Consider the following 239,102-nt stretch of genomic DNA (forward strand, 5'->3'; position numbering starts at 1 on the left):
CCGTATTCTGTTCCGCAGACTGAGACCGTTAGCGGAGTCCTTCGTCGGCGAGTACCAAGCTGGCTTTCGTGAGAATCGCTCTACGACGGATCAGATGTTTACCCTGCGTCAGTTACTAGACAAGTTCCGGGAGTGTAACTTGCAGACACATTAAATGTTTGTGAACTTTGAGGCAGCATACGATTCATTCAAACGAAATGAGTTGTTGCAGATAATGCTAGAACATGGTTTTCCATGGACATGGACGAAACTAGTTACGCTGTTTGTCTGTGTTATAACTGAACACTACAGCTGTAGCGCAAAATTTAATCGTCTCACTGTTAAAGGATTTGCGATCTGTTGGGACAATTAACTTTTGTCATTTTTTCTGTCACACTTCCCTAACACAGACATCAAATTGGTCTAGGTTTAATCGCGATCGTAAGAAATTTTATTGGGACGAGGAGACTTTGTCATTTGTTCTGGCTTACTTCCCAGCGAAGACATTTCACTTTTTTGTAACAAAAATGTCTTCAAAATGAAGACACGTCTTCACTTCTGGCATCTCTGATCAAAGGTAAACCGCAAAAACCTTGGCAAAACGTTAGATGCATTGCAAAATATTATGAAAGAAGCACTTTCGCAAAGAAAAAGACACTACAACGAAATGGAAAAAATACAACTACAAAAGTTGAAGGCGAAAAAAGAGATTCGTTTATTGAAACTGGAATTAAAAGGTCAACGGGCAGAAGAAGATTCGGTTTCCATTACCAAAAATTTTAGTTTAATTATTATGTAAGAAAAATAACAAAATAGATTACACAATTGTATTCATTGTAATAATATGTTTTTGCTTTATTAGTTGATCTCAACTCATTTGATGTCTGTGTTAGGAAAGTACGCTAGAAAAAGAAATAAATTCAAATTGGTAAAATATCTTCAACGTCGCAGAAGGGTTGGCAATAAAAACCAGCTTAGATTTCTGGAAGGTAACAGAACAACGGTAGATTTGTTCTTAATTTTGTTAAATTGTTTCCAATTTGTTGTTTTGTTAAATTTTCACCGATGCCACTGAAGAAAACATACGTATTTCCGATCTTATTGCTGTCCCAGAGAAGGTTCGAAAGTATTAACCCATTATGTCCGAGCGTTTGATATATCATACCCCGTCTTCAAAACCTGTTTACTGCTGAATTTCAATAGTTAGCATTGTTAATATATCACTACAAGAGAGATAAGACATCAATCTGATGAATGTGTGAGATAATCTGTCAGTTTTTGTCATTTTATCTGTATTTTAAACAGTGCCAAGTTGTGATAAATGGCGGAAAAAAAACTGAAAAAATGGCGAAACTTTGTCTCCAAAACACATGAAAAAGTCTACATTTTGTGACGAATTGCCTGAAATGTAAAATGGTAATTATATATCAAGTCTATCACCAAGTTTGATAAGAAATATGTAAACATCTTTATAATTTGTTTGTTTGAAACTGAGCGTATGAAATATAAAACCTGCGATATTTCGGCCTTGAAACCAGTCCAAATGACGATTTTGCGTTTCCCGACACATTCGAGGCATAATATAATGGATTACACAGTTTCACTTCATTTGGTCCAAATTTAGGTATTCTCGGGTCATAATGGGTTAAGTTTAGAAATTTGTACAGCGAAAAAAGCAATCTTTTATACAATCTGTTACTCTTATTGTTTAAGATTTCAAGTTGAAAGTTTCTACTTTTTTCAGAAGTTCAACGTACTTTTAAAGTTATTATTAACAGCAGCACGAAATGGCAACTTAGGTGACAGTGTAACGAGATCATGGTTTCAATGAAACGCGAGAAAATGTTAAAACCGTACAACTTCGGAAATTGAGGCGAATTGTTTGATGAGAAGGTTTAATTGTATCTTCAATTATTGTGTTGGCTCTGAAAAGGTACGATTTGTTTAAAGTTATAAGCAATTACAGGCTGGTCGTGACAACAAGAAGAACAAGGCTGTCCAAGGTGGTATATTGCCGATCATCCAAGCCTGTTCTGTTACCAAAGACTAGGTTTTCTAAAGCCTAAAGCCTAAAAACAATACCCAAAACAACCAAAAACCGTCCTTTTCAGAACAGACACATTCGTACGTGAAGATATAAAGGATTTTCTTAGCTCTGTTGATCGTAGTTACACTTTCAGATTTCAAACTAGCAGTTTTTGACTGAAGTCACCAGGCTAGCAGTTTTTGTTAACACATAATTATCCGTAAACAGAAGTTCGTCCAAAAGCTTGGAAGAACAAATTTGGTTACACATTTTAAAGGACAGATTTACACATTGTTTCCGGCATAGAAACTGAAGAGGATCGTGTACGTTTGTTGTTGATGTTGTAATTGAATAACAAACAAAAAAATCACACCAAAAAACAAACACACAATCACTGGAATTCTTTTCAAAAAGATAAACTAACATTTCGAGCAATTTTGCATAAACTAAAAAAACTTCTCTGCTTTATTGTCGTTTATAGTTATAGTTACTTGTTTTGCAGCTTGAGCGTATATTGCACAGCATATAATGCTAATCTTCTTAATCGGTTTTCTTTTGTTTTTTCGTTCTTGGCCCGTTCACACGGGAAAACTTTCCACTGTTAATAATGTCACTCTTTCAATCAATATCAATCAAAAATAACTAAATCGAATAGTACACAACACATCATGATCATCATCATCATCATCATCGTGATCATCATCAGTTAACATAATTAAAGTACAACAATTGCTTAAACCTTAGCGCTGCTATTATTGTTATTTTTTACTAGTTCTACTACTTTTTTTTGTTATTTACCTATCATTAGAGTTAATATTATCGTAAAGTTCTTAATTTTTGCCACATTCGTTACAGTAATGGATCTTTTCTTTTAATTGTTTCTTTTTATTTTCATTCAGGCACACAATTGGTTAAACTATTTGTTTTACATTTTCCTTTCACGTCTCCTCCCACGTGGTCTATCTGATCTAATTCGGTGTTTATAAACTAGATGGTATGTTGTTTGCTTTGAAATCGTTAGGTAATCAATGACAGTTTTTTGTTTTCGTTTCAGAAAGCATTTCTGTTGAGCAAATGATTTGTTTTAATGTTTTTGTTTTTTTTTTTCTTCCTTTATTTCGCACCTACCTAGCTAGCTAGTCTAAATAAATCTTTCAGTTATGCCTTCATTAAATACAAGCTTTGGGGTCTCTCTGCTGGGATTTTTTCTATTCTCATAGTACAATTTTAGTAGCTTAATTTATTAGGCAACATAACATATTAACAAATACAGTACATTTGATTGCTATTCTGTTCATAGGTTGGTTGCTTTGCTAGATTTTTCTTTTTTTGTTTGGCAACCATTTTTGAAAACAAGTTTGAACAAAAATAAGCACCTTTGATTCGAGATTTTTTTTTCTTTCTAGATTTGCACGTCCCTTACTAGGCATCTAGAGCATGTTTCTAAAACAAGGTAATTAGGGGTTTTGTCATCATTGGGCACTTTGTTTTAGGTCTAAATGATAATTGGTATAATTTATTACTCTATCATCATGCACTGTCTGTGTTTTTTTTTTTCTAATAATATTTCACACTAAATTATAAGTTAGATCAATAAATGGGGGAAAAAATCAACAACGTGAAGTTATGTTTTACACGATCTTTTAAATTATATTTGGAAGACCTATCGTGAAACTGTTGCTGTCGTATAAATTGAAAACATAATTAGTGCAAACAATAGAAAATAAAATTAAAATAGCAGACGCAAAACTTAACAATGCCGATAGAATGTAGAAAATTTAACCTGCTGTAGTAACACTGTTTCTATTAGTACGCAATTTGACTTGGTCAACAGAAAGAGTAGTTGAAATTTGAGCAAATATTGGCGTTTCAGTGTTTTTTTTCTCACTTGCTTGAAGCAGTTTTACACTAGAGTGGAACTCATTTACGTTTTTTTATTAAATCGTACGCACTTACCTAAATAAAATATATTCTAGTAAAGTACACTAAACTTACGCTTTCTATTGTACTTAATTGGGATCAAACTATAGGCTACTAGTATAAGCTTTGATATGTATGTCTTGGATTAGGTTGGAATGCTTTCGTTCGTTGGTGGATTGCTTTCACAAGATTTAGCTATCATCTAAGAATATGCATGTGATAAAAAAATCCTATTGCTAAACGAATAGAATATGAAGAAAATGGAAATTAAGCAGCACTTATATCATAATCGTACTATGTTAAGAGCTTGTCGATTATTTGGATAGTCTGCTGTAACGACTCACAGTAACAAACGTAACAAACGCTAACCTGTAGCGGACACATACTTTCTCTCATAAGCACACGCAAACAACGGACAGGCAGGCATTGATTGGCAACTAAAACGAGCGCAGTGCTGCAAATTGTTGGTTCTTGGAGTACAACAATTGCCAACACTGACCATCAAAATACGAACTACGACGAACATAAACACACAACTAAACAATGAACAACTCAACGTATTGATTTGGAATGAGCGAAGGAGCAGCCGTAGTCAGAATACTTCCCGGAGGAGAGACCAGTTTGTCGTGAATGTGGTGCTCGTAGGTAGGCGGCGCTAGAAGTTGACCCGGTAACTGGTGGTGGTGGTGATGGTGGTGGTGTTGTTGCTGCTGCTGCTGTTGATGGTGGTGGTGAGCGCAGTGAAAATGCTGCTGCTGTTGCGGTGGTATTGGGGACAGTGGTGTTGGATAGGTTGCCGCATGCGCACCGGGAATGGGAATGGCCAACGTCGAGGGGATTCCGTTGAGCAGAGGAGGCGACGCAGTGTTACCACCGCCGATGTGTGGGGCCGGAAAGGCGGGCGAATTTGGTGACAGTGGAGACTGCGGTTGCGGAGTCGACGATTGTTGCGATTCGCGACCGGATAGCGACGTACCGGACGTGCCGGAACCTACGACGGGTGCCACCGGCGACAGATGGTGATCCGTCACGGGAAGCTGTTTGGATGAGTTAAAAATAGCTGTCAATTGGAACCTGTCGGGAGCGTTACGGAGGAGTGTGTGTGAGAGAGAGCACGCGAATGCGGATGGGAAGAGAGGGAAGAAAGAAGAGAAAAGAGGAAATAATTTAGCATGTCAACTGCCTCAACCAATCTGTGGACGGTTTAGTGTGGGTTGTTATTAATATAAAACTTTGGAAAGTTATTGCTGTCGAGCAAGCGCAGTGAAAATCCACGGACTGCTTAGTTTATTAAATTAGCTAATATACTAGGTTATGTATACTGAATTCTAAAACTTACCAGTGTCGGCTGGTGGTGATGATGCGGTTGAATGTTTGGCGGCAGATGGTGTGTTCCCGGTGGGGCTGGGGCACCGTAGTAAGTGGTTGGCGACACCGGCGGACTGGGATATCCCCAGTATAGGATCGGCTGCGGATAGTAGGCCGCAGCAGGATGAGCCCGCGGTGGTAGAACGGCCGTTGGGGGAGGTCCAAAGTGGCTAAAGCCAGCGAACGGACTGCCGACGATGGTTCCGCCTGTTGGTTTTTCATTTGCAAAAAAGAAGTAATGCAAAGACAATGTTAATTAGCATTTGGAATATTTTCCACCAGTTAAAGAACATTTTTAGCATACGAAGAGAAATAATAATAAAATGAAAGACTAGGATTTTCGGAAAGGAAAAGTTTTTGGGATAAAATTGTAATTTGAGCGGAGATAAATGAAACTTTCTAAGCTTATGAAACCGTGCAAAAGAGATGTCCATTTTGTAAAGTGTACCAAATCCTAACATACAAATCGTTGCATTATCATGGAGCATGAGATTTAGCTTAGCATGCCACGGCTTGCATGGCTGCTGATCTAACTGAGAGTATAAACTATGAACAGATTGAGAAACTACGCTCCAATCATTTGAGTAACCATTAGTTTATGAGCATTTTCAGCCAAAACTTATCAATCTTTCTTCGGGAACTTAGAACAAACTTTCACTAATGTTATGAGTAGCAAAAATAATAACAGGAACGGTAACCTAAAACATAAAAATCATTATCTCTTGCCGAACGGTTTCGAGTAAACTGTTACCAATCTACTGGACGATGTCCAACTACATCGCACCATAGAAGGGTAATTGCTTACCCGAATACGCTCGACAAGGGGTTCGACGGGACTGGAAAAGAGAAAAAAGGAACAGAAAAGAGGTGCAACGTGTGAGAGAATAAGACAAAAAAATCCAATCGTAATTTTAAGTAATATTTCGTATCTAATTTCAAATCCATGTCCCATTTCCCATTTCATTTAATTCCATTTAATTAAATGAATGAAATAAAATAATTAGTCCCATTTAATTCCAATTTTAAATTCAATTTTATCCCTCCAGTCTAACCATTCCATATACGCACACATATGATTAGACTGGAGGGACAAAAAATTAGATATGAGACTATCTAATATAGGGTTGTGTTAATAGTTTAATTGCCTAAAACACTCGGGTACCAACCATGAAAGTGTGGGTTGGAGTCCCACTTACCATTGAACTACCCAATATATTTTTTGCCTCATATCGAAATTTTCCAGTTTCATCCAGTCTACCATTCTTCTCACCAAACGCTTCTCCACTTTACTAATTTCAACGTTAATTTTCAGTGGTGAGCAAAGCTAGCCGAAAATTTAGCATCGCTAACCGCTAATCCGCTAGCCGAAAAAGTTAGTTCGCTAACCGATAAACTCAGATTAGCGAAAAATCTAAATTACCCAAAAATTACTTCATTTTTGATTGAATCGTACACCATGTACCGCAAATATCTGTCGACAATTGCTAATTTTTGGACAAAACATATGCATAAACAAGAAACTGATTTTAGCGATTATTTATGCGGTTACCTAACCAATTGGTGATGAATCCACCCCATGTACCGCCAATCGCAGAAACCTTATTGTGCACAGAAATAATTTGCAGGAGCTGCGACGAAAACAGTGAAGCAACTACACTCGATGCTTTGTTCGTACTGTCAGCTGCAGCCTGAAGTGAAGAAGTTGGACATCGTGAGGCACTTCGTGTCCGCCGGATATAACCGATAACGCACATACAACATCCTCTTCCTTCTGGGGAAAGGTTAAATGCAGTAAAAGTTAAAAAGGAACAGAGCAAGGTGTCTTCCGCCTTACGCAAGGCCTAGCCTCCGAGTTCCGCTAATGGTGACATTATTTCTGACCCATGGATCATAAAAACGGTGAGGTAAAGTTTGAATAATTTTTTAATTTTTATGCAACTTTAGCGATTTAACAATTAGCGATTTCAAGCGTTTAGTACTCCAAATTTAGCGAAAACGCCAACGTCGCTAATTAGCGAATTAGCGAAATCGTGCCCAACACTGTTAATTTTAAATTCAAATGCACCCAAGAGTACGGAGTTTTTAGCGTAATTGACCGGTTTTTGTGATACGTAATTATAATCCTACGATTATTCGCCTACGATTATTTGCCAGGCCAAAACATTCTTCTAATTTATTCAGGTCGGATGCCCCACCTTTTATTTACGTCTGGGAACGCTAGTGATGCAAGGTGTGTTGACCCTGGGTCAGTTACGAGGCAAATCCCGGGAGTATAATATGCAGACTCATCATCTGTTTGTTGACTTTAAGGCGGCGTACGATTCAATCAAACGAAATCAGCTGTGACAGATAATACTACCACTCCGTTTTCTGGCAAAACTAGTGAAGCTAATTCGTACGATGCTAGATAGGTCAAAATGATGCGGTTGATCTCACCCGCGTTCATGATGTTGAACCGACAGGGACGCACTTTTTAACCTGCTATTCAACATTGCCTTCAACATTGACGCAATGTGAAATGCCCGGAAGCGTGGGAAACAACAGGACTTTCATCACGAGATGTCACATACTTCTTGGTTTTGCAGGAGACGGAATCGAAATCATCGGATCAAGCAATGAGCAATGGAAGAGGCCTTTTAAGTTATAAGCAGCGAGCTTGAACCTCACCATTAACGCTGCCAAAACTGAGTACATGGTTGCTAACAGGAAACGTATGAGACCAAATGGTTTTGATGCCGAGGAGGATCTGGATAGGAAACAATATGAGCTAGAAGAGGAGCTCAAATACTTTGGGGCGCTCGTAATATGTGACAACGATGTTGTCACATTTGAAGTCTAAATTTTGCAAATTCGCGCAAAACTGGAGCTCTATAGAGCACTCATTCTCCCGGTGGTCCTTCACGAACAATCGGCGTGAGGTAAGGTTTTTGGGGCCAGGGAAGGTTCTTATGATGGTTAGAGACCCCTCCCCCCACTAAGAGGGGGGGCTACCATACAAATGAAACAACAATTTCTGCATAATTCGCGAAATAATCAAGCAAATGGAATAAAATTTGGCATGTGGGTGATTTTGGTGACAAGAATTTTTTCTATGGTAAATTGAGACCCATCCCCTCTTTAGAAGGGGAATTATGAATCCTCTTTAGAAGGGGAAATAATGCATTGGCTTTCATACAAATGATATACAAATTTCTTCATAACTCGAGAACTAATCAAGCAAATGGAACCAAATTTGGCATGTGAAGGTTTTTGGAGGCAAGAATTTTTTCTATGGTGAATTATGACCCCTCCCCACTTTAGGCGAGAGGGGGGCTCTTGTGCAAATGAAATACAAATTGCCTCATAACTCCAGAACCAATCAAGCAAATGAATTTAGCATGTGGGTGTTCTTGCAGGCAAATTTTTTTTCTATGGTGAATTGAGACCCCTTCCCTCTTTAGGAGGAGAACTATGAATCCTCTCCTCTTTAAGAGGGGGGCTTCCATACAAATGAAATACAAATTTCTTCTTAACTCGAGAATTAATCAAACAAATTGAACCATATTTGGCATGTGACGGTTTTTGGAGGCAATAATTCTTTCTATGATGAATTAGGACCACTTTCCACTTTAGGAGGGGGGACTCCCATACAAGTGAAATACAAATTTCCTCATAACTCGAGAACTAATCAATCAAATGGAACCAAATTCGGCATGTGAAGGTTTTAGGAGGCAAGAATTTTTTCTATGGTGAATTAGGATCCCTCCCCACTTTAGAAGGGGGGGCTAATCGAACTCGAGAAATTTTACTCTCCCATAAAACATTAGTCAAAGACAAGATCACCAAAAAACTATCAATTAGGTTTATTTATTTTCCTAGGTCTACTGACCTCTATTACTTTCGAGTTGGGTCCGCGAGCAAGAAGAAAATAACCCCTGCAAAATGGTACTTTCCACGAAAACATTTTCCGTGAAATGGTACATCCCGCGTAAGGTTTTTCGTGAAATGGTATTCCGCGAAACTCTATATTCCGCGTTACGGTCAACCGAGAAGTGATGTTCCGCAAAACGGTATGCGGTGAAATGTTATATAATCATGACGAATATTTTAATGCTATCCGCTTTATTTTATCAGGCTAAGCAATGGGGGGAGTTGTTTTCTACTTTACTGTGAGGAAAATTTGTATATTAAATCACCCATGAACTCCTTAGAAACTTGCAAAACTCGAGATTGTGACAAAGGTCTTCTGAGATTCACGATTTATGAACAACACAGTTTGATTTGTGGCAATACGAAGATTGTCGGGTCAGCTAGTATGATATATTCTTGATCGCGTTATTCTTAATCCGTCTTCATGGTCTTCGCTGTTGTGTATTTGCTGTTGTTAAAAGAAGTTACCATTACCCATGCGTTGTGCAACTACGGGTGCGAAACTGGTATTCGGTTTGCTGTGGCTGAGACATTCATTCTGATGTCACATCGCGATGTTTTACGCGAGTAAAAGGAATAACAAAGCACTTCCCAGCGAATGCTTCAACTAGGTAGTTTTTTTTCGCAACAGCAAAGCAATAAAATTTGCGCAGCAACCAAAGAGGGTTCAATAACTATGACTCAATTTTGATTCGTTGGATGGCACCGTCACAGCCAAGAAAAATTTGACAAACATATATATGGGACATTTGTAGAACTAGTTATTACCTTCAATTTTGCTGAATAAAGTTTTGCTTTTTCTTTGGTATTTACGGTGCTACAAAGCTGCTAGCTCATTAGCAGCTTAGTGAACGTTTGCTAACTGAACGAACTAATGAGCTTAAAAAGCATTACATCAGAGCTGTATGCTGCAAAATTAATTGTAAATAATAACTGGTTCTAGAAGTGTTTCATATATAAGTTTGTCAAATTTTGCTCGGCTGAGACGGTATTGTCAAATGAATCAAAGTGATCATACCATCCATGACTGCAAGGTTAACTTGAATAACCGAAAACTGTTCCCTATCTATGCTCGGACATGATAATTTGATCTATTAAAACATGCATTAATGCAATAAAAAGATTTGAAAGCACAAATCTTGTGAGTCGTGTTTGCTGGTTTACTGTATAACAGTTGAATAAAATTCTGTTCACATAAAATGTTTGTGGAGAGCGCTGGTAATGCAGAATGCATACGAAAATGTACGCGGCAACTCCATTTATAAGGCATCACTTGCTTGATCACTTTGCTCGACTATTCTACTTTTAGAGTTATGTAAGTCACATGCGAGATGCGACACGATTCTGTCGAGTAATTCGAATGAAACGACCTCTGAAAACCTACAAACTTACTCGTCAGCTGAGCAGGTTTTCAGAGGTCGTTTCATTGTTATGGTCATGCATCGAGCTGATAAGCTGCCCGTTTTATCCGTACTTGACACTCGACAGTGACTGAGTCGAGTCGAGTTGCTCGAAGTGAGGTACATAATGTGGCGCATATAGCGCTCACGTCAGCTCGTTTCAGGTTTAGCTCTGTCGTGCGGTTGCTGCAGTTAGAAGTTACAGTAACTCTAAGCACAAAACTGCTAGGAGTACAAAACTAGACTTCGATTTGCTGTGGCTAGAACATTCAATCTGGTGTCGCTTGCGTAATAGGGACAACAAAGTACTTCCCAGCGAATGCTTTAGTTAAGTACCTTTTCAAAGGATTTAATGAATATTTCTGATCCGCCACATGACTCTTCCAGCTTAACGTTAACAAACCAGAAGGTTTGATTGTTCCATTATTCTTAATTATTGTGTAAAAAAATATGGCAAATCAATGCAAACAATATATTGATGCCACTAATTAAGTTATAAAGATCCGCTTCTTTCGCTAGCCAACAGTAGATTATTAAACTATTTCTTACCTACACAAATTTCATTGCGCGCTCTCAAAATTTGTGAACAAATAAAAACGAAAATATTTCCTTTTCTGGCATCGCTAGCTGGAACATGGGTCATATTTATCTAGCCCGAAAAGCAACCCCACTTCAACGTTTTGCCAATTTTTCGGAGCCTTACTAAGCATTATTAGAAATTCTGAAAGCCCGGAAAGAAGGCAAACGAGCTGGTTACTTGTGAGCTTCTTACGCCGCATGTATATTTCTACCCGCGGAGTTAAAATTGACGGTGTGGTCAGCACGATCCGATCCTAGTCTGATCGTCGAGGACCTTCTGAACTTTGAAATTGATTGTTTTAACAATTCCAACGGATTTCAATTGATTGTTTTAACGATTCCGGGAGGAATCATGCAGATGACACCCAAGAGAAAGACGGGCTATTGAAATGCCTTGCTTGACCCTCACCGATGTAACAAAAGTGTCAGGAAACCTAGATCTGGGGAGAATCGTATACCGAAAGCCGCCGTGAAACCCCGACTTCGCCATCCGAGATCCCGCATACAAGCTGGGAGTATCATCTACAACATACCATTGTGCTAAAAAACGAGCCGGACTGTCGACTTGTAAGAAAGCCAAAGCAAGACGGACAAAACACGATGCCGGATGCTGTACACGATGATGTGGACGAAGTTCGATTGCGTGACGGTGATGGACAAGAAATTCTACGCCACGGTAGACTTCAATCGGCTTCCTGGCCAGGAGTTTTATACGACCACGAGAAGGGGAAATCTGGCAGACATACTAAAGTACTAGTTGTAAACCGCGCGCGTTGCTTCGCGTCTAATTGAGAGCAAATTGGAGGTACGCTATGTAACTCTATGAGGTGCCACTACGTTACTTTTGCTGAATGCAATTGGTTTGAGTCTTTGCTTAATGTGGGCGATTATTACCACGAAAATACATATCGCGCCCCTCGTTTTGGCTACAGACAAGCCTCTTATATATATAGAAGATATGAAACTGTCGAAGGTCGCTAAAAATATCTGGTGTGACTTAACAATTTCAGTTGTAGAACTCTCAACCAAGAAAGGAATGTGAACAATTAGCTAGGGAACCCTTTGCCATCTTTTCTAAAGTAACACGACTATTCCGTGCTGTTTTGGCCAGACTTGACATCCTATCAATACGGAACAAAAGCCGTAATATGCGGTGGTGCCCAAGGACCAGAGCACTCTCACCTAACACGTCAGAACTCCGCCTAATGTAGAAATATTGGGTCATCATCAAGCGAACACTCAAGTGGAAGACCAAAAAAAAATAAGGGGCAAACGTTTTGCTGTTGCAAACTGTTGAAGAGTTTAAAGTAAACTGGTAAACTAACTTTTTATAATAGAAAACCTAATTATTTTCACGCAACCTTGTTTGCTTTTCTATGATTTTGATATAAAAGGGGTTAATTTTATAAAAAATGACAGTGGTGGACCCCGGCGATTCGGACTAACCGACAAAATTAGCTCGATGAAAGCATAAATTTCGCCAATCTCCAACTGCAAATTAATAGTCGTTGTTTGTTTCCCGAAATTTCCAGCAGTGCCCATCACTGAAAAATTGCTAAGTATGGCAATATTTTTCATATCTTCTATCCCAAGTAACACTAAGGGTTTTATTGCACTTTTATGATGGTTTTCATGACCAAAATTGGTCACAAATACCATCATAAGAGTGCAATAAAACTCAAATTGTTGCTTGGGATATTCATTAGTTTTTTAATTGAATAGAGTGACTTCAGTTACAAAGTCCAAAATTTTTGATAGGCTTCTGACAATTGCTTCCTTCCATATTAAATTTTGTTATAAAAATGTAAATCGAATTGAAAGCTGAGAGAGTGAACTATCAAAAATATTGGTTATTATTTTATCATACACAAATTTAAGATAAAAATACATAAATTTATATAAATAAGATTCTTTTTAACAGTGACAGTAACAGTAGGACAAATCGGAGGTTTTTCATCACTAACGCAAAGCATTGCAATATCGTTCATATTTCATAATAAAAATTCCTTATTGTAAAGTTTCAAAGCTTATAGAATAGACGATAAAAACCAAACAAGTTCTGCTGATCAATCCCTGTTGAGCACGTGCAGGACATGATGAAGATTACTTACTACGCCGTATTGGTACTAGATAAAATGCATGCCCCGATAAAAGTCCAACTTTTCATCACAAGTAACAATGTAAGTTTTATTGCACTCTTACTGCGGTTTTAATGAACAATTTTGGTCATTAAAGGCCAATCATAAATGTGTAAAAAGACTCAAATTGTAACTTGAGATGTACATATTATTATCCAGCAACCTACAGTCATCCCAGCCCAATTGGTTTTAAACCGCTTACAGTTTTGTTATAACACTGAAAATCCACATTTTGAACAAAACTACCATACACGCTTAGCTAAATCTCATGCTGCCATATGTGTTAAACCTAATTGAATTGCACAGATAACCGCTAGGAGCAAAAAGAGAGAACCCTTATCGATTCAGGTCAAGTACCGAATTGCGCTTGTGTCGATTTTGTTTTTTGCAGATACAGAAATGTAAGAAAGCATATGCAAGACAAATTACATGAACTGCTAATTGTAACTTCGTTGCCCGGATTGTTTATCATTACGACCATTACCCACATGTATATGAAAATTATTACAATCGCCCGTCAGACTACAACTACCGATAGTAAAAAAAAATTACCCGGAAAGTGGGAACTTGCCTGCTGATGAACACAGCAAGCCGTTTGGACAGTAGCGTGGAACAAAAAGAAGGAAAACAAGGCAAAAAGCATTGTGACATAAGGTTAGAATGTGGACAAACAACAACATTAGTATCGACATTAAGAACAGATAAAGAAAACAAAACAAAATAGATAGAACAAAATAAGGAAACAAAAAAAAATCAGAGATGGAAAACTTAGTGTATAGTTTACAGTTACAAAAATCGAATAAAAATAAGTAAAAAAACACTCACCGTAGATGCAAATTATATATAATATTATGTTACCATTGCATGATAAGATAGAGGAATTTGCCCATAAACCACCAAATATACTCTGCCAAGAAAACACGCTGCGATGTGGTAGTGGTAGTGGTAGTAATCCTTCCGCTTGAGTTTTGTTTTTTTAGACATAATATGCTTTGCAGTTTGGTTTTGGCATTGGCAATAACACGCACACAGATATCCAACCAACTTTCTATATGTATATTATAATAGGTATACTTTAACACCACGATGTATAAGGGATGATACATAAGGTTTTATTATATAAAAAGGAGCGATTGATTGGATTGCTTTGGACCCACTAATTATTGTTTATGTTCAGCGCGCGATCACCACACACCATTATCTCGGTACACCGTTAATTTGAAATGCTGCGATTCGTTGGTAAAATAAACTCCCACCACACACTGTTCACCATTTTGATTGTTGTAGTTTTGAGCTAGCGACACATAAACAGACAGGCGATGGTTGCTGCTAATTGGTTTAGATGAGGTTTGGTTTTAAACTGCTTTAGTGTTGTTGTTTTTTCGGCACTAGAATTAGGATTTTAAATTTTCGATATTTGGCGATAGTTTAAAGGTTACTTGGGACAGAAGAAAATGGCGGCAGCAGTGAACAATAGGAAGTCGGTTAATAGTACAAAGAACAACAGCGGCAGTGTGTATTTTTTAATCGCCGACCAGGTCTACTTTTATTGTGCTAGGAAAGAACGAGGCTAGTCTATATGTAGTAATTGAGAAAAAAAAACTACGAACGCGGACGACAGTAGCGAGCGACCACAATGACAGCACGCGACAGCACGTTGCAACGGACCCGCGACCGGAAGTAAAACCATTACATAGTAGATGATGGGCAGTGTAGTAGATGGCTGACAACAAGCACTAAACCCCTTTTTGATTGGTGTACTTTGCGAAAGCAGCAGGAGGAGTATAAGTAACAGGAAAAAAAGGAGGAATCCGAGCTGTTTTCTATTCGAGTGTAGTGTTTGAGCTTAGCTGTGTGGAATTGTTCAATGTTTGAAGTGATTTTCAGATAGAAAGACTTATTTACTTGTACATATAGGACTATACGCGGTCAAAACGGTCATAACTATTTTGGAAAAGAAGTAATTGTCTGATGCGAAGAATGATTAATTGGACAAATCGCTGATGGGTTTCACACCCACGCTCTATCGGTTGGTACCCGAATGTTTTACTAACTAAACTACTGCCGCCCCGTTATATTAGAATGAGCATGATCGCGTTATATATAAGTAAATAAAAAAGAAAAAACACACCCGCTAGTGGGTTTAAGGTGAAATTAGGCGTCATCGATTCTGCCAATTTCAAAAGCAGTTTTTTTGTTTAAAACAGAAATTCTGTTTATGAAAATATATAAGAAGAATGCAGTATTTACATTTTTATAAACAGAATCCCGCTTTTGGGCCCAAAAACTGCTTCCGACATTGAGCTTTTCGACGAAAAGTTAATGACTGCTAGTTTCCCGTTAATACGAGACTTGCCGTGCGACCGTCGGCAACGTACTGCTTTGTTTCTATCGCACTGATCGAGTAGATAACAGTCCATTTTCTCGGCGGTAGAAACAAAAGAGCAGTTATACATAAATAATATCGTCGCACGGGGAAGTGTGTGACGCGAATAGGAGGAATGATAGAATTGGGAGAAATTGGTATTAATAACAAAATTATGTATGAGACTACCGTGTATAACTGGGCGGCAGTAGTTTAGTTAGTAAAACATTCGGGTCCCAACCGATCGAGCGCGGACCACACCTGCCATATGATTCCCAACCCGAAACGTTTTGGTCTATTTTGCAAGTCATTTAATTATAAAAAGCAAAGCCTAGGTGCTACATTCCGTTATCGAAACTTGACCTTCTGTTTTTATACGATAGACTTCACAGACAGCTTAGAGTGCAGCACAATTGCAAGGCCAGTTGCTACGATCCTTTTGACTATAATAGCCTCTCCCAGTCGGAATTCGAACATAAGACGACTAGCTTATTAGGTCAGCATATTTCGAGACCAACTGCGAGGTAACCAATTAATCAAATTATTGATTTTCAATTTTATGTTAAGTGAAGACTCCAAAGAAAAATCGAAAAGTTATGTTCTGTAACATGGAAAATTTTTGAAATATTTTTTTCTTGTTTGTCAATTTCTAGTCTTTTAATGATAAAATTTTCATGATAACAAAACCTGGACAAACGGGACAAAAAAGGATAAAAACACGAGAGAAAGAATTTCTGGCATGAAAAAAAAATCGTGACAGAATGGACAGTTATTCCGAGAAATGGGACGTAAAAGAAATACAAATAGAAAAAGAGACCGGGAGGAAAAAGGATAAATGAAGTAACTGATCCCTTTGTTATCTGTTCCATTTTCTCTTACTTGTCTCGTTTTCCTTCTTTTCTACCCGATTTTCTACCTTTTCTATCCAATCTTCTCTCAACTTGTTTCGTTTTTCATACTATTCTTTTCCACTCGCATTTTTCCTATTTTCTGCCAGCTATTTCCTCTTTCTCTTCTTCTTTTGTTCAGTTTTTCGCCATTTTCAGTCCTGATTTACCTCTTGATTTTCTCTTTTCACCCATTTTTTATCTTTTCCCTTCCGTTCTCCTTCTTTTCTTTTTCGTTTTCCTCGTTTTCTTCATCACGGAAAGAAAAATGGGATGAAAGAAGGAAAACCGATAAACCGTTTTCTTCATCACGGAAAGAAAAATGGGAGGAAAGAAGGAAAACCGATAAAGGAAACGAAGAAAATGAGAAATAAATGCCGTTGGATAGAATTGGATAGAAAAAGATTAATAATGGGACAAAAGAGAAGAAAAACGGGTTATAAAAGGGAGAAAAACAGAAAATATGGAATGAGGTAAATTGAGAAACGAGAACAGAAAAAGAGCAAAATCGAGAGATAAATACAAAAATGAAAGACAAACGAGATAAAACGAAACGAAAAAAACATAACGTGACAGAAAAGGCAAAATAGGAGGACGTAAAAAGAGGAAGAACGGAACTAACAAAACTGAAAAAGAAGTCAAGCGATAGGAAAAGAGTAAAACATAAGAAAAAACGAAAGAAAAGAGACGGCAAACGTAAGAGAAAAGAGAAAAACAACAGAAAAATTCAAATTGAAAAAGAAAGGGCAGAATAAAAGTAACCCAAGTAACAATTTGGGTTTTATTACACTCTTATTATAGCATTTAAGACCAAAATTGGTCATGAAAACCACCATAAGAGTATAATAAAACTCATATTGTTGCTTGGGAAGAACAAGAGAGAAAAGGAGGGAATACGAAACAAACAAAGAGAAGATGAGACAAAAAAGGTGGAAGTACAAGAAAGAAAAAGGAAAAAAACGAGATAAGAAAGGACAAATGCAACAGAAAACAAAAGAAAAGAAAAATAACGTGAAGAGAGTAAACCGACAGAGAAAAAGAGCAGTGAAAAAAGAAAAACTGGCACAAAAAAAACGAAAGAAAAATCGCGATAGAATGGAAGAGAAAATGATACGTTAAAAGATAAATGGAAAAGGAGGCGAAAAAAGGGAAAATGATGCAAAAAAGTAGAGACTGGACAGAAAAGTGGGAGAACAAAAGAGAAAAGAAGAAAAATGGAAGAAAAGAAGGGATGGCAAAAAAGAAAGTAAGGACAAATTGGATCGAAAAGGGAAAAAACAGAACAAGAGAGGAGAAATATTGAGAAACGGGAACAGAAAAAAAGGAAAATGAGGGGAAAATTTGAAAATAAAGACAGACGGAATAAAACGAAGAAGAAACAAAGGACCTGACTGAAAATAAAAAAAAGAAGACATAATAAGAGGAAGAACGAAGAACACCAGAAGAAAATGAATAAATCATAAAGGAGTTAGCAAGATCGAAAACAAAATATGAGGCAGGAAAAGAGTTAAAAACGAGCCTGAAAATTCCGAAAAACGAACAGAAAACAGAAACACAAGAAGAAAATGAGGCCTTAAAAGGGGGAAAAAATAGAACACGAAATTAAGAGAAAAAGGAACTAGCGAGCAGAAAAAACTAAAAACAAAGGCAAAAAAACGAAAAAGAAAAAAAGGTAGAGTGAATAAATTTGAGAAAAAATTGAAAAGGCAAAAGGAAAATGAAGGAGAAAAGACGGAAAACGGGAAGGAAAGGATATGAAAGGAGTAGAAAAAGACGAAATCGAAAAGGGGAAAAAGACCTGAAAACGGGGAAAAATCACAAAAAATGAATGAAAACCAATAGAAAACGCAGAACTTAAAATGGGAAAAAATGTGACAGTAAAGGAATAAAAACGGAACAATGAAACAGAAAACACAAAACAGCAAAACCAAAATGAGGAAAAACGAAAGGAAAAAAAGAAAAATAAGAGCAAATTTCAAGAAAACGGTACAGAAAAGAAGATAACACGAAACGAAAAATGGAAAACGGGACTGGAAAATAAGAGAACAAAGGTTCAGAAAAGAACTAAAATATGTGCAAGATTAAGACAAAACAAACTATCAATCCTAATTCAAGTAAAACTCTGTCTTTAATTACGTATTCATATCCGAATACAATATCAAGTCTAATTTCAAGACGAATGGCATGCAATTTTAATTTTTTCAGTCTAATTTAATTCCAACTTTAAGTTCAATTTAATGTCAAATTTAAGCTGATTTCAATTCCAATTTCTAGTACAATTTGAATTCCAATTCCAAGTCTAATTCCAAATGTAATTACCCGCCCAGTTAGCTTTGAGGGACGATGCTGGTCTAAAAAGCCAGTCATCGTTGTTCGAATCTCGGATGGACTGTGCTGCTAGATAGAGTGAAATATAGGATCATTACACTAACCCCGTCATTGTACTGTATTCTTTTTTGGGAGTGAGGAAGTGTCTGGTGCGAAAAAGGGTAAACTGGATGAACCAGAAAATTTCAATATATAAGCCACTAACATACTGGGTCGTTCAATGGCAGGTGGGACTCGCACCCACGCTCTTTTGGTTGATACCCGAATGTTTCACTAACTAAACTACTGCCGCACCCTTATGTTAGGTAGTCTAATATCCAATTAAGTTTTATTCTCCCAGTTCTATCACTCCATGCACCACACACTTGCCTCGACGACGACTTCCGCCGGCTGCAAAGTCTGTCGATAAAGAAGTGTTAAGTTTTAGAAAGACGTTAAGCCCAAGGCCTTGCTTTGCTTTTCAAATGTAATTCTAATCTCAAGTCCAATTTAAGTTCAACTTACATAAATTTTCAAATGATAAATGAAAAAAAACATGATGAAATTGTTTTAGCTTTAACATTGTTGAAAAAAAAATATTAAAACAACACGCACAAAGCTTAGCTCAAACACTACACCAACGGTTTTCGATTGCTCACGCAAAAAAACAGTAGAAATCTACCCTGCCCGCGACCACTAGAAACAAATGGTGATGCAAAAGATGACAGCAGAGTAAGTGTGAATGGTAAATAAAACTGTAACCACATTGTTATTTGTTTGTTGTTATTTTAATATTAATTATATTAAATTGGAAATTGTCTTCTGTTTTTTTTGTCTTTTGCTTATCAACTAAAAAAAGGAAATATGAAAATAAGGAAAATATTATTTCTACTTGATACATCGTACGCTTACACAGACACATTTAAAATACAAAAAAAAAAAAATATTCTATTGAGCTGAGCAGAGAACGTAAAAATAAAAACAACCAACATTCACAAACAACCTATTAAACGTTAATTTTTGTTTTCGCAAACCTTTCTTTCTCTCTCTTTCATTGTGTGAAACGTTTTAAAACACACCTTGCCTAGCCGGGGAAGACAGAAAGGTTAAACTCCAAACGGAAGAATTCCGATTTGTACAAAGCAGAGCAGATCACCAAATAGTATTCTTTAATTAATATAAAAAATTGCATTTCCATCAGCTGCTGTGTTCTACCATAGAGAGACATCAAAACAAAAAGCATATATCGGTAAAAAAAACAATGGAGAGTAACCCCTTACCGAGCTTTAACAGTACAATGAAAATATTTAAGAACATAAACACTTAAGTACAACCAATTGTGAGGAAAAGCCAATGAACCATGAGTTTCCCGTTCTGTCTTGCACGTGGGGGCACGTTTCCTAAAAGGTCGATCGAACATCAAACCATTTTAGTACGGAATAAAAAGTTTTTTTATGTTTGATGTTCGAAAAGTGCCTCTCCCGGTTGAAGCCCTACCCTTGCCTAATACCATCCATCGTTACGCAGCGTTGTCCTTTTTCCTAATACCGAACCAAAAAACGAAACAAGGATTTCGTTTTCGTTCGTATCGATCACGATTATTTAACGGTGCGCGCTGCTGCACGGAATGTGTTAGTGAAATGTGATTGCGCGCATTAATTAATGTGTTTGTCGTGTAAGGACACCTTAACTAGGTGACCTTTTGGAATGTGTTAATTGTACTAAAAATGAATATCGTCATACCACAGTCTAATGATCAAATTCAGGAGATGTTAACCTAAAAAATAATGCGCAATTGTAGAGTGTGTTTGCGTGTGTGTAGCTCCGTTACTGGCAATGCACAACCTATTAGAGGCCTAACCGGTATTAGAGAGTGAATGTTGGTAGTAGGGAAACAATTGGCCGTTAAAATATTACTCCACAAGTATCCTTAATGCAGTTAAATATCTATCGTTTTACGCACTAACTAATTCCCGGGTAGGAATGGACTAAGACTAACATTGCAGAAAAAAATATCAGTGAATATAGCTGTCAGTTGTCACATATGTGTGTGTGTTTTTTTGTAAATCACTCGTCTCGCACAATTCATTCACAATGAACTTTAGTATAGCTCCGTTCGCCTTAACAATAATAACAACATTCCCGACACCCCCTGTTTGTGTATGTGTGTGTTTTGATAATAAACAATAGAGCTGGACCAGTAGACAGATCAATCAGAGCAAATTCCTTTACATAGCAGCAGTTATAACGTATGTATTTGTTTGGTTTGTATGTGTGTATGTGTGAGTTTATGAGTGGGTGAGTGAGAGTAGGGGCGAGGATACTATTTTCTTTCGGCCTTGATCAGTCAGTCTTCACATGGATTGTAGGGAAGCGGGGGGAAGGGAGGGGGGAGGATTGCACGTCTTCTTCCCGCACAATATGAGGTTAATTTTTAGCGGGGGACGTTCGAAAAAAATGGTGGTGGGGAAAAACAACTGGGGGGGCTTCGAGTTTGGGAAGCATTGGTTAGCACAACTTTTATCGCCTATAAGTACCGTATCATAATGGAATAATAAAGATGACAATAATAATAATAATATTAAAAAAATATATGCATCAACTTTATATATGAATCATCTCTTCTTATAAGTACGTTTAGTAGCGTCTATCGATTCAAGAGAGTCTTGCGCGATCATATTTTTGGGGTCCACTTGGTGTTTTACGGATTTATAGCTGCATTGGTTTAGCAGTGGATGGAATGTAATTTCGCTATTTGCTAGAAAAACTATAACTACGAGTAAACTTTATAGAATTCATAATTTAAGGCAAAAAGTTCTATCAAAAAAATGGTAATGTGTGTTAGTACTTGCGTACTAAAACTATTCACGATAACTATTCATATAGTTAACATGATAATTTAATAAAATATGCTAAATGTATAGTGTTACTTCTCACATGTGTGGATGGTAATAGGGGGCGTAGAGAGCAGCAGCCGCTGTGGCCGCCGCAGCGGCGGCTGCTTGATTGCCGCCGTGGAATGGACGCTTTGAACCGCCGGTCGCTGCTAGTGGAGACTGTTCGCCACGAAAGGCATTATCGTAAGAGCGTTTAATGCTCGACGGAAGCAAAGCATTGGTAGCAGCTGCAGCAGCATTGGCCGTTAGAGCGGCTGCATGATGCTGGGACTGTGCCGGTTGCTGCTGCGAAGGGGCTGAAGGGTGTCCCAGTGCACCGGGATGGTGAATCCCGGCCGTACTGGCAAAAGGGGACTGCTGAAGACCGGTTGTTGCCCCAGCGGCGTTTGCAGTTGCTGCCCCTGGAAAGTGCAGGGAACCTAAACCGGGCGGGACAAAACCCATAGGAAAGCCGCCCGGATTGATCATTTGACGAGGCATGAAAACAAACTGCGGATATTGACCACCGGCTGTGGGATAAGCGGCCGCCGTTGCGTAATGGGCAGCAGCTGCTTGGCCCATGCCTTGAACAGCCGCCGGAGGCGCATGGCCATGGGTCATGTGAAGACTGCTCTGCGCCTGCGGACTGGTGGCATTAGCAGTCGCATAAGCAGGCGGCGTTTGCGACACGGCTGAAGCGTTAGAAGCGACCGTACTATGCGTTGGATAGACAGCTAAATTATGCAGGAAGAATTGCTCTTGCTGTTGAGCTGCTGCGGCAGCCGCTGCCGCCTGTCGAGCCATCAGGCTTTGCTGTGCTATAAAGTGGGCTTGCTGTTGTGCGATCAACTGAGGACTGGGCGGAGGAATGGATAGGGTTAACGGAGGGGGAACAGTCAACGGAAGCTGAGACAGCGCTAGTGTTTGTGGGTTTTGTGTTGGTGGTTGTTGCGCAGGTGGTAACATACCGGGTGACAGTAGCGGTGGTTTCGAAATACTCGACGGCTGCTGGAATCCACCATTCAGGACCATATTCATATCGTCGCCGGAACACTGAAACACTTCGATGTAACGTTGCTTTTTGCCGAACATCATGTTCTTGTGGTGTTTCTGCAGGGCCGACTGAAAAGCGGCCGCTTCCGAGTCCATCTGGATGAAGGCTTCCCCATTGAAGGAACCCTGTGATGTGACAAACATTCGCCCAATGTTACATTGCTAACTCATAGTGGCTACGCTTTACGAACATGCACCCATAAAAAAAAATAGTTAAAACTTCTCTTACCTGTGCGTTGTACACCAAATGCACCCCCTGGTAGACTATGTGCTTCGCAAAGTCTTCCAGAAAATGCAGAATGTGTTCCACTTTGGCTTCAAACGGCAACCCACGTAGCCGAATGCAATCCTTCGCGGTGCCGCTGGTGATGACGTGCTGTGGTAAAAGAGGCATCTGCACCGGTGGTAGGGCGGCTATTAAAGGCGGCTGTGGTGGCTCGTAGGTCTTCGGGTCCATCGACCGGTTCAGCACCTACAAAAACATACAAACAAATCAGTTCACCAATAAAGATCACCAAACAAACTAGTTAGTTAATCACTGTGTTCTTACCCATCCAATCCTTACGTGAAAGTTTTAGTACAAATTTTGCAGATATTACTGATTAGTGAATAGCGGATTTAAAACCGATTTTTTTTAGATTGAGTCTTACCTGCTGAACTTCCGCCGTGGTCGACCGGAACAGCTCGATGTAACGCTGCCCGATCGACTCACGGTGCTTCGAGAGAGCTTTCGAAGCGTCCGATTCCTGTGCGAACAGCACGAACGCATCTCCGGTTGCCCGACCGTCGGGTTTCTTCACAAACAGTATTCCATCGGAACCGTCCAGTACGGAGCAGTTGTTATCACCGCTCGCGAAAAATTCCAACTGAAATCCGTGAATCATTTCAGTTAGCACCTATCGAAATCGAATATCTCAAAAGCATCGAACTTACCACCTGCTTCGCAGTGCAATCGTACGGTAGACCGCGCATGCGAATGATGACTTGAGCTCCCTTCGAGAGGAAAGCCTGAGCTTCGTTCGAGGCACCTCCAGCCACAGCCAAAAAGTCCTCGCCGGATGCTCGGTACACCTAAAACAATCAATCAAAAATCAAAATCCAATTAAATTTCACATTGTCATCACACACTTTCTGCTATAAGCTAGCAGCTATCACTTACCTCGATGTACCGATTGCCGATGTGATGCTTGTGTCGTTTTAGCGCCATGTCACGGTGCTCTTGCGAAACGAACCGTACCAAAGCTTCGCCGTTACGACGTCCCTGCGGTGATAAGCACAGTGCTACGCCACCTCTGAGCGCGTGCGAGAAAAGTGAGATTAATGAAAAGAAAGAAAAAAACAATAGTTATGTTAATCGAGTCGCCAAAATACGATGACAGGAATAGTTGAAAAGCAGGAGCTTTTGGAGGTGTCAAAAAATGGGTGAAATTATGCTCTGTGCAATATTTTAATTTAAATTTGTTAAGCACAACCTCTTTGTTTCTTTAAATAGAAAGCGAGCATGTATTTTAAAACTGATTGTAAAAAGACACAGCCTTTGACTGCACGAGAAATGCAAACAGTATGGATGCGTTTGAAGCTTGTAATTATATGGTCCATAACTAATTATCAAAATACTGCATTAAAATTTATCAAGCGATCAAAACCTGATTGACCAGTGGCCTGATACAAAAATGGATTGTTGAAAATGCCTGGTTTTCAAAGCACTAGCTGCTTACTCAATAGTGATGTAATAGGAAAGTTTTTAAACGAAGGGCAAAATACAGAAAACCAATTGAATAAAATGCCAGTAGATAAAAATGATTTTAAATAATTTCGTTGATATTTAAGAAAACACTATCACTGTCCAAAATTAGACACACACTTAAATATGGTGTTGACACGATATATGATAATATTGCAGTTGTAAGCGTGGGTACCACAAGGACCTGCCGTCGGTCCGCTGCTTTTTTCTATTTACATAAATGCTCTACCGAATGTATACGTTTGCAGATGATGTTCAATGTGCATTAATCCCGAAATGCCTGTACAGAAATTAATTTATCTTGTCAATCAAGAGCTACATCACGAAGCGAGAGAAACCTTTTGTCGTCACTATTGAAGGTCACCGTATCGAGCCAAAAAGTGAAGCCAACAACCTTAAGCTTTCCGTCACAGAACAGAAGTGGAAGTTCGAACGATTCGGCGTTCAAAACTGGTAACAGAGTCATTTTTGTTTTTATTTTTCTTTGGTAAGGTTTTCGTATAGAAGCGAATAACAGCAATATAAGCAGAACGCTCGCTGCCGACCACATAGCAGCTTTCATATGCTTTCATGTGCATTCGTAAGCGTTCGGGTGTTTTCGTGGAAAAAAGTGACTCGTCACCGTCAGGTTCGTTAGTATGTGCAGAAAGTGGCATGTACGTGTTTGGATTTTACCTTCCACTTCTGTTCTGTGGTTCCGTTCAAGACAATCTCAAGTGGTATAAAGCAATTTGTGTAAACATATTTCTTCGTATTCTAAGGACATCACATGCGTGTTTGCCTAAACGAATTAGCGAAGACTCTGATTCTACCGTTTTTTTTTTTTTGGTTTCTAAATTGAAAATGGCCTTAAATGACTGTACCAGATACTTCAATATTGTCTTCAGTATTGGCCGCCGTACTTCGATAGGTACGTCGTTGCAGAAACAGCTTATGGCATACCAATTTACGCGTTGAGATGGTGCTGAAGCCGGAACCGGAAAATCAATAGCTCAATGATGACAGCCCATTCTACGTCGAAGTACAAAGGTTCTTGGTTCATTTGAGAGAGAGAGAGAGAGAGAGAGAGAAAGAGAGAAGAGACAACGATTGGAAAAGAGAGAAAAGAAAAAAGGGTACATAAAACATGATAAAATGTGAAGAGAAAATAAGAAAAAATCAAGACAAAAATGAAAAACTGCGAAGGATATTTAACACGACGACATGAGAAGAAAAAATGAGAAAACGAGAAGAAAAGCGTCATTTTTGGAAAACACGTTTAAAAATGGAAGAAGAAAACAAATTAGACGAATAATATGTAAAACAAAGCAACAACGTAAAGCGAAAAAATATGAGAGAAAAATGTAATGAAAAAATAAGAAAAAAAAGAAAAAACAGAAGCGAAAAGTAAGAATGAAAAAAGACAAAAAAGAAAAATGGAAAGGAAGCAGAAAGTATGAGGAGAAAACGACAAGCAAAAACGTAAAGAAAAAATGGGTATAAGGAAATTTGAAAAAAGGCGAAAGAAAAATGAAAAAAATGAGAAGGGGAAATAAAAAGAAAGAGAAGACAAAGATGAAAGAGATAAAATTGATTAAAAAAACAATGAACATGATCTAATCTAGTCTAATCTCACACTAACGAAGTCAATAAAAAAAATGAACATGAGAAAAAACTGAAAAGCAAAAAATAAGAAAAATGTTTTTATAACAATAGTACCTACACTCAAGTCGCTTTTTACGCGAAGGATACGTCCCGCGTAAATCAAAACCGCGTAAAAAAAACCGCATAAATTCCGAAAATCGCGTTAAAAACCGCGTAAGTTCCGAAAACCGCGTAAATTCCGAAAACTGCGTAAAAAAACCATGTAAATTCCAAAATTCGCGTAAAAAACCAAAATTACGCGTAAAAACAAACTTTGTGGATTTCAACACTACGCGAAAAAATAAACATTTTGAGCACATCCGCGTAAATGAAATGGGAAGATGAAAATAAGAGAAAAATGTAAAGAAAAACATACAAAGGGAATTAATAGATAAAAAAAACGAGATGGAAAAAATAAAAATATCTAAAAAATTTTAAAAACTGTTTAGAAAAAATGCGAAAAAACCAGTGTGAAGAGAAATAAACAAGAAAAATTGTGAAGAAAAAATAAAAGAAAAGCAGGAAAGGAGAGAAAAAAGAGGTAGCGAAAGTAGAAAAAAGCGACGAAAAGGTGGACGGAAAGAAAAAAATGAGAGCGAAAATGAGAAGAAAAAAATAGATAAATAAAATGAGACCACTGGCACAGAGCCGTAACGCGACATTATGGCGCCCTTGGAGAAGAAACGATTTAGTACACCCTCGTTTCTTCCAAGTTTATTATTTTTGATAAGATTTTAAACCACCAACCAAATTCTGTACCTGGACTGAATTCTAGACCACATTTTGTAAAGATTTTGAAACAAACTTTTGAACAACTTTTATAACAGATTTTGACTAAATTCCGGAGCAGGTACTAAAACTAAATGTTGGACCTGGACAAAATTTTGGACTTGGACCGCATTTTGGTCCACTTTTCTATCAGATTTCAGATACAGATTTGAATCAAATTTTGGACCACATTCTCGAACGAGACCAGGTTATAAATCAAATTTTGGACCGCATTTTTGATAAGATTTCTTGGATCAAATTATAGACCTGAAGCAGATTTTGGGCCACAGTTTATTGATCAGTTTTAGTTTTTAGTGATTAGTGACTATCAGATTTTGAACCAGATTCCGGAACAGATTTGGACTAGATTGTGAACCATGTTTTGGACCACATTTTTATCAGATTTTGGAACCAGATTCTGGGCCGGATTCCAAAGCCGTAGCGTGACATCATGGTGACCCTAGAGTAAGTTGCATTTGGCGCCCCCTCGTTTCTTAAATCAGTATTCTTTCGAAGTCTATTTATTCTCTAGAATTAGACTACATGTCACACATGATTCATACAACTCCCTATGTCCAGTACTTCACTACACTTAAGCAGGGATGGAAAAAAATCGCTTCTCGCGATCAAGTTCATAGAAGCGATCAAATTCAGATTCATTGACATCACTACTTGTAAGCGACAAACACTTTGTCGCGATCCGTACAGATTATGACAAACCTCATGTCAGATCCAGGGCTTCGACCGATCCTTTCTTTCTACCGCAGTCACACCAACGCGCATTCAAGTTAACACCGTCCGTTTAGTGGTGGAATATGAACGCTGTGCATAACACAACTGGCAGTTTGCTCAGTCAAACGCCGATTGCACGCAGTAGAACGAACGCGTTCTAAAGCTTTTTAACATTTTCGTTTCGATCAAGTTGCCTTTACCGTTTGGAGCAGCGAATGACTGCAAAACAGTCAAATGAATGGCAGTCACCACGCTAATGAAAAGCAACCGCACAATCTTATGATTCAATACTACAAAAAAAAAACAACCACTACATGTGCATGGAAGAAGTCGGTCGGACTCCGTCCAATACAAACGAATATCTTGCTTGCGTCGGACCGACGTCCGGGTGACAAACTATTACTGTGAGCAGCCCGATTTGGAGACAAAAAGAGAAACGAAAAAATACGTCACCGTATGCTTCCAGTCAGTTTGCAGTTTATATTCTCAAAGCGCAAAGCAAAACGGGAGATCGACTGTTTGCTTTTGCTGAGATGCCGCATGAATTGTAAGACGGCAGCAGCGCAAGCGGCAGATTGACTGGATTCAAAAAACAGTCAAATGATCGTTCAAAAAGCGGAGTTTGAATGGGGAAAAGTTTCCGAGGAAAAGGGGTACAACGTTTGAAAGGAATGATTTTACAGGAATGGTATTTTGTAGCCTCGAGTTTGCTCTACCAGAAGATTTTGTTTGAAGCTTCAAAAAATTCACTTTTCATCGTATTTTACAATTGCATAATCATGCATGACACATAAATTGACAGACCGATTACCATCCTTCTAACTTTTTATTAATTTTAGACACTTCATATCGTTGATGCATACATGTCTCATTCTTCTAATGGCTACGGTCCAGTTATCTATTAATTGTATCAATGGAGGCTGTTCCGGTGAAATTTAGTGGAAGCGTGAAACGTTCTGATAGTAGTCCAATTAGGCTTTGTCTTTTTTCATGTTTCACATACCTTAGGATTCTTATAGTTTATTTAATAAAAATATTTCTAAACAGTTGTAAGAAACAAACAGTAGAAATAGCATCCCAGTTCTCATGCTTCTTCATTATGCTGCTTGTTTGAACAATAAGTTTAAAATTACGTAATCCTTGCATGCTGTTTGAAGCAAAATTCACATAAACAATCAGTTGTCCCGGCTTAGCACAACTCTCCCCTAATCGGAATGTTAAATAATTGCAGCACAACTCAACTACTCAGCAAACTGTTCCGTTACTTTGAAGTGTTGCCTTATCAAACCCATCAATCAAAATTTCTCCGATAGCTTCAGAAGGCGCCGCATTAACTGAACTATATATTTGCTGCAAATAATTAGCACATCGTACCCTTGATTGGCGCTGCCCGCTTCGACAGCAGGTTTCAGTCCTGTCCACGAATCCCCGGCAGCACTAGCAGCGGTGCCGCTACCTATCTGTTCGCTAGCATCAGAATCTTTCGAAGGTGTCGAGTTCGTTGCATAACCATCGCTGGTAACATCATCGGTCGCACTCGCAGCCGGAACCTCACTAACGTTCTCACTTTCACTCATGTTTTCCTCTAGGTTAACTTCAGTTTAAATTGTTTCACAACGACTCATCCGCGGGATCCAATGACCCTCTTCACATTATTTCCACCAACCGGACCGACACACAAGGCGTTTGCGATCTAGCACGAAACCTATTCGTGCACTGAACCGCGGGTTTCGGTTTGGAACAATTTTATTGTACTGCAAATTTTGCAATTTTCGTTTCACCGACCGGACCGGACACAACAGGTTGCTGCCGTGGAAAATTGTCGATCGTGCACCGCGACGTCCGACCTCCGAGTTACATACAGTACAGTACGTTCTGCGCGCTACGATGTTGTCGCTTTCGATGGGATTCTCGCGCCCAACTGGCGGTGGTGTTTTGTGTAGCAAAGGCAAGCAAGCGCCAACCGATTCTGGTGTAGTGGTATTATTACATTACTAGGTTTTCAAAACAATCCGGGAAAAATATCGATCGCACGAGTCGTTTGGTTGCGGTCTTTGCTGATGTGAGTGAAAAATGTCCGGCCCTACCGTTACTTGGAATGGTTTTTTCTAATGTCAACTACAGTTTTATGTAAAATCAAAACCCTTTCACAGGACTTTCACAAAGTTTTAACCATAATGCTTTCAGTTCACACGTAACATTTGTACTTCGAAAATAAATGTAGCGCCATTGAACAAAAACACTTCGGTTAACGGTATTGCTTTGAAATGATTTTTTACGATTACAAAAAAGGCAAAGTTTGTATACTGTTTTAATTTTTAATACATACTAGCATGAACGACAAGAAAGATTTTTAATGAATTTTTTTCTCTCCCACTTTGTAAGTGGCCAACCGGTTGAGGTCACTTTACTTTATGGGCAAAATCATTACTTGTTCGATGGCGAACAGTGCAGAGCACGTTCCGACCAGCACCGGTACGTGACTCCCAATGTGAAAAGGTCGTTCTATTATCAACTGTTTGACTGTATTTATATATTTTTGCTGTAACTTGAACTGTTTCTAGAGCATACGGTGAGTGCTACGTGTAGTGATTGTAGCGGATTTTATTAGGATGAGGATGAGTTAGTTGGCAAAGGCTTAACCTAATTTGAGAACAGAAGGATGATACTTACTTCGCCACATTCAACCCCCGGAAGAACCGAGCGATGTCCTGATCGCTGCTCTGCCAGGGTAGTCCACGCGCACGCACTATACACGTGCCATCGATTTCGTCATCAATTGAGCTGAAAAACAGAAATGAGAAAAAACGGCAGTTAATTTCTGTAAACTTACAGAAGTATGTACGATACACTAAGCTACGACAAACACGAATGCGCTATGCAATTTACGTTTAGTATTAAACCGAAGCTGTCACGCACATCAGACAGCGGATTAGGTTGAAAAAAATGGGACTTATTAAAAGTACACGCATTCATGGTGCAAATATACTGATCATAAAAAGATCCAGGACCACGTAACTGACGTAAAAGTAACATCACAACGCAATCACCAAAATTAGCTGCTGTTTCGAGTAAACATAGACAAAAAAACAACACGCCATAATAACTGAATAGAGTGACGTACTTTACTCAATACGTCACCAAATGAGATGATCCAACAATTTTGCTTGGTGTAAAGTTTTCCTTCTACTTTTTTTTGTTTTCTTCTCTACGAGTTTTATTAACTGCACCACATGTGTTGTATGTACATCTGCTAAAACCGATCGTCTGCAGTAGCGTCATATCGTTTTAATTAAGCCGTCAGTTTCTTTCTACGTCATCGAATTTTCGAGCGGAACCCAAAAAAAAAAACCCGAATTAATCCACCTAGCGGCGTGACCTAGCCTTTCTACTGCCATAATAATCATTATTTAATTTCTCAGGAACGTCTATGTATAATTAACTTGACTATATTTTTAAATATCCGTTCCGTATTCCTCAAAATCCTTATTTGCCAGTAAAATTACCAACGTATTGCGTAGAATAATTAAATTTTCTTTCCTTGGGTGCGTAAATACTTGTAAAACCTTATTTAGTTTTATAATCGGTCGGCCTTAATTTTTGGGCTTCAGAGCCATATACGAAACTTGTTTTGAATTGACAATATGAAATATGTGTTCATAACAGATTTTTTGATAATTAATACCATGCGTTCAAAAGTTAGCATCTTTGAAAAACAAGAGTTCAGAAAAATTATTATTATACTTCACTTTTGAAGACAAAGGATATCGACAACAAAATGATTAATCTCAAAATTTTACTATTAGTTTGCTTGGCTTCAATTTTGCGATATATCTGAATTAGAAAAAATAACTGAATAGAGCATTAGATATGAAAAAGAGAAATTGAACTTTTTCTTAGCTGGCGCTCCTTCAGATAATTATTTTTGCATGAAAATCAAAACTTAAGCTTCTTTTGAATGTACTTTCATGAAAAGATAGTCATTAGCTTGATCGCATCGTTTTTACAATGTTAGAGGGTTAGGAAAACAAGATGAGGTCGAAAAATAGTGCAAGCTGCGCCTTAAGCATGCTTGAGAATAGGAAATATGATCGATATGATTTCCAGTGCTTATCATTTTTGATTTATTTGTTGAAACATGATACATGCCATAAGACATCTGTCCTTTAAAATGTCATTAACGAAAACAAATCTTACAAAATTACTACCGTGCAACGTTTACTTCCTATTTTTCATATAACATTTCTAAGCTCTAGTATCTATTGATTAAAAAGACCTACATGCTTAAATTAACTGCTTTTCTTCGCTGTTTGCTTTTCTTGTACAATTGTGAGTAACAGCAAGTGAACAAAATGACAATTGAAATCTGAAATCAAAGAAAAGAAAAAGCTTTTCGATTAAATCCCACTGTTTAATATTTATTTGCAACAGATACGTAGTTCGCCTACGACGTGCAGGCTTCATCAGTGTCTTATTTCAAAGCGTATACGTATCTGTCGCGAATAAATATTAAATAGTGGAATTTAGTCGGTAAAAGTTTTTTCTTTTCTTTAATTTCAAATTTCGTATTCCACTAAGAGGCTTCAAAAACTTTAGACAATTGATTCAGAAAAGTGAGAAACATCTTTTCTTGAATTTCAATGCAAATTTAAAAATTGCAAATTGTCATCCCAAGTAACAATTTGAGTTTTATTACACTCTTATGATAGCATTCAAGACCACAATTGGTCATGAAAACCACCATAAGAGTACAATCAAACTCACATTGTTGCTTGGGATCACATACACACACATACATACATACATACATACATACATACATACATACATACATACATACATGCATATATACATACATACATACATACATGCATAAATACATACATAATACATACATACATACATGCATAAATACATACATAATACATACATACATACATACATACATACATACATACATACACACATACATCACACACATTATATACAATCAACATTTGTTTTGATTTCACACGTTTTAACGGTTTAATATACGGTGCTTAAGTGTTAAAGTTCAAATAACTTTTGAATGAACCGTCCGATTTTAAATAACTCGGTTTCGTTTGATAGATCTCAGCAGTTATTTTCAAATAATAATAAAATGTGTGATGTTTTTCATTGAATTAATGCTTATATGTTACAAAAATATGTTTTAAATACTATTTTTCACATTTCTTTATGTAACTTTCAAACTACAAGCCCAATCGTCATGAAATTTGGAAGTTAAGGGTTTGCAAGGCTCCTCTTTCATATGCAATCAATTTTGTTCAAATCGGTTAAGGGACCTATGAGATAATGAAGTCCCATATTTTTCATATTTTTATACATAACTTTTGAACTAAAAGTCCGATCAGTATGAAATTCAATAGCGACCAATGGGACACCCAGACCTTTTATTTGACACTAAGAACATTAAAATCGGTCCAGCCATCTCCGAGAAAAGTGAGTGAGATTAAAAGCGTCACATACACACACACACACACACATACACACACACACACACACACACACACACACACACACACACACACACACACACACATACATACACACACACAGAAAATGCTCAGTTTTCGAAACTGAATCGAATGGTATATGACATTCGGCCCGCAGGACCTTCTTTCCATTTTCGGTTTTCCAAGTGATTTCTATACCTTTATACTATATATTTATATAGTAGAAAGGCAAAACGATGCAGGAGTGAACGACTCTGTGATGCATTTTACGTTGTATCTACATTGTAGATCGAAATTATCCAGTAAAGTATACTTTGGTTTTTTTGATAATCAAAGAGATACGATCAAATAATAATCACCTCATCTTTAGAATGTTAAAAAATAGTAAACTTTCTTGACGTGTTTAGAAATATATTTATAACACTGTGTGGGAATGCCGCTTCAACGCGGATGACTATATGTAAGGTATAATAAGAATAAATAAGCAATACTAATAAAACCTTTATTTTCCTAAAGTTTCAGACGAGCAACGTTTTTCACGGTGAACTCAAGTCACTAATACCTCAAATTGATACCTTCAATTACTTGCTGGTGCTATAGTAAAGATTAATTTTTTTAAAGATTCGTTCGAAATTGTAAAAAAATATTTGGACCAATGGTTGGTTTCATGCAAATGAAAGCCGCGACTACGCGATAAGGCTCCAATTTCGCACCGCTTTTCAGAGCACTTCAACTAGTACCTGACCAATGACCCATGGAATATTATCTTCTAAGGTCGCAGTCGATGCTGTTTTATCCGTATAGACGGGAAACTTCGCATTTCCAGAAAAAGTACACATAATCTAGAGGTGTGAAATCACATGATCTGCGTAACAAATTTACCGATCAAAAAATGAGATTATTTACTCATCACGCTCATCTCTTGCCGTGTGACATGCAGCGCCGTCTTGTAGAAACCACATATCGGCCAGACTCAATGCATACATTAGAGGCATAAGAGGTGCGTACGTAATATCGTAATCCTCGCTATGGTCGAGCAACACAACTCCAATTGACGGCCATATTATATGGTATGACAACTCAGCAAAAACGTACCCATATTCGGTTTGTTTACATGTTTGATTTCGGCTTGAAATGTTGGTCGTCAATTGTTGAGAACAAGTAAGCGTAGACGCCGTGCCACGTTCTGCTTTCGGAACTGGACCTCCCGAGTTTGTTTGACAGAGGACTTTGTAACCAACTTCATCAGCACTCAGTTTTACTTCCAGTCGAGAATCGAACATACGACGTCTAACTTGTTGGGCCAGTGTTTCTACCAATCAACTGTTTGCAGTTCGTGGCTCTCCAGTTATTTTTGTACACCAAGCAACTCAAAATCCCGAAGAAATCTTCGACTGGGCGCACTGAGACTGATATTTCGGGTCGTGGTTTTTGGGTAAAAATGGGATCGAATGGGTATTCAGGAACGATTGTGTTTGTAATGCGATGATGCTCTATTCGCCCAAAACACGTATTGTCCATCTGCATGATGTTTTTGTAGAAACGGGATCAAAATTTTCTTCAAATATTCGCTTGGTGCATCTTAATTGTTAGCCAAACCAGATGGCTTGGTGTTGAAGAAACGAGAAAGAGAACGATGTCCTTCTGCGTTCATAATTTTGCCCGGTCTTCCACTACCTTGCTTGCGAATAGTTGTTGGGCATCTTAGGATATGGTAAACAGTCGAAGCCGCAACATATTTGCTTTTTAAATGTGGTACCGTATGCTTTTTGCCGAGATTTCTGTTGAAGTTCGTAGAAGTGTACAACACGCTCCCGAAATGCTTCTTGTTTCGACGCCATTTTAGCAAAACTGGGCAAGCATAAACAAAACAAAAAATATTAACAAAAAGAGGAAAGAGAGAGCTAACACATACATACTCTCATTCCACTCTGAGCTCGTTTGTTGTTGAGCATAAGGGCCGCAAAAAAATTCCAACATTTTAGTTGCCACCCGTTAAATCTAAGAATTTATTCGTAGTTTTACGGGTTTAGCGATTTTCCAAGGTTGAAAATTTCTTCCTTTTTACCTTTGTTATACTATAACAAAGGTTTAAAAATTGGTCGAAAAACACGAAATTGATCCGAGGCCCGGAGGGCCAAGTCACATATACCAATCGATAGGGTTCGTCTATCCTGCATGCTGTTCAACATCGCTCTTGAGGGGGTGATCCGACGAGCGGGCATTGAAACGAGAGGCACGATTTTTACCAAGAGTAGCCAACTTCTAGGCTTTGCAGATGACTTCGATATCATTGCCAGGAACTTTGCGACGGCGGAGGCAATCTACGCCAGACTGAAAGCGGAGTCTAGGAGAATTGGGCTAAAAATAAATGCGTCGAAGACCAAATACATGAAAGGAAGAGGCTCAAAGGAAACAAATGCGCGCCTCCCACGGACGGTAACCGTTGACGGCGACGAACTAGAAGTGGTAGAAGAGTTCGTGTATTTGGGATCGCTGGTGACCGCGGACAACAACACTAGTAAGGAGATCCAGCGGCGCATCCAAGCGGGAAATCGGGCCTACTTTGCCCTTCGCAAAACGCTGCGATCAGGAAGCATACGCCGCCGCACGAAGCTAACAATGTACAAAACCATTATTAGACCGGTAGTTCTTTATGGACTTGAAGCCGTGACGCTGCTTACGGAGGACATACGCGCCCTTGCCGTGTTTGAGCGGAAAGTGCTGCGGACGATATTTGGCGGAGTACAAACTGAAAGCGGAGAGTGGCGGAGGCGTATGAATCACGAGCTACAGGCACTGCTTGGGGAGACTCCCATCGTACATCTAGCGAAAGTTAGCAGGCTACGGTGGGCCGGACACGTCGTAAGGATGCCGGACGACAGTGCGACGAAAACGGTCCTCTTCAACAACCCCACCGGCACCAGGAACAGGGGGGCCCAACGTGCACGATGGCTCGACCAGGTCGAAAGCGATTTGCGACTTCTGAGACGACTAGGAAATTGGCGACGAGTGGCCCAAGACCGAGTTGAATGGAGACGAGTGCTTGAAACAGCACGAGCCACCCCGGCTCTATGCTGCTGAAGAAGAAGAAGAAGGGTTCGTCGATTTGAGCAATGTCTGTGTGTGTGTGTGTGTGTGTGTGTGTGTGTGTGTGTGTGTGTGTGTGTGTGTGTGTGTGTGTGTGTGTGTGTGTGTGTGTGTGTGTGTGTGTGTGTGTGTGTGTGTATGTATGTAATGATTTTTTCTATCGCCTGTTTCTCAGAGATGGCTGAACCGAATCGTTCGCTATTACTTTTGTTTGAAAGGTATTATTGTCTAGTAGATCACTATTGAATTGCTTCGTGACACGACGTTTCGTTTAAAAGTTATAAGCAAAAATGTGAAAAATACGTGACACGGGTTTCTCTAGAACTACATGACCGATTTCAGCAATCTTAGTATCAAATGAAAGCTCTTATTAAAGCTAAATTATTCAGAAATTTTTAATTGAAAACAAACAAGTAGTTTAAAAGTTATGCTTAAAAAACCTGTTTTGACAGGGTAATAATTATCGCCTGTTTCTTAGAGATGGCCAAACCGATTTATGCGCTATTAGTCTCATTTGAAAGATAATATATCCTAATAGATTACTATTGAATGATTTTTTGATTGGACGTTCAATTTGAAAATTATGAGCAACCGTATACACGACACCAAAATTAACAAAAATTTATAATGATTTTAACCAAGATAATTTACCTAATTTCAATTATTTTAATATCAAACGAGAGGTTTTGACACTACGAATATATATGCAAAATTTCATAAGAATTGGTTTTACCGGTCAAAAGATATTAACCCTCGAACACTCGCGCCAATTTTTGTAACGCAGTTACTCGCGCGCACAATAGCCGCAAACCAAAGAAAACGTGTGCACTAGAGTTTTGACTGGGTAAGCTTGGTTTTAGGTTTATCGAACCTTTGGAAGAGTTTCTTGAAATTAAAAGCTCTATCGTTTGGTGGAATTAAAATTTTGATTAATCCCCCTAAAAGTGAAATAAATAAAATATTTTTCTTCAGTGTTAATATAACACATTGATGTGTTCTGCAAAGTTATAGTGCATATTATTACAAGATATTTTGCTAAAGACAGTAACCTTCTATCTCTGCAGCGAAGATAGAAAAATCTTATTTATTGTATATGAATTTGTAAAATCAGTTTTTCTATTTTTGCTCTTTTTGTAATTGTTGAATGACTTTTTCATGTACTACAAAATTGTACAAATAGTAAAAATACACAACTTTGCTGAAAACAGTATACAGTATGATTGCTTGTTTAGGAACTGTAGAACTTTGATTATAAAAAATACCCTAATTTTGACTACGAATTACTCGACTACCAGCAGACGGATACATTTTAAACATTTTACATTGGGTAGTTTTGCTGCATACAGACACCATTTTTCCATATGGAGAAACGAGAGAAAATTCCACTTGGGGTCGATTGCGGTACACATCGCTTGCTGATTGCTTCGTTTCTGTGATGGCGGTTTATGCTGATCTATTTTCCCAACAATTTAAATTATTAATGCATTGAATAATTATGACATTTTGCTCAGAATAAGTTCATTGAAGAATATACGTTAGTTAAACAACGATTTGTAACTTTATAACAATATGGCGTTGAAAAACCTACACGTGTTGTACAAAATACAACAGCGTGAGTAACCGAAGGTTAATAAAAATTGATGAAAATTATTCTAGAGAACTCTATTGATGTGAATCAAATAGAATGGCATTACAGGAAATTATGCATAGTTCAAAAACCTATAAACTAGACCTTTAGTAGGCAATGTATATGTTAAAGAATAAGATTTCCTATTACAACTTACTTTTATTTGCACTTACTCAAATTAATAACAACTTACTTATCCTTACTCAGCAATTTCATGAAAAAAGGATCTATCAAAATTTAAAAGTGTTCCTATTTTGTTCAAAATTTGTAAACTTATTCAATTTTCAAAAATTTTATGTAAACCAACGCATTACGCAACGTTGACCAATAGATGAATTATGTTCCGAAAACGTGTGGATTTCTATCTCAAATAGCAAGTAAGACCGTATAACAAAGGTTCCTTTCACCACTAGGTGGATTAAATCGGATTTTTTTCTTTTTTTCGGGTTATCCAACCAGTCACTTAGGCAAATAGCCAATAGTATGCTAGTCGACGGGGACGAGTTCGAGGTGGTGGACGAATTTGTATACCTCGGGTCGATGATGACGTCGGATAACACTTGCAGCAGAGGAATACGCAGACGTATTCTTACAGGAAGTCGTGCTTACTACGGACTCCACAAGACCCTAAGGTCTGGTAAGCTTCATCCCCGTACCAAATATACCATATACAAAACGCTAATAAGACCGGTAGTGTTCTATGGGCACGAAACGTCGACAATGCTCGACGGGGACCTGAAAGCACTGGTCGTTTTTGAACGTCGTGTGCTTAGGACCATCTTTGGCGGTGTATGTGAGAACGGTGTATGGAGGAGAAGGATCAACCACGAGCTGGCGCAGTTCTTCGACGAACCCAGTATCCAGAAAGTTGCTAACGCTAGAAGGATACAATGGGCGGGACATATTGTGAGAATGCTGGACAACAATCCCCCAAAAATGATTTTCGCCTCGAATCCGATTGGTATCAGACGCAGAGGTGTGCAGCGTGCTGGATGGTTAGACCAAGTAGAGCAGGACCTGTTAAGTGTGGGACTGACGATAAATTGGAGACGCACAGCCATGGACCGAGTTAGTTGGCAGAACATTATATTGCAGGTCAAATCCTGAGAGACAGCGAGCCAGGATAAGCAAGTAAAGTAAGTAAGTACGCTGGTCGCTTAATAGCGGGGCCCTTTTCTATTGTCATCATGAGAGTTTCAGGAAGACCTCAAACGCCAGTTCTACCTGACGAGACGAGCAATGTCGCCCACTAAAACACAGTACCCCTCTAAAACACAGCCCTACGCCCGCAGGCGGAGTCACTCCGGCCCTGTGCGGACTCCACGAACTGACTATGAGATCGCTCTGCCAAAGGCCGGAATGTCAACGACCACAAATGAACCAATAGGAAGACAAATCTCGGACCATTAGTAGTTATCAATTTATCAGGGCTCGACTCATGGAACAATTTTCATCTGCCATCCCCTGGCATTTATGCACTGTCCCAATATAAGTCTACATAGCAACTTGAGCACAGCACGGCGTAGGCGTTCGCGGTAGTAGACAAAAGCTTTAAACCATAGAGTCACACCCGCCGTCCAATCCTCGAGACCAAACAGCTAGTGCGTTTATTGCGGTAACGCCAGTATTTATAACGGAAATCCGTCACCAAACTCCAAAAATCGATCGCGACGCCAAGTGTCTCGCTATTCTCGCAATCTGCAATCATCCAATCACGTCAATGTTAACATGTCAAAACGTTTTTTTTTTTCGTTTGAATTTATAAAATCACTTAAAAATTTTAAAATTTTGCTCCTACCGTTCCACAGTGGGCAGAATCGATCGAAAAAACGGAACTTTTTGTTGCCACTGGTTTTAAGGGATGAAAAGTGACTTTTCTTATGTACAAAATCACGATCGCTGGCCAAATCATGTATTTCTTGGCAAACATTGAAAGTTTCTGCATCCTTACTTCCTCCTGGGAGTGCTGGGGGGTGAAAGCCGAACCTACCGGAAGTCCGCCTTGACGTAAGTCTCATCATCCACGATAAGAGATTTGAGAATATTCCAGGTACTTGCGCAAAATAAATTCGCGATGTTGCTTTTCACGTGACGCCATATTGTCCACTTTGCGTAAAACTGACCGCGATAATGCAGTGTAAAGAATACAATCCAAACTACTTCTACCCAAATTTTCAAGAGAAAATACCCAATAGGTAATTTTCTACAGCGTTTCTTCCATGATGCAATTTGATGTGGGACACCGTTCAAATGCATATTGCCTTGCATTCGGATTGTATTGGTACTGCTTATTGGTTACCTGAGTACAGTCAAGTGAATAATGTTGTTCCTTTATAAGCAAACTGTTGAACATTTAAGCCTACAGAAAAACAGCAAAAAAAAACAATGAAAAAATGATGAAAATACGGAGAAAAAACAATTAAGAGACGGCAAAAAAACAGCATACCAGCCACGAAAAGACAACGAAAAACGACAAAAAAACGACGGTTATAAGAAGATAATACGATGAAAAGACGACAAAAATACGTCACTACAGTGACAAAAAGGACGATGAACCAAAAAAAAGGACTAAAAACACGAAAAAAGAAGGGTGAAAGAGCACCAAAAAAAATTTAAACAATCGAAACAAGAAAACAAAAAGACAGTAAAGAGACGACATTTTGGTTGTCTTGGCAACAAAAAGAACGATGTAAAATAGCAAAGAAAAAGTGACAAGAAGTCAACAAAAACGGCAAAACAATAACTAAACACAAAAAAAAACAATTGAAAGACGACAAACTAAGGACGAAAAAACGCCGAGAAAAGCGACAAAAAATGCCAAAAACATACTTCGAAAACGACGAAAATACAGTAATGTTCCGATTTTGTCAGCTCCCAAATTTTGTCTACCCCCGATTTTATCAGCTTTTTATCCCGCTTTTGTCAGCCTATAAATTTTGTTTAACTTTTGCGCTTTTAAACATGATGTATAAAACTTTTCAGCCTGCTTGAAACTATTCTGATTCTCTGGGGAGAGTTTTTGAATAAAATGATGCCTTCCTGCGAGTAATTCGGGATCAAAATTGGGGTATTTTTATAGTAAAAGTTCTATAGTTCCTAAACAAGCAAAGATAGAGGTATACTATATTCAACAATGTTATGTATTTTTACTATTTGTACAACTTTGTAAAACAGGAAAAAGTCATACAACAACTACAAAAACAGCCAAAATAGAAAAACTGATTTTAACGACTTTTCATTTATGAGAAATAGGATTTTTCTATCTTTGCTGAAGAGATAGAAGGTTACTGTCTTCAGCAAAATTTCTTGTAATAATATGCTGTAAAACTTTGCAGAACACATCACTGTGTTATATTGAAACTGAAGAAAAATAAATTTTTTATTGCACTTTTAGGGGGACTTATCAAAATTTGAATTCCGCTGGACGATAGAACTTTTAATTTTAAGAAACTCTTCCAAAGGTTCCATAAACCTAAAACCAAATTTTCCCGCTCAAAGCTAATGTGCACCAAAAAAAGGTTCTGGACCAGTGTGCTGTGCCCGGTTCATTGAGCTTTCGGTTGACCAATTGAGGGTTAAAATTTAATTTTTAATAGAAGTCTTCGATATTGCAAGGTCTGAAGTCTTGAATTTGGAATTTTTTTTTCGAAATTTCCCGATTTTGTCAGCCCAAAATTCAACATGGGGCTGACAAAATCGGAATATTACTGTACTATGAAAAGATAGCAAAAATATGAGACAGAGAGGTGCCGAAAAAACGACGAATACGAAGAAAGGACAAGGAGATGACAAATGACGTCGAAATATGTAATAGTAATAAGATGACCAAATTCCAACAATAGAACGGCCAAAAGACGGCAAATAAAAGACAAAAAACGACGAAGAGGCGGCGAAAAGACGACGAAAAGATAACAAAAAAGTAATGACAAGTAGGTAAAAAGGGAATAAAAAGTGGCTAACCTAGGGGAATAAAAGTGGCTAACCTAGGGAATAAAAAGGGGCATAGTCATTTGAAATGACGCTCTTAGGCCTAACACCATTCGACATAAATCCGTTTGGCATAATGGTCTTTTGATATAATGGTCATTTGGCATAATGACTTTTTGGTATAATTGATTATTTAGCCAGATTTGGTTGTTTAGTGTTGTTTAGTGTTGTTTAGTTTTTAGGTTTCGTATTCTACTAAGACGCTCCAAAAACTTCAGTGTTTAGTGCTTGCTGAAAAGAGGCAGTAACTGACTTTGGCGAATGACTGATTAACGGAACTGACGAATCCAAGTAAGGGCCAAGGAAAACTAGCTCATCGTCGGTAAACCTAGTAAAACGTACAAACCTAAAGGTGATTTCTACGAGGAAAGCGACCACTTGGTCAAAAATAAACATCACGAAAAGAAAGCATCAAGAACAACAATTCACTGAAAATAAACAAAAAGACGATGCAAAGATGCCAGAAAGTAAGATGACAGAAAGAACGAAAAACGACTAGCAGACATTAAACAGACAACAAAAACAACGACAAAATGCGGACTATCAAAACGACGAAAAACGAAAAAAAAAGTATTGATTTCCTTCAAATACAGGGTAAGTAGTAATAACTGCCAATGTTTTTGAACGTATTTCATTAAAAATGGGTTAATCACGAATGCGTTTTTGAAAAATTTTCGACTGTGTGACCGTTTAACCCTTTATAAGGCCGTGGCAATTATATTGCCACCAACAAAAATATTTGTTTTGCGTCTATAATGACATCAATATAATTATAGAAACAAAATAAAAAATTCTTGTTGGTGGCAATATAGTTGCCACTGCCTTATAAAGGGTTAAACGCACTGTTAGGACTCCAGAAGCCATCAAACGAGAAAGAAAGCGAATTCGACGAAAACCAGATCAGTCTGGACGTGAGATGGCCAGGACACTGTGAATTTCGCAATCAACCATGAAGAATATTTTAAAAGATAATCTTCGACTTCAAAAACAACGGGCGCTCGGTTTGACTGAAAAGCAGAAAGCAGACAGATGTCGGCAGCTGCTTAAGTGGCACGGTGATTGTGAAATTCTGTTTTCGAACGAAAAAATGTTCCTGCTATAGGATTACCACAACAAACAAAATAATCGGATATATGCAGCACATCTTTCTGATATTTTTCGAGACAAACTGACTGTTCCAGAATCCTTCCAGGGTGATGGTATGGGAATGTTACTCCAAAAATTCCATTTCTGTTCATTGAATCTGGTGTTAAAATCAACAAAAAATATTACATCGATAATGTTTCGAAGAACCATTTACTTCCTTCCTATCGTCAAAAAACAAGAATGCACCATACTGCTTTTAACAAGATTCTGCACCGTCTCACCAGGCGAAAGCTACATTACAGCTGATTTGAGTCCTCTCGACTTCTATGCCTGGGCCAACATGCTAGGCAAATTAGGGAGCACCGAAGGATTGACAGCGGATATTTTTAGGCAACGTTTGATATGAAGATTTAATATGAAATGCCTCTTACTTTACTGACAGTTATTACTACTAACCCAATATGCTTTGAACTCATTTCACAGGAAGAAGGAAACAAACCGTTTGCTCATCTTTTTTTAAATAACCTACTCCATGGCCCGTGGCTCCTAAAGTCCTAACATTTGAAAATTTTCAGCATAAAATATCATACCTGGATTTTCCAGCATTCTAAATTCTGGGATTTTCAAACCTAGTCGTATGATTTCCAAAATAATCAAGTCTTTATTTTGGAATGTTACGATGAAAAATGATTGATAGAATCGGATGTAAAAACCAGATACAATTGCATCAGAAAAATTCTCGGGCGGCATATCAATCGATCTGCTGATTGTATGTAAGATGCACTCAGTAAACTGAAAAAAAACTCGTTCTTTTCGAACCTTTGCGACGTATAAGACTCGTTTTGGAAGCCTTAGGCAATGCTACGATATAAACGGCTGAGAGCAAGCTAAGCTTTTTATTATCAAAACTAAAAATCTCTAACGATCTCAACGATACTGGACGAAGCGGTTTAGGTTCAGGTTAATCAAAAAGTCAACATAAAATTTTTGTTTGAGAACAATAAGTTTTGTGTAACTAGAAATAGTATAACAGATGTAAAGATAAACAATACCAAATTGGTATTACCAACAACAATAGCTCCAGCTCATGATGCAGAGGCATTTTCGCTATAAAAAATTTGTGTGTGTAATACATAATTTTATTTTATCGTGCAACGTATAAACCTATGTAATTTTTTCTACGACCAATAGTAGTTCAGAATCTATGGTCGATCACTTCGTTTGTGTACGTCTGAATTACCTCAATTGCGTAAACACAAAACTTAACGTAACGTAAAATTATTATACACACAACTCTGTTGCGTTTATCATAAAATCATTGTCTAGAAATTAGCTATTGTTTGGAAAATATTCTCTAACCCATTTTATGAGAAAAACAGGTAAAACGGTTGTCCTTTCACGATGGAGCTTATTCGCGCAACGTCGTTTACATTTTTTGTAACTCAAAAAAAAGTTTCAACAGAAAGAATTCAATTTACAGTCATTTTGATGAAGTGTGCTTCTTATTTCTATTAATGTGTTTTGAATAACGTTAAAGAGGTCCTTGGTTCAACCCTGAAGATTGCACACGGAAGCGTTGTGATGGGAAAAATTGATCACTGAACCACTAATAAGCGTAGACATTTGCATATAACGATGCGGCCTTTGAAATACCCAACCCTTATGACCATCGAACTCGTAATGACAGATTACTTTTTAAAGTATAATTGCACGGGATTTTCGCTTCACAGTCTGGTGCACTAAGTGGCACTAATATCCGGTGGTTTCGGGCGAATGATTATTATTAGCTTCAAGTGTCATTCAACAGGAACCAATCCGAATGTTAATAACTTGCTTCATTTAAATCCAATTGATTTACAGATTTCAAGGAAATGTTTTATAGCAAATTTTTTTCCAAAAATACAAACTTTGAGATCTCTAGACAATCCTTAAAATTTTAGGCCAATTTTAGCAGAATTGATTATAAATAGGTAGAAACGAAGTATCAATGCTCCACTAGATTAAAAAATGTTGCCAGGATGACTAGAACCTGCATTCGTACTGACTCCCAAAGGTTATTTAAAGTAGAACAATGAAGTTACGATGTTAATTTATAAATTTATAAAGTTCACAATATGTTTATAACAAATTTAGTCCATATATTCAGCAAACGAATATATTCACGTAGGTCGTGATCAAAACCATATGACTTACAGCTGTATGTTAATCTCTCGTCAGCAGCACAATGACAGATCTCGTCAATTACAATCGTCTTAACGAACCAAAACACACGGTTCGAAAATATCAAATAAATCACTCTAGCCTTATCTTCCAAGCGGGTAAAAACAATCTTCAAACTATCTCCAAAATGCAGTTAATTTCTTATCACTTGTTTAACATACACTCTAATCCAGTGAATACACGCTGATCATTCTCTCTTTCTTCAGTCGTTTACTTCCCGAACCGATGCCATGCAATTCAACAGGGCCGAATTCGTGAGCACGTTCTGTCATTCACTCGTCAGAGACGTGTGCGCTGCCTTGAGCCACGGTACGACGTGGCACCACGCGTCCACTGCTGCTGTAAAGCATTAGCCAAAGCCACACGATAAGCACTTTTGGAATCCGCTCTCGATTTCTCGCGCGCACTCGCGGCACACAGTTCGATTCGTCTACCGTATTTTGCCGTTTTTTAAAGCGACGGACGTCGATTCTTTCGATTCATCAAATTCCACCTCAGGTCAACACCTTAATCGCAGCAGTGTGGTAGTAGCAGAGTATGATAGTAACTGGCTGTAGTCGGAAAATTCGGCAATACCGAGCGAGAACCGGAGTACCATCAAAAACCTGAATGACCACCGACGACCGACCGCCCTGTGCCGCGCCAGAACACAACTGGTAATGAGCAACTACACTATTGTATAGGATTACTTGCTTACTCCCATATCAGCAACTGAAACTGAAAAATACTGTCGCGCCTGCCCTGCCAGCCGCTGGCCCACCCCCGCTCTCAATGTTGCCGCGTTGCCAGCAGCCAGCCAATGCGTTGCACTGGAAATGTGTGTACTTTGGATGCAGCAAGTGGCCGACAAGTGGAACGACCGACCGTACGGTGGCGTTCGGTTGAGTCATTAAAGCCACTTAAGCTGCAGCGAAATTTCGAAAAAAAAATCACCATCATTATTCACTTTTAGTTCCAAAATATTGAGAGAGTTTGAAAAGTTTGTTCCGAAAAAGTGTAGGAAACTATCTGTTTCACCGTATAAGAAGCTATCCCACAAACACAACTTAAACCCAATTTGTTCAATGTAACGATCGAGTGACAAAATAATGTTAAGGTTGAAATATGCCTCAATTATTTTCCGACCTGTGAAAAATTTAACCATTAAGACAGTTTGTAAAATTTTATCAGAAAAGACTACTGCATCTCATGTTCAATTGGACCGCAAAATACGGTGAGTCTTCTGAATGCATCTGAATTCATTTAGAAACTTCTAAAGGATGCTAATCAAAACAATGGAAACTAATAGTTTTTTTTTGACTAAAATTCTGTATGTATTGGTATAAACTGTGGATAATAAAAAGATAGAAAAGTTCAATCTCACCATTTTAAAAGTTATAATGCAAATAATAATACTTAGCACGAACGAACGGTTCACGAAAGTTTTACACAAAGTCGCTAGCACATAAGCTACAACAAGTTTTGGCTATTAATGAAATTATTGTATTGGAAATTAGTTACTATCGATAATATAATTCAGTGAATTTGCTATCTTCAAGACACCGGCCGCCATCAACAGGAAAACTTGAATTTTATATTTGTTGCACGAAACCTATGCGAATGATATTTTAGCTATTTTCATTCCAAAGTCATGTCGACAGCAAAAACTGTTGGTGATTTTTGCGAAATAATTCGATGCTATAGATCTATGCAAAAGATGCGTAGTTTCCCGGAATTAGCCCAAACAATTGAAAGTGAAAACTAGCTAATTGAAAATCAAAATCAAAACAAAATATCAACAAGAAAATAAAGGAAAGAAAAACAAGTTATAGCAAATACCAATCCAACAAAACCATATAGAAAACTATACAATACAAATAGGTAAATACAACATGAAAAATAAATAATAAACGGCGAAAAAAGCAAGAAAAGTTAAAGATAAACAATAAAAAGTTAGTAAATAAAGAAAATAACTGGTAATCATCAAAAGGAAAACAAAGTGCAAAAAAATAAAAGCTAGGCTGAAACCGCAAAAAATGCCGTGAAAAGTAAAAGAAATATAATACATGAGAAAAAGTGAAAACGAAAACGAAAAATCAAAACATGAAAAGTAAAATAAAGAAAACAAAAAGTAACGCGAAAAATAACAAGAAAAAAAATTTAAAGTAAAGCAAATAGTGAAATACAAAAAGAGGAAAAAATAAAAAGAATAACCAAGAGAAAAGTAAATATGTAGTTGTCAGCAAAATGTATAACATAAGCTGAAAGCTAAAGTGAGGAAAAAGTGATGCGCAAAAAGTAAAACATAAAACTATAAAAGTTCGAAGCATGAAAACGTAATAAATCTAAAACTAAAAAATTAGAAAAGATAAGGGCTAAAAATTCAAAAGCATGTTTCTACTTCGAATAATTAGTCAAAATCAAGGCAAAAATCAATTGGGATTAAAGAGGATTATGAGGATTAGAATTAAACGAGAATTGATCCGAAAATCCGCGTTTTACTGGGCATTTTTCGATCATGGCGAGCGTCCAATGATAGGCAATATATCCTATTTTTTATTTATTATTTTGAAAGACGCGAATTTAGTCTACAAGTTTCATTTCGAAACCTTATATAGCCTGAGAGTCGGACGAAATGCGAAACAGTTAGAACTATAAATGAATTACAGAAATAAACAAAAAACATTTAACTTTCAGAGCTTCAGATTACATGAAGAGATATGACTAATGAATTTTAAATTACTTTAATATTTTAGTTAAACATCAAGTTAAAAACCAAAACGCAAATGTCCTAAGTCAAATCAAAAGTCGAAAGCCGAAATACAACAGCAGAAGTCAAAACACAAAAAAATTCTACAGAGTAGGGCGGGGCATAAGTGCGATGTTTGAAGTTGTCATCAATTTTCGTGAGATATAATGAAGCATAACAATATAATATATTTTATAGTGATGCAGTAACTCAAAGTCTTCACATTCAACTATAAATCATCTGCGGTAATAATGTTTTGCAAAATAAATTCTTCTTTCTTCTGATCAGGTGCAGATTCGCACTTTTACCCCACTAGCGGGGCAAAAGTACGAATACCGCGGGGCAAAAGTTCGAAGCTAGAATCCATGAAATTAGCCCAGCAGTAGCTAACAAAACCATATTATCTTTAATCTGCGTTGTGTTTCAGTAAGAAATATTCTCAATTTGCACCTTTTCTATTTTGCGCTGTTGTATTGCAGCCTCCGTTAGATCGAAACTTTTTCAAACGTTTGTTTTTTGTTTCATCAGCGGAAACACATTGTTTTTCTTAGGCAAACATCTGTAGATTACACAGTTTTCTGCAGATCTTTCATTTCTAGTATCTGTTATATAGTGCCTAAAGCTGTATATAATTAGCTATACATTTTTGTCTCGCCCATGAATCGCACTTTTGCCCCGTCCGTGAATCGAACTTTTACCCCGCTCGGCGCTTGACGGGGTTAGATTAAATTACGGAAAAGCGAAATATATTTTGTAAATTATTTTCACCGTATTTTCAAAACAGATATGTGAGTGATGTAAAACACTGCTACAAATTTTCAACAAGTAATATCCTCCTGTTGACATCGTATTTGCCGTATAACGTAAAATTACATCGAAACCGCCCTAAAATAACATTTGCACATAACTCAGTAACTATGCTTCGTAAGCAATTAAAGTTTACGTTAGATTCAAGCTGTCAAAGTAGTCATCCATCCATGCCAACGTAGAAAATTTACTCGGAATCTACACCGATAAATCATTGAATCGCACTTTTACCTGCTTCGCACTTTTGCCCCTCCTTACTCTATTGAAAAAACATTACATTGCAAAAATTTTAAGGTCAAAAATGTCACAACAAAACAACCGATAAAATGTAAAAGGAACAAGAAAAATAAATAGGAAAAGGTGGTATGCTAAAAGCAAAATTTAAAAAGCAGAAATCAACATGTAAAAAGGAACGCGTAAGGAACAAAAATTGTTCGTAGAATACAAAAAATGCAACATAACCAGTAAAAAGAGAAAAACAAAAACTAAAAACAGGTAATAGAAAAGAAAAAATATCTACTAAAATTAGAAAAGTAAAAGGCTGAAACATGATGTCTGAAAGAAAAATTTAATTTTGAAAAGTTGAAATAGAATGTCAAAAATGTCAAAAAACAATGTGCGAAAAAATGCAAAAAAACTATTCCAAGAAGTAAAAAATAAACAACATTAAACAAAAACTACAAAGCAAAAAATATAAACTAAAAAGTAAGATGCAAAACCGAAAATTAAAATGTAAATGTAAAACCAAAGTAAAAGTAAAAATTAAAAACGGAACACACAAAACTAAAACAAAAATAATACAGAGCAGCTGACAAAACTGACTTTTAAAAGTGTAAAGCATAAAAAAGGTAAAAATAAAATGAAAGAATTAAGAAAAACTAGAAAGAGAAGCGTATAAAAGGTTTGCAGTCAAAAACGAAAAATCAAAATTCAACATCCAAAAGTCAAAAATCAAACGACCATCGTCAAAAAACAAGCCAAAAGTCAAAACACACGAACTAAAAAATAAGCGACATGCGACAAAACACATAAGAAAAAAGACGGAGTTGGAAGACAAAAAACGGAGACGGAATACAGAAGATAAAAGACAAAAGTCAAAAATCAAAAGATAAGCAACAAACGAGAAAAGACATAAGACGGAAGACAAAATACGGAAACGGAAGATAATAGACTAAAACCTAAAAATAAAAGACAAGAGACAAAAGACCAAAAACAAGACAAAAGGCAAAAGATGGAAGATAAAAGACGGAAACGGAAGACGAAAACAAGACATAAGACAAAAATCAAAAGATACAAGGCAAAAGGCGATAATCGACAAAAGACATAAGATATAAAACGGAAGACAAAAGACGGAAAACAAAATATAAATGATAAATGAAAAATAAAAATGAACGACGAATAATAAATCTATATCTAAATACTATATATCTATTTACGCGGTTTTTTTACGCGAATTTCGGAATTTACGTGTTTTTTTTACGCGAATTTCAGAATTTACGCGGTTTTCTTTTACGCGAATTTCGGAATTTACGCGGTTTTTCACACGATTTTCGGAAGTTACGCGGATGTGCTTAAAACGTCTATTTTTTACGCGAAATTTTGGTTTTTTACGCGAATTTTGGAATCTACGCGGTTTTTTTTACGCGAATTTCGGAATTCACGCGGTTTTTTACGCGAATTTCGAAATTTACGCGGTTTTGATTTACGCGGAACGTATCCTTCGCGTAAAAAGTGACTTGAGTGTATATAAAAATGAATTTCTGTCTCTCTGTCTGCCTGTCTGTCAGTCTGTTTATCTATATGTTTCTTATAGACTCGGAAACTACTGAACCGATCGGCGTGAAAATTTGCAAGCATGGGTTGATGGGACCGGGGAAGGTTCTTACGATAGATAGAGTCCCCTGCCCCTCCTAACAGGGGGGACTCCCATACAAATGAAACACAAATTTCTGCATAACTCCAGAACTAATGAAGCAAATGGAACCAAATTTAGCATGTGGGTGTTTTGGTACGCATTTTTTTTTCTATGGTGAATTGAGACCCCTCCCCCTTTTAAGAGGGGGAGCTTCCATACAAATGAAATACAAATTTCCTCATAACTCGAGAACTAATCAAGCAAATGCAACCAAATTTGACATGTGGGTGTTTTCGGAGACAAGAATTTTTTCTATGGTGAATTGAAACCTCTCCCTACTTTAGGAGGGGGCTCCTATACAAATGAAATACAAATTTTCTCATAACTCGAGAATTAATTAATCAAATGGAACCATATTTGGTATGTGGGTGTTTTTGGAGGCATGAATTTTTTCTGTGATGAATTAGGACCCCTCACCTTTTTAGGAGTGGAGGCTCCCATGCAAATGAAATACAAATTTCCTCATAACTCGAGAAGTACTCAAGCAAATGGAACCAAATTTGGCATGTGGGGGGTTTTGGAGGCAGGAATTTTTTTAATGATGGTTTGTGACCCCTCACCCCTGTGGTAGGGGGATAAGGACTCTCATACAAATAAAACAGAAATTTTTGACTAACTCAAAAACTAATCGGTTTATTTCTAATTCCCGTCGTAGTAAGTAAAGCCATTCTAATTAAATTCTAATCTTAAAAGTTAAGAATTAAAAATTGAAAATACAAAAATCAAAATTCAAAATTAAAAACTGAAAGTGGAAAATTGAATGTAGGTAGCACTAAATGGAAGATTCAAAATTGAAGTGTAGATTTTAAATTAAAAGTTTACGTTCAGTCAAAGCTACCCCACGTGACAGTCCAACTACATATCTATCGTGCACTATCAGCAATCGCAACGACAGGTAAATTTTGCCGCAGCAAATCGTAATATTGACCAGTCCCTTCAGAGCAGCAATGGCACATTTGGAATAATTTTTGGTTTCCGCTTCCGACTGTTAGTGTGATGCCGCCGCCGCCGCGCGCCGTGTGCGCGTCGTCGACGGGAATGATTCGATTACTGACCAGAAGTAAACCGCTGCGCTGTAATCCAATACCGTCGTGCCCAGGGGCTTGTTGAAAACAATAGTGGTCATTGTGTGCTGGCTCAGTTCATCGTAGTCGCGTTGTAACGACATTTATTGGAAGCCGGAGTCCGAGTCTGATAACCACTAGACCGTACCAAATGAGTTCGTAAGGTTGATTATCAAGCAGTGGCATAGATATTTGTAATCTGAGCAGTTCTTTGGTCGGCAGATCGATATACTGCTAACCGCTAAAATATGTGTACGTGCTGGGAGACAATCGAAGGTAACGTGTGCAAATAGTGGAACAATATTGATTGATTTTTTTTTGCATTCCAGGAATGGAATTGAAATAAATCGTTTACTAAGCGACTGAGAAATCAGTTCCCGCGTACACACCAGTAGATCTTAGAAGATCAAACATCAAATAAAGATTGTTCGGACTTTCCACTCGATGCATCAGAGCGATGCATCCAGGAATGACCAACGCCGCGCCGCGGTGTGTAAATGTGCAAGAGTAAATATTTGCCACTTCAACAATTATTGATGAGAATCTGAATTTGACAAAAATCTCAACCGCGTGTTTGCTTTTCGAACAAACCTGCTTTGGACGACGTGCAAACGTGCATTTATCAACGGTGTGTGGCTCATGAGGTTTCAATAAATTGATTGAATTTTATTTCAAGACCTCCAGGGCTGAGGCGAAGTGCAGGTCTAAGAATTCACCGCACACAAAGTGTACCTAATGTCTGACGTTAACAGTTTAGGAATAATAGCCAAGCAATTGAGCTACCGTAATCGACCGAGACACGGAAAACAGCAATCGAACCTATCATCGCTGCCCAACACACACGGTTGACTCTTATCATTTTGCTTCGTCCGGTACAAACATAATACAAAGCGGCGAGCGCCGCCCGGCGGCCAAAACAACAATTTACGAACTGTTTACAACTGATAACTGACGGGACGACGCGGTACGACGGACGGAGTGTCGTTCAACAGAAAGTGACGGCAACCGTACAAAGTCGAAACCATTGCACTGCATCGGCACCAGCAGCAGCAGCTTGTTTGCTTTTGCTTGAAAACTGCCGCCATCTACCGGCACGCGGAATCTCAAGGTATTCCGGTACAATGTTTACACTTTTAGCCGTCCATTTGTTGTAATGTTTACAAGCAGTGACGTATTGCGCACATGTTTTAAGAGAAAAAAAAACATATGATGATACACACAAGCCTTATGATTTTAAACAGTTTAAAAATAAACTACTACCCAATTCTGAAATCACGCTGTTGAAAATCATTAAAATGCTGGTTACTCTTCACACGTTCATAATTGAGCAACATAGTTGCATGCAACCCCAATGATGCTGATGATTAGTGCGCTCTCCATACCTCGAGCATGTTTCTTTGTTTTTGAGGGTCGACTTCACATTAAAGCCTGCACTTGAAAAAAACGCATTGCTACAAACTTTAACCTACTCGAAGCTCTTCCCGCTGACGGTCAGCACTGCAGCTGTGTTGTCTAGTTAACATGTTGCTGCTGCTGCCTCTCGTGCTAATAACGATAATGCACTTTAAAAAAAAGTAGCATGCAAACAGACAGCCAGTGATTCTTGGTTTCGCATTAACCTCAAACTTAACTGGCGTCATCAATGAGCAACCAACCGACCGCCAAGTACCTGCCTAGTATTGTCATTATGAAGAGGATCATCATCTTATGAGAGTGGATGAGGACAGCTATGCTGATTGCACATTCCGAATTATTTTCCGGAAAATTGTCATAAACCTCATTCGAAGCCACTTTTTTTATTTTCATTTTACATACAGCACAAAAAATTTAGATTTAGCATTAGGTAAAATGTCTTGAACTGATAAAAAATTAAAATTTCTTAAATATTTTTGACCACAATTCAGATAATCTTACATGAGACACGCTCAGTTGAACAAATCTCATCAATACCGGAGAAGATAATCACATTGTGCATAACTTGTAAAAATCCCATCAGCTCCAGCATAAACGCTAAACGTTAAATAATGATAGTCATTATTTCAGTGCGGAGAAACTTCGCTGCCTTGCCGGCAATCTTCTCGAATATCTCCTCTGCTGCTTACTTACTTACAACTACCGACGAAAAGTGCGGCGAACGATCGAACTGAATGAGCCTTCCTCCCAAACGCAGTTATAGAAGAGTGTGAGGAAAACTAGTAAGCAGCAGGAGCGAAACTTTCAATTCGAAACTCGAAAAACGACACTGACTGTACTTAGCGCGTAATCTACGACCGACTGCCGACTGCTGGTGGGCTGCTGACCAGCAGCAGCAGCATCCCGGGGACAGCGCAGTGGGCGGCGGGGGAGGAAAATGTGTTTTCACTTATATCGTCAAGTGTCACACAAGCCGAGTCCCATATGAGATTACCCGCTTCTCCGGCTCACTCACCAACTCACAGCCGCATAAGAAAATCGAACACTCTCGAGTTTATAATACACCCCAACTGCATAAGAAGAAAGATGGTTGTTTAATGTGAAAACAATATGCGTTTTTCACTGGCAGTTTCGGATGTAAGGGGATGCACGCGACGCGGAAAGTTATGTTATGCAAACAAACGTGGGTGACTGCCTGCAGCAGTCCAGTACGTAGGGCTGAAAATCTCGAAACAGAAACTGATTGTCACAAACAGCAGTACTCACCATATTCCAGGTTCTAAACTTAAATTTATTACTTCATTTGCTTCGAATTTATGGCCTGAAAAGAGAAGAGTAGACAAAAAAAAGAAAATAGAATTAGTTATGGTGGTGGTAAATGTGGTATTAAAATTGTTCAACTGGGATCTGAATTAATTTCAGAAACACTACATTACGAGAAATGATAAAATACTTAACGAAGAGGAGGATAAAAAGTAAAAAAAGGAAATCCCAAAGATGAAGGTGAATGCTCGTTCATCATGAATAATTTTGAAGCTGATATATTACAATGGATGATAACAAAACAAAAAAACATACTATCGCTTTTGACTAAGTGTTTTGAAAATGAAAAACTGGTTTCCGAAACATGTTTCGAGTCTGGACGACGCCAATTATTATGTCGTCTAGTTGTTGATTTAGAAGTGGATTGCGAGATGGAAATTGGTCATCAAGAATGACGTCAAACAAGAACCAGCTCAGACCATGCTTCAGAATAAAATCCTTCGTTTTCGGGAATTTAAGGCTATATGAAAGATCGTGTCAACAAATTTTATTGACGTAGTAGGACATGTTTCAAACATATCGCACAGGGTTGGACCGAAGAGGCCCAGAATTATATGAAATTTTGTACACAGGCGTAACTCATGGACAATGGAGAAACGAAAACAGAAATTTTCTGAGCCCTCTGGGATTACTGTTGACGTTGACCAAATGAGCGCTCATTTGGCTACCAAAGGGGTAGCAGTCCCATAGCGCAGTACCTACAAAAGATAAAACTGTACTTTCTTCAACAATATTGTAGGCAATAATCAACTCTACAATTGCTCTTTACACCACTTTTTCGAATTCTGTTTCAATGAGGTGCTGTAGCCGAATGAACATCTACTGAACAAAAAACCTCACTTAAGTCTTTCTTTCTACGCATTCATTAACAAATCAGGCGTACCACAGAGCAGCAATATTGGTTCATTGCTTTTTTCATTGTACTTCAAGCACATAACTTTACTTTTGGATGATGAATTTGCAAAAGCTTCTGGATATTTTCGTTAACTGATATTGCACGAACTGGCTTGTCGTAAGCACGGCAAAGTGTCAGTTTATGACACTCCATCAAACCATCAACCAGATGTCAGACGATCAGGTACTCAAAAGAGCTGAACGTGTCTACGACCTGGGTGTTGTTCTCGATGCCAAGCTCAGTTTTAAGGTGAATCGCTCTATTGTCATTCAAAGTACAAAGCAAAGCAAAGCCTGGGTGCTAATTCGTTATCGAAATTTGACCTTCTGTTTTTATACGACAGACTTCGCAACCAGCTGTTAGAATACAGGACAGTGCGTGGTCAGTGCTACGATCCTATTGACTCTAACAGCCTCTCCCAGCCGAGATTCGAACATACGACGTCTGGCTTGTTAGACCAGCGTCTTATTCAAGGTACAATGCTGGGCCAATAGCCGGCTGTGAAGTCTGTCGATAAGAAGGGTCAAGTCTTAGAAAGAAGTTTAAGCCCAAGGTTTTACTTTGGTGTGGCTATCCCCAGAGCCGTAGTGTGACTTTGTGGCGCCCTTCACATTTCGATTTTTTTTTGTAATTTTACGTCTTCTGACATGCACATAAATGGAACATCGCAAATCATATAAAATTACGTGTTATTTCACTTAAAGGCTTATTTATTACGTTCGATTTGATGTAAAAATACATCTTTATAAACGATTTAGGCTATTTACGTATTATTTAATGGAAAAATATACCAGAATTCGGTTTACGTCGAATGTTATTGTTATTGTTTATTTATTACTGCAACATAAGATTAACATCTTTTAACGTCACATTCGAATTTAAAGTTGTATAAATGAATTGCGACTGCATTTAATATGCCAAAAATAAGTAGAATTCAAAGTTTCAATCCAAACCTTATAATTATATACTAACTCAAAATAGTTCTGAACATTTTCTCCGAAACATAACCGTACTATTCTCACGAATGACCTCTTGTGGAAGTTCGTTCCAGTAGACAACTCCCCTAGTGAAAAAAAACGTTTTACCATAGTACCTCGTCCTGTGCCTTGGAATGACTAATTTTCTCAGTCTCAACCCTCTGAAGTGTTGCAGCTTGCTGTATAAGTAATTCGGACTTTTAGACTTAAGGAGCTTATGAATGGTGATACATGCCCTAGCTTTAGCAAAGTTATAGAAAGAAAGACCGAGAAGGTTTTTTTTGAAGATGAGTTACTCGTGAAAACCTGTTTAAATTATAAATAAACCGCATCATATAATAATTAAGGGCAATTCTGATTTTATCAATTACAGCAGCTGATGCAGTGGGTAACAAATAATCAATTGCAATAAAGTGAGGAAGAATGTAAGGTTTGAATGCTTTTAATTTAGTTTCACTTTTAAGCCAACTGGCCCAGGCAGCAAGTGATCGAAAAGCAGTATAAATTTTGCCGCATTGTTTCAATAAATGTTTACTCCAATCAAATTTAGAATCAACTACAACTCCTAGACTAGAAGCATGTTCAACAAAATTGATTGTTTCGTTTCCTAGAAACAATTGCGGATAATTCTGTTCCGAAATGTGGCCAGATTGAGAAATGTATACAGCATTCGTTTTAGAAGCATTTAGTTGAAGGGAATTAGTGTTCGACCAATTTAAAATATTACTTAGATCGTTATTTATCATTGAACTTATCCGGCTTTCAGTATGATTTTGGCAATAAAAATATAGTTGGACATCGTCGGCAAACATGTAAAACTGACAAAGACTAACAACGTAAGGAAGGTCATTAACATTGAGGGAAAACAATATTGGAACCAAAACCGATCCTTGTGGAACCCCAGACATAATCGGTAAGAAACTAGGTAATATTCCGTTATGAGAAACAGCCTGATGTCGGTCGCTCAGATAAGAGCGAATCAAACCAACTGCAACTTCCGAAATGCCAAATTTCGAGGCCAACTTATGGCACAAGTTAGAGTGTGAAATAGTGTCGAAGGCTTCAATCTAATAGAATCAGAATAACTGTATTACTCTCATCAAGAATAGCTCCTATATCATCAATAACTTTAAGCATAACTCCCTCGTTTCTTACAACAGTGCTCCTTCCAAGTTTATTATTTTTGATAACATTATAAACTCCCAAACCAGATTCTAAACCTGGACAAAATTTTGAACCACATGTTTTTCAGATGTTGCTCCAAATTTTGTAACATATTTGGTAACAGATTTGAACTAGATTCTGGACCAGATTTTGGATCACATTTTTAATCAGATTTTGAACCAGATATCGAACCACATTCTGGGCTTAAACCAGATTTTGGACCCGGGCCAAATTCTGGACCCTGGGCCACATTTTGTTCCACATTAGATTTCATCAGATTTCGGACTAGTTTTTGTATTAAAACTTCTGGATTCTGGGAGTGGGCCAGGTTATAAACCAGATTTGGGACCACATTTTTGATCAGGTTTTTGGGCCAGAATATGAACCTGAAGCAGATTTTGGGCCACACATAGTTTTTGGACCAGTTTTTAAACCACCAACCGGATTTTAGATAAGGTTTTGAACCAGATTTCAGACCTGAACCACATCGTGGACCATATTTTTTTTATCAATTTTCGTTTCGGTTTTCGGAACAGATGTGGACTAGATTCTGGATCAAATTTTTACTACATTTTTATCAGCTTTGGATCAACTTTTGGATAAAACTTTAAGCCACATTTTTGATCACATTTTGGGCCTCATTTTTGATTAGATTTTGGATCAGATTCTGGAGCCGGACCACATTCTGGATCTGAACCAGGTCTTGGTATTGCATCAGATTTTAGACCAAATTTTGGACCACATTTTTAACAGATTTAAACGAGATTTTGGATACTTTTAACCACATTTTTTATCAAATTTGGGATCAGATTCTGTACCTATACCTGTAGATTGTGGACCTTGCCCTGATTGTGGACCACATTTTTTTATCAGATCTTATATCAAATTTTGAAACAAGCATGGTTCAGATTCGGGATCTGGATCAGATTTTGGGCCACTGTTTTGACCACATTTTAAACCATCAGATGGATTTTGAATCAGGTTTTGAGATTCTAAGCCTGGACCGGGACTAGATCGCGGACCACATTTTTCTAAAAAAATTAGAAATTAGAAATCTAGATTCTGTAATTTTGGAACAGATTTGAACTAGGGTAAAGAACTAGTTTTAAGCAGTCTAAGCGGGTCACTGATTGTTTTACCTTATTACAAGCGATGGGTTGACTAAGTGGGGGATATCAGCATACCAATCTTCTTGCTATCTTTAGTTCTTCAAGCTGTTACCATTGGAAGACACTATTGTTGAGCTAAACTTTTGATTTTTCGCTTTAAAAGTTGGAGCGGCGGAACTAATTTTGAACAGACCGAACCCATTTTCATCCGCAAGGTGCTTGATGAATATTATCAATTATTAAATCTAAAATGTACATAATTCTACCTACACTAAATAATCCTAATTGATCTTAAATCTAACTAAACTACAATTGATCTTAATTCTACTTAAACTATAATTATACTAAATTTGAGTTAAATAATGATAAACTTAAACCTATTTATAATGATTATCAAAATGAATTATCTACATTAAAATTGATATGTTACTGTAACATCCCTAACGAGGTGATAAGAATGAAGAGAGGAGAGATTTGATAGAGCGCACTCGCAAACCAATTCGATATCCACTGATAGTGATGATTGTAGATAATAGTCGATAGAATTGTACATAATAGTCAGTACGAAATATACCATCCAAGCGTGTACATATAGTAATCGCATCCCGTGTTATCCAATTTATTGAATCTGAAATTAATCCAGTACCGTGACTGGAAAAAGGGTTAATCGTGTGCTAATCCTGATCTTAAGTTAAGTTACTTAATTCCTAGTGGCGAAATACGGTCGATACGTGTGCATTAAGTGCAAATTAATCTCCGCAAAGTGCATTTTACACCCGCACAGAGCCGTGCAAGTGGCAGTGAATAGAACCATTGACGGAGGCATTGTGCTCCGTATTCCCCGGTGGACTCATCGTGCTGATCAGACTTTCTGGGCCGTCGATTTCGCGACGGTGGAAAATCCTTCGAGGACGGAGCGGGTAAGCCCCGCAACATATGGTCCTTCGAACCGGATCGAAGGTTGCCCCGACCAGAAGGGAACGTACAGCAGGTACGGTGAGTACGCCATTTCGTTGTTCGGCCACGTGCAATAGCTTTGTGCTGACCAAGCCAAGCTATTTTACGCCATTGTGATTGCGCGTAAAGTGAATAAAGGCCACAATAGGCAGCTTTTCGATACGTTGCTTTGATGCAGCAACGGTGTGCTGGACCAGAGAGATTTTGGCGAATAAAATAAATCGAAAAGCTGCTACTGAAAATTGATTTGCGTTTTATTTCATTATATTTGGTGGTGATGGGTGGTAAGTTGACTCGCGTGAGTGGTACGCCGCGTCGGGAAGGAGCTTTACGTACGATTTACGTGCCATTCTCGGGTTTTCGTTCGCGTTAAATTGGCACACCGCGACGGGAAGGATTTTTGACGATCGATTTGTGTCAATTTCGTTATCCGCGTCGTGTAGAAGACGGTACGACGCGCCGGGAAGGAGTCCGTTATCCGATTTACGTACCGTTTTCCGTATTTTCCGATTTGTGGTGGTAGTGAAAAGTGGTTGAAGTGTAGTGAGCCAAGATGTCTACGAAACCGGAGAAGAGGTTGGCTGATTGCCTTACAAAGCGAAAGGCGTTGCTGGTTATCCAAGAGTCCGTAGAGAAGTTCATAAAGCAGTATGACAACGAGAATGACGTGTACCAAATTCCGATTCGACTTGAGGCGTTGGACAGAATTTATACCGAATTCCAAGATCTGCAGGCGGACATTGAGAAGTACGATGACGCTGAAAAATTGGAGGAGCGTATGGAAGAGCGAGCAGTTTTCGAATCGAGATTTTGCTCTGCAAAGGGGTTTCTACTGATGAAGCGTTCCACAGATCCGAACCAGTCAACAGTGTTGAATACATCACTAACAGCCAACAATCAACCAGCATCGACTAGTTTCCATCTACGGTTGCCAAAAATTGATCTTCCAAGATTTGACGGTGATTTCTCTCGATGGCTTTCCTTCCGTGACACGTTCACTTCCATGGTCCATTCCAATGCGGACATTCCGACAGTAGCAAAGCTACAGTACCTTCTACAATCCTTGGAAGGAGAAGCTCATAAGCCGTTTGAGTCAATCAATATAGAAGCGGACAACTATGCACTCACCTGGGATACTTTACTGAAGCGCTACGACAATAAACGGTATTTGAAGCGACAATTATTCCGAGCCCTTTATGATATCCCACCACTGAAGAGAGAATCCCCAAAGGAGTTACACGATTTAGTAGACGATTATCAGCGACATGTCAAGGCATTGGCGAAGCTTAAGGAACCTGTCGGCTATTGGGACACTCCGTTGATCAATCTGTTGATTTATAAGCTGGATCCTACAACCCTCCGAGCCTGGGAGGAAAAGACTAGCAGTAGTGACGACGTCACGTACGAGCAGCTAGTAGACTTCCTGTATCAACGGGTCCGAATGTTGAAGTCCGTCGTCACTGATTTGAATCATCGTTCTACTCAACCCGGCCAAGTGAAGGTGGCCGGTCCCACACAAACCCAGAAGAAACCATTCAAGATGGTATCCAATTCCGCCACGGCTGAAAGCAAATCCTATACTCCGAATTGTATTGCGTGTCCGGAGAGCCATTTCCTTTTCCAATGTCCAGCATTTTCCAAGATGTCCGTTCACCAGCGCCGAGAGCTGGTATCCCAGAAGCGCCTATGCTGGAACTGTTTCCGCTCTGGACACCAAAGTCGGAATTGTACATCCAAGTATAACTGCCGTAATTGCCACCAGAAACATCATACCTTACTGCACGAAACTGTAGAACCGAAGGTTCAATCCACATCAGTTGTCGTTTCTGGTCATCCAACCCAACAACCGATTCCATCCACGTCTAGTGCCGCTAAGACCCCCAGATCAGAGAATTCCAACACCCAAATAAGCTTGTCGGTGCAGTCGTGTCAATCCACTGTCCTGTTGGAAACTGTCAACCTCCTAGTTATGGACCAGAACGGAAGGGAGCATTCCGCTCGCGCCCTTTTAGATTCGGGCTCCATGTGCAGTTTCATTACGAAGAAATTGGCCAATACACTCAACCTCCGTCGTACGAAAGTAGACATCGCCGTGTCAGGAATCGGAGAAACGTCTAAGCAGATCAAACGCAAATTGACAGCTACTATCAAATCCAAGCTGCTTTCGTACAGTACCACACTCGATTTCCTAATCCTGAAAAAACCTACAGTTTGCCTACCAACTACAGCAATTGATGTGTCATCGTGGAAGTTTCCTGAAGTTACGTTAGCCGATCCATACTTCCACATTCCAGCCGACATTGACATGATTGTCGGTGGGGAAATCTACCACGACTTGCACACTGGCAACAAGGTATTGTTCGGCGAAGGACAACCTGTATTCGTCGAGACCGCTTTCGGATGGACTGTCACAGGAAAGGTATCAATCCAATCATCCGAAATCCCCCGAGTATGTCACCTCACCACTGTGGACCGAAACTTGGAACAAGCTCTCCAGAAATTCTGGGAGTTAGAAGCTGTCGAACCGTGTTCTAAGTTCACAACCGAAGAAAATCTCTGTGAAGAACTGTATGCCACTACCACCACTCGCGATTCGTCGGGTCGTTACGTTGTATCCTTGCCACTCACCCGCGATCCGCTCGTCACTCTCGGTAATTCACGTACCATTGCCGAACGTTGCTTGTTAAACCTCGAAAGACGTTTTAAGCGAGATCCAACCACCAAAGAGGCCTACTGTCGCTTCATGGAAGAATACGAACGCCTAAACCACATGGTGAAACTCGTGGATCCAGTAGACGAAACCCAGCCACACTGCTACCTGCCGCACCATCCGGTGTTCAAAGAGTCCAGCACTACCACGAAGATTCGAGTCGTCTACAACGCGTCTTGCAAGACCTCGTCTGGATTCTCTGTGAACGACTTACAGTTAGTTGGACCCGTCGTTCAAGAAGATCTACTGTCGATCCACATCCGATTCCGCATCCACCAGATTGCATTCGTTGCCGACGTGGAGAAAATGTACCGGCAAATCCTGCTGAACCCCTCGTGTCGCCGGTATCAACTTATCCTCTGGCGTCCCAGCCCAGATCAACCGATCGCAACGTACGAATTACAAACCGTAACGTACGGTTTCGCGTCAGCTCCATTCTTGGCAACCCGTACACTCCAACAAATTGCGCTGGACGCAGCGGTAACATATCCAGCCGCAGCCGCGGCAGCTCAGAGAGACTTCTATGTGGATGACTTCCTGTCTGGTGCCGACACTGTTGAATCCGCAATCCGCATCCGCCGTGAGATGTCCGCCATGCTATCAGCCGCAGGCTTTCCACTGAAGAAATGGGCTTCAAATTCTCCTGAAGTCCTAGCCGATATCCCCACAGAAGACCGTGCCTTTGCGGATTACCATGATCTTCAGGATGATCAATCCGTATCCACTCTCGGACTCATCTGGGACCCGAGATCCGATGTGATGAGCTTCAAGGTTCAACTTCCATTGCCAGCACCAACTCTAACAAAACGGAAGATTATGTCGTACGTAGCGCAGATATTTGACCCACTTGGCCTGGTGGGACCAGTAATAGTAATCGCGAAGCTCTTTATGCAGCGCTTATGGTCGCTGAAGACCGATGAAGGAGATTCCTACGAGTGGGATCGTCCTCTACCTCCATCTCTCCAAACCGAGTGGAAAGAATTCCACGGAACACTTGATACCATCGCCACTCTCCGAATTCCACGTTGTGTATCCTTGGCTAACGCAACCTCTTTCCAACTCCACTTCTTTTCCGATGCCTCACAGAGAGCATACGGAGTATGCTGCTACGTTCGCTCAGAATGCGCCGAGAGCGTTCATGTCCAGTTACTGACGTCCAAGTCCAAGGTTGCTCCGTTAGCTAAGCCACAAACAATCGCACGTCTGGAGTTGTGTGGGGCCGTATTAGCAGCCAATGTTTATAAGAAAGTAATCCAAGCTCTTCCACGACCCGCTGAAGTTTTCTGCTGGACAGACTCGTCCACTGTACTACACTGGTTAGACTCCCCGCCATCCCGATGGAAACCATTCGTAGCTAACCGGGTAGCTATGATCCAGGAAACTACCCAATCCTGTCATTGGAACCATGTTCTAGGAACCTCCAATCCAGCTGATCCTCTTTCCCGTGGTGTCAATCCGGTCGACATCGAACAACATTCGCTTTGGTGGAATGGTCCGGACTGGCTATCCCTGCCACCATCTCAGTGGCCCGTGAGCGAGTTGCCATCGCTCGACCCTTGCTGGATGTCAGAAGCCAAAACCAAAGTAGCTATGATCGCTACTGTCGACTCAACGTTCTCCGATCCATTATTCAGCCGATTTTCCAGCTTTAACAAGCTTCGTCGATGTATTGCATATTGGATGCGATATTTTCGTGCTTTGAAAGCAGCCTCCAAGAAGACCACCATCGTACCTTTTGAATATTTGACCACTGCTGACTTCCGTGAAGCAGATATCGCCCTTTGCCGACTAGCCCAGCGTGAATCGTTTCCAAAGGAAATTTCCAATCTTCTCTCCGGCGATAGAGTTGCAACGTCATCGCCATTGAAATGGTTGAAACCGAAGATCAGCGTAGAAGGCATCATCCGAGTCGGTGGGAGACTCGGCAACGCCGCTGTTTCCGAAGATGCCAAATTTCCAATTCTCCTTTCGTCAAAACATCCGCTAGCGATTCTGCTGGTCAAGTACTACCATCATACCCTGCTGCATGCTGGTCCCCAACTAATGCTTGCCACAATTGGCCAGAAGTTCTGGATCATTGGTGGCCGAAACTTAGTTCGTCGCATATACCACCAGTGCCATACGTGCTTCCGTAGTAAACCCGTCTTGGTGCAGCAGAGTATCGCCGATCTACCAACGTCAAGAGTCACACCAACAAGACCGTTCGCCGTATGCGGGATAGACTATTGTGGTCCCGTGTATATCAAGTCTCCGATACGCAACCGAGCCCCAACAAAGGCATACATCGCTATTTTTGTATGTTTTGCAGTCCGTGCCGTGCACATCGAGCTGGTTTCCGACCTATCTACGGCGGCTTTCTTAGCCGCACTCCGCCGTTTCGTCGCCCGACGTGGATGGATGAGTGAAATCCACAGCGACAACGGTACTGCCTTTAAAGGTGCAGCAAACGAGCTGCACAGAATCTACGAGATGCTGAAATCCAACGAAACGGATCGGAAACAAATCCTCGACTGGTGCGCGGAACATGAAATTGTTTGGCGTTTCATCCCTCCACGAGCACCGCACTTTGGCGGGCTGTGGGAGGCCGCCGTTAAATCAGCCAAGAACCACTTATTACGCGAAATTGGCACAGTCAACGTAACCTATGAGGACATGGTCACTCTATTAGCCCAAGTGGAAATGTGCCTGAATTCCAGGCCCCTGGTTCCAATTCCCACCGATCCGTCAGACCTGAAGGTATTAACGCCAGGACACTTCCTGATCGGAACCAGTTTCCAAGCCGTCCCAGATATCAACTTAAGCGACATCCAGGACAACCGTCTAACTCATTTCGAGCTCACACAGAAGCGATTCCAGCGAATCTGGTCCAGGTGGGCACCAGAATATCTCCAGCAACTACAGTCGCGAGCGACCAAGTCCAGCTCTCCCGTCACAATCACACCAGGCGCTGTTGTGGTGATAAAGGACGATAATCTGCCACCAATCCAGTGGCCGCTCGGAAGGATCACCAAGGTGCATCCGGGCAAGGACGGCGTGGTACGCGTCGTCACCCTGAGAACTGCAACCACCGAAGCTGTCGTCCGACCGGTTGCAAAGATTGCGCTGCTGCCGATGCAGGAGCATCTAGAATCCGTAAATGACCAGGTAGAGCACGCCAAAATTGCTCGAGGCCTTCGTGGGAATCAAGCAGGTAATTGCGGTTCCAATACCTTACAGTAACCTTGTCAAGGCTACCTGGTCTTTCTTTTCCCAGACGATCGACGATAAACAAAGGCATTGTTTATCAATATCCGCTTCAGTCGCTGACCCAAGCGTAGACGACAACCCAAACGTGGCCGACCGGCACGTGCTTCTCACATCGTTAGAAGAGATCTACAACTTGAACAACAAATAGATTTGAATTCGTAGTACCAGTGTTGAACTAGCTAGGCCAGTTCAAGGTGGCCGGAATGATGAATATTATCAATTATTAAATCTAAAATGTACATAATTCTACCTACACTAAATAATCCTAATTGATCTTAAATCTAACTAAACTACAATTGATCTTAATTCTACTTAAACTATAATTATACTAAATTTGAGTTAAATAATGATAAACTTAAACCTATTTATAATGATTATCAAAATGAATTATCTACATTAAAATTGATATGTTACTGTAACATCCCTAACGAGGTGATAAGAATGAAGAGAGGAGAGATTTGATAGAGCGCACTCGCAAACCAATTCGATATCCACTGATAGTGATGATTGTAGATAATAGTCGATAGAATTGTACATAATAGTCAGTACGAAATATACCATCCAAGCGTGTACATATAGTAATCGCATCCCGTGTTATCCAATTTATTGAATCTGAAATTAATCCAGTACCGTGACTGGAAAAAGGGTTAATCGTGTGCTAATCCTGATCTTAAGTTAAGTTACTTAATTCCTAGTGGCGAAATACGGTCGATACGTGTGCATTAAGTGCAAATTAATCTCCGCAAAGTGCATTTTACACCCGCACAGAGCCGTGCAAGTGGCAGTGAATAGAACCATTGACGGAGGCATTGTGCTCCGTATTCCCCGGTGGACTCATCGTGCTGATCAGACTTTCTGGGCCGTCGATTTCGCGACGGTGGAAAATCCTTCGAGGACGGAGCGGGTAAGCCCCCCAACAGTGCTTTTTTAAGCAATGCTAAAATCTGAATTTTTTACGTCCCCTTAAAAAATCCCTCGAACTTTTCCCCCTATTCAGTAAGTTCGCGTTCCTATCCGCGACCTACTAATCGGCATCTGATGCGTAATCGGCAAAGCGTATCGGCATAGATGCGTAAAATGCCATCTGTCTAAATTGTTTATCGGGGCATACACTCACCGCACCGTTCGGCAAACGGTATTCGTCGTCTCTTTTATTCTCTGGTGTTCTTATGGGAAACTGCGAGTTTGACGTCTCACTCGCTGTTCATAAGGATGGTGGGAGAACAAAAGAGGTAAACATATAGCAGTACAAACGATCCGACTCAGAACAGTGTTGTCAAAGCAAATAACATTGAAACACATCGTTGCTTTATTAAATCACTGAGAAAATCTTCGAAAATTATTGAAACAACTGTCTTTTGTGTTGTTTTTAATAAAGAAAAATTAATTATGAACATACATTTCTCTTGAAAGTATTGAACCACGTTTTCACCATAGGAGGTTTCAGTTAATTTTAAACTTAAAATTCTTATTTCCAGAACCGAAACAGTGTCTTGGCAACACGATAGTTCATCAGTTGTGCTGCAGCAGCTGCTACTGGTGAACAGGTTCCGTCAATTCAGAATTTGTTTTCAGTTTTGTTAGAAAATAATAAAACTTTTGGCTAGTGACAAAGCCTTAGATAATAGAAAAAAAGAGACTGAATAATATGGTATGTGACAATTGAGTGCTTGACTTTCAGAGTGGTTGTAATCAGTGCTGAAAATTTGATGAATTCGTTAGTAGCGAGGTGGCGATTGCTGAAGAGCAGCTGAAAAATGTACGTTTTTGGACAACAATTTTTAATTCATCATATTTCTTGTCGGAAACCCAGTAAATTGTGTTTGCGTGAATCAAATGTATGGTTAAGTGATTTGTGAAGATGATCCTATCAAAAGATTTTGAAAATATGAATAAAAAAGTGCATTTTCGGATCGTTTATGTTCAACTGATTAAAATAGGTAACACTGCTTAACTCGTTCCTTACCCTAAATTCTTGACTAGATTTTGGACTACGTGTTTGATTAGATATTGGCCATTTGTTGGAGCAGATTATAGACCTGAACTAGACGTTGAACCTGCATCAGATTCTAGATCAGATTTTGAACCACATTTTTATTAAATTTGGACTAGGTTTTGGATAATACTTTGGACCACATTTTTTTCACATTTTGGATCAGATGTGGGACGGGATTTTGAACCACATTCTGGGCCAAAATCAGATTTTGTTTTGAACCATATTTTTTATCAAATTTTGAACCCAGATTCTAACCCCCCGTTCTAGGCCCGGTCCGTGACGTGCCGGAGGACCCTGACGAAGGTCCGATTTGGCGCACCCTCGTTTCTTAAATCAGTGTTCCTTCGAAGTTTATTATTTTTTACAATTCGATAGTCGTACGTGATTCGTCCAACTCCCTATATCCAGTACTTCGGTACACTCGAGAGTACATTACAGAGGTTCTGGCAGTCTTTGGCGCCCCCTAGAGCTAGCGCCCTTGGTGGGGGCCAGCCTGACCAACTGCACGCTACGGTGCTGCCAATCCCTACTTCCTCGCAGGAATACGAAAAACTTTAGTAGAGATCGGATAGCCAACCTCGGTGGAAACTAAGTTCGTATACCAACAGGGAAGGAGGCGCAGCGTTGTCTCGGCGAACTGTTTTATGTGCAGCTGGATGCAACGTACGATAGCTGCTCGCCACGGGACATCAAGAGCATCATCGAGAATATGAACCCCCAGGTCGGCAGGTGATCCGGCCCAATAACCTGCACGCCGAGACGAACACTTAATAGCTTCCCGAGGCCTGGTAATCAGAAGCACTTTCATTCCCCACAAAGCTATCCACAAAGCCACCTGAGATCACTTGACCAGGGAACCTTGAACCAAATTGACCATATTTTTATCGATGGCCGGTTTTTCTCAAACATCACCATCGCACGCTCTTTACGGGGTGCGGATATCGACTCGGACCACTCGGACACCTAGTAGCAGTATATGTATGCTCAAAACTATCGACGATTTATACCTCGCGACAAAGCTGCCCTCCTCGGTTAAACATTCGGCAATTAGACAATTCACGAGTTATCGAGAACTACGCACACCCATTGGATGCAACTCTATCTTCCTCTGTGGAACTAGGTGCTTCGAGCCTCGAAGACGGATGGAGTAGGATACGCTCGGCCGTCAATGAGTTCGCAAATGCGGTGCTAGATGAGCAAACCTCAAGCGCACTAAATGATTGGTTTGACGGGAAATACCAAGATGCGATGTAGAGCTGATGGAAGAGCTTGGAAAAACTATCTAAGCATTGCCACGAGGAAGAATTTGGCCAAATATCGACGAGCGCGGAATGAGTTGACCACGATCCTGAGGAGAAAAAAGCGCCAGGAGGACAGAGATCGTGAAGAGCTAGAACAACTATTCCGGGTTAATGACGTGCGCAAGTTTTACGAGAAGGTGGACCAAACTCGTAAGGGTTACACTCCTAAACCTGACAGCTGACATATGTAGGGACGAGGAAGGGGATCTAATCACTTCACAGTACTTCGATGCGCACCTCAACGGCGATATAGCAGAAGGAGACGCAACGGAAGTTAACCTCGCAGTGCCTACAAACGACAACAGCTTTCGATCTTGAAGAGATCCGTCGAGAAATTCGTCAGCTGAAGAATAATAGAGCCGCCGGAAAGGGCGGACTCCCGGCTTAACTCTACAAAAATGGCCAAGAACCGCTAGCAACGGCACTTCATTGAATAATTTCTAGGATTTAGGACGAGGAGAAACTACCGGAGAAGTGGATGGAAGATGTAGTCCGTCCCATCTACAAAAAGGGGGACCGGTTAGATTGCTGTAATTACCGCAGCATCACATTGGTCAACGCTGCCTACAAGGTGCTCTCCCAGATTTTGTTGCGTTGTCTATCCCCAATAGCAACAGAATTTGTAAGGCAGTATCAGGCGGGCTTTATGGGAGTCCGTGCTACTACGGATCAAATTTTTACTCTCCGGCAAAATGTCGACAGGACTACGTGCCACGCATCATATTTTCGTGGATTTCAGGGCAGCATACGATACAGTCTAACAAACTAACGCGGATGATCAAAGCAATCCAGGAACGAGGGATGCGTTACGTGCGTGTTTTAAGGGCACTCTCGAGAATCCTTTCGAATCGCACAGAGGGTTGCGGGAAGGGAATGGATTGTACTGTATGTTATTCAACATCGCTATTGAAGGTGTGATCCGGCGAGCGGGCTTCGAAACGAGAGGAACGATCTTCAGCAAGAGTAACCAACTCCTAGCCTTCGCAGATGACCTCGACATTATTACTAGAAACCTTCGGACGGCGGAGGTAATCTACGCCAGACTAAAAACGGAGGCTAGGACGATAGGGTTACAAATCAATGCGTCGAAAACCAAATATATGGTAGGAAGAGACTCCAGAGAAAGCAACGTTGGCCTCCCACGGAAAGTGACTATTGACGGTGATGAACTTGAAGTGGTTGATGAATTTATATATTTGGGATCTCTGAGCGCTGAATTAACATTAATGTGAATGTTAACAGAATGTCAATTAACAGAATTTAATGCAAACTCTATAGAGGATATGTAGGATGAAAATAATCTTAATTTTAACTAAATTTAATTTAAGAGAAAAAATAAGATATACATTAGCAGTACACTTGAAAAAAAAGTTGTGGTTCAAACATTTGGTAACCGTCATGAATTAGGCAAATAAAATCCAAATTGTCAACTTACCTAATGATATCATGTGCTGGATTATGGTGACCATATCACTGGCTTCTTTAGTGTACAATCCGCTTTCAGGATTCGTTGTAAGGTCATTTTCTAAAAAAGGGAAAAGAAAAAAATCCAAATTAAAATGGGTTTGTCTTAAAAAAAGAGACTTGCCGTAATCACGGCCAGTAACTATGAGCAAAAAAGCATATCACAAATCACCACGAATCCGGAGGTTCAAAGGTCCCGCGCAATATTCTCGTTTCAGAAAATTACCCAAAAATCCAACAAATGACTCAATCTGTCCCCGGCACCAATCAACTTAACACACACCGATGACACTTGATCGTATACGAAGCAAACTTACTGCCCGGAGGCAAACATTAACGCACGCACGATTATAAACAATCTTCCTCCGTCGCTTGCTTTGTCAACTCTTCGTCGTTCGGCATTTTCCCTTTTGCTTATTTACTGACGATTGTATTAATCCACAGCTCCAAATTATGTTTATCTGTCTGTCTGTCCGCAATTTTCTTAAGCAATGTCAAAAATTAAAACGCAATTTAGTTTGTTCGAATCAATCTTAATTAAACTGCATTCTGCATCAAACGCGAAACATTAATGGGATTACCGGAAACGAATACACTAAAAAAACTCGTCTCCTGCGGATCTCTACAACCGAACCGTCTATTTACGATGATGGAATGGATGATCTAAGGTTACGCATCCAGCACCGAGTCCAGTCGAGTCGTCACACTTAAGCATTAATGTGGGTGTTGTGGGAAAGCGAAGCCAAAGCTAGCTTCTGGAGTTGGAATTCCTAAGGAAGTTCAAGTTCGTTTTCATACTTAATCAAAAAATAATAATACAACCGGAAACGTTCCAACGCAATCATATCTGCTAAAAACAACTACTCAGCAACAAAAAGTCGTTTAATGTTTTCCAAACAAACTACCTACTACTTGTGGAAGTCGCAAGTGGGCCTCAAATATCCCGACCACAACCACTTGAGCACTGCTTGGTTGGTACACTAGAGTGAGAGAAATGCGATCACAAACAGTGATTTTAAAATCACGTTCGTCAACTCTAAACAAACTAACGCACTATGTTGGACTAAGCAGTATTGTTGGAAAATCACAATTTTGTTTCAAATTTTAGTTACTATTAAAACTTATAAACGTAGAAGTGCCTGAAAGTTTGACACTATTTTTTAGTGAACCGAAAATTCGGCCGTATACCCTTGTTGATGCCTCCAGTTCCACTGCTCCGCACGCAACCAGTTTCATCGAATGAGAACACTTGAACCTGTCGATACGCTTTTTGCTTGTGAGTGTTTGCCTAAACCGTATTACCCACATTAAAGCGGATTATCTACACCCTCCTGCCAGCCACTAATTACGGAACAGATTATTGAGCTTTAGGTATATTGCACCAATCATAAGTTGTGGTTTTCTGGACTTCGGCATCCGGTTGTGTCAACCAGGATGGTTGAAAAATTCTTTGTACCTACAGATGTTGTATTGCAGCTTTTTTGCTTGTGGTTTAATCATCAAAGAAGATTTTACTATATGAATCCACCCAAAATACACACAAATTCTTGTAGAATGGGTGACCAAGACTAACAATTACATGTAATTATACTGTAGAGTGTAATATCTGTTGCATAACTTAAGGCTATTTAATTAAAAAGTGAAATTCCCGTCCAACCGAAATGCAATTTCGACACATTAGATTCTACAAAACAATTACTGAACGGGACACAACACTAAAAGTTCTTACAAAACGGATAGTTTACGTTTGAAGCCGACCGGTTTCGGGAAATATGTTTCCCATCAATGGAGTGTTGTCCAACTCTTATCAGAAGCTTTAGCAAAGTTATCAATCAATCATCCTCAGAGTACAGAGATGAGCTGACGGGGCCATGCAGAATCATTTGAATCACGTGGTCTGTCAAAATCCGGTTAACATTTCTGTAAACAGTAAACATGGTCGTTTGACTGTTATTTTGACAGTTCACGATGCTCGATAAATTTTATTAGTAGATTGGATTTCAGTTATCTTTATCAATTTATTTAAAATAAGTATTTTAAATGCCGACAAAACTGCCTTAAAATATTTTTAAAACTCTAAGAAAACTTAAAATTGGATCTAGTTAATCTTCTCCACACGCTTATGAATTGAAATTATAAATTGATCACTTTGCCTTGCCTTACGACTAGCCCCGAAACAAACCGGTCGGGTCACTAGACGAATGATTGATTTTATTCATGATGCGACAAAAATTCCAAACCAAACCAAACACAACGATTGTTTACCGAAACTATCACAGCTGACCGAGCACATTGGCGGCACATCGGCTTACTTCAGTCAGATAGAGGAAAATTTTTATTAATTTTGCCAGCCACCAGCCACCAGCCACCAGTTGTTGTTCACGCCTAAGCTCGTGAATTTATCGATGTCGATCGATTTGAGGCGAACAACCGGTTCCTTGCGAGCGCAGGGTACAACCCAACGCACCCGGGTCGGCGGGACAACGTGACGGAGCGGGATGCGAGCGGTCGTCGTGCGAAGAACTATTTATAATGATCTGCATCGGGCGGTCCCGCCACCGCGCCGCTAAAGCGATTGGAGTAGACATCTTGGCGACCCGCCGAAGTGCAGTATGAATGGTTCGTAGCCGGAAGGATCCGCTTTAACATACAAAAAAAAAGTCTCGATACTGCAACATTTCACGGACCGGTTTTCGACGCACAAGTGACAATCAATCAGCATTAGCTCCGATCCGAGGAGGGCATTATTTGTCTTTATGGGTTAGAAGTTTTCAATGGCGCTCTGATACGGATCTGACATAGTCCCAAGCATTGGAGTGTCAACCTTGCTGAGTATTTTTAGTAGGCAAACTGGAATTTGAACTATGCGAGCTTCGGTTTTAACCTTTTATGTAAATTATTTCGAATTAGCTGAAGACTAGCCCAATAAAGGGCAACATCACTTCGAGTGATAAATACGGTTAAAATACCCTAACGATATTCATCAATAGTATTAACTAATCAGGATATAGAGATGATAGATATATTTTACATAAACAAAACAAACAAACAAATTTCAACAGTGAAATAAAATAACAAAACAAAATATAATTGCAAAATTCCAACCATTCAAAGCAACCATTCGAAGCATCCAAAATTCTGCTTCGATTAAACATTACAATTTGTAAAGCACTAGGAATAAAAACCATCAATAAAACTCTTTGTGCGCTCTATTCTTTTCTACAACCATTCATTATTCATTCGTATTATCAACCAAGTTCAAAAAAGTAATCAAAAATGAATTTAAGACTATTTGTCTCTAGAAGAAGTTGTGCCGCATCACATTTTACATTTTACGGTGACGGACAGCCTATCATCAATTGGTACAATATGCAAACTTGGGAGTCCGGCCGCGAAGAAAAGTTTCAAGAAAAGCATTTCGAGTAAAGTAACATTTGTCTTAAGTCAGTCCAATTCAAATCATTCTCTCTTTGCTTTGATTACCAGCCGCGATCGTTTTTGAAAAAAGTTACTGTTGGCACAGCTAGCATGTAACCGCATGTATAGAAACCGAGACAATTCAGACGAAGAGGCAGACCACTCTTTCGAAGAAATAAAATCCGGAAAATAATCCTCCCACCAAGCCTATGTAGCTTTCACCTGGCGAGACGTTGCAGAATCTTTTTGGAAGCAGTATGGTGCATCTTTGTAATGTTTTTTGATGATGGGAAGAAAATCGTTCTTCAAAACATTATAGACGTAATATTTAGTGTTGATTTTAACATCAGGTTCTATGAACAGCAATGGAACCTTCCAATTTTTGGAGAAATATTGCCTTACCATCACCCTGAAAACATTCTGGAACCTTTCAACTGCCAGTCCCGAGGAATGATGTGAATGATGTGCAGAAAGATGTGCTACATATAGATGATCATTTCGTTGGTTGTGATGATCCTGTAGCAGAAGCATTTTTTTCGTCCGAAAACAGAATTTAACAACCTCAGTTTGAAAAGAACCACCGATTTCGAATCATTTTACGGATCAGCTGCCTTTGATTTTCTACAGCTACTTTTTCTTCTTTGATGCAGCAATTCTCGAGGCATTACTCTCCTCAATTCTCCATACAAAATTCTCTCCCGTACCCTGTTTCTCAGACTGAGGCCGTTGCAGGAAACCATTACTGGCGAATATCAGTGCGGTTTTCGAAAGGGACGCTCCATGATGGACCAAATGTTCACCTTGCAACAAATGCTCAATAAATTCAACTTGCAGACTCACCATTTGTTTATAGACTGCAAGGCGGCGTATGATTCAGTTAAATAAGCTGTGGGAGAACATGGTTTTCCAACAAAACTGATTAGGCTGAGACGTGCAATCGTTGATGGTTCAAAATCAAGCGTCAGGATAGCGGGTAAGCTATCGAACTTGTTGTTCAATATTGCATTAGAAGATGTTATTCGAAGGGCAGGCGTGCAGAGAAGCGGTACCATCATCACGAAATCCCATATGCTCCTAGGGTTTGCGGACGAGTTGCGGAGTTATGAGTTGAGCGGTGGATGAGTTACGTAGTCAGCTGAGGTCCCGTAACCTGTAACTCCGTACAAAACTCTCGCTCTATAAAATGTTGACTCTTCCGGTGGTACTCTAAGGCCATGAAGCATGGACGTTAAAAGAAAGCGACCAACGAGCTCTTGACGTTTTTGAACGTAAGACTCTGCGATCAATTCTTGGCGGCATATTAGACGAAATTGTGTGGCACAGACGTACGAATCATGAAATATACCAAGCATACAAAGATGCCGATATTGTGAAGCGTCTGAAACACGACAGGCTGCAATGAGCTGGCTACGAAGCAAGGATGTCGGATGAGAGACCAGCAAATGAAATATTTAGCAGAGAACCCAACAGAGGCTGACGATTTCGAGGCAGACCGCGTACCCGTTAGATGAGCGCTGTTCACGAGGATGCTAGAGCAGCGGATGTTAGGGGCGACTGGCAAGCGGCACCCCCAGACCGAGAAACGTGGAGACGGCTTCCGAATTCGGCAGATTCAACAAGCGGATTATCACCAAAAATGTATAGTAAGTTCCTGGACTGCTAATTGGGCTGAGTAACTCACATCTGCTGTCTACAATGAAGTTTCGTGAAGGAGAAGAAGATAAACCGATTGCTGCGAAGAATCGCATTAGCTAGGTCATAAGTGGCTGGCTACGACAGGGAGAAGACAGTTTCCAACATCGTTGAAAGCATATCGGTGCGGATACTACAGAACAGATCTCAATGACTACCTGGGGGAATTTTTCTCGGTAGAAACCCTCTGAGTTGCCGTAGCTTGTACTCTGGATGCAGCCGAAGATCAACAAGCTCGTACAATCCTCGAAGAGTGGTGTGTGAATCCAACCAAACCTGGACGGATACGTATTATTCAGGATTCTGCCGCAAAGATGAACGGTGTGGCCCCGAAGCGTCCGAATCTGTTCCCGGATTCCCCGTACATGCCACCTTCAAGTTCCGCAAATGGGAAGTTGCCTACTCCGGCGATCTACAAGAAATGTTCCTACACTCTTAAATGAGTCTACCTGTAAATAGGTTGGATTTAGCTAAAACTTGGTTGAAACTACTCAAAATGTCCTTAAAGTGTACTTATTCTTATCTTATCTTATTCTTATTCTTATTCTTATTAATACCATCACAGCCACAATAAAGGATTCCTGGAAATAATTTCAATTATTTCTGATCATAGAAATATTTAAAATTATTTTCTTGTCTGTATTAACATTTGCAAAATATCAGAGATATATTGCAAATGTTTAATCGGCCAGGCCAACTGTGAAGTATTGCCGCAAAGACGATTATACGAAATGGATCTTGTTTGAACAAGTTATTCATACATAGATGCATTTCAAAATCAACAAGGGAGGAAGAAACTGGGACGTCTCGTACCAACCGTTTCTGATTAATAGTAATTTTGTTTTCGTTGGGAGTATCTTTGCTAATAAAGGTTAAATGATACTCCGGACCCACGGGGATGAACTTTTAGCCTTTAGACCAAAAGCCCGGTTGCAATTAGCCAAGGTTATAGCGCCTTATTTCGCTCTCTGAAAATAGATTAAACTCTCCAACTACCAACAGTATCAGTTCAAATTATTTCTTAAAAAAACGCTGTATTGGGAGAATTTTAGCAAAAAAAAGAAACTTTTACTCATCTGCGTTATAATCCACTACTGCAAATTAACTACTGGTTAAAATATTCTGTCCGCATCGATCGACCTCAGCCCTTGGCCGACAATACACTTAGAATATTCGGCGTGAGTGTTATAAACAGTTCCAGCACAGCAATACACTTTTTCTGCATTAAAGCTCCCGGAATCTAGTTGCTCTAGTTTCACCCGGTGAATCCATCACGGTTCAGCTTATTCAAGAACACTTTTACACAATATTGCCGCGTAACTCTTACTAAGTTATATTCTTTTTCATGTAAAACTCTCAAAATGTCCTTAAAGTGTACAAACTCAAACTTTGGGTAAAAAATTCAACCAATTTTGGCTACTTGCTACCGATAATTGAATTATTCTCTGTGATAAAAAATGCAATTTTAAGTTCCACCTACAATTTTTTTGGTTGAAAAACTACTCAAAATCTGAGTTTGTACACTTTAAGGGTATTTTGGGTAGTTTTATCTAGTTTTTAGTTTAAGCTAAATCCAACCAATTTACAGGTAAATTCGTTTGAGAGTGTACAATTCTGAATCAGGAAGGGCTATCAGAGCGCACGGTTGTTCGTTAATTCCGTTCCGTAAATTAATTCCATGAGATTATGAAGTTAGCACTGGATATAGCTTCACCAGAAGATCACCAGAAGGCAGACTTTTGAATTCGTAACTGGGTTTTAAATCCTTGGTCCCATCGGAAAATTGAGTCCCGCTGAAGTATCACTAAAGACCATTCGATGAACAGAACAACCATCATGGTTTGGAACACGTTCTTGGCTTATCCTGTCTAACGATCGAAGATGTCTCTTGCTTCAAGATTAATGTGCAACATGACCTGAGATCACTGGTAGAAGTTGACATCGTGCCGACGAAGAGTACTTAGCTTCGTGATCTGCTGGGGATGGTTGGCTCGCTGGTAATTCTAGGGAAGATTCTGTTGTAGGACGTTTGGAGAGTTAAACTGTACTGGAACCATCGCATAGATCGAGGATATGTTCTTACGGTGGAAGCAGTGTGGGCAAGTTCTGAAGAAGCTGGACAACGTCTGAATTCCCCGGTGCTACTTTCCGGGATATGATCCAACCTCTAACAATGACCTGGAGCTTTACATATTCATGGACGGCAGTGAACAAGCCTACTCTACAGCAGCGTACTTCGTGTTTGCGACCGAGAACCAATTCGATGCACCCTAGTTACCTCCAAGACGAAGGTAGCTCCACTACAGCAAATGTCAGTACGTCGACTGGAATTGCAGGCGGCTGCGATTGGCGCTCGCTTACGCAAGACAATCGCTCGTATTTCTGAAGCGTTTTAGCATCGTAATTTCGTGGATTAAATTGGATGCCGATACTGGCAGTATCCCTGTCAAGAACGGACGAACGGCGATAGCTAGGAACAAAATGAAATGTTGCCGATGAAGGTACGGAGTGGGATAAAGGTTAGAATTGCAAGGTATCGTTGCCAGTGGTGTCGCGAGTACAAGGCCACCACTGTAGTTCTGAAGATGAGCCCTGTTCCTTGGTTCCGCGAGACCCTTTTCGACCCTTAACCTTAATAGGCATCGATTACATGCGGTCATATCAAGTGAAGGTCGATCCTAGATCTGTTAAACACTGGATAACGATCTTCAAGTGATTGGCCGCTTCGCGCAGCAGGAGCTCCGAACCACTTTCAGGCGACCGATTCTAGTGGAATTCGCTACTCGATCAAGGCTCCGCCGGATAATGGGAAGGCGTTTGAAGGCGTTGGAACACCGAGTACGTGCCGATCCTAACTTGACAGCCAAAATGGTTCTTCGATGTGTCACTGATCCAGAAAGGAGCGTGGGTGATGGTGGCTGATGGGAAACTTAGGAACCTATGGACAGTGTTGTGAAACCCACAGTCGTGTGGTCTAATATTCTTACAAAGGCGTACTCGTTCTAACGAGCAAGCCGGCATAAGAATCCCTTTCGGACGCTTGCTCTAATTTACTCATACAAAACAAAGCAAAGCAAACCCTAGGTGTTACATTCCGTTATCGAAACTTGAACTTCTGTTTTTATACGACAGACTTCGCAGCTTGCCTCGACAATTGCAGGGCCAGTTGCTATGATCCTATTGACTCTAAAAGCCTCTCCCAGTCGCGATTCGAATATACGACGACTGGCTTATTAGGCCAGCATCATACCTCGAGGCCAACTGGGAGGCCAATTTACCGGCCAGTGTGCCGCTAACTCTCACGGGCAGCTGGCCGCTCATGAGTTGTTTATTTAGTGAGCGGGCTATGCAGAAAGACGCTTCGAGCTCGCAAGTGTTAGGTAGAAGAATATCTACACACAGCAACGGCGGCTATTTGTCGAACGCTTGAATCAGTGGTGTAAGCATAGAGGCCTATGCTTCTCATACTCGCACGCGTGACAGTAGGCATCGTTTGCTTCACGATCGATTTGCAACATCGCCTGTGGATTCGTGGCCAGCATAATACTGAACGAACGGTAGTGTTAATTGCTATAGAAAACAAGGGTCGGTAAAAGTCCTGGTGTTAATAATTTTGATTACCGTCTGATTTATAGGCAGCGTATATTAGCCGTGGTTATATATAGGAGGTAAGAACGAAGCAAAGAACTGCTCCAATGCATGATTTAGCTTATCATAATTATACCGAGCAGCTCAATTATCAAGCACAAGGCCGCCGGAGTAGACCAAATCGACTCTAAAATGCTGCACTAGCTGTTTGATGAACTACTTGTTGAACATCTTTGAACATGAACATCAAATCAATGCACAGTGGATCCTCTCCATACAAAAGCTGGACAAAAATAAAAAAGTTGTCCAAAGATGCTGAAAATGCCACCTAAGGGTAATTTTGGGTCGCTGAATCTGATTTTTGCATCTAAAATGTTCTAAAATTATCATATGAACGTCTATGGTTGATTAAAAAAATATTAATACTGTAAATCATATACTTTATTTTTCTGCATATACCTTTTATGTATTCTTAGTTCTTAAAATAAATTGGGCAAGCTCATGTTTCCAATACATACATAACTGTGTTTCAATTTGAAGTATTTTTTCATATTCACGAAAGTTTTGAAACAGATTAAAACTGTTTTTTTGGCTATCGTGTTTTTGTTATCCTTGAAATTTCGAAGCGATTTGAAAGATATTGATGGATAACAAAAGTAATGACCTAATATGGAAGCGACATATGAATCAGAGAAAGATTTCGTTCGATTTCAGATATTAAAGACGATAAAGAAATAATAAAGAATCAGGCATGGCACAATCATTTTGATTCAATTCACATTCATTTGACAGTACCGTCTCAATCAAGCAGAATCTGAAAAAGTTATGTATGTGGCATTTGTAGAGCTAGTTATTATCTTCAAATTTGCTGAATAAAGCTAGACTATATCTTTTGTATTTAAGGTACTATATGGTTGCTACTCCGTTGGTAACCAAATGAGCGTTCACTTGACTACCAATGGGGCAGCAGCATTGTAGCACAGTGAATACAAAAGATACAACCCTGCTTTATTCAGCAAAATTGTAGATAATAACTAGCTCTACAAATGCGACACATATAACTTTTTTAAATTTTGCTTACTTGGAACGGTACCATCAAATGAATATGAATTGAGTTAAAGTGATCATGCCAACCCTGTTCAGAATTCATCAAATTTGAGACCTTGGCGCAGAACGGCGCAAGATGCCACTATGATTTTTGAAAACTAGACAAAATTTCCTGTAAAATGAAACATGAACGGTCGATGCACTAGTATGCACTCCTAAGTAGACGGCGTCCTACAGACCGAAACACTGTTTAAAAATCAAATATTAACGTGTATTTCATATTGTAACTTTTATAACAATGATGTTTTGTGAAATCTAAAAATTCCATTGGATTTCCAAGAAAATTTCCTATCAAAACACATCTTTGCATGGAATGGTGTTCAATATTTTAAACTAACTAAAACGAATTGAATATCACAGGGTGTAAAGTTTTCGCATTGCGAATTTCAACAAATTTCACTGACTTTGATATCTTCAAAAAATTCTACAAGCTTTAGTTTTTACTCGATTTACTTAAAAATTTGGCATATATATATTCAATGATACTACATTTAAGAAAAAATATGAAAACAATAAAAATCGAAAATCGATTTTGGCATTTTTGTCCGACCCGGCCCCTCTGTGCAATGTTTTGATACTTTGTACTAAACCGAAAAGACTCAGGTGCTTAAGCGACGTTCGATTATTATACCTTCCGATCAGCATAAAGGGCAGCTTTAAATACTCGCCCACGTTAAAAGGCATGAATGTTTGACGCAGGCTTCATTTGCTGTTTTTTACTCACTACATGCTCTTTTGACTACAGTGCCTCAGCGAAACAGAATTCGAACAAGAGGTTCAGAGGGCAATTGAAGAGTTAATTGTTATCTACAACATTGATGAAGAAAGTATAGTTTTACCTTTTGTATCTATGTTTTATGTATTTTGTATATTAAACTATTGTTTTGTGATACTGTAGTAAGCGCAATCTATACCTATAAAACTGGATTTCAGTCTGTCTGTCTGCCTGTCTGTTCGTATGTTGCTTATAGAATCGAAAACTACTGAATTGATCGGCGTGAAAATTTGCATATAAAGGATTTTGGGGCCGGAGAAGGTTCTTATGATGGTTAGAGACCCCTCGCCCCACTAAGAGGGGGGCTCCCATACAAATCTATACCTATAAAAATGGATTTCTGTCTGTCTGCCCGTATGTTCCTTATGGAATCGAAAACTACTGAAACGATAGGAGTGAAAATTAGCATGTAGGGGTTTTTGGTGCCAGGGAAGGTTCTTATGATGGCTAGAGACCCCTCCCCCAACTAAGAGGGGGTGCTTCCATACAAATCTACACCTATAAAAATGGATTTCTGTCTGTCTGCCCGTATGTTCCTTATGGAATCGAAAACTACTGAAACGATAGGAGTGAAAATTTGCATGTAAGGATTTTTGGGGCTAGGGAAAATTCTTATGATGGTTAGAGATCCCACCCCCCACTAGCAGGGGTCTCCCATACAAATCTATACCTATAAAAATGGATTTCTGTCTGTCTGCCCGTATGTCCCTTATAGAATCGAAAACTACTGAACCGATCGGCATGAAAATTTGCATGTAAAGGATTTTGGGACCGGGGAAGGTTCTTACGATCGCTAGGGACCCCTCCCCCAACTAAGAGGGGGTGCTCCCATGCAAATCTACACCTATAAAAATGGATTTCTGTCTGTCTGCCCGTATGTTCCTCATGGAATCGAAAACTACTGAACTGATAGGCGTGAAAATTTGCATGTAGGGGTTTTTGGGGCCGGGGAAGATTCTTATGATGGTTAGAGACACCTTCCCCCACTAAAAGGGGGGCTGCCATACAAATGAAACACAAATTTCTGTCTGTCTGTCCGTATGTTCCTTATAGAATGGAAAACTACTGAACCGATCGGCGTGAAAATTTGCATGTAGAGGTTTTTGGGGCCGGCTAAGGTTCTTATGATGGTTAGAGACCCGTGCCTCCACTAAGAGAGGGGGTTCCCATACAAATCTATATCTATAAAAATGGATTTCTGTCTGTCTACCCGTATGGTACTTTCGAAATGGTACTTTCCACGAAAACATTTTCCGTGAAATGGTACATCCCGCGTAAGGTTATTCGTAAAATGGTATTCCGCGTAGCTCTATATTCCGCGTTATGGTTAACCGAGAAGTGGTGTTCCGCAAAATGGTATTCGGCGAAATGTTATATATTCATGGCGAATATTTTAATGCTATCTGCTTTATTTTATCAGGCTAAGCAATGACTCCCCCCATTGTTTTCTACTGTACTGTGAGGAAAATTTGTATATTAAACCACCCATGCACTCCTCAGAAACTTGCAAAACTCGAGATTGGGACGAAGGTCATCCGAGATTTACGATTTATGTACAACACAGTTTAATTTATGGCAATACAAAGTTTGTCGGATGAGCTAGTGCTAAATAAACTTTCATTTGATATCTTAAGAAAAGTAATCTCGCTTCTATTCAAAGTTAGAGGTTAAAATTAAACTATATCATCACAAAAGGTGAAGAAACCAAAAGCATGTGCGAAAGCTCTAGTATCTTATGTTTTCGCTACCGATAGTATCACCTTAGTCATCGCCGGATATCAATCCACTTAATCTCTTCGTTCGGCGTACGTTTGATAAAATTTATCTAAAATCCAGAGGTGGGAGGCAAAATATAAAATTTAATCTTGAAAACCTATTTGTATTTTTCTTTGGTGATTGCTATTTATATTTAGTAGGAACGAGTAGCGAACCTTTGAAATTTCAAACGCTAGCGCTTCTTCATGTATGGTGAATCTGGACTAATCTGGACGATTAGACAATAAAACCATGGAATGCAAATATTTTCAGTCACAAAAGCAAGTCAAATTTTGATAACCTTCTGCCACTCCGAAGTGCTTAGCAATAAGCATAAAAATCGTTTCGATTGGCTTTCGTTGCGCTCAGCACAAAAACAAACAAATTTGTTTATTTTTATCGTAATCAACCCGGCCTGGAATGCTCGATATTGATTCCCCCCATTGATTGCAAAGATATCGAAACAATAAACCTTGACCAGTTGCGTCACATTGGGAAGGTCTGCTTTATCAGCAGCTAGCGGGCTACTTCTTGCAGTCAATAATAATACAGTACTAACAGCGTGGATCAACCGATAAGCTCTACGAAAACCCCACCCTGGGCAAGCGGTAGTAAACCGGTGCGTTGCCGATTTGTCCTTATCGATCGGCATATCTTTTCGCAACGGTCGTTATCACGAACAGTCTCCCTCACCGTGTCCGTGTCCACCCCAATAATGCAATGGTGGGTCTCAAAGGTGAACAAACAGTGACCTTGCAGATTAAACTCCTATTGCTCGGACACGTCAGAGAGGTTAGGTAATAATTTAAACCGACACTGATGTACAAATGATATACAATTTCACCATTGAACAGTTTATTGATATTTCAGGAACATAAACGGTGATTGATTTGAACAAAAAAAAATCATTAAACTATCAAATTAGGGTTAGGCGTCAATGTCCCGGGTCAAGTGCGGTCAGGCATTCAGTCTTTCTCTTGTCCGGTTCATTATGCTCAATCGTTTTTTTTCTGTCCCCAACAATAACAATCAATCCTTGCCACCAGGTATCACAAAAGATTTTTGAACTCCAAATTGAAATGAAAATAGAAATAGAAACCTGGAAAGCAAAAGTCATTCCGGGTGTAGTTCTGTCTCCTGCCAGTCATCCGCCGTGGCTGCACGGAGAGTTCTAATAGCTTCCCGGTAATTATCTTGGACAGGCCCTAAACGTTTTTGCGTTTTCTTCGACACCAACTGACCCAACCAGACCAGAGAAGATGAAGTTAGCAAAAACATACCGCAGAGTGATTTATTGCCCCCCCGGTTGGCTACGAAGTCAAGGCACTTAGCACCGAAACATCACGAGCTGTAGGTACGTTATACCTACCTCCTGTACCGGTGATTATTTCACATGTCACAAAAGAAAAGCAACAAAAAATGAGACAGTAGATTCGTTGAAATGAATGCGTGTTCATTTTTAACGACACGTCCATAATTACGGTTCACCACCGCCGCTGGCGCTGACGATGACAATATTAATAACGCTCGACCCGTAGACGGACAATTCTTTATCGTTTTTTTTTAGCTATTGGGTTAGCACTAAGTCATCGTCAGTTATCTCACAATTGAAATTGAATTGTGGCCAAAGTCCACAGCACAAAATGAGTTCTGTTTTTTTCTTTCATAAGAGTAAACTTACCTTTCATCATGTCCGCGACGGATGACGGTATCGCCGGTAACCGGGGCATTGCATTCAGTTTGGCCGCATCGGCTGCCGGTATCAGGGCGCGAGCCAAATCGCCCGCTTTGAACCGCACGTGCTCCTTCCGTAGGTCACTAAATCGCCAGTAGTACGCGGGCAGCTGAATTTCTTTGGCACTGGCTTCCGGATGGAGGCACTGTCGTAGCGGGAGCTGGCCATCGGTAATCAAGCGAAAATTTGACCCGTGTGGATCTATTTTAAGGCTCCTCGTGTACGCGTCGAACTGCAAAGAGAGACGAAGGAAACGGTCAGTCTTATCGCGATGACAAGCCGAGAAAAAGAAACATCAATCTTATCACTGCCATAAGCCTCCACTGGTATTAGGGTAGCACAATAAAAGAAAAGTTTAATTTACAACCTGCTAAATGATGGAATCAGTCGATAAGTGACAAACTTGAGCGAACAACTGTTTCTATCGAAATTTGTTTATCAGGAAGCCGCACAATCTGCAAGTAATGGCCAATGACTATCGGACACCAAGCTGCTTCAGTTCAGTGAGTTCTAATCGAACGAACCCAAATTGGCATTTCGCAACCTGCCAAGAAAACTTCATTCAGTACAAGTCAATCACCGCAGGAAGTGTTTCAATTTCACTTCCCTCGGACAATTTCATGTACACGGCAAATAAGCCAGATCCGCACCAAATGTCAGTCAGCCAGCCGGGCTGCGCGTAGCGCCAGTCAGTCGGCGTCGGTGAAACCAGCAGGATGACGGCGTTATCAATGCCGGATCGAGCGAGCGCAGATAATTATCCAAAACTGGTAGGTACCGCTCCCCGGCGCGTCGCGTCGATCTGATCCGCCACCGAAGAGTGTCGCAACCTGGGGCGAGTTTTAATTGCACCTCGCGCTCTACATACGGTCACCGCGATTGGCCATATCCGGATGGCGGATGGCAAATTGGCAAGGGCGCACGCGTTTCTTTTTCCATTTCGAATGATCACACTTGATAGATAGTGAGCTGGCACAACTCCGGTAGAGCAACAACCCGTTTGGAACTAGATGCAAATCTGTGCTTCGATAATGGAGGAGTTCAGACCGAATGGCAGACAGTAAATGGTTCTTACAATTTAAGTTGTTGCAGGAAAATTCATTTACTAATTTATCAAAGATACGATAATGACACAGCTATATAATATGAAGAAGCATATCTTCTTTTCTTCTTATATTATAAGCGTCTTATGCCATCTGTAACCAAAACCAGGCCCCTGGCAGGACGTCATGTTTTCGTACGCAAGAATCACAGCTCGCACCCACACAAAGCTGAAGCTAATACGTGTACATCTAAACTACAGCTGGTGCGAGTAACTCACGAACACTCTCTTATCCGGGGATTTGCAGTGGGTCCGAAAAAGAAATTGGTGTTATCAAAAGACAATATTCGTGATAAAACGTGATTAACGTAAGTGACAACTCAAACCAATTATGCCGGATTGTAGTCATGACAAGCATCAGTAACATAGTTACCTCTAGCGTCAGAGGTGCCATTTAGGTGTTTTGGTCATATATGCAGGTTATCTCCGTTATAGTGAATCTGGAGTATCACAGCAAAAAAGTGTGTTTTTGAGTTCCACCGATTGCCTCTCAATTAAAGGTGAGACGACGCACGCAGATTACTGCTAGTAACGGTATAAAAAGTTCCAAATTGAAAATTTGAAGTGGAGAAAGCTGTGGATTCATGATATAGGTCAAGCTAGTCTATTCAAGCATCATCTAGTATGAGTCATATGAAAATGTATGAATAAATCAAAATTAGCAAAAGTTTTGTACTGAAATGAATCTTTAAGCGGCTTAACATCGAACCGCCGCAATATCGCAATTTGTTCACTTATAGAAAGAAGACTACTTTAGAAATATATTCAAGCAAAGCAAAGAATAATAATACATTCTGAACAATGAGTTTGCTTATCGCCAACACTGCAGATGCTAGTCCGTAACTACTCAGAAACATGGAAACTCCGACTACAGACAGATTCGATCACAAACATGCAATGATAATTAATTTGAATAATTGAATAATTAATTGGATGAACTGGAAAATTTCGATATAGACTAAAAATATAACACTCTTCACACTCTTTCGGTTGGTACCCAAGTGTTTTTCCAATTAAACCATCGCCGCACCCTTAGGGGGAAGTCCTGTATGGTCGGACGGCCCCAATGCCTGAACACTAGCGATTTCTCAAAAACAAGGAATGATCAAATTATTTGAAACAAATAGAACAACAGCACCATTAAAGTACTATTATTCCATTCTTTGCAAATAGTTTTATTATTCTTTGTTTTTGAGAAATCGCTAATGTCCGGGCATAGACGCTGTCCGGCCATTCAAGACTTTCCCCTATATTAGATGGTTTCATATCTAATTTTATTCCTCCAGTCATAACCATTTCATACACGCACACATACGCACAGTTTTAAGCGTTTACCGACTGTAACCATCTAAATTTAGGACATTCCCTTCAAAAATGAAGTATTCTTTGTCATTCTGTCATAGCTCTAACTGAATCACAGGGAGTTTTACAAGCATACATTTTTATGGGTTCCAGATGCTGGAAATTATCGCCATAAGTGGGCTATTTAATTACAAAAAAATATTCTTTGTTACATTGCAAATAAATTATATAAAACTAGCTGCGTGGCCGATCTTACTCGGGACCTCGTTATCACTCAGCGCTTGTACATCTGTTTTTGTAATAAAATTCTCATAATGCAAGAAACAAAACCCTTTTTCTTCATTTGAATATCTACTCCCTTTGTCAGCTCACCCTACCTTTGTTGTCCACCAGCCACGTAGAAATCTGTCTTCTTTTTGATAATTCCTATAAACAAATCCTTTTGTATGTTTATGATCATCCCCCTTTCAGTAATCCCCTCTTCTCGTATAGCCACTTGTACAATTGCTATCGTTTCAAATGCAATGGAAAAGCACCCCTTTACCCATTTCATTTAAACCTTCCTCACCCGTATAAGAAATCTTCTCCCCTTTCATCAACCCCTTTCCATAACCACCCCCGCCTTTTTACGCATCTGGAATCGGTCGAAATGTGAGAAAAACAGTTCACTTAATTTTTTCACTTATTTTTTTTACTTATTTTTTTCACTAATTTTTCACACCTCTCCCCTTGTTAGGAACCATCTCCCGTTTTTGTCAACCTACCAGTATTCCCTTATACCAAGGAACATGTGTGCCAAGTTTGGTGGAGAACGGCCAACGCGTTTTTGAGTTATGTTGCTCCCTCCTTTGTTAGGAACCCCCCTTCCCTTTTGTCTACCCCCAGTGTTGATTTCTTCATATCAAGGAATATGTGTATAATGTTTGGTGGAGAACGGTCAAGCCGTTCTTCAGTTATGGACCTCCCCCCCCTTAATAGCAACAACCTTACCTTTTGGCAACAACCCTGTGCTGGTTCGTTTATGTCAAATAACATGTGTGCCAAGTTTGATGAAAAGAAGTTTACTCTCTAAAAATCCCTATTCCGGAGAGAAACAATGCATTTTTTTTCATTTGCTCTCGGTGACCCCCCTCCCCCCTTCTATAACCACCCCTCCTTTCTTGTCTCCCGGCCACTTACGCAATTGCAATCGTTGAAATTCAAGAAAGGCGCAACCTAGGGTAAGTTAAGGAACAGCTTACCTCATTGATTACAATTGCGGTACATTCATTTCATAGTTCATGGCACACTGCGCCCCACCTTTTTGACATTTAAATTTTAAAATGTTAGAATTTGGCAGCCAATGTTTGTTATTGTCAAAACGATCAAAACAGTCTGTCTGGGCGCCGGCGAGTTTGGCAGGTTTCACACGATCAGCACCTCAGCGTCACAGTAAGGCACAGAGTGAACAAAATTTCTATGAAGTGAACGGAATGTTCTAAGCGACTTACCCTTGGGCGCAACCCCTTTTACTTATTATGTCCTCTCCCCTTTTGTCAACCCCCTCGGTGCTGATTCCCTTATGCCAAGGAATATGTTTGCTTAATTTGGTGAAAAACGGTTAACGTGTTCTGGAATTATGGCGGAACATGCAAACATACAAACAAACATACTCACGCTTACTACACGGAAAGAAATCTGTTCCAGTTTTCATGAATAAAAAATCATGAAAACAATAAGCTTGAAATTTCATGAAATCATTACCATGACCCATGATTTCATGACTGTACGGACAAATATCATGAACTATAACAAGCATTTTTGTGAATATTCTTCATAATTGCTTCTAGCGTTACACGAACTGTCAAATCAGGTCTTTGAAATCACAGCAGCGAATGTTAGTGATTTAGCATCTTGTGATGATTCTATTAAATGAAGAAGTACAATTTTTGTGATGGCTTCCGTCGCTGATGAGCAACAAAGTGAACAGATTAGTAATTTTCAGTTTCGTTGACGTGAGTCGTGTGTTAAAAGTGCTATTATAATGATGGATAGCGAAATAGAAAAATTCGCTACCGTGAAAGTGGGGGAAAACGATAAAAGTGGAAAAGTTATGATATCCTATATTCTGGATATGGAAATTAAACCATCGATCCGTTTTAATGAGGGCAGTTCCTTGGGGCGACAATGAAGGCCGTTTTACCCGACACAGCAAGTGTTGTTGTGAAAGAAGAACCTGCGTCATACATCATCGACGCAGCTGAGAAGGCAGGAACAAATACGCCTTCATTGGCGCAGCAGTAGCTCATGGCAAAATGGCCGCATCTAGTACCAGGGAATCTCGTAAAGGACCGGTAATAGTTTATGCACCAGTGCTCAATCCGGTCTAAATAGCATTTGATGGTTTGGGAATACTCAGAGATCATCCTGTGCAGTAGATAGTACACCGACTTCTACCGAGCATAAGAATAACGAGGATTGATCCGACTCTGAGCACCTTTCCATCCGTCGATCGATCCAGGCAACTCTGGTAACATTCCGCATTAATTTGAACCATACTTTAATTGTAAATATTATCACCTGTCCTTTTATCTAGAGCCACTTTTGAAATGGTTCTGTCTACCGTATCCAAACTGGTGCCTGGTATAGGGCCCTATTTTATAAATCACGGCGAGTGTCACTTTGCTCGACTGGTATACTTCTGGTATTATGCAGGGGGAAGTCCTGCATGGCCGAACAGCATCCATGCACGGATTCTAGCGAAACAAAGAATGATAAAATTATCTGGAAAGGTTAGAACAACAGTATCATTAAAGCACCAAATATTTTTACTACTCTTCGTTTTTTAGAAATCGCTAGTTTACTGGTGAATGACCAACTGGTTAAAACCACACAAAAAATAAAAAAAAAATTCGCTGGTGTCCGGCCATACAGGACTTCCCCCTAAGTAACATGCGACACGATGCGCGTAACTCGACTGAGCCGACCACTAAAAAGCTAGTGACTCAACCGTCAGCAAATGACGAGTGAGCTTGTTCTATTTTGGCGGTGCATTCAGCCGCTATATACCGGCCGTTCTTTCCGCACTCGACACTCGACAGTCGATTCGAGCTGCTCGGCGGGACTTACAAAAAAGGGCCAATAATATCAATTGTATCAGTCATCTAAAATTAAATAAAAAGAAGAAAACTTATCCAATTTAATTCTTCTATGTATATTTTATTCACGACAGATACGTATTTCGCCTACGACTTGCAGGCTTCCTTAGTGTCTGTTTTCGAACTAGCATCAGTCATGATTATTCGTCAAGCAACCATAAAATCAATGAGTCGTTAAAAACGTTTACCGTACAAAAACAAGTAATTACCAGATCAGCATCTGAAAAGTGGAATTTTCAGTGATGTATTGGAACTGGCAGCAAATATCATTTACTTACCTAAGTAAAAATTTGAGCTAGCTTCTGTAGTATTTTCTCGCCCGGAACTTCTACTGTATGTGTCACCTAATCCAACTCCGCTCGTATCAAGCACCAAGGGCCATGCTATTGCTGCTAGTGATGATGTTACTACTGGAGTTCCACTGCTGCTACGGCAACTTGCACCACTAACGCTTTGTCTAATACAGCGCTTTCGATATAAGTTTTCGTGAAAGATTACTGTATCGATTACTTTAAAACACACGAAAAGCGCTTTTCCCTCAATAAAAATTAAACAATTTGATCATTATCTGCCGGGCGAAATTTCAATTCAAACTCTAACACCATGTAAACAAACTACCAATTGCTGTCAAAAGAGTGAGGTTAGAAGCTCCCATACAATAGTTTACAGATCATGATTTCATGATTTTAGTCGAAAAATCAGGAATTTAATTCATGGTTCCAAGTTGAAAGATTCATGATTTTAGAATTTCGCGTGCAAAACAGTAACGCTTAGGCTGCGTTACGGTAAAGAAAAGTATGAAATCATGAACATTATTCATGGTGTATATTCATAACATGAAAATACACCAGATTCTTGAAATCATGAGTCATTTTTCGCATTTTGGAGATTAAATTTGTACCCGTGTAATATGTATATAGATAAGCAACAATACTTTTGGTTGGGTGGGCTAATAAGAAACGTTAAACATTGTTTCATGTTCGATTGGAACGATACTCTCTATTTTGTTTGGAGCTACTTTAACGTTAGAGCCGCCGGGAAGGACCGAGGAAAACTTCATTGGAAAATTTCTAGGATTTGAGAGGAGGAGAAACTACCGGAGGAGTGGATGGAAGGTGTAGCCTGTCCCATCTACAAAAAGCACGACCGGCTAGATTGTTGTAATTACCGCGGCATCACGTTGGTCAACGCCGCCTACAAAGTGCTCTCCCAGATTTTGTTGCGTCCGTCGTCTATCCCCAATAGCAAGAGAATTCGTAGCGCAGTATCAGGTGGGCTTTATGGGGGCTCGAGCTACTACGGATCAAATTTTTACTCTTCGACAAATCCTCCAGAAATGTCGAGAGTACAACGTGTCCATGCATCATATTTTTTTTGGATTTCAGGGCAGCATACGATACAGTTGAACGAGAACAGCTATGGTGATGAACTGGAAGTGGTTAATGAGAGTTCGTATATTTGGAATCTCTGGTCACCGCCCACAATAATACGAGTAAGGAGAAGCAACGACGCATTCAAGCTGTAAATCGAGCCTACTTTTACCTCTGCAAGATGCTTCGATCTGGAAGCACACGCCGCCGCACAAAGCTGACGATGTACAAAACGCTAATCAGATCGGTAGTCCTCTACGGACTTGAGACAGTAACTTTGCTTACGGAGGACATACGTGCACTAGCCGTATTTGAACGAAAGGTGTTGTGGACTATTTTTGGCGGAGTACAAACGGAAAGCGGAGAATGGCGGATGCAAATGGCTACACAAGCGTACGTACGAGCTACAGGCACTACATGTGCTCGTGACTGGAAGACAAAAGGAATGAGGCCTCCCACAAGAAAGAAGGTCAAACCTAAACATATAAAATGAATGTATATTTGTATGTCTGTATGTTTCCCAAGAAGTTTTCAATTTGGTATGCGATTTTTTCATTCGGAAAGCGGAGTACTGAAGTTTTTGGAGCGTCTTAGTAGAATACTAAACCTGATGTTAAATAAAAAGAAAACTATTCCAATTAAATTCTTCTATCTATATTTATTTCCTTATTTCAATTGATACTTTTCGTAACTGTGATTAAAATAGTGATTAAAATAGACCAAATCAAAAAAAACTATGTAAAGGGTGGCAACAAAAATTTTGGAATTTTTTCTCAAGCTGTCAAAACAAGACAAAGATACATGAAGAAGATCTGATTTACCGAAATTAAAGATACATTATCCATTGCTGAAAAAAATTGGTGTACATTTGAAAACGGTCCGTAACCGGCTGTTCGGCGGCTTTCGTTTGACGTTGAAACAGGAGCGTTCTAGTGCCATCATGTCAACTTTGCGAATGCGTCTCTTGATTCTACCAATCAACTGTTTGCAATTCGTGGCTCTCCAGTTATTTTTGTACACCAAGGAACTCAAAATCCCGAAGAAATCTCCGATTGGGCGCACTGAGAAAGAGTTTTCGGGTCGTGGCTTTTGGGTAAAAATGGGATCGAATGGGTATTTAGAAACGATTGTGTTTTTTTGGCGTAATGCAATGATGCTCTACCCAGCCAAAAACGTACTGTCCATCTGCATGATGTTTTTATAGAAACGGGATCAAAATTTTCTTCAAACATTCGTCTGGTGCATCTTAATTGATAGCCAAACCAGAGGGTTTGTTGTTGAATAAACGAGCAAGTGAACGATGTCCTTCTGCGTCCATAATTTTGGCTGGTCTTCCACTACCTAGCTTGCGAATAGTTGTTGGGCATCTTAGGATATGGTAAACAGTCGAAGCCGCAACATTTTTGCTTTTTAAATGTTGTACCGTATACTTTTGGCCGAGATTTTCTGTTTCAGTGTACATGTGTATTTAAAAGAGTAGCCAAAAGCGACTTCTTCTTCTCATTCTTCTTCTTCTTCTTCTTCTTCTTCTTCTTCTTCTTCTTCTTTGGCTTCATGCCATTAGGCAAAGTACGTGCTGGAATGGTATAAGTCAAGTAATGTCGACTTCGTGCCGAAGATCTTAGCCCGTCAAAAACACAGGAGCTGCGGCCAATCGAGAAATACTGGACTATTAGGAAGCAGAATCTTCTGAAACGTCCAAAAGTAATCAAAACAATTTAAGAAGTGTAGAAAGCTTGGATAAATATGCAAAATCATGTCGATTCTGAAGTCGAGGTTTTACACAGGGGGATTAAGGCCAAAATACGGACATTCGGTTATGGAGCGAAATAAAACAAAAACAAAATAAAATTCTATCCGGAGTACCTCGAGGCAGTATCCTAGGACCATTATTCTTTGTGCTCTTTGGGAAAGATCTGGGAAATATTTAGTAAAAATTATTTAGTTTACTACGACTACATTTAATGTCAAGCCGTCTTATAATTCAACAACTGGTCCCATTTTCAGACTAGGTTGATATATAAATAAGAACAAAAAAAATAAACACTAAGTTTAAAAGTTATTACAAGGTCTGAGATGTTCAGATAAACTAGAAATAAAATAAAGAACAATATTAAGTCGGTGCGAAATTTTTAGGAAAAGTCGAAAAACTATATTCTATTTCATGGATAGCATTATTATTCGTTTTTGAGTTAACTGCATAACTCAAGAACAAGATCTATAATGAAGGCCTCCAATAAAAACTACAATGCCTGTAAATCATAACTTTTCATTGCTCTAAATTTAGTGTAAGCGGGACAACCCTGGTGGACGTATCGACGCAGCTAAAAACTCAAAATTGATAAGTACCCAATTGTATTGGTTACATCAAATGTGAACCGGTGTTGAACAAACCAAATATTTAGAAGCGAATTGTTGTTATCGATACAGTCTTAGGCCCTAAGCAGCATTACGCCAGTGAAAATTCATAGCTAATTGCAAACGAAAAATAGTTCAAACACTTTTCCTTGAAGCCAGTAGATGTTTCAGGAATTTCGCTCCGCCAACTGTAGCAAGCAAGCAAATCCAAGGGTCGTGTTTTGTAAGGAAAAAAACGCTGCCTGCCGCCTCTTCTCGCGGCCAGGCGCTACCGAACGAATCGCTGCTGCTGCTGCTGCACTTTGCGTAGCGTTTGTTTGGCAATCGAGCATGTAATCCGGTACCAGCATGAGGTTTGTACTCATTTTATTAACGCGCCGTACAAAGTACCAACCTAATTGTGAACCGGCTAAACACGGTTTTGAGTCATAGCGAAAAGGCTGAATAACTTCATTCTTTCATCGGTCTGCTGCCCCCCGCGCTATCGCCCGATATACAATTACCCTCCCCGCGGGGCGACCGACCGACGGCTCAGTGGAGTGATATTTGCAGCCCAAAACTAACTCACTCAAGTAGTGACAGCTCTGAGGAGCTGGCAAACGAGTCCACGAGTACACGGAGCGAGACAGCCTGCACCGTCTGCGTCTGGTGTGGTTGGAATTAACCGATTCGGGCCCGGATTATGTGTAATTGCGTGTCATTAGTAGTTTACTGGGGCTGACCGGGCATGAGAAGTTGTGCAAATAAATAAATGAATGAAATTGCTACGCAATTATGCGACAAAATTGAGCCTTGGGATTTGGTTTGGTAACACCATGTAGGAAAATTATGTTTCCTACAGAGGAGGCTTGTGTGGCACTGAAGTTAGCTTTACCCGAAAAAATGTCGTAAAATCATTCAGATGGAATCCTCAGCTTTAGAGTGCACCTACGAAATGCTTCGCCTTGGGGGGGTTCTCCTTGATACCAGCGAAATGTGAAAGGCAATTGGTTCAATGAGCTCTTCGACAAGTAACCATTGCAGTTAAAATCAATGCGATAGCAGTCATTTATGACAATGCCGAACAGGACGTGCTGCTGTGTCTGATTTCGACTTCCATGACACCAAGGCGGTGCGCCGCTTGATGCAGTGGTAGGCTTTGCTTCACAGGGCTGGTTGCGGTCAAAGGTTGACAATTATCGTATAATCTGGTAAGTTATACATAGCAGACTACATTACGACGATTGCTGCACCCGAAGGTCATGGCTGGAGGTGAAATCATTTCGAATCACTGTGCCTGTGACTGCGGAAAACCCTAAGTGCCCCGAAAGGGTAATGCAGCAGGTGATTTCAATTCAATGAGGTCACGAACCTTTTTTCTGTAAGAAAGGAAATTTCATTTTATTCCATTTAATTACTACGAAATAAATAATATAGATTTTTTCCATGAGCAGCTGCTCCTATAGAGCACCTTCTAAACACGATAATTGCGGGGCAATTGTTCTGGTTTTATAATTCGTTTATTTTTCGGGTATGCAACACAAATTATCCTTTTCCGTAATCAGCCTATTAGGATTTGAGCCTACAACATTCCTTACAACAAATTGTGTACATAGGGTATGTTGCTGCTTCATCGTAATTGCTTATTCCCGTCCTACTCAACACATATTATTAAAAATATCAGCGTTTTTATGACACACAATGCAAAATTAGTTATTCCCTAATATTTTAGTTTGTTGACTATCATACGAGATCAATCAAAGTGACCTGAGATCTCTTTAAATGCTTTTTTTTATTACAGAATTCCTAGCAGCCAAATTTCCTACGTTTTTCGTACGATGAAGAAGAAAATATCGACTAATCGTTTCAATTTCCGCCATTCATAAAATGAAAATAGCTCACGCAACGTCTTACACAAATACATGCGCGCTAATTTCGTAAACATTGTTGTGATTTTTAGTTGAACGATGAAAAATTTCGATGGACGGATTTCAAAATGATACGCCGAATTTCAGAAATAAAGTCAGTTGCTTAATTTCAATAAAATGCTTTAATAATTGCTTTTTAGAGAATTCAAAGTCCACGGCTCGGAAGGTAAATGTGTTTGGGTACAATCAGCATAAGAACTTTTGGATTATTCGTTACATCCACCCAAGAAATGATGAAAATTAAAGTGGTTTTCCTTACTACGACGGGAATCAGAAATAAACCCTATAACATAAACTAAACTTGACAGAGATAAAGAAAGAAAAGAAGAAGATTTTCTTCATTTGAATTCTACCATATTCGTGCATTATCTGCCATAGCTGGTCTCGATCGACTGTATCGTATGCTGCTTTGAAATCAGCACCCAAGTAGCGCACTTCGAGTTCATTCAGTTGAAACAACCGGATTACGACTGAAATTAGTCATATTTCGGTTAGCACAACAACTTTGTTTGTAACAACCGTGCTAGTAGGGTAAAGATGTGTTGCGTGGGCACATTTATCTTCCCGACATTTTTACAATATCTGTCGGATGGCAAAAATTTGGTCCGCAGTTCCGCGAGCCCACATGAAACCCATCTGGTAATTCCCTACGAAACCTTGTGCTATCGGTGACAACCGGCGTAACAGGATCTGGAATAGTACCTTGTAGGCGGCGTTTACCAGCGTTATGCTGCAATAGTTGCAGCAGTCGAGCCGAACACCCTGTTTGTAGATGGAACAAGCCACTTCTTCCATCCATACTTCTGGTAGCTTCTTCTCAGTGTGGAACCGTTGCCAGCGTTTCTCGGTCATGTTTATAAGGTTCTGCCGGTAGGCGGCCCTTAAAAGCGGATTAGTTGGTCTTTAGCGACCTGATTTTTCGCTTGGTTTCTTGGAGATCAGGTGCAAGGACATTAGTATCCTTTATGGGCACTCCTAGGTTAACTTTCGTTCCATTTCCTTCTGCAACTTCGCCATTGAGATGTTCGTGAGATGTTCATTCATTCACATGCCAGTGTGTAGCTCTTACGAGTTCACCTTCTCGTAAAATGGCCTAATGGCGTAATGGCCCGTGCCATTAGCTCAGAATAGCAGTTCTAATTCTTCATGATTTTTGGTCCCCTTTTGGCGCTTTTTACTCGTCAGGATCATGGTCAACTGATTCCTTGCTCGTTGGTATTTGGCCAAGTTCTCCCTAGTGGCAATGCTGAAAAAAATTCCAACGCTATTTTTTTCTCTCCATGGGAAATGCAATTTCGGAAAATATCCAAACAATGGAGAATGTAGCAACCTCTATTGCTAACCTCTATGCTCTATTAAGGACTTATAACGGTTCTAACGGCCGAAAATGTTTATAGAAACGATTTAAATGATGTTTTTAATGATTCACATCTTTTACAAAACGGTTTATTGTACTCTTTTTGCGCCATTTTCAATTTCCGGTAGGCTGAAATCTGCGAAAGTTCTTTCAGGCACAACGATTGTCATCTCACATTAGATTACCGTCTCCACAATTATAGTAATCGAACGACCTTCACAACGCCACAAACGACTTGAATGAAATGATGCTAGATGCTCAGTCAAGCGTTGCTGATAGGAAATATTTCCGTAATCACGTTCGGACGAATAGACCCAGAACACTCGCGCGCGCTCGCTTGCTGCTTGCTATATTGATCGCGTGCACAACGCATAAATTATGCTTGCTTTAAAAACGGGTTCGTGGTAGAGGCGCCTTACCTTGCCTTGGCCTCCACAACGGTGCCTACCTACTTAACCGTCCCCGTCGTTCCCCGCTGCCGGGGACTGGGCACAAACAGTCGCGACTATGCAGAATGCACTTGTCGAACGAACGGACGACTTTAGAGCGAGCGAGTTGAAACTTTTCTCCTTCGGTGAGCATATATCAAAACACTTAATTTCAAATAGCGGCTCGTTAACGAGCGACCAGAATGGCTTTGCTGAATGGGAGACCCGCGGCGGTGCATGCACATATACCCAACTATGAATCAGGATCACGACAAAAAGCGGAGATAATTTATGCTCTCTGAGTTGACATTATCTTTGTATTAGATGTGCTGTGCTGTAACAGAATTAGCATTTTTTTCATGGAAACCTAGAGTTAAATATGATTTTTATTCACGAAGAATATTCACAATAGAGATGTAGTTATCTTAATGGTTTATATCATAAAGAAAAAGTCTAATACTTTGACCATTAATGAAAGGGTTTTCAACTGCTTTCACCATCATAGTGAAGGGACAGTCCAGATTTTATATACATGTCGTTACAAATGAATTAGTTTGCAACGTACGTACATTTTATTCATGGTAAATTTGTTGATAAAAATTGCAGAAAGCTTCTCGGAAAAACTGAACATTTAAATTATTTACATGCAATTCAATCAAAATCAGGGGTCCTAATTAATCATAGAAAAAATTCTTGCCTCCAAAAACCTTTACGTGCCAAATTTGGTTCCATTTGATTGATTGGTTCTCGAATTACGAGAAAATTTGTATTTCATTTGTATGGGAGCCCACCTTCTAGAGGGAGGAAGGGTCATAATTCCCCTCCTAAAGAGGGGAGGGGTCTCAATACATCATAGAAATAATTCTTGTCTCCTAAAACACCAACATGCCAAATTTTGTTCCATTTGCTAGATTAGTTCTCGAGTTATGCAGAAATTTGTATTTCATTTGTATGGGAGCCCCCCCCCCCCTCTTTGTGGGGGGAGAGGTCTCTAACCATCATAAGAACCTTCGCCGGCCTCAAATACCCCAACATGCAAATTTTCACGCCGATCGGTTCAGTAGTTTTCGATTTTATAAGAAACATACGGGCAGACAGACAGAAATTGATTTTTATAGATATAGATTTCTATGGAAGTCCGCTCTCTTATTGGGGAGGGGTCTCTAACCATCATAAAAACCTTCCCCGGCCCACAAAATCCCCTACATGCAGGGCCCTGACAGCTTTCGTAGCAATGGGTTCTATTTTCAGTCACCTCACTGGTCGACTGCTGGACTGCTCGGTTGCTCAACTGGTCGACTAGACTGCTCAAAGGGCAATCAACTGGACTGCTCAATTGAACTGCTTGACTGGACTGCTCGATTTAACTGCTCGACTGAACTATTCGACTCAACTGCTCGATTCGGCTGATCGAATCAGCTGCTCGATTCAACTGTTCGACTAAGCTACTTGACACGACTGCTCGGCTGGACTGTTCGGTTCGACTGCTCGACTTAACAACTCGATTTCACTATTCGAACGCACTACTTAACTGGTCGGCTGAACCTTTCAATCCGACTGCTCGACACGCCTGCTCGTCTAAACTTGTCAATGCTGAACTTGCTTGAATGATGAACTGCTCGAATAAACTGTTCGATGTGACAAGACTGCTCGACTAGACTACTCGATTTAACTGCTCGACTGGACTGCTCGACTCAACTGCTCGATTCAAATGTTTGACTGGACTGCTCGATTCGACTGCTGGACTGAACTGCACGATTCAACTGCTCGACTTGACTGTTCGATTCAACTGCTCGACTGAACAACTCAACTCAACTGCTCGATTCGACTGTTCGAAAGGGCTGCTCGACTTACTACTCGACCAGACTGCTCTACTCGCCTGCTCGACTCGATTGCTCGTTGCGATATCAACGTACCGCTCATTCGAATCGGTTCGCGGCAGAAAATGGACGGTTCAGAGACACTTACAAAAGAACCATTTTGTCCAAATATAGAATCAATACAGGGGAGATAATGTTTTTATTCAGTTAAATAATGCGAGTGCCCATGCGATGCGAGTGCCCAATGCGAGTATAAAAACTATTAGTTTCATTTTCAGGCTCGTTTATGTACAACATCTTAGAGCTAAATTTTTGCTATCGTTAGATCTTTGCATGCCGTCATGCAAATAAATTTAATATAAAGCTTACTAATACAAAGATTAAAAATCTTCGCAAACACTGTTAAATGGAATGTATCCGCAGTTGTCTTGACAGGCATTTAGAGTAAGGTGCGGGTAAAAGTGCAATTCAATGATTTATCGGTACAGCTTCCGAGTAAATTGACTACATTGGCATAGATGGGTGACTACTTTGACAGCTGGAATCTAACGTAAACTTTATAGCAGCGTTTTACATCACTCATATATCTGTTCTGAAAATACGGTGAAAAGAATTAACAAAATATATTTCGCTTTTCCTTAATTTAATCTAACCACGTCAAGCGCCTTGCGGGGTAAAAGTGCGATTCACGGACGGACCAAAAGTACGATTCATTGAGGAGGCAAAGATGGTTAGCTAATTATATACAACTTTAGGCACTATATTACAGATACTAGAAATGGAAGATCTGCAGAAAACTGTGTACTCTACAGATGTTGGCCGAAGAAAAACAATGTTTTTCCGCTGATGAAGCAAAAAACAAACGTTTGGAAAAGTTTCGATCTAACGGAGGCTGCAATACACCAGCGCAAAATAGGAAAGGTGCAAATTGAGAATATTCCTTACCGAAACATAACGCAGATTGAAGATAATATGGTTTTGTAAGCTACTTTTGTCCTAATTTCAAGGATTCGAACTTCGCACTTTTGCCCGCGGTATTAGTACTTTTGCCCTGCTAGTAGGGTAAGAGTGCGAATCGGCACTGGATCAGAAGAAAGAAAGAAAGAAGAATTTGTTTTGCAAAACACTATTACCGCAGATGATTTATAGTTGAATGTGAAGACATTGAGCTACTGCAGCACTATAAAATATATTATGTTGTTGTCCTTCTTTATATCTCACGAAAATTGATGTCAACTTCAAACATCGCACTTATGCCCCGCCCTACTCTATACTTCCCGGATCGTAAGATTCGGGCTCAACTAGTCAATGATAAGCAGCTAAATGTTTATCTGCCAACCAACCAAAACGAAAATTTAACCCATAATTAGTTACAGTTCCTCGTGGCCACTGAGCTGACATCACTATAGTTTTAGGCTGACAAAGTCAGCCAAATTACCCAAATATTTTAAAACTGCAAACCATGGGATAAACCATTTTTTACTCATAGGTACAATATGGTTCTGTTGCACGCTCCGGTGGCTAGATTGAGTCGAGGATTTCCCGATTAGCCCGGCAACCTGTTGTGTGCTTCTATATGTGCACATCATAACATACGGAGGCACTATATCCTTCGCAGCTCAGCAATCAGCCGCCCGGTCCACATAAGCCACCAATGCTTCTATCTAGCGGGACCTCGAATGCTGCTGCTGCTACGTCGTGGTTTCGCTCCGGCTGGCTGCAATCAACGATCGTTCCAATGCAAACGTTGGCTGGTAAAGACCGCAAAACAGAAATCGAAAGCAATCGAAAAGTGAATTGAATTGGCGAGCTATTGATTTAGTGATTGACATTTTGCGGCACAATGAAGTATGAATAGAAGGGAATGTGATAGGGAAAAACCTGTGCATGTTTACCCATTTACTTTGTTGCTTCTAAAAAGGCGCTAACAATGGGCACCATCATTCATTCGAAGCGATGGTTTTAAGCATATCGTAATATTGGGTGATTTATTATTCAAATTAATTATTTATAGTGGCAATTTAAATCATTTGTTAAAAGGATTTTTTCTTTTCTTTAACTCAATTCTGAGTAAAGACAAACAACATGACTGCATGCTTGTGCCATAACCGACAATAAAACGTCACTTGAGGATCACGTCCTTCAACCGGCAACAAGATTGTCCACGCGCGCGCGCGTCTTGCATTCGTCCATTAGCTCATTAATCTCTCAGACAACACGATTCCCGAGAAAATGGCAGTCGACGACTAATGGGCAAGCATGTATGTAGAAGCTCCTCAATCTCCGTCCGATACCTGTTGGTTGAGCTACCGGAGCTTTGTCGGAGTCAATTGTACCGGCGCGGCAGTGGCGGTCTCAATTTCCCAACAACAACAACAACGAACGGTGTGATGTGCGATTGTGGTGTTGAAAATTTGCTAAACTATGACCCACTGATACACACCGGGTGTGGGTATGGCGGCGGCTGATGGCTTTTGTCTGCGTGTTCGAGCCGGTCGCTCCGGCCCGGTAATTAGAGGTCGAAAGGGTAGCATCTAAATGAACCGTAATTGGTTTGTTGGCACGCTCGAAATGAATTTTCCCTGTTTCCACTACCCTCCTTCAATACGACCGGATTAGACGACCATCAGCAAAGCAAAGGCGCGCGCGCGTGTGGACAGTCTCGAACCGAACATGTATGATTGCTTTCTGCGAGTTTTTCACCTCTACCTTCGGATGCAAGATATCTCCGGTTTGCGGACAAACGAGCGAGAAGCTACAATTGCGATCTCTCTCTTGGGGTTTGGGGCAAAAACAATGTTGGATCGAGTGGTATTCATTCCGAGTTATAATTACCCTGGTCGACCTGGACCGGAATTAGCAATGGCTTATGTGCATTATTTGTAAGTACAAGCGCATGTGTAGTTTGCATACTACAGCGAGGTATTGAAATTAAAGATGATTTTTTTTTTTTCAAAGTCAAAGTAAGATCAACCATGGCTAATGGTCATGCTCACGAGCATCTTCGATGTATAGTTTAAAAGTAGTTTTACTAAAATTTGGATTCTCCATTAAAAGACGATTATGAAAAAAGTATCACTATCTACTTTACCGAAAACAATTCTTCGGTATGCATCATCTTTTAATTTTGCTAATTAGTTTGTTGATTTCGCCACAATCTCGCTCATTGTGCAATATCTATTTCAATTTTGTTTAGTCCCATCTTCTAAATATTTATTAAAGAAAACTATTAAAAAAGTTTTGTTAATTATTTTGTAATACCTGAGAAGATTGCAACCACTGGTTTTCTCTGGGGCGGAAATAGGAGCATTTAAATTTCCTCAAGAAATTTAACTCTTGATGTCAATATCAAAAACAATATAGAGTAACGAGGGGTAAAAGTGCGATGTGGGTAAAAGTGCGATTCAATGATTTATCGGTGAAGATTCCGAGTAAGTTTTCTACATTGGCATGGATGAGTGACTACTTTGACAGCTTGGATCTAACGTAAACTTTGGGTGCTTACGAAGCATTGTTGCAGAGCTATGTGCAAATGTTATTTTAGCGCGGTTTTGATGTAATTTTTCGTCATAGTGCAAATACGATATCAACCGGAGGATATTACTTGTTGAACATTTGTAGCAGCGTTTTACATCACTCACAAATCTGTTTTGAAAATACGGCGAAAAAAATTTACAAAATAAATTTTTCTTTTCCGTAATTTAATCTAACCCCGTCAAGCGCCTAGCGGGGTAAAAGTTCGATTCACGAACGGGGCAAAAGTGCGATTCATGGACGAGGCAAAAATGTATAGTTAATTATATAAAGCTTTAGGCACGATATTACAGATACTAGAAATGAAAGATCTGCAGAAAACTGTGTGCTCTACAGATGTTGGCCGAAGAAAAACAATGTGTTTCCGCTGATGAAACAAAAAACAAACGTTTAGAAAAGTTTTGATCTAACGGAGGCTGCTCTAAAATAGGAAAGGTGCAAATTGAGAATATTCCTTACCGAAACATAACGCAGATTGAAGATAATATGGTTTTGTTAGCTACTGCTGGGCTAATTTCATGGATTCTAGCTTCGAACTTTTGCCCCGCGGTATTCGCACTTTTGCCCCGCTAGTGGGGTAAAAGTGCGAATCTGCACTTGATCAGAAAAAAGAAGAATTTATTTTGCAAAATACTATTACCGTAAATGATTTATAGTTGAATGTGAAGACATTGAGTTACTGCATCACTATAATATATATTATGTTGTTGTCCTTCTTTATATCTTGAGCAGCGACGGAAGGATATCATCGCCAAGACTGCTCATAAGATCCTGTTGGGTGCTCTTGACTGCCCTGCTGTTCTGTCGCAGCTTCAGCTATACTGTCCCCTTCGGCCTCAAAGGAACCAACAGTTCCTACGCGTCGATTCACACCGTACTAACTATGGACTTCATGACCCAGTTCGTCGTATGGCTTTGGAGTACAATAGTCGCGGAAATAGCATGGACTTTTAGCTACTTTTTGGTGCAGTTTTTAAAATGTTGGTTTGTGTATTTAAGTTATTTTACTGATTTTGTACTATGTATGTTTATTGTATATCGATGTAAAAGACACTGGGTTTTTGTGCCACTTTGAGTAAGAGTATGTAACTTACTCAAGGTGGCTTTTCCCAGTCCAATCTAATTTCATTAAGACGTAAAGTCGGATGAATTGAATCAAATAAATAATAAATAAAATAATAATAAATATCTCACGAAAATTGATGACAACTTCAAACATCGCACTTATGCCCCGCCCTACTCTATACACACACTTAAAAAAAGCCCCGAAGTCAGTAAAATTTTGCTGAGATTTGAACAGCCGAGCGTTCGGTAAAATTTTTTATGATACCAAACGTTAGTAAAGATCCGTAAACGTCAATTCAATCAAACGTCATTTTCACCGAACGCACGGCTGTCCAAATCTCGGCAAATTTTACCGAGTTTTCTAAATGTGTAAGTTTTAAAATCCTACGCTGTCCGAAAAAAAAATTAAGGATCTCTTCTTCAAGATACAAACGCGAACTTGACGTAGCACTGCAGTTGTAAGTTTAATTCATCTTTTTAATACTAAAATTTAATAATTTGACAATTTTTCTATAAGCTTTCTGACCTACAAACCGTCAGTATATACGTTTTACACCAACTTTCAACAATAAAGTTACGTAATTAAGAAACAGTGTAAATAGAAAAGGCCCCATGTTACTGCCTTGAGGTACGCCAGAGTTCTTTGTAAACGGAGACGGACGGTACAAATTGTGTTTGAAACATAAACAAATTATTTTAAATCAACCTAATGTTTTTGTGTTGATCTATTAATGAAGATAGATATTTGAATAATTTTTGTAACGATAATTTTTCCACGATATAAAGAGAAGTAAAAATTAATATCTCAGGATTCCATTGGAATAAATTTGACAGCATTTTTCACCATAGGAAAGCTATTTTCATGTGCATTCCGAGGATAGGGTATTTGATTACGGCACATAGTAGTTTCTTGATGTGGTAATCGCATGAAAGGCATTTTACTTAATTTTCTCGACGTCAGAGCTAGTAACTTTCAATTGAACTAGCTTCAATAGATTCTTACTTGTACTACTTGAATAATAAAATACAGGGTGTTAGGTAGCTTAGTGCAAATATTTCAGGGGGTGATAGAAGATCATATTTGACAGAAAAAAATCCTTCTACGCATATGGCTAAATCTCAATTGTTACAGAGTTATTGAACATTTTCAGCTTTCGGTTCTTTTTACCTCAAATTAGCTCTGGTACAAAAACTATGCTACTGTGTTACCTGACTCATAACGAATATACGTTATATACGGGGGAGGGTCTCGTAACTCACAAACTTTGTGGTTTTTCGTTTAATTGATCATAAATTCGAATAGAGCATACAAATATCAACTATATAACATAAGAAATTACATGTTTACTCCAAAAATAAAAGCATGAGAGATTTTAGAATTTCGGAAATAGGGTTCGTTATGAGCAGGGATGGTTCGATCACTGACTCAATTTTGGTTCATTTGACAGTACCATCTCAGTCGAACAAAATTTGACAAAGTGATGTATAGGATAAATGTAGAGCTAGTTATTAACTACAATTTTACTGAACAAAGTTTTGCTGTATCTTTTGTATTTACAGTGCTACAATGCTAGTGCCTTTTTAGTAACTAAGTGAACGTTCATTTAGTCACTAATGAGTTACTAGCATTGTAGCGCCGTAAGTACAAAAGATATAGCAAAACTTTATTCAGCAGAATTGTAAATAACAAGTAGTTCTACAAATGTCCCATATACAACTATGGCAAATTTTGCTCGACTGAGACGGTACTGTCAAATGAATCAAAATTGAGTCAATGTGATCGAACCATCCCTGGTTATGAATCAGGTAACACAGTAGCTAGCTCAATTATTTACTTTCATTCAAAAGCTGAGAAAATTTTATATTGAAAATTGCATTTAAACCTCCCACTTTATGAGATTTAGTAACTTTTAAGAAGCAATAAGCTATAAAATAAGTGTTTCTCAAGGCATTTTTATCGAATTTCTCCTAAAAATGTGTGATAAAACTGATTGCTGTTATTCACCAATTTAAAGCTCTTGTACCGTTCTACAATTAGTTCTTTAACATAAAACGTCTATCTTATTTTGTTTCGTTGCAATTTTATTTTGAGCATATGTTTTTGAGTGTTGGGAAACACTTATTTCAAAGCTTTTTGCTTCTTAAAAGTTATTAAATCTCATAAAGTGGAAGGTTTAAATTCAATTTTCAATACAAAATTTTCTCAGCTTTCGAATGAAAGTAACAGAATTGAGCTAGCTAGCATAGTTTTTGTACCACACACTTAAATTTTTTTTACCGAACTCTAAGCAGCCGAACGTTCGGTAAAATTCGATGGCGCCAATCGACGTTTACGGGTCATTAGTAATGTTTGGCATCATAAAAAATTTTTACCGAACGTTCTGCTGCTCAGAGTTCGGTAAAATTTACGATAATTTACCGAACTCGGTCCTTTTTTTTAAGTGTGCAGAGTTAATTTAAGGTAAACAGAACCGAAAGCTGAAAATGTTCAATAATTCTGTGACGATTGAGATTTGGCCATATGCGTAGAAGGATTTTTTCCGTCAAATATTATCCTCTATCACCCCTGAAATATTTGCACTAAGCTAGCACCCTGTATATATTGAAGAAGTGAAGATCTCGTCAGATCCACCTAACACCGCTTGTCCATCAATTTTTCAACACAAACAACCACAAATGAAACAATAGGAAGACAAATCTCGGATCATCCGGTGGTTATCTTATCAATTTATCATAACTCGACCGACGGAACAAATATCATCATCCATCCCCCGTGCCATTTATGCACTGTTCCAAGATAGACTAACATAGTGAATTAAGCACAACACGTTCGCGGTAGTCGACAGAAGCTTTAAACCACAGAGTCGCGCCCGCTTCTCATCCCTCGAAACCTAAGAGAGAGAGAAGCCAGCTTAGTTCTTCTTCTTCTTATATTTGATGCAGAAAATTCAAATAGTACAAATAGTGAATCAAGTCAGCATTCTCGGGTTTAGGAGTGGTTTGAAATTTAATCGCAAATAAATACTTCCCCTGTTTTATTGAATGAAGGTAGCCTGGTTTACAGTGACAATTTGTACTCGGTTCCTGCTGACAGTTCGGACTGACAGAACAGAAAATTCCCAGCTGGCTCTTCTCTCTCAGCTCGAAACCGCAGATTTTTAGTGGTTCTAAAGTGAGAAGAGGTAAAGTCCTCTTCTCGCTCTTTCCCTGGTTAGCTTTACCTGGATTTTCTTGCTTATCGAGATGACTTTATACATTCTAGAACACCTCGATCAACATTAGCAGAAAACTTTCTTGACCTAAATCGGAACATCATTACAATGAATTATGTAAAATATAGGACAAAAATCAACATGAAATTTACATCCACTAATATTTGAACTTTAATCATTAATTAAACTGTAATTTCGATTTTTCGATATCCAACAAGATCTGGTGAATTGGCTCATTATTGCTTACTAGAGATGGTCGGGTAGCGGAAAATTTGCCCGAAACCCGCACCCGTACCTGTACCCGCCGGGTTCGGGTCGGGTTCGGGTATTGAAAAAAAAATAATTTGCGGGTTCGGGTCGGGTACGGGTTCTTAATTTTTGTTTTCGAAACCGGGTACGGGTCGGGTCGGGTATCTCTATTGACCACATTTAACACTAAAGATGGTCGGGTACCCGGGCCCGTTCCGTACCCGACGGGTTGCGGTCGGGTTCGGGTATCAAAAAGAAGAAACCTGCGGGTTCGGGTAGGGTACGGGTTTTTAATTTTTTTTTTCTTAATCGGGTACGGGTCGGGTTCGGGTATTCAAATTTTCATACCCGACCATCTCTATTGCTTACCCGACTAGCACAGTTGTTATAAACTAGTTGTGGTAACCGATTCATGACTAATTTCAGTCATAAATATGTTGCAGCAACCATAAATGACAAAAGTGTGCTGCTTGGGTAGTAACATTAAATTCCTAGCCATCCCTTACACATAATGAATTTTTAGGAAATTTTTATGAGAATTAAGGATATTCCGAATAAGATCCGAATAATCCGAATAATCCGAATAATTTAGAACTATTGTTTATCAGCAGTGTTGGGCACCGCTAATTCGCTAATTCGCTAACCGACTAATCGAGAAACGCTAGTTATACTTTATAATTTATACTCAGACTAGCCGAATTGTTGCTGGGCTATGATTGCAAATAAAGTGCCGCTGTTTATTTGAAAATTAACAAGCTATAAAGCATTTTATCCATTATAATAGGTTTTGATCTTAGGTAAATTAAGAAAAGTCATGTAATAAATGTAAATTACAAATAATTTGTACAGCGATAGATGTAACCGATGGTTACAAGTTTTTGTATTGTCTCCGCCAATTTAGTATGCTATTTCAAACTGCTCGAAAACGCCCCTTCCTAAGTCCACCTCCGAGCAAACTGTCGACAGTTGGAGTGATAGCTCTCCAAGTCTGCGGACGGAGAGATGATTCCGAGAGGAAAGTTTGCTCCGATGTGGATAGCGAGTACCCATCGCTGGACGAGCTGTCATCTGTGTGGGTTATAGCGTTCCACGTCTTATAGACGGATCGGTAACTCAGACGGGACGGCTCGACCAAATGGAACACAATGACCGTATGGGTTATAACATTCCATGTCTGCGGACGGAACGGTAACTCACGGTGGGTAGCTTCATTAATACAACCACGAATACTCGCAACAGTATGGGTGATAACCATCCAAGCCTGCGGGCGGACGGATCACTCATACATAGCCGTGTTCAGAGGTATCGAAAATACAACTAAGGTATTCAATACCACAGGGGGATACTGCCGAGGGAATTGTTACCAAAAACGGCCTATTGTTTGAAATCGGAAAGCTTTTGAAAGCCCGATTACAAACATAGAGAAGCTTTAAAAGGCTCAACGCAAATATTCAAACTGAATTCGATCTCGAAAATCTAACGAAGTTAGAGGTGCGCGCGGTGAGTCGTAAGAAAAGTTTTTTAAATTTATTGTGAGTTGTTGTATTGCTGTTTCATTGTGCAACGAGAAAGTGTTTAGTTTAAAGTGGAATAGTTCTACGAGATAACACCCACAAAAGGGAAACTAAAGAACCATATTAGTGAACCCAAATCATAGAAACAAAAGGGCCTAGAGGGCCTTTTTGTTCTCGGTTCTATTCCACAGTTCGACGGAGTGCAGTGGTTAATCGCCTCCGTATTGATCGTCAGTGGCGGCAAGGGCCGGTTACGTCTACCATCGGCGCCGTTCGACGTTATTCACACCACCCGCGACCAGGGAGATCGACCCGTGCGTCCACGGGCTATTGAAGCCAGCTTCGAAGAGAACCATTCGGGGGCCTGGACAGGCCTAGCACGTCGGTGGAATCATCGCCGAATGGAGAGGAGCATCGTGTAAAACAGAAACCAACTTAGTGGTACACCAGCAAAGTCAAAAGCGCAAGTACAGTAGGATAAGAATTATAGGGCCCAGGGAAAGAATAAAACGGTACCGTAAATTGTTAAACCAGTCTTTGCCACAAGAAGCAACATTATCCACAATTTTACATCCGGTTTGCTATTCGTCTTTCCGAACTCAAAAAGGAGTGGTTAGTCCTCGTCGTTGAGTTTTCATTCGCAATTTTGATTGGTTATCTGGTTGGTCCTCGACAGCATCAGGTCAAGTGGTTACATTTTCCCTCTGGTAAGATTACAACCATGATTAATGGTTTATTTCGGCATCTGCTGTGTACGAGTGAAGTTACGTGCTTGTATTAATTTAGCCCCGAGACACACACCCTAGTTCCCATCTGCATTTCCCTTCCCCAACCGCTGAGCAGTTAGAGGCTAACATAGATTACAATGCAAGTTGTTGCGATATGTTCAAAAATAAACAGTTACTGTTAATTTGCAGTTTGCGATTAGTGACTAGCGAAATTTACACGACTATCGAGCAAATTGCATCGGTTAGCGAATTAGCGAATTAGCGGTGCCCAACACTGTTTATCAGAAATCCTCGTATTGCCCTCAATCTTATTCAGAATAAAGGTGATCGGCTCGACTGCTGTAACTAACCCACTTAACGCCGGTGAACGGCGCTTCTAAGGTACTCTTCCAGGTCCTGTTACGCCTGCTGTCACCGATAGCACAAGGTTTCAGGCGGGCTTCACGGCACCCATACGGACCAAATTTTACCATCCGAGAGACCTTGCTTCCCAGTTGGCCTCGAGGTAAGATGCTGGCCTAATAAGCCAGTCGTCATATGTTCGAATCTCGGTTGGGAGAGGCTGTTAGAGTCAATAGGATCGTAGCAACTAACCCTGCAATTGTCCTGTACTTTAACAACAGCTGGTTGCGAAATCTGTCATATAAAAACAGAAGGTCAAGTTTCGATAACGGAATGTAGCACCTAGGCTTTGCTTTGCTTTGAGACCTTGCAGAAATGTCGCGAGTATACCGTTCCCACGCACCACATTTTTATTGATTTTAAAGTAGTATACGATACAGTCGATCTAGAGCAGCAATAGCAGCTAATGCACGAACGCGGTTTCCGGACAAATTAACGCGACTATAGCCCTGATGGTGTTGTATAGCAGATGAGTTTCTCGTATCGTGATCGTGATCACTGTTGACGCTAATCACGGAGGACCAATGCGCTCTTTCCGTGTTCGACCGGAAGGTGCTGCAGACGATATTTGATGGAGAACAAACTAAAAGCGGAGAGTTTCGGATGCGTATTAATCACGAGCTACAGGCACTGCTTGGAGGAACCGTAAATCTGGCGAAAATCGGTAGATTACGATAGACCGGACACGTCATAAGGATACCGGACGACAGTCTAAGTTGCGAAGCCCACACTTGTGTGGTCTAATTTTCACACACCTTGTAATGTATTTTCCTTGTAACCAACACGCCGGTTTGAGCATCTCTCTAAGACTCTTATTTTTTCAACGAATTACGACAACTTTTTGCGGGTGTGTATTCAGGTATCAGTTACGATCGTCGGCCTCGCTCGTAATTGTAACCCGAGTAATCGATACCGAATGAGTTGCACAGAAAGACGCTACGGGACTGTGCGTTCGCATGTGTGTAGGTAGCAGAATGTATGCCCACAATACCGGTTGTTGTTTGTTGTACGCTTGCGTCAGTGGCATAAACGTTAGATGCTATACTTCTTATACTCGCTCGCATGTGAGTGGGTGTGTTGATCTCTTCAATAACCCCACCGGCACCGGGAAAAGAGGGGCCTAGCGTGTTAAGATGACTCGACTAACTCGAAAGCGCCTGGAAAATTGTTTGGACGACTGCTTGAAGCAGCACGAGCCTGCCCAGTTCTACGCTGATGACGGCGACGACAACGTGCGACCATCGTTTTTCAAATTTTAAATGGTTAAATTCTGATTGAACATTAGTAGCCTGTTAACCAGCCACAAACAAAAGCGTTTCACTAATCGGTATTATACGATACCTCTTAGTAGCTGACAGTAGCTGACAACAGCAGAAGCCTACGATTAGACATCGAATTGACCTGGAAATTAAATAAAAAGAAAACTAATCCAATTTAATTCTACTATGTATATTTTATTCTTTACAGATACGTATTTCGCCTACGACTTGCAGGCTTCCTCAGTGTTTGTTTTCGAATATACATAGTAGAATTGAATTGGATAAGTTTTTTTTTTATTTAATTTCCAGGATTCGTATTCTACTAAGACGCTCCAAAAACTTCAGTCAATCGAAATGACACCTTCTAAAAACTGTATGTACCTAGTTCTACGTCAGCCGTGTGATCGTTGTCGGACGGATTTATCTTTCAATGTTTTATAAGTAATTTCGAAAGAAAATCGCTTCTTTACTAAACTGTATAGAAAGAAATATTGCATAATTTGTGTCCACTCTCAGTCCACTTAATTTTAATTTTCAATTTTATGAATCAACCATTTCGTGTTATCAAAAACAAATACTTTGTACGAGCTAAATTGAGGTGCGGTGAAATCGAACCATGGTAAATCAAAATTTTAATACATTACTTTCTGAAAAAATAGAAAATTTAGAATGACAATACAAGTTTGGTTTTTAAAGAAATTTCATCTTTACTCCACTTTACTCCAGTATTCCCTAACAGTTTAACGTGAAAGTTTGGAGGGTAACTCATTGAAGCGTCCGCCAACAGGCGGATTTTTGATCTACCGCTACTTGGTGCTGACTATTTTCCGCTAGCATACTTTTTTTTCAGAGCCCCAAAAGTTCTGATTGACCTTGTTTCGGGATACTTTGAAGGTAATTGTCTTTAGTACGAATTTGACTCCATTGGCTTTGTACCAGGCTAGCGTACTCTGATACCAAAACTAGCCAAAACAGTACTGGAAAGTCATGTTTCCGTAACTTTTCTGTAAAAATGAACTTAACGGTATCGTCGATAATTGACCCATCATAGATGATGGTATAGTACTGGTTACCCAGAAGCATTATATTCAAGAAACATTATAATTGTTTAGGTTCTACTTAAAAATTTATCAACTTTTATCGTTTTTGTCGTATAAAAAAAATCGAAAACTAGTAGAATTTGTATTAAAAATTTTGTATTTTTTTCGAAAAGAAGCTCTCAAGCATGACTGCTCCACAGCTGACAATCATTTTTCATCTTTTTTCACCGGTCATCTTCTGTTGAGTAATTAAATTCGCTTTTAATGCAAGTTGGTCGGTTGGGTGGTAACCAGACCACAGAAACTTAAAGCACTAGTAAGTACTCATCAGCTGCACCAGCAGTAGAGTTGTTAAGTAACAACATGGGCCAAAAATAGTCCCCAACAACAACAACAACGGTGTTAACCATTTACGACTGTTGTCTCGGCTCTTTTAACGATTGCTTCATTTAATGCAATGTGGTTTAAATTCAAACAAATTGCAGCTAAAGTGGGAAGTGTTTTAATATCTGTCCGAATTGAAAAAATTAAATCGTTTACTGAATGAAATGACTCCTTTCCCGGATAAAAGCAACATTATTAATTAGTGCACGGTGATTCCCTCGGCTAAACACCACTGGTAGGTAACTGAATGTTTTCTGGGAAATGATCCCAAGCCCGCGGGGTAATCAAAATGCAGCGTCTTACTGCGGAGAGAGCGAACATTGCGAAAGCGAGACCAGTTTAAGCGACGTTAAATGAGACGTCTCCGCCGCAAGTAATTGCACTGTTGTCGGTTGAAGTTCACCGCAATTCACCGAAACCTGAACGTTATTATTAATTTTATTTTTAAAAATGACAGATGTGAATAGGTAACGAATAGTTTAATCTTGAAGGAATTCAAGTATTTCAAGACCACAACAATGAATTTCCAACAGAACTGACTATGTAACCGAAGTCGTCTCTGGTAGGTATTTCGTGTCGAATGAAAGGTCACCGCCATTTGCTGGGACATAATCGATTAATCACCTACCAACCTAGAGAGCCGCCAGCCAGCCAGCCAGGGCCAGGTCGATCGACATTCCGTGTGGCAACAAACAGGTGCCTGCGTACACGTTGCCTACGAAAGAGGGAACTCCCTCATCGACACCGGTTCCTCATCGCCAGTCGAACCCGAACCAGTTGTTGGTTTTGTAGGTTTATCTTTCACCTCCAGGGACGACAATGGTTGGGTTGACTTCGTGCGAAAGTATGTGCCCAGCAATACCTTTCACTTTTTGCTCGACTGGCTGACTGACTGACTGACTGACTGACTGGTTGTGGTCGAGTCGATTTTTCACCATTTCTTTTTGGGAGAACAAAAGAACCACCAACAGCGATGTCCTCAAGCCATTCACTGGTGTTCATGTCCTTTACAGGTTGCAGGTTATGATCAAAATTGGTGTAATTTTCTTAACCTATTTTTTAACCAGATATTGAAGAATTTCATTGTTCACCTCGTATTGTGAGGATAACTGTTAAGTGGTATAATTTTGAAGGAAAATATGAGCTTCCAAGGTTTTGAAGCATTTTTTCGATGAGCTTGCAGTTGGATAGTCCAATCCTAGAACTGAAAACTAAGTTGTTTGATTTTTTTAGCAACCTAAAACGTATAACTGCGTTTTACTGCACTAAAACAATACAATTACTATGTAACAAAATCCATTTTATAATTTACATACTACTATGAACTGAAAAATAATTGTGACCTAACGCCCCTCCTCTGACTACGAACGCTATAGTTGGGTATTTTTTCTTCCTACTAATCAAAAGTATCGCCATGCAATCTAAATTAATCATTTCAGGTATTTCTTAATAGAACACTCGAAGCCACGACACGACGATATGTTTAAGCTAGAGTTTAAGCAAACGCCACGAAGCTCGGTCACCTGTAAACCCCCCGCCGTCCGGTGTTTCAAAGGAGGGCCCACCAACATGCGATTGAAATGCGTGTGCTGTTCGGACGGTCCGAGGACGTGATGGCGAGCAACCGAGCCGGTAGGCAAAATCACAGAGATTGTCCGTCTTTCTGTCCGCTCGGGTGCAATTAATCTAATGTATGCGTGTTGAATTATTGCTATGTGCACGGTACTTAGAAAAAACACTGAATGTGTCGAAACATGGTGTTAACTATGAATCATTCTGACACATATTTTACCAACCCGGCGGCGCCCGGCCTGGTAGCAAATGGGGACACGTTCCATTAAATCCGAGCTACTAAAATGTCTTTTATCGCGTCCGAATTGCAGCACTCTTTTAAGGTCAAAACAAATGGTATAATTAGAGCGCCTCGGCGGGTTTCGAAACCGCCACCTACCTGTTCGAGCACCTCCTCCAGCGGTTGACCGGCCGTTTGGATCAACGATTCGATGGCGGGTATCTCCTGGCTGATGGCATTCTCGGTCGCGACCAGCGAAGCCGTCACCGACGATGACGTTCCGGACAGGCTGTTCGAGTGAATTCCGGTGGCAACCGTCGAGGAGGACAGCGACGACGAGCAGTTCGTTCCGACGGACTGATCGAGCGAGGTATTGCTGGAGCTGATGTTGTTCTGACTGGCACTGTTCCTGCTGAGCAGTGGACTCTGGTGCGGGTTCGTGGGCCGAACGAAGTACTGCTTAACGCCGACAACCTGCGAGGAGGCGGGAAAAACGAGAGAGGAAAAAGAACTGGTTAATGAAAAATTCACACTTGCAGATTTAGCATAGTTTCTAGTTTCAATGGGTACCGGAAAGACATATGCAAAAACGAGGCCACCATCGTGGCAGCACAGCGGCACATAGTGCCGCTCATCTATTAATCGATCGAGACGCTGTAGCAAAGATCAGGTGATTGTTTCTTTTTTCTCTCTTTCCTATTGGCTTGATGCCCAAGGAACACTTTAATCTACCTTGATTCGCAACCAGGCAATGATTGGATTTTTTGTATCCCCTCATTAGGTTTCAGGCTACGCGAGGAGCCAAGGGTTATCCATCCACGGTATGCAGCCAGTCGATGGGACGTCATAAATTGGCACTCCACCACCGGTGTTCGGTAGTAACTGGCAGATGAGACGAAGTGCGGAACTAATCGATGATATGATTAAATACGATGAGATACTGGAAATGCCGTTTTTCCTTGTTATTTTACGGCACCAAACCACACGCGTAATTGGGGAAGTCATTGTTGGAGCTTTTTGCCGGCCATTCTTGCTTGCCTGGCACAGGCAGGTGCCACTAATAGCGCCCGTCCCGGGGAAACAAAAAGAATCGATGTCGCGCGATCACCTGTGCCCCACTGAAACGGGGAAATCGGGTTCAGTACTCATTAAATCTTGATGAGATGGATCATATAGGTGTCTATACGAAATAACCCTCCGCCGGCTAGCGGTAATATGATTTGAACAGTACGCCATTGGTTCCGGATACAGCGCAATCTCAATAGCATTTTTAGGTAAACAAAAACAGTGATGGCAGCGTACTCTATGAAAGATTTCTGGTTCCGGTATTCAGGATTTTTATGATACAACCATGTCTGAAATGTAAGATTAAAATGTCTGTAAAACTGTGAACCTATATAATTTAGGTTCTCATTTTAATTGTTTAGTACAAAGACGTCCGACCGCTGTTCCAGTAAAGGTCATGTAAAAAGTTTTGAACACAGACGAATAACACGTTTCCGGTTATGGTTAAAAACAATTGAGAAACTAGGATTACTATAAAGCCTATACTTTTGATCCGAGATATTCTATTGCATGAGGAATCTATAGAAATCTTCGGATCTTCGGATTTTTATCTGATCTCTAACGTTCTGACTTACTCTCGTTTCTGGTTCATTGACATTCACGATGAAGTTCGAAAAAACTACTTGAAGAAAACATCACATTGGAAAACGCCTCCAAAAGCAGTGTAAAAACTAACTGAACGTTAGCTTAGAACGTAATCTTAATTCTTAAACAGACTAAAAATTGAACGAAATGGAAAAAAACAACGCTTGATGTCTGACAGGATTGAATAAGAAATAATCCAACAGGTAGGGTTTATTTCTAATTCCCGTCGTAGTAAGGAAAGTCACTCTAATTTTCATCATTTCTTAGGTGGATTTGATGAATACTCTGAAAGTTCTGCTACTAATTCGACTCAAACACCTTTATCTTCCGATCCGTGCCCCTAGTATTCACTAAAAAGCGATTATTAAAGCATTTTATTGAAATTACGCAACTGACTTTACATCTTAAATTCGTCGTACCGTTTTAAAATCCGTCAATCAACATCGTTTTCATCGTCCGAACTAAAAATAACAATAATGTTTACGAAGCTAGTGCGCGTGTATTTGTGTAGGACGGCATGACAAATGTTATTTTGCAAAATTTCTGCAGGTCATGTAAGTTTTCCCGGCTGCAGAATAACGACAATGCGTTGCGTGAGTTATTTTCGTTTTATGAATGACGGAAATTGAAACGTTTACTTCTTCGCCGCACGGAAAAACGTAGGAAATTTGGCTGTTAGGAATTCTTTAATGAAACAAAGATCTAAGCTCACTTTGATTGATCGCGTATGATAGCCAACGAACTAAAATATTAGGGAATAACTAATTTTGCATTGTGTGTCATAAAAATCGCTAACATTTTTAATATTTGTGTTGAATAGGACGGGAATAGGCAATTACGACGAAGCAGCAACATACCCTAGTATGTTTTTTACTGTTTTACTGCATCAATTCAATTCAAATTGATACAATAAGATCCGCCTTGAAGGTTTAAGTAGTGGTTATTAAATTTCAAAAGTACAAGTTTTTTGCTCAAAGTAATAATTCTGCTTATGAAAATGTATCAATAGTGTTCTGATAGATAGAACGAATTCCAAAAATTCAGTGACACCTATCACAGAATCTACAGTTTTCGCGCTGCATAAAGGCACCTTTACTAGTATTCTATCTAGTAGTATCATTAATGGTTACTACTGCAATAAGGTCTTAATAATAATATTTAAATAAAATCATTTAAATCAATCAACACAAACGCAGATAATGCCGAATGATTAGAAACCTGTCGATCTATAGACAGATTTGCTTCAATTAGCCGAGGACTTTAATATCTGAGAATTCGATTCTCTGAGACTCGATTATCCGCAGAATTTTCAATTCAAAAATCCAATTTATTCCACCTATTGGTAAAAGGGATCTTTATTACTTACTTACATGGCAATTTGGAAATGGATGGATTGCAGGATCCGACCATGGACGAAATCTCAATGCGTGCTTGATAAAACACTTTTGTACGGCCTCGATTTTACTACAGATACCGTAACAAGAATTGATCGTACTAATGAGAAATAGAGAGCGCGCAAACAGTACGGATCGCGAAAGTCTTTAGCTATGTGAAAAATAAATCCCAGGTTTCGGCTCGCTTTCAATATGATACTGAAATAGTGATTTTAGAGCGTAAGTTTGAAATCCAAATCAATTCCAAGGTCTTTAACATTAACTACCCGTTGTAGAAGAGATCCTTCGACTCTATATTCATGTACGAATGGAGTTTTGCTTCCATTAAACGTAATGACAGTGCACTTGAAGACACTTATAGAGCGATTGTTCTTACATCAGTTAGTAAAATGATCATCCAAATTTTGTAACTACTAGCAGTCCTTTATGGATCTTATGGCTAGGAATATTTTTGAAGTCATCCGTGTACAGCGGTCCGAAATTACTTCCCTGTGGAACACCAGACTTATTGCAGAAATTGCAGGACTCGCTCTTCTGAGCCTAGCTTTACTGAGAGGCTACGGTTTGTCAACTATGTTTGAAGCCAGCAGACGAAATCTTCAAAGCTTCTAGTCGGTGAAGTTTCCACAGCAGAATTTGGTGATTAATTCGATCGAAAGCTGCTTTAGGGTCAGTGTACACTGTGTCGATGTGAGCAGCACTCTCCATATTGTTAGGACAGAAGGAAGTAAACTGTGATAGGTTGGTGCTTATAGAACAGATATTATACAGATCACGACAAACAGTGAATCTTTAGCGTTGATCACAAGATTTTGTTCTCTAAACAATCTCAGCAGTCGATCACAGTGTTACATCTTACCTAGCTGCGAGAAAAAAGGTCACACACGTTGTTTGTATTGTGATTCATACGATGCACACAACCAATCATCTATATCTGTTATATTTCTCAACGCAATCAAGCAATGAACATGATCTGACATGAGGTTTATCATAATCTGTACGGATCGCGACAAAGCGTTTGTCGTTACAAGTAGTGATGCCAATGAATGTGAATCTGATCGGCTCTCTGATCTTGATCACTAGAAGCGATTTTTTTCCATCCCTGTCTCTAGACGACAGTGTGTGAAGAAAAGATTAGCTCTGCTTGAGTTGTGCTCTTTCGGGTGTGCGACGTTACGCATACAGACTTCAGGCATAATGGACGGAAGGCATAATGGACGGTAAGTATAATGGACGTCAGGCATAATTTACACTTCGCTTTCCTTAAATACGGACTTGAGCCAGTCATCGCTCCTTCACAATACAATAAGAACCGGGGTCACCCAGTTAACATAAATTAATTTCGCACAATACTGTTTAGCATAACGTCGTTTGCCATAAAATCATTGACATAACATCGGGGACCATCTAAAAGAAAAACATTTAGCATAACGACCTTTTGGCATAATGCCGTAAAAATATTTTATGACATTCCATAGATGATTTAGGGCGAGACGTCTACAAGCCTCGAGTGTTGCCGGCGACCCGCCGTCGGAAGTGCCGGCCACTGCAGGAGGCAGCCACGCATAAATCCATAAATCACATCAATCTAGGTTTATTCGCTTTCCTAAGTCTACCGACTCTTGTTAGTTTTCCTTAGCCCTCGCATCGACTTACCGGGCTAATACGGAATGACTAAATAACAAATAGCCGAATTCCAACAACTGTCACAATGGGCCGAAATTGTATTTGACCAAATCACCAAAGGGCGAACTCCTATTTGGCCGAATTATAAAAGACCAAATCTTGGCTGAATTTCACCGAAAACAATTTTCTCGAATAATATTGATAAATATATTATAATTGTGTGTGTATTCACTTGTGTGAATTAACGGTCTGAACAACCAATAAATTCAAACTCTCAGAAAAGTTAGGCCAAAAATTAACTTTTTAGAGTGTAGCATGCGAGCTAATATTCGCTTAACTTCTCTGAACAATTAAATTTTTAGAGAGTTAACTTTTCCGAGAGTCCACTGTCTTATGCCTTCCGCACATTATACTTGTCTTCCATTATGCCTGTCATCCATTATGCCTATCGTCCATAATGTCTATCGTCTACTATGCCTGTCGTCTATTATGCCTAACGTCCACTATGCCTAATGTATTTATGCCAATCGTCCATTATGTCAAGAATTTTTCAGTTTGCCTGAGTCTAAATTTTTCGCATTAAGCATTTATTCTTCCCCAACATTATGCCTAACGACCGTATGCTTACCCAAGTAACAGTTTAGGTTTTATAACACCTTTATGAGGCCTTTTAAAACCAAAATTGCTCATGAAAACCGCAATAAGAGTGCAATGAAAATCACATCGTTACTTGAGTATCGTTTGAATGCCTAATGGAGTACACTTTGCTCTTTCTACGCAAGTGAGTGGTCGTAAGAGAAAACAGAATTCAGGCGTCATTCGGAAGCAGAGCAAATGGATGAACAAAAAGCTGAAGCACGTCGTTGTTGTTGAGATATGTTTTAAGCAATTTGAAGCCAAATTTGGAATCAGTTTCTCGTTTTAGCATTCTCTTTTCTTTTTAGTACGTTTTATTCGTGGTTTAATCTATGCATGAGCCACGAAAAGGAGAATCAAAAGCCTAATTTTTCTCTAGATTCAATAATTGACAGCAATTTGCGAAGGGCATACAAACACATAAATTAAATAATAAGCAAAATTAATCTTTTTAGTTAAACTTTTAACAGTAGTTATAGTTTCATATGGACGCGCAAAAACTGGCACATCGAGCACTGCAGTAAGGATATTTAACCATCTTGCTTAACTCTCGTCGAAAAAATTGAATGCAAAAATAGGCACATTCTCTGCGGTATAATTCCTGACTTAAAAATCGATTTTCGCATCTTATCTGACGAATTTTGCGTTTTATTTCATGTTGATTGGTCTAAACCAAGAACAAAATTTGACCACTACTATTATAAATCAGCTGTTCAATTGAGTAACATGTCCACAATCAGTGGAAAAGTTCAAAAGTGGAAAATCCTTCATTCTAAATGTAGTACATCCGCGAATCGAACCAAGGATCGCCCAGCTTGGGTAAAGAGGAACGTTATACAAACCTAATAAGCGTTGCTTCATCAATGCCTTACCTAATAGTCCAATCAATCCCTTAATAGTCCATAATAGTCCCTAATAGTCCACTATTTTCCATTCAACGTATTGTTTCGCCCTAGAGATACTATGGCGAGCCTTTACCTTGGTCCTTTGTCCTTTTGTCCTTTAGAAAGACTACCGGTATAAAAATTAGTTAACGCCTGATCTCATTCTAAAGCTAACAAAACATGAGGTTGGCCTGTTTCAGTTTATTAGATTCCTAATTTTGATTCAAAACACGTTAAGTTGTAAACTCACAATACCTGATAAAATAAATCCAAAGAAATCTAAGTATGTTAAATATTTTCAACCGCAATTTTAGAGCAAAAGTTATTAGCTTCTAATGGAGCTGAACAGCATCGAATCTGCCTGGCGTTAATTGGGTTTAATTCTGTGTTATTGGAGGCATAAAAACTATATTTTAATAATATATATTTATCTTAGAATTTATCATCATCATTGCGCATACGGATCAACCTATTTAGGAAGCTAAACCAAACTCCGTTCTGCTGCACGATGACGGCAAAATTTTCAACACCAAAAACAAGCATATTTCCTTCGTCACAAACAAATCGACGATCAGGTAGTAAGCTGCGTTGTCATTCCACTTTGTTTTTGGTCCGAAGCATGCATAGTTTTGTGTGCAAATTTAAATGAGCGTTGCGATGTTTGGCATTCCACCGACGTCACCGTCGACGTTTGCTAGCGGTCAGGTTGGTATGGTAAAGGCATTGCTTAGTGCGAAACTTTCTTTTTTGTTTGCTATTTCAGCCTTCTTCGTCGAATTTTGCCTCAGTAATTCCTATCAATTATGTCTAATCCTTGAACCTAGAAGCTGACTGAAACTGGCAATGACGTTATGACGGTAATTCAGACAGTAAAAAATATCAAATCTAACTTAGATCTACAATTACTTTAAAGGACCTTCTTGAAGTTTTTTTTACAAGCAAAGTTTCTGCCAACCTGTCATTATCGGTTGATTATCAACTGTATACTTCTTCCCTAAAGTCCAGCACTGGTTCTGAAGTGCATCCGATCACTTTCGACTGTACGTACGCCGAACGATCGGCACCGTAGGCTGATTACACACTACAAATTTATTAAAAACAATGACATTCGAAAAGCAGGACCAGGATGGGCGCCAATATGTAGGTGCGTATATGCGAGAAGGCTCGGTTTCGTAAACTCGGTTCACTTAGCCTTACCGCTCTCTGTGCGTGTTCTGTTTGACGCTGGACTTGCCACGCCACTGACCAGACTTTCGTCGGTGTGAGTGTGAATAGTTTTAAAATTTCTTGCTCTAACTAATCCAACTTGATTTAATTTGTGCGCAGCACAGCATAATGACGAAAGACGATGAAGATTCGGTACACATCTTTTCCTGGTTGATCAATCATAGATGAATGAATGTTGAAATTTCAAACTGCGTGTTTGGAAACACGAAAGTTTGTATTCTATTTAATGAAAATATAAATTAATTTTATTGATACAGAACTTTTTTGTGTTACAAAATCGCTCATTTTGAGCCAATAAAGTGAAGGTAGGTACCGTGAATTGGCCTTCGATGTATACGCACTACTGTCGAAGATGCGCTCCTACGACATTCATCGCGTGTTAGATACGTTTATTCGAGCCGATTCCTTTCCTTTTTGTAACGTAATTACCATTATTGGAGCTCCAATCTACCGAAACCCATCGAATGTTAATGTCATAATTAAAATGCTTATTAGCTACCATAAATTAACTGCTGACTGGACCAAAGAGCGAATTCAAGCAGAAACCGTCTATTTAGAGTAGCGCTAAGTTAACGAATGCTAAATTAACTGTCAACGAACAGTGCTGCTATCTGGAGCTCGATTAATATGATATCGTATTGACATTTTTTCTGACTACTCAAATACTTCTCACCAATGTTTGGTGAAATTTATGGCGGGTTCGGAAAACCACACCGATAACACATTAACATTTGGTCACCCTTTTGCTACGATTTCGTATGCTGGCGGGACAAACGACCCGGAAAAACAGCACCACGCGCTGCTGTGATCATTCGACTGACTGACTGCCGTAGGCAGGCAAGACAGGCAGGCAAACAAATGTGATCCAAACAAAGTTACGCGGCGATCAAAAATTTGGGGGTAGCCCAATTCGAAGGTAACGCACCGCACCGTCGAAATGAAAACGAATTCAAGGTGAGTAGCAGCAGCACGTTGCATAACTGTGCAATCTCTTCCGGAGGGGCTCGATTCGCGACTGGACTGACTGTGTACGACCCATCCATGGAGATGGTGTTCGTACCGTTAGCAAATTTACTTTTTAAATATTTTCTGCTGGCAGGTTGTTTTGTTGTGTCGGAAATAAAACTATTTGAGATGAACGGAACTGAATGTACGTCAGCGCGAAGGAAATTAATCGAATTGAGTTTCAATTGGTTGCGAGCGGTATCCGATAAATAAATTCTACATTTGAACATCAAATCTGCTTGATAACTTTGCACACGATTATTCGATTATTCCATTGCGTTCAAATGTTCTAAAGAGTTGCCTTCAATCATCGCATACTACTGGAAACAAATATCACGACTGGGTGTTTCGCAAAAGTTTGCCACAGTACTGGTTTCGCTCGTATTTTTGCGACAGGGTCTTACAAATGACACTTGGCTCGAAGGTATCGATCCCGTTCACGAATCAATATGAGGTGCCGCAAAGGTAGTAACTTAGGACCACTATTGTTTATTTTATTCATTTACGACGCTACCTCTGCCCTTGCCAGAAAGGTTGCAGACTAGCTTATGCTGACGATTTCAAAACCTACTTAACGATTTGTTCCATTGAGGATTGTCATCGCCTTTAACTTCTTTTGGATACGTTTGTAAATTTGTGCAAAGTGAATAACTAGACTATCAGCGTCTCTAAATGCGAGGTTATGATGCACCACCGAATCCTATAGTTTTCGGCTGCACAATAAACGATAAGGTACCGAAAACCGTTGAGCATGTGAATGATCTTGTTGTGATTCTCGTTCCGGATCTGACTTTCGATCGTCACCATACAACGATAATCTCAAAAGTTGGACGAGATTTTAAAGAACCGCACTGCCTTAACGTACTACACTCATTGTATTGGGTCTTAGGTCATCCCCTTTTCGAAAATGCATGCCTAAATTGGAACCCCGCATCAATTTTGAAGGAACGTTCTCATTGAACAAATGCAGAGGAGGTTGATTTCTATTTCGAAAAACAAAAATTTCAACATTTACTCGGAATTCCAAATTTACATGGATTTATTTCGCGAATCTGCAGATTTTCCCAATTTTATACAAGAATCAATTCGGAAAATTTCGTAAATTGCGTAAATTTTCAATGCAATTGCCGCCACATTCGGAGTTTAGACAGATTTTTTTTACACTAATTTTTAAATTTACCCGGTTTCTTGCGTGGATTTTTAAACTTGCGCAGTTTTTACACGGAACTCGAACTTAATACCGATGTTTTGCTAAAAAAAACAATGAGATTTTTTCAACCAAGCAAAAAGCAAACAAGCGCTAAAATTTAAGCATTTTTACATAGGGTACGGGAGGGTATTTTCAGGCCATTAAGCGGTAGCCTAATATTGAGGAATTACGTTGAAACTATATTCATTCGAGATAAAAATTTTATACCAGTTGATAGAATAATATTTACTTTGCAAGAACAGATTAAAAGAGAGAGCGATGGACAACGTGTCGGTATTACCTAGATACCGGCTCATTGAAGATAACTAGTTTTGCAGTGACAACAGCTTGCTGCAGGCGCTAGTGTATCATTGAATCGTCCATATACATTAGCACCAGAAGCAAGTGATTGTCAGTGATGCCAGATCTTTTTTTTTTTTATTATAGAGATTTTAAATACCAGATCTATTGATTTATCCGTAGTTCTACGGATTTAGGAATTTTCCACGGATCTACGGATCAACTGCTCAAACCTACGGATTTTCATAAATTTTGCGGAAAAGATTGAAAGCTTCATTTAATGACAAAAAGCACGAGTGCGCTACATGCAGTGAAAAGCGTAACTTTATTATTTCGAAGAGAAAGAAGTGAACAGAATAATTTACTTTAATGTATTAAACATAGAAGATTTACTTTAATGCTGCCATGTTGTCAATAAGAACTAGCGTTTTCACTTTGACGGCAGATAGAAATTTTCATCATTATGTAAGTCAATGGTATGACATTCTTCACTTCTCTGTTTTCGCTTTCTGATCGTAGTGATATTTGTATTTATAGTAATAATATTTTCGTGGTTGGAGTACGCCAAAATGGCAAAATATTTTCATTTCTATAGTTCCCCACATTTTGGGAATTCCTTAGTATGATTTCTATACTGCGACATAACTTCAAAATCAAGTGAATACGGTTGATCTTTATAACCAAGCAGGTAGAAGAAATTCATGTTCTATATATATATATATATATATATATATATATATATATTAATGTTTAATACGCTCCTTTTACGCTACAAATGGAAACTCTTGGACATTTAAACCTTCAGAACCTTCAGACCTTCGATGAAAAGATGAAAAGACAACAAAGAGAAGGCGAAAGACAGCGGAATATTGACGAAAATGTGATTCAAAGTCAATGAACAGTGATAAAAAGATGGCAAAAATACGATAAAAAGACGACGAAAAGACTGCCAAAACTGCGATAAAAACACGACAAAAAATGGGAAAGAGAAATTAAAAAAGTGTCAATCAGGCGATAAATCATGCAAAAAGACTACGAAAAGATGGCGAATAAACGTTGTCAAAAAGACGATGAAAAAACAACGAAAAGACAAGAAAAAGACAATATTTTGATTGTCTTGACAACAAACATGACGAAAGATGATGCAAAGATGACAATAAAAAATGAAGAAAAGGTAGCAAAGTGTAGAAAAAAAACAAAAATACGATGGAAAGATGGCAAAAGGACATCAAAAGACAAAAAAATATACAACAGAGAAATGACAATGAGGTGACGAATATGCAGAACTGGCAGCAAAGAGATGACAAAAAGACGGTTCCGAAAAAGCAACGATAATATGACGAACAGACAGCGATAATGTGACTAAAAGACGATGAAAGAACGGTAAAACGACAGCAAATAAACGACAAACAGGCAGTGAAATGCCAGTGAAAAGATAAGACGAATAAGTGAAGACAAGTAGGCGAAAAGACGAAAGACGCCAAAAAATGTTAAAAACAGCGAAAAAAGCCCAAAACTATTGCTGGTTTTGGCAAACGACGAAAAGACTCTAAATAGATGTAGCCTTTGGCTGAAGGTTTTTGGAAGACAATTGAAAGTTAGCAAAACAGTGACAAGCTATGCCGAAAAAACACTGATGACGATGGCATCAAACAAAAAACGCCACAAAAAGCAATAAAAAATAACAAAAAATCACTGAAAAGAGACAAAAAGACGATGATAGAATACTAGATGTTAAACATAATGAAAAACGACCAAAAAACGTTAAAAAGACATCAAAAAAACAAGAGGTTAATACAGTGGTATTCATGTCTCTCACGCCGAAGATTTGCGTTCAAATTTTAGATGACTGATAAAGGCAACACTTAGCAAAACAAAAAAAACGAAAAATTGAAGACAAAATTCGAAATAACCTAACGACGAAAATTGAAAGATGAAATACGGAAAAACATAGACAAAAAACAAATAACTTATGTCAAGAGTATGCGGTCTTCAAGAATATAGAAAAAAATTGAAATGTATCATGAACTGGTTTGATTCAAAAAAGTATTAAGGTGAAATTAATCGTCAACGATTCTGCCAATTTCAAAAGCAGTTTTTTTGTTTGAAAAAAAATTCTGTTCTTGAAAATATATTCGCTGTGTACAGATTGGCAAGAAAAATATAGTATTTACATTTTTATTAACAGAATCCCTCTTTTAGGCCCAAAAACTGCTTCCGAAATTGGGCTCTCCGAAGAAAAGTTAATGACTGCAAATTTCCCATTAATTACCTTCAAATACAATCAAGAACAACACCTATGTGATAAAAAATTAACTTTTTTCACTTTTCAGCAAAACTGACAAACACTTTATACGAACAAACCTTTGAATGAAGAACAAATGTTTGTCAAAGTTTCATTTAAATCAAAAGTTTGATTTAAAATTTGATTAAGTTTTATAATTTATAACCTTTTCCTCTATGATAAAAAGTCAGATGGTAAAACTACGGATTTCTCTTCAGCAAAACCTGGCATGTAACTGGTGGTTGTCACTCAAATACTAGCTATGTCAACACGATAGCAGAGTTTCAGGCGCAACTGCATCACATCTTGGTAGTAGTGTAAATAAAGCACCAAATGCTGAAATTAAAAGCAAAATGCTGCAGATTGCTCGTGAATGAAAATTGATTTATATTTTCAGAGGGGAATTTTTGTGTTCTTCCGGGAGGACCAGAAGTAGAATTGTACTGTGACATCATATTCACAGCTGTTTAGTTGCTAGAATAAGTAAACGTGATCATAATTGTGTGTTTTTCAAACCATCATCAAAAGCGGATACGCGTAAGCGATTGCTGCTGGTTTTTTCAGCCCTATTACGTGCCAGTGGAAAAACAGTAGTTTTAATGTTTATTGAATAAAATTTAGCAAATAACCTACTTACATTTTTATGAAAATAGCTATAACACATTAAAGCTTATGAGTGCTGCATTCGTTTCAGTATTGTTATATAGCAGCAGTGTTTTTATTTGGGAAAGCGCAGCCAAAAAAGGCAATGTATGCCGAATTTAGTAGCGTGCTGGAAATACCCTTCCGTACCCTATATTTTAATCGTGAAAACCAAATCTATTCTTGTTTTTCGTATACACGGTATTGTGTTACATGGGAAAAACCTACCAAAAGAGGAACAAAATCGAAAGAACTAGGCGTTGCAGTTCAATGCAGCCAGATTCCATTTTAATTACCTTAAACATTTTTACAATGTAGGCATAAAACGACCAACAACCAAGAGAAAAGTCCAAGGTTGTCCCCCTGTGGTACGCTAGAGATGTTTCAGAACTAGTCGGAAACCCGATCTTCACGAATCTCCGCCACTAACGAATATTTTAATTTTCCGATGGTAGTTCCCACAATTTCCTCAGTTGCCCGTTAAACGTAGAGGTCGATGACTTCGTTAGGAGTGTTTCTAACAGCAGAGGCAATTTGTTCCAACCAAGCAGGAAAACATTAGCAGCCTACTTGGGGTGACAATAACATAATAACGATAACATTTTCAAACTCGGCATTGATCGGCAGACTGAACATAACGTCAAGAGTTGGGTGATCAGCATCGCGCCTGATAATATGTTCTGCCAACCGAGCAAGACGGAAAATGCACTCCCGAATAGCTGTTGTGAGCAGGGCCCGGCATCGTCGAAACAAATAAATGAAACTGACTTTCTCTTACCTTCGCTTCATACATGAAGTAACTTGCTTCATTTGTTGAACAGAACGTTTCAAGCGAGCTTCAGTTGAAGTTGGTGGCTGTTTCAATTGACGGCGCCAGAAAGTCAGGCACGATTTGTCGACATTGACTAGGTTAACTTTAATATGCGTTGCATTGTAGGAAATGTTACTCAAATTCAAATTATTTGCATTCAAAGTTGCTGGCCTTCCTCTGAATATTTGATAGAAAAGTACAAATGAAAAGTTGAAACCGATCGTCATGATGAAGTGAAACCCGTTTCGCTGACGCTAACTGAAGCGGTGCTGCTTCTGTTGAAACCGAAGTTTTACTGCTTCATTGTTGAGTGACGCTATGCAATTGAAGGTGACGTTGTCGGGCCCTGGTTGTGAGTAAACCTTCTCATCAAGCCAGGCTTTCGTTGAAACGATTATATCGAAGTTCGACTCAGTTACAGCAATAAAATATCATCAATTTTGGCTTAAAGTCCACGCACGTTCGGGTAGTAAATCAGCAGCGAATAGAAGGAATTCTGCTGCGCATCAAGCGCAGAGCTGGAAACGGGGATAACTGGATCCGTAGTCTTCGCAGGAGTTAATGTGATCCGTGTAAGCGATGAGAGCTGGTTTGATGGTGCCCAATAGTTTTTTGAGACAACACCCACAAACTCTCTAAGGAGAACACCTTGCACCCAAGTCCCCGTATTCAGTGCGGAGTCCCGTAGTTTTATGTCCTTCCCGATTTCAAATGAGATGAAATTCATTACAGAAAAGTCTGCACATATTTTGGTCAAGGAAATGTCCATGAACGATTCATCGCACTGTAAACATTTCTTTACCAGATCAGTTACAGCGTTTTAGAAATTACGCGACACCAAACTTTGATAGTTTTTACGAAGAAAGTCCGGTTTTACGCAAAAAATTTCCGGAAAGAAACAAATGCGCAAGATATGAACCAAACGGCCAAATTATTTTTTTTAAATTTAACTATATTTATAGAAATGGATTTAGGATTGAGGCAAATTCCATAATTATACTGCAAATTTAACAACTTTTGAATGGACTAATCTCAAGATTTTAGTCTTGACCTTGGAATGAGGTCATACATATATTAATATTTTTTTTTTTTTTTTTTTTTTTGAAACGATGGTTCTACAATTGATGAAGGGACGGTAGGGGAAAGAAATGAAAATTTTTGGTGAACTTTTGAATGAATTTCGTATTGAACCTTTTCAACAAAGGTAAACACCGTAGCAAATAGGCTGAATAATTAGTAGTTTTGCGGATGTCAATACGGTGCCCAATTACACATTCCATGGGTTTCGAGCTTAGAACCTCAAAACTCTAATTATGTCAGAATGTGTAACCGGCAGCCGTCATTCCGAAATAAAACAAAACATTACTCAGCACTAATTAAAAATAAAATTTACAGCCTGAAACAGTAGGTATGCCTACACGGCGGAGTAAAATCCATGGCGTCTACGCATTCGCCAACAGTATAGTTGCAATTATTCACTCCGATTTAAATTGCCATTCGCCACATCACACACCAATGGATGGATGGATGGATGGATGGTTCGGCGTTTCTGATCAAATAACCCCGGAACGAGAGAATCACTCTTGGTGTAATCCACCGTCAAGGTTAACGGCGCGACTACATGGCCACTACGGTGGTACGGTGGCGGCGCCGGAAAACAAACGAAGCGTGCCACCAGTAAAGCGACGACGGCGGAGAATCCTTTTGTTGCACATCCTGCCTTCGCACTGTTGAAGAATGTTCGTCTGAGATGCACCATCAATGGACTTGTTTAACAAATTCTAAAACCATTCCATTCTAAAATGTTTTATGATCCTATTGTATTTTATTTTATGTTCCAAAATTAATGTCACCACACCAGTGAACAAAAGATTTTGAACTGCAATCACAGATTGCCATAAACTTGTCCTCAGTCGAGACTCCTATCGTTGCACCATTAATCCCTAAGCAACTTGTCATAACTTTTAAACACACTTTATGCATTCTATGTCCGAGTAGAAGACATGACTGGATACGAGAAATACTGGACATTTATATCTTCTGGTCTGACCGAAAATAGACCAGACCAGATTTGTTTTACTGACGTTTGCTAATCGCTTGAAACTGCAGTTCATTTGACGTTTGATATGTGCTCTTAACCATCACACTGCACACTGGTCGTACCGGTTCCAACCAACCGCCCAGACCATTCATTGGTAGCCTGGTGTTAAAGCTTTCCAGGGTGCCATTTCCTTTTGATCCAGTTTAACTCCTCATTTGATACAAGTACCACGGTATCAAATCAAACACCCATACCATTATCAGCCTATGCTGTGATTAGGGGTGGTAACTCGATAAGCCTTGCCATGGATAGTTGACAGTAGAGTGCAGCTAAAGCCTTAGCCCTAATACGTACATAAACGAAGCATGAAACCATCGTCGTCGGTTGGTGGTACGTGCTGATGTCTGATTAATGCAAATTAATGCATAAATTGCGCTGTTAAAGCCATTCGTCCGGTGGTGGTGGCGGCGCTGCTAGCCGTAAAGTCAATCTGTCGAGTCAAACTCCGCACGCGTACCGCAAGGCTCTCGGGAGGAATCAATCCTTCTGAGATTGGCTGGCAAGCAATCGCGCGTCAATAAGAGGGTTCTTTGTTTTTGAACATTGCATTGCTTGTACTGAACCAAAAGTAAACATTTTCTCACTATCCGAAGGGTCATCGACAAATATGGCCCGTGTGTACCCTGTTCCTAATTGCTTCGACTGCGTTGTTGCAAATAACTGCAGTGTGATGGGAGCTCGATTCACCTAGCAGAGCGGAGTGGCTCGCCTGGAAGACAGTATCGTGGAACTTGAACGTGGGGTGTTTCCGAAGCCCACCAGACAATAACGGAACAACTTCAACGCCTCAGTTCTCGGCGAAAAGCGAAACCCCTTTTAAACGATTGCATGCCGGCATCGGAAACCGGCGCAGCGCGGTACGTGTCAATTATTATGTAACCAGTAACCTTTCCACTTTTTTGAAGCGTGTGACTGTGGTTGGTGCCCACAATAGAAGAACTTAGAATGCTCATTCGAGAACTATCGATGCACCACCGCGGCACTGCAGGGTGCAGGGCACAAAGCGTGCACGAGAATCGTAAAAATCGAACAATCACTTTCGATCCGCTCGTTGATTTGCGCAAATTAGCATAAATCTACCCAGTATTATCGGGTGCGTAAATCTATGTAAATTGAATACCTGCAACGGGATTGATTTGTCTGCATCCCGTAGTTTTTTTCTGCGAAAGGGGAGTCTCTCAATAGACCATGATTTTATGCTAACTAATTGGTTGAAACTGACAGCGGATGGTTTTTGTGGGGTTCTTTATTACTATTTTCATGCAAACTGCTTGCACTGAAATTTCAATATAAACCGCTTACCACAATAACACTAGCCAAATTATAATGGAAATCAATTATTTACTCTAAGATCAAGCTGCATCTTAATCGTTTTTGAACGATAAGGTGATTCTTTATTTCGAAGACACTAACTATATCACGTTGTAGCCTGAGTCACATTTGTCTAACCGGTAATAAAAAATTAAAATTCACTTCTTTGTACTAGTGTCGTCCCGCAAGGTTCTCGACGGGGATCTCTGCTTTTCATTCTAAATATAAATATTATTATTTTTTTCAAACTTTTGAAGATATTTTACTTCTGGATGCTAAAATTTTTATAGCTCTGATATTTTTACATTAGATGTCACAAAAGCTAAGAAGAAACAGAAATATCCGTTTCTAAAATCGGATCAGTGGCTCAAAACTTACGAAAATAAACACTGAAGGCGAAAATCGCGGCGATAATGATGATATTTAAGCTCACCTAAAAGAGCATCTTAACCGCCAAATAAAATTATCCGAAAGCTATCCTTAAAAACCGAAGTTCTACTCAACTGCTGATTAATTTGTACTTACCATGAGAAAGTTCCAGTGTTAGCTTGCAGTTATGCTTTTGGTGTGAACAGATACAAAAATGGCGAAGAGATCGGTTTCATATTTCAGCAGGAAGCGCTTCAATTCATCACCTAGACCAGTGAAGTTAGAGCCGAATGCGAAAAAATATCAGTGAGCCATAAAATAATCGATAGATGCGTCCAACTTGATATCAACCCAGTACTTTGCAATTCTATCTAGTGAACAGGGACGCCGACAACAAGGCACTATAATAACCCCCGCTGGTTCTGTTCTGACCTAGTCGTAACCCTTAGTCACAGCCGTACTATATGTTGCCATCAATATCGTTTCGATCCTGTGACCGGAACGATGGTAGAGATCTATCTACCTCTACCTCCAGGTAAGTTCGCGTGGATTTTCCAAATCTCTCAGAACATGTTGTTTTGTTTTGTTGTCCGCAAAGACGTGTAGTAGACGAATGACAGATTCGTCTCTAGTAGCCTAAATTTCATCGATCAGCTGTCGGAGTTTGCCCGGGATGCACGCAATGAGGTACTATGGGGGCACCGGTAGGCTCTGCTACCCAGTCGTGAAGCTCATTGAAGGAGGGAATTGCCAAATTTTACATTTCATCGATTACCCCAGCGAGCGCACTATAATCGTTAATCTTTGAACAAGTTAATTAGTTTTACAATATATTTTTAACAATATACTACTGAATTTCCAATATATTTGTGAGAGGCTAAGAAGCTTCATTCTTAGGAGTTTTTCTACTCCTAATAAATAAAAATATGAATTGTTGGAAAGTATAGGACTGGGATGTATTTTAATGTGAATTTTCATGAAAACACGTGGATATATTTCAATGTAAATGTAAATAAACACGCGGTTGTTTACCGAAAACGGCGGTTTTATACTGCCTGACGTTTCGGCTCTGGGTTTTGGCCTTTTCTTAAGGTTTTATGGTTACGGTTTCTTATCAACGATCAACCACCAGACAGGAAAACGTAACCATATAACCTTTGAAAAAGGCCAAAATCCAGAGACGAAACGTCAGACAGTATAAAACGGCCGTTTTCGATAACAAAAAGCGACTGTACAGCGAAAAACCCACATTAAAATAAAAATGACAATTTAAAAAGTTCATTCTCCCCCCTTAATTTAACGCACGCAGTATTTTTTAAACGTCGCCAAAATCAGCACTCTGTATAATATCGATCCAGAGGTCGAACATCTCTACCATTGTCGAACTGACAAGAAGAAAATAGAAAGAATAGGTAGAAGAAAATCCTTTAAAACGCGATTCTCACATTCCGCTTGCACGCTAGCAGCCTCTGTTATACATGTTGCAGAGTAACTTATATTTGTAGGGTTTTATACTGTGGGTTTTTCACATCTGTACGGTGTTATACTCAACACTCGAAGCAATACTCAAATGCCACTATGATTACAATTCATCTTTGAAAAAAGTTACCTTTGATTGCTTTACTACTTGCCTCAGGTTACGCATATTGGCTACGTATTTAGGACATATGCTATGGGTATAAACGTCCTTAAGACCCTTTTTATCGACCGACTTGCAGCCGGTTATTAAAGTACAGGACAATTACGGGGCTAGTGCAATGATCCTACTGACTCTATAGCAGCACCGCCCATCCGAGATTTGAACATACGCGACTGGCTTGTTAGGCCAGCATCGTACCCGAACCTTGCTGGGCGGTTAAGACGTAAATGATAAGAAAAGTGATCTCTGATGACTATGCACTTATACGCCTTACTGGAAACCCCTTGCGCACACGTGATTTGTTGGTGGTTTTCCCACTGTGCTGTTGTAGTTTTTCAAATTGGGGGAAAATGAACCGATAACATGACCCACAAGTTTGCAATATCTACCAGACGAAAGCTCGCTCCCCTTCGCAGCTATAGGTTATAAAGTTGCTATAATTTAAAGATCAGGTAACATTGCGATTTAAAATTATATTTGAAATATAAAAATATAGCATGCAATACTCACAGATAAACTTTACATACAGAATAGTCAACAGAGAGCAATCGAGTGGGGCGCACATGTTTAATATAGACTGAGAAGCTGGGGTTTTAACCAGTTTACTGATATTTGTACATTGTTGTATCACAAATTTTTCACACCAGTTTGAGTCCCTTCTTTTTCGGGCCCACAATAAATCTTGCCCCGGATAACTGAGTGTTCATGAGATGCTCGCACCAGCTGCATTTTAGGTGGCATATGTATTAGTTTCAGCTTTGAACAAAGTGTGTAGGGAGCGAGCTACGATTCTTACCACGAAAATACGGTGTCCTGTCAGGGGTCTGGTTTTGGTTATAGACAATATTCTCCACTTAGTCAACACAGCGCTTATAATAATAAGATAAATGATTCGCTTAGGGTGCTTGAAATAGATTCTCTACCCTACTATATATATTCAAATAGTAGAACGGTAAAAATGTTATTTCCTTTCCTTAAAACTTCAACACATTAAAATGTGCGTTGTCTCATGTATATCTATCGTTTTTTAATGACTTTTAGTACTACTCAGAAAATGTTTACATTTCGAAAAAGCTAATCAACCCAATCCCGTTTCGGTTAATTATTTCGAGAATCCGCTATAGTTAAATGTCTCCATGCCCTTTTTTCTGTACTTTTTAGAGTCAAAAATCACTGAACCTGATTCGCAATGTAAGTTTTATGTCACTACATGTCACTTTCATTAGACCAAAGACCGTTATAAGTGTGCAATAAAACCTCGCATGTTTTTAAGAAACCAGTTAACAAGAAAATTGTAGAAAGCACAAATTTTTGACGTAGGACTACGTCTTTCAGGAAGGTAGCTGATATAGGGTGTCATTCCAAAAAATCTTTTCGAAAAGTGGTCAGGTTTTGAACGCTAATAACTTAGTAGTTTCCCGATCGATTTTCAATATTCTCACACCAATCGATTGGAAAATCTTCTAAGAATTGGCCCAAATGAAAAAAAGTATGGATTCTTGATGCTGAACTATTGAAAAATTACCACAAATCTCGCTTCGTGATTGGTTGTTGGAAATGAGGTCATCAAAGTGGAAATGCGTTTTCACGCTTCGGTTTATAATTCAGTCAATTTTCAATAGATTTTCACCAATTACAGATATTTTCACCAATTGATCGGAAAATCGATTTGGAAAATATTGAAAATATAGAAAACTATTGATTTTCAATGCGCGTCATTGAAAAATTGAATTATTTACATATTTTTGCCTTCCCACGTCAGTGCTTCCCTAGCACGGATGACAGAAATATATACGATATGAGCTATGGGTTAAGCTTCGTTATGATTGTATTTGATCTACGCCCTATAGACTCCGATCGAAAATTGTTGAGCTTCAACGTGTTGCTGCTTCACCGGATAAGGCAACGAAGATATCCAAATTCACCAAGCGAGACGCCAACAAAACCAAGCATCCATCGACTCATCCGCCAGTGAACGATATGGTTTTGGCTGCTATGCCTTTTACTGCGCATCGTCAGTTGATCAGCGGCTTTCGTTGGCGACACATCGGCAAGCACCTAGCTTGCGACACATCGGGCAGGCAGCTTTTGAGTCACATCCGTGGCATAATTTTAAAGGTTGTATTTGAAACATTGTTTGCCTTACGGTTCACATCGTCGTCAGTCGGTCAGCGGCTTTCGTTGGTGACACATCGGCAAGCAGCTAGCTTGCGACACATCGGGCAGGCAGCTTTTTGAAAACTCGCGCGTACCGTCTACCGATTACCAGAGGAAAAGCACTATTCAACGTAGAAACAGATCATTAAAATTTATGTACTGTTTGGTTTAGTGTGACTTCGCTTCATTTTAATAAATAGATTGAATCAATTCATGGATATAACTCCAAAATCGGTTGAGGGTTGAACGTATACAATGTTACTACTTTGATAAACGTTGCGTATGTACTCAAGCAGCACACATTTGGAACTTTTAGTTGCAGCAACTCATTTATGACTAAAATTGGTCACAAATCGGTTGCCACAACTGGTTTGTAACAACTGTGCAACTAGGGTAGGTTTTATACATGAAGAATCGTATTATTACATACATGGATACATTCTACTATCGCTACAAAGAGACTTACGTAGTCCTACGTCACCTATACGGCCGTGTCTAGTACACAACCCCTCTGATTTTTTGGAAATTCTGTTCTTTTTTTGTCAAAGAAAAAAATGCCCAGTTTGTACTGCTATCATAGAAAAACCTGATAATCGGCCTATTGACGAATTATTTAAGCTACATGAGACAAATTATGCAAGAATTTTACATTATATCGGACTCTATTAAAGAAGAATTTTGTTGCAGTAGACGCCAGTGACCAGAATTGACGAGAATCGTAAATTGTCTGTCGGGTGGATCAACAATTATGAAAATTATGTACAAGCATCTTAGCCTAGAACCATAAAAATATCTATCGTAAAAACGCCCATTTTGTTACCAAGAAAAAATTATGTTCAGCGACGAAGCTGATTTGTATCATGGATTGATATGTTAACAAAAAAAATTATCGAGTTTGGTGTGATTAAAATGAAGTGAGAAAAATGACAAAAAGGCGCTGCTTGCTGCGGTATGTGTCAGCGGAAATATTGGATCGTATTTATAAAACCAAAGGGAGTCCACTATGTGGATGTTTGGTTTCAACAAGACGGCACTACATGCCATACAACACGTGAAACTCTAGTGGGCCAATAAGAAGGTGCTTTGGTTAACAATTAATCTCTCGTTTTTAACCTGTAGTTAAACTGGCCGCCTATATCGTGTGACTTAACACCTTTAGACAACCTTTTTCCGGGGTTACGTAAAGTCTTTCGTCTATTCGGATAAAACAGTAACAGGTGACGCTTTGGAAAATAATACTACATGGATCATTGGTGAGATACCAGCCAAAGTGCTCGGAAAATGTGTATTATTCGAACGGACCAACAATTTATGTTTCATCTTAAAAAACATCTTTTGTAAAGCAAAAGCTATGAAGACTTACCCAACGGCTATCTTCAAAACGGGTCTAACAAAAGAGAAAGTATTATGTTTCTGATTTTGGTTTTCAGATTTTTGATGTTGGAAATGTGATCCTAATCAACGAAGTCATACAATTTTATGAAGTATCGGTACAGCATAAGGTAAGACCGATAAATTATCTGCAAGATATTTTTTTATGATGAACAGATGATACAGAATATCCTACAATTTCAAAATAAGTGTAGCCATATCTTAGACTGGCTAGCAAACCTAGTCATTCGGAGGTCCAGCAGACAAGTTCCTTTCTAAATCAAACTAGGAAACCTGGCAAAGTCAGGAAAGTAAAAACACAATTTGAAATACCTTTCGCTTTCAGGGCATTGTTTTGCACTATAGCGGTTCAGCACAGACAATTCGATCTACTGACAGGAGCTGCATTCAATCCGGTGAAAGTGTACCCAATCAGCTATAGCTTTTGGACGAATTGATATTAATGGACCCAACGTATTGAATTAGTTCCTGTCTGTATTTTAAAGCTTGGTAATAAATTTTTGTTACAGAATTGTCTCATAACGTATGATGGTGGACAACACGAGTAGCGAAGTACTGTAGAGGTAGCTTTGGGAGACCGTGCCATCAAAAGATCAATAATATTAGTCAACAGCACTTTGTTTGAATCAAACAAAAGTTGCATAAAATACACAAGTCTTATGAAAGAACTTTCGATTCTGAAGTTTTAATGATAAGCTATTCTGATCAAAATTCGTGATTTTCACTCACATTCAACCCATTCGATTCAATCCCAGTTTTGTCGACCAGTGTAATTAACATCATTAATTGTGAATTGTATGCTGTACTGACAAATGCGTGCTGGCACGAGCGTAAGTGGCGTGTAAAGTTAGGAAAGCCGCCTGACACTCGCGCGGAAAATCATAATTAACTACTTTCCACTCCACTAGCGGAGCTAGCTAGCTAGCTACCTACCTAGTAATCGTAGCCCCGGGGTGATGTTGGTGGTCGCTGGAAAATTAACCCCTTGAGCGAACTATAGTGTGGAGCCTTCGAGGAAATGCATATGTTTTGGGTCGGATAACTATACGTAATTTCTGATCTGTTGGCGCATGCGGTCAGCTAATCCGATGTAATTATTTAGTTGTCAACAAGAAGTTACTTACATAATAGAAGTATTTTAATTTTTAACCGTCATGTCAGCTTCATTTGAGCTTGCTGAAAATTTAAGTACGATATATGACCTATCGAAAGCCAAGGATTTAACTTCAGGAAACGTTACTAACCAACCATTGTAATTGATGGAAAAACGGTTATTTACAATTCCCACCAGGTTTCGTGCGTGCATCATTCTAACCAACCCAAGTCAGCGCACGCAATCCACAGCAGCACATTGAGCACTACCGGCTCAGCTGGAAACCGGATTGTCCGCACGCATGCCGATCAATTTATGGGTCTAGGAATCGTGCAAACGTTTCCATCGTGGATCTCGTTCCGAGAATCGGTAGGCACTCATTACCAGTGTAGTTATATTTATTGCCACCGGTGCGGTGCGGTGCAGTGTGTGGTACCTCCTACAGTATGTATATGTAAACAAACCATGAAAATTGTTTTAATTGACATATTTAGCAGACTTTGTTTTTAGCCTGCCTAACACTGCTGCCTGGCGAAGTTAGTATTACTTCCGCTCACTGCTGAACGAGGGTTGTACAACGCAAAATTCCAACGTTGCAACGTTCCGTTGCTTCGCATATTAATTATAAGTAATTTGCGTGACTATTTCTTACATATATTTTAAGTAGCTCAATTTACTTTAAATAGAAAATCAAAAAATTGATCTATCATGCATGTACTTAATTCAAACTAAAAGTTAGAACTAGAACTCCACGTTAGTCCCCACATTTTCTTCGTTATTGCACGACGTTGCGGGTGAGCCGGAAAATTTTGCACCGGGCCATAAAGGTCGTTTGCAGCGGTGGGCGGTCGGTGAGATTAATTTGCTTCGATAGCCAAAATTAGCTCCACTGCGCGGTGCGGTTCGGTTCGGTGCTCATTGGCAAACGGCAGCAATTAGGGGCACCCATCACGGAGCCAGATCTCACAAACCAGCCTAGGGCAAAGCACAGTCAGTCAGTCATCATCTGCATACAATGATATTGCAAAGATAATAACGACCATAATCATCATCATCAACATCGTCATTATTATTCTCGCGGTCTCGCGGTATGGGAGGATCGCTGCTGCGGTTGCTACCGAAGTAGCCGGATTTGCTTCCGAAAATGATTTCTCGTGAGAACGTAAGATGCACTTGATTTTGGTGCAACCGTTCTCGGGCTCTGGCTGGGCTAGGTGAGAAGTTCAAAGCGTAGATTCAAAATTCCTTGAGGAAGTCAAGATCTAAATCTATTCTAAATCTATTGATATTGACTGATATTTGAATTCAGTTGATATTTGGTCCATGAATAACCATCCAAGAACAAGATCGGTGACCTTTACAGAACATTTATCTTCTAAACATTACACCTCTAATCAGATAAGTTAGTTTTGAAAGTGTTTTAATAGTTTTTCCAAACTACCAGAAGCGATCAGTAAGCTATTATAGATAACAACCAAATGTTCAACCTAAACTGAGAGAGTAATTGCTATTTATAGCTAAGTCACTTTAAAACGTTTGAAGCTGACTGGAGGTAAATTTAATCGACGGTTTAACAACTATCGAAGTTGCGGCAGTTTGTGTGGTCATTAATTTTATGAAACCCAACCTCTTGTGTTTTTTTTTTGTTTGGAACTTTATATGTTTCTATAAATCCGGCTTTACAGTACACGTGCGCTAATTGCACGTCCTTTAATTGCATTGTATTAGTGGTGGCACGTTCGTTAGGTGCATGGAAATGCTACTAAAATGTAGTTTAGTTGTCAAATTGCGCGTGGCTTCCATTCCCAGCGGTGACAGGTGTAAAGTTTTTTCTTCCGTTTTCCGATTTCTAAAAATGCTGACAACTATTTATACCACCAAAAACCAGGTCGTTAGTTTTATCGACTCATTCTTGTAAGTAGAAGACTAGTCCAGTTACCAGTATTTGTTATAAACAAGGTAAATCAATGGAAAAAAATGTTATTTTATTGACATCGCGACGACCTTCAATTAAAAATCGCCCCTTTACGGTCTTTAAATTCAACCGACCGAAATGACAGGGATTTACTTCAAAGCTGGCGCCGGAGAAAAGTGGGTTTCAATTCCCTTTGGTGATTATTTTTATTGCTTGGTTTGTTTTGCCTTGAGCGGAAATGAATTAAAAATTTAATGATAATTGCACCGGACAACGTATAACGTACAATCAATCGAGTCAACATCGATAATTTCTAACTCTCTGGGAAAATGTCCGGTTGTGTCCGACGAAGCCAGGCTCTGCTGACGTTATCATAATTGAGAGCGAAAATCTTCACAATAATCGGTTAGTTTTGAATTGAGTTGAAATCATGTTTCAGTTTAGGTAAAACCCTGAAGGTTATCCAAAAGTAATGCCAGATACCATGCACCCTTGCATAGTCACCTTCACATGCACTCGGTTTACGAATGCAACACAGTAGCACACCGGCTTGTCAATGTAATTTTATCTGGTAGCCAAGAAAACTATATATTACCAGAACGTCAGAGGTTTATGTATGAAAATTGATGAGCTCATTGCTTTCTCCGATACTGAGGATGATGTCATTCTAATTGAGACTTAGATGAATAATAAAAGTAACTCACTTAAGCTGTTTGGAGTAATCTACAGTGTATATCGCAAAGATTGCGATCCAGCTTCTCCTTCTTTTTATTTCCCTCACCTTGGGCATTCTCCACTCCACTCGGTCTTAGACTACTCAACACTAATTCCATGAGCATTTTAAAACTTGCAGTCAACTTTAATCTATTTGAGCCATCCCGAGCTCCCCATTTCTAGTGTTAGTGGGGTCCTTGAAGAGAGCAGATTTTGCCACACTGTTGTCCGGTATCCTCGTAACGCGTGACGGTGACATATGCTCTTTCATGGAAACCTCTCGCGACCCATGTTGCGAATCCCGCACTCCTGTGGTCTAATTTGCTCACACATGCGTTCTCGTTTTAACGAACAATGACTGGCAAGAGCATCTCTCTCGGACTTCCTTTGTTAGTTGTTCATGCCCTGCGATGAGTTTTTGCGAGTGTGAATTTAGTTAAACGAGAACGTAAGATGAAGAAGTAAAGCAAAATCTGCAGCCACACATCCTACGCACGCTTACGGGCTGTTGACAACAACACGAGTTGTTGGTTTCGTGAGCGGGTTGCGCAGAACGACGCTACGAGTGTCGGTAGCAGAATTTATTCACACAGCACCAGCGGTGGTTTGTCGGGTATGAAATGGAAAAGGCAACTAGGAAAAAGCACCCAATATAGTTCTAACCATCCCTAGTCCCTGCTTTGGCCTCTACGTGGCCATTCCTGGAAATACTACAATTTGTATAATTGAGTACCCAAGCTAGGAGGTACGGGGTCGTGTGGTTTTCAGTTCCTAATCTTTCAATTGTAGATTTAGGCAACCATTGAACCATACGACTTAATTTCCAAGTATTATATTATTCAAACTAATACTTTTGGTAGACTAATCTATTTTCATTTAATAAGGCATTCTATCCTTGGTCAATTGCAGCCTGGCTTCTGGTCTATATGCGATTAGTTCATCCCCGAGGGTCCAGAGTATCACTTAGCCTTTGTTGGCAAAGATACTCCAAACGACAGTAAATAAATCATTATCAAACTTATTTGCCCAATGCACCGTCTCCATTTTCTTAGGTAAAACCCTGAAGGTTATCAAAAAGTAATGCCAGATACCATGTCCCCTTGTATGTCACCTTCACTTAGTCAATGTAATTTCGTCTGGTAGCCAAGAAAGCGGAAGCGTTTTGTACGGGAGGTACACGTTTTCGTTTCAAGGAGTAATATTTCTGGTTCCACTTGAATCCTTGGAATTCTCTCAGCGGTACCATGCTGCGCAGTTGGCCTGATCGTTGACAAAAAAGATGATTGATTCAAGTGATCGTTAATTCCCAGAATGCTTTCAAGAATTGGATGCGTTAGTGTGAGATAAGATGAGATTAGACAGCATCAGCCAGCGGTTGTTTGCCGTACGTTTGCGTCAGTGGAGTAAGTGTTGGATGCTTTGCTTCTCACATTCGCTCTCGTACGGCTCGCTACCGTTCGCTACTCGCTTGATTTGCAACATTACCCACGACAAAGTGGGCGCGGTTTCCAGCGCTCCTTACTCATGTTGTTGGATAATCGAAGTCTACTCATTACGCGGTCGTCGATGCCTGGTTAAATTCTCTCCCATGGAAATGCTTAAATAGAAACGTCAGTCTCGTATAGAACAAACAGAAGAAATCGCATTGGAGAACCTTGGGGTACAACAGAAGCAACAAGATTTGGATTTAACTTCTTTTCGCTTAATTAAATCATTCGTTGGCCATCAATTGAATATAATTCCAGTTATTTCAGCAATTCTTTTTACTTTATTATATTTTTTTCTCAGTTTTGTCTTTGGAAGTTGGTTTACCCTTACCTTAGCTTATGCACGAATTAAAATTAAAATTATCCGGCATATTTTTCAATTAAGCTGAGCATCAATCTATCAGGAGTCCCACAAGGTAGCAACGATGGTCCACTACCTTTTTCGATTTTCATAAATGATGTTGCATTTCTGGTTCTACATAGTTGGCGACTATTTTTGCTGACGATAAAAACATTTTGTAAATTACTACGTGCCTGAATGACTGTGTGTGTGTAGAGCAAATCGCTTAACGCTAAGTATAAAGGGTATAAATTTTCTCTTGAAAATTTGAGTAGAAGTGTATTGTTTACACTGTATTTTTATCGATGTTATTTTTTCAAAAATTGGAAAAAAGGCGTCACCCGAAAAGCAACGCCGCAAATTGATTATGCGCAAGCACCTAGAAAATCCTGAACCCTCTCATCGGAAAACAACTCGGAATCGTGCAGTTAACGGTGAGTCGTGTGATTAAATGGTACTACGAAACTCTAAGCATCGAACGAAAGGAGAAACGTGATCAACATGGATGTTCTACTAGGGATCAGGATCACAAGCGTGTCCTGAAAGCGTTTAGACGGAATCCCAATGCTTCGGTCAGGAATTTGGCCAAAAAGTTGAATCTGTCCAAATCATTCGTTCAGAGAGTCAACAACCGGGAGGGACTGCATACGTACAAAGTGCAGAAAGCTGCAACTCGTGACGAACGGCAAAATACGGTGGTAAAGTCACGGGCCCGGAAACTTTACACCCAGATGCTGACGAAGCCTCATTGTCTCATCATGGATGATGAGAATTACGTCAAGTCGGAAGAAGTAAGAAAGCAGAAACTTTCAAAGTTTGTCAAGAAATACATGATTTGGCAAGCGATCTGCTTATGTGGGAAACGGAGTACGCCGTTCGTGACTACCGGGACTGTAAACGGGCAGATCTACCTCAAGGGTGTCTACAGAAGCATCAGCTTCCTCTATTCAAGCAATACGAGCACTCTACCATCTTTTGGCCGGATGTTCCAGAGTGGTACGAAGCCAACGGGGTCACTTTCGTATTCAAGGACATGAACCCATGAGGACATAAAGGACATGAAGAGGTTTTCAGCTTTTTAAAACCGATCATAAAACAACAAAACAGCCATAAAACTCTTGTAAAACTAGAGAGGCCTCTGATTTCCAAAAATTGCAAAATTTCGATAGCCCATTGATTGTAGCCACCTATCTTTTCAGTATGCACGATAAAATTTAATGCGCATATGCTGCACAACTACGAAAACTGCTAAAAATATATTATTTATTCTTTCGGATATTTAAATTCATTAAATTATGACGGTGGTCGTCAAGCAGCAAAAAATATAATCAATTTTATTGCTGTTTTCAGCAGAACGTGATACAACTACATGAGTTTATAACCTGTCTCTTAAAGAGGTTATAAAAACGCTCTGAGCAGTGGGCCACTTGGTCGGAGAGCAGTTTTATAGCAGTCATCAGAAGGTTCTAGTGAAGCTAATAGTTTTATTAACGCTTTTATTTAAAAAAAAAACATTAGAGGAACCTATTAAGACCAGGGATGGAAAAAATCGCTTCTAGCGATCAAGAACATAAGAGCGATCAGATTCAGATTGATTGACATCACTACTTGCAAGCGACAAATACTTTGTTGCGATTTGTACAGATTATGACAAACCTCATATAAGATCATTTTCGTTGTTTATAAGAAATATAACAGATACAGATGACCGGTTGTGTGCAATGCCCGAATCTCAATACAAGCAACATGTGTAACCTTTTTTCTCGCAGCCAGGTAAAATCTAACACTGTGATCGTCTGCTAAGTAAGAGAACAAAATCTTGTGATTAAAGCTAAAGATTCACTGTTTGTCATGAACTGTACCTGTGCGCGTGACGATAACTCACAGGTTTGATTAAAATTACTGATTTTCCATTCCTGATTAAGACTTAAATTGCTCCTTGGAAAATGTCCGAGTCCCGCGTAAATAAACTTCTCGGGTTCGAACTAACATTTTGTCAGATTTTATTCGTATTCAAAACAAATCTGTTCCTAGTTTTGTGTATCATTTTATGGTGTTTCTTAAAAACTCTAAACTTTTTGTACTTTTATAGCGGACAACAAGAGCAGTTTAGTTTACACATTTCATTCTTATTACATTGGTTTGTTATTAGTTGAAAAAATTTGTTCTGTAAAATTGGTTTGGGTCTGTAATCAGCTTGAAGTTATAAATCTCAGAGATTTGCAATCGCAATCGTGGGTTGTACATTCAACTCCCACCTGTTCAGTTAATTTTACAATCTTAATAATCACATTTATATTGCCTATAAAAAACAGTAGAACGATATATTCTTTATTTGTTATATTCTTCATGCGTTTCATCTCGTTGACATTGATTATAGCTTTAAAATTATTAAAAATATAATAAACTTTCACGTATATAATGAAAAAAGGTCCCAAAGAAGTGCTGCGTGGGACAACAGAGGTAACGAAAATTAGATTTGACTTCTATCCGCTAAATTTAATTATCTATTATCTGACCAGTTAAATACAATTCCGGTAACAATCTGGTAAGGTCAGCGGTGAATCTAATGCTATACGTACCTAGTTCCGTCTCTAGAGAAAACCAGACCCCTGACAGGACGACATATTTTCGTGACAAGAACACAAAGCTGAAACTAATACATGTACAGATGTCAGCACCCTGGATAAAACCTCAGCGTCACGATGACAGTCTATATAAAGTGTTAGTGAATATTTTTGATTCACAAATTGATTTAACAAATATATTGAGAAATAAAATAAAACTAACAGGAAAAATTAATTTTGATGTTTTGCGAAATACTGAGACTAACACTCAAACTGAATCAATAAAATTACACGCAATTCAAATAAAATTGAACTAAAAACAATAAATGGGAATTCAGATGAAAAATTGAGCATTCGGTTCAAAATAAAAAAAAAAACAACGGAAATACCGAATCAACTTATCCAACCGAAAACTGAATGAGGCAAAATAAAATCCCCGACTGAAGTCTGTGAAAAGGCTCTCTCAAAACATTGAATCAACATTAACAACAAAACATTAGCATCACCATTATGCTCACAGCAGCAGCTCAAATTAAAACGCGATTATTGTTGCTGTTACTATAGACGTTCTACACTACATTGTAAAGTAAATTCACTACACGCATAAAATTGCATAAAAACAGTAATAAAAAAACCCTGTGAACACAGTTCATTGTCAGTTTCAACCAATCAGTCTCAATAGAATTGTCTATTGAGACTCTGCTTTTGCAGAAGAAGGCAAATCAATACCACAGATCAAAGCAAAAGCAAAGCCTAGGTGCTACATTCCATTATCGAAACTTGACCTTAACTGTTAGAGTACATGACAATTGCAAGGCCAGTTGCTATGATCCGATTGACACTAACAGCCTCTCCCAGCCGAGATTCGAACATACGACAACTTACTTGTTAGGCCAGCATCATACCTCGAGGCCAACTGAGAGGACACAATACCACAGATACAAGTAAATTATCCTAATGACAGTTTTTCATGCTTCGGATTACTGAGAAAATTGACTTGTACATTCACAAAAAAATTGTTTTGACGGGGATCGTGCTGTTTGCTATGTTAAAGAAAATCCAATAAGGAAGTTATTGGTTATAGCTAAAGAGCAACAAACAAAAGATATCATGAAGCTTTCATTTTCGATCGGAACAAGAAAAATATATTTAAAAAATACCAAAAGGCAAAACTAAGCTTTTCAGACTTTTTTTTGGAATTTTTCTCCTCCGTGGAACAAAAAGATTGTTCTTGGCTTGATGCTTAATTAAAGAATTATACATTTTTAAAATATGCAATGTCCGAGAAAATAGGAAAATTTCTATTTGGTGAAGAGTTTTTTTAAAATATTGTTTTCGTTCATAAGTTCGTTAACCCTGCTTGTATACAAAGTTCCCTGAAATTCTGAAATTGACCCAACCTACCGCTACTCGCATAACAGTCCCATTTTATATGGAGTTTCCTATAGAAATGGGACTGAGATGCGAGTAGCGGCACCAAACCTGTAAATAGTTTTATAAATGCCATGCCGTCTAGTTTTTAACTACCAATTAACTAATCACCTTGGTCGATGGGGCGTTCTATTTTTCATCAACTTACCTAAAATGAGAAAAAAAGAGAAGGAACATATATTAGTATTATAAAGTCATTACTTTCAGTAGTCCAAACAACAGTTAGAATGTCAACTGATTGTGACTTAACGGTGTCCGGTTATTCTGGGGTGTTCTCTAATTACCGATTCCATGCAAATTTACCTAATACGCCGACACAATATATACTTAATTAGAAAAATAAGTAATCCGTCATGCAACAGCGCACGTAAAACAAAACTAAATCGATGATTGATCAATTAAACCAGGATCGATCGGTCGTCCGTTCACGGGTGCAACCAACCGTGCCTGAATTTACAACCCCTATGTCTGGTCGGTGGTCGTCGCTCGAAATGAAACCACCAAAAACTAAAAACTTGCACCCAGCCATTGAATTCGAGCGTTGCACTCACGCTCTCGCGTCGTACGTCATGCCGATTTCCGCTAACTAATCGCGTAACTAAAGTCTCCGAGACAGACCCGTGGATGGCGAACGGGAATCGAAAGGATGCGGATTCAAATTATCAGTTGATTCGAATCGAAAAGAGCAATTTTTTTACCGATCCAACAGGGTTAATTGACCATCAGAAGGGGGGCTGCTGACTTAAAAGTTTCGGTTTGCTTCTGCTATGATGCTGCAAATATGCAAGCTTCGGAGGTGTTGCGCCAACCAACATCACCCACGATGACGAGCAGCTAGCCAGACTAGCCAGACCATAAAATGCGGAAAATCAGCGGAACTGCATGATTTTGAACTGCTGAGCTGACGATGGTCTTGTGCTAGACGTTCGCTCCCACCAAGGATGCCCTTCGGCTGCCATTCTTTTTTCCGCACCTTCTAAATTGGAAAATTAGATGCGATTTTCGCAAATGCGCGCTTTACGAGCTCGTTTGAATGAAAACGATCGGTTAGCTGCAGGTGTTAGCAGGTGGAACCTGAATCGTGGCGAAGAATCTAATAAGTTCGGGTGAAAGTCAGTTCAAGCATGATTTAGATCCTTAAAAAAGAAAAATGTTTTATTCGTGAAAGGTGCGATAAGTGCCAGCCACACTGCCGCGGCACTGCCAACAATCGAACAGTCGAGATGAAATCTCTTACTCGACCCATTGTTACTACCTAGATTAGCAATTTCTGCTGAACGGAGTGAAAACATAAATTATAAAATCATCGGTTACAACAGCAGAGCGAAGGGGGTCCGGAATGTACGACCTACAATGTACCTCGGCTTTGATTCATGGCTCGTCGAGGAATTGACACATTTTGCCTCCGATCCAGTCATTATCATCAATAACGTTGGAGCACCTCTGCACCTGTGTCCAAAGTCAGCAGTCGATTGCATCGGAGAAGAAATGCATCCTCTACTGTTCGTCCGTCCGTCCGTCCGTCACACCCGTAATTAGCAACAACGCGTTGCTAGACTAGACTGGTGAGCATAATCGAATAGATAGCATCGTTAATGATGGGTTTTGATGGAATTGGCTGTACACGATCATCCATATTACACAGATTTTGCGCTTCAAGCTCCCCTCGAAGCTCGGGGGTAACCGAGGAGCGGCGGAACTATACCTTCACCTTATTTCGATGTTTATTGTTGATGTGTCTTAAATTGACGCTACTTGCATGCGATCTGCGCAATTATTTTATTAGCTTGTAGCACAGCAACGTATGTATTTCGCTGTGTGTGCGTTTGTTCGTGAGTAGGTACTGCACCGCGTGCGGTTTTTTTTAACTGCATGCCAGGGGACACCACTTTTCACAAGAGTTCAGCAAACAAGCAATCCAGTATCGGTAGGTGCGCATCTCGATAGATATTGTATTTAGAGAGACCCGGTGGTGATCTTTGGCTCTAGATGATGATTTTTTGCTGCTGGATGGGGGGCTAGAGAAGATGCCACGTTCATCAGTTGACCGTGTTCCCCACGAGCCCAATACGGCTGGGAAATGTCAGTAGGAAAAGGTTAGTGAATTTATTGCTCCTTATGAGGTTTTAATAAAGGGTTCTCGTCCGGAGGTCCTAGCGAGCGACGCATCGTGAACGTGATGCAATATGTAGAACCTTCAGAATAATGGTGAGTGTACTTGAAAATAATACGCGGTAACTTTTTTGTGAGAAACAACACTTCCGACTAATGGTGCCATTAAACGGTTACTTGACTTTTTACATCGTTGTTTACAACATCCTCTTCTGTGTCTTTCGAGCGGAAAAAACTGTTCCAACCTTTATTTTGAGATACAGTATATAACACAGAAGTGTTTTTCAAACATGTTACACAACGAAACTTTTTCAAACTTGCGGGGCTGGTTGGTCAATTTCAGCTTAGTTCAATGTGCAAAGCTAAAGTAAGTCAAATGTGCAAAACTAAAGTGATGGCACACAAAAATAGTAAATAAACTCTTCATTAACATTGTTACCTATATAAATTTATTTTAAAAACTAATCCACTAGCCCCGCGCTACCCTACTGCAATTTTAAACTGTTCTTCGTCAAACAACAGTAAGTTTTTTTTCCCCAGTAAAACTCGTTAGAAATACTGTTGCAGTAAAATTCGTCAGAAACGTTGCATTTTTTCAGATTTTAAAGTACCGTTTTACAAAAAAAAATCGAACATAAGCGAGTAGTTTTTTCACGTGCATCATTTGATGTGAATCAAAATTTGGATGAACGTTTGAAACTGCGAATCTATAAAGAAGCAGAAGCAGCCAAAACGAACCTCAAACCAAGAAGCATCGATCAGGGCCAAAGTACGAAAACTGTACGATACGATGCTTGCCGGGAATTTCAAGTGCACAATAATGGACGACGAAACGTACATGGATCCTCCTAATTGCCTGAAAATTCGACCATTTGAAGAATTTTGGGCATTGCCAAAGTCATGTTTTATGAAACATGTCTCTTTAGGAAAAACAATTTGAAAGGAACTGGAAAAATGTGTCAACCTTGTTGCTAATAAGGGATTACCTAAAATGGCCGACTGTCCTATTCGGTCGAAAATATTCACGGCCTGCAACCTGCACAAATGTTGGATATATGCTGTCCTTACTCGTTACCCACTCATTCGGAGGGAGTATCTGAGGGATAATCCCTGCTAGTCAGTAAACCTAGGGAAATGCACATCCGCTGCACTGGCCGGCGATTCCAACGGCGGGTCACCGGCGAAAAATTTTTCTTGTCATGTTGACTCTTTCGAGACTCAGCCAAATAGGAGCTCGGCCTTTCGTGATTCGATCAAACATGATTTCGGCCTTTTGTGACAGTTGATGAATTTCGGCTCTTATCGGTCATTCTGTACCAGCTACTAAGAAACCTGTGTTAAATCTAAGAAAAACGTTCACCATAAGGTCTATACTATAGTCTTCCCAATAGATGAAGAAAGTAGTGGTAGAAGAAAGTAATGAAACATAGATGTTTTATAGTATCCCTAGGGTGGGACAAGACGTGAAGGGGAAAGAGCGGTAAGTTAGATAAGGGGAGGGTCATTAAAGCAACATTTACTAGGTTGGTAGTTCGTTCCATTTCATCATACTAAGACATCCGCTGATTAAACCAAAAAAATGAGAAAATTGACAATTGGATTTAACCGAAGGAAAAAATCATTTCACTGAAATAGGGTACCGGAGAGTATTTTCAGCTTAAGTACGTTTTCTTTTGCTGCGCTTTCCAAAATAAAAACTTTGCCACTATATAACTATACTGAAAAGAATGTAGCACTCATAGGTTTTAATGTGTTATAACTATTTTCACAAAAATGTAAATAATTTACTGATTTTTATTCAATAGCAGTGGTTGGAGAATTCACGAAAAAATGACTATTTGAATCGATGAACGTCCCTTATGAACATATACTATTCCCCTGTTCCTCCGATAATGCATCTATCGTCTTTGAATTATATCATAAACAAAACCTCATTGTGAACATACAAATTCGTTTAAAAACTAAGTGTTGAGTGTTGACCGATTTAGCAGGTAAGGATGTTTTGAAAACACCAGCGACGATAGTACGGGAGACGACATAAGTGCACCTAAGTCGTTTATGGAAATGTTGTAGTGCAGTGGTCCGAGTGCGCTTCCTTGGGGTACGTGTGAAGCAATAAGAAACGTTCAAGAGTTTTTGCAAAATCGATGTACACCGAGTCCAGACGTCGTTTTACTGGTTCAACTTCGTAGTAGGGTAACCAACCTATTTTAGACCCCTTTTGCCGCTATCAGTGAAAATCAGTGCAATCGATTCCGCCAGACTATCAGCACAGTTTTTCAGAAGCACAGGAGAAATGTTGTCTGCACCTTGCCCTATGACAATGCAATGTCTAGGTTTTTGAGAGCGCTGATTACATCGTTTGTGGGACTTTCGATAGCGGGGAGATTGAAGTCGGGTGTTTGCATATGGGTAAAACAGTTTAAATTCTGCCATGGCGCTGCTTTGCTATACACGGTCTCGACGAACGATGCGAAGAGTTCCGCGGCTTCTCTACTTATGCAAACGTCGGTACCATCATAGTGAACAGGTTTAGGAATGCTGCCTCTCCCTTTCGGCTTCATAATATAGACCCAGAAATGCAACTCTGGACTCTCCAGAAGTAACTTTCATAGGGATGCGCTATTCCGAAGTCCACCAAAATTTGGCAAAACCAGAATGGGATGTTCTCTGTCCTCTGTGTGGGACAAAGTCTCCAATGATTCCATAGAACGTGCTATAAAATCCACATAGCGCTTCATCTGGTTTAAGACACCAGTCAGAAATCGCATGAGTTCCGATCCCACCGCTGTCACCACTTAATGACCATCCGGGCACCTACGTTAAAACTAACAGAATGAAACCAAATAAACGATATTCAAACTTAAACTCCTTAATAACTTATACCCCTTAATTTTTCGTGATACAGTATATCTTACACTATGCTAACGTCAAAGACGAGATTTCTTCCACCTGCTTTATGGCCCAACGCGAGTCGTCCTTTGGGAAATCGCTTTCTCTTATTCTGGTAAATTCGATTTCAGTTCACTGAGTTTTCCTGCTGTTTCTTTTCGGGCGCGAGTTCAGCCACGCTAAGCGGTGGGTAGCAATTAGTAAATTAATTTGACTAAGATGCCAGGTCCCAAAGGCGCGATAACTTGTTAGCGTCAATTCGGCTAGCTAAAGGAAGGACCGTGACACGTTTTGCAAAATACGTGGTTGGGTTGTTGGGTCTTTGGGTCTTATTTGAACATCTGGACCATGAAACGACTGGGTTCAAATCCCCGGGTCTAGGGTAGGTTCTAAATACGCGCTGATCGGGTAGAACCGTTACACAGGGATCTATTGCCTGTACGTGGTGAACAATCAACATCCGAAGAACGAACTGGCATGGACTGCATAGCTTTTGCATACACGGAAAATATTTCAGCGGTCGAGTTTGGAAGAAAGTACATAGCCGCAAAATAAAATGATTGATGACGCAAATTTAGGCAAACTGCTTCTAAGCAAGCAAAGTAGCTTCTCCGGTGATTTTTGACACAAATCGGCATGTCGTTTCCCGGAAAATGAAAGCTGTTTGACGATCACAGCGAAAAAACGTATAGTTGGAAGAGATTTCGCTGCTATCAGCAGGGTTGCCACATGCACAGATTATTCTGTGTTTAACAGATATTTGAAAGAAATCGCCTGTACAGAATCTGTATGCACAGAATACAGATTTTCGCCAATTACACAGATTAAACAAATTTTTGAGCTTTTACATGAGAGTGAAAGAGACGGAAATAGTCAGCAAAATGACTCTCTGTCTCTTTCACTCTCATTGCTTTGCATTGGACAGATTTTTGCTCAGATATTTTTCCTCGCTGTACAGATGGCCAGATTTTTCCAACAAAAAACACTGAATTTTATGTGGCATCCCTGGCTATCAGGCGCAATATGGCGATTTCAGTACGCAAACCCCTTACATTCTGATAATAAATCCGAGAACAGATGATCCGAAGCTACCTTTGCTTCGATGACAGGCGATTGACAACTGGAAAAATATTGTACTGAAGGAGTATCGAAATTACCACGTCGTGAGTAGTTGCTTGCAATAATGGGTTAGAAAATCACCTTTCCACGCCCGTGTACACGACCGGAACGACTTCAGAAAACTGGCAGAGAATAATTAGATTGTACTGAGGGGATTAGAGGCTTCCAAAATACTGACAGGCGTACAACGATCGAACTCCTATGGCGGCCATACTTTCGAGTAAAGCAAAGTCACGGTGGCGGTACTACATTCCAACGGAATTTTACATTGTTTTGACGTAGGACTACATCTTTGTTTACTATACTGGGTAGCGGTAGGGTAGCACTTTGTAAAAACGAAATTAAAGTGTAACATTTGAATGCTAGATTTCAAATGCTTATAACTTCTATACTACTGTAGGAAACATAACTGTTAACATGTCGTTGAAAAGATAAAATGTCCAGCAATTTTATAGTAACATACATAGAATAATCTTTCATACGCTTAATAGTGAAAATGTATGTAAAAACAAGGTCAAATTTCGTTAACATGGAAGGCTAGCGGTAAGTACGAATGACAAGCGGAAACAGACTGCAATAATAGCTGCTAGTAAAAGCTTTTCGGTGTAGGATACAATGAATCGATGCCGATAACCTACGTGCCTGTTGCCATCAGGGGTGTAAAATTGTCAAAATTTGGCTGACTAAATATCCATGGATGGCGACAACTCTGAAGTAACCTTCATATCGAAAATAATCGAAAGTAATAGTTAAATTATAGCTAATAGGCTAGGTTTAAATGATTTCTGATTAGTTTAAGATGTTTTTTGGGATGAATCAATCAGCAAGTAGGTACCAGAACCAAAAGTACTAAAACCAATGGGTGGGACATGGACAATGTATGTAGTTTGACATCCACACCACCCCTCTGGTTGCCATTCATGCCAAAAGGGAAAGACATCCGGTATTTGCGCTGAACTTGCTTTGGCTTTGATGTTATTTGTAACCAATGGCCCTTTTAAGGGCCACCAACAAATTGAATGAAGGGTAAATAAAATTTTTCGTAATCTGCAATTCGTATTATATTTTTTTTTAATTGCAAATAAACTTTCTTGTAAAAATGTTTAGTTAATCATACCTAAAACGCTAAATATATGCAACTTTTGTGGCGTTCCGCAGGGATTTTTTTTTTTGTTTTTGATTATAGTCACTCTAACAGCTTGGGTTATTCGTGACTTCTGCGAGGTTGGGATTTGAACCCGGGTCATCGGCGTGAGAGGCGTGAATGCTGACCACTACGCCGGGATTGACCCCCTGATTCCGCAGGGATGATTCGATCACTTTGACTCAATTTTGGTTCATTTGACAGTACCGTCTCAGCCGGGCCAAATTTGGTAAAGTGATATAGGAGACGTTTGTAGAACTAGTTATTATCTTCAATTTTGCTAAACAAATTTTTGCTGTATCTTTTGTAGTTACGGTGCTACAATGCTAGTAACTCAATAGTGACTAAATTACGGTGCTTTACGAGTATCGCTGTTTTCTTAAGTAACGAACTAAAAAAATTTTATCATTGTCTTTTCATCATGTCACAAATGTGACGTTAAGGCGAAAAAATGATTGTTTGCTTCGAAAGGGCTAAGAATTATAATCTAGTCTTTCGAAATTAATAAACATTTTAACAACTTTCTGATGAAAGAAAACTATCAAATTTAATAAACTCAAGCGGACTTTTGCTATCTTTATTTTCTTAGTTTAACTACGGCGCGTTAGAAGAATAATATAATTTATTCCGATGTGACGATTTGACGATGTGAGTAATTTTTACATTTGCCAAGTATCTCTACGGTTGTCGCGCCACTAATACCTAATAAGTTCACTCCGAGAGTTTGTGAGCAAAAGCCACGATCAACTGTCAACAACATTCACCTTAGATGAAAGTTTCTCTCTATAAGTCTCATTCACCGGGATCGATTACAGCAATGTAGGTGTATATGTAGCCTCCGTCTATCAACAGCGGTCTATGGTATATCGGTGGAACCGAAGGACTACGGAATCAATGTCCATCGTATATCAGACCACCAGTTTAGTCACGCAATCTAACACACACACAGCGCGTTTATATAGGTATATTACAGGTGGCGCAACCTGTGAGAGAAAATTTGAAACGTAAATTCCAATATTATGTGTTTTGTTTTTCTTCACACTTGTCCGCCCGCCATGCCACCAGGCTATGTATGCCATAATGTGGGAATCACCCAGCCACCCACCCACTGACTGGCTGACTGGCTGGTTGGCTAGCTGAATGACTCGTCGGAGGCTGATTTCGCTTTTTAGCTTCGAATTTGTTATTGCCAAAGTATCAATTAACGCTTTTGTTATTTATTGCTTCCCATATTGTAGTGGTATGGGCGGCTGACTGATCAAGTGGCTCACGCGCTGGCTGGTATTAGCCGCCTTTAGCTTCCGAGATCGGCTTCTGTTTCAATGGGTACATAAATACATGCACCTGACTGCCGTGGCTATAAACAAGTTTATGGCTTCGGTGTGATTTTTTTTTGTTTCTTGCAGCCCATTCGCCGGTTTGGTTTCGAACATTCAACACCCATAAACCCTTTTGTTTACTTTTGCTGCTTTGTGTGGCTCGCTGTTCCAACGGATAACGAATCGATTTCTAACGTCCTCCAAGTTTGGCTGTTGGTTGGAACCGAAGCTGATCGCTGACTAATCACCCCGGGGTGAGGCGAAGCGACGCGGTGCGGCATCGTTGAAACTGAAGCCTAAATCCCATCCTCACGTTCGTTGTCAGTGAGAAGGTGGAATGCCTTATAGCATAGCTGCTTTCGCCTTCGACAAAAGTTGATTGTTTTGATTTGCTTTTAATTTTCGTTTGTCTGCTCGACTAGGCGCGAAATTGGAATGGCGGTGTCTTTGTCAGGCAGGCCTATACCCGAACGGAGGAACCGATTTTCTAAACAAAAACATGAAAAACTTGACATCCGACAACATCATTATTATTTTAGAGGAGAACGCTAATGCGCAATTAGCTGGCCCTAATGAGCTGGAAGGGCATCCATCCTTCCCGGTGGTTTGCTTGCAATGTAGGCTAAGTAATTGTAACGTAATTGGAAGTTTTGAACTGCGCTTCGTTGTGGTTATAATAAATTTATAAATCGATGAAGATTGGAGCTTAATTAACTAAACGCTCAGTAACGTTTGTTTTTCATGTGAGCTTAGATTGGGAACGTAATCTAATCCACCCAGTTTTTTTTGTCATTCAATGTCCATTTCAGTTGATCAGTCCATTACGGTGCTCGAATTTATTTAATGCTAGTAAAAAACAGGAGAGACAACCAGGTTAATGTTTACAACTGCATTTATCTTGATTAAAGTAGAAACCCGCCCGACCAATTACCCGTCCAATTGCAGTCTACTTGAACTAAATTGCTGCTCCGGCACGAGTTACTCACGCACGGAATAATTTTTAATTGGCGAATTGAGTTGAATGGTTTGTTTTCGGTTGAACTTTTTTTCACTGTTTTTTTTCTGAATTTACTGAACGTCTTTTGTAGTGTATGTATTTCCTAAGTAGTTGTGTAAAAGTCTATAAGATTTTCACATATCCAAGTCCAGCTTTTTCATTAAAAAAAAAAACAATTAAGCGTGATTCTAATCAAATGATAAGTCAATTCCCCGTTAAGATTAAGTTTACGGAAGGACTTGTCACTGTTAGACATAAGTTCAAGTTAATATGCATAGTTCTGGTGCACATATCTATTCTTAAATCCGATGTTCTTTTCCATTCTGCCCGGTTATGCTCCTTTCACAGACTTTGCTTCGTTCTAGCAACTGATTTGGTATTCAATTTCCTAGACTTCCTACAGTCGAACTGGTTTTAAGCCGTTTCAAGCCTGCATCATATCGTTACTTCCTTTCTTCTTATCGCGGAAGTGATCGATCCATTTCCTGTCGGGCAACCAACGAGCTAACCAACCAAACCAAAACCAGACTCGCGCTTTTTGATGGTTCGATCGTCAGCAAAGACGTTTTTATTTTTCCTGCTGTATTAGCATAACCCGAGCCTACCGCAGGGGCGCTGCGCTGCTGGCTGGAACTGCTTCTGGTGCATGAGCAGCTGATGAAAAATTCATTTCCGACTCTGACCCCAGCAGTGACCGCGTTCGTATGTAGGGGGTCAACCGAGAACCGCTACAGCGATGGCCGTGGAAGAATACCTATCCATTAGGGTGTTTCAAAAATCGATCGCTGTTCCGTGCAATTCAATGAACAATAAATCAACAAATTATGAGAAAATCTAAAAATACAAGGATCCTTTGCGTCTAAGAGGAATCCGTAAACCGAAAAAAGTAATTCTATTAAAATAATTAATTATTCTAGTCCTACTGGAAACCCCCTACTGCCCGTGTTCGACAGTTTCATCGGCCCTGTTCGATTGTTTGCTTTCTGGCCGGTAATATTGGGTCGAACCAGTGAGCAGCACTACAGAATTAGAACCTGGCTTAAACCGGCGGCCCGTGTTAATGGATGTGCATACTTAAGTACGCACCCGTTTCGGACAACGATCGTTCGATCGATTCCGTCAGCAAGAGACTGCCTGACTGACTGACAGTCCTTTGCGCTCTTCTTGCGGGTACGCGATATTCTATGTGTGACGCCCCAGTTTACGATACGATTATCCACCGCCGCCGGACGCCGGACCGATTGTCGTGAGACACCAAAGGTCAAATTTTGTCGGCGGTCGGGACTGGACTGCCGATCCGGCGTATTTAAAATGGTGATTCCTTTGTGTTCACGCCTGCGGGTAATCGTAGAGAATGAAATAAACTATCGAGTTGATCGATTGTTCTACTTTCTTCAGTTGTGTGTTTTTTTTTCAGGTTTTTCCTTTTGAAAATTTTAAATGCCTATCAACAAATCGTCTTCATTATACGAAAAACTTGTAATCATCTAACTGACCCTGTTGTGAGTAAACATGCATGACACCCAAATTCGGTAATCTCATAACACTGCAATTATGTAAGCTAATCATTCCATTCAAACATCTTGCTGACCAATTGCGTATTGTTAATGATACGCAAGCGCACACGTCTCCAATCGCCACCCGAAGCTTCTTATTTCATCGTGATCCTAACCGATTCTCCAGCCAGTGTGTGCATAATGTGCAACAAACAGAGTGCAGCGCTGTGATTGCAATGTGGCCTGATACCCCGGCGCGGATATTGATTGGAGCTCGCAACACGCAAATCATTTTCTCTTTTTCCGCTTGATCAGTTTGCCGATCGGTCATTTCTACATGCGGACAGCCTCGCGCAGTGGCGGATTACATACTTACACCCCGGTAGGCACCTGTGCAGCCGCCGCGCCGTCTTTTACAGTTGAAACCACTCAGAAATTGGTCCAGCCGGACTGGCGAGCCGGGCGTTGCATCACTCAATCACCTCCTGCAAGGGGTTTCGGCACTCATCTTCGCAACATGATTCAAAAACCCACTTTAATTCGTAGAGGAAAACATCCCACCAGCTTACTGGCGTAATTTGAATAATTTAATAAACTCGAATCGTTAATCGAATAATAAAATTCGCAAAATATCTACACTAATAATCTCTAGAACCAGCGAGTAAATTAAATGTGCAACGGCAGACCCCCCGTCAGGTGTGCTAGGAGAACCGACCGATCTATCCACCAATCTATGCAATCACCTGAACAGCATCTCATCGCTCAGCTCAGCTACCGGCCAGCAAGCAGCGCAGCGCACTGAGTACTCCGTGTCCCCGATCGATCAGTACGAAATTAAATCGCTGCAAGGCGCTAACGAATGTTTGCGTAATTAGTTCACAACACTGATAAGAAGGTAATTAACTTTTTTTTACTCTTCGCTTTGAGAAACTTATTCCTCTTCTGGTAGCACTGCCACTAGCCACTAATCATAACATCATTCCATCCGCGATCCGATCGCGTTCACCTCATCGTTTGTCACGCCTTCTTCGATTCGGATTCTCTAGTCAAGAGTCCCTTTATGTCTCGCCAATAAAATGTCCGCCTTTAGGAACGGGGCGCGCACACGGCGCCAGTCATCACCAGGGAGTAGCCATTTTTGTATTGTTCTGGCTCATTAGCCGTTGTTTGTTTTCTTTTTGCATAACGGCGATCCACTAGCCCCGCCGGACGCGGACGGGATGCCCGCAGAATGATGATGGACGCACTGCTCTGCTCCTAGCACAAGTGCGCAGTCGCGGCGCGGCGTTCGATGCGCAGTTTGACGGCCAATGGCCATCGACCAGTTCAATTCGTTCCGACCGACGATTGCAGTAGTGCTGCTTATTGAGTGTGATTTATTAGAGGGGCGTGTTTTAAATCATTGCTTCGTTTTTGCGCTTATGCTGAACTGAGACTGTGTGTTTGCTTGCGTTCAATTGCGAGGCGAGAGGTCATGATTGTAGATTGCGTAACCGAAACTGGACGAAAGTGCCGTCCAACGATTGGACGCGATTGGAGTTTTAAAATCCATGCCAACAACTGCAGGCATGTAAAAGTGTGTAAAAATAAGGAGAGAATAGAGATAAGAAAAGATATTTTATCTAATTCTATTACAACCTAAAAAAATCGCAAATCAATTTGCAAATGTACGCGTTGACAACTTTCAATTTTCTTCAAATCATGCTGAGTAACGTAACGCACTTGCTGAGTTACTAAAGCTAACTGCTGAGTTTACAGCTAAACCTGGAAATGGTAAGAAAATTTCTCAACTCAACTCAACTCAAAATGAACTAAGAAATTCAAGCTAGGACAATTTTAGCACAATATTTTTTACATGCGCCTCGGGTATGAAATGGGGAAGGCAAATGAGGAGCGTCCAATATAGCTCTAGCTATCCCAAGCCCCTACCTAGCGCCTCCACGTGGCCATACCCGGTAATACTCTATTGAGTAGCCAAGCTAGGAGGTGCGATACTGTGTGGTTCCCGGCTGCCTGATCTCATAATCGAGGTTTTGGGCAGACGGTGGAGCCACACGATCTGGTAAGCATAATATAAGTTATTTTAATTATTTTTTTCGTTTTAGCTTATGAAACATTTACTGCTTTATAGTGAAAACTTTGGCCAATACGAGTGTTAATACTGCACATGGATATTGGATACCAGAAGAAAAATTAAATTAATTATTAGAAACATTTATGGAAACTAAAAGGACGCAACTCTATTCCATTCGAAGGACTGCTGGTGAGATTGTTCTATTTTTACCCATATATACCACATTTCATAAATAAACTAGAATCGGGAAGAGGGAGGGACCATCAGAGCACTTGTTTGAAGCGGTGGGCCTAGAGAGAGTGAAACAGTCAACTTTCAAGGGTTAATCTTGGCCCGATTAACAACACATCGTGGATAATGAGCGGGCTCTTCTCCCCACCTGCTGGAGTCATTCTGCATTAAGACGGTTTATTCAACGATTGGTTCAGGTGACTTAGCCCTTGGAAGGAGATTCTCTAAATCCCTGGTACGTGTAAGTGATGTTGCTTATCGACCAATTCCCTTTTGGCCCTTCATACAAGAGTTGGGAAGCATGACCAATCGTTGAATATGTTCAACTCTTTTTGACATGATAGGCTCATTGCTATGAACGGATGTTCTGCTAAGGCAGGTGGTAGTACCATATATTCAATATTCAATAAATATTTTTTACATGCGCCTCCATGCATTTTAGCGGTAGTAATGAAGAAAAAACAAAGCGTTTAAATATAAATAAAAAAAAACTCGCATAAATAACCTTCATAAAAAAATTCACAACTGGCATATCGGCCTTGCTTTTTCCTTTTTTCGGGTTATTCAGCTGGTCGCTCAATATCGTTAGTGTATAAAACTCTATGCCGGGCCCTTATTTGCTGTCATCATCAAAGTATTAAGAAGACCTCAAACACCAAACGCTGTACTGGCTCCACGAACTGGTTCTGATATCTCCCTACTAAAAGCCGGGAAGTTCCATCCCCCAGATATTTATACGCTATTCCAAGATAGGTATGCAAAATAAATTGAACGCAATACGACGTGGGCGTTCGCGGTAGTCGACAGAAGCTGTAAACCATAGAGTCGCATCCGTCTTCCAACTCTCGAGACCAAACAGCTAGTGCGCAATATTTATAACGGGAATTCTTCGCTGAACCCCAAAAACCGACCGCTATCAAGCGCCCCGCTGTCCGTGCAGCCTACATGGACCTATGTTTGCAACTATGAAATACGGTAATGACCAATCGTGTCAACGTTAAGGCGTCGAAACGATTTATTTCCCTTAATTTATAAAATCGACTAAAATTTTTAATTTTTTGCTCCTATTTTTCTTCAGTGGTTCACTATACCTCTTCCTTTTACCTAGTCTTTCCCTGGTAGTTTAATGAAAAATTTCATAAAACCCCTAATAAAACTATGAGCTCTACTAGTGCCTTCTAGTTCCTTCCGGCCAAGATGCCCACTCTTCAGAAGGTTTTTGTAACCTCTTGAAGAGTTAGGCCATAAGCTCAAGTAGGTTCATTAACCGCTGTTGAAAGCAGCAATAGCACCAATAACGCTTTTCGATGCTTGACGGTAACCGCCATAATCTAATGAAACTTTTCGCTTAGTTCGACAAAGCTATAAAACATAAAACATGCTACGTAAGGAGCTAATTCACCCAAAGAGCTTTATTAACTTGAAAATAACGGGTGGCAACTAAAATTTTGGAATTTTTTCGCGGCCCTTATGCTCAACAACAAACGAGCTCAGAGAGAAATGAGAGTATGTATGTGTTAGCTCTCTCCCTCCTCTTTTTGTTAATAATTTTTGTTTTGTTTATGCTTGCCCAGTTTTGCTAAAAATGGCGTCGTAACAAGAAGCATTTCGGGAGCGCGTTGTACATTTCTACGAACTGCAACAGAAATCTCGGCAAAAAGTATACGGTACAACATTTGAAAAGCAAATATGTTGCGGCTTCGACTGTTTACGATATCCTAAGATTCCCGACAACTATTCGCAAGCAAGGCAGTGGAAGACCAGCCAAAATTATGGACGCAGAAGGACATCGTTCTCTTTCTCGTTTCTTCAACAACAAGCCCTCTGGTTTGGCTATCAATTAAGATGCATCAGACAAATGTTTGAAGAAAATTTTGATCCCGTTTCTACAAAAACATCATGCAGATGGACAATACGTGTTTTGGCCGGATAGAACATCATCGCATTACGCCAAAAAAACGAATCGTTCCTGAATACCCATTCGATCCCATTTTTACCCAACAACTACGACCTGAGTTGAGTTCCTTGGTGTACAAAAATAACTGGAGAGCCACGAATTGCAAACAGTTGATTGGTAGAATCAAGAGATGCATTCGCACAGTTGACATGACGGCCGTACAACACTCCAGTTTCGACGTTAAACGAAAGCTTCGCCGAACAGCCAATTACGGACCGTTTTCAAATGTACACTAATTTTTTTTCAGCAATGGATAATGTATCTTTAATTTCGATAAATCAGATCTTCTTCATGTATCTTTGTCTTTTTTTGACAGCTTGAGAAAAAAATTCCAAAATTTTAATTGCCACGCGTTATATAGCCGTGAGCAGAAAAGATCAGATACTATCAAATCGTCCTGATCGATTGGATTTACAGCGAGCATAATAAAATAACCAAAAGAATATATGAATTTTCAGCAGTTTCCGTAGTATTGCAGCATTTGCGCATTAAATTTTGTCGTGCATTAAAATTTTGCAACTTTTGAAAACCGGTTGTTCAAACAAAACTAATATAAAAACAAAAACGCCACTGTTGCACAGTGGGCAGAATCGACCGAAAAAATGGAACTTTTTGATGCCGCTGTTTTTAAGGGGTAAAAACTGACTCTTCTTTCTATTTATTTATTTATTTGACTGATGTTAGGCTCTGCCCATTATCGATATTTTAAAAAAAATTGTTACATAGTTATTACCCACTAATTACAAATGATTTACATAAAATATTCTCAGATTATCTCTTATTTGCTTCTTGGTCAATTCAACATTTATAATGTCACGATGATTGTTAAATGTAACCATCATTCTATACATTGGCTCATTTCTGGCGTAATTTTGAATTCTATTTGTCAAACGAAAAGGTCTAACACTTCTTAACGACGAACGTCCATCATTCACGGTCACTTGGCTTAATAAATATGGCGAATTATACCTGCCGGTGAGTATGTCCTTTAAGAAAAGGGCATCTGTTGTACGCCTTCTATTCTCCAAGCTTTCCGTTCCAATCAATAAGCATAACGATTTATAGTTAGACATCTCTCCGATCCATCCTAAATTCCGCAGGGCATAGCGAATAAATTTCTTTTGGATTCGCTCAATTCGCTTTTTGTGCACTTCGTAGAATGGTTGCCATATTACACTTGCGTACTCAACACCGCTTCGTACCAAGACATTGTACAATGAGATGAGAGTATGCGGATCCTTTAATTCTCCACTGAGGCGTTTGATCATGCCAAATAAAGAATCTGCTTTTGCGACAACCTTTTTAGTACGCCGGATGAAGTTAAGCTCGCTGTCCATTTCTACCCCAAAATCGCATACATGGTCTCTTCTTGGTATTATTTTACCTTCGATGGAATAATCAAATAGCAATTTATTTGTTTTTCGGGTATAGGACACCAGATTACACTTCTTCGTATTAAGTTTTAGGCCGAACGTTTTGCAAAATCCGATGAAATGTTGTACACTATCCTGAAGAATTCGACAGTCCTTAACAGATTTCACCGGGAGAAAAACCTTCACATCGTCAGCATAAATTAAGATGTAAACTCCAGGGAGAAGTTCCTGGAGCTCATTCATGACTGTGACGAAGAGCAATGGCCCAAGATGACTCCCCTGAGGGACACCAGACCAGACCGGGAATGGAGCTGACTTGCTCTTGTCAATCTTGACATATTGCGATCGATTCTTTAAATAGTCGCTTATCCACCTCAGATTTATACCGCTTATTCTATACTTTGGCAGCAATGTTGCGATCGCTTCGATATTTAACGTCAAAAGCCTTAGACATATCTGTGTAAATTGTATCTACTTGCCACCCATCCACCATCCATTGCGCAGTTCTCGAAACAAATTCCGCCAAATTAGTTACCGTTGAGCGTCCTTTAAGGAATCCGTGTTGGAAAATTGATATTTTAGGTTCAATCTTACGATACAAATGCTCATAAACCATGGATTCGAACATTTTCGGTATGGTCGAGAGAATGGCAATTCCTCTGTAATTTTCAACCAGTAATTTGGAACCTTTTTTATGAATTGGTATGATGTGCGCTATCTTCCATAGTTTTGGAAATGAACCTGTTGCTAAAGACACACTGAATAAATTATGCAATGGAAATAAGAAGCCCTCCATACAATTCTTATGTAAAAAATCACGAGAAAGCGATTGGTGTTGGTCTCGACGCGCGGAAATGACGGAAAATGGGCCCCATTCACCCTTATTTTCTAAAAGTTTTGAAAGTCATACACTAACTTTCTCTAATTCGAGATTCGAAGGTTAGAAAAGAAGAAGAATGTTAGGAAAAAGGTATATGAACAATTTTATTTTAATGCAAGATAATCTAGTAGTCTGTCTTGCCCTATTTTACTCAAGGTTTTTGTACCACAGGCAAAATGCCAATTCAATACTTTTACCAGGGATTTTCAAGAAGGCATTCTTGTTGAGAAGGTTGAAAAAGTCAGAAGATCGAACGTTGATCAAACTTTTCACAAAAATGTCGTGTAAGGAAATGTTTTGCCTTGTTTTACCCTACAACTTTTACTGGAATCTGAGAATGTATTAATAGTAAAAGGAGCAAATGTGAAAGTGCTCCGATTTTGTTCAAATTTGCTGTGATTGTTTATAGCCGAAAAATTTTAGACCCATATTTTTTTATTGGACGCTTAGGGTGCCCCTTTCTGAGTTAGGGTAATCACAAAAATCGTCATGCTTTCGGATTTTGATTCATTTAAAACTTCATAGCTTTTGAACCACTGAACCGATTTTAATAATTTTGATTCTAAATAAAAGATATTTCAATCAACTTTTCAGAAAATATATTCGATTGTAGCTCAAAGCATTCCGAACTACAAAAACATTGAAACTTTGAAGAAAGAAAGAATGGCAAACATGATGATTTCTGTGACCACCCTAACTCAGAAAGGGGCACCCTAAGCGCCCAATAAAAAAATATGGGTCTAAAATTTTTCGACTAGGAACAAACACACCAAATTTGAACGAAATCGGAGCACTTTCAGATTTGCTCCTTTTCCTATTAATACATTCTCAGATTTCAGTAAAAGATGTAGGGTAAAACAAGGCAGAACGTTCCCTTACACGACATTTTTGTGAAAAGTTTGATCTTCTGATTTTTTCAACCTTCCACACAAGCATGCCTTCTTGAAAATCTCTGGTAAAAGTATCGAATTGGCATTTTGCCTGTGGAACAAAAACCTGGAGTAATATAGGGCAAAACAGTCTACTAGATTATCTTTTTTTTTTTTTTTTTTTTTTTTTTTTTTTGTGGGGTGTTGAGTTGGAGCTGCTTGGCAGCTTGATTTTCAAGGCTCAACCCAAAAGAATAATAAATTTTAGCTTCTATCTTGCAACAGTACTCCCAGACGGACTAGCCTATGTCGGCCGGTTGAACACTGGTTGGCCAGTACTGTCTTTAGATAGGTTTTCAAAATAAAACAAATTGACTGTAGTGCGATGTAGTTGTTCATGGTGGCTGAATATGAGTCTGAAGACGAGTCAGATGAGTAGGTATGTCGCGTTGAACGTTTCTCCTTTCTTAACTAAGAAACAAGTCGGGACGCAAATTTGAATTTGGTAATGCTTTATCGATTTTAAGATACTTTATAGGATTTTAGAATTTCTAAATCTTGTCTTTTTGAGTCTTTAGAGGTAATGTCACCCACTAAAATAATGTTTTACTAACATCATGCGCATATTTCCATCAACAGTGTACATACTTGATATGTGCATAATGGCAGTATATGCATTGCGTTGACGTGAATCTAAACTTTGTTCGCTTAATACTTCTGAAAACTGAACTTCTGAAAAAAGAAAACTCAATTGATTGACAAATGTATTAATGAATTTTTGAGTTACTGTCGACCAATCTAACACCCGCTTCTAGGCAAGTTTTCATTTAGTATGCAATTATGTTATGTTTTTCGCTGAAGAGATAATAATAAACTTAGTAATATTTAAACCTATTAGCAAACATTATAAATTTTGAATATCACTGGCTCACTTACCTTTCTCTAGCCTTTTTCTTTGTTAGCTTTACCTGGATTCTCTGTAGCCCATCACATCACCTGAATCAGTTATTGGTCCATATTATTGTTGTTATCATGTTGTTCCAGATTCTTTTCTTGTTCAGGTCGTGTTAGTTTGTCGACATTTACTTGGTCTTCCAGCGAAAACAAACTGAAAGAAGAAAAAACAGACGAAAACCCCTTGGGCATCTGCCCTGGATAGATTAGAATTCGCGATTCGGGCAAGCCAAGTCAAAGGTAATATCTTTGTGATTAACCTTACCAAAAGCCCTGAATCAATAGAAAATAGGTATATGTATATAAATTAAGATTCGTAAATCGAATCTTCAAACGTCTTGCTACTATTTTGAACGTTCTGCCAAATAAATTGATTCAAAAATACTTTTGGTAGGCTTCACCACATTTGGCATCACTAGTGTGCATCTTTCATTTGTGTAAAGATACAGACCAGCCCTGGGACCTGGTTGCAGTTAAGCAATCCTCAAGGTTATGCCATGCCCAGGGCAAAACAGTCTACTAGATTATCTTGAATTAAAATAAAATTGTTCATATACCCTTTTCCTGACATTCTCCTTCTTTTCTAACCATAGAATCTAAAATTAAAGAAAGTTCGTGTATGATTCTTTCAAAACTTTTAGAAAAAAAGGGTGAATGGGGCAAAATGGGCTACTTTCCGTCATTTCCGCGCGTTAAGACCATCACCAATCGATTTCTCGTGATATTTTACATAAGAAGAGTCACTTTTTACCCCTTAAAAACAGCGGCAACAAAAAGTTCCGTTTTTTCGGTCGATTTTGTCCACTGTGTGTTGGTTGACGAGACAGCAGCGCCGGCTGTTCAGTCATCAGCTAGTTTCAATTTACGTAGATTTTTTGAAGACTTTTGAACTTGTTCCGTACATGCTTGTAATTTGCAAACTTTCCCATATTCCTCAAGTTGAATAGTTGAGTGACTGAAATCATACCTCACTGAACAGAAAACTTATGCTTTTGATTTCCATTCCATAATTCCGTACCATGAAACGTCAGCAGCATTCAACATCACTTCAGAAGTTCCTCAAAGTAGCGCACTGGGCTCGTTTATTTCTATCCTGTACGTGAACGACCTCATAAACCGGCTGTCATCAGGAAAAGCCTTCTTCACTAACGACCTCAAAACCTTTAGTAGGAGGAATACAGTAGGAGCAGTAAAATATCTCACTTTGGCGTTTCCTAATATTTTTCCACGAGTTATGCGACATGAGACTGAGCAATGTCATGTACGAACATAATTTTACCAATTGTTTGTATAACCCGTAAACGAATCGCCAGATTTCAGCAGCTGCTCGTCGTATACAACACCCTTTTTTAGGCCAGTCAGATACACAACTTGACCTTTAAACCATAAATATTCAACTTTGGCGTTAATGTTGGAGTCAATAGCAATGGTTGACCTAGACTAAACCTCGTGATTTAGTCTTGACCTTGAAATGCTTACAGGTACAGGGCAATACACTTTTTACTCATTCTGGCAATATATTAAATTTATACATTTATATATATTTAATCGATTCAGGAAAGTTGAAGTTGGATAAGGATAATATCCAACTACAACTTTCCTGCTAACGGTAAACGTAAATTAAACTTCCGGCATTCGTAGGTTGAAACGATGCAAACATGTTTACATCCCTTTTCATTTACGGTACTTGAGCTCAATTTTTGTTGGCCAAATGAGGAATATTTTAATCAGTACACAATTATGAACGCAACACACAATTATGGATCAATTCCGCTTTAATTGCCGATTTATGTTTGAATATTATACTAAGTGATTGAATAAAATTATTAAGTGGTAATAATAATTTGATGAATCGTTAGGTAACATTCAAACGGAAATAGGCAGTTAAAATGATCCACAATTGAGTGTGACTTGATCCCCCCCCCCCTCCCTCTCGCCTCCTTAGTATATCTTCTGGCTACTTCCATGGATTGAGACGAATAGCTCATTATCTAATACCCAATTTGGATTCCGCAGAGTCAAAGAACCCACATGATTACCTTGCGTTGCTTTCAACAGAAGTTCAGTTTACGTATGCTCGCAAAGAATAAATTGTAGGTTCTTAGATATTGAAGGGGCTTTCGATACATTTTCTACTGACATCCTTTCGGATGAACTTCACCGACAAGGGCTGGCCTTGGTTACTTTTAAACTTAATAATCGTACTTCTGAACACATGGCATTAGGAATTAGTTGCAGTCTAGTACGCTTTAAAGCTTATTCGAACAAATGCCCACAGATCATTACGGGCCTCGTTACGGATTGCATCAGCGCTATTGAAGCTCTCCGATCAATGAAAGATGTAAAACATACGCAATATTTTATGGAGAACACACGAGATCATTTGAGTACTTCGGTCGATTTTTTTTCTTCATATTAGCTTTAGATGCCTTCCCATTGTCCAATTATTAATGGCAATGAGAAAGCTGATTCATTAGCTAAATTGGCGGCAATGAGCGATAAAACCTATTGCTTGCATTGAATTTTTCGCTTGTTTACAATTCAGTTGGTAAAACTCTTGCAACAATGGAGAATTAGGAAGATGGCTTCATACTATTACTGTCAAAGTGTCGATGAAACCATGGTTCAAATATTTTGATCTTTTCGTCAGGTAGCAGAAAATCTAATTTTCCAAATTCTGTTTAGCCAAAGCCTGAGGAAACTACAATCCAAAGCAACACAAAGCCTTGGATCTAAACGTCTTTAAAACTTGATCCTTCGTTATCGACAGTTTTTAGAGTATTAAAGTACATGACAATTAAAGTACATGACAATTACGTGGTTAGTGCAAAAGACCTTACTAACTCTAGCACCCCCGCCCAGCCGAGAATCGAAATTGTGGATGACTGGCTTAAAAAGCATCGTACCTCGAAACTTGCTGGGTGTGGGTGGCATACAATTCGGCAATTCAACGCATTGTGTTGGATGAGGATACAGGACAAGATACAGCCGATCCTTCGGGATTGAGCTTGACCCTTGTGGTTGGCTTATTCGGAGTGGATATTTTTTTCTTGCGGCCGATAAAAGTTTATAAGGAGGTTTGAGTAAGAGCGCAAATGTAGAAGGGGACATCAGCATCTGATAGATGAGATAGATCAATTCGAATGTTCATATTGGACATACAAAACAAGCGGTAACCACCACAGGTATTAAAAAAAAAGCAATTATAAAGGACTACTTAGCTGTAACACTCGCTGGAACGTGCTATATCTGTACTTCATACGAGCAACACGAGTTAGAACTAGAACGGATTACCAGTTTTGTTCCTCAGCACAAAAAGCACATGCAAAAAACGATGCTCCTCTTCTATTATCGACGATCGAAAGTAGCCCACAAACACACATTCAACCAAGGGCACAGTGATATTAGATCTATGGATTTAGAAACGGTTGATTATTTTTCAGTAACAAAAATCTTGAATACGCTGCACGCAGTGTCCTGAATAGCATAATTTAAAAGCTTTAACAGTTAAAACAAACTGTAAAATTTTCTAATAGATTTCTTTTGATAGAGAAAAAGAAACAGAATAGGACTTATTACTCTAATAAATAATCTCAAAATAAAAAATAAGAAAACTTATCCAATTTAATTCTACTATGTGTATTTTATTCACGACAGATACGTATTTCGCCTACGACTTGCAGGCTTCATCAGTGTCTGTTTTCGAACACTCCATTCGTGACTTCTGCGGGGTTGGGATTTGAACCCGGGTCCTCGGCGTGAGAGGCGTGAATGCTAACCATTACGCCGGGACTGACCCCACCTAATATCATTTCTCTAGTTCGAAAAAACTAATATTTTATTAATACGAGCGAATCAAGTTGTTCCAAATAGCCTGAATCCTTATCCTGCTTAGCTTTAGTATTTTTAAGCCTTTGGGCCCTCAGAAAACAGAACAAAAATATGGTAAAAATACCATAAAAATAGCCCCCCAGTAAGCCTCGAGGTATGATGCTGGCCTAATAAGCCAGTCGTCGTATGTTCGAATCTCGACTGGGAGAGGCTGTTAGAGTCAATAGGATCGTAGCAACTGGCCCGTAGGATTGTCCTATACGACCTATAAGACTGTCGTTTAAAAAACAGAAGGTCAAGTTTCGATAACGGAATGTAGCATCTAGGCTTTGCTTTGCTTTTTTACCAAAAAATACAATAAGAGGACGATTAAAAAAACATCAAAACTACGACAAAAAAAAACAAAAAACACGACAAAATGACGAAAACGAAAACAAAAAAAACTGCAAACAGGCGACGAAAAGATAACAAATATACGTATATAGAAAGAGACAATGAAAGTACGATGAAAAGGCAATGAATAGATAACATTTTTGTTGCAATAAAAACATGGCAAAAAAGTGACAAAAAGACAACAAACAAATACGGCGAAACTACCACAAGAGGCGATAAAAGATGACAAAAAAACGAAAAAAAGTGACGCCAAAGACGCCAAAATACCATAATAAAAGACGACAAAAAGCTCTTGAAAAAAATACAAAATTCTTAAAATAAAGGTCAAAAATATACAAATCAAAAGATGGCAAAAGACTATGAAAAGACGACAACAATACAAAGAGCTGATAAAATAAGAATGCCTGCAAATAGACAGCAAAAATACAACGAAGAAGCACTGAAACGACAGCGATACGACGACGGACTGATGACGAAAAAGTGATGACAAGCAGGCCAAGGGACGATAAAAACAAGACAAAAGACGATGAAAAAATGCCGAAAAACGTCAAAGAAGCAACAAAAAGTGTCAACAAGGAAATAGAAACCCACAACAAAACTAAACAGACGCAGAAAAGGTGGCATTGACGACACAAAACGGCAAAATAGCGACAAGAAACGCTGAAAAAAATCACAAATGACGGCGTTTGCGGCGTTAGAACGGCAGAAGTCGCCGTAAAAAGACAAAAAATTCTAAAAAAAGGCAAAAAAAAATGCGAATGAAAAAATGACAAAAGTTTCATGAAAAGAAGACAAAAATACGATTAAGATGTGACAAAATGATAAAGAAAAGGCGTCGAAAAGACAACAATAAAATGCAAAAAGACGACAAAAGAACAACGGCAAATGAACAACAAAAAGACGACAAAGAGGTGGCGCAACGACAGTGAATAGACGACGGAAAGATGGTGAAAGAGTAGGTGCAAAGATGATGAAAACAAAACAAAATACGATGAAAAGATGCAACAAAAAGTGTCAAAAAAGATAATCAAAATCCACAAAAATACTAAACAGATGAAGAAAGGGCAATGAAGAGACGATGAAAAGACGGCGAAACAGTGACAAGAAACGTCGAAAAAGACCTCAAATGACGACAGAAAAAATGTCCTCAAGAGCAACCAAAAACGTCACAAAAAACAATAAAAAATGATAACGAATCGCTGAAAAGAGACAAAAAGAAGATGTAAACATGCTAGTGTTGCAAAAATAAGCAATAGCAAAAGGCGACAGAGTCATACAACATAAAAAAAACGAATAGTTAAAGACAACAGACGAAAAAACCAATACGACTAAAAATTAAAGATGAAAGACAGAAAAACGAAGACGAAGGGCGAAAGTTGAAAGATCAAGAAAATCGAGAGTGAACTTCCTTGAATAATTTAAACAATTTAGGTCAAATTATTAATTCATAAATTGATTCAATACAATATTTCCTCGAAATACAAAACAGAAGAACACTATTTTATAAAACAAACGAGATAAAATGGGTGAAATGAACCCAAATTCATCCGTGTAAAAAGTAACTCTAATATATTAGAAAACAGTACACATCGAAATTAATTTACACTTTTTATCATAACTGATAAACATGTAATGCTAAAAAAATCCATATGAAGTACAAATGTTGGTTGAAATTTCATACAAATTAAAATATGCTTAAATTTGGTTTCTTTCTTAATTTGGAAATGAAATATAAACCATTTTTCTTTGATGATAGAAGCACAGATGGTAAAACTATGGCTTTTTCTTCAGCAAAGTAACGCTGGATCTTAGAAATGGATCAAGTCCACCCGAAAAAAAATTTACATCAAATTTTGCAGTAAAAACAATGCATCTACAACAGTTTTTATTGTGAAACTTATGGTAAATTTAATGTAAAATGCCTCAAATTCAAATTTTATTAATATTTTTGTTTTTTATTTCACGCTAAAGAATTGACCATATTATATCATAAATTTACTGCCTTTTTTAATTATATTTTGTTTTTTCGCTAAAAAAATTACCATAAATCGACAATAACTTTTATTGTTTTTTTATTGTTTTTTTATTGTTAAGATACTTAACAACCCGTCATTTTTATGGTAGAATCTCTAAAAACCATGAAAGTTATGGTGGACGACAATAAGTTTGATAGTTTGGTTATCTTTTCTTGTTTATTGTTTTTACAGTATTTTGTATCTTACTGTTACCATATTTTTTATCTTCGTGTTATGGGGTTTTTTCCCGGGCACAGCAATCAAAAATAATAGACTAGCGTTTGAAAAATCCTTGTTAACGAACTCGGAACGATTTTTCTGTGTCTACTATATCGTACTGCACTTTACAAGTACCGTGGGGAAGATCATGATAGTGGAGGAACTAATTTCGTTGGTGCAGCAAGCAACGGATGGTAGTGGAACGGAAATTATTAGAATGAGCCCGGACAAGTTGGCCAGCTGTATGCATCAATTGATTGTTAAGATTTGAGATACGGAACAACTACCAGAGGAGTGAAAAGACGGGGTTATTTGACCCTATCTACAAGAAAGGCGATAAGCTGGATCGTGAGACCGAGCGATCACTATCCTGTAAGCCGTCTACAAAATGTCATCTTCCATTGAATGTCGCCAATAGCCAATAGATTTGTGGGAAGTGATCAGGCCGGCTACATGGAGGGTCAATCTACCACTGCCCCAATCTTCACCCTGCGACAGTCCAGAAGTGCCACGAATTCCGAGTCCTCACGCATCATTTGTTCATGGATTTCAAAGCCGCATATGATAGTGTAAACCGACAAAAGCAATGGAAAATTCTGGACGAAAACGGCTTTCCGAGTAAACTTACTAGACTTATCATGGCTACGATGGATGGAATCCAGTGCTTTGCGAGAATTTCGGGTGGATTGTCGAACGTCGAACGTCGCAGGGGGCTTCGACAAGGATACAAGAGGAGGAGATGGTCTTTCCTGTCTGCTATTCAACATGGCGCTTGAAGGTGTTATAATACGAGCGGTGATTGAAATGCGGGACACGATTCAATAAATTTACAGAAACACCTAAGATTACCAATTTCATTTAAACTTTACTCAGCTTAACACGTATGGCCGTAAACATTCTGCCGAGAATAAAAGAAAATTGTCAGTATTAATGAGAACAAAGATTTCTTTCTTGAGCTACGTCAAGATTAAAACAGGAAGAAAAACAATGCTGTGCATAAAATCTTGCTTAAATAATCGTAAAAAGAAACAATTTACGTCGCTCAAACCAAATCGCCACAAAACGCCGTATACGACCGATAGTAAATATCATAAAACGAAACCAATAAAACAAAACTCGTGTCGATCCGACGTTCGTACATATTACCGATACTTTGTGTTGTTTCAGATTCAGTACGAGTGCAGTACTTGAAACCATAATCGTTTTAGGGTAAAAGTTATGATGTCTCACTTCGTTTTCCCCCACTCCCAACATATCATTCAAACCTCATTTTGATCGACCGCCCCAAAAAATTACAAGATCAATCTTCTGTGCCAAATCGTTTTCCGTCAGCACAGCCGACAAGAAATAAGCCTAAAACATGACATGTCCCCTCTATCGTAAATACACACACTGAAGCAGTAGTCCGTAGTAGGTCCAGCCGGCTAGGCTGGCAACCATCAATCAATCAATTGATGGTTTTCGATGTTGGAGAAATTTGTTTGCATGCAATAAATAAAACAATTTCTACTCTTCAATTACTCTTCTGGTCGAGGAGGAGGAGGGGGCAAATGGAGTAAAGTGCAGGGTGATTTGCAAATTTGCTTGAATTTAAAAGATCGAGAAGCGTTAAAGATCTCTTAACTAATTGGTACTTTGAAGATATTAACATAAACTAGCAGTCAACGGGATTCAAATGCATAGTTTTATGCTTCCTGTGCCGCTCAATTTTATTGGCCTGTGTAATGTTTAGTGGTTGTCTAGACGTAATCGCCACTTTTCTCATAACTTTTAGTATATTATTTATTTTTTTATTGAGGTCGTAATGTGTGAAAGCAATACATTAGGGACAACATTATATTCCACTTCTAGGTTTACTACACATCAACCGAAAGTGGTCGAAATTTCACTTGCCCCACTCCGTTCATACGTGAAAATTAAGCGCACGCGAAGATCTTAAGTTTTAAGGGAGAATGATTAGCCTGCACTTGACTCAAAATCACTAATCGGCGAATGAATGGGAGAAATGGAAAATCTCGAAAAGAGAATGAAAGGCTACAGTTTCTGGGGCACTACTGGTGGTTGCAGTGTTGAGAAATTGAGGCTAAGGAAGAGGACGCCAAAAAGCCTTTCTAACTACTATTTTTAAGCTCTTAATTGGGTAAATCAAAGCGAACTAGCTCATCCGTCACAGTCTAATCGAGAAGCATTCTGCTGTGTGATTTGGTTTCCCCGAATTTACGACAAATGTATGGGCCTTAAAGCTTACGGCCAATGAACTTCGTTTGTGCTACCATAATTAGCACATTTGCCGACGAAATTGATTCGAAATTAAAACCGGATTCAACCAAGACGAAAAGTTATTAATCGTATCGAATGATCCAGTTTTCAGTAACAAATTTAACTTTTTGTTGTAAAAACAACTTTTTGCTGCGGACTTTAAACTAAACCACGGTAGTAAAACGTAATAGTCTGACGCTAGTAGCACACACCTTTACACGGTCTCAGTGTGACAGCAGAGCTGAAATTCCGCTGAAACTGTGTGTTGTAAACAACAAAGATTTCGGCGAGATCCGGTTGAGGACAAACGACAGACACAGCCAGAGCAACCAACCTCTATGCTACTTTAACTTATGCTAGCTACGAAAGTCCGCGATGCGAAAGTACGAAATTTCGGCCTGACACTGAACTGTTAATTGCCGAAAGCTCACATAAATAAAGATGGTACCGGGCAATAAAAGTTAACCGAAACATACACGGCATAAGGCTTTTTTTCTGCCGAATTCAGTCGTCTCCTTTGTACGTGATGCGGAAAAAGTATGCAAGAAAATACTCGAAAAGCAAAAAATGACTCCATCAAGGGAGCAGAAAGAAAGCCAGTGAAAGAAAGGCAGTGGAAAATATTCGCTGGCTGAGCGAATATTTCTGTCGACATTCCGTGCGCTTGTTGGTGCGGGTAAATTCCATGTTGAATGTCTTTTATAATGGCTCTTTTAAATTTCTTACATTAGGTATTACTATGTGTATTTTCTTCATTATTATGTATTAATTGCCTTCTAATTGTTGGCATGTTACATATTAAACAAAGCCACCATTCAATATTTGCTTTTCTAAATGGTTTGCCAAGTCAAGATAAGAAATTGCATAAGATAGAGAAAAGAGTAACTTGGGGCAAAAAAATAACTTTTAGCAAACTATCCTCAAAAACTGAAAACAAACCGAAAGAAGATTACCAGATAAATATCACATAAAGTAACAACCATACTTAAACCACATACATAAATTGTGTTAATGATCGGTTTAATAAATTAACAACTATACGAATGACACATCAAGATTGTGTCACCGCCAATTTGTTGATTAAATCGTGCAAACACGGTTGCTACTGCTGCTGACGCGTACTCGGCTCGGGTGGCACGTACAAATAACAGGTTCTCGCTCGCGAGATATCCGTCTAAGCCTTGCAACGCTAGCTAGCCTAGCTAGCCCCAATTCCGTGACTTAGTTTTACGTAAAGTCCAAAAGTCCAACAAATGTTACGGCTTAGATTCGCGAACGAAATATGACTTGCGCTTTTTAATTCCGCTGTATGGAAATGATAAGCAAATATGGATAAAATATTTTCATATGTAAACACGGAACGTTGGGGCCATCAAAGCGTGAGTGAGTCCATCACACGGTGACAAAGTTCGCTTCGAAATTTCGACTCATTCGCAGCGAATGTTGATAGACAAAAAGGGATTCCTCTAATTAGGGCTGATGTCAACAACGATATGATTTGAGATTTCGGTGTGTCACTGAAAATTATGTCATATTTCTAATTACCATAACAACATAAACTTAAGAACTAACAAGCCATACAGAACAAGGATTTGAAAGTCATACTGAGTTGACAAAATGCAGCTTCTTGCATATTTTAAGGAAATTCACGCGATTACGACACAGCTGGCAAACAGTGTTCCAGAATTCCTGGTAACGCGAGAAAAAAAAGAACATTCATGAGCTTAAGAGCCAGCACCCTCGCAAAAATTAATCTTCTGCTGATTTTTTTTCTATCTCCAAACACCTTCGACTATACAGAATAACACACAGAAAGCCTAACGAAAATCCCATTATCATCAACACTCAGCAGCAAAGTCATCATCGCAAGAAAAAGCAATTCTTCGGTCCAGTTTGTTCCTACCCATCATTCCAGCGAGGCCAACTCTACGTGAGGCAAATATCGGTGGAATATATAATTACGGCATCAGCCAGCATCCTGCAGCAGCAGCAGCAGCAACAAGTGCCCATCCCGTCCCGGATTGCTGGAGAGAAGGGAATACCACATCGCCGCTAGAGGAAGATATCAAAATCTCCCGTGGTTGCTGGGGTCGGCAGTGCTGCTGGTTTAATATATAAATGATATCCTTGGCTTCATTTTTAAATTAGAACTTGCTCATTAGCAGTGATTAAAATATTCACTCACAAGCAGGATAACAGTTGTGTCACTACTCCATCATATTCATATGGCAACTGGATTCTAGTAATCTGCTTTTATAAAGCGGAAGAAATCCATTTTTCCACTAAACAGAGAAAGTTGATAGGTTCTACGGTCTTTCTTCCCCGAAAAATGTTTATCCTCTCTCCCTGCAACATGACAAATATGACTCGTAACTTACGACTCGTAAGCAATATTGGCGCGAAACTTTAATGCAATAATAGGTTTATACTGAGATCATAGTAATGCCCAAATACATAACCTCGGTTATTTTATTTCTCTGTTGCTGGCTGGTTGCGCCATGAATTCAGTAATAACCTGTGGATCCACCAACTTTGGACGAGGTTAGAAAAACAGCAAGATAGCTGAAAAACAAAAAAATAGCTGGAAAGGACGGCATCCCCACCGAACTTTTAAATACTTATACTAAAGGTATGGACAGAGGACGAACTACCTAAGGACTGGTTAAAAGGTCTCAAACGTTGTTATTACAAAAAGGGCCAACGAACTCTCCCGCATCCTGTTTCTCAGCCTGAAGCCGTTGCAGAAAACCTTTGATGGCAAAGGCCAGTACGGTTTTCGAGAGGGACGCTCCAGCTGTTCACCTTGCGACAACCCCTTGCGATAAATTCCGGCAATTCAACTCTGTGCAGACGAATACCCATTCATCCATCACCATTTGTTTATAGACTTCCAGGCAGCGTACGATTCAGTTAAACGGACTGAACTACAGTGGATTAGGCTTGAACATGGTTTTCCAACAAAATTGATCAGGCTGATACGTGCTATCCTTGGTTTGTTGTTCAACATTGCTTTGGAAGGTGCTATTCCAAGGGCAGGCGCACAGATAAGCGGTACCATCATCAAGAAATCTCACATGCTTCTAGGGTTTGCGGACGACATCGATATCACCAGTGTCAACCTTAGAGGTGAATCGTAAGATCGTAAGGAGAAAGCTGCGAGGATAGGGCTAATCAGAAATTCTACCAAAACAAAGTATATGGTGATTAATAGAGAACGTGCGAGCCCACCGAGCGTTGGAACTGCGGTGGTGATAGATTGCTTGATCGTTCTTCACCAAACTTGGCACAAATGTTCCTTGACATAAGGGAATTTGAACTGAAGTGGTTGACAAAAGGGGGGGAGGCCCTAATTTCGAAGCGCCAGGACGGTTCTTCATCAAACATAATACACATGTCCCTTGCCATAGGAGAATCAACACTGGGGGGTTCACAAAAGGCGGGATCTCTAACAAGGGGGAGGTCTAAATAAGTAAAAAGTGTTGCGTTTCTCTTGCATTTAGACCGATTGCAGTTGTGCAGATGACTGTGAGAAGAGAGGGAGGTTCAACCGAGATAAAAAACTTTGTTTCGTTTCCGTTATGGAGATTTTCATAGAGCAGACAGAAGGGTGAGCTGACTGGAAAGGAGGGGGAGGGACAAGGAACTTGAGTATGAGTGTTTGTTCAGCCATAATTCCATAACGCCTGAACGGTTCTTCATCAAACGTCGTTTGTCAAACAATTGCAAATCTCTAGAACCTTTCCTTACAAAGTTATCGCTTTTAGCTCGTTAAGTTAAGGAAAAATTCAGCTTAAATAAGCGATAACTTTGTAAGGAAAGGTCCTAGAGATTTGCAACCTTCTGCAAAAACATGTGTTTTGAGTCTTTAAATAATCGTCCAGAACCATACACTCTTGTAAAATGCCACCAACATACGCTAAATATGAAAAACTTATTTTTAAAAAGAATTCCAAGGAAAATGCTCTATAGCTCTGCACTCGATAGAGATAGAAATGTCATTTCTCCAGCAAAATTGTTTACTTTATATTTTCTATAACTTTGCCGAAGAAATCATGTGTCTATCTACTAACACAAAAAAAATGAACGTGTATCGAACCTTTCGCGAACGTAAAACACATAAAACGTGTGCTTGCCGTACTCTTATTTGGGTGGCTGGGGACAAGCTTATAGTACTCGACCTACCCAGCTAGCACCAAATCGTACATCTATAACCGAAAATTATCGTAAATAACTCATAACAAATTCGGAATGTTTCTGCTTCGTCGTAATTGCCTATTCCCGTCCTATCCAACACAAATTATTAAAAATATCAGCATTTTTATGACACAATGCAAAACTAGTTATTCCCTAATATTTTAGTTTGTTGTCTATCATACGCGATCAATCAAAGTGAGCTGAGATCTATTTAAATGCTTTTTATCATTAATGAAGTTCTACCAGCCAAATTTCCTACGTTTTTTCGTGCGACGAAGAAGAACATGTCGACTAATCGTTTTTATTTCCGTCATTCATAAATGAAAATAACTCACGCAAGGCATTGTCGTTATTCCACAGCCAGGAAAACTTGCCTGACCTGCAGAAATTTTGCAGAATAACATTTGCCATGCCGTCCTACACAAACACATGCGCGTTAGCTTCATAAACATTGTTTTGATGTTTAGTTCGGACGATGAAAAATTTTGATGGACGAATTTTAAAACGGTACGACAAATTTGAGAAATAAAGTCAGTTGCGATAATAATATCAATAATATGCTTTAATAATCGCTTTTTAGTGATTTCAAAGTTCACGGATCGGAAGGTAAGTGTGTTTTAGTCAAATCAGCACAAGAACTTTTGGAGTATTCATTAAATCTACCCAACAAATGATGAAAATTAGAATGGCTTTACTTATTACGACGGGAATTAGAAATAAACCCTAACTAAATCTTAATAAAGTCCTCCCTCCCGAGTTGATTTTCAGTCATATATAATCATAATAGCTGACATACATACGATATTCAGCACAAAATCGTATAGCAATACGGAGCGGGTCGGGCTTAATCGGATATTGTCGTATATTATTACTTATATCGATTAAATGCGTATGTTTATTCCTCATCACGTATATCGCCTCCAAAATAGCACGGATATGGCAATTTTGCGCATCAAATACGATTTATTAGAATGTATATATGTACGTAATGCTGATTTTTTACTTTTATATACATATCAAAATGCTAACTGGGCAAGCTTTAAGACGAAGCGCTGATTTCATAAATCCGCTTGCCCCATTTTACCCCATGGGCTCGTGAAGCTATGGAAATTTAAAGCTTGAATATGCCCTAACTCAGCAAGTAAAGGTCCAAGAGATTTACGGTCTTCTGCAAAAACGTGTATTTTGAGAGCTTCGATAATTGCCAAGAACATTATATTCTTGTAAAATGCAACTAACAAAAGCTAAGTATGAAAAACCAGTTTTTAATGAAGTTTTAAACAATATGGCCTATAGTTCAACACTCGATAAAGATAGAAATTTTATTTCTTCAGCAAAGTTGCTTGTTTTTACAATATTTACAACTCTGCTAAAGAAACTATGTCTATGTTTCCTAACACAAAAAGTTATTTTTTTATTTCCATTATAGTAAACGATGACTGACCATTGACAGTTTTAGATTAAGGGGGATATTCATACGAACAAAAGTGCGGAAGAGCATAAATGATAAAATGAAAACAAGACACTAGGAAAAAAGTTCTACTTCTCGTCCTTTTGGACTACCGTGCAACGGGGGAGCGTTTCTCGTGCATTTGGAACGATAGTAGTTGTACAAGTGCCTGGATTTCCGAAGGGGGAAATAGCGTGGCCATTGACAAGGGGGAGGTTCCAAAACGTAAAAAAGGCTTTATGTCGATTTATAGGGATTACCTAGAAAAAAACAGATTTACAATTGACTAGGGAACAACAGAAGGGGAACTGACAAAGGGAGTAGACACATTCAAATAAAGAAACAGGGTTTTGTTTCTTGCATTATGATTATTTTCGTTACAAAAACAGACTGAGAGAAAAAGGAGCCTCGAGTAGGATCGGGCAATCAGCTAGTATTACAATGTTTTCATCATGCGCCCGTTATCTTCTTTCAAAAACAAGAATTCGGCAGCATTTTAAAAAAAATATTCGGCGAAATTTACCAATTTTTTTTTATTTTGAAAACTAAGACCTCTAGAATAAAATGACTTACTTGAAACAATTTTTATGAATAGTAGTTATGATAATTTTAGACTGTTTCTTACCTAGCGCTCGTTCAAATAATTATTTTTGAATGAATATCAAATCTTGAACCTCTTTTATGTTAAAATACAGGCCCACAGCCCACCATTATGGGTATTGTGAGACTGCCATAGGACCAATATTTATTCATTCGAAAGGCACAATCTTTCATATCGTGCCGGAATAGTACATAGGACAGTTGTGTAATGATCAATACAGCAATTAAACCTTTATAAAACTCAATTAAGGGAGTTGGGAGTGATAATACCCATCCGAAAAAAGTAATTCATCGGTCAGCTGTCGGAGTTCAGTTGGGACGCACACTGTAAGGTACTAAGAGAACCCCCATTGGCACTGATCCAATCGTGACCCCCAGGACTGTTTTGTGCCATCAATCTCATTCCGATCCTATAGTTGGAGTCGTAGCAGGGGTCTCTCGCCCTACATCTCCGTGTATACGTGAATATTTCAGATTTCCCTACCTTGAAATGTCTTTTGTATCTTTTAATAGCGGTTGGTTTTTGGAGTTCTGCGACGGATTCCCGTTATAAATATGGTACACTAGCTGATTGGTTTCGAGGGTTGGGAGGCGGATGCGACTCTATGGTTCAAAGCTTTTGTCCACTACCGCGAACGCCAACGTCGTGCTGCGCTCAATTGACCATGTAGACCTATCTTGGGACAGTGAATAAATGCCAGGGGGATGGAAGATAAAATTTGTTCCGTGGATCGAGCCGTGATAACAACTGGTGGTCCGAGATTTGTCTTCCTATTGGCCTGACGAGATCTCCACTTCTTCATTATACTACATTTTACAAGTCAAGGGAAGAAGTACAAAATGTCAAGGGCAAAGCACATTTACAAATTCTATCTGTCTAACATTTTTCCTCTCATCATGATCATAATACACTAGAATACACTCGTTTTACGTCCATTCGTTTTACTTGATTTCGTTTTAGGTAACCTTTTTTACGTTCAAATTTCGAATTAACGTCCTCTCGTTTTACGTTCAAAATTGAAATTAACGTCGTCGTCAAAAATCATCAGGTGGTTTTAGAAATTTCGACCACTCTAAGGTCCACTTTTTTACGTCCAACATTTGAGTTAACGTCTCGTTTTACGTCCAAAATTTGAATTAACGTTCTCTTTTTTTACGACCGATTTTTTACGTCCAAATTTGAATTAATGTCCTCTCGTTTTACGTCCAAAATTTGAATGAACGTCCTCTTGTTTTACGTCCGAAATTTGAATTAACGTCCTCTCGTTTTACGTCCAAAATTGGAATTAACGTCCATTTTTTTACGTCCAAATTTGAATTAATGTCCTCTCGTTTTACGTCTAAAATCCTCTCTCTAAAATGTCCTCTTGTTTTACGTCCGAAATTTGAATTAACGTCCTCTCGTTTTACGACCAAAATTGGAATTAACGTCGTCGTCAAAAATCATCAGGTGATTTTAGAAAATTCGTCCACTTTAACGTCCACTTTTTTACGTCCGAAATGTGAATTAACATCCTCTCCTCTTACGTCCAAAATTTGAATTAACGTTCTCTTTTTTTACGTCCCCCCAATAGCGGACGTAAACCAGACTTGAGTGTATTTAAAAGATGACATCCCGGCCTTGGGCAGAGAGATCTCTCTCAGTCAGTTCGTGGAGTCCGCGCAGCGCCGGAACGTCTTCGCTCTACGTTCTACATTGAAATGAGTAAATTGTTCCAAATAATTCTGTTACTACAAATAATCGATATTTTTCCGTTTGCTAAATGAAAGTTCGCGAGCCCTCAGGCTTCAACTCGCTGCAAAATAATATACGGGATTCTGCCAAGGGGTGCGCGAAAAACTTGATAAATAATTACTATCGGTCATTTGGACACTAGCAAACAAAACCTGAAATGAAACTGTTCCTGCTATAAAAGGGACCTCTCAAAAGTTTTACGAAAGAGATTAATAGTATCGTATAGATCTTGGCTCAGACTGTATTTCAAGGCATAGGTTTGTGCAATTCATCAATAAAATGGATTATTCAGATTCAACTTGATAGGAACTATTCTTGGCGCAATTTTGATTAAAACAATCTGAAGAATTTAGTCAATAGTAGTTAGTTTTGAACCATAAATTGGTGGAAAATACTCAAATAAGATACAGAATATCTTCTCAGAATACAAATTTTAATGCTTTGAATGGATTCTGAGCAGTTCCCAATTAGAAATAGGTTGGTTCAACCTATTTTCAATCATTTAAAGTTTCCTCAGCAGATAAATGTGCTATTTCTTGCGAATCGAGTCGTTTGTTTAGCTTTAAACCTTATTGGTCTCGGAGTGCTAAGATAAAAAGTAATCCATTAACATCTGCATGAGGTAAGACAACTCAAGCTTTTGGCTCAAACACAACCCTAAACAGCGAAAAAAATAATCAAATCCGACATCACTGGATGCGATCGATCATCATAAAACATCATTATACATGCATACGGCGGATGTCAATTTGCGGCTATGAAGCTGGCGCGAACTTTGGCGAACATCATCATCTTCGCCGCGCCAGCATCAGCAGCGTAGCGGCAGCCAGCCACACGAAGGGCGGCAGCCACGAGAAGACGAGAGGCGAAAGGTGAGGTGGTGGTGTGTACTTACATTATTTGTCTGCACATCGATGATTACGTAAATCAGCAGAACGATTTCCTTCTCGTCGGAGCCAAGTGCCGCACCGTTATAGCCGCCTGTCGCCACATACAGTGACACCACATGTCCCGGAACTAGCATCTTGGGTTCCGCTTCTGATGCTGCTGATCCAGCTCCTGGCGCGGTGATCAGCACTTTCGAACTTTTGTTCGGTGCGGTCGAACTTGGTCGGAACAGCAACGAACGAACTCAACGGCTTTGAATGCTTTTTATCTCCTTCGCTGGTGGTGCCTATCTCTTACTCGCTCGGGTGTATTTGTAAGGCGTTGTTTTTTCTGCGGTTATTCCTTGCAGCTATTTGTGTACACTTTTTCTTCTTCTTTCACTTAATACACCTCACGTTCAAGTACGCGCCGTTAGGAATGAGGTTGAGCGGCGAGCTTTTCTTTTCACCTGATTTTCACCGAAATCCAGCGCGAAGATGGACGAAGGTAGAAAACCTTCAAAACTAATCTTCCTGCTTTGCAGGTGGTTTCTTTAACACATTTGCTTGGTCGATGCTACCGAGAGATCGCCTTTTTATAGCTACTTTGTTTAATTACTTTTCTCTTCTTCGGTTTCGGGGTCCGAACCTGGTAATCACAGAACTCGTATTAACTGTGTAGTACCTTACAAACTACCAAAACTTTAATTGCACTTGAACTTTTTTTTTCGTTTGCCGTGCACTGCACTTTCGATAGTGTTTGTGATTAATTTAAATACAACCTGAGAACAAGCGGCGCCCTTCTTTCCAGGCTGAGTTCACGCCAAGTCCCAAGAACACGAACGAGAATGAGTGCCAATGGCGTTGCACAATTTCTATTGTTTGCCGCAGGGCTCACGCACCGGCCGCGCTGGTGGTGGCTGCCGGTTGTCGTGGATTTTCGCGGTGATTCTAGCTGCTGGGCTAACTTGTAATGAGTAATTGTTCAGTATAAATAAACACGCTTATCGCCAACACCGCTGCTGCTGCTGGTGGTTCGCGGGGAATGTTAATCGGGCTTTTCTCACCGGCAGCGATCGGACTGGGACGGCAGGGGAACGGCAGAGCCTCGTCCGGGGCTTTATCTGTAAAAATAGGGAAAATAATGAGTGTGATTAGCGAGGAAAAAAGTAACAATCGGCTATCGGTACGGTTGTTGGACCCGAAAATAGATGATCAACCGTTACAAAAGTTAGGTGAAATGTACTATAACGTACACAGTATTTTTTTTGTCAATTTAATGTTTTCTAATATATGATAATTGTACGTACGCCCATAGAGAAAAAGTATTCATTAAAATGGTGAACTCTCTTCTCAATCTCAAGTAATCTGTTTCAACCGACCGGAGATTTATCCTAAAAAAAGAATTTAAAAAAACACATAACTGATCGCTATGCTTAAAATCAGCCCCATTCGACGATAAGATACGCTGGAACCAACTAGGATGGACGGATTAATTTTGAATTAACTTTGCAGCTTCAAAATACATAGTTGAATCATCAACGTCTGTCTTCTGCCGGCCGGGCAAGAGATTTTCAATCATGCCGAAGACCGTAAGCATCAATGAATGGATAATTCCAGCTTAATCGCGTAGTAAATCTGTTACGGATGATAATTGCACCAAATCAACGCTATTCATGCAACAAACCACGCCCAATCGACTGTTTATGTTTATGTAACTATTTGGCTTATTGGAAAAAAGGAACCAATGAATACAATAATATTTGCAAATGGTACACTGTTTTATGTTTTGATTTTTTCTTTGCCTAGTACACTTTGAAGGAAAGTGATTCCACCATAAAGTACCATTGCGATCAATGCACAATTATTGCAGACTGTAGACTTCATAGGAGATTAAACCCAACACCAGACAGGGCAGGGTTTTGATATAATACTTTCATTCGTAGTTGCGAAATATAAAACCAATACATTGAACAACCATCAACGATGAATTTGATCAACCATTACGAAGATAGAGTTTTATGGATGTCCAATTAGGATTTCAATCAAAACGTGGGCATCTATAGAAAGCCTGTGAATTGTACTGTACTGTGGCATAGGTATTTATGATACTTATATAAATTGCCATGCGGTAAAACATACGATAAGCTGAAGAAAAAAACAAAATTAATAGTAATTATAACAAAATCAGATTCCGGAAAGGAACAGTACTTAAACAAACCACTACTTCATGATAAAATTAAGGTAAATTAACCAGAACTGAGAAATTCAAGCGAAGTTAAATAAAAACCAAAGACACTTTTTAAGGCATAACTTAAAAATTAATAATTATGATCCTTAATCAATTGGGAAAACTAAAACGAAAAGCATATAGGGAATCCTGAGACAATTTAGCTAGCGAATCGAAAAAACCTAAATTAGAATACAATCATTAGATTAGATCTGTTGCTTGTGGGTAATACTCGTCCAGTTGGAACATTTTGCGCTTTTTCAGTTCATAAAAAAACATCCGAAAAATAACCCGACTGAAGCATAATTATTTTAGTAATCCTGGTTGAATGAAACAATTCCGCGTTTCTAACGGCAAAATCGCAAGATTGTACGATACTTGCAGGTGATCGAGAGTAAGACTTCATTGTCGGAACTCAGTTCAGTTCACGCACATGAACGGCCGGCACTGTAATATCTGGTGGCACTGATGGGATGCGTGAAATATGATGAATTTTCACGAAAGAATAAATATACCACTATTTATTAGGAACTACGACTACGAAGATTAGGAATTGGCGGTCAGGAAAAAATATTTTAGAAGAATTTTCATGAAAAAAAGCTTTAAGATGTTTGGTTTATGAGATATAAACTTTCCAAATAACTAAAAATGAATGAGAAAAAATGAGAATTTTTGGCCATAATTGGCGATCTAATATATTAATATTTTTTGAAACGATGGTTCTACAATCGATGAAGAGACGGTAGAGGAAAGAAATGAAATTTTTTGGTGAAGGAGGGGAAGAGCGGAAGAGTGAGGAGAGGGGGGGGGGGGGGGCATATTGATAGCTATGCTTAACAAGTAGTCCTTTTGACTCCTACCTTTTGTCCAATGCTGGAAGATGCATAAACCAAGCTATAATCTGAGATTATAACCGGATTCGAACCCACAACACCCGCCAGGGCATATGGTTCGCTGGTACTAGTACCTTTGAACCATAGAGGCGCTGGACAAAAGGAGTCTGCAAAACCCATTTATCAAGATAGCGACGCATATGGTTGGGTTATAGACACAAATTGTGCCTCTTCCTACGTCAAGCAAATTTCTCGAATATTTTCGAGCAAACATATGTTGTTTGAGTATTGGGCATGTGAACAACATAGTTAAGAGTGCGTAGGACCGAAAAAGTACATTTTGCTCATTTTGGTTTTTACGTCAACTATGCATCCATCCATGACTAGCTCTCCGGGTGTCACAGGTTTCAGACAGTTTTTTAACTTGTTTTCTTTCGTACAACAAAAAGGAGTTCAGCGTTAATGCTTCAGTTCTGCGAGTCAATACATCTCGAGTAGTGCATGCAGTTCTCACGATATTATCTTTAGGCCGATTTATAATAACGGGTGACAACTGAAATTTTGGAATTTTTTCGAGGCCCTTATGCTCAACAACAAACGAGCTCAGGGAGAAATGAGAGTGTGTATGTGTTAGCTCTTTCTCTCCTCTTTCTTTTAGTATTTTTTGTTTTGTCTATGCTTGCCAAGTTTTGCTTAAAATGGTGTCAAAACACGCATTCCGCGACCGCGTTGTACACTTCTACGAACTTCCACAGAAATCTCGGGAAAAAGTTTACGGTACAACCTTTAAAAAGCGAATATGTTTTGGCTTCGACTGTTTACCATATCCTAAGATGCCCAACAACTATTCGCAAGCAAGGCAGTGGAAGACCAGCCAAAATTATGGACGCAGAAGGACATTGTTCTCTTTCTCGTTTCTTCAGCAACAAGCCTTCTGGTTTGGCTATCAATTAAGATGCACCAGACGAACGCTTGAAGAGAATTTTGATCGTTTCTACAAAAACATCATGCAGATGGACAATACGTGTTTTGGTCGAATAGAGCACCAGCTCATTATGCCAAAAAAACACAATCGTTCCTTAATACCCATTCGATTCCATTTTTACCCGAAGACCACTACCTACCCGAAAAATCTGTCTCAGTGCGCCCAATCGAGGATTTCTTCGAGATTTTGAGTTGCTTGGTGTACAAAAATAACTGGAGAGCCACGAATTGCAAACAGTTAATTGATAGAATCAAGAGATGCATTCGCAAAGTTGACCTGACGGCCGTACAACGCTCCTGTTAGGACGTCAAACGAAAACTTCGCCGAACAGCCGATTACGGACCGTTTTCAAATGTACACTAATTTTTTTCAACAATGAATAATATATCTTTCATTTCGGTATATCAGATCTTCTTCATGTATCTTTGTCTTTTTTTGACAGCTTGAGAAAAAAAATTCCAAAATTTTAGTTGTCACCCGTTATAATCGGCCTTACAGCGATTACGATCACATTTGTCATTGTTTTCACCGCTCTGACCATGCGCTCCCATCATCCTCCCATGTAAAACGCCGAGGAAGGAATGAAGAACCCTTGGACCTCTACTAACCACAAATCTTGCTATGTCCATCTCACACAGGACTGGATAGATAAGCTATGTATAACTTCAAGATGCACTGCTCTTATCCAAAAGCATTCAACGAGAAATTAGCAGTCACTAACTTTTCGTCGGAGAGCCCAATTTTGGAAGCAATTTTAGAACCCAAAAGCGGAGTTCTGTTTATAGAAATGCATTCTCTATATTCTTCTTCCCAATCTGAACACAGCGAATATATTTCAATAAACAGTTTTTGTTTCAAACAAAAAAAACTGCTTTTGAAATTTGCAGAATCGATGATTATTACTTTCACCTTAAAAAGCACTAATCATCGTTTCACGATCCAGTATGGCGAAAACCACACGCATCTGCTGGACGAGACTCTACCTTCCTCTGTGGAGCTAGGAGTTTTGATCCTCGAAAACGGACGGAGTAGGATACGTCAACTTCACTAAACGATTGGAGAATTCAGCTACCTTTAAAAAAAGGTAAACCAATCTGGTAAAGCACACAATCGAGCTCTTAAATAATATTAACATTGTTGCTGAGTTCAGAAAACAAGGCGTTCTACATGATGCGACTCCATGAAGACTGGCGCGAATACCGAGTTCCTGTTCATCGATTTCAAAGCCGCATATGATAGTGTAAACCGACAAGAGCTATGGCAAATTTTGGACGAAAATGGCTTTCTGGGTAAGCTTACTAGACTTATCGTCGCTACGATGGATGAGATTCAGTGCTGTGTGAGAATCTCGGGTGGATTGTTGGACCCATTCGAATCTCGCAGGGGACTTCGACAAGGAGATGGTCTTTCTTGCCTGCTATTCAACATTGCGTTGGAAGGTGTTATAAGATGAGCGGCGATCGAAATGCGGGGCACGATTTTCAATAAATCCAGGTAATTTATCTGCTTGCTGACGACGTGGATGCTGTCGGCAGAACATTTGAGGCAGTGGAAGATCAGTACACCAGACTAAAACTGAGTTTGAGGTAGTCGACGAGTTCATACACTTTGGTTCACTGGCAACAGAGGACAACAAGATTTGACGTGAGATTTGGCGCGTAAAAGGCGTATTATCAGCGGAAGTCGGGTTTACTACGAACCCCACAAACACTTGCGGTGGATCAATCTGAGCCCCCGTACAAAGTGCACACTGTACAAAAACCCTAATTAGACCGGTTGTCCTTTACAGGCATGAAACGTGGACACTGCTAGAAGAGGACCTACGAGCACCCGGTGTTTTCGAACGGCGGGTGCTAAGAACTAACTTTGGCGGCGTGTAAGAACGGTGTATGGAGGCGGAAAATGAACCACGAGCAATGGCATTCGGCGACAAAGTTGTCCGTTGGTTACGATCGTATCTCACTGGTCGTCGACTGAATTTTCTGCTCCATCTGGAATTCCTCAAGGCAGCCCCCTAGGACCGTTGATATTCCTTCTAAACGTCAATGATGTGAATTTTAAACTGTAAGTTCACCGTTTGTCCTTCAATCGACTCAGCTCTATTGCCGATACCCGTGTGCTTCAGCAACAGTTAGACATTTTTGCAGATTGATGTTGGACAAACCGTATGAAAGTTAATCTGAGCAAATGTGTCGTCATCAAAATAGAACCTATCTCGACTACAAACTCTTGGGAACTAGCATTGGAAGAACTAACCGTATGAAAGATCTAGGCATATTTTATATGTAATCAGGAAGGCCTCTATAAATCTAGGTTTCATGTTCCAGATCGCTATTACTGTCGAATTTGGAATCCACATTACAACGGAGCTTTCCATGAAGGAATCCATTCCGGCTTTGTTGTTGTTAACGCACCACACTTGCACAGAATATGTGTTGTATGTTTCAGTGTCTGGGGGTGGGTATAATATACTTCTTTGATTGCCGTAGTCCAGATGCGGCAAACCAATTTTCCCTCTTTATAGAATTGATTTCCCACTCTTTGACTTCCTTTTTCAGGGCACTTGATAAAACCCCGAAGGATGGTTTTGGAGCAATAAAGTTAGGGTAGTTGATCCAATAGTTGTGGTAGTACCAATAGTTGCGCTACTATTCATTATTAATGCATGTTTTCGTCACCTTATTATTTTAAATAAAACAATTACGTTCATTACATGAAACAAGTTCTTAGGAGTATTGGTAGTTAGACTACACCATTTAAAATTAAAGCATAATTTGCTAAACAGCCGATTTTCTAAAATCTAACACAACTATAGGCGCAATTGAAGCGCACAACTATAGGCGCTCATTTCTATAGTTGCGCTACAATGTTTTTTCACATAGCAACCTAGCAATGTATACGAAATAACATAATTAAAGGAACACCAAACTTAAGTAAGGGAACATTAACGCAACTATTGGTACAATAGAATTGAATCGGAAAAATAACTTTATATCACACAAGCATTAATTGAAGCATATCTATCCCTATAAAAATGGATTTCTGGTATCGGTATCTTCCTTATAGAATCCAAATCTACTGAACCGATCGGCGTGAAAATTTGCATGTAGGGGTTTTTGACGCCGGGGAAGAATCTAATGATAGTTAAAGATCCCTTCTCCCCCTGAAGAGGGGGGCTCGGATACAAATGAATCACAAATTTCGGCATAACTAGGGAACTAATCTAGCAATCGGAATCAAATTTGGCATGTGGGTGTTTTTGGAGAAAAGAATTTTTTCTATGGTGAATTGAGACCCCTCCCCTCTTTAGAAAAGGAAATATGACCTCTCTCCCCTTTAAGAGGAGGGGTTTCCATACAAATGAAATTCAAATTTCCTCTTATCTCGAGAACCAATCAAGCAAATGGAACCAAATGTGGCATGTGGGGGTTTCAAGAGGCAGAATATTTTTCTATGGTGAATTATGACCCCTCCCCCTTTTAAGAGGGGGGCTCCCATCAAATGAAATACAAATTTCCTCTTATCTCGAGAACTAATCAAGCAAATGGAACCAAATGTGGCATGTGGGGGTTTTAGGCAGAATTTTTTTCTATGGTGAATTATGACCCCTCTCCCTTTTAAAAGGTGGGGCTCCCAATACAAATTTCCTCATAACTCGAGAACTGATCAAGCAAATGGAACCAAATTTGGTATGTGGGGCTTTTGGGGGGCGGAAATTTTTTCTATGGTGAATTATGACCCTCCCCCTTTTAAGAAGGGGGGCTCCCATACAAATGAAATACAAATTTTCTCATAACTCGGGAACTAATCAAGCAAATGGAACCAAATTTGGCACGAGGGGTTTTTTTTGGAGCGCCTACCCTACTAGATAACCCTTTTCTTGCTAATGTATCAGCTTTCTACTTGCCTTCTACTCCGCAGTGTCCAGAAACCCAGTAAAATTTATTTAGTTCATTTCAGCTAACTGTCGAAGAGAACGGACACATTCCCATACTAATTTGGTACTTTTGATTATACAGCTGCATGATTCAAAAATATTCTTTCATTCTATAGGAAGATTTCCCATCAATAATTCACTCAAAAAATTATTATTGTTTATGAAATACGACAAGTGTCCGCCTATGCCACCCTTCCCCTATATGTTTGTTTATGTTTATTGCTGTGTGTTGTACGTAATGCAATGAGTTTACGGTTATTGTCGTATGCATATTTGCCTCAAGATTTGCATGCATGGTTTAGTATCTAAGAACAACATCAAACACTAATTAGAAAATTATGCAAAACATGAATTCTACTTTCTCACTCAGCTTCTCCTAATATGAAGATACACCTAAAAATATAGGAAAACTATTATCACACACTATTGAATTTGATTTGTGTCTTTCAAGATGCACGTAGGAAAAGCTTACGAAACCAAATAAAGCACCATCAACGGAAACTAAATAATGAATAACAATTTTTAGCATTTTTGCATGTACCGGACTCATCGGCCTAACCAGCAAAACTACATTCCAACCAGCGACTCGTTCCTATATCGAAAACATTGTGATTACAAAAAACTTCAGCTTCACGTGACCTTGGATGCGATAACATTGTTTGAAAACAACACACAACAGACAGAATCAAATCGGATATCCATCTAATAAACATGGACGAATCCGACCGAAACAGAACAGGGTCTGGTCTGTCTGTCGCATGCCTACTGCTGCTGCTGCTGCTACTTTTCACAAATGTTTATCATCAACAAGTGCCGAATTTGCCATTTCGATTGTTGTCAATAACTGACTCACATGGAAGTCCACTGGCGAAACGAAAACAGGTCGACCCCAGAGCGAACGGCGCGAATTGGCTGGTAGCTGGTGGGTATAACCGAAACAACTGGATCAGAACGAAATATTTAAACGAACGAAGGAGAAAACTGGTTGCACCAAACTGACCTAGCCCTTTTTTTATTAGCCACACGTCAAACAGTTTTGAGAACAACTTTTCAAGCCACATGGACGATGCAGTTCATTCTTCTCTCGGTTCTGCTTTTTTTTTCGCTTGAGCCACCTGTTCGAGCGCAACAGCCAATCTTATCTTCACGTACAAGTCCCCAGGGCAGGGATGCAATAAACGAATATGTGGCATTTATAATGTGGCGTATCAACCCGAAAATCTTCAACAATTCACAATCAAACTCGTATCGGTTCGAGAAAATCCACTTTCAAATGCGTTCACATGATATGCACAGCCCCCGTATGTACTTACTTCACAGATATGTAAAACTGAATTAAAAGCAATAAAAATACGCAATGTAACAACTGCGGACAACACTCCGACCGAGGCAACTCTCTAAATAGCTTCGCACGACTGACAGTGAAAGACTGGGCCGTCAAAGTGCCCTGAGCGCCGGACGAAAGGGGAAAAGTTGCCAGGTAACATTGGCCGAACTGACCGAACATAGTAGTATCAAACACACACACACACACCCTGACTGATCGTGGCAGCCAGCAACGAGACGGTTCGGTCCGATGAAGCACGGCACACGGTCGGTACACGCATGCATCGCTGTACGGTACTATCAACATATCGCATCCAGCAAGCACCAGCAGTCCAGTGTGGATTGTTGTGGCTGGCCACCGACCATGCCTAACTGAGCCGCTGGCCGAGCTGATACGCACACCTGTCAACGAATGTGTACCGAAGCATACATTGTATAGCCAACCATCAGCAGAAGCAATGAAAACATTCGATCAACAATCGTAAGCCGGTCACCTAGCAGGGTGTGAAAGGCAATCCGATTAAAAAGTTTTAAAATCCAAAAAGCTTTGGCCTTAACTTTAATGAAATTGTGGAAACAAAATCGTATCAGAGAACCTAAAGTATTGCAATCAAAGCCTGCAATATCTTTCCCATCGACTCAAAACAATATGCTTCACCCCATTATCTCCGGCATTACTTATCTTCCCGACGAGGGAGAAAACTTTACGCACACACTTTTGCGTTACCTGACACTGACTTGACTTGACTGACTGACTGAACACTGAGGCAACAACAAGTCCGTCCAGATTGCAAGCGCCCGTCTAGAGAGGCCCATCTTGGCACTTGGCGAGCTTCCAACTCACCACGACAGCTAGAGCTAGCTGGCTAGCTATTGTTACTCCGATATGATATATAATCATACGGCGAAATCGAGTGCCAGCCAGGTCTGCCGCTGTAAAAAACCGGGGGATTCATTAGGGTGGCTTAGTTATGGCATGGCGTTCATGATCACGATGATGATGATGATGATCGGCTAGCCCTAAATGACTACTATTCAAGTGCCCGATTATAGTACGGCAAGCGCCACGCGCATGGGCAAGCCTAATGGCGAGTTTCCCATAGGAGGGCTGCAACTGCAAGCTATACTGTACCTGGAAGCGACAGGTAGCTTTCTGTAGAAAAGCTAGTTCGAGGTTTTGATCATTAGGATAATAGGTTTCAAGGGAATTAAACGATTTCGCCAAGCCTCGACAGTTAATAGCTTCATGCCGGCGTAAGCTCTACTTAATACATGTTTTGGCAAAACTAATGGCCTTAAAAATTTAATCATCCGATAATTCGATCCGATTAATTTTTTTGAAATTTTAATAACTATTAATGCGTCTCAACTTGTTTCATGGAGCCGATCCCAAAGATTAGTCAAAATTAATCAATCATCAATCAATCAATAGTGGAATTTAATCGAAAAAAGTTTTCTTTAATTTCAATAGGCAAAAATAGTAAATGGAATTGAAAAAATGCAAAAGAAACTACAGAGGTACCGCCATCCGGGGTGAGATTGTGCCAAAAACCAAAAATGTTTATTTGGGAAAATTTATTATATCTATAGAAACTGGTGCCCTAAATTCAAAACGATGATGAACATAACATATTTATTCATAACTTAGAATGGAACACAGATAATATTAGCAAATTATTTAGCGTAAACAGGGTTTCAAAGTTCGCGATCAAAAATACCCAGAAATAACGCTTGTAAAAAATGTCCCGTATAAAAAAGAAATCGCATCAACTTGTTATTTTGAAGGTATATAAACTAATCATTTACAATGTATTGAAAGGTTATTATGCGTTGGATAAGTTTTGATTACGAAAATAATATTTTTCGAAACTTTGTACTTTTCGAGCTTCACGGGGGTGAGATTGTGCCAAGCCATAATGATCGATCCAATTTGTGGATTTCACATACAGAACAAAAACGAGTCAGTATACACCAGTGCACTCACATTCTTTACTATTGAGCACAATATTTTGACAGATTAGATTGCGACATCCATTTTGGAGCAAACAGCATTATAAGTCTGCTAAATAATTTAAACTAATTTTGACTTTTTCTCTGGAAATTTGAGATACTTTGAATAAACACTCTAATATAAGACGAATATATCATACCGTGTATAAACTGCCAGATTTAAGGAGGGGGGAGGAGGGTGGGATAGGCCACATGTACTGCGGCCACGGGTTCTCGAGCGAAGTAACGGTTACTTTTGTTAAATGATCCAATAGGTAAGCTCCCTTAGGATACACCCCTTCATATATCTCCCCCTTGTTAACCCTAGAAACGCTACTGGCTATATAAAGGCTGTCCATTGACTACGAACTCATTTTTAGTTATTTCAGATCTCCCCGGATTATTTTCGTTCGTAGTTATTGTATGTTGCGATGTTTTTTGGCCGACCCCCTGCCCCTAATAGTCCACTTAGTTCATGGACGGCCCCATATGAACTACTTTATACTGATATTTATGTATATTGTTTATAAACATGCTAATGTTCACTGTTTAGGTTTTTAGCCTAACTTAAGGTTTTTGGCACTTAAGGAAGGGATGAGATTGTGCCAAAGTTCATACACTTCCAGTAAAATAAGTTATCATTGTAGCTAAACCATCTCTACGGTAGTTGTTAATTGAACAATTAAATATATATTGACAGGTTTGAAGTCAACTTAGTTTCTAAATTGTGTGTATACTGAGCTAAAGAAAAAAAACATATGTCACAATCTCGCCCCGAATGACGGTACTACAAGCCTGTCTGCTGCCCCTATACTGCTTTTTGAAATTACCGTCAGCACTGCCTCAATCGTACTAAGAACTATGTATCCATCTACCCAACCAGCACGAATTTATGCCAGGCGGGTCGGTCACAACTAATTTACTCGATTTCACTTTCTCTTGCATCGCGCAATTCTAGGAGAAAGCACAACTGGGCGCAGTTTTGTGCTGGTTTGGTTCATATTTATGTGATAGAGTCTTGTGAGTCAAGCTGAAATCTACCGTGAAACCGTCTGTGTTTACTAACAAACCTGGTGTTCCCCAAGGAAGCAATATGGGACCTTTACTCTTCATCTCATTTTTCAACCACGTATTATACTTCTTGAAGCCGGATGCAAACTTGTTTACACTAACGATCTCAAATGTATCTTAATGTGCGCTCCGTCGACGATTGTCATCGGTTGCAAGATTTACTAGATGCCTTTGTGAACTGGTGCAAGTTAAACTAGGCAGCGAGGCATTCAGAGCCCGATTGTGTTTGACAACCACATTGACGGAAATATCCTCCGGAGGGTTGATCAGGTTAACGACCTCGACATCTTACTCGACCCCGAACTTACAAACAACAACGACCCCGAACTTACTTAACAATTCAAAGCTCACCGTTGTAGCTTGTAATGTTATTTCCAAAGCATCCCGGCATTGGATGCATTGCTTGAATTCATTCAATTCATACGTTCATATTCAAATCTGCTGTCAAATTCAATTTCCAGTTTAAATTGAAATAAAACTTCAAGCTCAAATTAATTTAAATTCACGTCCAAGCCTAGGTGCTACACTCCGTTATCGAAGCATGACCTTCTGTTTTATACGACTGTGAAGTCAGCCAACTGTTAGAGTATACAGAACAATTGCAGGGCCAGTTGCTACGATCCTATTGACTCTACAGTATCTTCCAGTCGAGATTCGAACATATGACGACTGGTTTTTTAGGCCAGCAGCATACCTCGAGGCCAACTGGGAGGAAATTCACGTCCAATATCAAGTCTAAATTACAACTAGGGTTTTTTTTCTAATTCCCGTCGTAGTAAGTAAAGCCATTCTAATTTTCATCATTTGTTGGATGGATTTAATGAATACTCCAAAAGTTTTTGTGCTGATTTGACTAAAACACACTTACCTTCCGATCCGTGAACTTTGAAATCACTGAAAAGTGATTATTAAAGCATAATTTTGAAATTACGAAATTGATTTTATTTCTTGAATCCGTCGTACCGTTTTAAAATTCGTCCATCAAAATTTTTCATTGTCCGAACTAAAAATCACAACAATGTTTACCAAGCTAACGCGCATGTATTTGTGAACGACGGCATGACAAATGTTATTCTACAAAATTTCTGCAGGTCAGGCAAGTTTTCCTGGTTGTAGAATAACGACAATGCCTTGCGTGAGTTATTTTCATTTATGAATGACGGAAATTAAAACGATTAGGCGACATTTTCTTCTTCGTCGCACGAAAAAACGTAGGAAATTTGGCTGGTAGGACTTCTTTAATGATAAAAAGCATTTAAATAGATCTCAGCTCACTTTGATTGATCGCGTATGATAGACAACAATCTCAAATATTAGGGAATAACTAATTTTGCATTGTGTGTCATAAAAATGCTGTTATTTTTAATAATTTGTGTTGGATAGGACGGGAATAGGCAATTACGACGAAGCAGCAACATACCCTAACTGGGCGGCATTTAAACCCAGTTTCAGGTGTAATTTTCTACCCAATTTCAAGGATATTTTCGCGTCTAAATTTAAGTTCAATCTATTTCCAATTCAGACCTCTGTCTTTTAAATATTGCCTTTATTTGTAGAATTCAGATATGTTTCCTTAATTGTGTTGGGTTCTCTATTTTGTTTTTTTTTTCAGTTTGATTGTTGACTTTTGATTATTAACCTTCGACTTTTCGACTTTGAACTTTCGGCTTTTTTTTGTTCGATTTTTCGGCTTTTGATTTTGCAGTAAAATTTCAATCATTTGACTGTTGGCTTTTGACTTTTGAGTTCTCATGTTCAACTTTTGACTTCCAAATTTTGACATTTGATTTTCTAATTTCGGCGTTTGATAGTTTGCTTTCGACTTTTGACATTTAACTTTTGACTATTTATTGAAAGCGTTTATATCTCTACATATTTGCATTGGTAGGAAGAAATGCATATCATCTTAGGGACTATTTGCTTCAAGAAATGCTTTATTGGTTTCACTGTTCCTGATTTTTTCTGTCAGGTATTATGAACCAATTATAGTAATGTGTGATTATCGACATCTTCATGAAAATCGCCAAGAATTTTGAATTATTTCGCAACGTGTTCGTTTAATTTTATTCTAGTCATTCACGAAGCAAAATATACTCAGTTTTCGTGACTGGTGCTCAGATGTTCAGGTTCGGAGTATTTTATCTCAAGGGATCAGCATCGCCTTCTTTCGTGCTTCGTTCGTTGCAAAAAAACTTTAACAACGTAAAAAAATTTCCGAAGTCGTCACAATTCGTCTTAAATTCGAATCTGTAGATTTGAATAGTAAGTTGTATTGTAATTTACAATAACATTTGACTCAGGTGAAGAGCCGAATATAGAAGTTCCTGATTGTTACTTGGACAGTTTTTGTAACGAAGCGGTAAATTCGTGGAGCAGTAAAGTTTTTAATGTAACGGTTTGTAAACGAACTAGAACGTGTAATTTTGATGACCCCGATGGCGTTATCTTGAATTTGCAAGAAAATGTTTTATCAAATCAAAACATTCGTGATAAATTGTTAACCTCATCTACCAAAATAGATACAATATTTTGCGTCCATGCAGTGGATTCGCACGAGACTAGTCTATGTTTTACTTGCAGAAATAAATGTCCAAAGCATAATATTCATATCATCGAATTGAATTCGAGCCCAAATAAGTCGCACGCGCTTTCTAAATGACAATCTATAATGGTGATCGCGGAAAGTTTTTGTAATGGATGAAATGTAATCGCTGACGCGCACGTTGTTTCATTGGATCATATCATCTACCAAGATAAACCCTGATCTGTACCTTCACCTACTAACACAAATCTTATCCCGTAATATTTGTGGAGATGCAGTGGTACCCGCGGTCTCTTGCAACAACAAGTATACAACAAGACTAATATTCCTTCCTTTCCCCATGAAGTACAGTCGTTTGATCGTGGCCGACGTCGTTATTGGTCAATTTGTAAAGTATTGAATAAGTGAAGTTGCGCAATGAGAATGTCATGCTACTCCCAAGCACCATTCAATTGGTTCTTTGTGCAGCCTTACTGGTTCGGCCGATCACGGAGTGCAACTACGGGCAGTCTACCTAAGCTAAGCTTAACTTTTAGCTATTTATTTTTGAGTTCTGACCTTTCATTTCTGACATTTAAAGCTTGCTTCATTTAGAATTGGAACAAACTTTTGTTCATATTGTGGTGCTCTTGGTGGACGGATTTGCAAGTTCTTGGCGCCCACGTGTCGGAAATTTTGTTAACTTCACCTGTGTATTTTTGACATTCCACGAAACGACTGATTTTGCAAACAAACAACATGGAAGCCGAAAGAAGAGAAAAAATTATGCACAGTTGCAGAAACATTAACGACGATTCGGAAGCCTCAAGCTAATCATCGGAGTGGGACTATCGACCGGAAACTGCGTGGTATAATTTTGAAGACCATCAAGAGGTATCCCAATCTGTCGGACCGCGATTTGGCCAGAACAGTCGGTGCTGCTCATAGTACCGTGAGGAGAATTCGACTCCGGGAAGGAATCAAGTCGTATCGAGCTAGCAAACCGAACCATAAAAAAGAATAGTGTGGTAAAGATCCGTGCTCGAAAGCTATATTCGAAAGCATTTTCAAGTAAACAAGCAAACGTATATCATCGTTATTATGACACCGAAAACGAGTGTAAAGGCCGCTAAGAAGTCGGGCTGACTCAGAAGAACATCGCGAAGGGTGATAAAAGAAGAATAAGTAGCCTGGCTGTAAGGAGAGCTACACCATCTACATCTACAAGGTCCTGAAGCAGGTCCACCTTGATACTCGTCTAAAGCTATGAGCCTCATGAACAGCTTCGTCAATGACGCAGCTGAGGCTTCACGGTTGGCTCACTACAACAAGCGGTCTACGATTACCTCTCGCGAGGTCCAGACATCCGTTCGTCTGTTGTTGCCTGGTGAATTGGCCAAACATGCCGTCTCGGAAGATACCAAGGCGGTCACCAAGTACACGAGCTTCAAGTAGACGTTTCCTTTCAATCATCCAACTACCAAGTTGCTAACCAAGTTCAGCGCGTGTCTTCTGATGAACGATGAAACCTATGTCAAGGCTGACTTCGAGAAAATGCCAAGTCAAAAATTTTACTTGGCAACGGCTCGGGGGGATGTTCCAAGCAAATTTAAATTTGTTTTTGCCGACAAATTTGCACGGAAATTTATGATTTGGCAGGGCATTTGCAGCTGTGGCAGAAAAACGAAAGTGTTCGTTACAAATAAGACAATGGCGTCGGAACTGTGCCAAAAGGAGTATCTCCAAAAACGAATTTTGCCGTTCATTCGCTCCCACCACCATCCCGTGATGTTTTGGCCAGATTTGGCAAGCTGTCATTACAGCAAAGTCGTTAAAGAACGGTATGCAAACAAAGGGGTCCAGATTGTTCCGAAAGAGCTTAACCCACCCAATTGCCCCCAGTTCCGCCCTATTGAGAAATACTGGGCAATCATGAAGAAGAGACTCAAGGCAAGGGGAAACGTTATGAAAGACATTAATCAGATGAAGACCTAGTGAAATAAGAAAGTGCCAGAAAATGTGCGCCGCCTAATGCGCAATATTACAGGAAAAGCCCGAGAATTCCTTCGAAACCGTGATGAATAATTTTATCCGTATTTTTTCTTAAAACGATGAAGAAAATGCTACATTTGTGAGACAAAAGATCTTGAGTTCAATAATAAATAACTGAAATACACGCAATTGCTTTTGTTCCAATACTATATGAAGCAAGCTTTAGCTTTTAAACTTTTGCCTTGCGGGTTTGAACTTTTGAATTTTGTGTTGACTTGATATTTGTTTCTTAATTTTTGATCTCTAATTTTTGGGTTTTATTCTTCAATGTTTGACTATCACCTTTAAATTAACCTTTTATGTTTGTAAGAACGATACGTGTCGTGCCCCGTGTCGTCAGTTATTACGTTAGCGCAAAAAGTGAAGTAAAAGCTTATAATTAAATGCTACAATCTATATTTATTCGCGACAGATATGACTTGCTGTTAGTTCGAAAACAGACACTGATGATGCCTGCAAGTGCAATTTAATTGGAAAAGTTTTTTTTCCTTTTTTATTTAATTTCAAGGTCCATATTCTACGCTCCAAAAACTTCAGAATTTCAGCAATTGACTTCTATCTTTACGCTTTCAGCATCTGACAGTTGACTTTACTCTTGACTTTTTGCCTTTGGCTCCTTTCTTTTGAGAGTATGAAATGGGGAAGGCAACTAGGAAGAAGCGTACAACATAGCTCTGGCCATCCCAAGCCTCTACCTAGCGCCTCCACGCGGCCATTCCGGAAAATATCCAATTTGTAATTGATTGGCCGAGCTAGGAGATGCGGGGCCGTGTGGTTCGACTTCTAATCTTACAACTATAGTTTTAGGCAACCATTGAACCACACGGTTTTATTTTCAAGTATTATCTGCATATTATTTAAACTAATATTTTTGGTAGTTGGTGTTTTCAATCTATTTTTCAAAGTGCGAAATAGGGCGCTATATCCTTGGCCTATTGCAACTTGGTTTTTTTTTCTCCAAAGGCCATTAGTTCATCCCCAGTATCACTCAACCTTTATTATCTAAGATACTCCCAACGACTGTAAATAAACCATTATCTGTAAAGGAAGCGTTTGGAATTGGGTATCATTTCTGGTTTCGCTTGATACAGCGCGGTTAGCCTGGCCGTCGCACAGTGGATCCTCTCCATACAAAAGCTGGACAAAAATAAAAAAGTTGTCCAAAGATGCTGAAAATGTCACCTAAGGGTAATTTTGGGTCGCTGAATCTGATTTTTGCATCTAGAAACTTCTAAAATTATCATATGAACGTCTAGGGTTGATTAAAAAAAATATTAATACTGTAAATCATATACTTTATTTTTCTGTATGTATATTTTATGTATTCTGAGTGTTTTGAAACAAACTGAACTACTAATATTAAAATAAATTGGGCAAGCTCATGTTTCCAATACATAACTGTGTTTCAATTTGAAGTATTATTTCATATTCACGTATGTTTTGAAACAGATTAAAACTGTTTTTTGGTTATAGTGTTTCTTGCTATCCTTGAAATTTTGAAGCAATTTGAAAGATATTGATGGATAACAAAAGTAATGACCTAATATGGAAGCGACATATGAATCAGAGAAAGATTTCGTTCGATTTCAGATATTTAAGATGATAAAGAAATAATAAAGAAACAGGCATGGCACAATCATTTTGATACAATTCACATTCATTTGACAGTACCGTCTCAATCAAGCAGAATCTGAAAAAGTTATATATGGGGCATTTGTAGAGCTAGTTATTATCTTCAAATTTACTGAATAAAGCTAGGCTGTATCTTTTGTATTTAAGGTACTATATGGTTGCTACCCCGTTGGTAACCAACTGAGCGTTCACTACCAACTACCAACGAGACAGCAGCATTGTAGCACAGTGAATACAAAAGATACAACCTAGCTTTATTCAGCAAAATTGTAGATAATAACTAGCTCTACAAATGCGACATATGTAACTTTTTAAAATTTTGCTTAATTGGGACGGTACTGTCAAATGAATGTGAATTGAGTCAAACTGATCATGCCAACCCTGTTCAGAATTCATCAAATTTGAGACCTTGGCGCAGAACGGCGCAAGATGTCACTATGATTTTTGAAAACTAGATAAAATTTCCAGTAAAATGAAACATGAGCGGTCGATGCACTAGTATGCACTCCTAAGTAGATGGCATCCTACAGACCGAAACACTATTTAAAAATCAAATAAAAAAGTGTATTTTATATTGTAACTTTCTTAACAATGATGTTTCGTGAAATCTAAAAATTCCATTGGATTCCCAAGAAAATTTTCTATCAAAACACATCTTTGCATGTACTGGTATTTAATACCTTAAACTAACTAAAACGAGTTGAATATCAAAGGGAGTAAAGTTTTCGCATTACAAATTTCACCAAATTTCACTGACTTTGGAATCTTCAAAAAATTCTACAAGCTTTAGTTTTTACTCGATTTACTTCAAAATTTGGCAAATATATATTCAATCATAGTACATTAGAGAAAAAATATAAAAACAATAAAAATCGAAAGTCGATTTTGGCATTTTTGTCCGGCCCGGCCCCTCTGTGCGTCGTCACGGTCGTCATTTTTCAGTTTAATTTTAACTGTGATTTCAGTTCAATTTTAATGTTAAATTTTAAGTTCGATTAAATAAAAGACCGACTTTAAGTTTGAATTCAAATTCAAGCCCAAATTTTAATACATATAATGTCAAATCGGATTTGATGTCCAATTTCAAGCTTATTTTCAGGTTTATTGATGAGCCCAGGCCAGAACCCGTGCTCTATCGTTTTTATAATATTACTAGGAATTTGGAAGTTTGCGTATTAATAAATTCGCTAACCTATTTGATTATTACATAATTACTATGTACTTGATTTTTAAGCATCAAAATATGCATTTTAAAATAGATGTTCTATAGAATTTCCAGGGCGGGACAAGCCTTGGAGGGAAAAGAGTGGAAAATTAGGTAAAGGGCGCTTCATTGAAACAATACTTATAGGTTCGTAGTTTGTTCTTGCTCGTGAAAAATAATCTAGCTACGGTTCGGAATAATTCCGGAGAATGGAACCGAATTTAGTTAATATATGTTTTCTTTGAAGATCAATCTAATGTGGTTCTTTTAAGACTAATTATATAAAAATCGAACAAAAATCAATGGAGGTAGAACGAAAAATGTAACTATATGTACCCTTATTTTTGATGTCGGAAACGAAAACGTTAACTGCTGCTATTTTTCTACTACTTGGGTATTGCTCTAGGTAGCAACTTGGGACCTTTCCCGTTCATGTTATTTTTCAACGTGATTATTTCGCTGCCTGGAAATAGTAAGTTGCAAGCTGATGTACGCTGACGAACTAGAATTATACTCGGTAATCCACTGTAGAAGACAGTCGACTGTAATGGCCTTACGATTACAAAAAATCAGCGCTGATAGCCATAAAGACAACTAAAAAATTGGTTTTAGTGGCTAAATAAACAAAAAAGAAACTAAAAAGTAGCCAAACTGATCGAGATGGTGAACAAAAGCGGACTAATTTTTCAAGTTCAGGGGCACTGATAGTGAACAAACCAATGCCTTTAGAAATAGAATAAAAAAGGAAATACTGCATTGACCCAATTTTTTCGCAAAGAAATTTGTTGCTGCGCTTAGAATATTCATAAAAATAACGATTTATGATATATCTTTGTTTTCTGGTGCCTTGATTCTTCCGAAAAAGGAATGTAAAAAAAATGGTAAAAAATTAATTTTGTGGAGGGACTTCGATACATAGCAAAATTGTAAAATATACCCTGATTGTGTATGATTTTCGCCCACAAAAATGTTTGTGGAAATAAAAAATGCTTGTGTTCTAGAGAATCAATTTATTGTCGGCTTAAAACTACTTATTTCTCATTTCAAGCAATTTGAACCTTTAGATATAATTTTGAGTTTTTCTAACAAAACATTTTTCGGATCAATTTCTGGCCGTTTGCTTATTTTAAGATACAACAACAGATCTTTATGTCTCATGTATATTAAAAACAAACGGAAATTATTCCAAGTTCTATTATTTTTCGAAAAAGCGGCCATGATTTATCGCTAAACCGACTTTTGACAGAAATTGATTATTTCTTTCAACTTAACTTAGGCACATGTTATGCAAGTTTGATGCATTTGGCATTAGCAATAAAAATTACTCTCTTTTCGCAGAAGAACAAAAAAACGTGAAAATATAACATCATGCATTTTTAATGCATTACACGTAAAATCAAATCAGTTTTTGTATAAGAAAATTTCTGTATAACGTATATGCTAATAGCAATACTAGCAGAAATTAAGTTTGAAATTGGTTATCGATCTTCTCTCTAATTGTTTTTGAATAGAATTAGAAATAAAAGTGAACGTATTTTGGCTCAATAATTGTCGTTTTAGAGTCAAAAACCATTTGCGTTTCTTTATCAGAGGAACTTACAATCATCACCAAATAGTTTTCGTTTACTTGGAAAATGTAGCATAAGTTGCAAAAAAAGATACTTTAATGACGGTTTGTAGAAAAATGCGAGTTTTAAGTGACTAGTCACCAGAAAAGCCACAAAGAAGCATTTCGCTATCAGCCCTGAAAAAGTTAAACGTCCCTAAATATCAAAGTCACTGAATTTCACTTGGATAACGATTATTATTAACAAATATTATCGATTTGGACATCGCTTATTTAAAAATTCATAACTCTTGAGGAATCACAGTACAATTTTTTTATGAAAATCCTTCAAAATTTTGTTAGCAATCCTAAAAATCCAATAAATCCGTCCAATAAATTCTGTCAGTAAAATGTTTTCGAAAAAAATTTCTGTTGAAGAAAGTTCCAGCTATAAGTCTAAAGACCACGTTCAACTAATTCCATCATAGCGTTTTTTTCGTTCCTGAGTTAAGGAAGAAAAGAATCAACTTCTTAAATATGTATTAAATGCTTCACATATTTATTTCTCATGTACGAAGTATTGTAGAACAAAAGTTCTGGGCAATCCTGAAAAATATTTTTCATAGGATTCCCACGATGGTTCCAAAGAACAGTATGTTCTATTCTATAGAAATTTAAACAGTTTCATCAAATTCAAAACAATCGAAGCTGCGCTTCAACAAATTGTTTCACAAACTGAAACACACTTTTAGACATTCAACAATTGCCGAATCTTTCTCCAAACCAGCATAAAACTACTTTCCAACTTACCTTAGCCGTTTGCTGGAAGGTCCGGACGAAGTTATGTGTTAATTTGCAAACACACACACTCACTCACTCGCTCGCTCGCTGGTGCTTCTCGTTGTTCACGCGGAACCTGTTGCTGTCGCGGATGAAAACCCGGTCCACGTCGGATCTTTAAATCGTTGTTGTAGTTCGTTGGGACAATCGGAAGACCCGTGAACACAAGGCACTAGGTACCGTAGCAATAACGTGTCAACAAAAACACCTTTCGGTCTAACCTACTGGGGGCAAAGACGGTACCAGGATGCGAAACACCCACGGAAGGAATGCAATTGTTGCGTAAACTCACTTTACTTTACTGAAAACTCTTCTTTTCGGAAATTTTCTCCTCTGTCACTGTCTTCTGACTGAGCAGCACATCAATCCATCGACGACTTCTTCGGACAGGAAGGCACACACCATTCGACCAAAATATAACGGAACGTGCTCTCGGGGGCTAACAACAGGTCTCTCCCGTCTCGTTCACGCGTACTGGCTGATCAATTTCCAAAAACAGCGAATGAAAACTTTTTTTTCTATTTTTTGCTCAAACTTGTCTCTCCACGATAATATCGCGTTGCAGAGCAAAGCATTCGAAGATAACTACGTTCGCTCTCGCTCACTCACGCACAGTTCGCGCACCAAAATGGGGCTAAACACGATTAAAAATTTTGCAATTCACAATGTTCAACAGCTCAAAATTAACTTGTTAATCGGCTAGGCCTTATCGAAACCGATCGTTGAAGGAATGTCACCTAGCAATTGCGCTTTCTGCAACTTCGGATTGGTGAAATTCCACAATTTTCCCAAAACAGGTATTCTCGACTGTCTGTCCCGTCTCGCTCACTCCGTTTGCGGATGCCACTGACTTGGACACACTGAGCTGCGCAAGTCACCTGGTGAGTTTTGGTGTTCCACACGCAATAGGATTGAGTAGATTTTCACCTGGAATCTAACCAGCACTTTAGACAGTAATGCAATTATTGCCAACTAATATCAGAAATTGGGGACTTGAACCACGACGACACTCCTATAGGGAAGGGAAAGCGTCAGAATCGCTACGAAACAGGCACAAGACTGACGGTGACGGCTAGCTGGCACCGTCTCTATGTATATTTTCGTTGGACAACCCCATCAACCGCGACGGTCCCTGTAGTGGTTGAACAAGAGCGATTCAACAGGTAACATACAGGTACAGGCCCCGTATAGAAGAGCCGATCCGAGCCTTGCGTCAGTTTGTATGGTTCACCTGTAGACTGGCCCGTGGTTACCACCAATACAGCCACGTGACCGTAAACAAAAATAATACTGCGCCATGCTGGTAGTTTACCTGAAAAAAAATCCATCACCTATACTAGCAGGTATTGCTTATGGGCATCGCAGCGCAACGCAGTAGACTGCAGAGGCAGGCACAGGGAACGATAAAGGCGAGCTGGCGTGCGCTGAGACGAGAATTCGCCACTATCTTCTTTTTTATGTCACTTTTGACAACCAGGTAAGCGTAGAGGTATCTCAGGTATTTCGCCACGGTGCGTGTCTTGGATGCGATGCGATTCGATGCTCAGGTGAGAATCATAGTGCTGCCAGATAGAACGCTTGTTGCGTGAGAAAATCAGCGCAAAATTCATCGAAAATTTCAACGGAAAAAAAAAGTTTTAGCAGGTTGTTATTATGCTTTAAAATTTTAAATCAAATTATGATGAATAGAATGATAAAAGACAAAACAATATTCAAGTTGTCAACTGGTATAAAATATAGAAAATGATAATCGTCGAGATCCGCTCCTTTTTTCGTGAGTGGGTGACGTTATTTTATTGAGTGTAGCCTGTACTTATTTTCCCTCGAAAAACTCTCGAACGAACTATTTGAAAGGTATAAAATAATTTCAATATTAAAAATATTAAAGCTGTACGATTCATTAGACTGAAATACAATGATTTACTAATTATATCTATTGCTTATTTAATACCGTGAATGTACCATATTCTGCACAGTTAAGACCTTTTTATGATTTTTCCGCTATTATAAGTGTTCTAGATTTAAATTAACAATGTGGATAGGCTCAAGGTGTAGTGCTACAATCTATAATATCTGGTAAAAAATATGGGAATTATAAGTCGACAACAATTGAGTATATTTTTCGTTTTGAAAACTTATCCACGGTGCCTAATTCTGCGCACTTTCTTGTCCATGTTCCTAATTCTGCGCATGTTTGCTCCTAATTTTGCGCACCTATAAAGTGAAAATAAATACTCCTGCCATGTTGTTTATGTCTTTATACGCTGAAAGCACACCAAAAAATCCGGCATTAGCCATTACCATAATTAAATCCATGCAGCACAAAAAGGCCGGCTTTTTGTGCTGTCTGGGTGGCAAAGGAATATTGTTATCATTTTGATTGCCTCATTTTAAATATTTTATTCTCGATCACGTGAAGGGCGAATTGATTCGGGTTTTCTGCATACTGAACATTACACTGTAAACTAATACTAAAAAATGTGTTTTCATGTAGAAACCACTACCCCACTCTGTGACAGCCCCATGAAGTAGGACATTTAAAAAAATAGAAGACATGGTTTCATAAATTGGCGCTCGTAGGTTCGGACCCCGAGACACAGCACAGGATGCCAATCAATGCCAGTTAAAGATTCTACTTGAATTTTCATGCCTCTATACCTCAGCCATTTGGGAGAGGTTGCGTATTCTTTCGCAATTTCTTCGTAGGAACATTACTGCGCAGAATTTGGAACATGAATAAAAACTCTGTGCCTAAATCTGCGCATTATTGCATCGCATTTTTCTAAGGAAAGCAATGCATGCAATCACACTTTTTGTCTAAAACATGACTAAAACTAATTATTCTTTTTAATTATGCTGGGTAATTTGTTCATTGCAAAGAATTTAGATCATAAATTTGTTAATTTTCTAGAATCAATCTTCTATCTTCAATCTTAGCGTTGGTGCTAACGACGATGTTTTCTGTTATAGAAAATACTTTCAGTTGCACGTTAAATTATTTCGCTCTCAAATATTATGGCCCGTTTGTGAAAAATGGCGTAATATTCAACATACATTTATGAAAAATAACGCAATGATCATAGTTATGCATAATGTTAAAAAATACTTCTATAAAGAAAAATGCGCAGAATTAGGAACTGCGCAGAATTAGGAGCTGCACAGAATTAGGGACGGTCACGGTACTAGTTCAGCCCGAATCTTACGATCCGGAAAATATAAACTCTGGATACATTCCATTGGCCAGTGTATGCGAAGATGTGTAAACTTTGCATCAATTTTTTGAGTTCTTATATTGCATAATATAGTTCTAAGATGTTGTACATAAAAGAGTCAAAGCCGGAAACTTAAACAAATAGTTTTTATGGTCGTAAAACTTCTGGCAGTTTGCAACATTTATGCAGTCTGATTAGAGTAAAATGTTGCTTAGAAAATTCTTGATCGTTTGCTATCATTAACTCATTTTTTAAAATTTTGCGTCTTTGTCCGGTCTGATTTAACACCGACTAGGGATGCTATACCGGTTTTACCAAAACCGGTTTTACCGGTATTACCGGGCTATTTTCCAATACCGAATTACCGGTTTTTCCAAGACCAAAAACCGGTATTTTCGGTATTTTTTTGCATGAACAAATAACAACTCTAGAATCGCCTGAAGCGCTGGTAAAGCACGTAAACTTTTAAAGCACGGGGAAACTTAAATTCATGATTGAAGGTTCTACAAATAATAACTCAATTATGTAATTCTTCCAAAGGGAAAACCCTGAAATACCTCACCACTGTCAGCATAGAGCCGGAGTGCCTCATGCTTTTTAAGCAGTCGTCTCCATTCAACTCGTTTCACTCCATGGGTTACTCGTCGCCAATTTCGCAGTCGTCTCAGATGTCGCAAATCACTATTGATCTGATCGTGCCATCTTGCATGTTGAGCTCCTCTGTTACTGATGTCGATTGGGTCGTTGAAGTGAACTATTTACGTTGCTGAGAAACAAGGATACGCTTTACTTAAGCGATGAGGAGTTCATGAAAAAATAAGAAACTGTCGTAGTGCTAGAACCAGCCTTGGCCGCTGTCGAATTGCTGTACCGGAAAAATTGCAAACTCTACGAACTACGAACTCTAAAATTACTCTCGGAATACCTTTCAAGTATCGCACAACTGCTGTTCGATTGTATTGGTAGAATTTCAGAGAGAGTTCGTATATTTAAATTTATTCGTTTTATAATTAGCCGCACTATTTGTAATGACTTTGTAATAATCTTCAAGGCATCAAGGATGTTTTAATAATAAAATTCTGCAAGGTTTTATTATTTTAAAAGTCAATGGAATAAACTCAGAAACCGAGCAGGCAGAGGAACCAAATCAACTGAACCTTCAGTTATAATTTATCATAAATGTCAGTATCTAAGCAGCTTATTAAAAGCTCTTGAACATACTGGTTTTCCTACGCTACGTTTCTAATTTATCACTAGGAATTGTTCTTTCTTTCTCTGTGGACACCGAATGAAGATTCTCTGCCTCCGGAAGTTTTTCATTGGTCATTTAAATCGGTCATTTAAAAGATGACACGGTAAATTCTCTTCGCATTGTTAAATATTATTTTTTAATGAACTAGTCAATTAACTATGCGACAGAAATTGAGTATCGTTGATTATGGAACGATTTTTTTTGTTTTTACCTTTGTTATACTATAACAAAGGTTTAAAAATTGGTCGAAAAACACGAAATTGATCCGAGGCCCGGAGGGCCAAGTCACATATACCAATCGATAGGGTTCGACGATTTGAGCAATGTCTGTGTGTGTGTGTGTGTGTGTATGTATGTAATGATTTTTTCTATCGCCTGTTTCTCAGAGATGGCTGAACCGAATGGTTCGCTATTACTTTTGTTTGAAAGGTGTTATTGTCTAGTAGATCACTATTGAGTTGTTTCGTGACACGACGTTTCGTTTAAAAGTTATAAGCAAAAATGTGAAAAATACGTGACACGGGTTTCTTCAAAACTACATGACCGATTTCAACGATCTTCGTATCAAATGAAAGCCCTTATTAAAGCTAAATTGTCCAGGAATTTTTAATTGAAAACAAATAAGTAGTTTAAAAGTTATGCATTAAAAACCTGTTTTGACAAGGTAATAATTATCGCCTGTTTCTCAGAGGTGGCCAAACCGATTAATGCGCTATTAGTCTCATTTGAAAGATAATATATCCTAATAGATCACTATTGAATGGTTTTTTGATTGGACGTTTAATTTGAAAGTTATGAGCAACCGTATACACCACACCAAAATTTACAATAATTTATAATGATTTTAACCAAGATAAATTACCTAATTTCAATTATTTTAATATCAAACGAGAGGTTTTGAGACTACGAATATATATGCAAAATTTCATAAGAATTGGTTTTGCCGGTCAAAAGATATTAACCCTCGAACACTCGCGCCAACTTTTGTAACACAGTTACTCGCGCGCACAATAGCCCCAAACGTGTGCACTAGAGTTTTGACTGGAAAAACTTGGTTTTAGGTTTATCGAACCTTTGGAAGAGTTTCTTGAAATTGGAAGCTCTATCGTCTGGTGGAATTTAAATTTTTATTAATCCCCCTAAAAGTGAAATAAAAAAACCCGATTTAATCCACCTAGTGGTGAAAGGAACCTTTGTTATACGGTCTTACTTGCTATTTGAGATAGAAATCGACACGTCTTCGGAACATAATTCATCTATTGGTTATCGTTGCGTAGTCGTTAATTTACATAAAATTTTTGAAAATTGAATAAGTTTACAAAATTTGAACAAAATAGGAACACTTTTAAATTTTGATAGATCCTTTGTTCATGAAATTGCCGAGTAAGGATAAGTTAGTTGTTATTAATCTGAGTAAGCGCAAATAAAAGTAAGTTGTAAGTGGAAATCTTATCCTTTAGCACATACGTTGTCTAGTAAAGGTCTAGTTTATAGGTTTTTGAACTATGCATAGTTTCCTGTAATGCCATTCTATTTGACTCACATCAATAGAGTTTTCTTGAATAATTTTCATCAATTTTTATTAACTCACGCTGTTGTATTTTATACAACATGTGTAGGTTTTTCAATGCCATATTGTTATAAAGTTACAAATCGTTGTTTAACTAACGTATATTCTTCAACAAACTTATTGTGAGTAAAGTATCATAATTATTCAATGCATTAATAATTTAAATTGTTGGGAAAATTTATGCAGCAAAACTATCAGCAAATGTAAAATGTTTAAAATGTATCCGTCTGCTGGTAGTCGAGTAATGCGGAGTCAAAATTGGGGTATTTTTTATAATCAAAGTTCCACAGATCCTAAACAAGCAAACATAGAGGTATAGTATTTTCAGCAAAGTTGTGTATTTTTACTATTTGTACAATTTTGTAGTACATGAAAAAGTCATACAACAATTACAAAAAGAGAAAAAATAGAAAAACTGATTTTACAAATTCATATACAATAAATAAGATATTTCTATCTTTGCTGCAGAGATAGATGGTTACTGTTTTTAGCAAAATTTCTTGTAATAATATGCTCTATAACTTTGCAGAACACATCAATGTGTTATATTGACACTGCAGAAAAATATTTTTTTATTTCACTTGTAGGGGGATTAATCAAAATTTAAATTCCACCAGACGATAGAGCATTCAATTTCAAGAAACTCTTCCAAAGGTTTGATAAACCTAAAACCAAGTTTTCCCAGACTCTAGTGCACACGTTTTCTTTGGTTTGGGGCTATTGTGCGCGCGAGTAACTGTGTTACAAAAGTTGACGCGAGTGTTCGAGGGGTAATATCTTTTAACCGGTAAAACCAATTCTTATGCGATTTTGCATATATATTCGTAGTGTCAAAACCTCTCGTTTGATATTAAAATAATTCAAATTAGGTAAATTATCTTGGTTAAAACCATTATAAATTATTGTTAATTTTGGTGTGGTGTATACGGTTGCTCATAACTTTCAAATTAAACGTCCAATCAAAAAATCATTCAATAGTGATCTATTAGGATATATTATCTTTCAAATGAGACTAATAGCGCATAAATCGGTTTGGCCATCTCTAAGAAACAGGCGATAATTATTACCTTGTCAAAACAGGTTTTTTAAGCATAACTTTTAAACTACTTGTTTGTTTTCAATTAAAAATTCCTGAACAATTTAGCTTTAATAAGGGCTTTCATTTGATACTAGGATCGTTGAAATCGGTCATGTAGTTCCGAAGAAACCCGTGTCACGTATTTTTCACATTTTTGCTTATAACTTTTAAACGAAACGTCGTATCACGAAACAACTCAATAGTGATCTACTAGACAATAACACCTTTCAAACAAAAGTAATAGCGAACCATTCGGTTCAGCCATCTCTGAGAAACAGGCGATAGAAAAAATCATTACATACATACACACACACACACACACACAGACATTGCTCAAATCGTCGAACCCTATCGATTGGTATATGTGACTTGGCCCTCCGGGCCTCGGATCAATTTTGTGTTTTTCGACCAATTTTTAAACCTTTGTTATAGTATAACAAAGGTAAAAATATTTTTCTTCAGTGTCAATATAACACATTGATGTGTTCTGCAAAGTTATAGAGCATATTATTACAAGAAATTTTTCTAAAGACAGTAACCTTCTATCTCTGCAGCGAAGATAGAAAAATCTTATTTATTGTATATGAATTTGTAAAATCAGTTTTTCTATTATTGCTCTTTTTGTAATTGTTGCAGAACTTTTTCATGAACTACAAAATTGTACAAATAGTAAAAATACACAACTTTTCTGAAAATAGTATACCTGTATGTTTGCTTGTTTAGGAACTGTAGAACTTTGATTATAAAGAATACCCTAATTTTGACTCCGAATTACTCGACTATCAGCAGACGGATACATTTTAAACATTTCACATTTGCTGATAGTTTTGCTGCATAAATTTTCCCAACAATTTAAATTATTAATGCATTGAATAATTATGATATTTTGCTCACAATAAGCTTGTTGAAGAATATACGTTAGTTAAACAACGATTTGTAATTTTATAACAATATGGCGTTGAAAAACCTACACGTGTTGTATAAAATACAACAGCGTGAGTTAATAAAAATTGATGAAAATTATTCAAGAAAACTCTATTGATGTGATTCAAATAGAATGGCATTACAGGAAACTATGTATAGTTCAAAAACCTATAAACTAGACCTTTACTAGACAATGTATATGCTAAAGGACAAGATTTCCTCTTACAACTTACTTTTATTTGCACTTACTCAGATTAATAACAACTTACTTATCCTTACTCAGCAATTTCATGATCCTTTTTTCATCAAAATTTAAAAGTGTTCCTATTTTGTTCAAATTTTGTAAACTTATTCAATTTTCAAAAATATTATGTAAACCAACTCACTACGCAACTACAACCAATAGATGAATTATTTTCCGAAGACGTGTCGATTTCTATCTCAAATAGCGTAAGACCGTATAACAAAGGTTCCTTTCACCACTAGGTGGATTAAATCGGTTTTTTTTGCTGGTACTGACTTTTTCGCGGCCAAACGTAAACTCTTTTTTGATTAAAGCAGAGGAACGTTTGGTGCGAAAAATGTTAGACTGAATACTGGGCAAGTTTTCGATCTGCGGCTAAAATATATTGGGTTTAGTTCGTGGCACTGGGACTCCAACCCAGAATTTCTCGATTAGTACTCGAGTGCTTTACGCATTTAAACTATACCATACCCATGTATTAATTAGTCTCAGATCTAGTTTTTGTCCTACCAGTCCAAGCATTCCATCTTTCGCACACATAACGATCGCACACATGAACATCTTCTTCAAATCATATGATATAGTTTTCAAAAGTTAACTTTTACCGATTTTTTACCGGTTTTACCGGTATTGAATTTATCAATACCGAAAAACCGGTTTTCAAAATACCTCGGTATTGGCATCTCTAACACCGACCGTATGATATCGCGACGGGACAAGGAATCGAGTTGAGCAGGCGAGTCGAGCAGTCCAATTAAGCAATCGAGTCAAGCAATTGGGTCGAGCATTCGGGTCGAACAGTCAAGTCGAGCAGTCAAATCGAGCAGTCTAGTCGAGCAGTTAAATCAAACTGTTCAGTCAAGCAGTCCGGTCGAGCAGTTGAATCGAGTCATCGAGTGGTCGAGTTGAGCAGTTAAATCGAGCAGTTAAGTCGAATAGACCAGTCGAGCAGTTGAATCTAGTATAGTCGAGCACTTGAGTCGAGCAGTCGAATCGAATGGTTTAGTCAAGCAGTCGGGTCAAGCGGTTAAGTCGAGCAGTTCATTCGAGCAGTCGAGTCGAGTAGTCCAGTTGAACGGTTTATTTGAGCAGTTAAGTCGAGTAGTCCAGTTGAGCAGCTGAATCGAGTAGTCTAGTCGCGCAGTTGAATCGAGTAGTCTAGGCGAGCAGTCGGGTCAAGCGGTTCAGTCGAGCAGTTAAGTCGAACAGCTGAGCCGAGCTGTTCAGTCGAGTAGTTCAGTCGAGTAGTCCAGACGAGCAGTTGAATCGAGCAGTTAAGTCGACCTGTCGAATCAAACAGTTAAGTCAAGCAGTTGAGCCGAACAGTCGAGTTGAGTGGCTATGTTGAGCAGTTAAGTCGAGTAGTCTAGTCCAAGAGTTGAATCGAGCAATCGGGTTGAGCAGCTGAATCAAGCAGCCGATTCGAATAGTTCAATCGAGTAGTTGAGTCAAGCAGTTCATTTGAGCAGTCGAGTAGTCCAGTCGAGCAGTGGAATCAAGCAGTTGAATCGAGCCGTTGAGTCGAGCGTCGAATCGAACAGTTGAGTCGAGCAGATAAATCATGCTGTCCAGTCAAGCAGTCCAGTCGAGCAGTCGAATCGAACAGTGTAGTCGAGCAGTTCAGTTAAGCAGTCCAGTCGAGCAATCAAATCGAGCAGTCTAATCGACCAATCTAGTCAACCAGTTGAGCAATCGAACAGTCCAGCAGTCGACCAGTAAGATGACTGCGAATACAACCCATTGCTACGAAATCATGACGTCCTGTCAGGGACCTGTTTTTAGTTACCGATAAGCCTCTTATGACGTTCTGTCATAGACCTGGTCTCTTATATAAATAGATGTTCCCCATTTGAGTGAAACCACGATTTTGTCGCAACACGGGGATACTTGCTACTCGCTCGGTATCTCTATGTCACACTCATCGCTAATCATCGTTAATCGCTGTCATCCAACCAAGAATGTATTTTGCGATGAAACGTAAACTAGCATATTTTTTGGCAAATTACAAAAAAAAATATTGCTCGTTCAAATTTAAAACGTTATTCGTACCACATATAATTATGAACTTGTGAAACGTCAACATATACTTGGGACGCCTTGCTGATACACAACCAGTAACTTCAATCGGCACACGGGCAAACAGAATGGTTTCAAGATTTAGTTTCAATGAAATGCAAACCTGGTGCAATATTATTATTATTAATAATTGGTGCCTCGAATGTTCGAAGCTATGAAAAATAATACATCTTCTTGTGTGACTAACGATGAAGGCTGATAATAAAAATATCGTCGGTCTCTGTTCCAAATTTGATCCTGCCAACATGTCTAAAAAATCGCTTGTATCTTGTAAACATTTGCAAACGTTGCTGGTGCTTGTCATTGTCACGAAAAAAAGATTTACGCTGCACTTAACGTGAATGTTGAAAAATTATGAATAACATGTTAAAATAATTTTATGAGATTAAAAGTCTTCTGGGTGTAGAAGAACGTTGATGTTTTGAAGTGCATTTATGTATTATGTCGCAAAAATGTATATTCCAAGTATCTTAGGTGCTAATAGTCGAACTGAAAAACCATCATGAGTGTTAGGTACAAGTTTTTTTGACGGTATAATTCAATATCCGATAGCGCTTTTGCCTGTTTTCAAAAATTGATAAATCATCGCTACTCATCGCGATGAGTCAAAATGCGAGTTATTCGTGTTTGATTAGCATCACTAGCGATCAAATCATGAATGAAAAAGAGTGAGTGATAATCCGCTTTTCTCTCACTCTCATTAAATAACGCTCAGCTAGAAAAGCATTGCCACAGAATTTGACGTTATGGAATCACCTTTGAGTGTGTTTCGAACCGAATCAGTACTTTTATCGATGAATAGCAACATTGGCGACCAGTATAGTTGATCCATTGTAATATCGCCCGGGTGTTTGCTGTATGACCTGCACTGCATTTCTTTTCGCTATAATCGCTATTGAGTGAGCGATATGCTCATTTTAAATTGTATGCGTGCTTGCGTGTATTGGGGTTTACCCTTCCTTCAAAGCTTGATCGACTTTACCCACTTATTACTCGCTGCCAGCACTATCCCATATTATAGCCGTCCCTGGCGAGGACTCATTCGTACCTCTGACCAGACCACTTAACTATAGGAGGGACATTTGCACTGTTAAGAGGCTTCAGAGGGTAAATATAGAATTCAGCACGAAGGAAGGGTAAATGAAGGGGCCTGAGAATAAACCCATGCTAAAGTCACGACATCGAATGGCTTGATTCTACTAAGATTCGAACCCACGACCACTCGCTTGTCAAAGCAAACTCGGTAGCCTTGCGGCTACGGAGCCCCCCAAGAATCGGTTTAAATACTGTCCTCTGATATCTTTACGCCTATAGCATCCGCAGCCTTCCGCCAAAATGGGTATATGGGAATCTTTCCGGCTATGACGTAGACTGCTGCCGGAGAAATAGCTCTGTATGCACTCACAACCCGCATTGCTATGAGCCGATACAAAAAGTTCAATCTGTGCTTAAGCCGCTTACTCACGCAGGACCACCGTATCGAAGTATCGAGGAGGATACACTAGCTCAGCGATTCCCAAAAGAGGGTTCGCCAAAAGTTTTAGGGGGTTCGCGAAAAATTTGGCAGTAATGGCGGATGATTCGATTGGATGTGTGAGATGAGATATGCCAATCCAGTGCAAGTAAGATTCGAATCAGTTTGGAGTCATTGTTGCATTCACCAGCAGAATTTCAGATAAAACATTGGGGATGATCGATAAGCGGAGACATGCGAAAGTCAGCATTGAGAGGGTCCCAGCCAGAGTGGCTAAGATAGCAGCCCGTCAACGATATGGAACTGGAGAAAAATTCACGTAAACTCTGAGGCATCATCGTTAGCAAAAATTAAAGCAACAATATAAGTATGAAGTCGAGTAAAGCATGATGGTAATGGGTTAACATTCGCATAGCATTAGCTCATTCAGACAGTTTGGTTTACTCTTTTCTATCGCCTTTTTAAATACGGACCTAGCCACTCTAAACCCCTCTGTTTGCTCTTCCCTGACTGCGACATTTCTTTCCTTTTGGAAGCTTCTTCTTGCCCTGAGGCAGTTGTATCCAAGGTGTGTATGTGTGTATGTATTATATTTATGTGTTCAAATGGCAATGTTGCAATTTGCATTGAAATACAGGAAAAGTAAAGAAACATTTCAATTCTTTTTTACATCCTCAAGCATGTTTATGACGCCGCTTTTGCACTATTTCGTTGATTCCATCTCATTTCCTTAATTACCGTGCAAGCACCATATTCAAAACAGTGCCTAATTCTGAACAGTTGCAAATTTTTCTTAAATATTGATAGAACTCTAGCTATTTAAACCATTTTAATAATATGAAATCATCAGATGTAGTGATTAAATTGTTTAAATAGCTAGAATTTTGTCAATATTTATGAAAAATTTGCAACTGTTCGGAATTACGCACTGTTTTGATATGGTGCTTGCATGGTACTAAGTTCTACGTATATGCATTCAAGTCTGCAAAAACTATCATTTGTGTTTACATATACGTTACTAAAAACACATAAATATTTTAAAAATAAAGAAGGTGTTGATGAATTAAATAACGCTGACAAATATTTACGCGCCTAGAAAAAATATAATTATTGCACACAGTACGTTCCTGTAAATTAAGGTTTTTATATCTGATATTTAAAAATATAGTCAATTTAATTATAGATATTTCTGAGAAATTAAAATAAAATTAATGTTGCAGTAGCTCACACTATTCATTTATTTATTTACTACTAGCTGACCCGACAAACTTCGTATTGCCACAAATTAACCTGTGTTGTACATAAATCATGAATCTCGGATGATCTTTGTCACTTCTCGAGTTTTGCAAGCCCCCTAGTGGGCGTCGCTTCCGACGGCGGGTCACCGGCAACACTCGCGACCGGCTCGTCCTGAATGATCTAGTGTTACTATAGATAGTTTTTGTGGTCTTGTTATTGATTAATGTTTTATGGAAGAGTCTCGAATTTCTCGAGTTGGATTAGTTTTTGAGTTTCGCAAAAATTTCTGTTTTATTTGTATGAGAGTCCATATCCCCCTACCACAGGGGTGAGAGGTCTCTAACTATCATAAAATAAATTCAAGACTCAAAAATCTCCTACATGCTAAATTTGGTTCCATTTGCTTGATTAGTACTCAAATTATAAGGAAATTTGTATTTCATTTGTATGGGAGCCCACCCTCTTAAAAGGGAAAGGGGTCGTAATACACCACAGAAAAAAAATTCTGCCATCTAAAACTCTCACATGCCAAATTTGGTTCCATTTGCTTGATTAGTTCTAAAGTTATGAGCAAATTTGTATTTCGTTTGAATGGGAGCCCCCCCCCCCCCCCTCCTAAAAAGGTAAGAAGTCCTAATTCATCATGGGAAAAATGGTTGCCTCCAAAAACACCCACATGCCAAATATGGTTCCATTTGCTTGATTAGTTCTCGAATTATGAGGAAATTTGTATTTCATTTGTGTAGAAGCCCCCCCTCTTGAAGTGTGGAAGGATCCTAATTCACCGTAGAAAATATTTTTGCCTCCAAAAACCTCCACATGCCGAATTTGGTTCTATTTGCTTGATTAGTTCTCGAGTTATGGGGAAATTTGTATTTCATTTGTATTGGAGCCCCCCCTCCTAATGTGGGAAGAGGTCCTAATTCATCACAGAAAAAATTCTTGCCTCCAAAAACACCTACACGCCAAATTTGGTTCCATTTGCTGGATTAGTTCTCGAGTTATGAGGAAATTTGTATTTCGTTTGTATAGGACCCCCCCTCCTAAAGTGGGGAGGGGTCCCAATTCATCATTGAAAAAAAAATTGTCTCCAAAAACACACACATGCCAAATTTGGTTCAATTCGCTTGATTAGTTCTCGAGTTATGAGGAAATTTGTATTTCATTTGTTCAGGAGCCCCTCCTCTTAAAATGGGAAGGGGTCCTAATTCACCATAGAAAATTTTCTTGCTCTCGAAAACCTTCACATGCCAAATTTGGTTGCATTTGCTTGATTAGTTCTCGAGTTATGAGGAAATTTGTAAGGAAGTCCCCCCTCTTAAAGGGGAGAGGAGTTATAATTCCTCTTATAAAGAGGGGAGGGGTCTCAATTCACCATAGAATAAATTCTTGTCACCAAAAAAAACACCCACATGCCAAATGTTGTTCTATTTGCTTGATTAGTTCTCGAGTTAGGAGGAAATTTGTATTTCATTTGTACAGGAGCCCCCCCTCTTAGAGTGGGGAGGGGTCCTAATTCACCGTAGAAAATTTTCTTGCCCTCGAAAACCTTCACATGCCAAAGTTGGTTCCATTTGCTTGATTAGTTCTCGAGTTATGAGGAAATTTGTATGGAAGCCCCCCCTCTTAAAGGGGAGAGGAGTTACAATTCCCCTTATAAAGAGGGAGGGGTCTCAATTTACCATAGAATAAATTCTTGTCACCGAAAACACCCACATGCCAAATTTGGTTCTATTTGCTTGATTAGTTCTCGAGTTATGAGGAAATTTGTATTTCATTTGTATAGGAGCCCCCCCTCCTAAAGTTGGGAGAGGTTCTTATTCATCATAGAAAACATTCTTGCCTCCAAAAACACCTACATGCCAAATTTGGTTCCATTTGCTGGATTAGCTCTCGAGTTATAAGGAAATTTGTATTTCGTTTGTATAGGAGCCCCCCCCCCCTCTTAAAGTGGGGAGGGGTTCCAATTCATCATAGAAAAAAATTTTGTCTTCAAAAACACACACGCGCCAAATTTGGTTCCATTTGCTTGATTAGTTCTCGAGTTATGAGGAAATTGGTATTTCATTTGTACAGGAGCCCCCCCTCTTAAAGTGAGGAGGGGTCCTAATTCAACATAGAAAATTTTCTTGCCCTCGAAAACCTTCACATGCCAAATTTGGTTCCATTTGCTTGATTAGTACTCGAGTTATGAGGAAATTTGTATGGAAACCCCCCCTCTTAAAGGGGAGAGGAGTTATAATTCCCCTTATAAAGAGGGGAGGGGTCTCAAATTACCCTAGAATAAATTCTTGTCACCGAAAACACCCACATGCCAAATTTGGTTCTATTTGCTTGATTAGTTCTCGAGTTATGCAGAAATTTGTGTTTCATTTGTATGGGAGCCCCCCCTCTTAGTGGGGGGAGGGGTCTCTAACCATCACTAAAACCTTTCCGGGCCCCAAAAACCTCTACATGCAAATTTTCACGCCGATTGGTTCAGTAGTTTTTGATTCTATAAGGAACACAGGACAGACAGACAGACAGACAGACAGACAGACAGACAGACAGACAGACAGACAGACAGACAGACAGAAATCCTTCTTTATAGGTATAGATTTGATGGGGCTTTCAACCGTTGGTTGGTTCGCCCCAAAGCTCACACTACTAGGTGGATTAATTCAGGGTTTTCTCTAACGGTTTACCTTCAGAACATCAAGTTCATTTAAGCTTGATGCTCAAACGATAAAATCAATTGAACGGGAGAGCGGTTTACAATTTAACAGCCCCTTTTACTTTCAGAACATCATCTTCGTGCAGTTTCAATCGAGAAAAAAAAGTTCCTGACCTGTTGGGACGGAAGGATTTTATCACTTTTTTTCTGAAATCGAAGTAAACGAAATTGCAAATGTATAAGATTGTCGTACCGGGCCTGGGAAGCAAATTCGCGCTTACATGTGATTGATTGATTCGTTAATTCTTGAGAATGCCTCATAGTTATGCTTATTTCGATAGTGACTTCATCAGTTTCTATTATGATATCCAAATCTGAATGCATAAAAAATTTATGGTCCTAAAATACTTTGAAAATGGCTGAAAAGCTTATTGCAAGCTATGTAAGCGACTAAAACGTAACCACATTTCGGTACATGTTAACTACTCGTACTGAAGTACACCCTGATATAGAAAACAAAACGTAGTTCTACGTTAAAAATTTGTTCATAAAACAATTCTCACTTCATTCTTTTTGTCTATTGAGCATAAAAAACCACTCCACAATCTAAAAAATCAATCACGTGTGTTCGAACCTTAGCTGGAGTTACAATTCGTCAAACAGCATTAGAATGAATATATTGATAACGTAAAACTAGAAAACTTTATAACTGTTTTAATTGTTATGCTTAATTTTCGGTCAATTTATTGATGTTACGCCCACAACAACACAAGCAAAAGCGAGCGAAATTTCTCTTCGTTACCATCATTGAAGTCACCAACATCGGAGGTGGAATGGAGTGAAATTCGACACGCGCGATAGCTAACTCAGTACAGTAGGCGTAGAACAACCCACGCATGGCTGAATGTATGTGATTGCTCCGCCTACCACACCAGCGGCAGTGTTGTCGATTAGAAACACGAGTCCGAGCGAGTAGGTGCAGCCATTAGAAAATTTCACCGGGATAGGTTTACCCTAGAAATACTCAGAGATGAGAGATACGCGGAAGCAGCCATCTTGGAAGCCAATCGAGCAACGAAAATGGTCAAAAGGGAGCCAATCGAACACGCATACTATTTGCTTAAATGTTTGTTTAACAAGTATTGAAATACCTAGTTATGAAATATACTTAAGCTATTGTCACGGACCTTGAATATTATACTCGGACAGTGTGTATAAAGCTTTGCAATGTATTTTTCACTGATTAAGTTGAAAGATATATCGCTCTATTGTGCAAAATTGATGTAAATAAAACTGAATCGGATCATGTTGAAAACAATCAAGTCACACTGCTACAGCATTTTGCTCCGCAGCAAGTGCTGGCAGTTTTTGTACACTGATGCCAAATCGTTGGCTTTAGTTTCCGCGTATCTCTTACTGTGAGTATTTCTAGTTTACCCGATGTAATGTGACCATTTTAAATTATTGCAAATTGCATCAAAAACGCGAAATGCAAAAATCTTGCAAACAGTTTACAAGTAAAATGCTAGCAGCGAGCTGTCAAATATTTATGTCAACTTATTGCAAGTGTCAATCCCAATAAATTGACATGAATAATTGACGGCTCACTGCTGGAATTTTGTTGCAAAATGTCTGCAAGTTTCTTGCATTTCGCGTTTTTGATGCAATCTGCAATAATTTAATTTGCCATTTCAAACATTGCAACGTGGATTTTGAGACGATGCAGGCAGTTTTGAATACGTTTTCGCCAGTTTTCGAATACGGAAATCTGATCATTTTTCTATCAAATTTCCACAATGTATTCAAAACCATATGCGTCAGCTGCCTTTGTTACTTGGGCAGTGCTGCTACAAACATTCCATTTAGAATTGACTTTTTCTAAGGTGGATTTATCTAAAACTCTTAATTCGAAGGACGAAGGAAAAACACGGCAGCACCCAGGAGTTGTGGAGATTTGTTTGCAAAATGCAGATTGTGTAGTTCTGTTCGTTTCCGTTTTCTGGCAGTACCAACGGGTTTCGAGATTTTGAATTTTCAAACTGGCAGCTTGCCACATCACCGAAACGATTGAGTGTGTGTGTGTGTGTGTGTGTGTGTGTGTGTGTGTGTGTGTGTGTGTGTGTGTGTGTGTGTGTGTGTGTGTGTGTGTGTGTGTGTGTGTGTGTGTGTGTGTGTGTGTGTGTGTGTGTGTGTGTGTGTGTGTGTGTGTGTGTGTGTGTGTGTGTGTGTGTGTGTGTGTGTGTGTGTGTGTGTGTGTGTGTGTGTGTGTGTGTGTGTGTGTGTGTGTGTGTGTGTGTGTGTGTGTGTGTGTGTGTGTGAATTAAATTCAAAATTAAAATAAAGAATTGAGAAGCTGCGCTGCCGGAAGAGGACGAGCTGGACGAAGCCCCTCTCGAAGACTGTTGGAACACCATCAATACAGCCATCAGCAGTGTAGCGGAGTGCTCCATCGGGCATGTGGTCCGGAATCAGCGGAACGATGGGTTTGACGATGAATGTAGGACAATAGTGGATGAGGAGAACGCTGTGCGGGCGGTCAAGATGCGCAGTCCACGTCAGAACGTGGAAAGACACAAACAGAAGAAGATTCAGCGAAACCAAATCTTCCTGGGAGATTTGGAGCGGCTGCATCGTTCTCAGGAGACGCGAAAGTTCTATCAGAAACTGAACGGGTCCCGCAAAAGTTTTGTGCCGCGAGCCGAAATGTGTCGGGATAAGAATAGCATGATTCTGACGGACGGTCGTGCGATGACCGATAGGTGGAAGCAGCACTTTGACAAACACCGGAATGGCACCCAGGGGGAGAACTATGGCGCCGAGGAAAGCGATTGATTTCTACGGTGTAACAAACGAGGAAGATGTCCCAACTCCAACGATAGGCGAAATCAAGGAGGCCATCATGCAGCTAAAAAACAACAAATCAGCTAGGAAGATGGCATCGAAGCGGAGCTTTTTAAAATGGGACCAGAAGAGCTGGCCGTTTGTATGCACCAGCTAATTGTTAGAATTAGGGATACGGAACATCTACTCGAGGAGTGGAAAGATGGGGTTATCTGCCCGATCTATAAAAAGGGCGATCAGTTGGACTGTGAGAACTATCGAGCGATCACCGTTCTCAATGCCACCCATAAAGTGCTGTCCCAAATCATTTTCCGTCGACTACCCCCAATTGCAAACAGATTTGTAGGAACTTATAGGAGTTTCAATCTAAGATAGATGGCACACAGTGATGTGTTTGAATTTCGGGTGGATTGTCAAGTTCATTCGAATCATATAGAGGGCTTCGTCAAGGTGATAGTCTCTCATGCCTGCTGTTCACCATCGCGCTACAAGTTGTTATGAACCGAGAGGATATCAACACGCGGGGCACAATCTTCAAGAAATCTAGTCAATTCGCCTGCTTGGCCGATGACATGATATTGGCGGAAAATCTGCGGCGGTGGCTGAACCGTACACCAGACTAAAGCGCGAAGCAGAGAAAACAAAGTACGTGCTGGCCAGCGGGACCGAGACAGACCGACGCCGCTTGGACAGTAGTATATTGATCGACGGCGATGAGTTTGAGGTAGTTTACAAATTTGTCTATCTTGGCTCACTGGTAACAGCGGACAATGATACCAGCCTTGAGATTCGGAGGCGTATTATCAGCTGAAGCCGTGCTTACTATGGACTTCACAAGCAATTGCGGTCGAGCAGACTAAGTCCCCGTACAAAGTGCACCCTGTACAATACGCTTATTAGACCGGTAGTTCTCTACGGGCATAAAACATGGACAATGCTCGAAGAGGACCTGCAAGTGCTCGGAATTTCGAACCATGAACTCGCACAGCTCTATGGCGAACTTAGTGTTCAAAAGCTGGTTAAAGATAGAGGATACGATGGGCATGGCATGTTGCAAGAATGCCGGACAACTACCCTGCAAAGATGGTGTTCGCCTCAAATCCGGTAGGAACAAGACGGCCAGGAGCACAACGAGGCAAGCCACTTAAGTAAGTAAAGTAATACTTTGTCGCGATCTGTATTTTATGACAAACCTCATAACAAATCATGTTCGTTGCTTGATTGCGATAAGAAATATAACAGATACGTACAGACAATCGGCTGTGTGCAATGCGTTAAAGACAGCTAAGTAAAATCTGTGACCGGGTGCTGAGAATTGGCAAGGGAACAAAATCTTGTGATTAAAGTTAATGTAGGGTAAGGAACGAGTTAAGCAGTGTCACCTATTTTAATCAGTTGAAAATAAATGCGCCGAAAATGCACTTTTTTATTCATATTTTCAAAATCTTTTCATAGGATCATCTTCACAAATCACTTAACCATGCATTTGATTCACACAAACACAATTTACTGGGTTTCCATCAAGAAATATGATGAATTAAAAATTGTTGTCCAAAAACGTACATTTTTTAGCTGCTGAAGGCAATCGCCACCTCGCTACTAGCGAATCCATCACATTTTTCAGCACTGATTACAACCACTCTAAAAGTCAAGCACTCAATTGTCACTATCACTATCATATTATTCACTATCTTTTTTTCTATTATCTAAGGCTTTGTCACTAGCCGAAAGTTTTATTATTTTATAACAAAACTGAAAACAAATTCTGAATTGACGGAACCTGTTCACCAGTAGCGGCTGGTAAATGGCTGAATAATGCGTACCGTCGGTGCCTTGTGCACGTGTAGGCATAAAATAGACCTTACAGTGGTTCATAGCCTCTTATTCAGCAACTCCTATTCCTACCGCCTCGTGGTACCAGCCGGGATACGAGCAACTTTGGTGGAGATCGGGTAACCAACCCCGGTGGAAGCCAAGGTCGTATGCTGACAGGAAAGGAGGGCTCTTTCGAGCTTCGTTGGCCCTCCGGCGAAACAGGGGGTTGGTGTAGCAGGCTTTGCAAGCCGTCACCACGAAAAATATTAAAGCATGGAACGAAGAACAAATATATTCTTACTGGAACAATCGGAATAGACCCACGCGACGAAAAAGGACTATGGATTGGAAACTCGGGACGTGGAACTGCCGATCTCTCAACTTCCAAGGGAGCACTCGAGTGCTCCCCGACGTATTGAAGAGCCGCAAGTTCGACGTCGTAGCGCTGCAGGAGGTGTGCTGGAAGAGCTCAACGGTACGTACGTTCAGAGATGGACATACCATCTACCAGAGCTGCGGCAACACACACGAGCTGGGTACAGCTTTCATAGTGATGGGCGAGATGCGGAAACGGGTGATTGGGTGGTGGCCAATCAATCCTCGAATGTGCAGGTTGAGAATCAAGGGCCGATTCTTCAACATAAGCATCATCAACGTGCACAGCCCTCACCTCAGAAGTACCGATGACGACAAGGATGAATTCTACGCGCAGTTGGAGAGTGAATACGACCGCTGCCCAAAACATGATATCAAGATCGTCATCGGGGATTTCAATGCTCAGGTCGGCCAGGAGGAGGAATACAAACCGGTGATTGGAAGGTTCAGTGCACACCAGCGAACCAATGAAATGGGCCTAAGACTTATCGACTTTGCCGCCTCCAAGAATATGGCCGTACGTAGTACCTTTTTCCAGCACAGAATCCACCATAAGTACACCTGGAGGTCACCAAATCAGACAGAATCACAGATCGACCACGTTTTGATCGACAGTCGGCACTTCTCAGACATTATCGACGTCAGATCCTATCGAAGCGCTAACGTTGACTCGGACCACTACCTAGTGATGGTTAAGATGCGCCCAAGACTCTCCGTTGTGAACAACATTCGGTACCGACGCCAGCCTCGGTTAGATCTCGCGCGGCTGAAGCAGCCAGACGTCGCCGCAAACTACGCGCATTCACTCGAAGCTGCACTGCCGGAAGAGGACGAGCTGGACGAAGCCCCTCTCGAGAACTGTTGGAACACTATCAAAACAGCCATCAGCAGTGTAGCGAAGAGCTCCATCGGGCATGTGGCCCGGAATCAGCGGAACGATTGGTTTGACGATGAATGTAGGAGGGTGATGGATGAGGAGAACGCTGCGCGGGCGGCCAAGATGCGCAGTGCCACACGTCAGAACGTGGAAAGACACAAACAAAAGAAGATGCAGCGAAACCAAATCTTTCGGGAGAAAAAGCGCAACCTGGAAGAGCAGGAATATGCGGAGTTGGAGCGGCTGCATCGTTCTCAGGAAACGCGGAAGTTCTACCAGAAACTGAACGGATCCCGCAAAGGCTTTGTGCCGCGAGCCGAAATGTGTCGGGATAAGACTGGCAGTATTCTGACGGACGATCGTGAGGTGACGGATAGGTGGAAGCAGCACTTCGACGAACACCTGAATGGCGCCCAGGCGGAAAACCATGGCGGCGGGGAAAGCGATTTCGACGGTGCAGCAAACGGGGAAGAGGTGCCAGCCCCAACGATAGGCGAAGTTAAGGAGGCCATCATGCAGCTAAAGAACAACAAGTCAGCTGGAAAAGATGGCATCGGAGCGGAGCTTATTAAAATGGGACCAGAAAAGCTGGCCGTTTGTCTACACCGACTAATTGTTAGAATTTGGGATACGGAACAGCTACCGGAGGAGTGGAAAGATGGGGTTATCTGCCCGATCTACAAAAAGGGCGACAAGTTGGACTGTGAGAACTATCGAGCGATCACCGTTCTCAATGCCGCTTATAAAGTGCTGTCCCAAATCATTTTCCGCCGTCTATCACCAATTGCGAATAGATTTGTGGGAACTTATCAAGCCGGCTTCGTCGAAGGTCGGTCTACAACGGATCAAATATTTACACTGCGGCAAATCCTCCAAAAGGGCCGTGAATACAGAGTTCCCACGCATCATTTATTCGTTGACTTCAAAGCCGCATATGATACCATCGACCGGAAAGAGCTATGGAAAATCATGGACGAGAACAGCTTCCCCAGGAAGCTCATCAAACTGATTAAATCTACGATGGATGGTACGCAGTGCTGTGTTCGGATTTCGGGTGGATTGTCAAGTTCATTCGAATCACACAGAGGGCTTCGTCAAGGTGATGGTCTTTCATGCCTGCTGTTCAACATAGCGCTACAAGGTGTTATGAACCGAGCGGATATCAACACGCGGGGCACGATATTCAACAAATCTAGTCAATTCGTCTGCTTTGCCGATGACATGGATATTATCGGCAGAACATCTGTGGCGGTGGCTGAACAGTACACCAGACTAAAGCGCGAAGCAGAAAAGATTGGGTTAAAGGTAAATACGTCTAAAACAAAGTACATGCTGGCCAGCGGAACCGAGGCCGAACGACACCGCTTGGGCAGTAGTATATTGATCGACGGCGATGAGTTTGAGGTAGTCGATGAATTTGTCTACCTTGGCTCACTGGTAACGGCGGACAATGATACCAGCCGTGAGATTCGGAGACGTATTATCAGCGGAAGTCGTGCTTACTATGGGCTCCACAAGCAATTGCGGTCGAGCAGACTAAGTCCCCGTACAAAGTGCACCCTGTACAAGTCGCTTATTAGACCGGTTGTTCTCTACGGGCATGAAACATGGACAATGCTCGAGGAGGACCTGCGAGTGCTCGGAGTTTTCGAACGACGAGTGCTAAGAACGATCTTCGGCGGCGTACAGGAGAACGGAGTATGGAGGCGGAGGATGAACCATGAACTCGCACAGCTCTATGGCGAACCCAGTATCCAGAAGGTGGCTAAAGCTGGACGGATGCGATGGGCAGGGCATGTTGCAAGAATGCCGGACAACTGCCCTGCAAAGATGGTGTTCGCCTCAAATCCGGTAGGAACAAGACGACCAGGAGCGCAGCGAGCAAGATGGTTAGACCAGGTGGAGCGAGATCTGGCGGAGAGTACTCGGTGTCCGAGGAATTGGAGAGCGGTAGCCCTCAACCGAGTTACATGGAGAAATTTTGTTCAACAGGCTTTGTCTTAGGACGGCAAGCCACCTAAAGTAAAAAAAAAAGTAAAGTAAGTTCACCAGTAGCAGCAGCTGCAACATAACTGACACTGTTTCGGTTCTGGAAATAAGAATTATAGGTTTGAAATTAACTGAAACCTCCAATGGTGAAAACGTGGTTCAATACTTGCAAGAGAAATGTAAGTTCATAATTAATCTTTCTTTATTAAAAACAACAGAAAAGACAGCTTTTTCAATAATTTTCGAAGATTTTCTCAGTGACTTAATGAAGCAACGATGTGTTTCAATGTTATTTGCTTTGACAACACTGTCCTGAGTCGGACCGTGTGTACTGCTATATGTTTACCTTTTTTGTTCTCCCACCATCCTTATGAACAGCGAGTGAGACATCCAACTCGCAGTTTCCCGTAAGAACACTAGAGAATAAAAGAGACGACGAATACCGTTTGCCGAACGGTGCGGTGAGTGCATGCCCCGATAAACAATTTAGACAGATGGCATTTTACGCATCTATGCCGATTACGCATCAGATGCCGATTAGTAGGTCGCGGATAGGAACGCGAACTTACTGAATAGGGTGAAAAGTTCGAGGGATTTTTTATGGGGACGTAAAAAAATTCAGAGTTCAGGATTGCTTAAAAAAGCACCTTGAGGGTGAAAATATGTTCGGTCTGATCAAAATTAGTTCCACCGCTCCAACTTTTAAAGCGAAAAATCAAAAGTTTAGCTCAACAATAGTGTCTTCCAATGGTAACAGCTTGAAGAACTAAAGATAGCAAGAAGATTGGTATGCTGATATTCCCCCCACTTAGTCAACCCATCGCTTGTAATAAGGTAAAACAATCAGTGGACCGCTTAGACTGCTTAAAACCGGTTCTTTACCCTATTCACTATTTGTCACGAGCTGTACAAATCATGATGATTTGTGCGTGTGGCGATAACTCGCAGATTTGATTAAAATCACTAATTATTCATCCGTAAAACATGTTCGTAAAAAAGAGCAACCATACATTCCTTACAACAGCTTAACTTTGATATAGGTACCTACCTTCAAATTTTTAAAATGCGTGTTCCAAGCTTAAAATTGCAGTTTTTTACTTACAATTAGATACTACTTAAAACGCTCAGGACTATCATGTTTAATTATCAAGCATCAAGCGGCCTTTCCGTCATCCTATGGCACTCAATCCTTAACTTTCCTTGCAGTCTTCATTTTCTTCAGCACCGGTGATAAATAATATTCTTTGTAGCACGCACGAAGGCAAGTTGGACCAACGATGGTCTTAGCCGTCTCAGTGACAACACAAATAAAAAAAAGTTATTGGCATTTTACATATCACATCTTCTTGAAACGAAATAATCACTACATATCGCAACACGCAACACGTTCATAATAATCGTATTATGGTTTTGTGAATTTAATCTTTTTTTGCAGCGTAGGGTAACCAACCTATTTTGGACCCCATCAGCAGCTGTACATAATTTGGACACTTGCATTTGATTTTGCTGTAAGTGTCCAAATTATATACAGCTGCTGAGGGGGTCCAAAATACGTTGGTTACCCTACATATCAAAAGAAAACACCGGAGCTCACAACCAGAGATGCCAGAAGTGAAGACATGTCTTCATTTTGAAGACATTTTCAAGACAAAAAAGTGAAATGTCTTCGCTTAAAGACATGTGAAGACATGTCTTCACAATGCAATTTAAATGGGCGGAAAGCCAAAGGAAGACAAATGAAGACATTTTTCCTTGGTTCGTGAAGACTTTTCAAAAAATCACCTGGCATCCCTGCTCACAACTCTCACAGTCCCAGTTGAAAATCCTTGAAATTTTAAAAATCTCTTTTAAAGAGATATTGAATTAGCGATGCCAGATCAGCGGAAATCTTCGTATAAATGTATGATGGATACACCGAAAAAAATATTCCCGAATGATCAAAGTGGAAACTGGAACCCACACTTTTATTTAAAAATGAATCGGAGAATCGGAGCGCATCAAGGGCTAGAATCCAATTCGCTATGACGGCGCCGCAGTGGAGACACCTACATTAGTTTCGAGTATGCGTGAAGCGGAATAGCGATTTGTTAAAGAGTGCAAAAGACAGAAATATGTTGGAAATAATTTTCACGCATTCAGCTGCGGGCAGTTCTGTAAGTGGAAAAGAGGTCGTGCGGTGCCGTCATTGCGAATAATGAAATGTCGCTTGCACTCTGGCGGTACCCTGACGGAGTTACTACACTGAGAAAACTTTTCGTATAGGTGAACAAAAGCTTCATTCGACAAGTAGTTGGCGCCGCGGTAAAAATGATGATATTTTTATTTCAAGCTGTCAAAACACATAGAAAACTAAAATCATCAGAAGCGAATTTGAATTTTGACGTAGGACTACGTCTTACGGCAAGTTTTAAGATAGGGTGTCATTCCAAAAAATCGAAAAATGCGAGCGTCACGAAAAATGAAAGGTTTTGAGCGTTAATAGCTCAGCGGTTTTCCTATCGATTTTCATTATTTTTACACCAATCCTTCGGAAAATCTTCTAAGAATTGACCCAAATGAAGAAAAGTATGGATTCTTGATGTTGAACTATTGAAAAATTGAAAATAATGAACCTATGTTTCACCAGAATTCTCACTTCGTGATTGGTGGGAAGATTCTTTACGTTGATCTAAACCTATACCAATTTGATATCTGTGCTTGGGAAGTAAGCCAAAACAAGTGACCAAGTTCCCTCATTTCAACAAGATTTCTTAACATCGCGGTTCAATCTAAACCATTTTGATGTTCTTGCTTGGGAAGTACGCCAGAGAGAGTAACAAAGCCCCCTCGTGCCAACAGATTTCTTACGAACTCGATTAAACCTAGTCCAATTTGATGTCTATGTTAGGAAAGTGTGCCAGAAAAAATGACACAAGTTCGCTGTCCCAACAGATCGCAACTTCTTTACTGCGAGACGATTAAACCTCGGCGAACTTGATATCTGTGTTGAAAAACTGTGCTACAACTGTACTATTTGGTTATAATACGACTCTGTATGAATACGCATGCTTGCCGTTTCATTAGAAGTGTAATGAAAAGATGTGCTGTTGATAAAATAGGATTGAATTGGTAAAATCCCTTCAACGTGGGAAACCATGGATAATAAAAACAATCTTTAATTTCAGTAAGTTTGAAGTCAAAAGTTTGTGTTCTTGATTTTGTTAAATTGCTTTCAAATGCACAATCTTTTGAGAATTGAACGTATGCAATGTTACTACTTTGATAAATGTTACATACAACGCATGTAGCATGTATATATGTTGCATATAGCATGTATACATGAAGAATCGAATGGTTACAAGCATGAATACATGCCACTATCACTACAAAGAGACTTACGTAGTCCTGCGTGTGGAGAGCGATGTATACCCCTGCATTATTACCGTGCATTTGCACACCCCTGATAAGTTTATTATATTATACGGCAACACTGCCTAGTCTCTCGTTTCATTCGCGCTAAAAACCTCAACAAGAATACAAGTGCTTTTTATACTTTGCTACAGTTCAAATAAAGTTACCGTCTAAATGTTCACCGCGTGTTTGTGAGTTTACTGCTGGTCTTAATCTAAAGTCCCATACGCTGTTAGTTCCACTCGTTTGTTACTCTGCTTTGTACCAGCCATCAGGTAATGGCCCCAGAAAGTGGACAGTTTTAAGACGGAATCGGTAGTGAAATACAATCCGGCCGCTAGCGTCGTTCGGAGTATCGCGGTAGTGCGAAAAACGTTCTTTGCCTGTGTTTGTGTGCTTGCTTATAGCAGCAACGGCGAGAAAAGTTTATCCGTTGAAAAACGATAGTAAACGTTTTGCTGTTTAGACGAAAGCTAACCATGTCCGAAGTCAAGTTTGCCATTACAAAACTGAATGGCACCAATTGGCAGACGTGGAAGGTGCGAATTGAGAATATCCTGCAAAGAGATGATTTGTGGGATGTGGTTGAAAGGGCCGTTCCGGAGGAAAATGCCCGGAATGATGAGTGGGTCAAGAATGACCGAAAAGCAAAGGCAACCATTATCTTGTCGATTGAAGATAATCAGTTACCTGTTGTGAAGAACAGTGTTTTTGCGCATAATGTGTTTGCAGCTTTGAAATCGTACCATGAAAAGACGACGCGTTCGGTACGGGTGTCTCTGTTAAAACGTTTGTGTGCGACAAATCTGTCGGAGCGTGGAAACATGGAAGATCATTTGCGTGAACTCGATAATCTTTTCGACCGACTAGATGCCGCGGGTACTGTGCTTGATAAAGATATTAAAATCTGCATGGTTATGCGAAGTTTGCCATTTTCTTACGATGGAATTGTGATCGCTTTGGACAATCGGGCTGATGAGGATATTTCGGTTGACATCGTAAAGTCGAAATTGATGGACGAATACCATCGTCGCCTAGAGCGTGACAGTGCCGGTTCGAAATCTGAAAAAGCGATGCGTTCAGTTGATAACAAAGCAAAAGAGTTCCGTGTGTGTCATTTTTGCAAAAAGCCGGGGCACTTACGTCGTGACTGCCGGAAGTATAAGGTTTCGCTGAAAGAAGATAATCGTTTCAAGCAAGAAAAAGAAAACCCTAAAGCGAAAATTGTGCAAAGTGAAGAACGAAATGTTGCGTTTACCGGTGTTGGTGAAAAAGTGAATTCGCGTGCGTGGATCATTGACAGTGGTGCAAGCGCCCACATGACAAACGATCGCGATTTCTTTACTTCATTGAAAAATTATTCCGGTGGTTGGATTACGCTTGCCGATGGAAAGAAGATACAAATCCTTGGAGAAGGTAGTGGTATGCTTCGTGGAGTAGACGATCGCGGACAATCAGTGAAAATTGATGTGAATGACACGAAGTACGTTCCTGGTCTGGCAACTAATTTGATATCGGTAGCCAAATTAGCTGAAAAGAAACTAAAAGTGGACTTTAATAGTGATGGCTGTCACATCATGAATGAAAGCGGTAATGTCGTAGCGACGGGTTTCCGTTACGGTGGCCTATACTACTTACGTACAATAGAAGAATCGTATAAAGCGTCATCTGGTGAGCACAACGTTAACTGTCAACATCAGTGGCATCGGCGGTTGGGCCACAGAGATTGGGCCGCCGCTGAGAGAGTCGTCAAAGAGGGTCTTGCTACAGGTATCAAGGTAAGCGACTGTGGTTTACGTCTTGTGTGTGAGTGTTGTATGGAAGGAAAGTCGGCCAGACAACCCTTCCCTCCCGTTAGCGAACGGAAATCGCATCAGGTTCTTGACATCGTGCATACGGATTTATGCGGTCCGATGAAAACAACAACTCCCAGTGGTAATCGTTATGTAATGCACCTCATCGATGACTACAGCCGATTCACAGTTACGTATTTGTTGAAGCAGAAGTCCGAGGCAACGGATATAATCAAAGAATATGTTCGATGGACTGAAACCTTGTTCGGAAGAAGGGTCCGTGTAATCCGCTCCGATGGAGGAGGAGAATTCAACAACAACGAATTAAAATCTTTCTATCGATCCGAAGGAATCAAACCACAATTCACCGCACCGTATTCCCCTCAGCAGAACGGTGTGGCTGAGAGAAAGAACCGGACGATAACTGAGATGGCTACGTGTATGCTTATTGATGCTCACATGGAAAAACGTTATTGGGGAGAGGCTGTGCTTACTGCAACATACCTACAAAATCGTTTACCATCTAGATCGCTGCAACAAACTCCTTATGAGCTTTGGTGGGGACGCAAGCCGGATTTGGCACATCTTCGAGTGTTCGGTGCCGAAGCATACGTCCATGTTCCGGAAGCGAAGCGCAGTAAGTTGGACAGTAAGTCGCGGAAGCTGAGATTCGTAGGGTATTCTACAGAGCACAAAGCGTATCGTTTTGTAGATTGTGAAAGTGATTTGATTACCATTAGTCGTGATGCTCGTTTCCTTGAATTGGGGAATGGCACTTCTACGGTTGAGTTCCCAACATCGAGTTCCTCGGGTGGACAACGTTCGGCTCCGGTTGAGGAGGAGATAAAACTGCTTCCCAAGAAGGATGAACACGAAGAGAATGTTTCGGATGGAGAGGATTACGAAGACGCCGAGGACGAAGATCCATTACAGCTTGAAAATATACATCGTCCGCAACGAAACACGCGTGGTGTTGTACCACGACACCTTGAAGATTACGTACTGGATTATGCCGTGGGTACGGCAGCGTGTGCTACTCAGGAACCAGTGAACTACCAGGATGCCATGAAGATTTCCGAATGGAATGATGCAATGAAAGACGAGATGGAATCACATCGTCGGAACAACACTTGGGAGCTTGTACCGTTACCGAAAGGACAGAAACTTGTCGGCTCCAAGTGGGTGTTCAAGTTAAAGCGGAATGAAGCAGGACAGATTGTGAAACATAAAGCCAGAGTTGTGGCACAAGGTTACGTGCAAAGATATGGTACTGACTTTGAGGACGTTTATGCCCCTGTTACACGGCATGAAACGTTTCGTACCTTGTTGACAGTTGCAGCTAAACGGAATATGATCGTGCAACATCTTGATATTAAAACCGCTTACCTTCACGGAGTCCTTGAAGAAGAAGTGTACATGCGTCAACCACCAGGTTGCGAAGAAAAAGGAAAAGAAAACCTAGTTTGCCGACTTCAAAAGAGCATCTATGGGCTGCGTCAATCCGCGCGATGTTGGAACAAACGCCTTCACGCTACATTGAGTAAGCTTGGCTTCAAACAGTCAAAGGCGGACCAGTGCTTGTATGTGAAGGATTGTGGACATACGAATGTCTTTCTACTGGTCTACGTAGACGACATGCTTGTTGCAGCAACCGACAACAGTGAGTTGCAGAAAGTGTTTCGGAGTCTCAGTGGTGAATTTGAGTTGACGAATCTGGGAGATGTTTCTCACTTTCTCGGCATGGAAGTTCGACGAGTTGAAGGAGCTTACAACATTCGTCTGCAAAGCTACATCGAAGAGTTGCTGAAAACACATGGAATGAGTGAAGCAAAACCTGCAAAGTCACCCATGGACCCGGGATATTTGAAGGATCAGTCTGAAAGCAAGCCGTTGGAGGATGCGGCTAAATACAGAAGCGTCGTTGGAAGTTTGCTATACCTATCGGTAGTAGCTAGGCCGGATATAGCGAATAGCGCCGCCATTCTTGGACGAAAGTTTAGTAATCCAACTGAGTTAGATTGGACAGCGGCGAAGCGTGTCCTGCGATATCTGAAGAAGACGAAGAACTATACGTTACGTTTAGGTGGTGCGTTGGATGAACCACTTTCAGGCTACTCGGACGCAGACTGGGCCGGCGATTTACAGAGTCGAAGATCAACTTCTGGATATGCGTTTATGTTCGGTGGAGCTACAATCTCGTGGGCTAGCCGTGGACAGTCGAGTGTTACCTTATCGTCCATGGAAGCCGAATACGTGGCGCTCAGTGAGGTATGCCAAGAGGCCATCTGGCTGAGGCTGCTGCTCGCTGATTTCGGAGAGCATCAAACGGGACCAACTACAATCAGAGAAGACAATCAAGGATGTCTCGCTTTCGTTCGTACTGAAAGATCCAGTCGCAGGTCCAAGCACATCGATACACGGGAGAAGTTTGTCCAGGAATTATGTCAGAAACGGGCAATTGCTCTGGAGTATTGTTCAACCGAGGTGATGATCGCCGACATATTGACGAAACCATTGGGACCAAATAAGCACGAAAGCTTCTGTGGTCAACTCGGATTGGAATAGGCAGTTATTCGGCAGGTGCGATCCATCGAGGAGGAGTGTGGAGAGCGATGTATACCCCTGCATTATTACCGTGCATTTGCACACCCCTGATAAGTTTATTATATTATACGGCAACACTGCCTAGTCTCTCGTTTCATTCGCGCTAAAAACCTCAACAAGAATACAAGTGCTTTTTATACTTTGCTACAGTTCAAATAAAGTTACCGTCTAAATGTTCACCGCGTGTTTGTGAGTTTACTGCTGGTCTTAATCTAAAGTCCCATACGCTGTTAGTTCCACTCGTTTGTTACTCTGCTTTGTACCAGCCATCACTGCGTCACCTATATATGCGGTCGTGTCTTGTACACAACCCCTCTGATTTTTTTTAAAAATACGCACCTTGGAATCAATCATATGTTATGGTTGGGTTAGAAAATAACATATATACTTGCTATAATTTTTATTTGCCTGCATTTTATTTAAAACTATTAAAATTTTATTACATAATAAATACTAAACATTAAAGACATTGATTCAGCATGCCTTGGATGAAATATTGTTATAATTTTGCTTAAAACCATTAAAATTACCTTATACAATTAAGTAGAACACTTTCATGAATACAACTGGATCTAAATGTTTCGGTCCCGCACCTATAAACATAACCACACACACCTAAACTAAATCCGGATCTCAATTTACTTGTCCTAAGTACACATTTCATTTGCAACCACCAGTGCGCTAGCTAGTAAATAAGATTTCTAACCCGCTGCGGAAAATTTAATGTTCGCAATATTCATTTTACTGACATGTAAATAAAAAATGTTTTGATTTGTATATCCGTCCAGCGAAAAATTGTAACTGATCATCATTTTCCTAGTTCGGACAGCCAAATGTAGGAGTCGCATGGGCTTCATTAGTTTTGCGTTTATTCATTAGTTTTGCGTTTCTATGTGTCCCACATATATATTTTTGCAATGTGTCCAGTAAATGATTTTTATGTACTGTTTGGTACTGTTATCATTTATGTGCACGCAAAAAATTTGCACATTTTAGTCATATGCGTATAATTTTTATGTGTATAATTGCACATACTGTTCATACGCGTATAATTTTTATGTGTATTTCTGGAAGGATTGTGCTTATATGCTGCTCATGATAATCATATGGAATTTCATATGGAAATTTACTATTAGTTATGTACAGAATATTTTGAGTGTATGGAAACATTGCACGGATTAAAACTTTTGTGGTTTGTGGCCATAATTTCCTGAAACCACCAGCTCAAAATAGAGGCAAACATTAATCTCATATGGTCGAGCCGTAGCAAAGTTTGCTCTCTGACAGCATCTCGGCTTGATATGAAACTTTCCGTTTCGTATTTGCACATTCTCCCCGAAGTTTGCGAAAACAACGAGGTCACAATCTCTTCAGCTGATCTGCGAAAACTAAACAATGTTTACATTTTCACACTTGAATAGCAAACAATCATGGATGTTCCCGTATAGTACTCGTACGTACTCTTTCAGAGCCTCATACGTACGTACTCCTTCATGACGAACCTGAATGAATGTCAAAAGATTGTTTTGTGCCCATTAGCCACCATCATCGCTCATGGAAAGCTCGATATCCAGCTGATGCCATTTTGGAATTAAAGATGGCTACTTCTGGTTTTCTGAAAATGACCGCATACACTGAAACAAGAAGCATGGTCATTGTTACCATATTAGAGGGTGAAATTAGGAGGACACACCAGTGAATTTTCGCAGAAAAGATTTCTGTTTAGCTTAAGCAGCGTTCTTGTCAAAATTACTATGCGATACTTTTGGCGTTACCCTGATACATAACAAAAATAACATAATCGTAGTCAAAATTACTAGACATGACCATGAAAGGTGGTAAATTTATCTGAGAACATATTATCTACTTGTACAAGAATCATGGTAAATTTGAAAAGCTTTTTCATGGTACTTACAAAAAGCATGCGTTTTCTGCAAAATTGGGCGAGATAACATGGTTTTTATTTCAGAGTATGAATGGAAATAATGCAAAATCCCCGCAAAATGGGTATCAGATAAAAGGGTTTTACGAGCAAAAGTCGAATACTGTGTTCCAACATAGTTTTGAATTCAAAAATGGTCTAATATCGATTATTAACAAGTCTTATATG

The 239,102-nt window shown here is 39.5% G+C and overlaps 1 protein-coding gene and 1 pseudogene across 4 annotated transcripts; one reads left to right on the forward strand and one right to left on the reverse strand.

Annotated features, from left to right (window-relative positions):
- Nucleotides 1-2,448: 2,448 nt before the first annotated feature.
- On the reverse strand, nt 2,449-206,637 carry LOC128738028 (RNA-binding protein fusilli). 4 transcript variants are annotated; one of them, XM_053832836.1, is made up of 14 exons: nt 205,557-206,634; nt 183,450-184,544; nt 114,437-114,751; nt 84,264-84,549; nt 70,220-70,309; nt 54,373-54,427; nt 30,348-30,458; nt 23,967-24,099; nt 23,741-23,878; nt 23,458-23,673; nt 23,037-23,279; nt 22,723-22,933; nt 5,265-5,500; nt 2,449-4,962 (listed from the first exon to the last, which is right to left on the reverse strand). In XM_053832836.1, exons 2-14 carry the CDS (start codon nt 183,576-183,578, stop codon nt 4,462-4,464), a joined length of 2,664 nt encoding a protein of 887 aa, XP_053688811.1. In that variant the 5' UTR covers nt 183,579-184,544; nt 205,557-206,634; the 3' UTR covers nt 2,449-4,461. The 4 variants fall into 4 exon arrangements, with proteins under 4 accessions (XP_053688811.1, XP_053688812.1, XP_053688809.1 ...); XM_053832837.1 differs by having other exon boundaries at nt 4,862-4,999; XM_053832834.1 differs by lacking the exons at nt 2,449-4,962; nt 5,265-5,500 and having other exon boundaries at nt 19,704-22,933; nt 205,557-206,637.
- Nucleotides 199,414-199,767, forward strand: LOC128738029 (histone H2B-like; annotated as a pseudogene).
- Nucleotides 206,638-239,102: the final 32,465 nt, after the last annotated feature.

This window comes from Sabethes cyaneus, chromosome 2 (genome assembly GCF_943734655.1).
Source record: "Sabethes cyaneus chromosome 2, idSabCyanKW18_F2, whole genome shotgun sequence".
Classification (NCBI taxonomy): Eukaryota; Metazoa; Arthropoda; class Insecta; order Diptera; family Culicidae; genus Sabethes; species Sabethes cyaneus.

Bases quoted from the DNA above. Each gene is read 5' to 3' on its own strand.
- LOC128738028 (XM_053832834.1), bottom strand. From the start codon at position 183,578: ATGCTAGTTCCGGGACATGTGGTGTCACTGTATGTGGCGACAGGCGGC. The intron at 23,674-23,740 runs GTAAGTTCGATG...CACGGATTTCAG, and splicing joins ATTGCACTGCGAAGCAGGTG to TTGGAATTTTTCGCGAGCGG. The intron at 23,280-23,457 runs GTAAGACTCAAT...ATGTTTTTGTAG, and splicing joins CCACGGCGGAAGTTCAGCAG to GTGCTGAACCGGTCGATGGA.